This window comes from Schistocerca gregaria, chromosome 5 (assembly GCF_023897955.1).
Source record: "Schistocerca gregaria isolate iqSchGreg1 chromosome 5, iqSchGreg1.2, whole genome shotgun sequence".
In the NCBI taxonomy this organism is placed as follows: domain Eukaryota; kingdom Metazoa; phylum Arthropoda; class Insecta; order Orthoptera; family Acrididae; genus Schistocerca; species Schistocerca gregaria.
Window position 1 is genome coordinate 493,094,229 of NC_064924.1, and position 288,358 is coordinate 493,382,586.

Below are 288,358 nucleotides of genomic sequence, written 5' to 3' on the forward strand. Positions count from 1 at the left end.
GACTGATATCTTCGTCAAACACAGGATCGTTAAAACTGACAAATTTCTGCGCACAAGTTTTGTGCTTTTATGTAGATCACGAGGCGCGGTCTTGGAGACCGTGACACGTGTCAGTAACAAACAAAAAACGCAATAATGCAACCGACAATATAACATTATAGAGTTGGTGAGTTAAGGAGGATAGGTGGAATACGGAAGCAATTCGCCAGAATTTTCCTTGGAGAGTGAGTTGTCGCGCAATCTGCGACACCACACCTCGTGAGTTTAGGGATTTTGTTTTTTCAAAATGGTAGTAAATGTACGGCAATGAACCAGTCGAAAGGCACGATTTTTAAAAAATCGCATAAAGTACCTTGCTGTCAATATGCAGGTTATTGTGCTGTTCGTTTGAAAATGTTCCATATGATGAACAACGGTTTTGGTTTAGACGGGCAGGTTTGTTGTGATTTGAACGCTGTTGTAGCGCCCAGCACAAACCGCTATCTTACAGCTCTCTGCACATCTGTCCCGGTTATCGCGTGTCTTGGGAAAACTGGAACATGTTAGTCCACAGAATTGTTAGCGACATATCGGGAGTGATACAGCCAGATAGGCGAATAAGAACGCGTTATCTTCGTCTAGATAATACGGACGAAAACCGTATTACGCCACACTCCTTGCTAGCACTTCAGCAATCACGTTGGTAATCTCATATTGCCGACGAATGATAGGTACTAAACGCTAAAAGATCTGTGAACAGCAAGCAGCTATTACTGTCGCGTCGCATCTAAATACTGCCGCTTCTGCATCGGACGGTTGTGGAAGAAATCATCGCTCAGTGAAGCGCACGGAAGAAAAACAGGTAAGTTGGAAGTAACATCATTCATATTTTTCATTATTAAGAATTGATCATATCATGTACCATAAACCATAAGGTGTGTAGTGGGATGCTGTGCTAGTACCAGTGATAGCCGCCCCGCCCCCAACCCTCCCCTCCCCTTTTTCTTTCTAACGTTCCAATCGCGGGAGATGCGAGTGACTGCGGTACGACTTTGGTAAGTTTAATTTCTTGGTTTCACCACAATGGTCCTTATGATGGGCTTACGTGGGAGCAAGTAATAGGTTTCTCCGCTCAGCTTTGAAGGTACATTCTCGAATTCCTAAGAGTACGCCTGGGTGTGATGAACATCGTCATATTTGAAGCTAGGCGCGCAGTCCGGAACCGTGCGGCTGCTACGGTCGCAGGTTCGAGTCCTGCCTCGGGCATGGATGTGTGTGACGTCCTTAGGTCAGTTAGGTTTAAGTAGTTCTAAGTTCTAGGGGACTGATGACCACAGAAGTTGAGTCCCATAGTGCTCAGAGCCATTTGAACCATATTTGAAGCTGCTGAATAAACAAACATTTGACTAATCACGCAGCCCTTTTTTGGGCTAAAGTGCGATTTTGGACCGCTATCTCCCCTCACCTGCCCGGCACCTCATAAGTCTTAGTTGTGCTGATGACAGAATGATCTGTAGCGTAGCCCGAGGTCTAGGTGAGGTTGGAAGGTAATAATTGCTTGACAATCACGAAGTTAGCGAGTACGAACGCCATATAAAGTCTGTGGTCAGAGTTCCCCATGCAGAGTAGCTTAACGTACTTTGCCATATTTAACGCGGCTTTGGTTATGGAAACTAAAACTGCAAGATAAATTCAGAAAACCAATATCAGATTGTGGAGAAGTTTCTGGCGAGAATTTTTGAGATATATTGTTAACATGCGTCGAACTTAAACTACGAAATTGGGAGGATGGTCTACTACGTTAGTTTTGCCCTTGTTTGAATTTGTCTATATCTTCTGTCAACAAATCCGCGTCCAGCACAGGCGAACAATACTCTAGAACCGTTCGAGCGTTTCCTAGATTGTTTCTTTCTTGAATTACTTAGACCTGACAATGAATCTCTGTCTGCCATTTTCTATAACTAGAGTTGTATGGTGGCTCTCCTTAAGCCTGGTCATACAAATTTCCTGCCACTTTCCCTTTAGACGAATGTTGGGATGGTTAGAAGAGACGATCTTCAACCCATCCACCAACAGTCCAGAGTTGTGATGTCTCTAAAGATCTTGACGTCGAAAGGACATGTTCCTCCATCTCTTCTTTCACATGGAAAACTCTACATGTTTGTGATGGCTTAACCGATTCCATTGAATGTTAGCAAACGATTTGATCACTCAGTGCCAGAATCTTTCATCTGTCCAAATGCAAGAAATTAATTTGTTTACCTTGAGGGTTCACACAAATGACGAGGTTGCCATTTCTTCAAGTACTAATCGCTGCTAACGGACAAGATATTAGCTGTAGGCGTAGTCTCGACAAACATGACTTCAGAAACACACTACCCTTAATTAAATCGCACATAGTGTGTATTTACTACATTCGTTATATTAGCTTACTAACGTTGCCTGTCCTGTAGGCATTTTCTCTCATTTATAGATGTAAGAAGATATGTTTCATGAGGAGAGTTGAAAATTTGTGCCGGACCAGGACTTGAACTCCGATATTCCGGTTCTCCAGAACGGTTGCCTTAACCGCTCCGTCTTTATTTTAATCTCATTTTGTTCTATATTGTTCGTTGCATTTGTTGAGGGCGGACGCCCCATGACACCAGTTCAAGTTCACTGTTGTTCATTTCACCCAGGTTTTTATTTATTTATTTATTTATTTATTACAGAGGACAGCTAACCCTCTGACCGAACACCCTGAGCTACCGTGTCGGCAACCGCTTCGGCCATCCGGACAGCTATCCCTAAGACTCATATTCCCAACTTTCCGGTCGCCATGCCGCAACGAACCCTGCCCATTAAGCCTCTAATCGCAGATTTCTGATTCCAGTACCAATGTACGAACTCCTAAGGGAATCAGAAATTGGCGAGTAGAGGGTTAATGGGCGGGGTTCTGATTCCAGTACCAATGTACGAACTCCTAAGGGAATCAGAAATTGGCGAGTAGAGGGTTAATGGGCGGGGTTCTGATTCCAGTACCAATGTACGAACTCCTAAGGGAATCAGAAATTGGCGAGTAGAGGGTTAATGGGCGGGGTTCTGATTCCAGTACCAATGTACGAACTCCTAAGGGAATCAGAAATTGGCGAGTAGAGGGTTAATGGGCGGGGTTCTGATTCCAGTACCAATGTACGAACTCCTAAGGGAATCAGAAATTGGCGAGTAGAGGGTTAATGGGCGGGGTTCTGATTCCAGTACCAATGTACGAACTCCTAAGGGAATCAGAAATTGGCGAGTAGAGGGTTAATAGGCGGGGTTCGTTGCGGTGCGGCGATGGGGAAGTTGGGAATTTGGGTCTTACGGAAAGTGTGTCTGGGTGGCCGAAGCGGTTAAGGCAACCATTCTGGAGAAACGGAGCATCCGGATTCAAGTCCCAGTCCAGCACAAATCCCAGTCGGCTCTCAGCCGTGTTGCGAAGCGAACGTGCGCGTGGCTGTGCTCGGCGTTGTTTACTCGCGCGGGTAGTTGTACGGTTCAAAATGGCTCTGAGCACTATGGGACTTAACATCTATGCCATCAGTGCCCTAGAACTTAGAACTACTTAAACCTAACTAACCTAAGGACATCACACAACACCCACTCATCACGAGGCAGAGAAAATCCCTGACCCCGCCGGGAATCGAACCCGGCCGCGGGAAGCGTGAACGCTACCGCACGACCACGAGCTGCGGACTAGTGGTATGATATTGCAGTGTAAACAGTTCACCCTGAACGACGATGGCGCTTTCTTATAGAAAGGCGACGATTAAATTAACGTTCCATGCCCAGTACGCAAGACCTAAGGCATGCGAAGTAGCGCGTTTCCTGCGTGAAGTAATGCACGTCGACCCACAGGAATTTTTCGGTATACATCTTTCGGTCGTCTCGAGCACAGTTTACCTGAAATTTGTCGATGAAGCAGCGTGCGAACGGCTTATTCGCCGTTCCACCGATGGATATCTTTCCACCACTCGGACGGCAACGTGGGTATAGTGACTGTCGACCATGCAGGACTCGGTGTTCGGAACATCCGAATCTTCGAGCTGCCGTTTGAAGTTCCGACCACTCTTGTGAACGCGCTGCGGCCTTACGGGGAGGAACTAAGTCACGCGGAAGAAAAGTGGCGTACGTTAGAGACGTATCCTGTACTGAATGGAGTGCGCGGACTTGTTCAGTGTGCGGGCAGGAAGGGCATGTACGCTCCGAATGCCTGCAGCGATGCCTCGTCCAGATACTACGTGCAGACGCGATGCCTACATCGCAACTGACAACGCTGCCTGTTGCATACACTGACGCAGCGAGGAACATGACGGACGCTGGAAGTTGTTCCGTTCCAGTTACCGACTCCGGCGGGCTCGATTTCCGTGACCACTACGACGCAGCCTCCATCGGAAACGTCGCCGTGCTCGACAGCAGCGACCACGTCTGCACTCCAGCCGTATAAGGAAGGAGAGCACTCGAAGATCGACTCGAGCTCGGATGTGGAAATGCGGGATGTGCCTACTGTTTGTCGCGATCCACAGGACGCGAACAAGCGTTCCCGCAAGCGGAAGTCGCCCAAGCGAGGAAAGAAGAGGAGGCTGTCTGCAAAGCAATGTTTCACGAGATGGTGACTCGCTGCAGGAGGATGAGGAAAGTCCATCTGCAGCCTGGGCTGTGGATCTCACTCCAACGGTTCCTGGTTCGCTGCTGGCAACGTCCGCCCAAGGAGAAAGCCACGTTTACGATGCTCAATTGACCGACGAGCCACCTGGCGATTTTGCGGCTAAGACATCAGATGAACGTCATGCGTCGCCTAACGTACCATCCCTCAAGCTTGGTGATTGGACGTCCGAGCTGGACATGGAATGAATTACATGAGACTCGAGCGACAACCAGATGCCCGCGGCCAGCGGATTATCGGACGGACATCGTCTCAGCCGATCAATAATATATCCGGTGTGGGTGGCAGTGGTGGTCGGACGGACGACATGGCGCTTACTGGCTTAAACGACAGCAGGACACGTCATCGTACTAGCAAATGACCCAGATGTATCGGATAGGTACAGTCAATGTCAACGGCGTTAGTTGTTAAAGGACATGATTCAGACGGCGGACATTGATATAGTGTTCTTTCAGGAGGTACGGCCTGATCTGAATCTGGATGTTTATGGATACGCGTGGTGGTGGTGGTACGGCCATACTACTACGCGATGGCACTGAACCAACGGATACTCAGTATTTGCCATAAGAGAGAGGCATTGCGCTCACCATCGGCGCAGTCGGCCTTTTGAGTCTGTATGCCTAGTCTGGTACTGCGAAGCGTTGAGACCCAACACACTATTACTCCAGTGAGGTAGTTCCATTGTTTCAACGCGATGCAGAACACTTCGTGGTGGGCGGGTACTTTAGCAGCGTCTTACGCCATGACGATCAGATTCCTCATAATGTCCCAAGTCCAGCCCTTCATGTTATGGTCAGAGGTCTCGCTTGGACACTAATCCACGGTGACCGGCGCGTGTATACACACTTCACCAGCCACTCGGCCAGCGGATTGGTCAGGATTTATGTCTGTCAAGGTCTTCGGGCAGTGACTGTCGGTGCTAAGCTGTGGCCCACTGCATTCACTGACAATCAGGCCTTCATCTGCGCCGTGACTCAGCCACAACAACAGACGAGCCGTAGTAGAGGACCTACTTAGCGTCAACATTTCCAGGAAGAGGCTTGCCGCGTAGCCGTCACTGCTGCCTGGCACAAATGTGAGAGACGCCGTATGATTCCACAACACGATGGTGGACATACTGCGCCAGACCAGCTCTTCGCCGCACGCTCATAGCGTGTGGATGAGACAGGGCGCTTTGGCTTCGACCGACCTCTGAGTTTTACTACACGGTCTTGCGAGACCTAGCGTCGCCAGAGCGCCAACTGGCCGTCCACCAGACACAAGGCTTCTGCAGATCACGGCTGACAGATAGGACGGCACAACAGTTCGAGCGAGACTGCAAGATTCCGCCCCAGAGAAACATGCTTCTCTTTATCACATCGCCAGAGAACGTAGACACCGTAAGAGACGACTCATCATGGCAGTTATTTCTGCGTACAGGCAACGCGCAGAGACACACAACGCCATCTCCCGTGCCCTCACAGATTATTACCACACTCTCTATCAAGCAGATCAACAACGTGGCAATGACATTTTATATCCGAGGAGCCTCTTGGTATTCCTTTATTTTTGTCCCATCTTAGGTCTTGCACATTCTGTGTACCCGCAAAGAGAACATAAGAAGCAGTCAAATCCACTTAAAGAGAGCATTCCTCTTCCAAAAAGGTCTACTAGTATCAAACATAGTCCTTGATTTGAGAATGAAATTTCAAAGTATGTAAGCATCGATCACATCATTGTATGAAAGTGAATCGTGAACTGTGGGAAAACCAGAAAATAAGATAATCGAAGCTTTTGACATGTGGTTTTATCGAACGATGCTTTGAATGATAAGGAATGAGGAGGTTCTTCGCAGAATCGATGAGTAAAAGAATGTGTGGAAGATACTGACAAGAAGAAGGGATGACTGATAGGAAGTATGTTGCGACATCAGAAACATTTTTAATCGCTTTAGCTGCAACCGCTAAACCTTATGCTAAGCATTTCTAAATGCCACGAATCATGTAAGAGTTACGTGACAGAGAACGCCGTGGATCCGTAGAGCGAAAACGTTGTAGGAGAAGACAAATACTGGCATATATAGAAAAATATTTGGGGACCGTTTCATTATGCAGGGTGGGTATAATCAAATTGACTGTCTTCCAAGTGCTGCAGTGCGGGGTGTATGCTTCGCAGGAAGCCGAAACATCGTAGGTATGTTCATTAATCGGTGTCCTCACGGAGTGCGCTGGAAAAAAAAAACTTTCACCCTCTGCCATTAGGCGAAAATATGGCACTGCAACCAGTCATAATGTAATGCAGGTGCAGGAAAAGGGGAGGAACGATCAAACACATGATAACGGTGGATCTGGAACGTTTATTAGGATCTGAACATAAGTTACAACATGGTCTCCCTCTGCACCCATAACACGGCACGGTCGACAGGTGCCTGCAGCCGTGATGTAATGAGAGTGATATGTCGCAATATGTTATCATTCAGATCAGCACGAGTCCGGATGCCTCCCTGATAGACAAGATCTTTCAGATATCCCCACAAACAGAAGTCACATAGATTTACGTCGGATGATCTGGAAGGCCGAACATCTTGAAATTGCGTAGAGATGAAGCGGTCGTTACCGAATGTTTCTCGAAGCAAATCTTTCACCTGGAAAGCGACATGTGGTGTAGCCCCCTGTTGCATGAAAATTGTGGCGTGGGTACAGTTGCGTTCCTGCAAAGCTGGAATCACGCAATAAGGTCCTTATAATGCGCAAGTGTCACTGTCAACCTAACAGGCCCGCAGGGTTTCATCCCGAAGGAAAACGGACTAAAATGAAAGACCTTATGAAACCACACCATACAGTCACATAATCTGATTACAGTGAGTGTTCCTGCACAATATGTGACGGAGTAAAATCCCATATGCGACAGTTCTGTGCATTCACGGCACCGCACAGAATAAACTGTAGCTCTTCCGTCCAAAGCACACCACGTGACAAATGACGAAGGACAAAGTCAAGGCGTTGTAGTTTACACTCCTGGAAATGGAAAAAAGAACACATTGACACCGGTGTGTCAGACCCACCATACTTGCTCCGGACACTGCGAGAGGGCTGTACAAGCAATGATCACACGCACGGCACAGCGGACACACCAGGAACCGCGTTGTTGGCCGTCGAATGGCGCTAGCTGCGCAGCATTTGTGCACCGCCGCCGTCAGTGTCAGCCAGTTTGCCGTGGCATACGGAGCTCCATCGCAGTCTTTAACACTGGTAGCATGCCGCGACAGCGTGGACGTGAACCGTGTGTGCAGTTGACGGACTTTGAGCCAGGGCGTATAGTGGGCATGCGGGAGGCCGGGTGGACGTACCGCCGAATTGCTCAACACGTGGGGCGTGAGGTCTCCACAGTACATCGATGTTGTCGCCAGTGGTCGGCGGAAGGTGCACGTGCCCGTCGACCTGGGACCGGACCGCAGCGACGCACGGATGCACGCCAAGACCGTAGGATCCTACGCAGTGCCGTAGGGGACCGCACCGCCACTTCCCAGCAAATTAGGGACACTGTTGCTCCTGGGGTATCGGCGAGGACCATTCGCAACCGTCTCCATGAAGCTGGGCTACGGTCCCGCACACCGTTACGCCGTCTTCCGCTCACGCCCCAACATCGTGCAGCCCGCCTCCAGTGGTGTCGCGACAGGCGTGAATGGAGGGACGAATGGAGACGTGTCGTCTTCAGCGATGAGAGTCGCTTCTGCCTTGGTGCCAATGATGGTCGTATGCGTGTTTGGCGCCGTGCAGGTGAGCGCCACAATCAGGACTGCATACGACCGACACAAACAAGGGCCAACACCCGGCATCATGGTGTGGGGAGCGATCTCCTACACTGGCCGTACACCTCTGGTGATCGTCGAGGGGACATTGAATAGTGCACGGTACATCCAAACCGTCATCGAACCCATCGTTCTACCATTCCTAGACCGGCAAGGGAACTTGCTGTTCCAACAGGACAATGCACGTCCGCATGTATCCCGTGCCACCCAACGTGCTCTAGAAGGTGTAAGTCAACTACCCTGGCCAGCAAGATCTCCGGATCTGTCCCCCATTGAGCATGTTTGGGACTGGATGAAGCGGCGTCTCACGCGGTCTGCACGTCCAGCACGAACGCTGGTCCAACTGAGGCGCCAGGTGGAAATGGCATGGCAAGCCGTTCCACAGGACTACATCCAGCATCTCTACGATCGTCTCCATGGGAGAATAGCAGCCTGCATTGCTGCGAAAGGTGGATATACACTGTACTAGTGCCGACATTGTGCATGCTCTGTTGCCTGTGTCTATGTGCCTGTGGTTCTGTCAGTGTGATCATGTGATGTATCTGACCCCAGGAATGTGTCAATAAAGTTTCCCCTTCCTGGGACAATGAATTCACGGTGTTCTTGTTTCAATTTCCAGGAGTGTATGTTGGTGTTACATTTGGTGCACATTCTGAATGTTGGTGGGATACCAGTGTAAAATTCGCCGCAAAATCATGTGCGGCACGGTCGGCTTTAGCTACAGCAACTTCATCAACAACTACCATGGGAATGCGCAACACCCTCTCCTGCTGCGCCACCTAAATCACCTGTTTCTTTACATTTCTTGATCATATTTTGTAGTCCACTTAATTGATATGGGACCTATTCGCAGCTGCTCCTGTCGGCGCTATTCCCCCCATGCAGTGCTGTTATTTCTGCCGTCCTGATAAAACAACTTTACCAGCAGTGCACGATCGTCGTCCTCAATAGCCACTGCGTTTCGTACGAAAACTTCAATCTTCTTAATCCTCTACACCAACAATCACTTCAGAATAGAAATCAAAACGCGATGCCAAGCGTTAAACAAACGACTGACGTCAAAACAAAAAACATTTCACATTGTGACTGCTTACAGCACCGTCTTTTCACCTGGTGGCAGAAAGTGGAACTATTACTTCTTTAGCATAATCCATGAGCGCACCGATTAATAGACATACCTACGATGTTTGAGCATCCTGCGACGTACAGGGCTGATACTGCAGCACTCTTAACATCATCAGTTTAATCATAACCACCCGATACTTTCTTAATGAAGAAATCATCAATTATTTCTCTATATATTCCAATTTTTTACTTCCCTTTCCCAGACCGTTGGTATGCAGCAGAAGTAATCTCTTTGTTCAAGAAAGGGAAACGCAACGACACCTAAGACTATCGTGGTATCAGTCTTACCAGAAACACTGGCTCAAAAAGCATCAGTAACTGCACGAAGACTATAACTGAAGCTGCTATTTCTAAGGAGCAAAGTGGATTTAGATCAACTCGTTCGTGTACAAAGAACATGTTTTTAATTAAGAACATCATGGAAGGACACAGAGAATTTAATACAGTAATTTGTATGACAGTTATCGATCTTGAGAAGCCTTTTGACCATGTGAACCGTGTTAGCCTGTGGAAGATTATATGTGAATGCGGATATATTTATCACCTTACAGTGAAAAGTCTTTACAAAAAATATACGAATTCTAACAAACACAGGTAGTAATCAATTAGCAGAAATAATTATTAACCAAGATATAAAACAGGAGTATGGACTACCACTTACGCTTTTCAATATTTACACTGACTACATTCTTCATAAAAGGAAACGTAAAGTAAACAAAGAAATTAATATAGTAAACGAGAAATACCAGAATCTGTTGTCATTGTAGATGATATTGCTGTTATTCAAAAGAATGAAGATGAATAATGCCACTCCGAGGAAAATATCCAGTCAGATCAAAAGTTGTTTTACATCTACCAGTTTTAGTACGAGCCTGATAAATCCCTTATTTACACTTGATGTAGGTTTTGATTTTGAGACTGATACCGAAAACAATATACACAAATTCTAAGGTATCTGTGTTTCCATTAGCAGAACATTGAGGCAAAAAGTACCACAGGAGACCTTCATGAAACTCTATAAAGTGACGGTGACGGTGGTTCCTATGTTATTTTATGAAGGAAGAAGAGCTGCAGAGTAAGTGACATTATTAAAAATGAAGATATCACAACATAATTAAATACTTTCAACATGAATGAAAAAATTCAAAAGTATCAGGGAAAATGGAGATAACACCTCATGAGAATGCCAGGTCACAGAATTCCCCCGAAGACCCTGAACTTCAAGCCGAAAGGGAAAATAGATCTTCCAGATTACGCTGATACTATAGCTCCCTACTTATCACTCATATACAACCGCTCGCTCACCGGTAGATCTGTACCTACAGATTGGAAAATTGCGCTGGTCGCACCAGTGTTCAAGAAGGGTAGTAGGAGTAATCCATTTAACTACAGACCTATATCATTGACGTCGGTTTGCAGTAGGGTTTTGGAGCATGTACTGTATTCAAACATTATGAATCACCTCGAAGGGAACGATCTATTGACATGTAATCAGCATGGCTTCAGAAAACATCGCTGTTGTGCAACGCAGCTAGCTCTTTATTCGCACGAAGTAATGGCCGCTATCGACAGGGGATCTCAAGTTGATTCCGTATTTCTAGATTTCCGGAAAGCTTTTGACACCGTTCCTCACAAGCGACTTCTAATCAAGCTGCGGAGCTATGGGGTATCGTCTCAGTTGTGCGACTGGATTCGTGATTTCCTGTCAGGAAGGTCGCAGTTCGTAGTAATAGACGGCAAATCATCGAGTAAAACTGAAGTGATATCAGGTGTTCCCCAGGGAAGCATCCTGGGACCTCTACTGTTCATGATCTATATAAATGACATGGGTGACAATCTGAGCAGTTCTCTTAGACTGTTTGCAGATGATGCTGTAATTTACCGTCTAGTAAGGTCATCCGAAGACCAGTATCAGTTGCAAAGCGGTTTAGAAAAGATTGCTGTATGGTGTGTCAGGTGGCAGTTGACGCTAAATAACGAAAAGTGTGAGATGATCCACATGAGTTCCAAAAGAAATCCGTTGGAATTCGATTACTCGATAAATAGTACAATTCTCAAGGCTGTCAATTCAACTAAGTACCTGGGTGTTAAAATTACGAACAACTTCAGTTGGAAGGACCACATAGATAATATTGTCGGGAAGGCGAGCCAAAGGTTGCGTTTCATTGGCAGGACACTTAGAAGATTCAACAAGTCCACTAAAGAGACAGCTTACACTACACTCGTTCGTCCTCTGTTAGAATATTGCTGCGCGGTGTGGGATCCTTACCAGGTGGGATTGACGGAGGACATCGAAAGGGTGCAAAAAAGGGCAGCTCGTTTTGTATTATCACGTTATAGGGGAGAGAGTGTGGCAGATATGATACACGAGTTGGGATGGAAGTCATTACAGCATAGACGTTTTTCGTCACGGCGAGACCTTTTTACGAAATTTCAGTCACCAACTTTCTCTTCCGAATGCGAAAATATTTTGTTGAGCCCAACCTACATAGGTAGGAATGATCATCAAAATAAAATAAGAGAAATCAGAGCTCGAACAGAAAGGTTTAGGTGTTCGTTTTTCCCGCTCGCTGTTCGGGAGTGGAATAGTAGAGAGATAGTATGATTGTGGTTCGATGAACCCTCTGCCAAGCACTTAAATGTGAATTGCAGAGTAGTCATGTAGATGTAGAAGGCATCGGAAAAGATGGGAATGATTTTGTTTGTGAGTTCGGAACAGGCAGTACCCTAATCCTTGAAAGAAAGATTATTATTATTATTATTATTGACTACATTGGGTGTGACATTATTCAGAGGTGAACATTTTGGCACAGGGGAAGTAATCGTGACGGGTTGTGTCAAACCTATCTGGAGACCGAAGATCCAAAACAAATTACAGAATAATATAACTTATCACTTGTTATTTTCTGTTCTGTTGGAAGTCTTTCTGAAATTGCGATGATTTGGACACTTCACAGAAAACTGACTATGTAGAAACAAAAAACGAAATTCAGTATCAGTGTCACAAATTTCTCTGTCAAAGATGTAATTAAATATTTATTTTTCGTAATCTCTTGCTGTTTATAAGATTTAAGTTAGATTGAAGGATATTCAGTTGTTGCTCAGATAATCTTTTATCAAGAAAGAACGTGTACAATAAGCATTTTGTGCTAATAGACTTTTTAATATGCGTTTTCTGTTTTCGACGTTACTCGCAATCTGCATCGCTCAACGCACCACTGTTAGTACATGTTTACTGTACACATTCCAATCACGTTAATGTAACCACCGCCTATTTTCGATGTCAAAATGCTGTAAGCACTCACAGACGGCTGGTGGAGCACTAACAGTGGGGATATACAGGGTGTCCGAAAAGTCTTTCCCTGGTTACATAAATTGATAACTCAGGCTAGAAGTAAGATACAAATATGAAACTGGTGCCTAATTGTTTACAAACTATCAGAGTTTTTTTTCACACATCAGTAAACTTCCACATGAGCATCCTTGGTAGCACGTAACACATCTAGGCGATATTCAATTTCCGCCCACACATTAGCCAACATCACTGGAGGGATCGATTCAACGACTGGGGTTATCCGTTGCCGCAGGGTTTCAAGATCTGGCACGTGTGTTCGGTAGACCTAGTCCTTGACATAACCCCATAGAAAGAAGTCTAATGGGGTTATGTCAGGAGAGCGTGGAGGCCAAACCGTTGGCCTATTACGACAAATCCATCGCCGAGGAAAGGTCATATCGAGATAGGCACGGACGTCCAAACCCCAATGAGGCGGTGCACCGTCGTACTGAAACAAGACATCGGGGTGATACTGAAGTAGCTTAGGAACAGCATACAGTTGCAACATGTCCAGATACACTGCAGATGTGATAGTAGCCTCAGCGAAGAAGAATGGCCCTATAATTTGATCGTGCAATAGCGCGCACAAACATTCACCTTTGGACTGCCTCTGATGCATTCCATGACTTCGCCTAAAACAGAAAAAAACTATGATAGTTGTAAACAATTCGACTTCTAGCCTGAGGTATCAATTTATGTAATCAGGGAAAGACTTTTCGGACACCCTGTATAAAGTGCGCCTGGGGGGACTCGCAAAACATCGCAGTCGCTGTCGTAATGTGGAAACGGAGCGATTTCTCTGGCGTCCAGGAGGTCGTGATAACTGGTTTTCGAGACAAGTGTGGAAGCGTTTCCGGAACGGCTCAATTTGTAAACTATTCGCGTGTCGCCATGTTTAAAGTGAACTGTGGATGACAAAATGGCGCTATCCAAAGCCGGCGTGAAGACAGCCGTGGTGCACCATGGGACACTGATGACAGGGGTGAAAAACGGCTGTGGAGATGTGTACTGACTAATAGTCGCGCAGCTGTTGACAAACTGACAATCTAGATGAACCAAGGGGCTACCAACAGTGTCTCCTCAACGACCGTTCATCGATGGGCCTATGCAGCAGGTGCGTGATTCAAGCACCCATGATGCTACTCATCCGCCACGAAGGCTGTAATTTGCATGCCAGTGCCACAACTGAACGTCCATTGAATGGCGACAGATGGTCTCTTTAGATAAATCATATTTGATGCTCCAAAGGACAGGTGGCCGTTGGCGTGTACGGCTTGAAACATCTGAAAGCGGACGTTCTCCAACAATTGTCGAAAGCCGTGCGAGGTATCCGCACGGTGTGAGACGCCTTGCCACGGTTCGCGCTGTTCCCCCAGTGGGAGTTTCGAGTCCTACCTCGGGCATGGGTGTGTGTATTGCCCTTAGCGTCAGTTAGTTAAAGTTAAGCCTAGTTTACACCACGACAATGGGTTGCACCACCCGTTGCGTGGAATAAGTTGCACGCAAGTGGTTTCATATATGACTGTAGACATGGCGTCAGCAGTGTACACTTCAGTTTCGTCTTTTTGTAGGTCCCTGAGTCGTGTCTTAAATGAAAGTTTTCGCAGCTTTACGTCGCACGAGTTGTGATGGAGTTAAAGCTTGTTGTGTGGAATCGCTCCATAAGAAAAAAATAAGAAACGTGTTTCGATTCGTGACTGGATGATGAAAAGAAAGCTCGCTTGCTCAGCATCCTTGCTGATATAATTTATAACGGAAGATCCAAGAAGTTCTTTTAATTACCTTAGAATGTCACCAGAACTGTTCACATTTCTTCTAAATAGAGTTCAATATGCGGTAAGGAATAAAGGTACTGTAATGCGTGAAGCACTGTCGCCAGAACTGAAATTACATATCATATTGCGTGCATTACAATCGAGAATACTCGGCATGCTATAATATACGATTTTAGATGAGTGATAACGCTATTTCATTAACACCAATAGTTATTAAAATTAACAGTAATAATTATTAACGTTAGCAACAATAATTATTCGAAGCAGGCCGCAGTAAGAAGAGAATGGTTTGCAAACTACTCTCTTGAAGATAGATCTGTACAGTGGCAATATTTCAAAATTCTAACATATGTGAATGGGGAGCACTGCAGCGACGTTTTAAATAGATTAATATTGAATAAAGAATGCAGCTTCTTGAATTTGTATAGCCATCCCACTTCTCAACAGTATTCGTTAACAAAGAGTTGACTAACTCGAACGATGGGATTTTAGTCCTGTGCACGAGAGCATTGCCACAGCTAGAATTACACTTGCTTTTTTTTTCTTAATTCAGTTGTATACGTGCTCCTAACTCAATAAATTTTGCCCTGCAGCTCAGATACTAACAAACCATCTATGTTATGATCGCACATGATGGTATCAGCAGCAGTAATATCGTGCTTATTTTTGTAATCAGCATCACTGAAATCCCACAAACACCTATGAAAAGCATAGATATCCAAAAAGCGAACATTATCCTCCGTTACTCACTTCATATTTCAGTTTGTCTACACTCTACGAACACACGTAACCTCAAAACTCATGCAACTAGTGTCGCCAAGGTTGGAACACGCATGCACAGTGGCCGGTAGCGCAGTTGCGTGCAGCCTAGAATCGTCGTGTAAACTAGGCTTTAGATTAAGTAGTGTGTAAGCGTAGGGACCGATGACCTCAGCAGTATGGTCCCATAAGATCTTACCACAAAAATCGTCAGAAGGACACAAGCTGGATGGCATTGCCTGGGTGATCTTGTCATTATTGAAGGAACAATGGATGGACACAAGTATGCATCTATCCTTGAGGACCATGTCTACCCCTACATGCAGTTTATTTTTTCTTGACACAATGACATCTGCCATCTTGTCACACAGCTCGCTTGCGTACACGAGTGGTTCGGAAAGTTCCAGAATGATTTTAAGGTACTGCCATGTCCACCAGACTTCCCGGATTAAAACCCAGTCGAGAATCTGTGGGACCACTTCTGCTGGGCTGTTCGCGTTATGGATCCTCAGTCGCAAAACCTAACGCAGCCGGCCACAGCACTGGAGTCACCAAGGCTCCACATCCTTGGCGGCACCTTCCAGAACCTCTCTGGCACTCTTCCTGAGCCTCACTGGCACTCTTCCTGAGCCTCTCTGGCACTCTTCCTGAGCCTCACTGGCACTCTTCCTGAACCTCACTGGCACTCTTCCTGAACCTCACTGGCACTCTTCCTGAACCTCACTGGCAATCTTCCTGAACCTCACTGGCACTCTTCCTGAACCTCCCTGGCACTCTTCCTGAACCTCACTGGCACTCTTCCTGAACCTCACTGGCACTCTTCCTGAACCTCACTGGCACTCTTCCTGAACCTCCCTGGCACTCTTCCTGAACCTCACTGGCACTCTTTCTGAACTTCACACAGCAATCCATGCTGCAAAAGGTGTTTATTCAGGCTGTTGACAGATGGCGACATTAATGTGTCTGGACAGCGGATAAACAAGCTTATCACTTGTGGTTGTTGCCGTCTAACAAGTGATTGCCATCAAGAATGAGAAGCTACGTTCTTCGATGCGCTTAGCCCATTTTGACAAAAACAGGCATGCCTGAAAGGTATGTCATCGTTGCGCTGTAGAAATCGCAAAGCGCATGCGCAAAGTGGGAACAGAAGCAGCCTTCATGTAGGCGCCCGTGTATGGAAAGAACCGGAAACCTAAATCAGAATATCAGTCCAGGTCCTCATCGCTGCTTGTTAAGACATTTGTCTTCCAGTTTACAACGTTTGGGACCTTTCCCCCGCTTTCGAGACTGGATAGTGGGGTGCGTAGACTACAGTAGCGACAGCAAAATGAGGCGTTTTTAACCATTGGAAAAATACTCCTGTCGGAGCACAAAAAAGGCAAATATGTTTCCTTTTGAAATACTCTGTCAGAAAAGTGGAACCCGCTGCCTCTACCTCCTTCCGCCTTCCTCGTCAAAAAGTCTGGCATGTGAACATATCAATGCTCTTTTGACTAACCCATCACACTTAGCATCTCCCTCTCACTGCCACTGTCTACATATGTCACTCTCGCACCGTCTCCTTTTTCTCCCATTTATTTATAGTATGTAGCACTGCAACTGTATTCTCTCTCACTTATACTGTCTCCTGCTTTCTTCCTTCCTCACTGCAATTGCCTCCATCATCTCTCTCCAGCTTAAAAAAACTCTGGAGATTACAACTTATTTTTTCTTCTACACCCTGGTGTTTAAACTTGTGGTCCAAAATGCGCCCTCCGCCGATCTGGGAGGGTAGAACCTCAGCCGCCTGGGGTGGCCGAGCGGTTCTAGGCCCGCTACGGTCGCAGGTTCGAATCCTGCCTCGGGCATGGATGTGTGTCATGTCCTTAGGGTAGTTTGGCTTAAGTAGTTCTAAGTTATAGGGGACTGATGCCCTTGGCAGTTAAGTCCCATAGCTCAGAGCCATTTGAACCATTTGAAATTTGGTAGAACCTCACCCCCCCCCCTCCCACCCTCCCCTTCTCCCCCCTCAAGCCTATGTATGGTCTCCACTCATTTTCCACTGTTTCCTCTCTCTTTTGCTTTCACTGACTCTATCTCCATTTATCTCTCTTTGTTCTATATCACTGCCAGTTCCTTTCTCCCATCATTACTGCTTCGTCCTTCTTTCTCTTCCACTGACACTGTCTCCTCTCTATTCCACGGTGTCTGTTTCTCTTCTGCTCTCAGCACAAAGAGCTTAAACGTCCGCATGCAAAAATTGGTCGTGAGGAAGACGGAATGAGGACTGAGTCAGCTGGTTCCTCATTTTTTTGATAGAGTGTTTTAAAGAGAAATATTTCGACTTTTTATTCTCGGACAGGAGCATTTTTCTACAGCTTCCCTTCTTTTCCCTGTTACACCGCGGTGTGTTGCTTATATAAAACGAATTCTGTGAATCAGAAATATTTTGACACTTCACTTACGTACTTCGCCACATATGTATACTTTCGCGCATATATCAACAACAAATAGGTCGCATATTATAAGGTTAGCTCTGAATCGTTTGTTTTACATTTCTTCTTTATACTTTTCTCATCGACTGTAATTCATCGAAAACGAGCGGCTTATGATCTATATCTTAAAAAAATATTTTACTGAATTTGCAATCTTTCCAATTGTAGACAACATTTGCCAGTCATTTTAAGTTCTTTTCAAAAATATTAAGACTCCTTGTAGACCATTTTTTGTCACTGCAATGCCACTTCGGGCATCTCTGTATAAGTGTGAAGTGCCCATTTATAGAAACAAACCGCCATAAATTGTTATTGTTGAAAAAATGCTGCCTAAAAATTGGTTTGGTGACCTCAGAACCCTCGCAGTGACCTCAGAATCCTTGCCGTATATCCACTACATCAATTAAAAATACACTTACGCTTCAGAGCGGATGTTCCACGCATATTTTACCTGCGTAAGTACGCTAATAGAACCCGAGATATGACCGTCCGAAAAATCACATTTTCGAGCGCGGCTTTTTGGAAAATAATAGTATTGCGCACTGTCGTGCATGGACCGATACTGGTAGTAAGCTAGGGGCAGTTTTGTACTCCTCTGCAGCTGTAGCACCGTTTTCATTTCTTCGTATTCTGTAAATAATTCAGCCAAACATTTTGCCTTTAGAATACGGTATACCATAAGACGTCCTAAGAGGTCAAACAAAATCATTGAGAACAACTCCGAACTGTTTCCGGTTCTGAATAAACTCTTTGCCTGTTATCTACTGATTACCCATCGATATCGAATGGATAGCCTTTATCTTCTTATCGTACATCTGTAAGCTCAGCGTATAGACAGAATGAATTACAGAGACAAAGACAACACGAGCATTAGTGCAAATTTTGCAGAAGTATTAGAAAAAATATATATTCTACGAGAAAATGGCGTAGAAAGTGTTTTGTTGGGAGAGTAAAGGGAAGTGATGTAATAGCGCTGAAAACATTAAGACATACAAAGAGAATGATGAAAAGTGGTAAGAAATTACGTACTGCTGTGCAGTGGAGCGTTCTTCGCAGCTTGTGGTCAACACCGTTAGGATCCCAGGTTCGATTCCTGGTCTGTTCGGACATTTTCTTCGCTCAAGGACTGGGTGTTTGTGTTGTTCTAATCATATTATGTCATCTTTATCGACGCAGAAGTTGACGAATTGGTGTCAAAAGCACTGTCCATTCATATTAATGTGACAACCAGTCAGAAGCCTGAATATCTACATCTACATCCATACTCCGCAAGCCACCTGACGGTGTGTGGCGGAGGGTACCCTGAGTACCTCTATCGGTTCTCCCTTCTATTCCAGTCTCGTATTGTTCGTGGAAAGAAGGATTGTCGGTATGCTTCTGTGTGGGCTCTAATTTCTCTGATTTTATCCTCATGGTCTCTTCGCGAGATATACGTAGGAGGGAGGAATATACTGCCTGCCTCTTCGGTGAAGGTATGTTCTCGAAACTTTAACAAAAGCCAGTACCGAGCTACTGAGCGTCTCTCCTGCAGAGTCTTCCACTGGAGTTTATCTATCATCTCCGTACCGCTTTCGCGATTACTAAATGATCCTGTAACGAAGTGCGCTGCTCTCCTTTGGATCTTCTCTATCTCTTCTATCAACCCTATCTGGTACGGATCCCGCACTCTTGAGCAGTATTCAAGCAGAGGGCGAACAAGCGTACTGTAACCTACTTCCTTTGTTTTCGGATTGCATTTCCTTAGGATTCTTACAATGAATCTCAGTCTGGCATCTGCTTTACTGACGATCAACTTTATATGATCATTCCATTTTAAATAACTCCTAATGCGCACTCCCAGATAATTTATGGAATTAACTGCTTCCAGTTGCTGACCTGCCATTTTGTAGCTAAATGATAAGGGATCTATCTTTCTATGTATTCGCAGCACATTACACTTGTCTACATTGAGAGGATTCGAAACTGCGACCGTAGCGGTAGCGCGGTTCCAGACTGTAGCGCCTAGAACCGCTCGGCCATCCCGGCCGGCGGCTATTCAGAAAGTAGGGAACGTTTTGGCATTAAAAAAAACTACGCACAGGAAATACATTTTATTCTATTCATTTGAAAGAGCGACTGACTTACTACTTTTCCACATTGAGGCACTTATCACAGTGGTGGACAAGCTTTGAAAGATCTTCGTTGTAAAATTCTGCCACCTGAGACTTCAACCAGTGAGTCACGCCCGCCTGGAGTTCCGCGTCGTCGTCAAAGCGCTACGTTGCAAGCCAGTTCTTCATCTTGGGAAAGAAGTGGAAGTCGCTTGGTGCAAGATCGGGGCTGTAGGGAGGATGAGGGAAAATTTCACATTTGATTGAATTAAGGAGTTCTTCAGTGCGGTTTGCGGTGTGAGGTCGGGCATTGTCGCGCAAAATGAAAATTTTGGACGTCAGCATTCCTCTGTGTTTGTTTTGAACTGCTCTTATAAAGCTGTGCAAAGTTTGACAGTGCCGGACAGAACTGTGAAGCGACAGTTTTCACGAATCGTTTCTTCAACTTTAGCGACAAGACTGTCAATCACAATGCTCGGGCGTCCACTCTTCCCTTCATCATGAACGTTGGTTCGGCCGTTTTCGATCCGAATGCACCATTTCTGGATGGAACAGTCACTCATTACGTTGTTTCCGTACACTTTGCACAGTTCGCGATAAATTTCTGTAGGTTTTTTGCCAACAAAAGCCGTATCACAGACGGCACCTCACAACAGGTGGGATTTTCGATTGTAGCTCACATTTCAAATTCGAATATCGAAAAATCCTGACGCGCAGAGACGTTCCTGCTGTCACGGATGGATGCCGACTGAGCTGATGAGCTGCCCAGCACGAACATACCAAAATACACGCGATCGGCGCGCGTCAGGCGCAAACGTTCCCTGCTTTCTGAATAGCCCTCGTATATGGGTGGACATGGTCCCCAAGGGTAGACGGATGCTTTCGTTGATCCATTCTGCCTTCCAGAATGATAAGATCGCCTAGGGAATACAACGATAACCTTCCCCAGACAATAACTTGGCCTGGACCCCTCTGCTTTCAAGCATTACATGCTGACGCCAATGGTCATATGTCCGATGGAATATAAAACGTGGTTCATTTGGAAAGGCTACCTTTCGCCTCACAGGGGACATCCAGGTGCGGTACTGGTGTACAAATTCTTTCCTTTAATCGCAGATGAACAGCAGTCAGCATGGATCCAAGAAACAGGCGCTTGCTGCGAAGGCCCATACGCAGCAACGTTTACTGAGCGGTCGTTGAGGAGACCCTGCTGGTTGCCCCGTGATTAATCTGCGCGGTCAGTTGATCGACAGCTGCACAACTACTCTCCTGTACACATCTGCGCAGCCGTTGTTCATCCGTATCATCTTTGGCCCATGGTGCACCGCAGTTAACTCGGCGGCGGTTTTCCATAGCACCATTTTGCTATGCACGATACACTTTAACAACGGCCGCACGCGAACTGTTTGCAAATATAACTTTCTGGGAAATGCTTCCACCCTTCCACCTTTTCAGAAAGGCTTTTCAACAGAAAATGCTATATACGCTTTCACTGATCAAATATTAAATGCTCTGAATAACCGAACATCACCCATTGGTATTTTTTTGTGATCTCTCAAAGGCCTTTGATTGTGTAAATCATGGAATTCTTTTAGATCAGCTAAATCATTATGGATTGAGGGGGGGGCAGTGCACAAATGGTTTAATTCATACTTAACTGGAAGAATGCAGAAACTTGAAATAAGTAATTCATGTAATGTTAAAACAACAGCTGATTCCTCAAACTGGGGGGCGATCAAGTACGGGGTCCCACAGGATTCGGTCTTAGGTCCTTTACTGTTCTTGATATACATTAATGACTTACCATTCCACATTGATGAAGATGCAAAGTTAGTTCTTTTTGCTGATGATACAAGTATAGTAATAACACCCAAAAACCAAGAACTAAGTGATATAATTGAAAATGATGTTTTTCACAAAATTATTAAGTGGTTCTCAGCAAACGGACTCTCTTTAAATTTTGATAAAACACAGTATAAACAGTTCCGTACAGTAAATGGCACAACTCTAGTAATAAATATGGACTTTGAACAGAAGTCTGTAGCTAAGGTAGAATTTTCAAAATTTTTAGGTGTGTCCATTGATGAGAGGTTAAACTGGAAGCAACACACTAATGGTCTGCTGAAACGTCTGAGTTCAGCTGCGTATGCTATTAGGGTTATTGCAAATTTTGGTGATAAGCATCTCAGTAAATTAGCTCACTATGCCTACTTTCATTCACTGCTTTCGTATGGCATCATATTTTGGGGTAATTCATCGTTGAGTACAAAAGTATTCATTGCTCAAAAACGTGTAATCAGAATAATTGCTGGAGCCCATCCACGGTCATCCTGCAGACATCTATTTAAGGATCGAGGGATCCTCAATAACCTCACAGTATATATATATATATATATATATATATATATATATATATATATTCACTTATGAAATTTGTTGTTAATAATCCTACCCAGTTCAAAAGTAATAGCAGTGTGCATAGCTGTAACACCAGGAGAAAGGATGATTTTCTCTATGCAGGGTTAAATCTGACATTGGCACAGAAAGGGGTAAATTATGCTGCCACAAAAGTCTTTGGTCACCTACCAAACAGCATCAAAAGCCAGACAGATAGTCAACCAACATTTAAAAATAAATTAAAAGAATTTCTAGATGACAACTCCTTCTACTCACTGGCTTAATTTTTTAGAAATAAATTAAGGGAGGAGAAGGAAAAAAACTAGCTTAAACATTAGTGTCACGCAATATTTTGTGTAATACAATATATTGTACAGACATCTTTTATTAACCTGACACGTTCCACATCATTACGAAGTGTCGTATTCATGATCTATGGAACAAGTATTAATCTAATCTAATTTAGTCTAATCTAATCTTGGCCCGAAAGCCACTGATCGGTTCCTTTGGTACGTCGAATGAATCACTCAGATCTTCGCTTCGTTTGTGACCACATTCATATCGAATTTTTGGAAAGAAATTTGCACCATCTGCTGTTAAGTGTTCACTTATTTTACGCATTAATAATTCCAATCCCAAAGAAAGCAGGTGTTGACAGATGTGAAACTTACCGAACTATCTGTTTAATAAGTCACAGCTGCAAAATACTAACGCGAATTCTTTACAGATGAATGGAAAACCTGGTAGAAGTCGACCTCGGGGAAGATCAGTTTGGATTCCGTAGATATATGGGAACACGTGAGGCAATACTGACCCTACGACTGATCTTAGAAGCAAGATTAAGAAAAGGCAAACCTACGTTTCTAGCATTTGTAGACTTAGAGAAAGCTTTTGACAATGTTGACTGGAATACTCTTTCAAATTCTAAAGGTGGCAGAGGTAAAATACAGGGAGCGAAAGGCTATTTACAATTTGTACAGAAACCAGATGGCAGTTAAACGAGACGAGGGACATGAAAGGGAAGCAGTGATTGGGAAGGGAGCTAGACAGAGTTGTCGCATTTCCCCAATGTTATTCAATCTGTATATTGAGCAAGCAGTAAAGGAAACAAAAGAAAAATTCGGAGTAGATATTAAAATCCGTGGAGAAGAAATAAAAACTTTAAGGTTAGCCGAGCGACCGCTGCGGTCGCAGGTTCGAATCCTGCCTCGGGCATGGATGTGTGTGATGTCCTTAGGTTAGTTAGGTTTAAGTAGTTCTAAGTTATAGGCGACTGATGACCTCAGAAGTTAAGTCGCATAGTGCTCAGAGCCATTTGAACCATTTTTTAAGGTTCGCCGATGACATAGTAATTCTGTCAGAGACAGCAAATGATTTGGAAGAGCAGTTGAACGGAATGGATAGTGTCTTGAAAGGAGGATATAAGATGAACATCAACAAAAGCAAAACGAGGATAATGGAATGTAGTCGAATTAAGTCGGGTGATGCTGAGGGAATTAGATTAGGAAATGAGACACTTAAAGTAGTAAAGGAGTTTTGCTATTTGGGGAGCAAAATAACTGATGATGGTCGAAGTAGAGAGGATATAAAATGTAGATTGGCAATGGCGAGGAAAGCATTTCCACGAAGAGAAATTTGTTAACATCGAGTATAAATTTAAATGTCAGGAAGTCGCTTCTGAAAGTATTTGTTTTGAGTGTAGCCATGCATGGAAGTGAAACACGGACGATAACTAATTTGGACAAGAAGAGAATAGAAGCTTTCGAAATGCGGTGCTACAGAAGAATGCTGAAGATTAGATGGGTAGATCACATAACTAATGAGGAGGTATTGAATAGGATTGGGGAGAAGAGGAGTTTGTGGCACAACGTGACTAGAGGAGTGGTTGGTAGGACATGCTCTGAGCCATCAAGGGATCGCAAATTTAGTATTGGAGAACAGCGTGGAGGGTAAAAATCGTAGAGGGAGACCAACAGATGAATACACTAAGCAGATTTAGAAGGATGTAGGCTGCAGTACGAACTGGGAGACGAAGAAGCTTGCACAGGATAGAGTAGCATGGAGAGCTGCATCAAACTAGCCCTGTTCTGAATACCACAACAACAACAACTATTAAGTGTTTATTTATTTTATGCGTTCATTATTTAGGTTTTGTAGTCATGTTCAAGGACACGTTGAACTGAAAAGTAATAAAGCATGCGTATCATGCAGTGGAAGGCATAGGATCAAACAGTTATTATATATTTGAGAATATTACTCACAAATTACATTGTGTCTGACCTTTCTGTGACACATCATCGCCGAAAACACGTATTTCTGGTCTCATAGACCAGGATATGTGTACATATCCAAGATACATAATTATCCTCTCATTGTACAGAATGTGAAACCGTTAACGTACAGTATGGCGTGTTTAACAGCAGATACGGGTATATTCCTGTGACCTGCATTCATCACTTATCTTTATCAACTGACGTTGACGTATGTCAAAAGAGTGGCAGAGATGGAGTATCATATTACACTGGATAAAATGACTTCAGAAATCCGAGAATATATTACACCAACATGATTCAATTTATTTAAATTATGTACCAATATATGTTGCAATTATTCCAAACACATTTTAACAAAAGAATCAGAGATGCAAATAGCTTACTACCTAAGCCAATAAATATCATTTAACTTAAAGCAGGCTTCTTATTATTTATTGATACACATTTTTTACCCTTAACTCCAAAACAGCTACCAAAAAACTACTTTAAGCAACATGAAATTTTACCAATTTGTCGGTAGAGGACCCCAACTCTCCTTTTGTTAAGCCGTATACCAATCCCCCATACTCCTCCCCCCTCCCATTAGCCCCCCCCTCCCTTCACCAACTTCTAGAGCGCCCCTGAATACAATTATTTTAGATGCACAATAAAGTTTCAATCTCACCACAATCGCATGGCTGCAATATTATATAATCGTAACTTACTGGTTTGTGAAGACACATAGAAGACGTCACACATATGCAACAACTTGCACGACGCATGTGAAGTGGTGTGACTGCCACAGAACTCAGAAAATGAAAGATTACGAGCCAGAGCGGCCCCACAATATAACGAGTAGGAGGTGTTGGGGTAGCTGAGGGACGAAACAGATTTGGGAATGTACGAATAATCGGGACTATATGGAAGGGGTTAGGAATATTATAGGGCTAGGAAAAATTATTCTATGCTTTAGGTCCTACTTAAAAACATTTTACCAGCATATTAAAAATTAATTTCTATTTAAATAATTATTTATGTGGTAATCATCGTATTTTGGATTCTACAATTTCGGTTGTTCACGGTAGAGAACTATTAAGTTTTCTATTTTCTGATGATTCCACTCGAAGTATAGAATGTAAATTAATTTACACTTCTTCTGTCGGTACACTATCGTCTATTTCCGTTCTGGATCGGTGACAAGAAACCTCGCTTCGATACAGGGTGAACGGTCGAACCGTTTCCTTTGGTGTACTGTGCACGGAACCTGTTTGTCGTTGGTCGAGTATGTGCGTAGCTCGGTTTTCCACGGCGCAGTGCGCTCCGTGTGGACGCGGCTTACAAGGGGATCACGGCTGCTCGTTATTATCTGTTTCGCACAAATTTACCGTATATGCTTATATGCTGGGTGCGGCCGGAAACGAAATGAAAGTGACGGAAGTGTGAGCACCAGACGGCCAAGCGTTAAAAAAAAAAAAAAAAAAAAAAAAAAACATTTTCGGCGTCGGTATGAGGGATGATCCATTTATGTTAGCATAGTCTCCACAGAGAGTGTGGTGGAGGGGTAAGGGTACGAAAAGATAATTTTCAATTTACTTCCGCTGTAAATAAACCGGAATAATTTGGAATATATTTTATTTGTTGGCAACGGCCTTGCCGCAGTGGATACGCCGGTTCCCGTGAGATCACCGAAGTTAAGCGCTGTCGGGCGTGGTCGGCACTTGGCACTTGGATGGGTGACCATCCAGCCGCCATCCACAGTTGCCATTTTTCGGGTTGCACTCAGCATCGTGATGCCAATTGAGGAGCTACTCGACCTAATAGTAGCAAAGAAAACCATCATAACATCCGGGAGAGCGGTATGCTGACCACACGCCCGCATATCCGCATCCACAACTGAGGATGATACGGCGGTCGGATGGTCCCGATGGGCCACTTTTGGCCTGAAGACGGAGTGCTTTGTTTTATTTGTTAATGTTTTTGTAAAAACTATGAGAAGGAAAGACAAAAGAAAATTTGGGATTGCAGATTAATTTCCAGGAAAGGATTGTCAGGCCTGCACAAGTACTTTGTCTTTATAATTAACTGCTTGTATTATTTTACAGGTGATAATTTGCTTGTGCTGGTGTGATATTCATCGTAAAAATAGGGGAAGCAGTAATTTTCTCGGCGTATTGCACATATAATAAACGCCACATTTCTACAATTACGTGGTTGTTGGTAAGGAGACCTAGACGTCATGTGGGCGGAAAAAATGGAATTTTTTTATTTAATAAAATTCTGTGATTCTTTCTGCGTCTAAAACTATGCACTATATGTATGGTTCCTCATCATTTTCATGTTTAAATGCCTTTCTAAAGCAGATGCAGCTCGTGAATACCTACCTGTCACAGAGCTGTCAGAACATATCGACTGTATTACAGTCTATTCTGTTAGACTGTGACTTTATTATGAGTAGACATTTATTGTAATCGAACTTTCTGTCGATATAAGTAGATTACTTAGGTTAACTTAACATTATCGCGTGCGTTCTTGTCGTCAACTTGTTGTGACTGTATTTCAACCATTTTACATTGTAAAATGCCATAAACGAAGTAGTTTAGCAGCAGTCGTAAATTTTACAGTAACCAACGCAAGGGTGTTGTTGGAAACTGTAAAAATGAAGAAACTTTTATGCCACAGCGAAGTGAGATAAGGCCTAAAAGTTCACCAGGCAGTGCTTCAAAACCCATGTCGAAACATGGTACTGAAAATGAACAAGATATTGGTGTTGTAAATATTGAAAATAACGGCCACATTTTAATTAGTAAGTGCAAGCTTTCAGAATTGCTTTCGTCTGCTGCTAAAAGTGCTATGATAGAGAAAAATCTCTTATGTTTAGTGAGGACATAAGCATGGGAAGAGACGTATACAGTAAAATTGTAGTGGAATGTCAAGAGTGTAAAACAAGAAAATGGACAATGATATTTCCTGTAAAATGCACAAAATATATTGAAATGAATATTCGCCTTGCTTATGCTATGAAGTGTATTGGGAAAGGAAGAAAATCATTACAGATATTTTGTGCTACGATGGATCCCTAACCGCCACTTATAAAATTTGAGAGGTATTATAGTCTTGCATAGCGCCCTAACAGAAGTCATTGACGCATCTATGCAGAGGACAGCGAAAGAAACTGTAGCTATTCTAATCGTACTGTGCTGCATTGGGCAGTTCCTTGGCAGAAGAGAGGCCATATATCACTGAATGGAGTTGTCACAGTTACCTCTGTAGATACAGCCAAGGTGCCGAACTGTCAATGTCTGACAAAACATTGTCATGGTTGTGCTAATAAAATAGATGACACAAATGCGACAAAAACTTTGAAGGTGTGAACACTGCCACGGTTGTGCCAATAAGGTAAGTGAACACAAATGTGATAAAAACTTCCAAGGTTTTAGTGATGCTTTGGAATGCAAGAGGGCAGTCTATTTTTAGTAGGTCAATTGCTACATGTGGTGTGCGATACACTCACCACTTTGCTGATAGTGACTCTAAACTCTAAAGGCTTCAGTATTGTTGTGCCTGCTAAACCATAAGGTGAAACTGAAATTTAAAAACATGGAATGTGTAGGACATGTACCGAAGAGAACGGGGCCAAGACTTACGAAACTCTGCAAAGACATGACAGACGAAAAAAAAACCTCTGTGATGACAAAGCAATTGGTCGATGAGGCAGACTCACCAGATCGGAAATAGAAAACCTCATAGAATATTATGGTCTAGCCATAAGGAGAAACAGCGAAAGTGTCAGTGAGATGAGAAAAACGATTTGGGCAAATCTGTTTCATTGAATATCCACTGATGAGCATTCACAGATGGCCTCTGCCAAAAACGAAACACTTCATAGTGCAAGTCTGATAGGTGATAATAGATGTGAAGCAAACGGATGAAAACATACACATCCACACACCATGCCAGATACTGGTATGGTAGAACTGAAGCCAGTGTACAGAGATCTTTCGAATTATAAACCCCTGGGAAAATGTTTACACGGCAAAATACAGAACCCAAATAAAAGCTTCAGTAGTTGCATTTGGGAATACTTCCCAAAACTGTTTTTGTTGGCATGTCATCTTTTGACATGGGTGCGACAGATACCATAATATGTTTTAATGATGGAGTAACAAGCAAACTAGGCATCAAAACTGGGGACAACATGAAAAGTGGGCTGAATTGGCAATGTGACGCTGAAGCTGAAAAAGCTGCTGAAAGCATGACAAAGGAGGCCAGAATAACAATGAAAAGAAAGAAATCTAAAAAGATAAAAAGGACACTCAGGATCAACAAGATTATGGGAGTGGAATGCTTTGACATACAGGTCTTTAATTTCAGTTTCCTGTAATCAAAATTTTTGTATACTTAGAAATCATTACCTCATCCAATACTAAAAGTAACAAAAACAAAATTTTGCGTCAATAATCAATGTAGATCGAGTCTACTGTAATGAAGCTTGCCTCCTCAGACCTTTCGTACTTCAATTGAAACGTTCGATTGCGTATAAGTTGCTGCCTGAATTGAGTTAATTTTTATACTTAGATTACATGTTCCACATCTAAAGACATTTTTCCATTATTTCTGACCACCAAAACGCTTTCTTTCTGATTTATTTTTGCATATCGATTAATTTAGCAGCAACAGTCTTGAACCATGAAAATTAGTAATTACAATTGTTAACTTAAATTAATCAAAAACCACTTCAGAGTGAAACTAATTTTATTATACTTTAGTTTTCATGTAAACAAAATTTCTGTTTTCATTTTCAATTTTTCTAATTTTACTATTGCTCATCCAGTCGACAGGAAGCTGACAGTTTTTACAGTGTCAAGTTCTGCAATCTTCATTATTAATTATTCAAAGGCGCACAAATATTTATATAAGTAATTATTTCCACAAAACATTATGTAAATCATACCTAAAAAGTGATTTCAAATAAGACAGTCGTAATAAAATTAATTTGAACAACATCTTATTCTAGAAGGATATGCAAGCCACGCATGTAATATTTGTAGAAGCTTTAAGCGGCAAACGCGCCATAATAGTTTCAGTTGTTGTAGAGTTTGGGCAGTGTAACTATCAAATAGTTAGTGTTGTGTTGAAATGTTGTACAAGGCATTTGCTTAACATGTGGTGTTGTAGAAAGTGTCAAGAGGTCACAATATATAAATTATTTCGTTAAAGTTTCATTCCCATGTCTATTAATGTTGAGTTATTAAATTTCAAAATACTAGTAAAAACTAAAGGCAATGATATCCAGGTCCCCGTAAGTTTCTATAAAAAAGCAAACGTGGATTACATTATTAAAACATTCTCCCTCGTCAGTTTGGTAGGAAATCACACGTGACGCATCATTTCACCATGGCAGTGCAATGTGTTGTAATGCAATCTTCTCTGGTTGTAATTTCTTTTCCTCTCTCGATGAGATAGGAGCAATTTTGAATCTTTTTGGAAAAAAAAATTTACCTGACCATAAAAATAGACATCACAGAATTGCAGTAGGACATCGAAGAGTTGCAATAGCAACGTAGATTTGGGGTAAACCATTTTAATACTGCACGATGACAAGCTTTGTTTACCTTTAAAAAATCTCGTCGTATAAGTGTGGACTTGTTTGTCCTCACTACGAGTCAATTAACAGAAGAAATTTGATATAAATGTAGAACTTCATCACGTAAATAAAACAAAAATCTGTATAAGGCTGTTGCAAGTTTCCCACATTCCGATGTAATGACGAATTCCTGTACTGCGGCACATGCTAATCCACCGTGTTTTGAATCCTCGGTCTACTTGTAGGCATATATAGACCGTAGGCAATAATTTTCCAGAAAAGGTTATAGAATATGGTGTTGTATACAAATGGATTACTTTGTTCATAATCTGTAGTTTCACGAGTACTGCTTTTGCCGCTCGATGGTTCATGGTTCAATTATAAATAGATTGCTATTCGCAGCTTGGAAAGAGCCCATACAAATGAAAATGTCTTGTTATATGTGACGTTAAAAAGAGTATTTGCATTGACATCGACGAACGAGAGTTCTCGATTTACCTGTCAGCTTGGACGTTTTAATTATTCTCTCCTTGGAATTTACAGAGTCCTATTAAACGCTACAAGTACATCCGTTTCTTGGAAATTGATTTACAATCCTAAATTTTCCTTTCGCTTTCTTTTTCATGCCTTTCATGAACACAATATATTGAGCATGTACCAAAACCAGAATCTGAAGTACAATTCTCTCGAATATAAGTCCAGTGGCTTGCCACTCGCCATGCCGCGTAGTATTCAACGTCGAGTTTTTGTAAATGTTATCCTTGAAATGTGTAAATAGTAGACGTCCTATATTGACAGCACCGTTTTGTTGAATTACGCTAGGCGCTACAGTCCGGAGCCGCGCGACCGCTACGGTCGCAGGTTCGAATCCTGCTTCGGGCATGGATGTGTGTGATGTCCTTAGGTTAGTTAGGTTTAAGTAGTTCTAAGTTCTAGGGGACTGATGGCCTCAGAAGTTAAGTCCCATAGTGCTCAGAGCCATTTGAACCATTTTTTGTTGAATTACTGAACGCGTTCTATGCTGTATTTAACAGGTCGGTAGGAATTCGTATGTATTTCGCAAGCACCGACTGTGTGGAACTTACTGGCTAAGTTCGTACATCAGATCCCGAAGCTACAGAAAGCAGTACTGGTACTGATTCCGAAATTTTTAATTTTTTACTCTTCGATATACATCCTTCCTGTTGCATACCAAACAAGAAAGTTGGTGACGAAATATTTTAGTAGACTACATCAAGATCTCTCGTGAGCAAAAACTAAGCAGGTCGTCCCCAATTGTAGACTTTTCCAGAAGTGAGTGAAGCTTTGAGTGAATGATAAACATGCATAACCTAACAGCGTCAAGACCTGGAGGTGTTTCTATTCGATTCAGTATTTCACACAAACATTATGTTTCGCCTTAAGGGGTTGTTTTTGCTTAAGGGATATTTTGATATCTACACTCTAGAAGCGCTGAAGACAGATTTAAAAGACTTTTTCATTAAGAAAACGTTTCAGAGATGGTGAATTGTACTAGAGGAATGGAAACCGTATCGTTGCGACGGGAGCTAACGTTGCATAATCCATTAAAGTAATTGATTATCGAAGCTTATGTGATCAAATGAGATCTTAATCCGAGTCGAGCAGCAAGTGGTACTACTTAAAAAGCCCGTAGCTCAGTCGCATTATGTCCGATTGCTTCAATCAGATGATAAATTTTTTACGACTCTTTGTGCCAACTAAATGTCACCATCTGTTCATCTGGATTTGCCGAAGAATCTGTTTTACAGTGATGTAATATGTCACGATTAACACCACTTCTTGAATTTGCTGCTAATGATGGCACATCAGTCGTGTGTGTGTGCGTAATCCGCTATCACGCTGGACGAAAGGACCTTAATTTATAACTCTTGGATGTCACACTTGGATAAACGATCAGCAACGATTCGGCTGTTATGTCGGCTGAAATGACTACCAGGGTCTCAAAGTATTCTAGCTCTCACTTAATTTCCTTGCCTCATTTTCAATACACTGATTAAAAAATTACTTTGAATAGTTAATTTTAATGTCGACTGGAATACTCTCTTTCACATTCCGAAGGTGGCAGGGGTAAAATACAGGGAGCGAAGGCTATTTACAATTTGTACAGAAAGCAGATGGCAGTTATAAGAGTCGAGGGGGTATGATAGGGAAGCAGTGGTTGGGAAGGGAGTGAGACAGGGTTGTAGCCTATCCCCGATGTTATTCAATCTGTATATTGAGCAAGCAATAATGAAAAAAACAAAAGAAAAGTTCGGAGTAGGTATTAAAATCCATGGAGAAGAAATAAAAACTTTGAGGTTCGCTGATGACATTGTAATTCTGTCAGAGACAGCAAGGGACTTGGAAGAGCAGTTGAACGGAATTGACAGTGTCTTGAAAGGAGGGTATAAGATGAACATCAACAAAAGCTAAACGAGGATAACGGAATGTAGTCGAATTAAGTCGGGTGATGCTGAGGCAATTAGATTAGGAAAAGAGACATATAAAGTAGTAAAGGAGTTTTCCTATTTGGGGAGCAAAATAACTGATGATGGTCGAAGTAGAGAGGATATAAAATGTAGACTGGCAATGGCAAGGAAAACGTTTCTGAAGAAGAGAAATTTGTTAACATCGAGTATTGATTGAAGTGTCAGGAAGTCGTTTCTGAAAGTATTTGTATGGAGTGTAGCCATGTATGGAAGCAAAACATGGACGATAAATAGTTTAGACAAGAAGAGAATAGAAGCTACAGAAGAATGCTGAAGATTAGATGAGTCGATCACATAACTAATGATGAGGTATTGAATACAATTGGGGAGAAGAGTGGTTCGTGGCACAACTTGACTAGAAGAAGGGATCGGTTGGTAGGACATGTTCTGAGGCATCAAGGGATCACCAATTTTGTGCTGGAGGGCAGCGTGGAGGGTAAAAATCTCGATGGAGACCAAGAGATGAATACACTAAGCAGATTCAGAAGGATGTAGGTTGCAGTAGGTACTGGGAGATGAAGAAGCTTGCACAGGATAGGGTAGCATGGAGAGCTGCATCAAACCAGTCTCAGGACTGAAGTCCACAACAACAACAGTTAATTTTCGTTGTAATAATTTGCAGAAAGAAAATTTATGTCAGTAGGATGAATTTATAGCTTACCTCATATTCGCTACATGTCGGGAAAACAAGGTCATTCGTCGAAAAATAATGTCTGACACCACAGAGAGCTATGTAAAGCTAAAAAAAGCTCTGTAAACGTGTACACAAATACTTGTAAAAACATGGACCATTTTATTTGTGTCGAGAATGGCTGGTGTTCAGTCCTGTAGGCTGTCTACCTCTTGTAGTTCATTTCTCGTTTCTTATTACTAGCGTTTGCCTCTGTACTTGGTTCCTGACAGTGATGCTGTTTTCAGGCATATACTGTCTCAGCGGCTCCCAACGTTTCGTAGACCTTTGAGTGCAATCAAATATTAGCTTAGCACACCACCCTCGGCAACGAATTTCTTTTCAACATTTGTTTTTAAAATGATGAGAGATGAATAAAATTGAGTTTTTATCGGAGGTTTTATCAAGACACTAAGAAATGAGTCAGTCAGACAACTGGTATTAGTTACAGTATTTCGCACAACCTTTTTGGTAGTTGGTCTGTTCTCAGTCAGTGCACGTCATCATAAATCATGCTCCTAAGCCATTCAGTCCCTTGTTTTTATTTTCCTGTGTTGAAGCAATTCGCGATCATCGCGAGTGCTACCTTCTACTCCTTTTCATATAAGGAATGCAACTATCCACAGTGATTGCTAACAAACATGCTCCCTCTGCACTGCTCCTGTCTGTAGCGGCAAATACATCACCTGCGCCCTACACCTCCATTTACAATCAACCAAGCTGAAATATGTGTACTTGGTAAATCACATGCTTACTGGACTCCTTACTTCTGAGCTAGCAGAAGCTGGACAACTTCAGGCTGTTAATGCTTTATGTCTGGTCACTCCAATAATGCTCTCTCTCTCTCTCTCTCTCTCTCTCTCTCTCTCTCTCTCTCTCTCTCTCTCTCTCTCTCTCTCACACACACACACACACACACACACACACACTCTCGTGGCAGCTCGCCGCCGACTGAGTCTTTTTATGTGATACCATTTAGACATCTTGCACGTCAGTGATGATAAAATGCTGATGAGGACAATTCAATACCCACTCTCCAAGTGGGGAAATCTCCTGTCTGGCCAGGAATCGAACCCAGCCCTTCTGTTGGCATTCCTCCATGCTGATGTGCAACTACCGAGGCAGAGAGCACTGTACCAGCTTTTAAGTAGTTACTGTTGTGCCACGCTATCAATTAATTTATTTATCTGCTTCGAAGTGAGTAATGAAGCAAATTCTAGTGTGTTGGAGGAAGTATTCCAACTTGGAGAAGACGTTTACCGAGATAATTAGCGTCCGTTTGGTACGAGCGTTATTCGGAAAGTAAGGAACGATCGGTCGCGAAATGGAAAATACAGTAAAAATCTGACGAAGTTTTGCACAGATGTGTTGGACACTGTGTCTAGTACGCCCGTCGATCGCATCATGTCGCTCTTTTAGTTCTAAACTCACAGTGAGAACGCAAAGATGGCTAGAAATTAGCGTCTCCCGCCAAGTATGTGGGCCCGGCGAAAGATTTCGCCTGAAGCTATGCAATCCACATAACATAACTGTCATGCGGTTCATTCTACACGACAATTCTGGGCCGCACTCTGCAGGGGCAATGAAGATGCTCCTGCAGCGGTTTCGATGGGAAGTGTTTGATCACCCACCATACAGCCCGTAATTGGCTACCCCTGAGGTTCAGCTCTGCTCAACTGAACCGCTGGCTATGAAGACAATAAACAACGAGCTGCAGTCCAGAGTAGAAAATTTATCTAAAAGGATATTCAGCTGTCTTCCATAACGAGGGAATTGAAAAGTTGGTACAACCTTATGACAGAGCGGCGACAGTGTAGAGAAGTAACTGGAAGGTGTAGCTAACTGTTGCAAATAAAACAGTTTTGATTTTCATTGTGGTTTCTATTTCGCTACCTATGGTTCCTTACTTTCCGAATAGCCATCGTACATGACTCACTTTACCGTCACTGATGTATCGTACAAAGCACATAGTATCTGAGTAGTTTGAGGACTATGTGATGAATCTGTAAACTCCACCCGACAGTGCCACCCATTAATGCTTGTAATTGAGAAAAGGAATTATTGATAATTTATATAAGGGAGTAAAAAAAAAAAAGGCCCCGGAGTAACATGTCCTTGGGTGGAGCTTACGTTACGCATTTCTGTCGATCGACGTGTAAAGAACAACTCATTGTCAGTCAGTGCCACCTGTGTTGTCGACCTGGCTTGTTTTGTTCATCTGCAACGACTGTTTCTGCTAGCGCTGTTTTGTTCCTGTTTCGGTTTCTATGACGACAAGTATTAGTGAACAACGTGCAACTGTGAAATTTTGTTTTCTACAACATAAAAATGCTGCTGAAACTGTTTTAATGTTGAAGACAGCTCACCGAGATGACGCTGTGGGAAAAACTCAAGTTTCCGAGTGGTTTGCTCGATTTGAAAATGGCGACATGTCGATTGATGACTAACCTTTGGACGTCTATTAGCTGCCCAGATCGAAAGTATTGAAAAAATTCGAGAGCTTGTGCTCACAGACCAACGACAGACAATTGATCTGCTCTCGGAGATTAGCAAAAAATTGTGTTCTTCAAAAAAGACCCGATTTGTGGCAGACAGGAAACTGGTTCTTCCACCACCACAACGCACCTGCACGCACAGCCATCTCTGTTAGGCAGTTTTTGGCTAAAAATGGCAAGGTTCCGATGCCTCACGGATCTTATTCGCCTGACGTGGCTCAGTGCGACTTTTTCTTGCTTCCGTGCGTGAAAAGGGGCATGACAGGACACCGATTTGAAAAATATTGAAGAAGTCAAGAAAAAAACGAGGGAGGAGTTGTCAGGCATTTCTAAAGATCACTACAAAAAATGTTTCGAATAGTGGAGGCACCTGCGAGGCAAGTGTATTAGTTGTACTGGTGAGTATTTTGAAGGGGATAAGATTGCTTTGTAAACAGTTAGAAAATATATAGCTTTTAAAAACTAATTCCATATTTTGGATGCCCCCTTGTATAATTGGTAATAAAGTCTTACAAAATTATGATAATAGTGATAATATTTCGTAAATAATTTGTTTCATGACAAGCACAGTTAAACCCTTTTGGATTTTACCCCTCAGAAAATGTTCATTAACCGCGGATTGGGAGCCACTGCACTATCCGGGCAACTACTGGTGGAAATTAACATGGACTGTGTCCACCTTTCACCGTTGTGACGACGTGAACTCTGTTGGCGACAAATTCAGTGATGTGTCAGAATGTCTGTGGAGAAAGTGCAGCCCGTCCTCCTTCAACAGCGAAAAGTAGAGAAGATAGTGTTGTTGAACGCTGAGATATCTAGCAAACCGGCGTCGTAACACATCGCATTAGTGTTTCATTGGGCTGAGGTCGCACTCTGGGCAGGCCAGTCCATTTCAGGTGTGTTATTGTCCACAAGCCATTAGCCCACAGACGCTCCTTTCTGACAGGGTGCATTGTCATGCTGATAAAAACCACCATCGTCTCCGAAATGTTCTTCTATTGTACGCTGCACACAATGTTGTATAGTATGTCCATATCCTTGCACTTTTCTTTCAAGGCAATGATATAAATTAGAGCACACTGTTTCCGTAGTCAATTAGTGAATCTTCCTTAAATTTCACGCCCTTTGCCTTGCACTTGGTGTGTTGAACCAACAACATGTAGCCAAGGTGAATAGTATCAGTTTTAAATCGAACTTTTCTCCACTGTTCCGCTTTTGTAAGCAGGGAGTCTTAGATGCGTCGAGCTGGAACACCCAATCCGCCAGGCGCGACGCTTCCGTGTAGCAACACTAACTTCCGCAAGTTGTAAATATTGTAATTTTGTCCGAAACTGATATCCGAGTTTTGAAGAAGGAAACACCGTTGAATTCATCTCTTTTAGAGGTACGATACCAGGAACAGAAATTACTGTACTTCTTTTTAAAAAAAAGCGAAGTTGATAATAATAAAAAAATGGCTCTGAGCACTATGGGACTCAACTGCTGTGGTCATCAGTCCCCTAGAACTTAGAACTACTGAAACCTAACTAACCTAAGGACATCACACACATCCATGCCCGAGGCAGGATTCGAACCTGCGACCGTGATAATAATACATTTGTAATTAGGATAGCTATCAGAAGGACTTTGCACCGCCTAGTGAGGACGTATTCACAATTCATTTGGATGGAAAGAGAATTACGATATCTTAAACGGCTCGGGAAATATTTGAGGTGAACGGCTTAGCTGAATCAACTTGTATATAACGAAAATTACAATGAAATGAATACCCCTAGCTGCATACAGGCGTTGATATAAGTCAACGGGAACAGTTGAAAATGTGTGCCCCGACCGGGACTCGAACCCGGGATCTCCTGCTTACATGGCAGACGCTCTATCTATCTTTTTTTCTTTTTTTTAAATCGTTGTTTTTGGTCCGCGCCCACCAGTCCCACTTCTGGGTGTTCCATCTTTGGTCTGGTGCGCCTAGCAGTCCATCAGGGGCTCGTTTTCCATCTCCATGTCTCTGGTTCTTCTGTTTGTGTAGTGTTGCAGCTGGCCCCGTTGCTCCTACATTGGCCAGACGACAAGAACTGTGGATATCAGGTGCAAAGAACATCAGAGGCACACTAGATTAAGACAGGTGACTAAGTCAGCCATTGCTGAACACTGTCTAGAACTAGATCATGCCATGAAGTATGAGGATACCAAGATTCTAGCACAAACACCCAGATTTTGGGACAGTGTTATAAGAGAATCGATGGAAATAAAAATGGCTGACGATCTTATGAACTGTGACACAGGGCATCAGCTAAGCAGAACCTGAGATCCGGCTCTGGAATTGTTAAAGGAGCAACGGGGCCAGCTGCAACACTACACAAACAGAAGAACCAGAGACATGGAGATGGAAAACGAGCCCCTGATGGACCGCCAGGCGCACCAGACCGAAGATGGAACACCCAGAAGTGGGACTGGTTGGGCGCGGACCGCAGATGGAACATCCAGAGCCGCAGTGGACGAAAAACGGAGCGACAACGCTCCAACAGGTCGTGGTGAGCGGGCGCGGACCGCAGGCGGAATGCTTGGTACCCCAGACCGTAGATGAAACCCCCAGGAGCGGGTTTGGTGGGCGCGGACCGCAAAGGGAACACCTAGAACCGCAGCGGACGGAAAACGGAGCAGCAACGCTCCAGCAGGTCGCAGGGAATGGGCGCGGACCGCAGAGGAAGCGCCTGCAGCCGTTGGTGGAGGGGGGAGGCCATAGGCATAAATACTGGACCAGGTCCACTCGAGGAGCAGTCTCAGGTCGCACCTGATGAAGGTTACGAGCTACGTGACCGAAATATCGTGCAAGTACGACGCTGATATCCGGCAGAACACCCGACAACTCAAGATGTCATTAGATCGCCGGGAAAGCCTAAAGAGTTAAAATGATTGTGGTGTTGCTCACGTTGCTAAATACTGCATTTTAGGGCGACAACAAGGTTATTATGTGGCAGGTGTCATTAGAGCACAGTTAATAAAATCATTTCATATAATAATGAATAAACTAGGCACTCATCTTTTCGTGTTTCCCACACTGGTCTCGTTGTAAAATCATGGCTCAATCGTCGAAAATCTAGGTGCTGACGATTCCAAGCTCGGATGCAAAGAGGCCTAGGTTTTATTCTGCTATATTGAAAAGTTTTATAGATGTGTTTCACAAACCATTCTTGAAGATTACATTTTTGCAGGACAATGGTGATATAAGAAAAGTAATCAGCACTCCGAATTTAAGTTACACTTCTTTATTTATTATATTTGCTGCTATATCGCGTAACACACAAAACATCACTTCACAATACAAAACATACATCTTCCTCACTGTTAATGTTCATATTTTATAAGCTGACTACAATATGCGTCTTTCCAACATGACGTCCAAGACTTGACTTAACAGTCTCCAACTCTCTAAGTAACTCGCTTACGCGCCCAAAAATCAGAGTTACAAGTACGACAAAGATCATAGTGGCAAAAGAAAGAATACACATACGAATAATATCATTTCAATATAAAAACATCGATGAATCGAAGTATCTCTACATTAATGAAATCAAATCTGAATGTTGTCTCAGAAATATGTTAAATACTTTACAGAAACACAGTAGAATATTGCTGGTATCGAGAGATTCAGGTGAGGTGCAGTAATGGTTGCGTAATTCAATTACCATTACAGCTCCATATGCACTGCTGCAACAATAAATCTTGTGTAAAGTGGAAAAATCTAAAATGGTGTACTAATATTTTTTATGGCATTGTATTTCCTTATATTCAAGAAAGCAGTCGAAATAAAGTGTCGTTTCCTGAGTGCGAAGTAATAATCTACAATACGGTGAGATGACTGATTAACGCTCTTATCAGAGATTTGTGACCAGTTCTTTCACGTGCACGATATATTATTTGTAATTGAGTGGATTATCAGTGCTGATTAATTTCACCTTCCTTTTGAAGAACTATCTGCTGATAAAACGAACGAGATATTGGTCATTGTTCTTGATGACACTTATTTGCGATAATACCGGCAATACCAACATGACGCACTCGTAAAAATTTTTACTTGCATCGGAAATTGTGAGCAGGACAGTTGTACAGGGGACTAAAAGAAGATAGGCTATAGTTTACTGACAGAATACTTCACAAAGCACCAGCGTCTTCTAACGGTAAACCCCCACATTACTTTTTCTTTCAATACTTGCAGTGGTTATGTCAGTATGGATGTTAGAGTAAGTGAAAAAAGCAAAAACATAGTAAAATTAGATTTGATGTTCAGCTATTGGGCAAAGATTGTGACGGTCGATATTCGAAATAGAGATAAGTGGAGAGTAAATTACTACGTGTAGCCATTATGACGTAGGAAGGCCACAATAGCTTACACTGTCGAACCCTACCCTCAATTGACCGTCTTCTATATCTCTTTACTACATAACGTGACACCACAGCCTCGCCAAATAATAGGTGCAGGGAAAGTTCTTCATAATCAAGTGTGTACTGCCATTAAATTTATGTTGGAAGACGTAAACAAGGAAGCAAAAATCTAATTAAAAATCAGCTAAAAAGAGTTGCAGGAACTTCTAGGTACTCCAGTTGCACACTGAAAAGAATAAAGGATGACCTACAAGCATTCCTAAGGTTTCATTAGTAGAGGAAAGAAGCAGAAAGAGAAGAAGAAAAAATTATACTTATGTAATACTACGAACACGTCATGGGGCTTTTTTGTTTTGGTTTGCTTTGCTTTAGGGCGCAAAAAAACAACTGGGGTCATACGCGCCCAAGTCAAAACTATAGAACACGAAGACAGAGAGGAGTTGAAAAACGACTATACGTCAGTCCCAACTGACATAAGACAGCTATAAACAGGCACGTGCAGAAAGTGCTAAAAAAGACACCAAACAGAAACGGAGGTCCAAAGCTAAAAATTAAATGGCCTTCGCCATATTGCTTTGGAAGATAAAAAGTAAAACGCTGTCAACAGCCCGGGCGTCATTTGCTAAAAAGATCGATAACTCAGACGGCAAATGCAAGCGGGAACGCAAACGGTTAAAAATGGGCATTCGGTCAGGAAGTGGCGGACAGTGAAAACTTGGGCGCCATGTGTACAAAGTGGTGGAGGAGCGCCACTTATCATACACTCCTGGAAATGGAAAAAAGAACACATTGACACCGGTGTGTCAGACCCACCATACTTGCTCCGGACACTGCGAAAGGGCTGTACAAGCAATGATCAGACGCACGGCACAGCGGACACACCAGGAACCGCGGTGTTGGCCGTCGAATGGCGGTAGCTGCGGAGCATTTGTGCACCACCGCCGTTAGTGTCAGCCAGTTTACCGTGGCATACGGAGCTCCATCGCAGTCTTTAACACTGGTAGCATGCCGCGACAGCGTGGACGTGAACCGTATGTGCAGTTGACGGACTTTGAGCGAGGGCGTATAGTGGGCATGCGGGAGGCCAGGTGGACGTACCGCCGAATTGCTCAACACGTGGGGCGTGAGGTCTCCACAGTACATCGATGTTGTCGCCAGTGGTCGGCGGAAGTTGCACGTGCCCGTCGACCTGGGACCGGACCGCAGCCACGCACGGATGCATGCCAAGACCGTAGGATCCTACGCAGTGCCGTAGGGGACCGCACTGCCACTTCCCAGCAAATTAGGGACACTGTTGCTCCTGGGGTATCGGCGAGGACCATTCGCAACCGTCTCCATGAAGCTGGGCTACGGTCCCGCACACCGTTAGGCCGTCTTCCGCTCACGCCCCAACATCGTGCAGCCCGCCTCCAGTGGTGTCGCGACAGGCGTGAATGGAGGGACGAATGGAGACGTGTCGTCTTCAGCGATGAGAGTCGCTTCTGCCTTGGTGCCAATGATGGTCGTATGTGTGTTTGGCGCCGTGCAAGTGAGCGCCACAATCAGGACTGCATACGACCGAGGCACACAGGGCCAACACCCGGCATCATGGTGTGGGGAGCGATCTCCTACACTGGCCGTACACCTCTGGTGATCGTCGAGGGGACACTGAATAGTGCACGGTACATCCAAACCGTCATCGAACCCATCGTTCTACCATTCCTAGACCGGCAAGGGAACTTACTGTTCCAACAGGACAATGCACGTCCGCATGTATCCCGTGCCACCTAACGTGCTCTAGAAGGTGTAAGTCAACTACCCTGGCCAGCAAGATCTCCGGATCTGTCCCCCATTGAGCATGTTTGGGACTGGATGAAGCGTCGTCTCACGCGGTCTCCATGTCCAGCACGAACGCTGGTCCAACTGAGGCGCCAGGTGGAAATGGCATGGCAAGCCGTTCCACAGGACTACATCCAGCATCTCTACGATCGTCTCCATGGGAGAATAGCAGCCTGCATTGCTGCGAAAGGTGGATATACACTGTACTAGTGCCGACATTGTGCATGCTCTGTTGCCTGTGTCTGTGTGCCTGTGGTTCTGTCAGTGTGATCATGTGATGTATCTGACCCCAGGAATGTGTCAATAAAGTTTCCCCTTCCTGGGACAATGAATTCACAGTGTTCTTATTTCAATTTCCAGGAGTGTATGACGATGGCTAAAAATGCAGTGCCTAATACGCAGCCTAGTGGACACATAATTTCCAACTAACACAGATTCTTTATTTTATATTGTCATTATTCTTGTAAGTAGCATTGCCCATTACCCGACACCTCTTTGGCTGACCCTTTGTTTTTGCGACTATTTCTTGTTAAGTAGTCTTTGTGAGAAACTCGCTACCTGCAGCTTACAAGTTACGCGAGGTACGTGTCTCTATATAGGCTGCAGCTGCCATAATGCATCTCCCCTACTGCGCAGTGCCATGCGGCTGGTCCCGGCGGAGGTTCGAGTCCTCCCTCGGGCATGTGTGAGGTGTCTTTGTCCTTAGGATAATTTAGGTTCAGTAGTGTGTAAGCTTAGGGACTGATGACCTTAGCAGTTAAGTCCCATAAGATTTCACACACTTTTGAACATTTTTTTTTTTTTTTTTGGACTGCGTAGTAGCCGTTCCTAACGGACCCCACCATTATCATTCGCTACTGTGCCGACTGCGCAGGTACTGGTCAAGTTACTGCGTTCAGGTTCTAGAAAGTGTGCCCAGACTCATTTATTTTGAAATTTCAAAACTTTTCGCGATCCGCCACTGTTCTTCTTGCAACTGAAAATGAGAAATGGCTCTGGATTCTAAAAGCTTCCTGTTATGTTTGCTTTGAGGTAGTGATGCTTTTTCTTGTGTTAGCACCTACTACACTACTGGCCATTAAAATTGCTACCCCAAGACGAAATGCAGGTGATAAACGGGTATTCATTGGACAAATATATTATACTATAACTGGCATGTGATTACATTTTCACGCAATTTGGGTGCATAGATCCTGAGAAATCAGTACACAAAACAACAACCTCTGGCCGTAATAACGCCTGGGCATTGAGTCAAACAGAGCTTGGATGGCGTGTACAGGTACAGCTGTCCATACAACTTCAAACGATACCACAGTTCATCAAGAGTACTGACTGGCTTATTGTGACGAGCCAGTTGCTCGGCCACCATTGACCGGGCGTTTTCAATTGGTGAGATATCTGGAGAATATGCTGGCCAGGGCAGCAGTCGAGCATTTTCTGCACCCTGAAAGGCCCGTACAGGACCTGCAACATGCGGTCGTGCATTATCCTGCTGAAATGTAGGGTTTCGCAGGGATCGAATGAAGGGTAGAGCCACGGGTCGTAACACATCTGAAATGTAACGTCCACTGTTCACAGTGCCGTCAATGCGAACAAGAGGTGACCGAGACATGTAACGAATGGCACCCCATACCATCACGCCGGGTGATACGCCAGTATGGCGATGACGAATACATGCTTCCAATGTGCGTTCACCGCGATGTCGCCAAACACGGATGCGACCATCATGATGCTGTAAAGAGAACCTGGATTCATCCGAAAAAATGACGTTTTGCCATTCGTGCACCCAGGTTCGTCGTTGAGTACACCATCGCAGGCAGTCCTGTCTGTGATGCAGCATCAAGGGTAACCGCAGCCATGGTCTCCGAGCTGATAGTCCATGCTGCTGCAGACGTCGTCGAACTGTTCGTGCAGATGGTTGTTGTCTTGCAAACGTCCCCATCTGTTGACTCAGGGATCGAGACGTGGCTGCACGATCCGTTACAGCCATGCGGATAAGATGCCTGTCATCTCGACTGCTAGTGATACGAGGCCATTGGGATCCAGCACGGCGTTTCGTATTACCCTCCTGAACCCATCGATTCCATATTCTGCTAACAGTCATTGAATCTCGACCAACGCGAGCAGCAATGTCGCGATACGATAAACCGCAATCGCGATAGGCTACAACCCGACCATTATCAAAGTCGGAAACGTGATGGTACGCATTTCGCCTCCTTACACGAGGCATCACAACAACGTTTCACCAGTCAACGCCGGTCAACTGCTGTCTGTGTATGAGAAATCGGTTGGAAACTTTCCTCGTGTCATCACGTTGCAGGTGTCGCCACCGGTGCCAACATTCTGCGAAGGCTCTGAAAAGCTAATCATGTGCATATCACAGCATCTTCTTCCTGTCGGTTAAATTTTCCGTCTGTAGCACGTCATCTTCGTGGTGCAGCAATTTTAATGGCCAGTAGTGTATTATCGCCACCATCTTCAAGTAGTTGGCCTTTTTCTTGTTTTGCCTGTTACAGTATCCATCGCTTTCTCAGTCTTCTTGACTTCTTCTCCTAACAAGCTTTAAACTTAACTGGAGAGGTAATCTTTCTCCACTCATTCTTTCAAGATTATCGTTTCAGTTTCTCCTGTTTCCTGTATTTTATTGAATATGTTAAATATATTCCATTTTCCCTAATTTCTGTGTGTCGAAATCACTAGGTTCTTGAGCATCCCTTTACTGCTCTTAGAAATCTCATCCCTGTTGATGTATGCGACTTCCTTGATGTTTACTTGTAACCTAAGATTCGCTTCCGTAAACAAGCACTGGAACTGCTGTTGTCTATAAAATTTCAATCTTGGTTCTTTCCTCGTTTCATTTTTTAGATATGTTTATTGTTCCACATGTATTCCTAATTTTTACTAATTTCTTCTCTACATCTTCGTCATACTCATCAGTTATGTCACAACCTAAATAGTTAAAATGTTTAACCTGTTCTATTGTTCAGCTGTTGATCACGATTTTTGTTCATATAGTATATTTCACTTCAAAAGCCACTGATTTTGTCTCCTTCTTAGAAATCATCAAATGGTACTCTTCACAAACCTTATGTAGTAAACGTATTTCCCTTTGTAGGTCATTTTCAATCCCTGCCAGGAGTGTGGCGTCGTTCGCATTAAAAGACAATTCAAAGGGGAAATATTGTTAATTTTAATTCCCCCCTTTAAAAAATCTCCTTTCATTTCCGAATTGCGTCGTCTAAATAAATGTTAAAAGTGTGGGTGAAATGCTGCACCGTTGTCTTACGGTTTATGTGTAGCTATAGGCTGTGTTAGGGTGCCATTTACATCTAAAATTACAGTCGTGTGTTTGTACAGACATTTCAAAATACTGGGTGATCAAAAAGTCAGTATAAATTTGGAAACTGAATAAATCACGGAATAATGTAGATAGAGAGGTACTAATTGACACACGTGCTTGGAATGACATGGGGTTTTATTAGACAAAAAAAAAAAAATACAAAAGTTCAAAAAATGTCTGACAGATGGCGCTTCATCTGATCAGAATAGCAATAATTAGCATAACAAAGTAAGACAAAGCAAAGATGATGTTCTTTACAGGAAATGCTCAGTATGTCCACCATCGTTCCTCAACAATAGCTGTAGTCGAGGAATAATGTTGTGAACAGCACTGCGAATCATGTGCGGAGTTATGGTGAGGCATTGGCGTCGGATGTTGTCTTTCAGCATCCCTAGAGGGCGTCGGATGTTGTCTTTCAGCATCCCTAGAGATGTCGGTCGATCACGATACACTTGCGACTTCAGGTAACCCCAAGACCAATAATCACACGGAATGAGGTCTGGGGACCTGGGAGACCAAGCATGACGAAAGTGGCGGCTGAGCACACTCTCATCACCAAACGACGCGCGCAAGAGAGCTTTCACGCGTCTAGCAATATGGGGTGGTTCTAATAAAACCCCATGTCATTCCAAGCACGTGTGTCAATTTTTACCTCTCTATCTACTTTATTCCGTGGTTTATTAAGTTTTCAAATTTATACTTGCTTTTTGATCACCCGGTATTTATTAGGTGGTGTGGATATTCTCTTTTCCCCTCAAGTCTTCAAAGTTTCTTTGTATCAACATATCGAATGACTTAATAAAATCAATGATCTACCAATATTAACGGGTTTCCCTGTTACATTCTCTCTGTTTTTCGATTATTTATTTGATAATAAATATCGCATCCCTTGTCAATCTCCTCCTCCGAAACCCTATTTGTTCTTTCCCTAACAAACAGTCAGCTTTATCCTTTAACCTCTTATTCACTTGCATAAATTTGTATATGGTGTCCAGTAAGCTAATTTCTCTAAGGCTCTCGCAGCTACTGCGGCCTTCTTTTTAAATAGTGATATCACCTTTGTTTCTGACCATGCTTCTAATGTTAAAATCTACTAAAAATGTGAGTACAGAAACTATTCACATGTATCTGAGTGCTACCTGCCTATCACCAAAATAATACGTGCAAATTTTATACAAACTATTTCGTCTCACTTAAATAAACAGCTGGTCATTAAAATGGCAGAGATGTGATTTATGTGAAATACTTGTATCTGAAATGCAAATCCAAAATGCAAAATACTTATTTTTATTTCGAATTTGAAATCTTATTTTTCAAAAGACTCATATTCTATTTTATTTGAAATACTTAAAATATAGATATTTTATATTTGTCAAATGTAAACGCTTCTCTTGAGTTTGTTATTTCATACTTCATAGCTTTCAGTCATTTAATGGCCCGCTTATTTAAACAAAAATAGTTCCATGACAGGTAAAGATGGAGCAATAAGCGCCAAAGGTATACCCGTCAAGTGAATGAGACCACGAAACTAATTATTAGAAGAGACAGTTAGGCGTGAGTACACTTTATATGTTTACTGTTATTGTTTGTTTAATGTAAGACCTACCGAAATCAGGTGATAATGCCTAGTGCTCTCAAAAGGAAGGAAAGGGAGGAGAGAGTGCAGTCACATATATTACATTTAATAGCGTCAAGACATATGTGTAAGGACAGATCACGGAGTAATTAATACAAAACATTTTATTATGCAATCACGTCAGTACATCAAGCACATTAGAATATGTGATCAATGCATCCTAAGTCTTGTGAGACTTATTTAGAAACATCTGGAAAATCCCCTACTCATCCTTACCAGCACGAAGGAATAAGTACTGTAATTCTATTCAGGATCTACCCACAGTCAAGGTACTCTAAATGGAACGTTAAGGAAATTCGAATTAGCAACTTTTAAAGAAAGTGAAATGCAGTTTCGTAAAGAATACATAAACTGTCGAAACCTACTGCTGACGGCATCAGAAGTTTAGAAGGGACAAAAATACCTACGAATGCACGTCTTCTGCCAGAACTAACAAGAATGAAAGAATGCTAAGCAGCTTGCAAATCGATAAACCTACGTACTGCAGCGTCTTCATAGTCACATTGAGAGATCCTATAAATTAGAGGAGCGAAAAGCAAAGGAAGGGTTATTAGCATCCATATCTTGTCCTTTTATTCAAATTAAAATGGGGACTGAAGACTAGCGGAAAATACGTTAACGAAATGGTTATTTCAGAAGTGTGAAAGTTGAAACAAGAAGTAGATGGAAAGAGTTTGCAACATTCTGTTAAAAAAAAGTATATTTATTATATGATTGTTGAGGACTTCGATTCTTCTGTAGCCAGTGGTAGCGCAAATACAACAAATCTGGATGTGCAAAATATTTGAAAGATAATGACAATAATTTTGATTCCCTGAACAGATATCCTTCTGTAAGAATAGTTTCCCTCAGTGCCGGTATAACACTTGTTTATCATATTCTACTTCTGCTGAAGGACTATTTTTCTTTGGTGGAATAATAATTGAAAAATTATCGGTGATAAAAATCACTGAAACAAATTGCACGTAAAATGGTATTTTATTTGAATAATGGTATTTTGAAAGTACGTCTGTTGCACTTTGTATTTAAGTACTTATACTTAAAACCATCTTGTATTTACATGTTGTTGTTGTTGTCTTCAGTCCTGAGACTAGTCTGATGTAGCTCTCCATACTACTCTATCCTGTGCAAGCTTCTTCATCTCCCAGCACCTACTGCAACCTACATCCTTCTGAATCTGCTTAGTGTATTCATCTCTTGGTCTCCCTCTATGACTTTTACCTTCCACGCTGCCCTCCAATACTAAACTGGTGATCCCTTGATGCCTCAGAATATGTCCTACCAACCGATCTCTTCTTCTGGCCAAGTTGTGCCACAAACTTCTCTTCTCCATAGTTGTATTCAATACCTCCTGATTACTTATGTGATCTACCCATCTAATCTTCAGCATTATTCTCTAGCACCACATTTCGAAAGCTTCTATTCTCTTCTTGTCCAAACTATTTATCGTCCATGTTTCACTTCCATACATGGCTACACTCCATACAAATACTTTAAGAAATGACTTCCTGACACTTAAATCAATACTCGATGTTAACAAATTCCTCTTCTTCAGAAACGCTTTCCTTGCCATTGCCAGTCTACATTTTATATCCTCTGTACTTCGACCAGCATCAGTTATCTTGCTCCCCAAATAGCAAAACTCCTTTACTACTTTAAGTGTCTCATTTCCTAATTTAATTCCCTCAGCATCACCCGACTTAATTCGAGTACATTCCATTATGCTCGTATTGCTTTTGTTGATGTTCATCTTATACCCTCCTTTCAAGACACTGCCCATTCCGTTCAACTTCTCTTCCAATTCCTTTGCTGTCTCTGACAGAATTACAATGTCATCAGCGAACCTCAAAGTTTTTATTTCTTCTCCATGGATTTTAATACCTACTCCGAATTTTTCTTTTGTTTCCATTATTGCTTGCTCAATATACAGATTGAATAGCAGCCGGGATAGGCTAAACCCTGTCTCACTCCCTTCCCAACCACTGCTCCCCTTTCATGTCCCTCGCTCTTGTAACTGCCATCTGCTTTCTGTAGAAAGTTTCAGAATTTGAAAGAGAGTATTCCAGTCAACATTGTCAAAAGCTTTCTCTAAGTCTACAAATGCTAGAAACGTAGGTTTGCCCTTCCTTAATCTGGCTTCTAAGATAAGTCGTAGGGTCAGTATTGCCTCACGTGTTCCAACATCCCGGAGATCCGAATGGGGGACTATTTTACCTCCGGAATATTTTACCCAAGAGGACGCCATCATCTTTTAATCATACAGTAAAGCTGCATGCCCTCGGGAAAAATTACGGCCGTAGTTTCCCCTTGCTTTCAGCCGTTCGCAGTACCATCACAGCCAGGCCGTTTATGTTATTGTTACAAGGCCAGATCAGTCAATCATCCAGACTGTTGCCCTTGCAACTAGTGAAAAGGCTGATGCCCCTCTTCAGGTACCACACGTTTGTCTGGCCTCTCAACAGATACCCCTCCGTTGTAGTTGCATCTACGGTACGGCCATCTGTATCGCTGAGGCACGCAAGCCTCCCCACCAGCGGTTAGGTCCATGGTTCATGGGGGGTGTATTTACATATGGAGTAGAGAAATATAACCAAGTATTTCCATTCTGAAATTAAATACTTTTAATAAACTATTTTGCGCATCTATGTTAAATTGCATCACCATGATGGCGGAATGCAATAAATGACAAATTGGCATAGAGTTTACGACATGCTTGGATATGTAAACTATCAGCATACCAGCGCAACTGGACATAGTAGGTAGGAGTTGTTCATTTATAGGTAGTTCAATACGCAATGCCCCACTTTTTTTTAAAAGCCATTAATATATATATAGACAAACTTCCTTGTTGGTGCTTCACATTTGATGCTTGTTCTGTGCGCCGGTGAAGTTTCGAACCGTTCTGACAGATGGCAGAGCAGTAGTACAGCCATAAAATGGAGTCTACATATGGCTGACGTTACAAGCAGCGTGTAGTTACTGAATTCTTGTGTGCGGAAAAAGAAACCGTGGTGAACACTGAAACGTCCCCTTAGAAAAATTTATACACGACTGTGCTTAAACTGACACACAATAGTTTTTTAGCGCAACGCAATCTGACTTCCAAAAGTCCCTACGAAAGAATGGCCCTGACTAGCATTAAGCTATACGTTTCACAAATCACTTACCTCACAAAAATCTTCGTTACTCGAACTACTGCAATACAGCGAGCGCCACTACTGCCAGCTAAATAAAAGATTCAAACTACTGAAGGCACTAACTACTGATAGGCATAGTTAGCAAATGAAAGATTTTAATAGAGAACAAACAATGTATTTACCTCACTAGTCATAATATATATAGCAGTTCATGACACCAATTCTTACAAATTTCAAAACTCCGCCATCTCTCTACCCACGTCCACCACTGCTGGCGGCTCACCTCCAACTGCGCAACGCTACGCGCTGTTAGCATCCAGCTGCCGCTGCCCGACACTACAATGGCAGACAACAATGCAAACTAGCCACAGACTGCGCACAGCACAGTCAGTGATTTTTCATACAGAGCGCCAAGCGGCGTTACCAATAAGAAAATGTAAACAGCCTACTTACAACACCCATAAGCGTTTGTATGCAGTGTATGGTGATGCTGCACTTGATAGGAGTACAATTAGGCGATGGGTAAAGAAAGTCACAGCCTCAGGAAATGCAGAAACAGAGCTCCATGATCAGCCACGCGCTGGATGTCCTGTCTCAGCCAGTTCTCAAGACACGCTGAATCCTACGGATGCCATTACACGCGCCGACCGAGGCTTCACGACTCGACGATTAACTCTACAGTTGTCGGTCAGCATTGGATATTCAAAGAGGTGGTCGCGATGGGCTCCACGAATACTCACAACGGGCCAAAAGATTCAAATAAAGGCCATTTCATCTGTATTGTTGGAGCATTTTTAGACTGACGGAGAGGCCTTAGAGGCCTTTCTGTCGCGGATCGTTGCGGGGGACGAAAGCTGGATACACCACTTTGAGCCGGAAACAAAAAGGCAGTCATTGAATGACATAATCCTCATTCGCCACAAAAGAAGAAATTCAAGACAAACCCCTGTGCCGGAAAAGTAATGGTGACAGTTTTCTGGGATTGTGATAGCGTCATTTTCGTGGATGTGAAGCCAAGAGAGCCAGCCATGAATTCAGAGGCACACGTGAAGGCTGAATAAACTCAAGAACCGTTTCCGACCTGATAGGACTAGAATCCAGCAGAAACCTTGCTCCAACACGGTAATGCACGCCTACACACAAGTCTGAGAACCCAGGAACACATCGCCAAATTGGGTTGGACATCATTGGCTCATCCACTATACAGTCCAGACCTGGCACCCTAGTGGTTAGACACTGGACTCGCATTCGGGAGGATGACGGTTCAATCCCGTGTCCGGCCATCCTGATTTAGGTTTTCCGTGATTTCCCTAAATCACTCCAGGCAAATGCCGGGATGGTTCCTCTGAAAGGGCACGGCCGACTTCCTTCCCCATCCTTCCCTACTCCGATGAGACTGATGACCACGCTGTCTGGTCTCCTTCCCGAAACAACCAACCAACCAACCTGGCACCCTCAAACTTCCATCTCTCTGGGCCGCTTAACGATTCTCTATGGGGAGCACACTTTGAAGATGACGAGAGTGTCAGTTATGAAGTAAAAACATTGCCACGCCTACAGCACAAGAGCATTTACCAGCAGAGAATACATGCTCTTCCACAACGTTGGCGTACTGCCCTAGAAGGTGATGGAGACTACGTAGAAAAATAGGACATGGACAAGACATATTGATGTGTACTGTCACCAAATTCTGACTCTTAACAATAAATATGTTCTGAGAAAAAAATGTGGCGCATTGCTTATTGAACGACCCTGGTACATTCTGTACATAAGGAAAGATAACGAGGAGGGGGGAAGGGGGTTTTTCATTCAGAAACAGCTTTTGAACGGCAGGATTATAGCCTAACGAGTCTACATTTTATCGTTCTCAGTAACTGCTGTTGTCGTTAGTTGGGTGTCCCATCACTGTCATGTGAATATGGAATAGATGGGTTCAGGAATGCCATATTCAACGGCCCCACGTGACTAACGCCCGAAAAGACAGACATATGCCAAACAATCCTAAGCTAAAAACGAGCATCAAAATGGATACAAGAATTAGTGAACACAGGGATGTCACAGCGAAACTGAGTACCACAACTCCCAAATCCATCAAAAATAAACGAAAAATATATCTGTTCAAAAAAAACAAAAAAAAAACAAAAAAAAAAAACAGATAAAAATTCGCTTGACGCCTTCTTGAGAGACAATGTGCATTCATTCCAAATTGACAGTGTAAGTGTGGACCAGATGTGGCTTGAATCCAAACAAATAGGATCGATAGCAGTTGAGAGATTTATGCCAAATAAATTAGCAAACGACTGAGCTGATCCCCATGATACACAAAACTGGTCAGAATACTGTCGCAGAAACAACGAAAAAAGAACGCCAAATTCAAACGAATGCAAAATTCCCAAGATGGGGGTGCTTTACAGAAGATAGAAATCAAGCGCAGACTTCAATGCCAGATGCTTATAATAGCTTCCACAACGAAACTTAGTCTCCAAAACTGACAGGAAATCCAAAGAGATTCTGCTCGTATGTTAAGTATGCAAGCGGTAAGGCAAAAACTCTGTGCGATAGCAATGGAGATACTATTGATGACAGTGCTGCTAAAACAGAGCTACTAAACACAACCTTCCGAAATTCCTTCACCAAAGAAGAGGAGTAAATCTTCCAGAATTCGAATCAAGAACAGCTGTCAACATGAGTACTTTGGAAATAGATATAGTCGGAGCAGTGATGCAAATTAAATCACTTAATAAAAGCAAGCCTTTCGGTCCAGACTGTTTCTTTCAGAGCATGCTGATGCAATAGCTCCATACTTAACACTCATATACAATCGCTCGCTCGACGAAAGATCCTCAGCGAAAGACTGGAATGTGGCACACGTCATACCAATATTCAAGAAAGGCAATAAGAGTAATCCGCTAAATTACAGGCCTTTTTCATTAAAATCGATATGAAGCGGGATTTTAGAACATATATTGCGCTTGTACGTTATAAATTATCTCGAAGAGAACGATCTATTCACAAACAATCAACACTGATTTTGAAAACGACGTTCTTGTGGAACACAACTAGCTCTTTACTCACGCGAAGTGTTGAGTGCAGTCGACAATTGATCTCAAACTGATACCACATTTCTAGATTTCCCCAAAACTTTTGAAACAGTACTTCACAAGTGGCTTGTAACCAGATTGCGTGCTTATGGAATATCGTCTCAGTTATGAGACTGGATTGGTGATTTCCTGTCAAGAGAGATTGCAGTTCGTTGTAACTGACAGCCAGTCACCAAGTGAAACAGAAGTGATTTCTGGCATTCCCCAAGATAGTGTTAAAGGCCCACTGTCGTTTCTTATCTATATAAACGATTTAGGAGACAGTCTGAGCAGCCGTATTAGGTTGTTTGCAGATGATACTGTCGTTTATCGTCTACTATCTGTATGGTGCGAGTCTAAATAATGAAAAGTGCAAGGCCGAGCTCTAAAAGGTATCCTTTAAACTTCGGTTACACGATAAATCAATCAAATAAAAAGGTCGTAAATTCAGCTAAAACCAAGGAATTCCAATTATGAAAAACTTAAATTGGAAAGTACACCTAGACAATCTTGTGGGGAAGAAAAACCAGAGACTGCGTTTTATGGGCAGAACACTTAGAAGATGCAACAGATCTACGAAAGAGACTACCTACATCACGCTTGTTCGTCCTTATTTGGAGTACTATTGTACGGTATGGGGGGGGGGGGGGTTCTTATAAGTTAGCATTAACTAAGTAAATCGAGAAAGTTCAAAGAATGGCACCACGTTTTGTACTATCGAGAAATATGGGAGAGAGTGTCACGGACATGATACAGGATTTGGGGTGGTCATTATTAAAAGAAAGGCATTTCTCGTTGCGGCGGGATCTCACGAAATTTCAGCGTGCAGGTTTCTCCTCCGAATGTAAAAATATTTAGTTGACACCGACCTACGCATGGAGAAACGATCATCATAATAAAATAAGGGAAATCAGAGCTCGCACTAAAAGGTATAGGTGTTTGTTTTTTCCGAGCCCTGTTCTGGAGTGGAAAAATAGAGAATTACTGCGAAGGCGATTCGGTGACCCCTCCGCCAGGCACTCAAGTAGCAGAGTAGCCAAATAGCTGTAGCTGTAGATATTTTACTGGTAAAAACTCGAGGGGCTGCAAAATTTCCTGGTCGTCACTCTATAGTTGGCTTATGTACTGCAAACTAGCACCCGACTATATCTGGACTCCCAGACATACGAGGGGCGTTTGAAAGGTCCGTGCAAAGTCCGAGAGATGGCACCACCGGCGGGTAGCGAGGCCATGTTTAGTTAGTAGCATCTTTGGAAAGAACGCACACCAAGTTTCATCCATATTGGTCTATTTCTTTGTGTTTGGCATTGGTGTGAATCAAGGAAGTCGAGTGATTATCAAAAAATGGACGAAAAAGAATTTCGTGTTGTGATTAAACATTATTTTATGAAAGGCAAAACGACTCAGGAGACTAAAGAGAAGCTTGATAAACATTACGGTGACTGTGCACCTTCGATTAGAACAGTTTATAAGTGGTTTCAGAATTTTCGGAGTGGCCATATGTGTACAAATGATTCTGAACGTTCTGGACGACCTGTGGATGTTATGACTCCAGAAGTCATTGATAAAATCCATGATATGGTGATGGATGACAGAAGAGTTAAGGTGTGTGAGATTGCTAGCGCTGTGGTCATCTCAAATGAACTGGACATAATATTTTGCATAAACATGTGGACATGAGAAGGCTAGCCGCGAGATGGGTTCCGCAATTGCTCAAGCTTGACCAAAAACGGATTCGTGTGAAGTGTTGCAAGGATGGTTTGCAGCTGTTTAGGAAGAATCGGCAGGACTTTAAGACAAAAATATGGATACATTACTATACTCCTGAGACCAAAGACAAATCTAAACAATGGGTTACCAAGGGAGAATCAGCACCAAACAAGGCGAAGACCATTCCTTCAGCCAGAGAGGTTATAGCGACTGTCTTCTGGGATTCACAAGGGATAATCCTCATCGACTATCTGGAAAAGGGTAAAACTATTATAGGTACATATTATTCATCGTTATTGGACCGTCTGTAAACTGAGTTGCAAGAAAAACGCTTGCGATTGGAGCGCAAAAAAGTCCTTTTCCATCACGACAATGCACCATCACACATCTCAGCAGTCATGGTCTCAAAATTAAATGAAACAGGATTCCAACTCATTTCACATCCCCCCTATGTTCCAGACTCTGCTCCCTCAGACTACTATTTGTTCCCCAATTTGAAGAAATGGCCGTCTGGACCAAGATTTTATTCAAACTAGGAGGTGAGCAAATATTATTTTGCAGACTTGGGCAATTCCTATTATTCGGAAGGGATCAACAAATTAGAACAGCTTTGGACGAAGTGTCTAAGTCTAATAGGAGACTATGTCGAAAAATAAAAAAGGTTTACCCCAAACATGTAAGTAATTTTTATTTTTGCACGGACTTTTCAAACGCCCCTTGTATATGGTTAGTACCTACACTGACCCTGTCAGTACCCAAAGCACAGCTGTACTTGCCCATACAGCCATTAAATAAAACAATCTTACAGCCCTACCATCACTTTTGACAATTAGTTATTATTAAGAATGGTCTCCAGTTCATCTTCTAGTGGGCACCTGTCGCGTGCTCGCTACACGAGATGCTTCTGTGATGTAGGCAATGGATAAGTGATTTTGCTGCGGTACTCGTTCATTTTGATGTACAACATACATTTGAACAATAATGTGTAAGCAAACATTTATAACGACATACGATAAAGAGCCTTTTTATGCCAATATACACCCACTTGAGAGCAGTTGAACGGAATGGACAGTGTCTTGAAAGGAGGGTATAAGATGAACATCAACAAATGCAAAACGAGGATAATGGAATGTAGTCGCATTAAGTCGGATGATGCTGAGGGAATTAGATTAGGAAATGAGACACTTAAAGTTGTAGAGGAGTTTTGCTATTTGGAGAGCAAAATAACTGACGATGGTCGAAGTAGAGAGGATATAAAATGTAGTGTGGCAATGGCAAGGAAAGCGTTTCTGAAGAAGAAAAATTAATTAACATCGAGTATAGATTTAAATGTCAGGAAGACGTTTCTGAAAGTATTTGTATGGAGTGTAGCCATGTATGGAAGTGAAATGTGGACGATAAATAGTTTAGATAAGAAGAGAATAGAAGCTTTCGAAATGTGGTGCTACAGAAGAATGCTGAAGATTAGATGGGTAGATCACATATCTAATGAGGAGGTATTGAATAGAATTAGGGAGAAGAGGAGCTTGTGGCACAACTTGACTAGAAAAAGGAATCGATTGGTAGGACATGTTCTGAGACATCGAGGGATCACCAATTTAGTATTGGAAGGCAGCGTGAGGGTAAAAATCGTAAAGGGAGACCAAGAGATGAATACACTAAGCAGATTCAGAAGGATGTAGGCTGCAGTACGAACTGGGAGACGAAGAAGCTTGCACAGGATAGAGTAGCATGGAGAGCTGCATCAAACCAGTCTCAGGACTGAAGACCACAACAACAACAACAACAACAACAACAACACCCACGTGATGACCCAACAAGTTATGGCGATTATATTATCGTCGAGCCAGTTATTATCAAATGTTTCGACTCTTCACAAACTCTGTGTACTAAATATCACGCCCTTTATACCACTAAATCATCTACAGTACAGAGTTAATTATGATTCCTTCCTACTGTACCGTATGTACAGAATAATTAGAATTCGTTGTTTGCTATCTACATCTACGTGATTACTCTGCTATTCACAATAAAGTGCCTGGCAGAAGGTCCAATAAACCACCTTCATGCTGTCTCTCTACAGTTTCACTCTCGCACGGCACACGGGAAAAACGAGCACTTAAATTTTTCCGTGCTCGCCCTGATTTCTCTTATTTTATCGTGATGATCATTTCTCCCTATGTAGGTGGGTGCCAACAGAATGTTTTCGCAATCGCAGGAGAAAACTGGTGATTGAAATTCCATGAGAAGATCCGGTCGCAACGAAAAACGCCTTTGTTTTAATGACTGCCGCTCCAATTCACGTATCATGTCTGTGACACTATCTCCCTTACTTCGCGATAATACAAAACGAGCTGCCCTTCTTTGTACTTTTTCGATGTCATCCGCCAGTCTCACCTGATGCGGATCCCACACCGCACAGCAATACTCCAGAATATGGCGGACAAGTGTGGTGTAAGCAGTCTCTTTAGTAGGCCTGTTGCACCTTCTAAGTGTTCTGCCAATGAATCGCAGTCTGTGGTTTGCTCTACCCACAATACCGTATTATCTATATGATCGCTCCAATTTAGGTTAGTTGTAATTGTAATCCCTAAGTATTTAGTTGAATTTACAGCCTTCAGATTTGTGTGACTTATCACGTAATCGAAATTTAGCTGATTTCGTTTAGTACTCATGGGAATACCTTCACACTTTTCCTTATTCAGGGTCAACTGCCACTTTTCACACCATACAGATATCTTATCTAAATCATTTTGCAAGTTGTTTTGATCATCTGGTGAGTTAACAAGACGGTAAATGACAGCATCATTTACAAACAATCTAAGACGGCTACTCAGATTGTCTCCTATGTCATTAATACAGATCAGAAACAATAGAGAACCTATAACAATTCCTTGGGGAACGCCGGATATATTACTTCGGTTTTACTCGATGACTTTCCGTCTATTACTACGAACTATGACCTTTCTGACAGGAAATCACGAATCCAGTCTCACAACTGAGGTGATACCCCGTAGGCACGCAGTTTGATTAGAAGACGGTTGTGAGGAACGGTGTCGAAAGCCTTCAGGAAATCTAAAAATATAGAATCAATTTGACATCCCCTGTCGATAGCACTTATTACTTCATGAGTATAAAGAGCTAGTTGTGTTTCACAGGAACGATATTTTCTGAATCCGTGCTGACTATATGTCAATAAATCGTTTTCTTCGAGGTACTTCATAATGTTCGAATACAAAAAAAGTCTCTGAGCACTATGGGACTCAACTGCTGTGGTCGTTAGTCCCCTAGAACTTAGAACTACTTAAACCTAACTAACCTAAGGACATCACACACATCCATGCCCGAGGCAGGATTCCAACCTGTGACCGTAGCAGTCGCACGGTTCCGGACTGCGCGCCTAGAACAGCGAGACCACCGCGGCCGGCTGTTCGAGTACAGTATATGTTCTAAAACCCTACTGCAAATCGACGCTAGTGATATAGGCCTTTAATTCAGCGGATTACTCGTACTTCCCTTTTTGGGTATTGGTGTGACTTGAGCAATTTTCCAGTCTTTAGGTACGTATCTTTCTGCGACCGAGTGGTTGTATATAATTGCTAAATATGGAGCTATTTTTTTGGGTACGGCAGTACTAATTGCCACGAATAGATATGTGTGTGTTTTTTATTTAAAAAAATCATACGAGTCAGTCGACAGTCGAGCGCTTTTTTTCCTCTTCGAAGAACGAGGACTTGATCCGAAAATTCAGAAGCTAAAAAGTATCTCATCGGGATTAGTTCAATAGTGGAATCCATGGGCGATATACCTGACCCCGTCCTGATTAAAAGATAACTCGGACAGTACGAAGGTCCACCACCACTTCGCTCCAGCATCATACTGAAAGAAATCATCCGAAAGTGGAAAAAGAACTAAATTTGCTGAACCGTTGGAAACCTATCCACGTAACTAAGAGTCTAGAACGATTATAGCAAAATTGTATGCATGACCGTGGCTGACGACTCGGCCCTTTTAATAAATGACGAGACCACCGCAATCACAACAGGAACCCTTAAAACCTACACTGTAAAAGTTGTCTTACCGATTTCTTACCGAAAAAACTCAATTTGTTAAAATCCCGACATTCAAACATTGTCCACATAAAACTTCCTGGAAGATTAAAACTGTGTGCCTGACCGAGATTCGAACTCGGGACCTTTGCCGTTCGCGGGCAAGTGCTCTACCAACTCTTTTTTTTTGTCACAAGGCATCCATTCAAGTTGATCGTTGATTCCTTTACTCAGTTTATTTTTTATTTTTATTATTATTATCACAGAGGGCGAGCAGTACCTCGACTCCTACCTTCCAAACTTTACAGAGACATCTCCCAGGCTGTGGCTAAGCCATGTCTCAGCAATATCCTTTCTTTCAGGAGTGCTAGTTCTGCATGGTTCGCAGGAGAGCTTCTGTGAAGTTTGGAAGGTAGGAGACGAAGTACTGGCGGAATTAAAGCTGTGATGACGGGTCGTGAGTCGTACTTGGGTAGCTCAGTTGGTAGAGCACTTGCCTGCGAAAGGCAAAGGTCCCGAGTTCAAGTCTCGGTCCGGCACACAGTTATAATCTTGCAGGAAGTTTCATATCAGCGCATCCTCCACTGCAGAGTGAAGATTTCATTGTCCACATAGTCTGGCAGATCGATAGAGTCCTGTGCTTTACGTATCTAAGCGAGAATCCGGAACCTACCGGTGCAGATAAAAATCGTACAGAAAAATCACCTGTAGAAACTGAAGATGGTCTGCGGAAGAATTCCGAAAAGCTACAGTAAAAAAGGCTGTCCACACACACACAAGCACGCGCACACACACACGATGTCACGCATTACGGACACTCGCATCAGAAGCACTTCATGCCACCTAAACTGACTTCTTTCACAAAAAAGGTGGTATCGAAAACATCTGAAAGAGGAACCCAAAATTATGAGAAAGATTCTCGGCCCAAATGGAACAGACATTGGCTGCGGATTAAACTTCCGGAAAACAACACAAAAATTATCCAACCTCACGGCAGTAATCTGAAAAATTGCATTAAAACTGAACCGGCACATCCATAGATTCTCAGCAAGAAGAGTTATTCGCAAAATTTTAAGGTACCAGGGGCAGCTGAAAAATATGCACTGGATTCTACAGGTCATAAAAAATCTAGAAAGAGCCCAGAAAAATCCCTCGGAAGCTCTGGGCAGAAACTACTACAAAACAGACTATTGATAGACGGAAAGTGCAGTCGAAGAACGAAACTACGAAGAAAACAGTAACAAAAGGGACTGCAAAAAGGAAGAGAGAGCACGGCGAAAAATTGGGAGCTATATGGTAATTAACAAAACTGAATTATAAAATTTTGCAGATCAGATATTCTCCAGTTGCACCCAACAACTAATAATAGGACGAGAAATTGCGATGTCTTGACATTAACCGTATATTCTCAGTTGAAAGAATTTTTACAAGCAGGATTCACTCACTTTTAAATACTGGACATAAATGCATTACGAGAGGTCAAACAAGCAAAAAATTTGAATTTCAGTTTGTCGTTCTTCGGAGGTATGGATCGCTGAATAGTGTTCGCATATAAGGACGTTCATCGAAATTAGAATCAAACACGCTAGTTTAAATTGATTTTTCGTCCCTTAAGTGTTGTACTACTGTCTAATTACACACTCTATATTACGTGCTGCAGAGATTTTGTCGTTTCTCGCAATGAGTAGAGCTTGTACAGAATAATGTGGCACTTGCATAAGTGCTGGTCGAATCCATCGCATTTTTTCAGAAGGGACAACCGCTCCAATTGACCGTCGCCTGCCGGCCCGTACTTTCCAGCACTCTCGTTTGCCATCCCCTTGCAATATAGTCTTTGGATATCGCAGGTACAGGGAAGAATTTTGTAATCGGGCACACGTGATTATGTCGAATGCCATTAAAATGTTGTCTGAAAAGGCAAACGAGGAAGCAAAAATCTTATTAAAACCTGTGCTTGTGGGGGGTTACGGGAACCGCTGGTATTTCAGTCGCACAATCAAGAGAATAAAGAAGGATGGGGAAACATGCGTACAAGCACCTCCCAAGGCTTCACTACTGTGGAAAATGTGGAAAAAGGAAAAGGAAATTTTATCTTTAGGAAATTGGAAATTTGTGATAAGTTCTATGGGACCAAATTGCTGAGGTCATCGGTCCCTAAGCTTACACATTACTTAATCTAACTTAAACGAACTTACGTTAAGGACAACACACACACCCATGCCCGATGGAGGACTCGGACCTACGACGTGGTGAGCCACAGGATCCGTGGCAAGGCGCCCTTAGACCGCACGGCTAACATCTTTAGGTAACACTGTATTGCCAAACGATTCGTCAGAAAAACAATCTTCTAGTGACAGATATTCTTTATTTTACGTTGTCAATGTGGTAGTAAGTGACATTTGCTACACTACATATTTTACCATGTTTGTTTTATGAGATTTCTTGTAGTGCCTGGTTCCGATTTGTTCTGCTTTGCTTGATCCTTTGTTTATCCAACTATTTCTATTTCAGTACTCCAATGAGAAACTATTGAGTCTGAACGTAAAAATTGGTCGAATTGCAGGTAATACTAAAATAACCAGTTAACATGATCGTTTATAGGCTCGCTCTTTGTAGTTTACAAATTACGCGAGACAATTCATTAGTGTCTAGGCTTCAGCGTCTAGGAGCTGCGGTCTTTCACAGCTAGGCCCCAATCACTACCACCATTTGCTCTCCTAACGCGCCGTTTGCACATATGTGGGTTAAAGTTACTTTGTGAGCACCCTACGTATAAATTTCTGGAATCTGTCTGAATCAAAACTGCACTCCTACTTGTTGAGCTAAATCACAGAATACTATAAATATATTCCTTCTCCCTTTCTCTCTAGGCGCTTCAGTCCGTAACCGCGCTGCTGCCACGGTCGCAGGTTCGAATCCTACCTTGGGCGTGGATGGGTGTGCTGTCCTTAGGTTAGTTAGGTTTAAGTAGTTCTAAGTCTAGGGGACTGATGACCTCAGACGTTAAGTCATATAGTTCTCAGAGCCATTTTGAACCTTTCTCTCTCCCTCTCTCTCTTCCTATCTTTCAATGCACCTAATTCGTTTTTTAATACAGCTTTTCTCTGTATGTGTTCACAGCAGCCATGGGGGCGATGTTTCGGAGCGAGAAGATGGCCTTGTGCCAGCTCTTCATCCAGCCTGAAGCCGCCTACGCTTCTGTGTCCGAGCTGGGAGAATTGGGCATCGCTCAGTTTCGGGATGTGAGTATAACTACCTCTATACAGTATCACTGTGCAAACTTATAGGGGTCCTGACTTCACAAACGTAAAAAATTATACTTTTAACGTATAATATACTGAGCAGTTTATGCCTTTGAGAACACTGACAGCAACAGTGCGATCTGTCAATTGGCAACATTATCAGCCATTTGACATCCACTACGGGGTAATGCCTCCCTTATGCTTTTCTGTGCATTACGATCTCGACGTGTAAGGTTGCGTTGGGTTGTTTGGAGGAAGAGGCCAAACTGCGAGTTCATCGGCCTCATCGGATTAGGGAAGGACGGGGAAGGAAGTTGGCAGTGCCCTTTCAAAGGAGCGATTTAGGGAAATAACGGAAAACCTAAATCAGGATGGCCGAACACGGTATTGAACCGTCGTCCTCCTGAATGCGACTCCAACGCGAGGTGTAAGCATCCTTGTTGCTCTACATGTTATCCGTCTTCTGTTACGGCATCGTCTTGGAATTAACTTATCTCTGGGAATCCAGCAAAGAACTTCGTAGGCCGTGAAAATTTAGTACTTTCCCTTCGTACACTTTCTTTCATGAAATTTCTGGCGAATTGTCGGATGTCTGTGATTTGTTGCCATGGTATTTCGGCGCAGAGAGTGTTCTGGTCGTCCTCAGATGAATACAGGCGAAATTACACTGAGCTTCCCTATTTAGGACGCTGTCAGAACATGCATGGTGTTCCCATCTGTCACACCGCATGCACCGCTTGAGCGCATGCGCAAGTGCTGCAAGGTATTGCGCTTTGCCGCGTGTCCTTCGTGGTGGAATATTGCCTCATCGATATCAGATCGATCTTGTTCATTTCGTAAAGTTACATTACGACGCTGGTTATGCGGAGCACGCATTTTTTTATGACAGGGCTCCATGAAGAATATTACTGGAAGCTTTTTTCCTGACTGATACGGGACTTAAAGACAGTTGTATTTCCACTGATTCATTGATTATGGAGCTGCGAAAGTTTGAGGTATGGGCCACAGTTTTTGTTTCAGTGTTTTTCATCGAATGATCAGTAGAATTATAGTGCTATGTGACTGCGCAGTTGTGGTGTTGAAGTCCGCCCCCTTGGTTGAGGGGGTCAGCACATCTGGCTGCCATGTAGCAGGCCCGGGTTTGATTCCCGGCCGGGTAGGAGATCTTCTCCGCTCTTGTCTTCATCATCATTTCATCATCATCATCGACAGCGAGGAGAAGTGGCGCAGTGGTTAGCACACTGGACTCGCATTCGGGAGGACGACGGTTCAAACCCGTCTCCGGCCGTCCTGGTTTAGGTTTTCCATGATTCCCCTAAATCGTTTCAGGCAAATGCTGGGGTGGTTCCTTTGAAAGGGCAGAGCCGGTTTCCTTCCCCATTCTTGCCTAATCCGAGACCATGCTCCGTCTCTAATGACCTCGTTGTCGACGGGACGTCAAACATTAATCTCCTCCTCCTCCTCTTCATCGGCACGCTAATCACCCAATGTGACTTGCAATTCGGAGGCCGATCTTTACCTGGACTACTGTCAACGATTGCGGTGTTATTCATCGGCACTGAACACAAAGGGCTTAAGACATGAGCTTTATATACTCTAAGACAAAAAACGACGTACCATGAACTAATTATCCGAATGGGGCGATAATCGAGCGATATAATGTACATGTGCAGACAAACGAATAATCACGATTTAAGAAAACCTGGATGATTTGTACAAGGGAAAGAGTTTCAGAACTTTAGCAACTAAATAACGCGTTGGCGCACCTGTGGCCCTTATGCCAACAGTTATTCGGCTTGGCATTGATTGACAGAGTTTTTGGATGTCGTCGTGAGGGATATCGTGCCAAATTCCGTCCAAGTGATGTGTTACATCGTCAAAACCCTGAGCTGGTTGGAAACCCCTTTCCATAGTGCTTCCAACGTTCTCAATGAGGATTGAAACCTGGCGACCTTGCTCGCCTAGGTAGGGTTTGGCAAACACGAAGACAAGTGACTCTCGCCGTGTACGGGCGGTCATTATCTTGCTGAAATGTAAGCGTGGGATGGCTTGCCCTGAAGGGCAACAAAATGAGGCGTAGAATATCTTCGACGTATCGCTGTGCTGTAAGTGTCCTGCGGATGACAGTCAAAGGGGTCCTGCTATGAAATGTCGGGCCGTAGGGCAAGTGACAATCAGGTTGCTGTCCCACCGCTGTCCGAGTACCTCCAGACACGTCTTCGGCCTGGAATCTCATTGACTGGAGTGGAATTGTCTTCAGTGATGAGTCCTGCTTTGAAATGACCCGCCGATGACCAGGTAATATGTATGTCCAGATGCCCCGGACAGAGGAGAGATACGTGGGGTGCCATTTCTTTCCATAGCAGGATCCATTTGGTTGTCATCCGCGACACCCTTACACTACAGAGATACGTATGCGACATTCTAAGCCTCATTTTGTTGCTGATCATGGCAAACCATCCTGCCCTTACGTTTCAGCAAAATAATGCCCGTCCGCACACGGCGAGTGTTTCTACTTCTTCTCTTTGAGCTTTTCAAACATTACCGTGGCAGGAAGGCCGCCACATCTCTCCTCAATTGAGAATGTCTGGAGCATTAGGGTCAGGGCTCTCCTACTAGCTCGGGATTTTGACGATCTAATGTGACAGCTGGACAGAATTTGGCACGACATCCCTCACGAGGACACTCAACAACTCTGTCAATCAACGCCAAGCCAATGACAGCTTGCAAAAGGGCCAGAGGTGAACCAACCTGTTATTGACTTGCTCCATTTGAAGCTCTTTCTTCTGAATAAATCATCCAAATTTTTCTGAAATTGTATTCATTTGATTATCTGTACACGTACAGCACATCTAAAGATTTCCGTCCCATTCGGATAATTCCTTCGTGGTATTGTTTTTACTTTTTTGTCAATTTGAAGTATTCCACACTTGCCCAGACAAACTTCAGATATTATTCTCCTGTTACCCTCCACTGACTATCGGATTTCGATTTGATAATTAAAGAGACCTTTGGAGAGAAGAGAACCACGTGTATGAATATCAAGAGCTCAGATGGCAACCCAGTTCTAAGCAAAGAAGGGAAGGCAGAAAGGTGGAAGGAGTATATAGAAGGTTTATACAAGGGTGATGTACTTGAGGACAATATTATGGAAATGGAAGAGGATGTAGATGAAGACGAAATGGGTGATACGATATTGCGTGAAGAGTTTGACAGAGCACTGAAAGACCTGAGTCGGAACAAGGCCCCCGGAGTAGACAACATTCCATTAGAACTACTGACGGCCTTGGGAGAGCCAGTCATGACAAAACTCTACCAGCTGGTGAGCAAGATGTATGAGACAGGCGAAATACCCTCAGACTTCAAGAAGAATACAATAATTCCAATCCCAAAGAAAGCAGGTGCTGACAGATGTGAAAATTACCGAACTATCAGTTTAATAAGTCATAGCTGCAAAATACTAACGCGAATTCTTTACAGACGAATGGAAAAACTGGTAGATGCGGACCTCGGGGAGGATCAGTTTGGATTCCGTCGAAATGTTGGAACACGTGAGGCAATACTGACCTTACGACTTATCTTAGAAGAAAGATTAAGAAAAGGCAAACCTACGTTTCTAGCATTTGTAGACTTAGAGAAAGCTTTTGACAATGTTGACTGGAATACTCTTTTTCAAATTCTAAAGGTGGCAGGGGTAAAATACAGGGAGCGAAAGGCTATTTACAATTTGTACAGAAACCAGATGGCAGTCATAAGAGTCGAGGGGCATGAAAGGGAAGCAGTGGTTGGGAAAGGAGTGAGACAGGGTTGTAGCCTCTCCCCGATGTTATTCAATCTGTATATTGAGCAAGCAGTAAAGGAAACAAAAGAAAAATTTGGAGTAGGTATTAAAATTCATGGAGACGAAGTAAAAACTTTGAGGTTCGCCGATGACATTGTAATTCTGTCAGAGACGGCAAAGGACTTGGAAGAGCAGTTGAACGGAATGGACAGTGTCTTGAAAGGAGGATATAAGATGAACATCAACAAAAGCAAAACGAGGATAATGGAATGTAGTCCAATTAAATCGGGTGATGCTGAGGGAATTAGATTAGGAAATGAGACACCTAAAGTAGTAAAGGAGTTTTGCTATTTAGGAAGTAAAATAACTGATGATGGTCGAAGTAGAGAGGATATAAAATGTAGACTGGCAATGGCAAGGAAAGCGTTTCTGAAGAAGAGAAATTTGTTAACATCGAATATAGATTTAAGTGTCAGGAAGTCATTTCTGAAAATATTTGTTTGGAGTGTAGCCATGTATGGAAGTGAAACATGGACGATAACTAGTTTGGACAAGAAGAGAATAGAAGCTTTCGAAATGTGGTGCTACAGAAGAATACTGAAGATAAGGTGGATAGATCACGTAACTAATGAGGAGGTATTGAATAGGATTGGGGAGAAGAGAAGTTTGTGGCACAACTTGACTAGAAGAAGGGATCGGTTGGTAGGACATGTTTTGAGGTATCAAGGGATCACAAATTTAGCATTGGAGGGCAGTGTGGAGGGTAAAAATCGTAGAGGGAGACCGAGAGATGAGTACACTAAGCAGATTCAGAAGGATGTAGGTTGCAGTAGGTACTGGGAGATGAAGAAGCTTGCACAGGATAGAGTAGCATGGTGAGCTGCATCAAAACAGTCTCAGGACTGAAGACCACAACAACAACAACAACAACATTTAAATCCTATGGTAGGAAATGCCATTGGCAGCTAGGTGGAAAGGATGAGGTGGATTCTAGGATTCAGCTCTTAAACAGAAAATACTTTATTTTGTCGCACTTGCAGTGTCTACTCCTCCACTCATCCATCGCCGACTGTTACTATTCAAGGACGCTAGCCTACATTTGATACTGGATAAGTTCATTCTCAGATTAAGACTTTGACAACATGGAGAAAAAAGTTCTCGACTTGTAATTGGTAGACTTTTTTCTTCATCTATTTTTTCAAAAAGGAAAATGCACTTACTTTTTGATATACTGCACACTGACCAACACTTTTCCAGATATTAGTGCCCACACTTTAAGCGCGACTATGTAGCTCCTACGGCCAGACAAGATCTCTCACAGTTAACGCGGGCCTGGCGCGGCTGCTTCTAGCGTCTGCCACGACGAATCACGTCACGCGTTTCTGTTTGCATTCCTAGGGCAACGTCTCAGTGTTATAGCTATGGATTTCAATCATTATTGCGGCAACAGTTTGCATTTCGCTGGTGTTAGCTGTCGGAATCTACTTTCGCCGTAAGTTGTCTAATAGATCTGCAAAACACCTTACCATGGCTGCGAAAACATCTTCCCTGGCGTCAGAACGTCTACCAACTATATACGTTTCGTTTGACCTAGGATTAGGTGAAAATATGGTGAACAGGCTGCGTGGACTACAATTAAAACACTGCCTGACAAGAAAAAGGCTCCCAGAAAGGTGGAGGAAACGAAACGAACTTTCACACGTTGAAGGGGTAAGCGATGATATTTCAGTGATTACAAAATCGAATCAAATTTACAAATATTTCGGCGGTATGAGCCCAGTCATCAGTATGAATTTGTATCCCACTGGCCTGGATGCATGCGATGATTCGGTTGTGAAGGGTGTCTTAAAAAACCCTTGTATCTTCTCATGTGGCAAGCTGGCCCACAAAAGTTGTGTCTGGTTCTTGATACCCGGATGCCAGTATTAGGACAGAGAGTACAGCCAAGCTGGTCCTACACGTGTTTATTGGGGACAGATCTGGGGATCTTGCTCTCTACAAGAGTCAGCCACGTATTGAGGAACATTGTCCAGTTGAAAAATGGCATCGCTATATTGTCGCTCGAGAGAAAACACATGAAGGCGCAGGATGTCTATGACGTACTGTTGTGCTATCCGAGTTCCCACATTTGCTACAAGCCGTGGCTCGCCACACCATGATGACATTCCAAAGCATCGGTAGAATGGGCCGCTTTATTCACCGACGATGAGTATCTGATGTAGTACAGAATCGCGATTCATTTCTGAACACGATGCTACACCATTATCAGCAGTCCAAACGGAACTGTTTGTGTTGTGGTGCTAGTGGCAGCCTACACTTGGAATGGTTATTCCCTAGTCCAGGAAGTATTGTTAATGACAGACTATGCTTGGTGCAGCCATTTCTAGACCGAGTTCTGATAAGTCCCTGACCAATAGGGCAGGATGACATTCAGTGTTCAGGAACTCCATTACGTGCTTTCAGATAGCAGCTCCAGATGTGAGGGGGTGACAATGTGCTTGGTGCCCAATACGGTGATCCTGCCTAGTGATGATCAGGCATGGTGGACAGGAAGCATGACGAGTAAGCCTACTATTACTTTCCCATACAGTCTAAGATTGGGCCACTGTTGCATCTGAATACCTCACGTAGCTGTATGTTGCACAATTAACCAGCTGGCCAAACGGAATCCAAAAATGGTACCCTTTCAGACTATGTCATAAGCTGATAACGCTGTCTCACAGAAGTATGTGACATCTTCGTGTCTTCCACAATGATCACTCATGATTTGGGCTGTTCGCGCGTTATTTACACTATGATACCTAGTAACAACATTAAAGACGAACATCTTTAATATACTCTAGTGACCGTTCTCCCTGTCACAGAGGATTGCAACTCTAATCATTTACAAAAGGTCTGTGCAGGATAACGTGGCTGATGCACAGCGACCAATTTTCGTCCAAAGCGCTGGGAGAGTTCATTCGTTGGTTTGGAAGGGGAGGCCGTGAGTGTTTGCCACCTTTCGGCCATCGGCGATTACGGAATCGAGACGCACGCGTTGCAATCTTCCTCAAACGATTTTACAGGAATTATACAGTAAAAAACTTCATTTTTGCATTATTATTAGTTGTATATGTGAGGTTCATGATGATGTTAATGGTCATACTTCTTGTGATACTTACATGGAAGTAAGACACTGCGCGAAATTCGAAAAAAGTTTGCAATGAAAAATAGGGGACGCAGTGATTTTGTGTTCGCTTCATGTTACATTATACGTGCTTTGTATGAAATTTAGCTAACGTACTGAATTTTTCCTTAGACTTGGGTGTAGGTCTGTACCTGTCACCAACTTCGAGAAATTTTATGTTTCCATTTGCAGTCACGCTCCGCCAATGATAAAGCCAGTGTGAAATATTCGCAACATTATATTTCATAAATGGTGTGAGATATCAGAATGAGAGTCTGGCAAATGATAGCACGCGAAGATGATAGTATTTTGCCTTACGATTATTACGAAAAACTTAATTAATTATCTACCATGTTACTCCACCAACTATTACTTTCGATGAAAGAATGTAATTTTTAAGGGCGATCGATATCTGGTGAAACGAGAAATGCTATGTTTTGGAGCAACATAAGTGAAGACTTACACCTTTAATTTGTGGTGAGGATGTGATTTTTCATAAGCTGCTGACCTTACTTTTCCTCCGCTCGTCACTTAATAAACTTAATAAACCATTGTTTCAAAATTCTCTCGCAGTTGCGTCTGCACAACTTGTTAGTGAGGTGACATTGTAAACTCCGCCGTGTTTTGGCAAAAGAAGCAATTTTTAACATGGCTACAAGACAAATGTGTATGTCTTACTCAAAATTCACCAGCGCTCGGCATTTTACCTACAGCGCCTGCCGATAACTCCCACAACCACCACTCTCCACGTATTTGCCCTGCCGACTGCGCATCTGTCGTCCACGGTATTTTACGCGGTCTCTGTATGGCATGTACATGTACGAAGTTACATTCATATCTAACCTTTTCTTCTAGGTGCTTCATTTTTTTTCAGACAGTGTATATCAGTCAGCCATTTTTGTTATTCGTTTGGAATACGCAGTGCCAATTACTGTCTTTGTTCCGCAATAGCTAGACAATCTAAAGCCATGCATTTAAATTGCAGGTGGAGTGTTGGTGTTCCTGCTCTTTTGCATTCTCTTATATTTTTTTAAGGGCACTTTTGAATAGTAGTAGGGATATGCCATCTCCCTGTCATACTTCCAAAATGTCTCTGCCAATGTTTCGTTTACGACGTTGGTGGGCTTTTGCTCCGAATTCAGCAAGTATTTCGAACAGTGGTTCTTTGGTTTCACAGTCATACACATTTTCGAAAGCTACAAACATGATGTGCGGTTCTAGCGCTACAGTCTGGAGCCGAGCATCCGCTGCGGGCGCAGGTTCGAATCCTGCCTCGGGTACGGATGTGTGTGATGTCCTTAGCTTAGTTAGGTGTAATTAGTTCTAATTTCTAGGCGACTAATGACCTCAGAAGTTAAGTCGCATAGTGCTTAGAACCATTTGAAAAAACATGATAACAAACCCTTTGTTTGCTGTATTAGAGAAATACTTCATTGAACTTTTCAGGTTAAGTATTTGTTCTATTTGTAGCTGTTTCCAGCATATCTGTGAAACAAGGTGCTTAAAAATTTTGTCTGGTAGATTCTACAGTATTCTGCTTCCCTTTGTGTCTCCTACCGAGCAAGATTAAGAGAAGAGCTAGAAAAGGTTAACAGTACAGTTGATTAATTTTTCAGGAATTTTCTTATTTGCAGTGAGAGTGCCCCAGATACCTGTACGTTCGACATCTCCTCTGGGAAGAGCTACAACGAAGATGCTGTACATATTAAAAAGGATTGTTACTAAAATTCCAAATCTTCTCATTTCCCGGAGGAGTCATGCTTCTGGCTTGCAGATTAATGTCCACGATTGCACAATTAGAGATATTCGAACTCACACAGAGGGGAAGATGCAGTTGTTCTTTCTGCACGCAGTGTGTGGATGGAATAGGAAAAGGAAGCAAGAAAAACTACGCTTAAACGTCATGTCGATGTCGAAGTCGCCAGAAGGTAAACCCAAACTAGAACTGGGTAAAGATGAGACAGAAACCCCGGGTGGTCCTTTCAAGGAAGCATCCGCCACTCATCTTTAGTGGTTTAAGGAAACTATAGGAAGAGTAATAGAAACAACATTAGAGGCAAACGTAACATCAAAACTGATCACAAAATAGAGTAAGTAAAGGAAGTCTTCTGCCTTGGAAACAAAATAATACAGGACGAACGATGCGAGGGGGATGTAAAAGCAGGTAAGTACAAAGAGGACGTTCCTGGCTAAAAGGACTGTACCAGTATCAGAGATCGGCATTAATTTAAGGAAGAAATATCTGAGAATGGCTCTGAGCACTATGGGACTTAACATCTTAGGTCATCAGTCCCCTAGAACTTAGAACTACTTAAACCTAACCAACCTAAGGACATCACACAACACTCAGCCATCACGAGGCAGAGAAAATCCCTGACCCCGCCGGGATCTGAGAATGTTTAGAGCGCAGCATTAAATGGAAATGAATCGTGGGGAAATCGGAAAAGAAGAGAATCGAAGCGTTTGAGGTGTGGTGCTTTAGAAGAATACAGAAAATTAGGTTTAATGATAATTAATGAGGAGGTCAGTCGCAGAACTAGAGGAGATGAACATGTGCAAAACACTGATAAAGTGAACAGGATGATAAGGCTTGTGATAAGACATAAAGGAATATCTTTTGTGGCAGTTGAGGGAGCTGCACAGGCTAAAATCTGTAGAAAAAGTCAGAGATTGTGATAGATCGAAGGACGTTGGGCGTAAGTGATGCCTCTGAGTTGAAGTGGTAGACGAAGTAGAGGAACTCATGGCGAGTCGCATCAAAACTCCAGATAACAGGGAGGCCCCCCCCCCCCCCCCCCCGCACCCACACACACACACACACACACACACACAAAAATTTAAAAAAGCATGGCGAGTATTAGAACCTCATTGCTCCTGACTGCAGGGCAAGTCGATAGCGTTCGTGATTGTTGGAGCGAATACTCTGTTTACACTATGCTACTGTGTATGGTAGCTTTCCAAATGGTCCAAATGGCTCTGAGCACTATGGGGCTTAACTTCTGAGGTCATCAGTCACCTAGAACTTAGAACTACTTAAACCTCACTAACCTAAGGACATCACACACATCCATGACCGAGGTAGGATTCGAACCTGGGGTCGCGCGGTTCCAGACTGATGCGCCTAGAACCACTCGGCCACACTGGCCAGCGTAGCTTTCCAAGTGCAGATGTACACCGCCTGGTCACACTAATGTGGTCACCTGTCAAAAGCCTGAATAACCACATTTTGGATCGCAGATTGCTGTGAGACGTACAGGAACAGAATCAGTGAAGTTGTGGAAGAGGCGATGGGAATATGGAGCCATGCCGACTCCAGTGCTGTGGTCAGCTGCGCTAGGTTCCTGAACTGAGGATCCATGGCACGGTCATCCTGATCGAGGGGTCTAAATCCGAGGAGTTTGGTGGTCAGTGAAAGTATGGTAAACTCATCCTGGTGCTCTTCAAACCACGCACAGACAGTGCCAGCTGTATGCTGAGGAAAAACAAACTGCATGTAAGTGTGGACATGGTCCCCGATGGTAGATGCATACTTGTGTTGATCCATTGTGCCTTTCTGAATGACAAAATCATCCAGGGGATGCCACGAAAACATTGCCCAGACCATGGAAATGGACATGAGCGTTTGGCGTCATTGACCAGGAGGCCCCTTACGGGGCACATCCGGCCACCTTGGTGCAGGTCTTGTTACAGTCTACGCCATATTGGGTGACCTGCGCGCCTTATGAGGATGAAATGATGATTAAGAGAACATGTTGTCTCCACGGACCCAACCAATCAACCAACCAACCAACTCGGCGCACGCTCGCCCTGACCGTGACATCGCTGGCCACAGTTCTTGTCGCGGCCGTCGGCGTCTCAGGGCGTTACCGCCGAGGGAAGAGATCGCGCCATGGCTGAGCTCGGGTCCGAAGCGCCCTCTGCCTTTTGCATATAAGGAGGAGCGCTGGCCCTGAGGCGGACAGTCTATTGTCGATTATCTATTGCTAGACTTTCGTGGAGTTTATAGCGGAGACATTGCAGTGTGATATTTGCTATTTTATTCGACTAGGCTGAGTATACGGATTACTCTTTGATATTACTTGGACTTGTATTGCTGGTGCACGTTTCGTCAGAAATCAAGATAAGTTATCTCTTCATTCTAGCTGGCGCAATCCTTGTCATTAATTATTTTTCGGCCAACAGACGTAGCTACATTCTGGTCACTACCCACGCTTTATACAATTTGTGGTGGCTACCCCCAAAAGTACTGTCGAGGACCTTGGGTTTCGGAGCCGTCACAAAAAAACACAGCACCCAGTCCCTGATCGGAGAAAATCCCCGACCCATCTGGGAATCGAAGCCGGGCCCGTAGGACTGCAATCCGTCACGCTGACCGCTTTTTTTTTTTAAAATCTCATTTTGTTCTATATTGTTAGTCGAATATGTTCATGGTGGATGTCCGATGACACTCGTTCAGGTTGTTCGTTGATCCGTTTACTCAGTTTTTTTTTTTTTATTACAGAGGGTAGCTAAGCCCTCTGACCGAACACGCTGAGCTACCGTGCCGGCGTACTGAGCTATCTGGGCGGACTCCACAGACCATTACGGATGCAGAGTATTTGCTTCCCGACGTTTCACGTTGTGCACGTCAACGACCATCTGTCCGATGGAGCATCAAACGTGATTCATCCTAGAAAGCCATCTGTGGACATGCAGTTGCGGTACTGGTATGCAAGTTCCAGCTTTCGCCCCGATGAACAGTAATCAGCACGGGTGCGTAAACGAGGCGCCTGCTGTGGGAGCCCATCAGCAGCAACGTTCGCTGAACGGTCGTCGAGGAGACGCTGTTGGTAGCCCCTTGATTCATCTGGGCGGTCAGCTGCTCAACAGTTGCACGTTCTATTCGCCCGTATACATCTCTTCAAGCCGTCATTCACCGCTGTCATCTATGGCCCCTGGTGCACCACAGTTGCTTCGGCTTCAGTTTTGGACTGCGCCACTTCGTCATGCACAGTTTACTTTAACTACCGCGGCAAGCGACCAGTGTCCAAGGAATAGAAAAGCAACTGGAATCACTCAACAGAGGAAAGTCCACTGGACCTGACGGGATACCAATTCGATTCTACACAGAGTACACGAAAGAACTTGCCCCCCTTCTAACAGCAAGTCTCTAGAGGAACGAAAGGTTGCAAATGATTGGAAAAGAGCACAGGTAGTCCCAGTCTTCAAGAAGGGTCGTTGAGCAGATGCGCAAAACTATAGACCTATATCTCTGACGTCGATCTGTTGTAGAATTTTAGAACATGATTTTAGCTCGCGTATCGTGGCGTTTTTGGAAACCCAGAATCTGCTCTGTAGGAATCAACATGGATTCCGGAAACAGCGATCGTGTGAGACCCAACGCGCTTTATTTGTTCATGAGACCCAGAAAATATTACATACAGGCTCCCAGGTAGATGCCATTTCCTTGACTTCCGGAAGGCATTCGATAGAGTTCCGCACTGTCGCCTGATAAACAAAGAGCCTACGGAATATCAGACCAGCTGGATTGAAGAGTTTTTAGCAAACAGAACACAGCATGTTGTTCTCAATGGAGAGACGTCTACAGACGTTAAAGTAACCTCTGGTGTGCCACAGTGGAGTGTTATGGGACAATTTCTTTTCACAATATATATAAATGACCTAGTAAATAGTGTCGGAAGTTCCATGCGGCTTTTCGCGGATGATGCTGTAGTATACAGAGAAGTTGCAGCATTAGAAAATTGTAGCGAAATTCAGAAAGATCTGCAGCGGATAGGCACTTGGTGCAGGGAGTGGCAATTGACCCTTAACACAGGCAAATGTAGTGTATTGCGAATACATAGAAAGAAGGATCCTTTGTTGTATGATTATATGATAGCGGAACAAACACTGGTAGCAGTTACTTCTGTAAAATACCTGGGAGTATGCGTGCGGAATGATTTGAAGTGGAATTATCACATAAAATTTATTGTTGGTATGGCGGGTACCAGGTTGAGATTCATTGGGAGAGTCCTTAGAAAATGTAGTCCATCAACAAAGGTGGTGGCTTACAAAACACTCATTCGACCTATACTTGAGTATTGCTCATCAGTGTGGGATCCGTACCAGATCGGGTTGACGGAGGTGATAGAGAAGATCCAAAGAAGAGCAGCGCGTTTCGTCACAGGGTTATTCGGTAAGCGTGATAGCATTACGGAGATGTTTAGCAAACTCAAGTGGCAGACTCTGCAAGAGAGGCGCTCTGCATCGCGGTGTAGCTTGCTGTCCAGGTTTCGAGAGGGTGCGTTTGTGGATGAGGTATCGAATATATTACTTCCCCCGACTTATACCGCCCGAGGAGATCCCGAATGTAAAATTAGAGAGCTTTGAGCGCTGACGGAGGCTTTCCGGCAGTCGTTCTTCCCGCGAACCATACGCGACTAGAACAGGAAAGGGAGGTAATGACAGTGGCACGTAAAGTGCCCTCCGCCACACACCGTTGGGTGGCTTGTGGAGTGTAAATGTAGATGTAGATGTACATACTTAGCCGTTTTGGAAATGCGTCCACCCTTGGCCCGAAAGCCAATGATCGTACTCAGTTTTACGTCAGATAATTTGCTGCTTCCGCATTACGACAACGCCTGCACTGTTTTCGGAGTCCCCCCTCCCACCCGGCACGTTTACATACTCCACACTGCTAGTGTTGCCACCTGCCGTCTGTGAGCGACTATTGCACGCTGACGTCGAACGTAGGGGGTGGTCACGTTAATGTGACTAGACCGTGAAAATATCAGTGCGTAGCACAAAGAGTAAGTAAACTATAGGAATTATTTTCAGCCATAATGGCTATGTTTCTGAACCGTGACTGTGCGGGTTAATTATTTATTTCAAGTTTTTGCTACCAGTCACTTTTTATTTTATGCTTAATCTAACATAATGCAACGCGTTTCGAACAAGTTCTGTTCAACTTCAGGCGTTTATACATACATACATACATTGAGAAATGTTACTTAAACAGTCTTAAACTAATCTAGAACACTTTGTCCATTGTTTTTCTACTGTAGCTACTGGTGTGGCATTTTGGGGAAGGAGGGGGGGGGTGGCAGTGTATGGCTAGAAATCGAAATCGGTGATGTCTTCTGCTGGTTTTCTTCTTTGTGGTTGACTTTGTACATCACAGCATGTAGAGGAGGCAGATAGATTTGCATCAGTTATGTGTTACTAAAATAGTGCGGAAGGCTTTTATATGACAGTTGATCACTTACGATTTCATCAACTGTAGGAGGTACCAAGTCCGTGAATATTTCGAAAGCTAACTTTTGATTACTGTGTTGTTTCACATGCGAGCTTATCTTTTATCTCTCTAATTGATCACCTGTAGTGCTACCTCGTGACACTCTCTGGTATCAGCTGATGTAAGGTATATGAACATCAAAAAGCACTTGTAACTGTCAGAGTTTCAAACCAGCTTGCCTTGGAATGAATTTACGTAATTCTGCGTAAAACTGAGGCTTCGACTAACAAATAAGATCTTTTGACGATGTTAGTACTGAAACAATACCATAACCAAACAGAAGAGGCTCTTAATGCTTTGTAATATTTTGTAGGGTCCACTGCACAACCAATGCCTTTGCCTCAATGCAGAGGGAAAATGTCTTGCTGGAGTCAGTGAATGATAAGATGGTGGTTTGAAAAGTTCTCGGAACACAATAGAAAAAAGTACTTACATCACTGAAACTTTTTTTATTTTACAATGTAGTCTCTTTGTAGATTATGCAGTTGATCCAATGACATTCCAGTGCCTTGATCCCATCTCGAAAAGGAGTTTCCTCCAGGCCTGCAAAGTAGTTGTCAACTTCGGCTATGAATTCTTTGTTTGAAGTGAATCTTCGTTCACCAAGAACATTTTTCAGTTTTGGGAAGAGATGAATTCTGACGGAGACGTATCAGCTGAATAACAATTCATACCTTAGTTCGTTGCCATGGCGACGGCACGTGTGTGCGGACGCTCATTGTCTTGACGGAACGTGACCTTCTTCCTTGCTAAATCTGGCATTTTTTCGCGTATCTTTTGTTGCAATTTGTCCAGGAGGCTAGGATAGTATTCTCCAGTAACTGTTTGCCCAGTGGGGAGATAATCTACAAACAGAATCCCCTCCGCATCCCAGAACACTGATGGCATGACCTATCCCGCCGAAGGAATTCTCCTTGCTTTCTTTGGTGGCGAAGAAGCATGCTTCGATTGCTTTGACTATAGTTTTGTCTCTGGGATATAGTATTGCACCCAAGTTTCATCTGTGGCCACCTATCAGCGCAAAAAATCGTTTCTCCTAAAACGGACCGAACATTGTTCCGATTTGTCCATTCTCATACGTTGTCGATCCAGCATCAAAACTCGCTGCGCCCATCTTGCAGTTATTTTTTTTTTCATTTCTAATTCATCAGTTAAAATGTGATATACCCTGACATCTGGTAAGCTTGAACAATTTCACGCACTTTCAGTCGGCGATGTTCCATGATCATTTTGTGTACTTTTGCAATGATTTCTGAAGTAGTGACACTTCTTCGCCGACGATTGCGCGGATCATCATCTAAGCTCTCCTGACCAAATTTAAATTTATTTGTTCACTTGGCAACAGTTGAATATGAAGGAGCAGACCCCCAGTGTATTCTGGAAATGGGCATGAATGTCCTCTGCTTTCATACCTTTCTTTACGAAGTACTTAGTAACTGCTCGAATCGCCACAGCTCTCTTCCAAGAGCACTGACGTGGCACGTGTTTACAGGCAACAGCCCAATGAACATCACGTGAACAACTCGTTGCGCTAGCGCTGACTTCTAGTGGTGATTCCGAGAACTTTTCAAACCATCCTCGTATATGCAGAGTACATTATCCAATGCTCGATCTAAGTATCAGTTAATTTTAAGTAAGTTCAGTTACCATCTGGTAAACCTTCGTGGCCGCCAATCCAACAATCTACAGAAGAAATATTGTCAGCGTAGTATACTGTGAAATCCATTACGTCACCGTCGATTCAGTTTCGTAACGAGGATAGACGCACGCTGTTTTCCCAGTTCAGTAAATATAGCAACACGCAATCTACACGAATACGGTGTTAGCTTCCTTTGAATATGCTCTAGCGTTTCTCCTGAAGGTTTTCCAGTTATGAGCGTCCTCAAATCCCCTGAATTAGGCCTCGGAAAACGGTGACTAAACCAAGTACTTGGAAAGTGCTGTGAAGAAACGCGTGCTGCATCAAGATGATATCACAGATCTCTACATTCTCTACATTCACAAGGGCAGACCACTATGGATGAACCTAGCAGAAATTGTTTCAAAACTTCGTCGGTTACGAAAAAAAAGACGAAATACGTAGACTGTTTGGTATTTAGAGATAGGAAAAATTGACAAAGAAAATAAAAAACTAAGAGGACAGTTATGCTCGAAAAGCGAAGTAATCTTAAAGGAATGAGAAGAGAAACAAAGTCTCTGGTGGGTGTTATTCGAAAGCAGTACAAGTTAGACCGGCCAGCCTGTTGGCTAACGGTCCCGAAATCAAGTTTGAGGCATATCCGTGACTTCGAAGGAATGTTGTAGCATTGAAATAACTCAAGGAAAAACCTGTCATTTGAAGGGACAAGGTCGCATAACTAAATGGGATTTCCCCTATAAGTAATTAGTTCTATAGTGCGTTTAAAATTAGTTGCGACTTTTGATGTTTGGCTCACCGGACACCGTTGTACAGGTAACCCCAATGGCAAGTCGGCTTTCCCTCCCACGCCGCCAGCGGTTCGATTGGTAAAGCGCCCCTGTAGATAAATAGTACCACGTGGTGTCGCGCGTTAGATGCAAGTCTGCGTTCTTTAGCTCTCGTAGTGAAGTGGTATATTCTAGCATTGACGTGTACGAGGCTATGCCGAAAGTTTTTAGCAGCCCGTAAACCGTAAGGCGGAGGACAATGGGGTTGTTTTCATTCGAAAGAGCGATGTTTTTCGACCTTTGGACGTGCGCGCGCAGCCCCTGGCTAGCGGTGATCCCCCCACGGCATGGTAAGAAAGCACAAGCAGTGCTGAGTCAGAGACGGTACAGGATGGAGCTGCCGGGCCGCGACTTCCGCGCCATGATTTTTTACGATTATAAAAAGGGTTTAAGTGCTGAAGAATGCCATTCTTCTTTGCTGCATGTTATTGGTGAAGCTTCCCCTTCTAGGGCCACAGTTGGAAATTGGTTTCGCGAGTTTTCGAGGGGTCGGCAGTCAATTGAAGATGAACCTCGTCCTGGTCGGCCAGCAACAGCTGTGACTCCTGAAAACATTGATGCTGTGAGGAACATGACCAAAGAAGATCCACATCTTACATTTTGCGACATTGAAGGGACCCTAAATATTGGATCAACAGCAGCACAGACCATCGTTCGTAGTCACTTAGGCCTTGCTAAGAGATTTGTCCTTTGGGTGACACATTCCCTGACAGAAAGCCAAAAGGAGGCCAGAGTGGACTGGTGTCGTTTCATGCTCGAAAAATGCAATGGAGGGAAGTCCCAAGACACCTACAATATCGCCACAGGTAATGAAACGTGGGTCTAACATTATGACCCTGAAACGAGGATACAGTCTTCAGTGTTGTGCTTTCCAGGGGAGGAACCACCCACAAAAGTTCGACGAAGTCGGAGCTCTGGAAAAAAGATGGTGGCAACTTTTTTCACAAAGATCGGGCATCTCACCTCTGTGGCCTTGGACACACGTCGTACAGTCAATGCTGATTGGTACGTGAACGGCTGTCTTCTAAATCATCGCCACATGGAAGTCACAGCATCCAAAGTCCAAGAGTGGGCACCTTCTGCTGCATCACGACAGTGCATCTGCGCACAGGGCTGCCAGAACGATGGACTTTCTGGAGAAGGAAAAAGTGCGAGTGCTACCCCATCCCCCCTATTCTCCTGACCTGGCCCTCTGTGACTTCTTTCTGTCCCCTAAGACTAAGGAAAAGCTTCGAGGGCAGCAGTTTTCATCAGATGAAGACGCCATTGCGGCGTACGAGAGTGCACTAAGTGAAAACCCAAAAGAAGCTTAGACTGACACATTTTCTAAGTGGTTTCAGAGAATGGAAAAATGTATATATGCTAATGGAGAGTATTTTAAAAAGTTGTAAACGTTTTTTTGTAAATAATTTTTTTTACACATTCGGCTAAAAACTTTCGGCATAGCCCTCGTACTCCAGTTTTCAGGTATTGTGAACCAGTATTTTGTGTTGGCGTTGCATTCATAATAACGGTGTAGCACGTCTGAACACGAAATTCACAATAAAAGTGGTCGTCCAAGAACATGTTTACCAACTGCAAGATAAGTTTTTTCTGCTAAATATTCCTCCAAATCTGACAATAGTAATGGACTGAGCGCCGTACCACTCCGTTTTCGTGGATAAAGCTCCCACCATGCAATGGACGAAGGCGAATATTTTGCTCTAGATACAAAGAAATGTTCCACTGGATAAATTTGACCATAGCATGTATAAGGCGAGTACCACAGAACTAGTCTCGAGGTGTCAACCATACTAATAAGGTAGTTGAGCAGACATGGATTACATGAAGGACTGTGAGAGTTTTGAGTCATATGACAACTCCTCTTGTTGCCATGTCAAAATCTGCTGTTTTTGCCAAAACAGGCAGAGATTACAAATATTCGTCTCACTAACATTCAAATACATTTGAAATTGTGACTGAATTCTGAAATAGTGTACTATTAAACTAGGAACTGAGGGAAAGACAGGCCAATAGGCACGAAAAAGCCCATTGTCAATACAAAAATAAATACGCAACTTCTTCGCTTATACTGTTGCTAACGCACAGTTAATTCTCGTTTCACCAGCTACTGGTCGACCTTAAATATTCCATTATTTTATTGAAAAAACATAAGTCGCTTGAATATCGCGGTAGAGATCGAAGATTCGCATGTTAATAATATGGAAAAATACTCTCCTCTTTGTGCGCTATCTTTTGCCAAAATCTTGTTTCCATGTTTCAGCCCGTTTATGAGACACGAAGGATTTATGAATATTACATTGTTGCTTTTTCACTGACGCATGCGATCGTGACGGAGACATTGGAGATAGGTAGGGATATCCTTCCAAGTTTAAAGAATAATGCAGGATGTTATCTAAATTTCTTATGGAGCTTCATATGACCAAATACACACCAAACGCAAATTCAAATTTTTCACTGCAAACTTCAAGAATTTCTTTTAGGAGTTTACTAACATCGAAATATCACAATAACTATGACCATTAACGAAATGATGGGCGGTTCATCATGAAGATGACAAATTAAGCAATAAGATGTGCGAGAATCAGAGTTTATTAAAGAATAGTTTCTTTAAAATAGTTTGAAAAAGACTGCAGATCGGCCGGCTTGCGAGGTTCGCTATTAATACAGTAAGGCGAGCCTGGCTGGTTGTGCACCAAGGAGGCATGGCATTATCATGGCCTGCTGCCGCGTGCAACACACGCTGGCATCTACGCTTCCATCCACACCCTCCCTACTTAACTGTCAAAAGTCGTAACTACCTGAAACTAAATGAAAGACGAAATTGACATCTGAGGAAATCCACCTGCAAAATAAAGAAAGGCGATGCAATATTGTCCCAGGTGCCATGTCAATGCCATTGCTTAAGCTCCGGAGCTCTTCGTAATGTATTATGATGTGACGATTATAGAATATTGGAACTACACACGTCAAAAAGAGTTTTGCATCACCTCGGTTCCGAGAGTTCCGGAACCTGTACAGAAAATTGGAATAGAGAGCAACATAAACATCATTTCCGCCCTTCTTATTGCACATGAAAACCACACATTGCATTTTGTACCACCGTACAGCGAAACCTTCAGAGGTAGTGGCCCAGACTGCTGTACACACCGGTATCTCTAATTACCAGTAGCACGTCCTCTTGCATTGATGCGTGCCTGAATTCGTCGTGCCATACTATACACAAGTTCATCAAGGCACTGTTGGTCCAGATTATCCCACTCCTCAACGGCTATTCGGCGTAGATCCCTCAGAGTGGTTGGTGGGTCACGTCATCCATAAACAGCCCTTTTCAATCTATCACCGGCATGTATGAATGCAGAGTCTCGCGGCGATAACATTGAATAAAGTGTTCTCGGGTTTCCAACCGCGTCAATTGGTTAAAACTACACGAGCTTTCGGCCAAGTACTCCTTGGCCATTGTCAAGTGTTATGACTTCAGTGGTCTGTTGGTTCCCCCTTATATACGATAGCCGCCGGCTGTGACGTCACTGCTGCCCGTGACATTGCCATATGGGGGCATGTTTTTAGTCGGCGTTCGATGTGCCCTCTTCAACCGCGCGATCACTGGATCCCACGCAGCGATCAGCTATAAGCCACCGTCTTTATTCAGGGTGTTTGTGGTAATTTTTATTTTCATAGCTTCCCGTATTAAACTGTCCCAGAAGCCGTTAGTGCAAGCCACGTCAGAGGTATCGTCAAATTTTATGTGGTGACCGTTTTCTAACGCATGCTCAGCTAACGCAGATTTCTCTGGATAGCGTAGGCGATAATACCTCTCATGTTCTTTCCTGAGTTGTTCCACAATGAGCACTGTTTGTCCGATGTACTTCTGGCCACACTCACAAGGTATTTCGTAAACACCAGGTGTTCTGAGACCTACAGCGTCTTTAACTGGTCTCAGTAATTGACGGATTTTCGTTGCAAGCCTGAAGATCGATTTGATCTTGTGTCTTTTCAACAGGCGGCTTATCTTGCCCGTCACAGAGCCACAGAATGGCAGCAAAGCTAGTTTCTTTTTCTGCTCTTCGTCGCTGGTCTTATTCTGATATTTCCCAGAAATCACTTCTTTCACTTGATGGGTGCTGTAGCCGTTATTCCTGAAAACCTTGCGTAGGTGGCTCAGTTCGTGGGGCAGGTTGTCGTCGTCTGATATTACTCTTGCACGATGCACCAATGTTTGTAACACTGTGCGCTTCTGTGCTGGATGATGATGGCTGGTGGCGTGCAGGCACAGGTCTGTGAGGGTGGGTTTTCTGTAGGCGCTGTGGCCGAGGCACGCATTTCGTTTACGGTGGACAAGGACGTCGAGGAAGTTCAATGCATGATCTTTTTCCACCTCCATGGTGAACTGGATATTACTGTTGATGCCATTGAGGTGTTTCAAAAACTCGTCTAATTCCTCGCGTCCGTGTGGCCAAATGATGAACGTGTCGTCAACGTATCAAAAGAAACACTTAGGCTTCAATGGTGCAGTATCTATGGCAATATCCTCAAAATTCTCCATGAAGAGGTTTGCAGCAGCTGGAGCCAACGGGCTACCCATTGCTACGCCGTCTGTCTGGGCGTAATACTGGCCGTTGTACACGAAGTAGGATGACGTAAGAGTGTGCCTAAATAACTCGACCACGTCACTTACAAAGTACTGGGAAATTAGATCCAGAGAATCTTTGATAGGCACATTCTTCTCCCACAGGCGCCTAGACCACCTACTGCTTATGGTTTACCGAAGATACACAAGGACGGGACGCCATTTCGCCTTATTGTGTCCACAACAGGTTCTCCAACATACAAGCTGGCGAAGAACTTGGCCAAGCTCCTCGCTCCACATGTGGGACACTGCGAACATCATATAAAAAACTCAGCAGAATTTACCAGCAGAATCAACCGTCTACGCCTTAGTGAGGACGATATTATGGTCAAACACCCTGAATAGAGACGGTGGCCTACAGCTCAGCGCTGCGTGGGATCCAGCGATCGCGCGGTTGAAGAGGGCACATCGAACGCCGACTCAAAACATGCCCATATATGACAATGTCACGGGCACCAGTGACGTCATAGCCGGCAGCTAGCGTATATAAGCCCGCACCAACAGCCCACTGGCAGTCATAACACTTGACAATGACCAAGGAGTGCTTGGCCGAAAGCTCGTGTAGTTTAACCAATTGACGCTGTTGGAAACCCGAGAAGATTTTATTCTATCACAGGCATGTCCGATAGGGTTCATGTCTGGAGAATTATGCTGGCCACTCTAGTCCTGCGATATCGTTATTCTGAAGGAAGTCATTCACAAGATGTGCACGATGGGGGCGCAAATTGTCATCCATGAAGACAAATGCCTCACCAATATGCTGCCGGTATGGTTGCACTATAGGTCGGAGGATGGTATTCACGTATCGTACAGCCGTTACGGTGCCTTCCATGGCCACCAGCGGCGTACGTCGGCCCCACAACATGCCACCGCAAAACGGCAAGGAGCCTCCACCTTGCTGCACTCGCTGGACAGTGTGTCTAAGGCGTTAGGCATGACCGGATTGCCTGATTGAAAGCACATGTGACGCTCATCGGTGAAGAGAAAGTGATGTCAATCCTGATCGGTCCATTCGGCATGTTGTTGGGCCATCTGTGCTGCACTGCATGGTGTCGTGGTTGCAAAGAGGGACCTAGTCATGGACGTCAGAAGTGAAGCTGCGCATCATGCAGCAATTGCGCAAAGTTTGAGTCGTAACACGACGTCCTGTGGCTGCACAAAAAGCATTATTCAACATGATGGCGTTGCTGTCAGGGTTCCTCCGATCCATAATCCGTAGATAGCGGTCATCCACTGCAGTAGTAGCCCTTGGGCGGCCTAAGCGAGGTATGTCATCGACAGTTCCTGTCTCTCTCTCTCAGTATCTCCTCCATGTCCGAACAACATCGCTTTGGTACACACCGAGACGCCTGGACCCTTCCTGGCACAAAATAACAATGCGGGCGCGGTCGGACCACGGTATTGACCGTCTAGGCATGGTTGAACTACAGACAACACGGGCCGTGTACCTCCTTCCTGGTGGAATGACTGGAACTGATCGGCTGTCGGACCTCCGCCGTCTAATAGGCGCAGCCCATGCATGGTTATTTACATCTTTGGATGGGTTTAGTGACGTCTCTTAACAGTCAAAGGGACTGTGTCTGTGTAACAACATCCACAGTCAACGTCTGTCTTCAGGAGTTCTGGGAACCGGGGTGATGCAAAACTTTTTTTGATGTGTGTATTGTTTAGCTACCATTCCAAATGCTTCCACGACTTCTAACCACATTACACACGACAGCTGGCACAACAGGTAAACTTAACTTGTGACTTATTCTTCACTGGTCAAGGAAATGCAACAACAAACTGCCTCCACTACGATTTTGCTCGGTACTGGAATAAGAAATGTCTTGTCTGTTATAGTCAAATAAAGGCTATGGAATGTAAGTAATAACATGAAATTACTGGCGGTGAAGGAAGGCGGAACGTAACTACTTATAGAAAGGAGGACCGAAACCTATAGCAAACTAGGTAACATAGTATTATGTGTCTGAGCTCAGTTAATCCTTTTATTCTCGTGCAGTAACCTGCTCTGCTGAGATACGAATCTGTTAAGTATGTGAGACGAGTTAAGAACTCCTCGATTCCCCATATTTGCTGAGAATACTTCAGAAATCGTATTATGTAGCACCGTAAAATGCTGTTGAAATTTCTCTTCAGTACGCAGTTGGTTTCGGTTAGAGACTATTATCCAGCACCTTTTGTACAAACGTCATGAATACTGAGAAACTTAAGGTGAAAAGGATATTTAAAAATTGAAATTAAAATTCGAGCAATACTTAAAAGTTTGAGTCGAGAGCAAGAGGTACATATATACGTCGAAAAAGAACATAATATTAAAAATATAATATTTGTGTATGATTCTTAGTCGTACAGAGGAAGAGACACGTGTTTCTCAGTTGTTCGTTCAAAATGGAATATGGTTCTTTAAAATGATCTGAAAAATATATATATTTACCTTCGACCGGCTTACCTAAATTAGTAACACTGTTTCAGTTTCATCGACTATGTGTTTTTCATTCCTTATATTGCGTAGTAGACGCCGATGGATTTTTTTTTGTCCATGTTACGCTATTCTTAGTATCGTGTACATCTTTTTCTACCTATTTGTCCAAAGCAATAGTTACCAGAACAGTAACACTGCATTTTTGACGTATGTATGTAACCCTTGCCGTTAACCCAAACTGTAAGTATTGATTGTATCTTTACTACAATTTTGAAATTTATTTTTCACCTAAAATTGTATTCATCATATTCGTACAACAGATGTTGGATAATGTCCTTTGACCGAAAGCAGTCTCACCTTAAGGAATAATTTAAACATCAGGATATGACATTACGTAATCTCATTTCTGGAGTTTATCAAAGATCTAAAATAAAATTAACAGAAAACTATTGAGAGTCGTTTGCGTTGATTTTCTGTTTCCGCCCCACATACAAACTGCGGAAACAACTGAAATATTAACGCAGAGACAAGGATTCCATGAATAAGAAGTAACCTCTTTCGTCATTATATCTTCCTCTCACTTCCATTCAAACACTTTAAAGCAGTTGTCATAGGGTCTTGTTCACATGGTTTGTTCAGAGTCATACGTTATTTTGGATTTCTGTGTAGCAGATCTTGTTTAATAGCATACAATCGATCATACTTCTGCTAATCCCATCTGATACGCTGTATGCATGTATTTATAGCTCGAGTGGCTTCATAACGCCTTTTGTACTGTAGGAGTAAGTGATCGTTCTCTTGCTCTCCTTGTGACTTTCTCGTAAACCTTATTATCTTGCGAGCATCAAATCCATGAACAGTTCAGCTAAATGTCGTTTGCAAAAAAATAAGCATTGACTAGTCGGTCACGTTTTTCACATTAATAAAACGAAGATTGATGTATGAATAAAACAAGTAAAAATGCAAGCACCAGAATAAAAATTTGAACTAATAATTTACTGACACTTTGTTCTGAATTGAACGTTCACATAAGTTTAGTATAGGTCACAGAATTTCTCCAAAAAACTACGTCTGGTATGAGAAATATTACGTCTTGAAACCACTAACAACGTGACTGATATTAACATTCATTTCATAGGAATAACAGATAAGAGTAACTTGCTGTCGACATTTAGATTATTAGAGAAGGCAACTCTTCAGAATTAGATAACGTGAGGCAAGATGTTGCATAACATTAGCAGACATGGATGAAAAAAAAAATGAAGAATGGAGCTTGACAGTTAACCGACCAATGACTGAATAGCTACAAGTTGCTGAGGATGAAGACATCGAGAAGAAACAGAGAAAATAAACGTATGTCTGAGACTTTAAAGCACTGACAGTAAAATAGGTGCCAAGTTTTTCGCGACAGAGTCCCTGCACAAAAAGTTCTCGGATCATTTGCCGCGTCAAATTCGGATAAAGTTCCAAGCTCTCGATGACTGCCTCCATAATCAACGTCACTGGCAAGGGTAAATATCAATCAAATACCATGTTTGCATCAGCACCCGCTCGTCGGCCTTTGAGATTCTGTAAGTGCTATAGGGACTTCATTGCTGTACGTCAGCGGCTACGTAGACTACAACTATGTGAACCAAGCACGCTATTGCAACATAAATCGGGTTGGGTGGTAGTAGTTTCTTAATGTTGCTACTTCGGTGTGAAGACATTATAGCGTGCGTTAACAGTCGCCGGACGAGGAAAAGCTTTTTCATAATTCTTTGCTCTAAAAAGGCGAGATGGAATTCATTTGATATTTTATATATGAGATTTCATATATAGAATTAATGTGATATTTGACTCGGAATTTGGAAAACTAAAATTCAGTCGAATGTTTGGAATTCTCAGGGTGTTCTCAAGGTGTTCATCTGAGATATTCGTTCTTTTTTACTCTTTGTGTGCTTTACTCTTGACAATAAATGTTCACAAAGTACACGCTTCCAAACAAAGATCACATAATAACACATGACAGTGCAGCGAGGGGTACGATTTGTAAGACTGCAACTCTATGCACTCTTTCTGTAATCTTCTGGTAATGTCCCTATATTGTTTGTAAAAGATGCCGCATAAATACATTTTAGATCTTGCAAGTTTTCTCTGTTTCCTACGTTGTAAGTGAATAAGTACGGTCATCACAGATTGTATCATAATCAATCATGTGCCAGTGTTTTGACCGTGGATGTTACCATGATGTTCTAATTTATCCTTCTGCCTGAAGATGGTATTAGTGATAACTAAGTGTGCTCTGAGAATTTCGTGAGCAGAAGAGTTCGGTTAGAACTGCACTTCCCTATCCCCTCTTTTCCAGTTAGTTTGGGCCATAGCGTTGAGTCTCTACCAACTCGTGCATTGAAGTCTCCCAAGGGAATTATTTTGTCAGCTTGAGGTACTCTTGTTAGAAGCCTTTCAAGTTGGGGGTAGAAGGCTTCCTTTCTATCGTCTTCGCAAGTGAGGGTTGGGCCGTAAGCACTGATAACTGTAATGCGTTGGCTATTGGTGAGTTAAAGGTATAGGCTCATGAGTCTTTCGCTTATGCCAGAAGGTAGTTCGTTAAAGTGAAGAACAAGTTAGTTTGCGATAGCAAAGCCAACACCGTGAACGTGGGGTTCATGATTTTTTTTTCCTTTCCAAAAGAAAGTGTAGCCACCTCCTTGTTCTTTGATTTGTCCTTCGCCTGGTCTTCCGGTTTCACTAAGTGCTGCAACATCGATCGTAAATCTTTTAAGTTCACCAGAAACGGTACCTGTTTGCATTTCTAGTCGATTTACTATATCATTATCCTTGAGAGCTGGGATGTTCCACATAGAAAAGTTCATTTTTATTTTCTGTCAACAGCATGTGGTGTGCCCTCTCAGTGCGACTTCCTAGTCCTGTTAATATTTAGGCTGATTATGTTAGGTTGCCTTTTATAGCACCGATCCCTTTCGGGGTGACTGAGTGGTTCCCGAATACGCCTGCTCAGTCACGAATCCAGCACACGAGTTGCTTCACATCCTTGAGGATGCAAGATATTTTTTTCCCCGTTCGCTTGACATAAATTCCTTTAGACGGTAGCACACTTCTCAACATGCCAGTTCACTCACTATATAGTAAAATTGTATCGGACGGGTTAACAAAAAAGCAAATTATCAGAAAACGTTAGCTGCAAACACCAGACCAGATTCGTTGATTGAGAGAGTCACGAAATCAGAGTGACTACAAGCGAACATTCAACAAAAATGTTTACAGTACGCGCAAGTGGTTGTGCGGGTGCAACGTAAGAACGTCAGATTTTGATCCCGGACTAATACAGGTAGGGATGCTGCACATTTGTCCGAAAAAATAAAGTACCAAAACTCCTTCTTACGTGAAAATGCGAAACGGAGAGTACAAAAGCTTACACATTATTTCATTCTTGCCATAAACAGTAAAAACAATTGAACGTGCTTAACAAAGGCCTAAAGTGTAACATCTAACCAAGACTAGACATCACTGCCACTTCCTTGGTAACAGACGTTTTTTAAAAGCTCTTGATGCTTCAACTTTTAGCAAATCCGATAAATTGAAAGTCACTAGTAAAGCCAGTGAATGAGAAGGGCACACATGCCAAGTGCGATAATAAAGACCGTAAGATTGTGGTATCTATTAATAAAAGGCTTCATTCGGATAATGCCATTATAGTCTGCTCTGATAAAGGGAATATCGCTGTCGTTATTTTAAAAGTGACTACATTGATATAACCCAGCGGTTATTCCAGGACAATAATATTTAGGAAATATATAATATTATCCTATCGAGATTTAAGCTAAAGACCTGGACGCCCAATATCATCCTCCCTGAGCTCTTACCCAGTTTTACAGTGATGAATCCTAATGCCCCTAATATGCGTGCACATGTCAGAACTCACAAGGCGAATTTTCCTACACGTCGTGTTATTGATGGGATTGGGAACCCAGGCGAGCTTGTCTCTAAACATTTACTTAAAGTGATTCGCAATCAGTTCACATTTTGCGAGATATTTACCAATTCTAATAGAAAAGAATTTGTACGACTCTTATGTGATAACTCTTCCTCTCCAGGCTGCACGTTACTGTCACGTGATACAAAAAAATTATTTACAAACGTTCCGCTAGAAGAGACTATTTCAATTGATAAGGGTAACCTTCTTGGGCACCGACGCCTGTGCCTCATGAAATTCTCGACGTTAAAACTTCTCTTAGGCTGTTGACTTCGTACAATTGCTTCACTTTTAATAACAAATTCTATAAGAAATCGGATGGCTTGGCCACCGATAACTGTCTTGCGAGGTGTCTTGCTAAACAATCCGCGAACTACTTGTAGTGTGAATATTTCACCCGGGCCTCAACCATTTTCAAAAAACAAAATTCGCTTTTACAGGCAATATGTAGATGACATTATAATTGTTTTTGACGGTGAAGGATCGGATATTATGCTTCTAGTCGAAGAGTTTAAAAATCTTCGCCGGCCGGGGTGGCCTAGCGGTTCTAGGCGCTACAGTCTGGAACCGTGCGACCGCTACGTCGCAGGTTCGAATCCTGCCTCGGGCATGGATGTGTGTGATGTCCTTAGGTTAGTTAGGTTTAAGTAGTCCTAAGTTCTAGGAGACTTATGACCTCAGAAGTTAAATCCTATAGTGCTCAGAGCCGTTTGAACCAAATCTTCATAGCGAAATGATCTTTACGCATGAAGTCATGAATAACAATGGTATTCTCAACTTCCCTGATATACAGCTTTGTATCACTAATAATGTCATCAAATTTGACATTTGTCTCAATCCTTCTACAAGCTGCGCCATGTCAGCCCCATAAGTACAAGATGAGCAATTTTAGATAATTGATGCACCGTCATCACTGAAATTCCGCTTAGCGCTGAATCTATTACAGAGGAACTGGAAAACTTGGAATATGTCGCTTTCTGTAATGGCTACAGCCCCTCCATAAATGACAAATTACACATGCAAAAAACATCACAATGCGACCGTGAAACCACTTTCTGTCCTGCACCTCAAAGTTACAATTTTGCTAAGCTTCCAATTTCAGGTAATGTGTCCCACGCCATACCTAACTCTTTTGTGGTCGCAATATAATAATGGTGCATACCACTTCCATCAAAATCCAATATCAGTACATTCCTCAGAAAGATAAATATGCTGCCTCTGGCATGTATACGCTCGAGTGCTGTGAATGCCAAGCAGTTTATATTGGCCAGACATGAAGAGTTTTTAAAATTAGGTTTCAGGAGCATTTACTCACCAATAAGGGGCAGATTATGCATAACTCCACGTTCTCTGAGCACCTTTACTCCAGCGGCCACCAGCCACCCACGCTCGTAAACTTACGGCTCCCAGAGGTAAGGGGCTCAGTATGCTTGAAGAGACCGACATTGTTAAACATTCACACTCTAAGGATATGTTACTCAATGTTCAGTTATCAAGCAAGAATCACGTTTTCTGTGATTGCATGTTTCCCACTTTTAAACAATTTATTAGTTTTTAGCTTTTTATTACCAGGGACTTGGTCGCTTGTCATGTGTATGCAGTTATATTTCATCTTTTTCGGATTGTTATCTTCTAGCCATACATTTGTAATCTTTATTTTATTGCTCTAATTATTTTATTTTATTTCATTATTCCTTCGCACTGCTTTTGAGCATAAGGGTTTTTTATGTCTCGGTACATAAGTTTCGATCTAACATGTCCTGCATTGTGCATATTCCCGTATGCTCTATCACGTTTTATTTATTTCTTACTTGAATTTTACTCCGTTATCACACTGTACACCCGAAAGTAGCGACTATCATTATTTCTAGCTCGACAGTTTGCATGAACTCCTAGCATTCATATGTATGCTCTACGTTAATACGGACGGAAAGTTGTAGTGTACAGTCTGCGCGCGACGTGCTGTTCTGCGCTGTTATGCCTATCTTAGCCTCCGTGAGGTGATACGTGTTTATTGGTTTCTCCTTCGCTCTCTACTCAAACCTGATACCGGTGATTTTATTTCATTAATTTTTAGTATTTTTTCCATATAGGTCGCCATTTAGTATCTTTTATTCGTTTTCATGCTTTTTTGACGGACGCTTTTTGGCAGAAAATCTTATTTTTAACACCAGTTACATTACTTTTTCCATATAATTTTATTCCGTCGGTTTTTGAAGTTATTGTGCTTTTATAGTAGTCCAGGATAGGACTAAACCGGATTTATTGTAATACCGTCGTCCCCTTACATTTTCAGATAGCCTGATGATGTCCTATCCGGGCGAAACGCGTCGTTCTTAATTTAATACAAAAAATATTCTGCAACTTACTGCTGTTTCTTATTAAACAGTAGCAATAGAAGGTTTCTGCACCACCTCGCCGAGTTGGAGTGGAATAATTTTTGTAATTAATTGTGTACAAAACAACAAAATTCCACAAAACAATTCTTTCTCTCGTCAGACATGCTATGCATATTATTATTATTATTATTATTACTATTACTATTCGCAGTCACTGTAGCTGTACAAATTTGATGCTCATTTCACACTCACAAATTTATCTGAATCGACAAATTTGTGAACACCCAAGACGTACACTCACGAGCCGCCACTGTTAGTAAACATTAACAGTTCTACGGGTATTTATTATTAGTGGTTACAGCTTTCAACAAATTTTTGTTGTTACCTTTATTTTCTTTGTTAAAGTCGTTGCATGTTACAAACTTCAAATTACCACGAATGCACAATTCCACTTTTACCATATCGACAGTCAATTTATTTCTTACCGTCAGACCATAAATGCTTCATGTGACTGATGACCCTTTCCACAGATGCATTAATGCATGAAACCACCATTATCTTTTTGATAATTTTTTATGTTAAGCCTTTACTCAACTTTTACACGAAAACGAGTTTTTGACTTGATAATTATTCCAAAGTTTTAGTTTATATCTAGATCTCTTCGTATAAACTATCTTTATCAATGTCTTCTTCAATACCCACCACCTTGATGCTTGTACATATTTATATATGTAAGAGTTATTTTTCCTACATCGACGTAACCAAAAATCTGTAAGAGAGAGTTTCAGAGTCAAACAATTTTTTAAAAAAATAATCTTCGGCTCTTTGGTAGGCTATGAGTGCTTTATTCTTGAATGTGTTTCACACAATCTTATTTAGTTTTAGGCTAGCATTTCTTTGTTAGATTTTGCTCTGAAGGAAACTATCGTTCTTATGTGATTCAGTATCCACAATTATTGAAATCAATGGAATTCTAAAAATACAAGGCCAAACACCGAATGCGGGGCTGAAATACCAAACAGATTGGTAAGAAACCAAACATCTGGCAACCCGGGCTGGGAGAACTGAAGTTAGCTCGGATGGTTGATGCGGTAAGTCATTCCATGCTGCTTCAACTTTGTGTCAGGGATAGTCTATCGTAAGGTTGGCGAGCGGTGACGTGCCAGTTTCTTGGCAGTCCATAACCAAAAGTGTTCACAGGTTGGGACACTTGGAGAATGTGCAGGCCAGGTCAGTAGTTGAAGAATACCTTCAAGGTACAGCACATCAGGAAGGCATAAAGAACCTGCAGTCATGATTTACTGAAAGATAACGTCACGCATACCTCGAAAATAGGGCACATCTGCCACCCTTAAGGGAGGGGCCACACGATCAATTCTCTGTCACCAACTATTTTGTCGGTTGTAATAGATATCAAGTATTCTAAGAGAGGCATGCACACGACCTACAGTGGAGTCGGATCGACAACAAAGATGAGGCATATTCTATTTACCCACCGACTCCACCCGATCCGATTGTCAGTAATGACAATGAAATGTACGCCTTTAAATGTCCTTAAGCACACGACCGTCAGTTTTGTAGTCATATTGTGTTAATGAGTTTTGTTAATAATGGATACTGATACCGAGAGCCTGGTTAGTGAAGCGCAGAAACGTCGTCCTTTGTATGACACTCCCAGTGAAGAATATCACGACAGAGACATAAAAAAAAAGGTATGGGAATAATGTGTGGAAATGATTGGTAACTGTAGTGGTTTGGAGTTGAAGGATAAAGTAAAGCGAGACAAGAAAATCTAACTTCATTTATTTATTAGTTTGCTACACTTTATCATATTGCCAACGAACTGACCCTTGTGGTGACGTAAAGTAACTGGCGAAATATACCGTAACCATCGTGTAATGTATTAAATTGCCCCTTAATTAATCGTTTGCTCACAGTTGGATGGATGAACAATTGTCGATTTTGTCTTCTTCATCGATACCTTAAATAAATAGCTACGCATCGCAGTATTGTGAACTCACCTTCATCCATAACTATCCACAAATTGTTTGACTTCTGAGTTTATTCGCCCACATCCCCCCCCCCCCTCCCCCCATACGAATCTGGCAACGTCCACTTAGGGTGACCATATTTTCTTCGGACAAAAGTGGGACTTCCATACATTTTCTGGCCCAAAAAGTGGGACAATTTTTATTTCTCGTTAAATATCACTTTTAATGCTAACATTTCTTCTTCCTCTGCAAATATAGCCTTCACTGATATTTGTGTGTGTGTGTGTGTGTGTGTGTGTGTGTGTGTGTGTGTGTGTGTGTGTGAAGAATGGAAAGAAGTACATTTCAAGTTTCCAGAAATTTACTTATTAAGAAATGTAACATTTAAAACACAGAATGTAGAAAGACATACAGTAACAATCACTACAAAAAAGTTCTTAGTGAACACAAGGAATTTATGGTTTTGTGGATTCCACACTGCAATCATATTTCTTCGAAGATGAAATTTCATTCAGCAACTCAGGTTTGCCTAATAGGTATGAATAGAAGTCAGTGCACCTGTATTTACTGAAGTTTAAACAGGTCAGTAAAATACACTTAATGCTTCTCGCCGTAAATCTATTCCTCTCATCTGTTCACTATGGTGATAGTAAGCTGAAAACTCTTTCAACATTTGCATTGTGGGCAGGGAGTGAAAAGAAGTACTGCGCTATATTAAGCGATTCTCTGAACTGTTCATTACACTGGCAAGATCTGAAAAACCTACGCCATTTTTCAAGTGCCATCAACTGATTCCACTCTTCACTGTCTGTTTCCACTCGTTGTTTTACAAATGACTGTATATGAACTATTTCATCAAATAAGAGGCTGTCATTTACTAGGATGCCCTTTTCATTTAGCCACATTAAAGTATTTTCAACTACTGACCATTCTGGTGGTTCTGTGAGCATCATCCATGAGAATACAGAAAACTCAGCTATTCCCTGTAACTATGAGGATAAATAGTCTACTGAAGCATCATAAAACGTTGATACTGCTATGTCAAAAATCTTAACAGACTGGTCATCACAATCATTCAGCAGTTTTTTTACACTTAGTGGTACAAAATGTTAATGTTTCCTTGAATTTAGACTTGTCAAAGCTTTATTTAAGACTGCTAATACTTCACATATGGAATTATTCTGTTTCTCAATGTTCAGAATGGATTGTTGGAAAACACTCATTTGTGAATGTACAAAAAGTAAATAACATTCATTTACAGGATCACTGAAAACTCTAAGATTGCAGGGCACTTTGAGTTAGACTGTAACAAAAAATAAGATTTCAAAGCTTCATACTTTTCAAGATCCATTCTATGTCTGGCAACAATGAAAGCCACCTTGTTTTGGAAAAGGAAAGTAAATTTTTGTAAGTAACACCAATAAATTCACAGAATTCAGTGAGTTCTGCAACACGAATAGAAAAAATATGAAAATGGTTATACAACTTTATGACAATGCAGTCGCGAAAGGCAAAGGTCCCGAGTTCGAGTCTCGGTCGGGCACACAGTTTTAATCTGCCAGGAAGTTTCTATGCCAACAATGTTAGAGTTTTTTAATTTTTCTTTCAGATGTGTGAAAACATTATTACCCTCTTTTTTCATTAACTCCCCAAAATTACAGTCAGAATTGTATGCACCAAATGCAACATACTTTGAGATGATACTGAATGACTGTATAACATGAGACAAATAATTGGAAATTGTTTAGGACTTTTCGTTCTGCAATTCATCAAGATCAAGCAATTTCGTCTGCAGTCCACCCTCACTTACAGAAAAATACTGTGCTATCACAGGAAAAAATTTCTGAAGCCCATGGTTGCTAGCATCAGTAGATATTGAAAAGTATTTTGTACTGTTGAGCAGCTAAAACCTGTTTCTGGGATTGCGGAGCTATAACATTATTGATAATTGCTTCACACTTTGTTCTTCCACACGAAACATTTTCTGCAATCTTAGAATCAGGAATTTTTGTTTTTGTTTAGTTGAACACTGCAGTCATTAGAACGATAGCTTTGGTGGTGTTTAACAACATGAAATGACAGGGTTCCTTCTGCTGCAGCTAAGTTTTTCTGTTCCTGTGGTTTTGAAGTTACAAAATATCTCGTAATTTTTTGTGAGGAACCTGCCGATCGAAGATTCTTCCTGTATTTCTCTGATTCCATAATCTTGAGATCTGCAGCACCACCATGAGACACGGATACAGCACAGTTACATACATTACATTTTGCTGAACAGACATTGTCTGTAGCAGTGAACCAAGGAAATTTCCTCTGAACCTCTTTCAAAACTTTGATTTTCTTTTCGGCATCGCCACGACGTGCTAGAACTTCACGAAACTGATACTGAATGCCGACAACAATGGCAAGCAAAAGCAAAGAAAATAAGAGTACGCAACAATTATAGTGCTTAAGCTGTACATTATCAGGGGGTACCAACGTACGGAATGTCAGCTTCAATTGCTAGTTTATAAAATCGACACTCAGAAAATATTTTAACCACTTTGTAAATGTCTGAAAATAATCCTTGAAAATCGGGACAAATTGCTTGTTTAAAAAAAAAGTTGGGACAAACTTTTGAGCCTTAAAAACAGGACAATCCCGATTAATCGGGACGTATGGTCACCCTACGTCCCCTCTCTGTGGAGCCTCCACACATTGATACGTCCATTGTGGTGATTTACAAATGATGAGGTAACACTCCTGTGTCCGGAGTTGGTGGACGCACCACTGCCGGTGTGCCTCTCTCTGCTGCCGCAGTAAAGGAAGCTGCAACAGTGGTCGCACTGGTTGGTTGGTTGATTCGGGAGAGGGGACCAAACAGTGAGGTCGTTGGTTCCATCGGATTAGCGAAGGATGGGGAAAGAAGTCGGCCGAGTCCTTTCGAAAGAACCATCTCGGCACTGCCTGACGTTATTTAAGGAAATCACGGAAAACCTAAATCTGGATGGTCGGACGCGGATTAGAAGCGTCGTCCTTCCGAATGCGAGTCCAGTGTGCCACCCACTGAGCCACCCTATTCGGCTAGTCGCCATGCTGGCAAGTTGTGGTGCTCCCATCACAACTACACTACTGGCCATTAAAATTGCTACACCAAGAAGAAATGAAGATGATAACTGGGTATTCATTGGACAAATATATTATTCTAGAAATGACATGTGATTACATTTACACGCAATTTGGGTGCATAGATCCTGAGAAATCAGTACCCAGAACAACCACCTCCAGCTGTAATAACGGCCTTGATGCGCCTGGGCATTGAGTCAAACAGAGCTTGGATGGGGTGTACAGGTACAGCTGCCCATGCAGCTTCAACACGTTACCACAGTTCATCAAGAGTAGTGACTGGCGTATTGTGACGAGCCAGTTGCTCGGCCACCATTGACCAGACATTTTCAGTTGGAGAGAGATCTGGAGAATTTGCTGGCCAGGGCAGCAGTTGAACATTTTCTGTATCCAGAAAGGCCCGTACATGACCTGCAACATACGGTGGCGCATTATCCTGCTGAAATGTAGGCTTTCGCAGGGATCAAATGAAGGATAGAGCCACGGGTCGTAGCACATCTGAAATGTAACGTCCACTGTTCAAAGTCCCGTCAATGCGAACAAGAGGTGACCGAGACGTGTAACCAACGGAAACCCATACCATCACGCGGGCTGATACGCCAGTATGGCGATGACGAATACACGCTTCCAATGTGCGTCCACGGCGATGTCACCAAACACGGATGCGACCGTCATGATGCTGTAAACAGAACCTGAATTCATCCAAAAAAAATGACGTTTTGCCATTCGTACACCAAGGTTCGTCGTAGAGTACACCACCGCAGGCTCTCCTGTCTGTTCAAATGGCTCTGAACACTATGGGACTAAACATCTATGGTCATCAGTCCCCTAGAACTTAGAACCACTTAAACCTAACTAACCTAAGGACAGCACACGACACCCAGCCATCACGAGGCAGAGAGAATCCCTCACCCCACTCCTGTGTGTGATGCAGCGCCAAGGGTAACCGCAACCATGGTCTCCGAGCTGAGAGTCCATGCTGCTGCAAACGTCGTCGAACTGTTCGTGCAGATGATTGTTGTCTTGCAAACGTCCCCATCTGTTGACTCAGGGATCGAGACGTGGCTCCACGATCCGTTACAGCCATGCGGAAAAGATGCCTGTCCTCTCGACTGCTAGTAATACGAGGCCGTTGGGATCCAGCACGGCGTTCCGTATTACCCGCCTGAACCCACCGATTCCATATTCTGCTAACAGTCATTGGATGTCGACCAACGCGAGCAGTAATGTCGCGGTTCGATAAACCGCAATCGCGATAGGCTACAATCCGACCATTATCAAAGTCGGAAACGTGATGGTACGCATTTGTCCTCCTTACACGAGGCATCACAACAACGTTTCACCAGGCCACGTCGGTCAACTGCTGTTTGTGTATGAGAAATCAGTTGGAAACTTTCCTCATGTCAGCACGTTGCAGGTGTCGCCACCTGTGCCAACCTTGTGTGAATGCTCAGAAAAGCTAATCATCTGCATATCACAGCATCTTCTTCCTGTCGGTTAAATTTCGCGTCTGTTGCTCGTCATCTTCGTGGTTTATCAATTTTAATGGCCAGTATTGTAAATTTCGCTCGGAACGGTGTCCTGGCACCTTCCAGGGCATTGTTTGAGAATTCACTGGAACAACTCGTCACCGGAGATTTAAAATAGTACACGTGTATTAAATCTGAACTTTAATTTCCCGCTGCGTCGGCGCCAGTGAAGGTGACAGTGGGTGACAGACGCCGCAAGGGAGGAGTACAGAATTCTTAGACGTTACAGTGTTTCCATACACTTCTAGAACTGCTTTCCCGTAATTCCGTAAAACCTTTCGTTTAGCCAGTTGCAGAACTACGAGGTTAATCGCAGTGAGACAATACTTTTGCAGTTACCATAGTGTCTTCAGAAACTGCACTTATTATCACCAGACCCTTGATTACGGAATTGCGGCATTCAATTGTTCTCCTATCCATAATAATGAGGACACTTCTGTGCAGCAGATGAAAAGCCGCCTTTGCGAATCATGCCAACTTCCTTTATTAGTTTCTTCGAACCATTGTTGTCAAGCTGGTTACGAACCGTACTCCAACTGTAGCCCCTCTCAGCGTTCTCAACGCAGTCAACAATAGATAAACGCAGGGCTTTCTGGAGCATTGTTTGGTTTCATAGAACGCCACATGGGGTACCGTGTGGTCCTCACGATTGATTTCACTGCAGCTTTGTCGTCTTCATCTCGAGAAGACATCCAATAAAACGCCACGCGATTTCATGGTGCTGGAAGGAAGCGTAATTACGTAACGTAACTTGGTGAGTTACTTTAGTGTATTATGTTTAAATAACAACAAGGGAACTCTGCTTCCGGGTTCAGGCATTCAGAATCGAATTATAGCTAATCCTGTGACTTCCTGTACTAAAACCGGAAAAACGACCATTCCAATTTTTCAGCACTGGCGGCAGTTAGTGATTAATGGTTTAGATTGTAAACATTTCGTCTGATTCAGACTTTGTGGAAAAAGTAAGTATTCCTCTAGCGTGGGAAGGCGGCAGAGCAGTCAGCTTTATACTCTCTGGTGGGTTCTTCCCCACACACGTCATCTGATATTCTGGATTAAATTTCGGATGAAGATGGCTATATCGCTTAACTCACGAGGTGTGGTCTCTCAGACCGCGCGAAAATTTTCGAGCGCTCTCTGCAAGGCCAGTTGTGGTGGAATGCTACTATACTCCCCCTGCCCTCCTTAAACTTCCAAGCCTACGATGTTTGGTTGGGTTGGGTTGTTTGGGGGAAGATACCATACAGCGAGGTCATCGGTCTCATCGGATTAGGGAAGGAAGTCGGCCGTGCCCTTTCAAAGGAACCATCCAGGCATTTGCCTGGAGCGATTTAGGGAAATCACGGAAAACCTAAATCGGGATGGCTGGACGTGAGATTGAACCGTCGTCCTCCAGAATGCGAGTCCAGTGTGCTAGCCACTGCGCCACCTTGCTCGGTGATGTTTCGTTGTTGGTTGCGTTATCGCCATCTGTGTTTATTGTTGACAGGTGTTACTGATAGATGTTGGAGTCTCCTAGACTGCGCCTTGTGAACTAACCACCTGTTTTCTTCAGTACGGCACCGTACAACTCAAGATGTGTTGGCACGAATGTGTCATTTTTAACTTCCCCGAGCCTTTGATGAAATTGTTAGTCGGTCTATGGAGGAAGGTGTCAGTGATATAGATCAAGAAATAAACGAAAAAGAACGACGATTTTACAATTAGCTAGTGATCACAGTTCTGCTCTCGAACAAAAGTATAATTCAGAGGAAGAACTTAAGAAAAGTTGTGATGGGGATCTGTCTGTTTCTTCAATGAAATATTTAAAGTGCCTGTTACAATCGAATGTACTCGAATGTACAAAAATGTCGTTACCAGCAATGAATGTCAATTTGACAGACTTTCTTTTTGTACCTGTCGGGTGGAATTTTTTATGTGCAAATTTCAACCCTGGAAATTAGTTTTATTTGGAAATTTATTTGCTACAAAGATTGAATAATTTTTCGGAATGTATAATTCAGTACTCCAACAGTATATTCATGTGTACTATTTAAAAGAACAATACAAAATTGTGTCCTTTGTGTGATGAATAGTAAAATGCTGCAGGCTTTGTTTAGTGCAATAAAATGAACTAGAAACATTTAAACAACACTTAAATAACTGTAAAAATAAATGTCATATAGCATAAATTAAAAATTTTAAATCATTTTTGTCTTAAATCTCAGTTTAAAACATAAGTGTCCCAGAGACTCCACCTCAAGGTATACATTACAGAAAAGTCAGTTAGTGAGTCGTGTTAAGAGAAAAGAGAAGTATCTATGTGAATATAAATAACTCAGATGGCAAGCCAGTGTTAAAGAAAGAAAGGAAGGCTGAAATGACGGACAGAATATATAGAAAGGCTATGAAAGGGAAACAAATGAAAATAGAAAAACACGAGGAACTAAATAGAGATGTAACGATGATGTAACACTGTGAGCAGAATATGACAGGGCACTGAAAGGCCTAAGTTGAAACAAACCCCCTGGAATAAAATAATTGAGATCCTTGTGTGAGCCAGCTATGACAGACTATTCAGTCTGGTATGCAAATATACGAAATAGGCAAAATACACTATGACTTCACGATAAATGTAATGAATGAAATTCTAAAGAAGTCAGGTAGCTTAGGCAAACAACTTTTGCTGGCCAATAAATATGCGCAGGCTGAACATAATTTTAATCGACGTTATGCATCCCAAATATAAGTTAAATGAGTTGCGACTATTTATGGCTTGTGCTAAACTTTTGAGGACCGAAAAACCATGCTATTTTTGGGCATTTTTCAGTTTTTCGCTTGTAACTTGAAAACGATACAATCCACAAAAACAAAAATAAAAAAATCGAAAAAATGGAAAAGGATAACATTTCGCTTAGAATGACTTACTCAGAAGTTAAAATCAGTTCAGCCGTTTAGCGACACTCAATGGAGATAGTTTTAACGAAACTGGCAGAAAACAGCTATGCTCGTGCTCCAACGCCTGTAACTCAAAAGCGGCTACTCCAAATGAAAACTGTCGTGCATGAGAGTTTAAAATTCATTCACACCTGCGCAAAAATACAAGTAAAAACGTGATTGTATTCATAACAATAAATTGCAGGTAAGGCGTTTTTGTGAAGTCAAATTACTTTTGACCTCGAAAATTTTAATGTTTGGGCGACTTTAGATGTAAAGTCGCCCAAACATTAAAATTTTCATATTTAAGGACAATTTTTTTATGTACCTACCAACGTTGATAGTTAAGTCTATGTACTGATGTTTATTACCGTGCTAGCCCAAGATGTTATTAAATGGGATTAAAGATGAAATGCCTACCAAATGAAAGATTTTGAAAATGCTACCTCAATTACAATACAAAATTGATAATAGATATTTTTTTTACAAACATTATGTAACCAATTAGTCTGTGTTTGTATTCACTTAAATTTATTTTTTGTCGTTTTTCTGAATTTTGGGGAAGATGGTCCTGGAAGGAAACATTGTCGTCCAGTTATTTTTCTTCCAGCAAGGGATCTAAATCGATTTGCTCCTCGACTATGTTAATCTCATCTCTGATCTGAGTCGAATCAAGGAAGTATTTTCCTGTTGGACAGTTAAGGCATGAAAGCGATTTGCAATCATTGCATATAACAGAGCACATTACATATGCCTTCCTGCAGGAACAACATACTTGTCATCCCTCCTTGCACGTCCAGGAGGGAGGTTAACGTGCGAAACTGAAGTTACAGTTTTTCGATAAACCTCTCTGGAAAAGTAGCAGACGGATTTCATTCAAAGGTTTTGAGCTACCACCCATGGGCAAACACACAATGAACTTTGCTCCTGCCTCACAAATCTTGCCAGGAGTGGCGTTGGGATCCATTAAGTCTAAAGCGAATTGTTGAAGGTTTATGAGCTTTTGAAATGTGTTTATAAGTTTGATTTGATTTTGACGGAAGATCTGGATCAGTTTCAAGCTGTTGTTTCAAAGCATGACATCCTTTAGCTCGACGTTCCTTTTGAATGTCAGTCAGAATCAAAGGAACAAACTTGGCAGCAACCCCTTCCATTCCCAATCTTCCGATAAAATTCGTTGAACCAAGCTGCCAGATAACCCACTAATCTCCGACAGTTGATCAATTACCTGTCGACGATCTGTGAGCACAAGCTTAGGGATTTTTTCAATATTTTCGTCAATTCGGACAGTTGATGGACGTCCAGAACGAAGTTTGGCATCAACCGACACGTCGCCATTTTTAAATCGAGCAAACCACCCATACAGTACACTCGGGTTTTTCCCATAGCGAAATCTTGGTAAGCTGTTTTCAACATTAAAAAAGTTTCAGCAGCAGTTTTACCAAGAAGATAACAAAATTTCACAGTTGCAGCTTGTTCATTTAAATTTGCCATCATAAAAAAGGAAACAAGAACAAAACAGCGTAAGCGAGAACAATTGCCGCAGATGAAGAGAATAAGCCAGGTCGACAACACAGACAGCACTCCACTGGCAGTGAGTTGCGCTGGACAGTAGTTGCGACAGAAATGCGTACTACTCAAGCTCTGCCCAAGGCAATGTTATTCCGCTTTTCTTTCTATTTTCTGGGGTGGGGGGGGGGGGGGGGGGTGGGGGGGGGGACCTCCTCGTATGATTACCATAAACACAAGAAATTAACACAAACACTCTAACTTATCTACTTGTATAATTAAATTAATAAATAGAGCTAAGTACCTAGATAGGTAGGTACCTAACGAAATTGCCCTTGTATTTGAATATTTGGACCAATATGCATGCATTCAAAAGTACCTTAACCTGACTTCACAATAAAGGCTTAGCAGGTTGAGTGAATCTTAAAATTTAGGAACTGTTTTTATGCAGAATTTGATGCTCAGATTTCATGCATGACACTTTTCATTTGGAGCAACCGAATTTGAGGTACAGGAGCATGAGCATAACTCACTTTGCCGCCAAGTTGATAAAAACTGCCGATTTTTGACGATTGATTTTCACTAAACGGGTTAGCCGATTTTAATTTTTGAAAAAGCCATTGTCATGATAATTTAAGCGCTTTCCTTTTGCTGTTTTGGAAATTTGCTGAAGGAGTTATAATCGAAAAATGCGAGTAAATGCAAGAACTACTACACAGCCTGCTTAACAAAATGGTTCAAATGGCTCTGAGAACTATGGGACTTAACATCTGAGGTCATCAGTCCCCTAGAACTTAGAACTACTTAAACCTAGCTAACCTATGGACATCACACACATCCATGCTAGAGTTAGGATTCGAACCTGCGACCGTAGCAGTCGCGTGGTTCCGGACAGAAGCACCTAGAACTGCTCGGCCACCGCGGCCGGCTCTGCTTAACAGCTCATACCTCCAAGCAGAAGAATAGAATATAAAATCGATCTGTTAGATGAGGATTAGTTTGGCTTAAGAAAAGGTAAAAGCACTAGAGAGGGAGTTCTGACATTGCTTGTGATAATAGAAGCAAAACTGAAGAAAAGTCAAGACATGCTTGTAGGATTGGACGACCTAGAAAAGCGTTCGATGATGCAAAATGGAGCAAGATGTTTGAAATTTTGAGAAAAATTGGAGTAAGCAATAGAGGAAGATGAGTAATATAAAGTACATACAGGAGTCAATGCCCGCATCTCGTGGTCGTGTGGTAGCGTTCTCGCTTCCCGCGCCCGGGTTCCCGGGTTCGATTCCCGCCAGGGTCAGGGATTTTCTCTGCCTCGTGATGGCTGGGTGTTGTGTGATGTCCTTAGGTTAGTTAATTTTAAGTAGTTCTAAGTTCTAGGGGACTGATGACCACAGCAGTTAAGTCCCATAGTGCTCAGAGCCATTTGAACCATTTGAACAGGAGCCAAGACGGTACAATAAGACCGAATGACCAAGAACAAAGTGTTCTTGGGTATAAGACAGCAATGCAGCTTTTCACTTCTGTTGTTCAATCTGTACACCAAAGAAGCAATGACTGAAGTAAAAGAAAACTTTGAGAGTGGGATTAAAACTGAGGGTGAAAGGTTATTGATGATAAGATTCGCTGATGACACAGCTATCTTCAGTGAAATTAAGGAAGAATTACAGGAGCTGTTGGATGAAATGAACAGTGTGATGAGTACAGAATATGCACTGAGAGTAAACTGGAAAAGGGCGAAAATAATAAGAAGCAACAGAAATCAAGAGACTTAACAGAAAAATTGGGTACCTGTATCAAGAAGTAGACGAAGTTAAGGGATTCTGCTACCTTGGAAGCAAAGCAACCAATTATGGATGAAGCTATGACGACAAAAAAGCAGACCAGCACAGGTAAAGAGGGCATGATGATGTACAGTGAATGATGTACAATGGGACAAACAGAACAGAAGAGAATTGAATTTTATTGCCGCCAACTTACATTTCACAGAAAGACCACAAAGTTAAGATAAGAGAGATTAGGGCTCGTACAGAGGCATATAGGCAGTCATTTTTCCCTCATTCTGTTTGGGAGTGGAACAGGGAGAGAAGATGCTAGTTGTAGTACAAGGTACCCTCCGCCACACACCGTATGGTGGATTGCGGAGTATGTATGTAGATGTAGATGTAGATGTAGATGTAGAAGTGTTTAAGATGTGGTGCTACAGAAGAGCGTTGAAAATTAGGTTGACTGATAAGGGAAAAAGGAGGTCCCCCACAGAATCAATGAGGAAAGGAGCATATGGAAAACTCTGACAAGAAGAGTGTACAGGATGGTAAGACTTGTTAAGACATCTGTGGTACTAGAGGGAACTGTATAAGGCAGAAACTGCAGGGGAATACAGAAGTTGGAATACATCCAGCAAGTAATTGAGGACTAGAGTGCAAGGGCTACTCTGAGATGAAATCATGATATTTTGGTCCTAAAAAGCTTAGCACAAGCCAAAAGCCATTGCAAACTCATGTAACTTACACTCCTGGAAATTGAAATAAGAACACCGTGAATTCATTGTCCCAGGAAGGGGAAACTTTATTGACACATTCCTGGGGTCAGATACATCACATGATCACACTGACAGAACCACAGGCACATAGACACAGGCAACAGAGCATGCACAATGTCGGCACTAGTACAGTGTATATCCACCTTTCGCAGCAATGCAGGCTGCTATTCTCCCATGGAGACGATCGTAGAGATGCTGGATGTAGTCCTGTGGAACGGCTTGCCATGCCATTTCCACCTGGCGCCTCAGTTGGACCAGCGTTCGTGCTGGACGTGCAGACCGTGTGAGACGACACTTCATCCAGTCCCAAACATGCTCAATGGGGGACAGATCCGGAGATCTTGCTGGCCAGAGTAGTTGACTTACACCTTCTAGAGCACGTTGGGTGGCACGGGATACATGAGGACGTGCATTGTCCTCTTGGAACAGCAAGTTCCCTTGCCGGTCTAGGAATGGTAGAACGATGGGTTCGATGACGGTTTGGATGTACCGTGCACTATTCAGTGTCCCCTCGACGATCACCAGAGGTGTACAGCCAGTGTAGGAGATCGCTCCCCACACCATGATACCGGGTGTTGGCCCTGTGTGCCTCGGTCGTATGCAGTCCTGATTGTGGCGCTCACCTGCACGGCGCCAAACACGCATATGACCATCATTGGCACCAAGGCAGAAGCGACTCTCATCACTGAAGACGACACGTCTCCATTCGTCCCTCCATTCACGCCTGTCGCGACACCACTGGAGGCGGGCTGCACGATGTTGGGGCGTGAGTGGAAGACGGCCTAACAGTGTGCGGGACAGTAGCCCAGCTTCATGGAGACGGTTGCGAATGGTCCTCGCCGATACCCCAGGAGCAACAGTGTCCCTAATTTGCTGGGAAGTGGCGGTGCGGTCCCCTATGGAACTGCGTAGGATCCTACGGTCTTGGCGTGCATCCGTGCGTCGCTGCTGTCCGGTCCCAGGTCGATGGGCACGTGCACCTTCCGCCGACCACTGGCAACAACATCGATGTACTGTGGAGACCTCACGCCCCACGTGTTGAGCAATTCGGCGGTACATCCACCCGGCCTCCCGCATACCCACTATACGCCCTCACTCAAAGTCCGTCAACTGCACATACGGTTCACGTCCACGCTGTCGCGGCATGCTACCAGGGTTAAAAACTGCGATGGAGCTCCGTATGCCACGGCAAACTGGCTGACACTGACGGCGGCGGTGCACAAATGCTGCGCAGCTAGCGCCATTCGACGGCCAACACCGCGGTTCCTGGTGTGTCCGCTGTGCCGTGCGTGTGATCATTGCTTGTTTTATTTATTTATTTATTTATTTATTTCGTATTCCATTAATCCGTATTGTGATAAATCACAAGGATGTGGAATGAGTCATGATTACATACAACAGATATAATACACATATATAAAATGACAAAAATGTACCATAAGATTATGAATAAGTTTGTAGGTTAAAATCAAATCAAAGGTATAGCTCAAGTAATATAAAACAATACCTAAAAAGGAAATATAGTACATTTTCCAAATTAAACAAATAATATACATATATAAAATGACAAAAATGTACCATAAGATTATGAATAAGTTTGTAGGTTAACATCAAATCAAAGGTATAGCTCAAGTAATATAAAACAATACCTAAAAAGGAAATATAGTACATTTTCCAAATTAAACAGTTAATGTGATCTATAGCAAACAAATTTTTATCAGTATAAAAAATCATTGCTTTATCTGTAGATACTCATCAAGAGAATAGAAGGAATTTACCATTAGGTATTCTCTCAATTTACATTTAAAAGTAGGTAAGACATTAATGTGATCTTTAATACCTGATGGAAGGGAGTTGAAAATTTTTGTGGCTGAATAATGAACACCTTTCTGAACAAGACTTAAATGTTTCAGATCCCTGTGTAGATCAGTTTTAGACCTAGTATTATGATCATGACAATCACTATTAGTTTTAAAAAGAGATAGGTTGTTAGAAACAAAAATCATCAAAGAAAATATGAATTGAGAGGTAAGTGTTAATATTTGTAACTTATGAAACAGACTTCTGCAAGAATATCTTGGATGAACACCACTCATGATTCTAACAGCTCTCTTCTGTGCAGTAAATATTTTTTTGGCTAAAGGCTTGTTGCCCCAAAATATTATGCCATACGACATGATAGAATGAAAATAACCAAAGTAGGCAGCTTTAGTAGCGTCCTCATCACCAATGGGGGTGATTACACGCAGAGCATAAGTTGCCACACTGAGCCTTCTATGTAGGTCTAAGATATGCTCAGACCAGTTCAGCTTGCCATCAATTAGAATGCCCAAGAACTTAGATGATTCACAGTGTAGTATATTTTGGTTACCACAGTTTAAGTGGCATACTTCATTTTCTTGTTGAGATGTGTGAAATTGCATATACTGAGTTTTCTGAATGTTTAGAGTTAGTCCGTTGCACTTAAACCAGTGTAGGATGTCAACGAGTACAGCATTACATTTATTTTCTAGGTCACTGTTATTTCGACTTTCAAGCAGAATAGTGGTGTCATCGGCAAAAAGAGTAAATTTACACTCGGTGTCTGTGCAAAGTGGGAGATCATTGATGAAGATAAGGAAAAGCAAAGGTCCTAGGATGGACCCCTGAGGCACACCACACTTTAATGTGCCCCAATCTGAAGAAATGGGACTATCATTGGCACCATTAATTATCACCTTCTGTTTTCTGTTTTGCAGATATGATTCTATCCATCTACCAATGCTACCTCGCAAGCCATAAAAATTAGCCTTATGTAAGAGAATGTTGTGGTCCACACAGTCAAAGGCCTTAGACAAGTCACAAAAAATTCCAATAGGTGACATTTTATTATTTATTGACTCTAAAATTTCATTTGTGAGAGAAAAAAATAGCCTGCTCAGTTGATCTACCTTTTTGGAAACCAAACTGGTTTCTGTTGAGTATGTTGTGGCTGTTAAGATGTTCTACAATTCTTGTATACATTAGTTTCTCTAATACTTTTGAGAAACTACTTAGTAGTGACGGTAGTTAGATAAGTTAGTTTTGTCACCCTTCTTGAAAAGTGGTTTCACAACGGCAAGCTTTAATCTCTCTGGGACAACACCTTGCTGGATAGACTCATTAAAAATGTGACACAGGACTTGACATATGTGGTCACTACAATGCTTCAGTATTTTTGGTGAAATGTTGTCAATACCAGTGGAATTTTTATTTTTTAAGGCCTTGATGGTATTTTTAACTTCAGTAATAGTAACTGGGGCAATACAAATTGGGTCATACGTGTTAGGGTTAGCTCTGTGTAATAAATGCGTAGCAGCATTTAAGGAACCGTTACAACCTACTTGTTCTGCTGCAGTTATGAAGTGATTGTTGAATATGTTGGAAACTGTTACAGGATTATGAATAACCTCATCCTTATAGCTTATCTCTGTGGTATTAACATTCTTGTTGCTCTTGCCACACTCTCTCTTTATAACATTCCAAACTGCTTTTATTTTGTTCTCAGATTTATCAATTTCAGACTTAATATACAGGCTCTTGGATTTGTTTATCACCCTTTTTAAAATTTTACAATATAACTTATAATGAGACCTTTCAAGGGGATCATTTGATACTCTTAGTGACGCATGTAACTCCCTCTTAGTCCTGCAAGAAATTTTTATACCTCCAGTAATCCATGGTTTACTGGAAGAAACCTCATTGTTCTTTCTGACAGTTTTTTTTGGGAAAGCCATTTCAAATACAGATATAAATTCATTTAAAAAAAGGATAAATTTATCATTAACATCTGATGTGCTGTACACTGGCTCCCAATCTATCTGTGACAAATAGTCGTTAAAGGCAGACACAGTTTCAGTGTTTATACATCTATAGGACCTATAGGTGTGAGAGATTTTATTGCACAAACTGATGTTATTTACTTTCAGAAGTTGTCCATCATGGTCAGACAGGCCATAAATTACTTTGCTCACACTAGCACTGTTGACTCTATTCTTGTCAATGAAAATATTATCTAGAAGGCTCTTGCAATTTTCTGTAGCTCTAGTGGGCCAGGTAACCATCGCAGCCAAGTTGTAAGAATTCATTAAGTGGTCCAGGTCAGTTTTGAGGTTGTTATCAGTTAAGAAGTTGACATTAAAGTCACCTACAATTATTAAATTTCTAGTTTTAGAGAACAATTTGGTCAAAAGAGATTCTAACTTATTCATAAAGATGCAAAACTTCCCTGCTGGAGCTCTGTAAATTGCAAGCACAGTAAGTAACATGTCCTTTGCAGAAATTTCAGTCCCGCAAACTTCAAAATGTTGATCTACACAATACTTACTTAGATCTAAAGATTTATAAATGATTTTACTGTCTATATAAATTACAGCACCACCTTTCTCCTTACTTGTTCTGCAGTAATGAGTAGCTAGATCATACCCATCAAGCTGCAGCCCATCAATTCCAACTGTTACATGATGCTCAGTAAGGCATAAAACATGAGGACGGTCAACAGTGTCCATGTCCCCTAAATTTACAGATAAAAACTCTAATTTACTTTTGAGACTTCTGATATTTTGATGAAGAATAATAAGATTCTTATAGCTACCTCTACTGTCCTTCTGCTGGTCTGCTTGTCCATTAACACCGTTAGTCCCCGTTGCACTCAAAACTGTGTTGGATACATTAAGACCTATGTCTTGTACAGCCCTCTTGCAGTGTCCGGAGCAAGTATGGTGGGTCTGACACACCGGTGTCAATGTGTTCTTTTTTCCATTTCCAGGAGTGTATTTTGGATGTCTACACTCAGTTAAAATTATTTCAAGCTTGTACATATTTATTGACCAGTGCGACCTTTTTTGTGATAATCATCCTCAGTTAAGGTATTAACAGGTAAAAATAGTACAGAATCATCAATTTAATAACTAATGGTGCAAAATACTGAATCTGAATTAATTACAAAAGAACGGAAAAACTGATAGCAGCCAACTCTGAAAATGATTAGATTGAATTCTAATGAAATAAAGTAACACATGGGGTGATATTGTCCTTACAACGTATCTGACATCTACTTTCTGTGTCTACCATGCAGTTCACGGTTAAGTGCATGATAGATGATTCATCGAAACAGCTTCAGACTGTTTCTTCGCCACTCCACTCTCAAACAGCGAGTGGGGAAAAAGAACACAAAAATATTTCTGTGGGAGTTCTGATTTCTCTTATTTTATTACAATGATCATTTCTTCCTAAGTAGGTGGGTGTCAACAAAATATTTTCACATTTGGAAGGGGAAAACTGGAAATTGAAATTTTGTGAAATAATTTTGCTATGACAAGAAACACCTTTGTTTTAATGACTGCCACATCAACTCATGTATCATACCCATGACTCTCTCTCTTGTTTTGTGATAATTCCAAACTAGCTGTCCTTCTTTGAACTTTTTTAATGTCCTCTGTCAACCCTATCTGATATGGTTCCCTTACTGTGCATCAGTAATCTTTAAGAACAGAGATAACAATTAATGGAAAATACAGTATGGAATGTAACAATATTATCAAAAGGAAAGTTGATACCCACCGTATAGCAGAGATACTGCGTCGCAGATAGGCACAACAAGAAGACTGTCACAAATACAGCTTTCACACACACACACACACACACACACACACACACACACACACACACACACACACACACATACACAATTGTTGGCGAAGGCCTTACTAGCCAAAAACTTTATTTGTGACAGTCATTTTGTTGTGCCTATCAGTGACTCACCATCTCCGCCGTATGATGAGTAGCAACTTTCCTTTTCAGAAAACAGATAACTGTAGTGTAGACGTCTTTTTAGTGGACCTGTTGCATGTTATAAGCATTCTGTCTGTAAATTCCCAAAGTGTTATGTATGTAGTTGAGGCAATTTAAATTATTTGTAATTGTTATCCATAAGTATTTAGTTGAGTTGATGGCCTTTAGATATGTGTTATTTACAGTATAAATGAAGTTTACATATTTGGATAGCCTCACACTTTTCACTATTTAGAGCCTGTTGTACCTTTTTGCACCGTAGAGAAATATTGTCTAAATTGCTTTACAATATGTTTTAATCTTCTTCTGACTTCACTAGATGGTAAATAACAGCATCATTTGGAAACAGTCTAAGAGGGCTCCTAATATTGTCTCCTAAATTGTTTATAAGGACTAGAAATATTAGAGAGCCCATAAAATTTTCTTGGGGAATGCCAGGTATCACTTCTGCTTTACTTCATGACTTTCCATTAGTTACTACGACTTGCAACATTTCTGACAGCAAATTGCAAATCCCATTGTGCAATTGGGATGATGTTCTAAAGGCATGCAATTTAATTAGAGATCACTAATGAGAAATGGCCTCAAAAGCATTCTAGAAATCTGGAATATGAAATCAACTTGAGATCCTCTATCGATATCTCTCATTGCTTTATGTGAATAAAGGGCTTGTTGTGTTTCACAAATATGATGTTTTCTGAACCAGTGTTACCTTAAAAGATGGACTGAAGAAAGGCAAACCTATTTTTACAGCATTTGTAGATGTAGAGAAATTTTTGATAATATTGACTGGAGACCACTTTTTGATATTCTGAAGGTACCAGGGGTAATATACAGGGAGAAAAAGGTTACCCACAACTTGTACAGAAACCAGAATGTTGTTATAAGAGTCAAAAGACGTGAAACGGAAGCAGGAACTGAGAAGAGGGTGAGGCAAGGTTGTAGTCTGTTCCCAATGTTAATCAGTCTGTACTCTAAGCAAACTGTGAAGGAAGCAAGGAGAAATCTGGAAAGTAACTTCTGTTGCAAAGTTAAGGATAAAAACTTTGAGGTTTGCTGATAACATCATAATTATGTCAGATATGGCAAAGGACTTGAAACGAGAATTTGAATGAAATGGATAGTGTCTTGAAAAGAAGTCTGAAGTTCAGTATAAACAAAACTAAAGGAAAAATAACATAATGTAGTCAAATTTAATCATATAAATCAGGGAATTAGATGAGGAAATGTCACATTAAATGCAAGAAATGAGTTATGTTATTGGAGTAGCAAAATAATTGATGATGTGCTAAGTAGAAAGAGTATAAAATACAAATTCACAGCAGCAATAAAAACATTGCTGAAAAAGATATATTTGTTAAAACTGAATATAAATTTAAATATTAGGAATTATTCCTGAAGAGATTTGTCTGGAATTTAGTCATATACAGAAGTGAAATACACTTAAGTGAGGGGACTGATCACCTTAGCTGTTTAGTCCCCCTTAAACATCCCAACAACCACCACCATGACTGAGGTGACAAAAGTCGTGTGATACCTCCTAGTATAATGTCAGACCTCATTTTTCTCAACATAGTGCAGCATCTTGATGTGGTATGGACTCAACAAGTCATTGGAAGCCTCCTGCAGAAATATTGAGCCATGCTGACTCTACAGCTCTCCATAACTGAGGAAGTGTTGTCAATGCAGGACTTTGTGCACGAACTGACCTCTCGATTATGTCCCATAAATGTTCAATGGAATCCATTTTGGGTGATCTGGGTGGCCAAATCATTTGCACAAGCTGTCGAGATTGTTCTTCAAACCAATCATGAACAAATGTGGCCTAGTGACAAAGTGCATTCCATCCATAAAAACTCCATCATTATATGGGAATATGATGTACATGAATGGCTGCAAATGGTCTCAAAGTAGCCATTCATAACCATTTCCAGTCAATGATTAGTTCAGTTGGGCCTGAGAACCCAGTAAATTCCACGTAGACACAGCCCACATCATTATGGAGCCACCACCAGCTTGCACAGTGCATTGTTCACAACTTGGGTCCATGGTTTCATAGGGTCTTCACCACACTCCAACCTTACTGCCAGCTCTTACCAACTGAAATCAGTACTCATCTGACCTGTTCACAGTTTTTCAGTCAACTAGGGTCTAACCGATATGGTTACAGACCCACAAAAGGTGCTGCAGGTGATGTAGTGCTGTTAGCAAAGACACTTGTGTTGGTCACGTGCAGCCATTGCCCATTAACACCAAATTTTATCACTCTGTTCTAATGGATATGTTCTTTGTACATCTCACACTGATTTCTGTGGTTATTTCATGCAGTGTTGCTTGTCTGCTAGCAGTGACAACTATAGTGTCCCGAGAGGGAGTGAGAAGGGACACATTGGAACTATGAGGGCTTTCCTCGATCAATGTAATTGATTGGTGAATTTTGCATAGGCAGCTTGTGGAACTCCCCCTGTAAAGAATCTACAAGATAAAGAGGGTGTTCAGGGACACAGAACTTGGTGTCCTCAGGTCTAATCAAACTCATGCTGATAAAGTTCATTGGAAGTTCACTTCTGGTGTTACTTACATTAGACTCTTCTATTCAATGCACAATGTTACGATATATGGCTTCGTGTAACTCGAACTGTGAGCTACCTTTTATCTTACAGTCCTGAGACTATCTTCTCAGTATTATCTTGAGCCTGACATGACTCTAACTGTTCCAAATCCTCAGCCTGGCCATGCCCGGCACAGGGGTAGTGTCCCAGATGACTACCAACTGTGGTCTTCCTTCGGTTGTGGCGGGTCCCCTTTTTATAATGCTCATCAAGTTTCTAGAACATTCCCTCTGATGCACATGCCAATGAGGAGTGTACATTACCATATATAGAAAACTCACGAGGCACTTGTGTCACAGTCATGAACTGCTATACAGGACCTCGATCACGCGCTTGCCGACTAGAGGCTGTTTCCATGTGTACTTAGCCTGTGTACCGACAGTTGCCAGCCTGCCACTGTTTGAATACCTGATTGCGCCAGCTTCTCTGTCATCTTCCCAACCAGAGTCTCGCTTACAACTTTGAATTTAATGCTGTATTTCATCCCTTAATAGTGGATTTCACAACACAATGCTATGCACATGCTGCTGCTTTCGGTTGTTAAGTGAAGGATGTCGGCCACTGCGTTGTCCATGGTATGAGGTAATACCTGAAATTTGGCATTTGTGGCATACTCTTGACACAGTGGATCTTGGAATTCCCTAATGATTTCCAAACTGGAATGTTCCATGCATCTAGCCCCAACTACCATTCTATGTTCAAAGTCTGTTAATTTTTGTTGTGAGGCCACAATCACTTCGGAAACTTTTTCACATTAATCAACTGAGTACAAATGACAGCTCTGACAATACACTACTCTTTTAGACCCTGTGTGTGCAATACTACCGCCACCTGTGTATGTGTTTATCGCTATTGCATGACTTTTGTCACCTCAGTGTATGGATGATGAACGGTTAAGGCAAGATGAGTGTAGATGCATTGATCTATAGAAGAATGCTGAAGATCATATGTGTAGATCAGATGACTAATGATAAGGTCCTGAATTTAATTTGGGAAATAAAATGCACAACTTGAGTAAAAGACAGGATTGGTTGATATATGAGTAATACATTCCGAGTGAGAGAGGAAGGTCAGTTTGGTAATGGAACTGTGGGGGTACAAATTATAGAGGGAGACTACAGTACTATAGTAAACAAGTTCAAATGGATGTAGGTTGCAATAGTTATGAGGAAGTGAAGAGTCTGGCACATGAAGGAAGGAGTAACATGGATAGCTGTATGATACCTGTCTTTGGGTTGGAGACTACAACACCACTGCATGCTTACACCTTTGCTCACAGCACCTTGCTGTTAGTGTTGTCTGTCACTGCCTTTCACATCTTATAACATTAGTTTTTAGCCTTCTGCTAGTGTAGATTTATATATTTCAGAATATCTGTAAACATTTATTATGCTCATTTACATCAATCATTCAAAATGCACTAACCCATTGAATTTTTACTTTTTCCCTTCCTGCAGCTAAATCATAATGTGAATGCCATGTTGCGCAAGTTTGTTAACGAAGTTCGACTATGTGATGAGCTTGAACGCAAGCTACGATTTTTTGAGGCTGAGATAATCAAGGATGAAGTACCAATTCCTGATGTAGAGGACAACCCAAAGGCACCTAACCCAAGAGAGCTTGTCGATCTGGAGGTAAGTGGTTGTGCTATACCATCAGACAGCGTCCAGTGTCATTTGTCTTACAAAATATGCAGAACCCAGTTTATTGGCTCACAACAATGTCTGCAGCAGATACAGATGTTCCATGACTTTGCTTCAGTATCATAGTATCTGTTCCTGCATCTTATCATATGCTGACTGCACTAGATGTGATATTGCTAGTCACTGCTTCAGCCAGTTTACTGCTCCAAGCTCTCTTATTTCTAACTATAATGCTAGTAGTTAAAGTGTGTGTTATTTTGTGACATGCCCGTTATACAACAGTTATTATCCTTTATAGCCTTATAATTCTGGTATTAAGCAATATGAAAAACCCTGCTGTTGTAAACACATTATATTGGTGTTTGGAGTATGAACTAAAATGTGTTGATTTAAAATAGAATTCCCCAATCTACTCTATTTCAACCAAAATAAACACATAACAAAATAATAAGGAGATTGGCCAACTCCTCATGAAATTTGGATTTACAGCACCTATGGAAATCCCCTTGTTAGATCCCAGAGACTCCAGACATGAAAAGTCCCACTTCCGTGTGCTTGTCTTGGTTTCATTTATATTTGTCAAGAGGAATGAATGTTTCATGTTTCACAGTGTACAGTGTCTATCGTGTAGTGAAAATGGAACAACATGTGTCAATCAAATACTGTTTGTTAAAAAGAAAAAAAGACTAGTGCTGTTTGGCATGTTGTGTACTTCCCAGAATAATGATTGGAACTATTTGGGAGATCAGAAATATATGCTGGACCATCACCTGAACCTAGAATTTCGCCTTTGAAGGGCAATACTGTTACCAACTGAACTATTTAAGTACAATTCATTACCCACCTTCACATCTTTACTTCAGTCAATACCTTTCTCCTGCCTTCCAAAACTCACAGATCTCTCCTATGTACCTTACTGGACAAGCACTCCAGCACAGAAGAATATGTGGAGAAATGGCTTGGTCATTGTTTTCAGAATGAACATATTGCTATGGTAACTTAGTCAGTAAGAGTATTGCCCACAAAAGGCGAGGTTCTGGATTTTAGTAGTAGCAGAAAAAAGTGGAACAATCACACTTGATCTTATATCACTCCTGACATCAGTATTATACTTCTCCATTTCTGATATCATGTCATTAGTAATAAACATACAATAGTTTCACAAAATATCCCATTTTTATTCAGGCAGGAAATTATAAATCTTTATCATTTATTGTATAATTTTCCATTTACTTGCCACAATGCTATAGTTAGTTCACATGGAAATACCAGTAATTTACTATATATACAAACTAAGTGAAAGTGAAACTTTTGATGAGCAAAAACTTGTTTGTTTCTAATCGATTTAGCTCATTTGAAAGTCCTCAGTGTTGTCTTTTCAACAACTATTTTACTTTTTCCAATCAACTTTATATTTGAAAAGTTATACGTATTCAAAATTCTTATGCTCTAGACTACAAGGACAGGGGAGGACACTTGTACTTAGCACAAGCGTCACACATGCTTAGAACAGCTAAGCAAACATGCCATTGAAGAATATTGTGTTGACACCAGTCATCTGTGGAATATAACAAGGAGAATTTTGCATGCACTTCCAGCTATTGAGATAGTGTTATGAAGGAAGCAGTTGAAATTAAATTATCAAATAGTCTTATAGAGATGATGGTTGTTGTTTAAATTCTGTATGGCATCCTGCTCTCTCCCTTGTCAGAAAACAGAGGGACAGAGTTAATGCTACCTCATCCATTGATTATTAGTTTCACTATAACTGACTTCTGATGTAAGTCCTCTTTGGTTTGTGTGTTTATATATATCAAAACAAAGATGATGTAACTTACTAAACGAAAGTGTTGGTATGTTGATAGAGACACTAATATATATATAAAATAGAAATAAACTTCCACATGGGAAAAATATATTAAAAACAAAGATTCCAAGACTTACCAAGTGGGAAAGCGCCGGCAAACAGGCACATGAACAAAACACACAAACACACACACAGAATTACTAGCTTTCGCAACCGATGGTTGCTTCTTCAGGAAGGAGAGGGAAAGACGAAAGGATGTGGGTTTTAAGGGAGAGGGTAAGGAGTCATTCCAATCCCGGGAGCGGAAAGACTTCCCTTAGGGGAAAAAAAGGACAGGTGTACACTCGCACACACACACACACACACACACACACACACACACACACACACACACATATCCATCCGCACATACACAGACACAAGCAGACATATTTCTATATTTGAAATATGTCTGCTTGTGTCTGTGTATGTGCGGATGGATATGTGTGTGTGTGTGTGTGTGTGTGTGTGTGTGTGTGTGTGTGTGTGTGTGTGTGTGTGTGTGTGCGCGAGTGTACACCTGTCCTTTTTTTCCCCTAAGGGAAGTCTTTCCGCTCCCGGGATTGGAATGACTCCTTACCCTCTCCCTTAAAACCCACATCCTTTCGTCTTTCCCTCTCCTTCCTGAAGAAGCAACCATCGGTTGCGAAAGCTAGTAATTCTGTGTGTGTGTTTGTGTGTTTTGTTCATGTGCCTGTCTGCCGGTGCTTTCCCGCTTGGTAAGTCTTGGAATATATATATATATATATATATATATATATATATATATATATATATATATATATATATATATATATGCGGATGGATATGTGTGTGTGTGTGTGTGTGTGTGTGTGTGTGTGTGTGTGTGTGTGTGTGTGTGTGTGTGTGTGTGTGCGAGTGTACACCTGTCCTTTTTTTCCGCTAAGGGAAGTCTTTCCGCTCCCGGGATTGGAATGACTCCTTACCCTCTCCCTTAAAACCCACATCCTTTCATTTTTCCCTCTCCTTCCCTCTTTCCTGACAAAGCAACTGCCAGTTGTGAAAGCTCGTAATTCTGTGTGTGTGTTTGTGTGTTTTGTTCATGTGCCTGTCTGCCGGCGCTTTCCCGCTTGGTAAGTCTTGGAATCTTTGTTTTTAATATATTTTTCCCATGTGGAAGTTTCTATATATGGTCTTTGGGCTTTGGCCTTCATTTGGAGGTGACCTTATAAATTGTTAGAAAGCCTCAGAGGGCATTAGGTGCATTGTTAGACAACCTTTCCTTTGCTGTTGGATCTTGAAGCTCCAAACAAAACAATCCACATGAATGTTGGAGGATGGGTGAGTTGGATCTTGAAGCTCCAAACAAAACATTCCACATGAATGTTGGAGGACGGGTGAAAGGGCATGATACAAAAGTATTGGAGCTTGTTATGAGCACAAAATTATTTGAAGTCATGGGAAGTAAATGCTGTCCTGTTATCTGAAACCAAAGTGCATGGGGTGGCTTCAGTCACAAATGTGGCACATCTAGGAGTATGTTTGCTGAGCAACATAAAGTGGAATGGTTACATAAAATTAGTTAGAGGAAAGGCAGATCTCAGAATGATACTCAAGAAGAATCTTAACGAGATTATACTCATCCACAAGAGAGATAGCTTACAAAACCATTGATGAATGATTCTCCAATATTTATAAGTGTACATATAATGACAGAAAAGAAATGACACTCCTTGAATGACTAATGCAATATCCCTCATCCTGTATTAGTGCATGACTTTTACGTAAATCTTGAACTCTGTCCTTCAAATGTGATAATTTTTTTAAAAATTGACCACCTCAGTGGTAGTGGGCAAGCAGTTAACTCTATACGTACTTTTTGCGACGCACAGCAAGGCAAGAACTGTGCACCTCAAAGGTAGCTTCAAGCAAAAGCACATGCAGGTTGTTTTGTGCAGTGGAAGGAACAAATGCAGATGTGTGTGGATTCAAATGGGTGTTGCTTTGAAGGTGACCACTGTTAACTGAAGACATTTGGCAAGTAGGCCTACGAATATTTGCAGCATCATTCATTTGTTTTGTGTCAAACCTCGTACATATCCTGGCAAAGTGGAAATGACACATCTGTAGTAAATTGCTTGACCACTGCCACTGAGCTGAATGATTTTCATGAATCTTGTCACAGCACAGGTCACTGATCAAGGTCAAGAAACAGTCATGCAATAATGTAACATGACAAGTAGCATAGTAGTAGTATGAGCAGTGTTGTTTCTTTTTTGTTTTGAAGTTTAGGTGATTGTAAGAAATGTGTTGAACAAGTTTCTCTACAGTTTTATCTTCTGTTCCTTTCAGGCAAAATTTGAGCAAACAGAGAATGAATTACTGGAACTGAGTCAGAATGCAGTGAACCTGAAGCAGAACTTCCTAGAATTGACAGAACTGAAGAATGTGCTGGATAAGGCAGAGGGATTTTTTAAGAATCTGGAAGTTGCAAATGCCTCTGACCTGCAGACTAGGGCACTCATGCAGGATGAGCCTGACAGTGGGAACCCTGATAAGGGTAGCCTGGGGTAAACTTCTAATAGAGTTTAAATATTTTCCTAAACTTTATATCAGCTGAAATTGAATTAAAATTTACAGTTGACTTAACAATAAATATTAGTATTTAATCCAGTGATAACTGTGTTGTGTTGCTTCCCTGGATCTGCACACATACGATTTGAAAGATATTTTTTCATAGATATTTGGCAAACAGTGAGGGAGGAGCAAGGGAGAGGTAGATGGGTAGTTTGATGTGAAGGAACATTGATTCTGATTATCAAAGTGGATGCCAATGCCCTTGTTCAAGTTCCTATCTCTCTACAGTATCATATCCATTTACCATTAATTAATTAATTAATTCATTGTTTTCCCTGTGTCTCTTGATGGATAAGACTGAGTAGTGTGGAACAAATCAAGTTATATTAATAAAGTGAAATCAGTATTGCAAACTGCACTAGTAGTTAACTATTGTTGTCAAGGATGTTGGTAATCTGTCTGGTATGGAGAGGAGTGAAAGCATTAGACTATCAAGTTTCACTGCCTCCTTTCTCTTAATTTACACAACAATCAATAGCAACACACATGTTATAGTACTACTAGGTCAGGGATAATAATAGGTCAAATTCAGACCAGGACACTTCTCCACTATTGCTTGAAGTTGACAACTCAACTAATTTTCTACAGGAACTGCCAGTATGGTTATAGACAACTAATGAGAAGTAAGAAAACATACTATGTACTTTATGCCAAGACTGAAAGTTTGTGTATGTTGAATATTAAAACAGCTGGGGTTGTGGTTGGCTTATGACATGAAGGATTAATTATGCAAATGGAAATAAATTTTGCAGCATCTGTCACACATTTATGCATTTTTTGTTGGATAGCTTTGTTAGGTTGGGACATGAATAGACACATTCATTGCACTGTTACAAAATACATAATTTACTTCTTATTGTCTCTCCGGTGACAGACTACTTTACAGTAACGTTATATTTTATACTTCACACTGAACACTACCATCATTGCTCTTCAAAACTTGTATGTAACAAAACGGACTTTGTTCATAGCTTATACATTACACCACAATTGCACACAAAGCAGTCATCCATACAATTTTAATAATTTTTTATGTAGTCCACTGTCTAGTGGAAGGCGAGAAATATTTAACTACCAATAGCAGATAAACAGAAATTGTCTAGCACAGCTGAGCATGAAGTATCTTTTTTCCAGAGTCATAATCTTCTTTTAATTTGCTTGTTTAAATTTAGCTGGCTTAAGCATGAACAGCATGAACAAGTGTAGTGACAGTTCATTGTTAGTACAGTATACAGATTATGTTTATGTGACTTTCTTGTCATTCGTTAATGTACTTCTTCATTCATTCCACAGCCCTTATCATTCTCCTTCTTAACAGGATCTACAGAACTCTGTGAATGAATAAATAGAATGCTTCATTAACTGCATTCACTTGTTTTAGACTATGCTGACATGACAGAAATGTGACACACACATTTGAAATGTTCATTTAGACAGCTAGCATTGAATTTGCAACTGATGAAATGCGTATGTGTTAATGCAACATCTATGGAAAAAGTCTGTAGAAGCAGACAATGGAAACTCCATGTAGGAATATCAATAATGTAGGAAAAGACAGATTGATACTTACTGTAAAGACAACATGCTAAGTTGCAGACAGGCACAATTAAAAGATATCTACATAAACATGATACAGTGTGTTCTAGGAGAAGACTAATGTTTGTTGTTTCATGGTTAGTAGATAAGTGGCACCTGTGTACTGATCAGTTGATTACATGCTTCTGTCATGGCTAGATGAATTTTCTGTGTGTTTCTGTTACTTTTCTTTGTTGGACATTGTGAAAAGGAATGAACCTGACTGTTGACATTGAGTTAACTAATTGATGAAGTAGCAAAAAGGCCTGCATTTTGGAACATAGCATCAGAACTGCATAAAAATAAAATTTTGAGATGGTGAGCATGAGAAGAAGTGGTGTTGATCTTTTGTGAGGAAAATGACTCAACAAAAAAGTATAAGTAAGAAAAGCTTTATCAATAGTAAGTATACTTTTGTTCATGTCACATTTTCAAGTCTACTTTCATTAACAAAACAGTTGGTGAATTTAGCAGAAACATTATCCACTGATGAAATGGGTCATCCAGTGTGGGTAGCATCTATACTTGTGAAACTGCCTTCTAAGACATCTTTGTGATTAAAGCTATCTTTCATTCCAACATAGTTGTGAAGTACGGTACCAGTAATTGCTTTTACAGTGTGTTTGGTGCAATCCACACTGACATCTCATGGTCAATAATAGTATTCTCCACTTATTACATACCCTACCAAAAGTACACCCAACATAGCTATATGTTCCAGTTACGCAATAGATAAATACCTTCTTACGTATGTCAGCTGCTTTCTCATTAAATTTTCAATCAGCCCAAATGCTTCATCACCTACAATCATGTAAGGAAGTGCTACATTGTGGTTTTCTGTTAAAGATCTTTGTTTTGGCACATCGTAAGATTTTTCCAGTGAGTTTTTCATATAGAATGGAATCTCTGCAAATTCTGGAGTCACTGTCTTTTTCATAAATGTGAATACCTAGCCCGATAAAGTGATAGCCAATCAAATAACACCAACAGCACTGGAGGAGAATACGTTTATAAGTATAAGAATCTCAGTGTTCTGTATTTTGTATTCTGGCATGTTTACTGTTGAGAGAGCTGATGTAATGACGAACTATTGCATACTGTTCAATTCCTTGAGGGACTTCAGTCAGTTTTTCTTCATACAGTTTTAGCATGATAGGTTCCTTTATTTCATCCAGTTAACTTTGCATTCTTCACTAATTATCCCAGATACGGTCGATCTTTCACTTGTGCATGAATAGTGTAGCTCCAACACTGTATAAGCACTTGCAAGATGTGTCAAACTGAAACAGATTGCAAGAAAGTAACCTTAGTGACTAAAGCACTGTACTGCTTGTTATCTGAACTCTTTTGAAATTCAATCATACATTAGATGCGTGAATGTGCATTATATCTGGACTTGGGTTTATACTGTAGGAAGTAGATCATTTTTGCAGTAATTTTTGTTTGTTAGCAAGAATCAATATTAACTTGACTGCCATTATCAATTCAGACATTTTTTGTCTTATGCATTGCATTACTGTTGGTATGAGTCAGTAAAAAAGTTAAGTTTCCCAATTATTTAGTGGTATAAAGACAAGGTCTCAGTAAATACAGGATAAGCAAATAAAGATGTTACCTTCATTCAGTGGAGTTTAAAAGCATCAATATTAGTTGTCAGTGCAAAAATCCGAAGAATAGTTCATATTTTTCAATATGGTCATCAATAGCTGTACAGCATTTTGTGCACTGGTGCTCAAGGGATCATCAAAGTTGTTGTGATAGAAATCAACAATTTTTTCACAGCTGCTATGATGGTATCTTTGTCATAAATATATTGTTCACACAACATATTTTCATTTGTCTAATGGGGCAGATGGTTAAAGAAGAAAGGGTGAGAAATTATCAGTGAAACACACAAACTGGTGTAGCAAAGAAGGATAATTTTATAGCTCCTGCTCATTTTTTAAAAAAATTATGTGCTCATACATTATTTTATATATAGATGTTATGGCATTTCAAGCTGACTGAACGTTTTCAGGGGTTTTGTTTTTTCTGATTCATAGATTTGTTGCTGGAGTTGTACCTAAAGCGAAGGTTCCAGGATTTGAGAGAATGCTATGGAGAATATCACATGGAAATGTGTTCTTGCGACAGGCTGACTTAGAAGAACCCTTAGAAGAGCCAAAGACAGTAAGTTTAACTGACTAGAATGTTTTGTTTCAAACTGAATTGAACAGAAATTTGTTGTTGTAGTGAATCAAAAATACTATTGCATCAAAGGTTCATTTGATGTAAATGTTAAAATTATCATCAAATGTTAGATTTAATGTTGAATTACCAAGGAAAATGTTGTTTCTATTGAACACCAAATGAACTACTTAAAATCAATGCTTTTAACAACATTTATGAAACTGACTGATGTGTTTCACGTTTCCTTTGAATTTGTTTAACTATACAATAAAACTGAGCTGTAATGCACAGTTGAAAAAAAAAGTAATACTGCAGTCCACAGTAAATTTAATGATTTGTGTGTTACATGATGTGTGTAAATATTACACATCAATGTAATAATGTTTGCTTTTCAGAATTTTAAATTATGAACCTGTAGTGCAAGTGTACAATTCAGTACCTTTTATTTCACAGCAGAATATTCTCATTCTGTTCATATACAATTATTGCTCAGTAATGACCCTGGGGTTGAATTATTCTTTTTCTTTCCCTTGTAAATGAAGGCTACACCATTATACACTCTACTCTTATTACCAACAATTTTCACCACTTGGGTGTTAGATATTCAGCAAAATAAATTAAAAAGATTGATATATACCAGTGTACAGTAGTGTCAGACAGAGCCAAAAGGCACTGTAATCAATTATGACAAAAATTTTAATTTTCTGAATTAATCCCCCAAAAATTACTTCATTATGTACTACAGAAGAGACGATGTTCCAGTTACAAGACAAGCGACGTGTTACATAATTAAGAGCAAAGAAGAACAATGTATTACAACTTCTAATTTCTTTGAAAGAAAAGAGGAAGATTAGGCTTTAATGTCCTCACTATAGAAGGTCATCAGAGGTGGAGCATAAGCTTGGATTATTTCAAGGATGGGGAAGGAAATCACCCATGCCCTTTCAAAGAAACCATCCAAACATTTGTCTAGAGTGTTTTAGGGAAATCATGGAAAACTCAAATCAGGAGGACTGGATGCTGGTTTCAACCATCATTCTCCCAAATACGAGTCCAGTGTGCTAACCACTGTGCCACTTTGCTTGTTTTGATTGCACCTTTTATTTCTCTAATATTTAGAGTACATAACTTGCATACTTATTTTAATCATGAACAGTTGAACTGTAATGGTTTTCTTACAGGGCAACATGGTACAGAAGACAGTGTTTGTGGCCTTCTTTCAAGGTGAACAGTTGAGACTCCGGGTGAAAAAAGTGTGTACAGGTTTCCATGCAGCACTGTACTCATGTCCAACTGCTGCAGAAGAGCGTGCTGATATGTTATCTGGTGTCCGCACCCGCCTTCAAGACCTAACAGTTGTGAGTATCCTTGCTTATTGAAAATAGCTGAACAAATATGGAAAACAAATTTAAAGATACAGTTGAATATCAACACTTCCAGAATTTTAAATATTTGATTCATTAGGATATGCAGAAAATTGCCAGTGCAGAGTATTTTCCATAACTTGTCCAAAATCTTTATCTTACTCCCTGTATTATTTCCCCTATCTGTCATCAATTTTGTTGGTTCTCTTTTATAATTTTAATTTTAAATAAGTAAAACATGAATAAAAAAGGAAACATGAAAACTATTAAAATTATATGAAAAATTTTGTAAATTCCACAGCAGACTTTAACACTATTTTTGGGAAGCAAAGAAAATGAAAAAACTTTCATAAAAATTAATTAAAAACTTAAAAGTCAACAAATGGACAGAAATCTCCATTCCCTATGCAGAAGATTAATCATGGGAACTATTCCTCATTATTTTGTACATTGTATAACCTTGGCTTCAGCTTGGGGGTTTTCAGTGATCTCAAAAAATTCTAGGAAACAGATAACTAAGAGATGGCATAACATGAAATATGAACATTGTTTTTTACTTGTAATGGGAAACACCTCCACAAATAGTCTAACAAGTACCACTACTTCCACTGTTGGACATCACTCCATAGAACTAGAAACTAGTGAAAGGAATTTCAGTATGTAAAATATGTATTATTTTTATTTTCTTCTGAAAAGAGAAAGTTAGAATGATGTTTACAGCTCTAACAATACAAATGAGGAGTGTAATAAATTTATTGCTACATATTACGGACAGCACATCCTGTCACGTGTGGACATTGCTGGACTTCCAGTTTAATAAGTCATGGTTGCAAAATACTAACACTGATTCTTTACAAAAGAATGGAAAAACTGGTAGAAGCGACCTTGGGGTGAAATTAGTCTCAAGTGGAGAAATCCAATTATCACTGGAATCACAGAATAGTTGCCAGTTTGGGTGAATAATACCATAATCAAATCTGAGAGCTATTTTAATTTACCACTATGTATTTGACTGGTACAGTTTGTATCTTGATGTAGTAATTTTATCAAAGTACTCAGGTACACAGATTATATTTTCTCACCTAATATGGTAACTTTTCATCAGTTCCTGCAATCAAGACTGAGAAATAAAAAGCTTAGAAGTGAATATATCTGTCTTCTATACTTATAGTTTTTTATTAAATAGTTATTGTAGATTAGAATAAATAATTTAGAATAAATTGCTTCAGTTTAGATTTTAAATTTTATTTGTCATTTGTCAAGACAGTTTTATGATATTGGACAAATGATAGAGCTTTTCGTAGAAGCCTGTAGAATGCCTTTCTAATTCGCTTATAGCTTTAGTGATAAGCAATCATTCTTCCTGCTGGTGCTGAAACATGTATCTTCTTGAAAGGAAACCTTCTAGCTAACTGTGACTGACTCCAAAAATTACCACTTATTACTATCACTGACAAGTGGAAATATGCAACATAGTGTGACTGGTTATGATAATTTTTTGGTTTTAATTTTATGTGTGGCTACACTGCTTATCTGAAAGTATTATGAGAAAAAAGTGTAGACTGTGTTAGACTCCTTTGTTTAATTCTTTCGTGTATATTGTGGATTTATCTAAAAACCAAAATAATAGTCAGTTTCTGGTGGAATTTTAATTTCCACACATCCAATTCAAAGCATGGATGCAAGATAAAATGCTTTTCTGTCACTCCACTGGGTATTTCCAGCATTTGAGAGGACCAAAGACCTCACCATTATTGATAATAACAAAACCATTAATTGTTTAATTGAAGACTTAACCTATAATGTCATCTCTGTTCATTGCTCTCTATCCAGGCTACGTGAGAGTGCATATTTAATAACTGAAAAGACAAGAATAACCATATTTTCTACATCTACATCTACATCTACATCTACACTTATACTCTGCAAGCCACCCAACGGTGTGTGGCTGAGGGCACTTTACATGCCACTGTCATTACCTCCCTTTTCTGTTCCAGTCGCGTATGGTTCTCGGGAAGAACGACTGTCTGCAAGCCTCCGTGCACGCTCGAATCTCTCTAATTTTACTTTCGTGATCTCCTCGGGAGGTATAAGTAGGGGGAAGCAATATATTCAATACCTCACACAGAAACGCAAAGTCTCAAAACCTGGACTGCAAGGTACACCGCAATGCAGAGCGCCTCTCTTGCAGAGTCTGCCACTTGAGTTTGCTAAACATCTCCGTAACGCTATCACGCTTACCAAATAACCCTGTGATGAAACGCGCCGCTCTTCTTTGGATTTTCTCTATCTCCTCTGTCAACCCGACCTGGTATGGTTCCCACACTGATAAGCAATACTCAAGTACAGGCTGAACGACTCTTTTGTAAGCCACCTCCTTTGTTGATGGACTACAGTTTTTAAGGACTCTCCCAATGAACGTCAACCTGGCACCCACCTTACCAACAATTAATTTTATATGATCATTCCACTTCAAATTGTTCCGTACGCATACTCCCAGATATTTTTCAGAAGTAACTGCTACCAGTGTTTGTTCCGCTATCATATAATCATACAATAAAGGATCCTTCTTTCTATGTATTCGCAATACATTACATTTATCTGTATTAAGGGTCAGTTGCCACTCCCTGGACCAAGTGCCTATCCGCTGCAGATCTTCCTGCATTTCGCTACAATTTTCTAATGCTGCAATTTCTCTGTATACTACAGCATCATCCACAAAAAGCTGCATGGAACTTCTGACACTATCTACTAGGTCATTTATGTATATTGTGAAAAGCAATGGTTCCATAACACTCCCCTGTGGCATGCCAGAGGTTACCTTAACGTCTGTAGACGTCTCTCCATTGATAACAACATGCTGTGTTCTGTTTGCTAAAAACTCTTCAATCCAGCCACACTGCTGGTCTGATATTCCGTAGGCTCTTACTTTGTTTGTCAGGCGACAGTGCGGAACTGTATCGAATGCCTTCCAGAAGTCAAGGAAAATAGCATCTACCTGGGAGCCTGTATCTAATATTTTCTGGGTCTCATGAACAAATAAAGCGAGTTGGGTCTCACACGATTGCAGTTTCTGGAATCCATGTTGATTCCTACAGAGTAGATTCTGGGTTTCCAAAAACAACATGATACGTGAGCAAAAAAAATGTTCTAAAATTCAACAAAAAGCAGCTTGTGCCCTCTGTCTTAAATAGAAAGTTGTGTCTTGGATTTGTTAGCATTCACTGTTTGATTATTAGCAGTTGCATGTGGTAAGTGTCCTGTAATCTTGTCTGTGACAGTGTGCTGATTCAGTTTAATGTATAAAAATAACTCATGTCCAATCTTACTCAACATATCCACAGTACACTAGTTCTGGACTTATTTGGCCCAAACCAAGGTACCGTAATTGTCATCTTGGACCATTAAAGATTGCTCCAGCAGCTCATGTATGTATCATTCTTATTGTTTGCAGATTTATTGGTTGCTGCATTGATAAAGGCATAATTAAAATGATAATAATGTCAACCCTGCCAAATATTGCAGTTTTTTGTAGTGGTAATGGGTTTCAGAAGCTCTGTTGACGTTATCATGTTGGGTCTAGAAACTGAGAGGCTGTGGGTTTGAGTCCGACCAGGCTGAAAATTTTCAGTCTGTCTTTAATCTAGCCTTCACCTTTTGACAGAATGAGTATTTATGAGGAACAGCATGTGGTTCAGTTTCCATGCTTAACTGCAGGCTCTCCTAAACTGGTTGGATAACTGTAATGAATTAGGGACATGCAAATTCCAGAAGTAGTATCCAGTTGCAAGATTTTCACTCATTTATTGAGTGACATGAAATTATTATTTACTGAAACAGTGTTTAATTTTCAGATTTGTAGCTTACTTTGACAAAAATGTAACATCAAAGAACACCATTTGTAAAAACATCTTGCATGTATGAATAGTTTTAAAAAAAATATTTTGACTGTGCCATTTATCCCACATGTAGGCCAGGGTCCTTAACCATTTAGAGAACTTGCATTGCTTGCATTACAGATGCAAGTTGTAACTTGTGTATTTCTGTCAAAAGTCTATAATGACATAATAGAAATGGTTTATATTGGAATGATGAAACATTTTATAATGGCTGCAGGTCTGCAAGTGAACCAGACAATTAGCTATATTCATGCAGAAAATTTAGCTTAATTGATAACCTAGTTTAAGTGTCTTTGACCGAACACACTCACACACACACACTCAAAATAACATTTTATATTTTTGGGAGTGAATATAAGTGAATAGTTAATATTTATTAACTCAAAGATTCCATCAACTAAAAACCCGTGCCTCTTCAGTTAGAAGCACTTAATCAGTAGAAGCCCCCTGCAAAGTAATGTGTAAATGAACTGAGTTTTTGAAATAATTTGAAGATACTTCATTCTTCTGTTCCTTTAAACTGCAAAAGAAGGCATCGAGGATAACAGGCAGCATGGTGCCCAGACCTCATTGTAGAGCCTGCATCAGAACACTAAAGATTATGCCTCTGTCATCACTGTATATCATGCAGTTTGTAATGCATTACAGGGTGAACTACTGTAGATTCCAGGTGTATGGCAAATGTCGTAAGTAAAGTGCCGGTAAATAGGTACAATGAATAAAACACACAAACACATACAGAATTTCGAGCTTTCGCAACCGGCGGCTGCTTCGTCAGGAAAGAGGGAAGGAAAAGGAAAGATGAAAGAATGTCGGTTTTAAGGGAGAGGGTAAGGAGTCATTCCAATCCCGGGAGCGGAATGACTTACCTTAGGGGGAAAAAAGGATGGGTATATACTCGCGCGCGCGCCCACACACACACACACACACACACACACACACACACACACACACACTCACACATATATCCATCCATTGGTAATGTTGGTAATGAGGATCACCCTGTGGCTAAACATGCCTTGATGCACGGCCAGCACATCTTGGCACAGTGTTACACCATCCGAGTTATCTGGATACTTCCCACCAACACCAACCTATCCGAACTCCGGAGATGGGAACTCGCCCTTCAGTATATCCTCTCTTCTCGATATCCGCCAGGCCTCAACCTCCGCTAATTTCAAGTTGCCGCCACTCATACCTCACCTGTCTTTCAACAACTTCTTTGCCTCTGTACTTCCGCCTCGACTGACATCTCTGCCCTTACTCTTTGCCTTTAAATATGTCTGCTTGTGTCTGTGTATGTGCGGATGGATATGTGTGTGTGTGTGTGTGTGTGCGAGTGTGCACCTGTCCTTTTTTTCCCCTAAGGGAAGTCTTTCCGCTCCTGGGATTGGAATGACTCCTTACCCTCTCCCTTAAAACCCACATCCTTTCATTTTTCCCTCTCCTTCCTTCCTTCCTGACGAAGCAACTGCCAGTTGCGAAAGCTCGTAATTCTGTGTGTGTTTGTGTGTTTTGTTCATGTGCCTGTCTGCCGGCGCTTTCCATATATATATATATATATATATATATATGTGTGTCTGTGTATGTGCGGATGGATATGTGTGTGTGTGTGCGAGTGTACACCTGTTCTTTTTTTCCCCTAAGGGAGGTCTTTCCGCTCCCGGGATTGGAATGACTCCTTACCCTCTCCCTTAAAACCCACATCCTTTCATTTTTCCCTCTCCTTCCCTCTTTCCTGACGAAGCAACTGCCAGTTGCGAAAGCTCGTAATTCTGTGTGTGTGTTTGTGTGTTTTGTTCATGTGCCTGTCTGCCGGCGCTTTCCCGCTTGGTAAGTCTTGGAATCTTTGTTTTTAAGATATATATATATATATATATATATATATATATATATATATATATATATATATATATATATATATATATATATAAAACAGAAAGAAACTTCCACATGGGAAAAATATATTAAAAACAAAGATTCCAAGACTTACCAAGCGGGAAAGCGCCGGCAGACAGGCACATGAACAAAACACACAAACACGGAATGACTCCTTACCCTCTCCCTTAAAACCCACATCCTTTCATTTTTCCCTCTCCTTCCTTCCTTCCTGACGAAGCAACTGCCAGTTGCGAAAGCTCGTAATTCTGTGTGTGTGTGTGTGTCTATATATATATAATATATATCTCTTAAAAACAAAGATTCCAAGACTTACCAAGCGGGAAAGCGCCGGTAGATAGGCACAATAAATAAAACACACAAACACACACACAGAATTTCTAGCTTTCGCAACCGACAATTGCTTCTTCAGGAAAGAGGGAAGGAGAGGGAAAGACGAAAGGATGTGGGTTTTAAGGGAGAGGGTAAGGAGTCATTCCAATCCCGGGAGCGGAAAGACTTCCCTTAGGGGGAAAAAAGGACAGGTGTACACTCGCACACACACACACACACACATATCCATCCGAACATACCAAATATGTCTATGTGTGTGCGAGTGTACACCTGTCCTTTTTTCCCCCCTAAGGGAAGTCTTTCTGCTCTCGGGATTGGAATGACTCCTTACCCTCTCCCTTAAAACCCACATCCTGTTGTCTTTCCCTCTCCTTCCCTCTTTCCTGAAGAAGCAACCGTCGGTTGCGAAAGCTAGAAATTCTGTGTGTGTGTGTTTGTGTGTTTTATTTATTGTGCCTATCTACCGGCGCTTTCCCGCTTGGTAAGTCTTGGAATTTTTAATACATTTTTCCCATGTGGAAGTTTCTTTCTATTTTATATATAATTAAAAAAAACAGAAGCGCTCTGTAAACAAATTATCTAAACTTTTCAGTGTAATAAACACAATTTATCAGGGAGCTACCAGATTAGCAATTTGGAAGAAATTTATCAGGGAGCTACCAGATTAGAAATTTGGAAAAAATATTGAAGAAATTTTTAAATGAGAGCAAGAAAATTTAGGTATTGTAACATATTTGTTATTCAAGAGCATCCATATGATAGTTTGTTGGGGGAGGGGAGGTGCAAGCCTGGGAAGTACGGAGTATTTTTAATATTTTGGAAGACAACTTGGGATTTATAAGTACCAAAAAGAGTTCTAGTTCTGACACTGTTAAAAATTTCTTGAAAGAATAACGCCTCACTACAGTATATTGTTTTCCTTTCCCTGAGAGCTAGGGGTGGCAAAGGGATGCAAGGCCCTCCCCCTCCCCCCCCCCCTTCCCCCCCTCTTTCCCGCCGGTAATGCGTGCTCTTGTTATTATTGTATTATTAGTATTGGGAAGTGATGATATATCACTGAACAGTAACATGACACATACCTTATTTTAATGTTGTGATTATTAATATCAGTAATATGATGACATATGTAGTGCCACAATGATAACTAATTTGTTGTGTGTGTATGTATGTGTACTGTAAGTGTATTGATGTTTGCAATGCCACAGATGACCTTACAGGTCCCTACAATAATAAAAATTCAGTTAAGTTCAATGCAATCCAAATCGTTTAATCTTCACAGGTTCTAAATCAAACTAAAGATCACAGGCAGAGGGTACTACAGTCTGTTGCTAAAGAGCTGAACAGATGGACAATGATGGTACGCAAGATGAAGGCCATTTACCATACTCTCAATGGTTTCAATATGGATGTCACAAGCAGATGCCTTATTGCAGAGTGCTGGGTGCCTGTGAATGACCTACCAAGGATGACTCAAGCACTGCAAGATGGTGGGGTGAGTGCAGAAAAATTCAAATTCAATACGTTTTGTAACATAAACTGTCTATTCCACTTTTGGAATTATGCAGCACATTTTAGTTGCTGCAAAGCTTTATTTTTATTATTATTGACAAATAACATTGTTAATCAGTTGAAAAGGTTTCCAGGGATGTGGAAATGGGAAGATCTAGCAACAAAAATTGCTGTAAATAATAATAAGATCTGACACCTTGATAAAATACTTTTAAAAACAATTAAATTAATAAAAGCTATTGAGCTGGGGTGTGCCTTCTTGAACATAATTTCTTTTCTACCTTCTTTCAGAGCTCACACATTTCCTAAATGATGTTAGCTTCAGCTTTATTCAAACTGATGAACTTTAAAGGTGTTTCAGATCCTTTTTCAGCCTTCTATTATGACACGAGAGGAAAAAACTACTTTTTAAATATTTGTGTTCTGTATGAAAGAAAGCTGTGTACTGCATATTTATCACTCAGCATTTAATAAAAAAGTATTATTTTCAGGTTGCTTCTGGAAGTTCTGTAGCTTCATTTCTTAATATAATTGAAACGTCAGATACTCCACCAACATACGTTAGAACAAATAAGTTCACAGCAGGATTTCAAAACCTTATTGATGCATATGGATCCATAACATACCAAGAAGTTAATCCAGGTTAGTACCACCTCTTTAGCAATATTAGTTCTGTTCACTGTGGTCACAAAGCTAGTTTAGTCATATTTTTTATTTATATTTTTGTTTAGAGGCATCACCAATCATCATCCCGACACCTCCCCCCCCCCCCCTATTATCCCCCCCCCCCTACTTACCACTCTTCACTCAAACCCACATACACATACTCTTTTTCCATGCCTACAAGCTACAAAACGTAGACAAGGCAGGTAAATAATTACAAATATCTATAAAGTGCTGAGAAGTATGTGGACATTAGTATAGGACTGAATTGTCTAAAAAATGCAACAAGTCTTTCACCCTTTCTTTTTATTCTTCTAAGTGGTGGGTAGTCCCCCAGAACTATTCTGTATTTCTTTTCTCTGCCTGTGTCAGCATTGAAGTCTCCAAGCAAGACATTAACATAATGTTGAGGGACTTTCAAGTTGTATCCTCAAGAGTTTCCCAGAAGTCGTCCACCTTTTGAGGGTCTCTCTTGTTGTGTTCATTTATCAGGCCTGTGTGTTGATAAGGTTGTAAGCCTTATTTACAGATCAAATGGACAGAAGTGAGATCCTGTTTGATGGGGAGGTGAAATTTATTATGGATCCAATTATGTTACTTTTGACTATGAAGGCTATCCCTAGGATCATTGAACTGGATTTTTTTTATCACAAGGTTTCCTTTATATATTCTGAACTCTTCTGATTCAAATGGATTCTCATCCAGATATCTGGTCTCTTTTAGTGCCAGTAAGTAGAAATTTAAAGTGTTGACCAGTTGCTTTAATTTTCCTGTCTTCAGAAGTGTATTGATGTTTAGTATTCTAAACGAGTGTTCTTTCTTGGATTGTATCTTTTGTGTTGAGGTTCTGGGAAGCTCCAATCTTCTCTGTATGATGTTAGAGGCTCTCCAGAAACCCACAGCCTGGTTGTGCCACTCACAGTAGCAGAGGATTTCTGTTTCCAGTTACCTACTGTATTAGTGTCTACTGAGTGTTCCCCTTCATGCCTTAAGTTTAAGATAGTTGGGGGGGGGGGGGGGGGGGAGGGAGTGTAGCCCATCCACAGAGTTAAAACTCAGGTTGTAAGCCCCAGATTTTAGTTAAGGCCGCTCCTAACCTGGAGTACAGATGCCTTTTACAGTTGCTCCTAACCTGGAGAACACACTATGAATGCTGAATTCCAATGGAGTTTCCTCCACTGAAGAGTCCAGCGCATACTGAGTGTTTATATTATCCATAAAAGCAGCGTTACCTCTTCCGCCAGTTCTCTCATACTAATGATCTTCATCTCTGCCTTCATTTCCATCGAGGTTTTCACCATTAAACTGGCAAGATGCCCTCACAAAGTACTGTTACATGGACCAGGTGAACCTAGGTTTTTAATGAGGTGCTACTCCTCCCCCTCTTCCTTTCCTTTCTCAACAATGCTGAGGACCAGCTTAACAAACTTAATTTAAGCAGAAAAAATGGAGGCATTACTTTCCGGCTGATTCTCATACTTGAGTGGCCGTGGTGGTCTAGCATTAGACTCTGCCCCCGGGGATCCTAGAGTGGTGATTTCCCTTCATTCTGTTCCTCCAGGATGGCTCCAGGTCCACTCAGTCTGCTATCAAATGAACTCCTGGGAATTTTGCCTCAGCCAGGGCCGCCACCCTACCCCTCCTAGTGCCGTGACAAAGAAGGTTGTTCCTTACCTACAGTCAGACCAGTAGCCCAGTCATGGGCAGGTGTCACTGATTTTACCTTTAACTTTTGAATAATTTCTTTTACCTCACCATACATTTTTTCAGGCTCTCCATCATCTACAGAGCTAGTAGTCATATAAACTTATACTACTGTGGTGCGGAATATTTTACTTGAGAGGATGCCATTATTACAAAGTGATATGGAAGAGCTGCATGCCACCATGAAAAATAATTTATGCATTTCCTCCTTGTTTACCAACACTGCAAATTGGCCAACATTACAAGGTTATTTAGTCATTCATCCAGACTGTCAACCCTGTAACCAGTGAAAAGGCTGCTGCTCTTTCCAGGAACCACAGGCTGTCCTATCCTCTCCACAGATACATCTCCATTATAGTTGCATCTATAGTACAGCTATCTCTATGACTGATGCACAAAAGCCACCACACCTTGGCAAGATCCATGGTGCATGGAGGATACAACGTGTTGCACCTCAATAACAGTTGCCTTCTTCCATTTATGATGTTGTTTTCTTTAGTTTCCTTTGCTTATTTACCACATTTTGCTGTCTGAAAAAATAATTTGCTGAACATTTAATATTGCACTACTTTTGCGATATAGAGACAGATTTGGAGAGTGGCAATGATAATATTAAACAGGCTTCACTTGTTCTAGAATACTTCCATCTCTTTAAATGTGCTATCATGATGTACATTTCTGATTTTGTGCCCTATGATTCTGTTTCAGTTTAGTTATGTATCTGTATTTTACTCTGCATTATGCAAGCTAGTGATGATTGGCAGTTCAAAAGTGATTTAGAAACACCACAATCTATAAAATTTCTTCATTATTGTTTTGTAAAATATAGTCTTATCTCCTTCTATTTACTTTTACTTGTTGCTTGCCAAATTCAGTTTATGTGATCTTCTAGAGGAATAGTTGTTTGTTTTGATAAATTCTGCTAAGGTGTGATCACTGTCATTTTCAAACATATGAATAACGAAACGTATAAGGTCATCCACATGAGTAATAAGAGAAATCCATTCAATTTCCATTACATGATAAATCGCACAATTATAAAGGCTGTCAATCTGACTAAACACCTAGGGATTACAATTATAAGTAACTTAAATTGGAAGAATCACATAGATAAAGTAGTGGGTTAGGCAAACCAAAGACTATATTTTATTGCACACAACACTTTGAATATGCAACAGCTCTGTGAAAGAGACTGCCTGTTTGTCCTCTGCTAGAGTATTACTGTGCTTTATGGGATCCTTACTAGATAAGATTGATGGAGGACACTGAAAAAGTCAATAGAGGGGCAGTACATTTTGTACTGTTGTGAAATAGGGGAGGGAGTGTCACAGATATGATAAATAATTTGAGGTGGCAATCTTTAAAGTTTGTGAAATTTCATTACCAACTTTCCCCTCTGCATATGAAAATATTTTCCTGTCATCAATATATGTAGGAAGAAATGATCATCATAAGAAAATAAGAGAAATCAGAGCTTGTACAAAAAGATTTAAGTGCTCTTTCTCCCACAAGCTGTTGGAGAGTGGAATGGTAGCCTGAAGATGCTTTGTAGAACCCTCTGCCAGGCACTTAAATGTGTATTGCAGGGTATTCATGTAGATACAGATGAAGATATCCAGATCTTTCCACTGAAAACTATTCTTCTATTTAAATCCTCATTTTATTTTAAAATCTTCCATTACCACCTTGTAGTGGGATTTGCTGCCAGTCAGCATTTTATGTATCTCTTTTTATAGGTATTCTCTCTCTTTCCATCAAAATGTGAGTAAGCTGGTGCCTGATTTTCAAGGAATATTTTCTCCTTATTTTTAAATCAAGTCTTGTTCTACTCTTTGATATTCAGTAACTATATCTATAACAATGAAAACAATCAATTATTGACAAAATTATTTAATTGAATGGATAAAAAATCTACTCACCAAGTGGCAGCAGAACACACACAGAAAAGACTGTTGTAATTCTCAAGCTTTCAGAGCCAGTGGCTCATTCTTCAGGCAGAAGGGTTGAAGGAGGAGGAATAAAGGTGAAGGAAAAGGACAGAAGAGGTCTAGGAAAAGTGGTAGATTTCGGAAAAGTCATCCAGAAATGCAGTTCAGGGGAGACTTACCATACGGGAGGAGAAGGAAAGACTGATTGTTGCGGGCTGTATTGGATGAGATTTGAAAACCAGAGAGCTTCAAGGTAGAAGACAGGGTAATATGCAAGACAGAGATGCAAGACAAAGATGCAAGACAGAGATGCTGAGATGGAAGAAATTAACAAAAATTAAGGCCATGTGGGTGGTGGGAACCAAGGAAATGTTGTAGTGCTGGTCCCCACATGCAGAGTTCTGAGAAACTGATGTCTGGAGGAAGAATCCAGATGATGCGTGTGGTGAAACATGCACAGAGGTCACGAATGTTATGTTGTAGAGCATTATCTGTAACAGGATATTGCAAGTTGCCAATATACACCCTCTGCCTACATCAGTTCATCATAATTGATAATTTGGTGGCAGTCATGCTGATATAGAAGGCCGAACAGTGTTTACATAATAGCTGGTATATGACGTGCCGTTTTGCAGGTCTATTTTTTGCCACCCTCCTCCCACTTCCGTTACATACAATGCACTTAGCTTTTCACTCTTATTAATTAATGCACAATGTTTTAGTAGTAATTTCTGTCTTGCATATTACCTGTCTTCCACCTTTAGGCTCTCAGGTTCTCAAATCTCGTCCAATGCAGCCCCCAGCAATCAGTCTTTCCTTCTCATCTTGTACAGCAGTCTCCCCTGACCCACGGTTCTGGGTGACTTTCCCAAAATCTACACCTTTTTCTAGACCTCTGCAGTTCCTTCACCCTTCTTCCTTCTCTGCCAACCCTTCTGCCTGAAGAAGGAGCCACTGGCTTCAAAAGCTTGCCAGTTGCAACAGTCTTTTACATCTGTGTTCTTCCACCGCTTGGTGAGTAGATTTGTTTATCTATTGTAATCTTACCCTCCCACGCATCACCATTAATTTTCTCTCAGTCTCTTCACTATTTTCAAAATCTTCAAGAGGTGTATGATACACAAAAAAACTTTTTACTTATCTTCTTTATCTTGTTGATGTTGGCTCCAAGTCTTGCATCTAGGGTACATTCTTGTGGCTGTAATTTTTATAACGTTGCGGGATGTTGTTGAACTTAATAACTGATGAAGATTTGCCTGTTGCTATGAGTATCTTTTTATTTTATCCCATTCTTTATCCCAATAAATGATGATGATTCTTCTGTATCACACTGACTTTACAATTCCACTTCAGAACATGAATTCACATTGTTGTTGACAAAATTAGAAATATACATGCATGTACATCTGCGGCATGTCAAATACTACTTACATTCTGTGGTACTCAGAATATTCCAAAGAGTTTATAAAGCAAAAGAGTTTACAAACTTTCATGTCAAAAGAAGAATCTTTACTAACTTATATCATTATTTTATAATTGGGTCCAGAAATAAATTCAATAATTAGAGTTAGATTGTGCATTTAATGGTACTAATTGTAAATATATCAGAAATTTTATGATTTCTATTATGTTTAAAATGAGAATTGTTTTAACTGTGCCCACACAGTGTAACAAATTAATTTCTTTTTACATATTTTAGTTTGAAATGTAACACATCGTATCAAAATCATATGAAGTTCATTCAGTTAAACAGCTGAGATAATTTGAAACTGTACAAGAATCGACAGTATACATGGTATCAGTTAGTTCTATAAAAAAGAGATAAAGTTAGAGGAAGGTGACCCATTACAATATTCCCCTCACAAATTTTGTAAACAGAATGTTTACACTATTTTGTGACAGGCTATATGGTTTGCCAAATGGTGTACGAAATGATGCCCAGGATAGAATATAGATGTATAGAAGTATCTGATACATAACTTATTACAGAAAATACAAGAAAAATATCTACTACACAAATCATAATCTATACATGTATCAGGATATGGCACTCAACTTTTCAGATCTGTGAAACATACTGTCACAAGACAAATAATACAAAATGAAAACTACAACATTGCGCCACTAAACCATAGGGATAATTACAGAGACCATGTAAATTACTAGAATTTATAAATTTTAAGTTAAGATCTATACAATGAAACCTTCAACATCTTTGAAAGAGAAGAGAAAAAATTCCAGAGCTGGAAGTGTATCATGAGTGAACCGACTTGAAAAACTCACAGTGACGGGTACAGACCAGAAGAATATACTCAACCATGAATAGGAATCAATCAGTCACATAAACCAGAATATTTTGGGAAATGTTGACTCATGAAAGAACAAAATAATGGAAAAATATTAGGGCCAAAGTTTGTGGTGTGGGGATCAACCCATGCTGGGTACAAACCAGCAAAAGAGTTTCGTCACAACAAAATGAATAAAGCTCATAATCATATCAATAAGTCCAATTATATGCAAAAAGTTACTGTAAGAAGCATCTAGCCTTAATCAATGGTTGTACACTCTCCTTGAGTACACACATACACTGTCCCGATGACCAGGGATATCCAAAACACAGCTCAGCTTGAGTTTGTCCACAACTCAACTTCCAATCAGATACAATATTGCAATACTCAGCATAAATACAGGTAAACAGAGTCATACTTAATGAACCAGAGGCTGTAGAGCGTTTCAGGGAAAACACTAGGGAACAATGGACATGAATGGAGGAAGGAAATACAGTAGAAAAAAAAGTGGGTAGCTTTGAGAGATGAAACAGTGAAGGCAGCAGAGGATCAAGTAGGTAAAAAGATGAGGGCTAGTAAAATCCTTGGATAACAGAAGATATATTGAATTTAATTGATGAAAGGAGAAAACATAAAAATGCAGTAAATGAATCAGGCAAAAAGGAATACAAACATCTGAAAAATGAGATCAACAGGAAGTACAAAATGGCTAAGCAGGGATGGCTAGAGGACAAATGTAATGATGTAGAGGTGTATCTCACTAAAGGGAGATAGATACTGCCTACAGGAAAATTAAAGAGACCTTTGGAGAAAAGTGAACACCTTGTATGAATATCAAGAACTCAGATGGAAACCCAATTCTAAGCAAAGAAGGGAAAGCAGAAAGGTGGAAGGAGTATATAGAGTGTCTATACAATATTGATGTACTTGAGGACAATATTATGGAAATGGAAGAGGATGTAGATGATGATGAAATGGGAGATATGATACTGTGTGAAGAGTTTGACAGAGCACTGAAAGACTTAAGTCAAAACAAGGCCCCAGCGGTAGACAACATTTCATTAGAACTACTGACTGCCTTGGGAGAGCCAGCCTTGACAAAACTCTACCATCTGATGAGCAAGACATATGAGACAGGTGAAATACCTTTGGACTTCAAGAAGAATATAATAATTGCAATCCCGGCTGCAAAATACTAACGTGAATTCTTTACAGATGAATGGAAAAACTGGTAGAAGCCGACCTTGGGGAAGATCAGTTTGGATTTCGTAGAAATGTTGAAACACGTGAGGCAATACTGATGCTATGACTTATCTCAGAAGATAGATTAAGGAAAGGCAAACCTATGTTTCTAGCATTTGTAGACTTAGAGAAAGCTTTTGACAATGTTGACTGGAATACTCTCTTTCAAATTCTGGAGGTGGCAGGGGTAAAATGCAGTGAGCGAAAGGCTATTTACAATTTGTACAGAAACCAGATGGCAGTTATAAGAGTCGAGGGGCATGAAAGGGAAACAGTGGTTGGGAAGGGAGTGAGATAGGATTGTAGCCTATCCCTGATATTATTCAATCTGTACATTGAGCAAGCAGTAAAGGAAACAAAAGAAAAAATTTGAAGTAGGAATTAAAATCCACGGAGAAGAAATAAAAACTTTGACGTTCACTGATGACATTGTAATTCTGTAAGAGACAGCTAAGGACCTGGAAGAGCAGTTGAACGGAATGGATAGTGTCTTGAGAGGAGGATATAAGATGAACATCAACAAAAGCAAAACAAGGATAATGGAATGCAGTCTAATTAAGTTGGGTGATGCTGAGGGAATTAGATTAGGTAATGAGACACTTAAAGTAGTAAATGAGGTTTGCTATTGGGGGAGCAAAATAACCAGTGATGGTCAAAGTAGAGAGGATATAAAATGTAGACTGTCAATGGCAAGGGATGCGTTTCTGAAGAAGAGAAGTTTGTTAACATTGAGTATAGATTTAAGTGTCAGGAAGTCGTTTCTGAAAGTATTTGTATGGAGTGTATCCATGTATGGAAGTGAAACATGGGTGATAAATAGAGCAAGAAAAGAATAGAAGCTTTCAAAATGTGTGCTACAGAAGAATGCTGAAGACCGGATGGGTAGATCACATAACTAATGACAAGATATTGAATAGAACTGAGGAGAAGAGAAATTTGTGGTACAGCTTGACTAGAAGAAGTGATTGGTTGGTAGGACACATTCTGAGCCATCAAGGGATCACCAATTTAGTACTGGAGGGCAGTGTGGAGGGTAAAAATCGTAGAAGAGAACTAGAGATGAATACACTAAACAGATTCAGAAGGATGTAGTTTGCAGTAGGTACTGGGAGATGAAGAAGCTTGCACAGGATAGATTAGCATGGAGAGCTTCAGCAAACCAGTCTCTGGACTGGAGACCACAACAACAACAACAACACTGTCTTCAGAAATCTTGGCTAACAATTCACAAATAACAGTCACAACACAGATCCAGTCAACAGATGCTTGAGAACATTACCCAGTGCCCACACTCTCTTGACAGTTGACTGGTCCAGCAGGTACAGACATACAGCAGAGTGAGGATTGGATGGATCTACCCACATCTTTCAGTTTCCTCCTTAGAGTACTCATTACATGCTCCAACAGTTATGTTACTTCCTGTCTTGTATTCACATCAAATCCTGAAACATTGTTTTGTTTACTAAATATGCTGTTCAGTACCTCCTTAACATCATACAAAATATGCTCGCTTTAGCAACTTTTTGTAAAGTCAATTATATGGGATTTATATCAGTTGAGATTAAAATGTGTTCACATATGAAACATTGATAAACAGAGTTAAAGGCAACAAAAATTGGACTAATAAGGTGTTACACACAGATATGCTCAGATACTTTTACTAATTTTTGCAGTACAATTTATGAAAATTGTCCCATGTCAAGATCTACTCATTTAGTCTCATGGCATATATATGTCAAATTCTAAAGCATACATCCATTACAGAACACAACTATATAATGTATCACAGATTTTAACTCAGTCAGTGGATAAGAGAAAATTCTAGAAATCACATCACGTTACATACTAAATTCATGACAATGGAAAAAGAACAAACAAACAAAAATCAGATACTTATGAGCCATGTCTGCATGCTTTCAGTTCAGTGACATTGTGTAATCAAGACAACTTCTTAGATTTTGGATACACAAGTCTGTATGCATTAGAATGTGGATTTTCACAAATTTCAAGTGGTCCAATATAAATATTGAAAAATTTCTTAATCTCAGATGTCAACATTTAAGATTTCTTTTTGGCCTTCACCAACACTAGATCTCCTAATTCAAATTTAGAAAATCTACCTTTACCATCATGTCTCTGCTTTCTCCTATCCCTCTGTTTTGTCGTCATCTCCCTAACACATTGTTCCCTCTCTTGTGGAGACAGAATTTTACTTGGTGGAAACCCAACATTTTCAGAAATAAAGTTAACTGGTCTGTGATGAAACATGGTTTCAAATGGTGGAAAACCTGTTGAGGAATGTTGTAAGCTGTTCATAATATCCTCAAAATCATTGACATAATCTATCTAACTGGTATGATTCTTAGTACAATATGTTCTAAACAGCATTCCAATCTCTCTCATATATCTTTCTGCAGGATTACTCAAAGGATGGCAAACCGAGGTAAGAATATGTCCTATTTTTGCATGATCAAAAAAAAAAAAAATCTCTCCAAGCTTGTGATGTAAACTGAGAATCATTTTCAGATGAAATTGTCTTAGGAATACCCACCTGATGAAAATATGTGTTTTCAAACTTAGAGATGATTTGCATACTGGTAGCTTTCTTAAGAGGAAACAGCTTTATTAAGTTCCAAAAGACATCAACTGCCAAAAAAACATAACAAAATTCATTCGTACACCTAGGTAAAGGTCCATTAACATCCACAGATATGAGGTCTAGGTTACTATTAGGCAGTATGTTTTGCATTTGGCCTCTACTTGTTTGGTTACTTACCTTCACTCTTTGACATCTGTCATAGCTGGCAATCTTCTTCTTGACTCTTCTATCTATGTTATAAAAATAGATGTTTTTCTGAATCTTTTGTGTGCATTTGTTTGATCCACAATGACCAAAACTCCCACATGTATAAGTAATTAAAGTATCAATACACTGTTCCAGCCAACATAGTTTCCAATACTCTGAGTCAGTCTTATGTCTCCTGAATAAAATACCCTTGTGTATCTTATAATACTGTTCTGTCATTTCTCCTTGTTTCTTACGCAACATGCTCTTGACCAATTTCCAATTTTGATCATGATTTTGAAACCTGCGGATGTCTTTGCAAATTTTCAAGAGATCCTTTTCCTGTTTCACACCTCTCAAGGACATAATTTTAAACTCTTTTTCTTCTTCTCCAAAGTTGTTAGATGACTCACTTCCTAAAATTAGTCTAGACAAAGCACCAGCAACTACATTGCCTGTGCCCTTAATGTATCTAATTTCATAATTATAAATAATAATGCAGTGTGGCTAGGGCCTCCTGTCAGGTAGACCGTTCACCTGGTGCAAGTCTTTCGAGTTGACGCCGCTTCAGTAACTTGCGTGTCGAATTTCATAATTGAGCAGCTGTTAAAACAAGCCCCAATGAGTAATTCTGTTATGGTGCAGCTTACACGCCTGAAGATAACATAATGATTTGTGATCAGTATAGATGATGACTTTGTGACCTAGTAAATAATTTTTAAATTTGTTGAAAGCCCAATGTGCAGCTAAAAGGTCTTTCTCAGTTACAGTATATGTCTTTTCATGTTTCTGCAATACTGTACTAGCAGATGCAAGAGATCTATGTTCAATACCAGCATCAACTTCAACCTCCTGAAATAAATGAGTACCCAGTCCATCACTACCATCTGCCATAATACAAAACAGAAGTGATAAATCTGCTCTGAACAATATCTAACTTTGACACAACTGTCATTTGATCTCATCAAAAGCATCCTGACACTCCAGATTCCAATCCCAAATGATACACTTCTTCAAAAGTTCATACAAGCATGGAGCATTCAAAGCTTGGCTGATATAAAATTTTATATAAAATCCAGTTAACCCAAAAAAGATTTAAGCTGTTTTTTGTTACAAATGATTCTAATTTTGAAAACACATCTCTTAACAGATTCAAATTTTGTTCCCAAGTCTTTTCAGTGACCAGAATGTCATCTGTATACACAATTAATTTTGAACTCACTTCACTTCCTAAGACAGAACCCAGAGCTCTTATGAATTCAGCTACAGATACATTTAGCACAAATGGCACCACACAATATTGAAAACACTTTCTAGAATTAATTTCAAGTGGTATCTCATGAAATCCAAAGGTCAAGTCCAAACTACTCATCTACTTTACATAATCAAATTTGTGTTGTCCATGTTCTCAGGATGCTCATTCTCTCTGATAGAAATTTATTAAGATGTTTAGAGCTCAAAACAATTCTCACTTCATCTTTTGTCTTACTTACCACTATTGTAAGCACTCCTACTTCTCTCTATTACACCTCATGTTTCCATTTTCTGAATTTCTTCCTCTATACCTCTCCTTCTTGAGAATGGTATATTATGTGGCCTGAGAAAGAAAGGTTGATTATCTCTAAGGTAAAGTATGAACTGATAGTCGTTCACTTTTCCTGGTTTTTCACTAAAAACATTTCTAAACTCCAATAACAAATTCCCAAGTTGTTCCTTTTGTATGTCATTAAGAGACATATCTCCCCTTACTTAAGAATCTACTACACTTTCAAAATCCTGATCCTTAGTCTCTTCAAATCTATATCATCAAAAACCTGGTACTCACCTTGGTCCACAATGTTTTGCAAATAGTTACAACTTTTCCCATAGCTTAAGATATAGAAATTAGTTTTCACATAAGTATTACTTTTTAGTTCCAAAATAAACAATTCTTTAGCATTCCATTCAAAACAAGCCTCAACTCTCACTATCCAATCCACAGCAAAAATTATAGTTTCTTCCAGTCTGGGGATCACTAAGCATCCATGTTCAAAGGTTTTGCCTTCTATACTAAATGTTAAAAATACCTGAGATTTTACCAATTTGCTTTGCTTACCTGTAGCTCCTCTTATCTTTACACCTACAACAGGCGTTTCCACAAAATTCTTACTATATTTAATCTTGTCTCTAAATTGTTCAGATGTACCACAAATCAGGCTACCTGTATCAATCAAACAGTTCCCTTCCCACTGGTCAATCTTAATCTTAATGTAAGGACATCCAAAATCTGAATTGTATCTGTTATTAGACACTTCTGTAAAAGATCACTTTAAATTTCATCAACTGGTACATCTACACTATTCTTACAGAGTTTTATCATCTTTACTGGTATCATAGCATTACTTTAGTCACACATGTTGTCCAGTAAAAATTGAATACACTAAATGGGTTCCATAGCACAACTAAACTTACTTATTACAGAAGGAACACAAAGTATATTACTGTCAAAATTACGTTTCATCCTTAGATCTTCTTTCACTTTATTCCACCAATTTGGATGCAAATTTCGACTAACCACAGCTAACTTATTGCAAAATGCACATTTATGTAGGTTATCATCAATTTGGTCCCAAACAAATTTCAAATACATTCCTGGAAATGGAAAAAAGAACACATTGACACCGGTGTGTCAGACCCACCATACTTGCTCCAGACACTGCGAGAAGGCTGTACAAGCAATGATCACACGCACGGCAAAGCGGACACACCAGGAACCGCGGTGTTGGCCGTCGAATGGCGCTAGCTGCGCAGCATTTGTGCACTGCCACCGTCAGTGCCAGCCAGTTTGCCGTGGCATACGGAGCTCCATCGCAGTCTTTAACACTGGTAGCATGCCGCGACAGCGTGGACATGAACCGTATGTGCAGTTGACGGACTTTGAGTGAGGGAGTATAGTGGGCATGCGGGAGGCCGGATGGACGTACTGCCGTGGGGCGTGAGGTCTCCACAGTACATCGATGTTGTCGCCAGTGGTCGGCGGAAGGTGCACGTGCCCGTCGACCTGGGACTGGACCGCAGCGACGCACGGATGCACGCCAAGACCGTAGGATCCTACGCAGTGCCGTAGGGGACCGCACCGCCACTTCCCAGCAAATTAGGGACACTGTTGCTCCTGGGGTATTGGCGAGGACCATTCGCAACCGTCTCCATGAAGCTGGGCTACGGTCCCGCACACCGTTAGGCCGTCTTCCGCTCACGCCCCAACATCGTGCAGCCCACCTCCAGTGGTGTCGCGACAGGCGTGAATGGAGGGACGAATGGAGACGTGTCATCTTCAGCGATGAGAGTCGCTTCTGCCTTGGTGCCAATGATGGTCGTATGCGTGTTTGGCGCCGTGCAGGTGAGCGCCACACTCACGACTGCATAAGACCGAGGCACACAGGGCCAACACCCGGCATCATAGTGTGGGGAGCGATCTCCTACACTGGCTGTACACCTCTGGTGATCATCGAGGGGACACTGAATAGTGCACGGTACATCCAAACCGTCATCGAACCCATCGTTCTACCATTCCTAGACCAGCAAGGGAACTTGCTGTTCCAACAGGACAATGCACGTCCGCATGTATCCCGTGCCACCCAACGTGGTCTAGAAGGTGTAAGTCAACTACCCTGGCCAGCAAGATCTCCGGATCTGTCCCCCATTGAGCATGTTTGGGACTGGATGAAGCGTCGTCTCACGCGGTCTGCACGTCTAGCACGAACGCTGGTCCAACTGAGGCGCCAGGTGGAAATGGCATGGCAAGCCGTTCCACAGGACTACATCCAGCATTTCTACGATCGTCTCCATGGGAGAATAGCAGCCTGCATTGCTGCGAAAGGTGGATATACACTGTACTATTGCCGACATTGTGCATGCTCTGTTGCCTGTGTCTATGTGCCTGTGGTTCTGTCAGTGTGATCATGTGATGTATCTGACCCCAGGAATGTGTCAATAAAGTTTCCCCTTCCTGGGACAATGAATTCACGGTGTTCTTATTTCAATTTCCAGGAGTGTAGTTTTCACCTTTGTTCTTAACAGATACCTCACCTTCACTGTTTGTATCATTACTCTGCATGACATTAATGAAAAACTGCTTTGACTGGACTGGTATGCCATGGCTCTTACTTACGTCTTCACATACATCACTTACCTTACCTGTATTCAGAAATAACTCTGAAACTTCATTATTCTTAAACTTCACAAAAACTTGATACTCATCATCATTGTCATCATCATCATCATCATCATCATCATCAGTATACTCTTCTAAAATTATCTCATCAACAACAAGACTAACAACACAAGTTTCATCTCTATTAAAGTCACACACCTCATCTACATTCATTGCAATAAGCTACCAGTCTCAGACTTACCAACGTCAGTCATTTCACAGCTCTCATTCACATTTACGTAAAAAATGCCACCTAATCCAGATCCAATATAGTCATAATCTGTTTTACATATATCAGTAACACTGTTTTCTGACCAAGGGAAGAAATCATTAGCACATTCTACATCAAAATTCTCATTACTCTCACATTCTGGTTTGTGATTATTATTTACATTGCTATAATTAAACATAGTATTCCAAAACTCTTGATCAAAACATAAATGAGAAATCTGATGTTCCTTCTGTCTAGCTTCAGATACCTTTGCCACATTATTAATGCTGTTATTATTGTCTAATTGTGAGTGTAAATTGGGGTTCATGTACTTCTTGTGTTTCCTTGCCCCAAAACTGTGTATCTTCTTCGAGGCAGACTGCCATTTCCTGAATAGTTACCTCTATTATTGTTTCTCTTATTAAATTGCCCATGGTTATCACCATAACTCATATTTTGCTGATGTTCAATGTTTCTGTCTGTATTACCATTTTGACTATGATAGAAATTACAATTATCACTGTTTCTGTGGTTGTTACCATTGTGATCTCTGTCATTTTGACTGTTATGGTACATGACTCTTTCTACTGCCCTATCCAACCTGTCAACATATCGTAACAGTTGTTCAAGGCAATTGTCAGGTCTGTGTACTACTGTATATCCCACTGCAACATTTCTGGTAATCTCATTTTGAGTGCTTCAATCAAAATCATTTTGTCAAATGGCCAGTCAAGGTGTGCTGATTTCTTAAGCTGGTTCTTACAAAACTCTTTCAGTATACTGTTCCTGTTCCTGTAATTGAGACCATTCAGAAATTCACTTTTAATTCTCCCTTGTTCAGCTTTTGATCAAAATTTATTTAAAAAACTTTTTTTGATTCTTTGGTATGTCTCCCACTAACATAAATGTAGATTTACCAAAGACAGACCTTCACCTTCACGACATCTTTTAACAAATTTAATCTTTTAGTCACAGAACTATCTCTACAGTGGTGTAGAAAATCCACTGGATGTAAATTGTCTGATGGAAAATTTTGATTGGAATGTTGGACCACACAATACCACTGTTTGTGTACAGATTGTTGTGAATGCAATTTTCCTGAACTACTGAAATTTTTTGATCTAGAACATACTGTTTTCAACCTTTAATATTATTTGACCTAAACTACTAAAGTTCTGTTCCATTCTTTCTACTACAGCTTTCTGTTCAACTCTGATGTCATCAACATTTTTTACTTGTTGAGCAGATTGGGCCATGAACTCATTTTCCAAAACAGTAAATTTATTTTATAATACATCAACTTTTTCATTCACACTTTTTAATCCATCTGACAACACATTTTTTAGTTCCAAACCCAGGTTATTTAGTTGGTCTATTTGGTGTTGTACAATGTCCATTTTACTATTATTTTCAGATTGTATTTCCATTAACTGATCATTGATTGCTCTAAATTTGCTGTTGTTATCTGATTTTATTTCTGTTAACTGATAACAAATTACACTAAATTTGCTATTGTCTGTTTTTATTTATATTAACTGATCATTAACTGTACCCAATTTGGCCAAAATTAACTGCATAATATCGGTTTTCACTGTTTCTTTGCTGTCTACACCTTCATTTGGTTCAAACATATCTAGGCTGGGTCCTCCATTCACATCTACATCACTGCCCTCATCTCTATTCATTTTCCTAGCAATCATACAAGTCCACCAAAAAAGAAAATCAATTTCACAAGTGATTTGTACCTACCTTTTCTGATCTCCTTCATCGTAGTTATAAAGTCCTCTTTCAATTCGTCCGGTCTGTCAATGTTGATATTATCTCGTTACTGTTGATATAACTTTGTTGGGCAGTCCACTGGTCTTCTTTCATCGAGTAATTGAAGTTCATTTACATAAAAAATTGCAAATGCATACATAATTGTTCTTTCTTCTTCTGCAACAGACAAAACTTCTTTATCAGTCAACAGATTACAGCTGACTCCCACACTTGTAATCTTACCCTCCCACGCATACCATTAATTTTCCCTCGATCTCTTCACTGTTTTCAGAAGCTTTGAGAGGTGTAAGATATACAAAAGAAATTTTTTATTTATCTTCATTATCTTGTTGTTATTGGTTCCAAGTTCTGCATCTAGGGTTCATTCTTGAGGCTCTAATTTTGATAATGTTGCGGGTTGTTATTGAACTGAATAACTGATGAAGATCTGCCAGTTGCTATGAATTTCTTTTTATTTTATCTCATTTTCTATATCACACGGACTTTAAAATTCCACTTCAGAACATGAATTCACATTGTTGTCGCCAAAATTAGAAATATATGTGCCTTTCCATCAGAGGCATGTCAACTATGACTTACATATATTCCAAAGAGTCTACATATATTCCAAAGAGTTTACAAAGCAAATGAGTTTATAAACTTTCACCTCAAAAGAAGAATCTTTACTAATTTATATCATTATTTTATAATTGAGTCCAGAAATAAATTTAATAATTAGCATTAGATTGTGCAATTAATAACACAAATTTTAAATATACCAGAAGTTTCACAATTTCAATTATTTTTAAAAGAAGAGTAATTTTAACTGTACATACAGAGTGTAACAAATTAATTTCTTTTTACATATTTTATCCTGAAACATAACACATCATATAAAAAACCGTATGAAGTTCATTCAGTTAAACAACTGAGATAATTTTAACCTATACAAGAATTGACAGTACACATGGCATCGCTAATTTCTATAAAAAAAGAAATAATGTTAGCGGAGGGTGACCCACTACACTATGCAACTAAATATATGTAACAGTTCTTTTGATTTATTAAAAACAAAGATTCCAAGACTTACCAAGCGGGAAAGCGCCGGCAGACAGGCACATGAACAAAACACACAAACACACACACAGAATTCTGTGTGTGTGTTTGTGTGTTTTGTTCATGTGCCTGTCTGCCGGCGCTTTCCCGCTTGGTAAGTCTTGGAATCTTTGTTTTTAATATATTTTTCCCATGTGGAAGTTTCTTTCTGTTTTATTTACATCATCAGTTCTTTTGATTTTATTGTTTATAAAAAATACTTTATGAGATTTTCTTCATTATTTTGTTACCAGTAAAATGTGTGCTGATTTTAGTTACAAATACAATCAGATATTTAATATTGAATTTATGTTTGCCATTCTGTACTTTTCCTGTCCATTCATGCATGATGCCTTTATTTCTATTCATATTCAAATTTAATATTGCAATTCCTTTAAGAGATAAACATTTAGTAGGTGTTTTACATTGAAAAATGTAAGAAATGTAACTGTGAAAATATTCTTTGCAGGGTTGTTTACAATTATTACATTCCCGTTCTTGTTTGCAATAATGTTTGGAGATTCTGGACATGGACTCATTCTGTTTGCTTTTGGATTGTATATGATTCTCACTGAAAAGCAGCACTTGAAAAAGAAAATTACAAATGAGGTATGTTCCAGTCACAAAAATCATACTTTTATTGAATTGTCAGTCCACTGATCACTGTTGTGATACACTTCCAGAATTAAATTATGCTTGTAGATTTATCTTGACAGCATTAATAATTGAAATACTTATCATCAGAGGGGACAGCAAAATTCTTTTTGATTGTCTTCGCGTAATGTTTTGAATAACTTTCGTTATGTTGTTAAAAGACATTGGTATGAAAAGATCACCCCCATATCAGTGTACTACTGACGAACGTGAATCTGAGGACTGAAATATAGTCACCTTCAGTCACAACTATTAATTACTGCAAAATCAGATTTTTGCTGTGGGTGATGTGATTTTCAGTTATGGTATGTATTAAGCAGTGCAGTCTTATCTTCAAATAACATAGCAATGAGTTATCTTTTAGATATAAGTTAGTGATTGCAATACAAAATGTAGTAAACTGAGAACTAAGAACAAGGGTGCACTAGCTCCAGTATTCTTCAAAGAAGAATTTTTATTTCTGAGACAAATAGTTAGCTATTGCTAATACCACAAAATTCAAATTACAGAGTGTCTTTCCGCTCCCGGGATTGGAATGACTCCTTACCCTCTCCCTTAAAACACACATCCTTTCGTCTTTCCCTCTCCTTCCCTCTTTCCTAAAGAAGCAACCGTTGGTTGCGAAAGCTTGAATTTTGTGTGTGTTTGTGTTTGTCTATCGACCTACAAGAACTTTTGTTTGGTAAGTCACATCAACTTTGTTCAAACAAAAATTCCAAGACTTAGCAAGCGGGAGAGCGCCGGTAGATAGGCACAATGAATAAAACACACACACAGAATTTCGAGCTTTCGCAAGGAAAGATGCAAGGATGTGGGTTTTAAGGGAGAGGGTAAGGAGTCATTCCAATCCCGGGAGCGGAAAGACTTACCTTAGGGGGAAAAAAGGATAGGTATACACTCGCGCGCGCCCACACACACACACACACACACACACACACACACACACACACACACACACACACACACACACACATCCATCCATACATACACAGACACAAGCAGACATATTTTAAGGCAAAGAGTCCTTGCCTTTAAATATGTCTGCTTGTGTCTGTGTATGTATGGATGGATATGTGTGTGTGTGTGTGTGTGTGTGTGTGGGTGCGCGCGTGCGAGTGTATACCTATCCTTTTTTCCCCCTAAGGTAAGTCTCTCCGCTCCCGGGTTGGAATGACTCCTTACCCTCTCCCTTAAAACCCACATCCTTTCATCTTTCCTTTTCCTTCCCTCTTTCCTGTCGAAGCAGCCGCCGGTTGCGAAAGCTCGAAATTCTGTGTGTGTGTTTGTGTGTTTTATTCATTGTGTCTATCTACCGACACAATAAAAAACACACAAACACACACACAAAATTTCAAGCTTTCACAACCAACGGTTGCTTCATCAGGAAAGAGAGAAGGAGAGGGAAAGATGAAAGGATGTGGGTTTTCAGGGGGAGGGTAAGGAGTCTTTCCAATCCCGGGAGCAGAAAGACTTACCTTAGGAGGTAAAAAGGACAGGTATACACTCGCACACACACACATATCCCTCCACACATATAGACACACAAGCAGACATATTTAAAGGCACCTAACCTTCATAACCTCCTAGTTCATCCCTATGAAATCCCCAAACCACCTTCCCTACCCTCTGGCTCCTACCCTTGTAACCACCCCGGTGTAAAACCTGTCCCATGCACCCTCCCACCACCACCTACTCCAGTCCTGTAACCCGGAAGGTGTACATGATCAAAGGCAGAGCCACGTGTGAAAGCACCCACGTGATTTACCAACTGACCTGCCTACACTGTGAAGCTTTCTATGTGGGAATGACCAGCAACAAACTGTCCATTCACATGAATGGACACAGGCAGACAGTGTTTTTTGGTAGTAAGGATCACCCTGTGGCTAAACATGCCTTGGTGCACAGCCAGCACATCCTGGCACAGTGTTACACCATCCAGGTTATCTGCCCTTCAATATATCCTCTCTTCCTATTATCCACCAGGCCTCAACCTCTGCTAATTTCAAGTTGCCGCCACTCATACCTCACCTGTCGTTCAACAACATCTTTGCCTCTGTACTTCCACCTCGACGGACATCTCTGCCCAAACTCTTTGCCTTTACATATGTCTGCTTGTGTCTGTATATGTGCAGATGGATATGTGTGTGTGTGTGTGTGTGTGTGTGTGTGTGTTCGCGAGTGTATACCTGACCTTTTTTTCCCCCTAAGGTAAGTCTTTCCGCTCCCGGGATTGGAATGACTCCTTACCCTCTCCCTTAAAACCCACATCCTTTCGTCTTTCCCTCTCCTTCCCTCTTTCCTGATGAAGCAACCATTGGTTGCAAAAGCTTGAATTTTGTGTGTATGTTTGTGTATCTATCAACCTGCCAGAGCTTTTGTTTGGTAAGTCACATCATCTTTGGTTTTAGATGTATTTTTCTCACGTGGAATGTTTCCCTCTGTCATGAAACAAAGATTCCAAGACTTACCAAGCGGGAAAGCGCCGGTAGACAGGCACAATAAAATAACACACTAACACACACACACATAATTTCGAGCTTTCGCAACTGGCGGCTGCTTCGTCAGGAAAGAGGGAAGGAAAAGGAAAGATGAAAGGATGTGGGTTTTAAGGGAGAGGGTAAGGAGTCATTCCTTTCCCGGGAGCGGAAAGACTTACCGTAGGGGAAAAAAGGATAGGTATATACTTGTGCACACACACACACACACACACACACACACACACACACACACACACACACACACACACACACACACACACACACACACACACCACACACACACATATCTATCCATACATAGCAGAGGCAAAGATGATGTTGAATGACAGGTGGTGTGTGAGTGGCGGCAACTTGAAATTAGCGGAGATTGAGGCCTGGTGGATAACGAGAAGAGAGGATATATTGAAGGGCAAGTTCCCATCTCCGGAGTTCTGATAGGTTGTTGTTGGTGGGAAGTATCCAGATAACCCGGACGGTGTAACACTGTGCCAAGATGTGCTGGCCATGCATCAAGGCATGTTTAGCCACAGGGTGATCCTCATTACCAACAAACACTGTCTGCCTGTGTCCATTCATGCAAATGGACAGTTTGTTGCTGGTCATTCCCACATAGAAAGCTTCACAGTGTAGGCAGGTCAGTTGGTAAATCACGTGGTTGCTTTCAGACTTGGCTCTGCCTTTGATCGTGTACACCTTCCGGGTTACAGGACTGGAGTAGGTGGTAGTGGGAGGGTGCATGGGACAGGTTTTACACTGGGGGCAGTTACAAGGGTAGGAGCCAGAGGGTAGGGAAGGTGGTTTGGGGATTTCATAGGGATGAACTAAGAGGTTACGAAGGTTAGGTGGACGGCGGAAAGACACTCTTGGTGGAGTGGGGAGGATTTCATGAAGGATGGATCTCATTTCAGGGCAGGATTTTAGGAAGTTGTATCCCTTGCTGGAGAGCCACATTCATAGTCTGATCCAGTCTGGAAAGTATCCTGTCACAAGTGGGGCACTTTTGGGGTTCTTCTGTTTGAGGTTCTGGGTTTGAGGGGATGAGGAAGTGGCTCTGGTTATTTGCTTCTGTACCAGGTCAGGAGGGTAGTCGCAGGTTGCAAAAGCTGTTTTCAGGTTGTTGGTGTAATATCAATGACAATGATGAGGTGGTTCACACAGGAAGCACTGGCTCTGGCCACCAGGACAAGGACTGGTACTGACAGGGCATACACGCCCTTGTTTCACACTGGAGGAAGGCCATAGAATGCAATGGAGATTGTGTGGAAAAATAGGGTGTGTAGATAAAACACCTTGTAATTCACACTATGTTCAATAAAGAATTGTTGAAGGAAAAAAATTCTGGTGCTTTACTTTCTGGGCAACTCTCATAACATGACGGAATAATCAACTGAGCCTGTACCTCAGTCTCTCAGCTCACTGTGTCCTTACCATCGTTCTACATCTGCATCTACATTCATACTCCAGAAACCATCATGAGGTACATGGCAGAGGGTATGTCCCATTGTACCAGTTATTAGGGTTTCTTTCCATTCGATTCTGTATGGAGCACAGGAAGAGCAATTGTTTGAATTCCTCTGTGCATGCAGTAATTATTCTAATCTTATCCTAATGATCCCTTTGTAAGCAATATGCAGGGGGTTGTGATATATTCCTAGAGTCATCATTTAAAGCCAGTTTTTGAAACTTTGTTAACAGACTTTCTTTGGATAGTTTATGTTTATCTTCAAGAGTCTTTCAGTTCTTTTTCTTCAGTGTCTCTGTGGCATTCTGCCATGGATCAAACAAATGTGTGACCATTCATGCTGCCCCTCTCTGCATATGTTCAATATCCCCTGTTAATCCTATTTGGTATGGGTCCCACACACTTGAGCAATATTCTAGAACCAGTTGCACTAGTGATTTGTAAGAATCTCCTACTTAGACTGGTTGCACCTTCCCAGCATTCTATACTCATACGATACTATGTTTTTTCATTTTGTGAAGTGCACAATTTTGTATTTTTGAAAATTTAAAGTAAGTTGCCAATATTTGCAACACTTTAAAATATTATCAGGATCTGACTGAATATTTATGCAGCTTCTTTCAAACAGTACTTCATCGTAGACAACTGCATCAACCACAGAAAGTCTGAGGTTACTGTTAATATTGTCTGCAAGGCCATTGACATACAACATGGACAACAACGGTCATAACACACTTCCCGGGGGCAAACCTGAAGTAATTTGTACATCTGACGATGACTCTCCATCCAAGGCTGTGCCCTCTCTATCAAGAAATCCTCAATCCAGTCACAAATTTCATTTGATACCCCATATTATCATACTTTTGACAATAAGCATAGGCATGGTACTGAATCAAATGGTTTTCATAAATCAAGAAATACTGTGTCTACCTGACTGCCTTGATCAAAGGTTTCAGTATGCCTTGTCAGAAAAGTGTGGCTGGCCACATAATCCAGCAGTGTGGTTCATGCAAGTGGAAGCAAGTTTTCTCTGTGTGGGCATTACAGTGGATTTCACCAAATTTGTGATCATGGGAAGCCAGTTAGACCATAAATACACCATGGAAATTGAAGATGTGATTGCTTCAAGGTGCTTAAATATACTATGCCTTGCACCACCCAATTGCCACTGGCAATCAGATGTAGGCATGTCAGTTGACTGCCAGGCTGTGTTGTGGCACCTGTTCATAAGTGACTACAAGTCCAGACAAAAATATCTGATGGACACTGTGTTGGATCTATGCATATTTCTGCACATGCAGTTACACAAGTGACCACCAACCAACTTCTGCCTGAACACAACTAATAAGCTAGCACACTAATGTATGGTATACTGTGGATCAAGCTGGATCTCTGATTGCAGTATGACCTGGTGTGGGCTTTACAATTGTGGAATTGTGGACATGTCAAAATCCATAATAGGGGTGGATTTTGTAACCTATTACCAACTGTTAGCAGTCATGGTGAATGCTCAGCTAGTTGACAGCGTTACCAGCTTAACAACCTCAGGTTTCTGACAAACTGAAGCAATGCTTGTGGCCATGCTGAAGCTTGTATAAGTCATATGCAGTGAGTACTAGGACTTACTGCAGAAATTTCCAGCACTGATGCAACTGCCTGGAACGCTGAGTAAGATATATCACAACACTATGCATTATATTAAAACTACCAATAACCCATCAGTACCCAGTTGACCTTGTCATTTGTCTCCAGAGTGTCTGCCCATAGAAGAAGCTAAGTTTGACAGCATGCTTCAGGAAGGTATTACGTGCCCATTGAACATTCCTTGGTTGTCCTCACGTCACTTAGTGCCTAATATGTGTGGTGCATGATATCCATGCAGGAGTTATTGAGCCATCAATGCAAGAAATGTGCTGGACTGATACCCTTTAGCCTTACTACGAGACTATAACTATGTGTTAAGTGATGTGACCTTATTAAGTGTCCTAGTCTCTCCCAAGGCATACACTCAGACTCCAGCAGCAGAAGCAGACATACCAAAGATGGCCATAATCACTTCATTTGGTTTATTTGAGAGTTGTTTCACAATATCTGGCCTCCAAAACACTGGACGGAGTTGGTAAAAGTTTATAGATGTGGTATTACAAGGTCTCCCCTTTTGCTTTGAGTACCTGAATGATCTCCTGGTTTCCTTAGCCTCACCAAAACAGCACTGTCAGCTTATAACTAAAGTGTTTAAACATTTAGAATAGTAAGACATAGTTTTAAACACTGCCAAATGCATCTTTGGTCAGACACCAGTTAAATTCCTGGACCATAAGATCTCATTGTCAGGTTCACTGCCTTTACATAAGAAATTTGAAGCCATCTTGTAAGTCCCACAATCAAGAAACCTTAAAGAACTGCATATTACTTGCTACTTTTAATTTCTATTATCAAGACCTTCCACATGTGGCTGAGTTGCAAGAATCATTAACGGCAGTGTTCACTGGCCCAAAGAGCAAAGGTAAGTGTCAGTTTTGTGGACAGATAACATGATCTCCACTTTCTAGGCAGCCGAGCAGAGCATAGTGGATTGTGCACTGCTCACACACTCTGAACCGAGTATTAATGGTTGATGAGAGCCAGGTAGTAATTTGTGCCATACTACAGCAACTGTGTGGCAGTGGAGGACAGCCTCTAGCTTTCTTCTCCCTCAAGCTGTCACAAACACAACAGAAATGGAGCACTTATGACAGAGAGTTTCTGGATAGCTATGAAGCCATAAAATACTTCCAACCACAACTAGAAGCCAGGGGTTTTACCATTTATACTGATCACAAGCCATTTACACATGCTTTCTGCCAAAACAATATAATTTGTTCATTGTAACAGCACAATCAATTGACGTACATACCCCAGTTCAGCATGGATGCATGAGACATTTCTTGGATCAACAACATAGTCTCCAACTCTCTTTCTCAGGTCAGCAGCCTCTCATGTTCAATTTGAGTTTACTCAGCTCACCAAAGCACAATAGACTGACCAACAGCAGTGCAGTCTGCTTAGAGATATGTCATCACTGTTGGAACTTCAATTAGTCCATGTGCATGGAGTCGACATAAAGTTATAGTGTGACATGCCAAATGGTAAACATCAACCTTTCCTGCCTACCATATTCTGAAGAGGAGCATCTGACAGCCTACATAATCTGTATCATCTTGGAGCTTTGACCAACAGCTCACCCAGTCTCGAACTAACTCATGTGGCCAGGTTTTCACAAAGACTGCAGAGTGTGCACATAAATGTGCATTAAATGTCAGGACAGCAACATCAACTGACATGTCCACACATCAATCATAGACTTTCCCTATATGACTGTTCACTTGACACACAGCCATATTGACATGGTAGGCTCATTACCGCCATCAAATGGCCAACAATACTTACTAACAATGATCAACTGATTCAACCACTGGCTAGAAGCAGAGCTGGTAGATAACATTCTAGCAGAGACTTTATATTCCACCTTTGTTTCCAGCTGATGTCACATTTTATCTCTTCACTACATGTCTGAGAAGACTGCAGATTGCAATTCAAGTCCAAACTGTTCACCTAGCTTGTTAAATTCTGCAACACAATGCATCATAGAACCACAAGCTACCACCCAGCGGGTAGTGGTATGATAGAATGCTGGCACCATTCTCTGAAGGCTGCCCTAATGTGCCACAGTTCAGATTGGACCACTGCCCTGCAAATGGTTTTACTTGGCCTGTAGAGTACCTACAAAACCAGATTTAGACACTACAGCAGCCAAGTTGATATATAGTGTAATATAACAATCACCAGGAGAGATTATGAATGCACATTCACTACAAGTGCCCGGCCATGTCAGTTAATTTATTTAGAGGACAAGTTTCCTGCATTTGTCCTCAGTAAACATCAAGACATGGCATGGCTTCCAGCTATGTACGTCAGAACCTAGACAAGTGTAAGTACATCATGATTCATTCTGATGGTGTTAAACGTGCACTGCAACCATGGTACACAGGGCCACACAAGATCATACTATGGGAAGTGCATGTTATCAACATACTTGTTAACAACAGACCCACTACTGTCTCCCTTGACTGAGTGAAACCTGCAAATGTGTTACAAGAAGAGCCACTTACCACTGTACCAGCACCAACAACAGCAGTGGTATCTTCACCAGGCAGCACAAATGGACCTCCTGAACATAAAACAAGATTAGTTCAACATGTCCACTTTCCAGGATGCTTCTGAAATGATAATCCACTTCCCCTGGAGGGGGCTGATGCAAAAGCCAAGACCACTGCTTCCATGTAGTGCACCATCATCTGGTATTGTGAGGGTGTATTTACATCATTCTGTCAAATATTTTGGCACCAGCCACCAGAGGTGCTGTGTTCTGCAACAGCATTATGCTTATACTTTGGCTGAATATTGTACCTTCCTTGTAATAAATAGTTACATGCTGGAGATTAGTTAATGCTTTTAGGGATAACATTACCATAAGGTGGAATTTCTTGAAGTTGTATTCTTCAATGACAAACACTTCCTTCCTGTATATAATTGTATAAAGTTTGAGAATTGCTCTCATATAAGAGTGTGGCATTTTGTGTGGCATTCATCATGTTTACAACATGGATGGTAATTGAGCAGATATCTTCTTATTGATGGCTAATCTGACAGAGCAGTATATCTTACCATGGCCCTGGGAGTGTTCATTTGGGCATCTATGTGATTGTGTGTACTTTTGCTAGAAAAAGAGCTAGTGCTCAAAAACTACTGTGGATGTGTTTTGTGTCACATGTTCCTGTGCTTTGCATATAAATCCATTTATTGATTTATAGCCCAGTTATAGAACATAAAAATATTAGCAATGGTATTGAGTATTTTTTGTGCTCAAGTCAGAGGGCCCAGTGAGACCTACATGAGGGCTGTGCTGGCTCTTTAAGGGCCTTTTCCTGATATATATCTTCTTCTTCTTTTGCAGAAATAGAAAGTCACAGCCTTGTTTTGTTTCTTCATATTTAATTACAATATCTTGGAAAATACAAATCATATTATTCATACATCTGATCATAAGGCAGCTGAATGCTGCTTCAGAAAGGGTGGATATAATTCCTGTTATTCAGTGTTTGTTTTTCTTGATGAAGTAATGTATTATATTTCAAAAACAGACTTCAGTTCAGTAATTAATCTTCTTTTTTTCAGATTTGGGGCATCTTCTTCGCTGGACGTTACATTATAGTTTTAATGGGAATATTTTCTGTTTATACTGGACTAATATACAATGATGTTTTCTCAAAGTCTGTGAACATCTTTGGTAGCAATTGGAAAGTCTCCTATAATAGTTCAACTCTCAGATCAAATGATGAACTTCAGCTCAATCCAGCAACAGATTATGGTGATAACATATATCCCTTAGGCATGGATCCAGCTTGGCAGGTGAGGTGTTACACAACTTACATGTTTTATATGTGTACAATGCTTATGGTTTCTAAAGGAGTTACCAGAATTTAACAATGTTGCTGTTGTTGCCACTGCTAGTAAAAATAGAGTGATTGATAAAAAATTTAGAGTTTTGAGGTGGACTACAGATTTCTGATTACCATATGCTGAAACAGAAATAAATACAAAATATGACAAAAGATAATGTAAAGGTCTTCCTCTGTAAGAAGACTGTCGTGAAGAATTGGAATAATGATACAGATGCCCTTATACAGTGTCACACAATATTAAGTTTATTTTTGAAATTTCTGTTGTGAAAATAAGCCATCAAATATCAAAATTGTTTATAGATTTTTCCCAAAACTAGTGTAGTAATTCATAGTCTGAACAGCCAGCATCTCTGGCTACTTCACAGAGAACTTTAAATTAATTTCCTCTATAACTAATGAATTTTCCTTGATGGGCATAGTTAGATGCTGCTCACTTGACTTCCTGTGGGCTACTGAGGATTTTGTTGAGAGACAAATACTGTCTCTAGTTTTAAAAGCTGATGTTAACTGTCAGAGGATGCCTTGTTAACTAAATGGTTCTCCTCCACCTTTAGTAGAGCATGGGACATAGTAAGTCAGGAGCTCAATTTTCTACACGACTGTAATACCATTAAATTTTAATTTAGGTTAGAGTGACTTACTCCTCTTTTTTCTGACTGCATATGCAGTCAGGTAAACACTATATTGCTAGCACAAAAAAGCATCACTTTGATTAGTAAATGCAGTAATCTTTAAAGTCAATGGTGTATACAGTAACTAACCCATTACTATGGAAATGGTGGTGGATTTTAAAAGCATGATTTGCATTTAATTGAAAAAGATATATCAAATATATTTTTATCATAATAAAAAAATATTGAGTGACAGACAAATGCAACAAAAAGACTGCTAAACATGCAAGCTTTTGACCAGAAGACCTTCTTCTGAAATAGAAAAGGAAGAAGTCCTTCTGGTAAAAAGCTTAAATGTTTAGTAGCCTTTTTGTTGTGTCTGTCTGCGACTCAGCATCTCCATTATATGGTGAGTAGCATCTACCCTTTTCATCATAATGTCTTTATTTCATCTTGGATTTTCCATTGTTAGAAAAATAATAGGTGGACATATCATGGGACAAAACTTGCGGTAGACTGTGATGCATAATTGTTATTAAAATGTGCTATCTCCAGTATACTACATCTGAAGGGTATTAAAGGAAAAGAATTAAATGCAGTATGGGTGAAGAATATTAATTCTTATATTTCAGCTCTATTTTTAGAGAGAAAATTCTTTTTAAATGCATTCAAAAATTGTTTAACTAAATTTCTCATAGTTCTATAGAATGATTTCTACAACCTTAAAAATATACTTAAAATTCGGTTTTAAAGCAAGATTCCTAAGCAAACTGATTCTTGTTTCAAAGGCTATCATAATATGTATAAGGTGTAAAACTATGCTTCTGCTGTTTGCTGACAGGTGGTGACAACGTTAAGTAGTGATCATAAGAAAAAGATCACAGACTTCAGGCAGTTAGCTTGCACCTCATTCAACATAACCTCATTCAAAAATTAGTCCATGTGTGTCTGCATCATGAAGTTGTTCTTGATTGAAAACCAGTTTAGGAGCCTAATTCTTGTCATTTGCGGGAGGTGTTACTGTTTTGTTTCAATATGAAGAAAACAGCAGCTGAGTCTCATCAAATACTCTCATGTACATATGGTAAGGGCGCTATTAGTGAAAGAACATGTCATGAACAGTTTCAACACTTCAAGAATGGTGATTTTAACATCATAGACCAGCATAATGGTGGAAGAGAGAATGTTTTCGTAGATGCAGAAGTGGAGACATTTGTGAGTGAAGACTCTTGTTAGACTCAAGAAGAATTGGAGCAATCAGTGGGAGTGACACAGCAAGCCATTTCAAAACATCTCAAGGCTATGGGCATGATTCAAAACGAAGGAGCATGGGTTCCGTGTGAGCTGAAACCAAGAGATGTTGAACTGTGTTTGTGAAGAGTTGCTTCAGAGACAAAAATGGAAGCGATTTCTGCATCGCATTGTGACTGGGGACAAAAAATGGGTTCATTATTATAACCCTAAGTGCAAAAAATCCTGGGGATATCCCAGCCACACTTCCATGTTGACACCCAAGCTGAATATTCATGGCTCCAAGATCATGCTCTGCATTTGGTGGGACCTGCTCAGTGTCGTGTACTATGAGGTGTTAAAACCAAGTGAAACAATCCCAGGTGCTCGTTATTGAATGCAATTAATGAGTTGAGCAGAGCATTAAAAGACAAACGGCCACAATACAACAAGAGGCACTATAAAATGATTTTACAGCATGACATTGTTTGACCCCACGTTGCAGAAGAGGTCAAAATGTATTTGGAAACGTGAAAATGGGAAGTCCTACCCTACCCGCCATATTATCCAGACATTGCTCCCTCTGACTATTACCTGTTTAGATCAATGGCACATGGCCTAGCTGACCAACACTTCCGATCTCATGAAGAAGTCACAAAGTGGATAGATTCATGGATCACTTCAAAAGATGCACAATTTTTTCGATACGGGATTCATACACTGCCCAAAAGAGGGGAGAAAGTAGTGGCCAGCAATGAAAAATACTTTGAATACATGTGTAACCAATTTATTTCATTAAATCATCAAAATACTTTGAATACATGTGTAACCAATTTATTTCATTAAAGCCTCAAATGTTGGTGAAAAATGGCGGAAGCAAAGTTGTAAACCTTGTAATAAAATACAAATGCAATTTTCCAAAGATCATATGAAGTATTGCGGACAGTCCCAAGTAAAGACACTGGAGTGTATGTCAGAAAACAATGCTGAAGAAGGGAAAATAATGATGAAAAAAAAAATGGATGATGTGAAGTAATATGGTGAAATTTGATAAAATAATAAGAGATCAAACGTAGTAACAGAAGAGGTTAGTGCATATACTAAGACTGGCCACAAGTAGCTCTGATGTAACACTGTGCCATTAACTTGTTTCTAGCTTTAGTTGAATCATTGCTTCTGGCTTCATTTGATTCATTATTGTAATATGTTAAATACAGAGATTTACATTTGAGCACTTTGTATAGTAAGTTTGTATAGCATTTTGCAAGCACATTTCACCGTTCATCATGTAACACATGTCATGATTATAGATTTGACAGGATATTTATTATGATGATTTTTACTTGCTTGGATAATAATGATCTAGTGAACATTGTTTTGCAAGTATTTGGAACACAGTCTTGGCAATTAAGGACACAGCAGTGTCACATGTTGAGAGATATAAGAAAAGGAACATTGCCAATGTCTCAGAGAACTTCCTGATGTTGGCACATTCTTGAATAGCTACTACAATTTGCTGCTCTAATCATTTAGAAGGTTCTGTTTAAAGGTTTTAGTGATTTTTAGTGTGATTACAGTTATAGAATACACTGATGAGTAAAAACATTATGACCACTGCCCACCATGATGTTGAATGCCACCTAGTGACATTGCAGGCATTTGATGTAATGACAGAAGAATGTTAGCAGAGCAGACACAGACAGAGGCTCAGCCTAGCAGAGATATGGGCTGAAAATTGGGAAATCCATTAAGATACATGACTTTCACAAAGGGCAGATTATTATTATGTAGAGCCTGTGAATGAGTAACGAAAACAGCAAAGCTTGACAGATGTTCATGTACTACTGTCATGAGCATCTATGGCTCAGTAAAGTAGGATAGATGGTGGTGTGTGGTATCTCTTCTGAAGGAGCACAATGCTGGCACATGCACAAGTATTTTGGAGCCCATTGTCCATTGTGCCTTGTTGAACACAGAGCTCTGCAGCAGACCACCCCTATGTGTTCACACATTGACCCAACAACATTGTAAATTACTGTTGCAGTGGGCATGGGATCATCAGGATTCAACAGTGAATCAGTGAAAATGTGTCAGCTCTTCAGATGAGTCACATTTTTGCTACACTAGGTCGATGGTTGTCAAATGCCATCATTGAGGTGAATGGTGATTAAAAATATTCAGCATACCACAGATGCAGGCTGGTGGTAGCAGTATTATGCTATGGGAGTCACTCTCCTGTGCTTGCATGGGACCTGTGATAGTAATCAAAGACATGCTGACAATTCTGAACCACCTGCATCCCTTCATGCTAGATTTCTTCCCCAATGGCGATGTCATTTTTGAGCAATATAATTGTTCATGTCTTGGAACCTTGCTGCAGTGGTTTGAGCATTGAGCTGTGTTATAGTGGACTCATGTTGATCACTTGGTGACCAAATTTGCCTGATGTAACTGCTATGGAAGCCATCTGGGTCGCTATTGGGTGCCATAACCACATACACAAATCAGTAGCTTGTTAGTTACGTGAATTACATGACCCATGTGTAGACATCTAATGCCACTTACCTCCACAAACCTACCAACAAACTGCTGGATCCCTGATATGCAGACTCACTCACGCATTTTGTTCCAAAGCTAGATGAACGTGCTATTAAACAGGTGATCATAATGTTTTGGCTCATCTGTGTATAAGCATGTAACTAGAAGTGTACTTGCTAAGCAGTGAGAAAAGGAAGGTTGCTATATGCAGAAATAACTATTAACCAATGGGTGTCCCAGAAAGGACCCACAAAATCAATATGAAAGCACTGCCAAGCCACAGTATGAGTCGGCCATGCAAAGAAGCATTGGTGGGGAGCAGAATGATGCTCCACGCAAGGGCGACAATTAGCAAGCAAAGTCTCAATTTGTTTATCAATGCTGACCCAAGTGCAGTGATGACACACTAATTGCTTCATCCGCACTATACCCCAATGACCAGCATGCAGTAAGCAGAGGATTTCCGACTGCAATGAATGAGTTACAACCACATGAGACTGATCATTGTCAGTTCATAACATAATAACACCGTGATGTACAGACAAGTTGTTCCATTGCGCAAAGTAACATCAAACAAGGGGATCACCAATCTGCATAGCAAATGGAGGCCATTGAGTAAGAATATACTTAAAGAATCTGCAAAGAAGCATTGGCAGCTGTCACGGAAGCAATGCGATGAAAATCCACTGGAGAACCATCAGCTAATTCCTTATCCAGTGAATCAATTAACATGCACGACAATTCAGAAGAATCAGGACTGATAGGTAGATGAGACATAGCATCGGCATTGCCATGCTGGGCTGTAGGCCAAAACAAAATTTCATAATTGCAGTTAGACAAAAACAAAGACCAACTTTTGTGCAGTTCGGGCTGGAACTGTCTTTGACGGGTGAAACGATGACATCAAAGGCTTATGGTCGGTGCCAAATAAAACTTGCAACTGTACAAAAAATCATGAAACTTTGTCACTCCATAGACAATAGCTAAAGCTTCTTTCTCGATTTGAGAATAGGTTTGCTGGGCACAGTTGAGCAACTTAGATGCAAAAATGACAGGGCAATCAACAAATGAATGCAGTGTGAGAGATTCAGCTCGATGCCATGAGAAGACACAGCGACGGCCAAAACAAATGGTTTGGAGGGATCAAACAGAATCAAAGAGCAATCACTCAAATAAGCAGATTTGAGCTTGTGGAAAGCAGCATCACATTCTAAAGATCAAACAAAAGGAATGTTATTACGCCTAAGGCAATGCAAAGGCACTGCAATCTGCACTGCATTTGGTATAAACTGAACATAATATGTCATTTTGCCCAATACAGACTGAAGTTCTTTCAAGTTCCTGGGTGCTGGAATGTCTCTAATAGCACGGAGATGTGACGGTGAGGGGTGGATACCCTGTCTGTTAATCATTTGTCCTAAATACAGAATCTCAGTTTGAAAAAAATTGCACTTGTCTCTTTTACACTTTCGTCCTGCCTGCAAAAGTACAGTAAATAAGGCACACAAATTCTGCAAGTGTCCATCAGGGGTGCAATCCAATACTACAATATCATCAAGATAATTGGAACAACCAAGGACAGTGGCACACAACTGCTGCAAGTAAGACTAAAAAATAGCAGGAGCTGAAGCGCAACCAAATGGAAGGCAGTGAAACTTGAACAATCCAAGGTGGGTGTTGACCACAAAACAGTGCTGTGACTGTTCATTGAGCATAATTTGAAAGTATGTGTCCCGCATGTCAATCGTGGAAAATAATTTTCCCCCACCAAGCTTATCAAAAATGTCTTCAGAACGCGGTAAGGAAAACATAGCAACCACTGTCTGGGGATTGACCATAGACTTAAAGTCAGCACAAATACAGAGACGACTGTTTTGTTTCCTCACATACACACTATAGGCGTAGCCCATTGTGAATCAGAAACAGGTTCATTGACACCACTCTCTTGCAAAAGCTTAAGTTCAGCAGCTATGGTGTCGTGCACTGTGTGCGGTACCGGGCGTGTGTGCAGGAAAATAAGCATGGCATTGTCTTTAACTACAACATGCGCTGCAAAGTCTGTGGCTCAACCAACGCTATCAGAAAAGAGTTCAGCAAAATCATCGCATAGTGTGGCAATACTGTCTGCATGGTCACTAGAGTTGTGGCAAAGTACATTGTCCTGAATTGTGAGGCCAAAAAAAAGTTTAAATGCGACCGTGCCAAAAATGTTCATAGCATCACTAGAGTGAAGCACATGGAAAGACACTGTTTTCATCATTGCACTATACATGGCTTGCAAACTACACATTCTGAGCTCTGAGATTTCTTGTCCAGTAAATGCAGTCAGAGTGGAATGTGAACAATGAAGTGGTGTGAGCCAAGCAAGTCATACGTTGATCTGTTGAGTAAAGAAGCAGACACACCAGTGTCCAGCTGCATGTGAACAGAACGTCCACAAATGTTCAAAGTTACAAAAAGTTTACTCGCATTGTGCTGAATGTGAGAGGAAGTGTCTGGCAAAACTTGTTTATTCACACAATGAGCTGTAGAAGCACATAAAGCAGTAAAGCAGAAGGCCTTGAAAAAATGGCATTGATTTCCATAGGCTGATGATGTGGATCATAATCATGGCAGTTTCCATTACTGTGACGCCCACACGAGTCATGCAATTGGTAAACAGGCTGTGAATTAGAGTTTCTCTTACTACACATAGCTTGCACATGTCCTTTCTCATTACAAAAATAACACTGTGCTTGACGGGATGGGCAACTGTCCTGTGGATGGGCACGAAAACAGTTCAGACATGATTTCAGTTTCTTAGTGGGTGCCTGGGTGGAAAATTGTTTACTTGCCCATGCGTGGCGGAAGTAGCCATATCTAATGTATCTTGTCTATCTAGCAAGTCCACTACTTCCTGCAAAGACTAGTTTTTAAATCTTTAAAGATGTGCTCATGGATGTGGTGGTCCACCACATTCTGCATAAGAGTATCTCTAATTATGTTATCTGCATAAGAGAGTCCATATGAGCAATTAAAGTCACAATCTGATGTTAGTCCCTGAAGGTCTGCTAACCAAGATTTATTTGACTGAGTAGGACCATGCCAGAGACGAAAGAATTTGTAGCATGCAGCTACCACATTTACACTGTCATGGAAGTGGGAGTTCAATGCATCAATCACTTCTGTGTAAGTTTTAGTCTCTGGGCAGGTGGTGGGGAACAATTTTACCAGCACATGGTATGACACTACACCTGCATTGGCAATGAAGAAGGCAAGCCGGTCTGTACCTGGTATGTTGTATGTGGTGAAGTGTGCCTCGAGCTGGGTGATGTATTCTGGCCAGTGTTCAATGTCCAGACTGAAGGCATGAAATGGCGGCACTGTAGGCGTCGTCTGTGGTACAGGTGGGGGTGTCGGAGGCATTGTAGTAGCTGCAGTTTGTGTGTGACCAGTCCATTTACAGCAGCAAGCACTGCATCATTTGCTGAGCTTGAGCCAACACCCTCTAAAGTTCAGATGATGTATCCAGGCCATCTGCTGTTGATGAAATGGGCAGAAAGCAGAGTGGCGCTCGTTGAGCTCCACAGCGTCTACTAGAGGACGGTGTGGTTCACGTAGTGCCAACCTACGAGTGTGCACCTACACTGTGTCATCAGAACTATTGAGATCACATCTACCAATCTTGAGAACAGAATAAAAAATTTGGAGGCATTGTTTTTCACTTCACTGTTTACCAAGAAATCCACAATGCAGTCTCACATTTTATTTTATGCCTCATGTTATCGTACTTTGGTTAAAAAAGAAAAAAAATGTGTTGTGCTGAGTCAAATGGTTTTCAGAAGTCAATAAAAACTGCACTGACTTAATTTCCTTGATCTGTGTCTTCACTACGTCATGCAACAAAAGCCCAGATTGGGTTTCATACGATTGGTGAGTTTCATTGCCATATTCAGGTTTGTTTTCTTATTTACTTGTGTGCATACCCTTTCTTGTTCTGAATTGTCCTCACTATCCTATTTATTTTCTTGTGGCTTGCAAAAACTACATAGTGCTCTTCAACAGTCTATAGTATAACTATATTGAAGAAGTTGTTGTGCACAAAACGTGTTCCTTTCACAGATTTCTCACTTTCTGTTTGTGGCTATTGAACTTTACTTTTTCAGGTTTTCCAAAAGGGTCAAACTGTCATGTGGAAATTTTAGTATGCTCAGTTCAATTTTTCCTTCGTATAGTTTCATGCTATCCCTTTTCAGAGCACCAATTATAAACTGTAAATTAGTTACACATTTGTTAATTTTGTCCTTACAGTTATCATCCTCCTTTTTTCCTTTCTTGTCCCTGAAAGGTTCACATTTTTTTGTGGAGGGACAGCCACCTAAATTTTACCCTTACTGCCATCATTAATGTCATGTATTAGTTCACAAAAGTTGAGTTTTAGGTTAAGAACAAAATACTGTATCACAGGCCCTAACAGTTATTAATTTTTGTGTCATTTCAGTGTACAGGATTTTAGCAATTGTGTGTAATTTACCTGAGACATTTTTTATGAACAGTTATGTACATGTATAGCGATCTTGAACTAATTTAGACATAGCTTCTGCAGCAATAATCAGGTCATGAAAGCATCTTCTTTTGTCAAATAATTTCCTTAGTCAACCAATTTAGGACAAACAAGTTGCATTTACTAATGAAGATAATATCATGCATATGCAATTAATCTGGAAATTGGAGTTCTGGATTTGGAGATTCCCATTGACACTTAATAGAAAGAGATTCATTATATATAAGACTACATCATATATGGTATAATAACTATTTTCCTTTAGTAGCAAGTAACTCATATCATAAAGTGTGGTAATAGTAGTAATATGGTGTTGTCAGTTGAGATTTCTAGAAGTGCAATATTTAACTTACAAGAAATCAAGAATGTACATCAGCACTATAATGGAGGGGAAAATGATACAAGAATAGCCACCACAAAGCTCTAAAAATTAATTCACCCCCTTTTTAAGAAAGTGGCTGACAGGAAATAGGAAAAGGTAGTGAAAAGACATAGATGTGATGAAAACAAAGAAAGATTGAAGTGGTAGATGGTTAGTGAAGTGAAACAAATACTAAGATCCCACTATTATGATGCAGATCATGTTCAGTGACAAATATTGCTGGTTACCAGCACAGCCATTTGTTTGCAGTCGCAGACTAGAGGGTAGTAATTTCATTGTAGAACTATGAGAATAATTGGTAGGTCAGCTGACAGACAGAATATATACTTGAAGATTAATTACACATTTTATCTCATTGGGAGAGGGGGATGACTGGAGTGTGTCATATCTGATGGAGTGGTGGGTAATGGTGGAATGAGCGCATAATCTACACAATCCATGTTTGACAAGTTTGAAAACAATATCATCTGAAGCAATATCCTTTTGCTGTTCTCAGTTGGCTGAAGCAAACAAGATTATGTTCCTGAACTCATACAAAATGAAGTTATCCATAATATTTGGTTTCTTTCATATGGGATTTGGAGTGACTCTTGGTGTTGTGAACCATATGTAAGTATATTGACATCACTATGTCTTCTCAAATAATTGACTTTCCATAAAAAAAAATTCAGTACCTATTTTTTCCATATAAAGATGAAATTTTAATACTTTATTAGCTCTACAACAAGAGAGAATTATTTTTTGTAATGTAGATCTAAACTTAGCCTCTTAGTCTCTTAATTATGCATATGACAGTGTAAATGTGTCTTCAGGACAGAGATACAATGTCTCACATTTTCTTCCTTCTCCCCTTGTTACTTTTGTACACAGCACTATTGTAATTCAACTGCTGCCACAGTAAAAATGTAGAGTTTTGCCTCATCTGAATTAAAATTTTGAAACTTATTTTCTTTGACTGATTTGAGCTGTACCCATACATATAATACATGATAGTAGAACTATTTTTATTGATAATCCCTCATTTTTTCATTTAATTTCAACATATTTCCTAAGGTGATTAACTTGATTATAACATACTATGCTAACTGGCTATTTCATCACAGAAGCAGCAGTTAGAATGGCTTTCTGCCCATTTTCATTCTTTAGGGAAAGGAAAAATTTTTGTGTTTTGAAAAAGACATAATGTTGAAATACATGGTAGTTGTTTGGTACTTAGTGTAGAAATTCACAGTGCACCAGCACTACTTGTTGTTTGATATGATGCAGTATGATTAATTGGACAGTGATGTAAGAAAGCAACTATTTGTAAAGCTGTAGGGTAACATATAGGTAGGTCTGAAATTTGGGCACAGAAATTTTCACTGTGAACACCATTTCTCTGCTGATGACTTCATCTTGGGTTACTAGTTGAGCCAAGTTCGATGTTTTAAATTTTACTTGGATAACAATGATGAAACTACTTGAAACATTGTTCTAAAACAGTGATATTACTCAGCCAATAAATCTTAAAGATTACATTGGTCAAATGTGGTGAGCTTGCATACCTGTTCAGCTTTTTATGCTGTGAATATAATGCAAAAGAGAAAATACTCATTTTCAAGAACAAACACTGGAAGCACTTCTGCCTCTCACAATAGACTGATATTTCATCACTTGTGGATAAACAGCAATGGAAAATTGGTAAAGTTAACAAAAGTTTGAATTTTTTCCATTAATTTGAATTTTTGTGTTACCACTGCCTCTCACAATCATATTTTCTTGGCCACAACTCTCTTGTATCTCTTCTTTCTAACTACCTGGTGAGACAATGAATACTGTCTGGACTGTCCATACACAACTTACGCTTGATCATCTGTACTAGATTATGTGTGGCAGCTAATACATGTATGCTCTAGCTGGAACAACTTGCACTGGACAATATTGCACAATATTTTCTTTTGATTAGAAGACAAATTCCTTGTGCCACAGTATAGTGGTGATATTTCAGGAGTTGAGAATGACCTAAAGAAAAATGCTGCTTCAGTGAATAACTTCTACCTGTTGCATTAATTACTGCCTGTCTTGAATGATATTATCATCAAATCAGTCAAGTTATAATCAGTTTTAATTTATCTGACATATGAAAATTCTATGCCAAATGAGAACTCAAACACCAGATCTTTGTCCTAATTAAAAGCATCCACACCACCCAAGTATCTTCTATAATGTGGCTCACAGCTCAAGTCTGCCAGATTTGTTCTTCTACAGTTTATAACTCTGCCAAGGCTCTCCCACCTTGTTGTGGGATTGCAAGTTTTACTTAAAAGTGTTGTAAATATCTATTATTGTACTCAAAGAGAGACTCATTACACTCCTTCCAAAGGCAAGCAACTGACAAAAGGTGGGGCCTCCATTCTCATGACCCACCTAGTATATGGTTATTGACAGCCACTAATCATAAATATTAAATTTCTGTACCGTTTATGAGTGTGAATCAGTGGCTTTTGTGGTTGCCCTTGGTGTTTCTTCTTTCAAAGTCATGGCCTGCTGTTGATACTTAGAAGCCAGACACATAAAATAAATTGTCTTGAAGGTTAATTTCAATTCAGAATCCCAGCGATAGTTGTCGCTAAAGCATCCCTCCCCCCCTACCCCATTCCTGCCAATGAATGGGGTGGGTAGGCTTGCATGCCTTTACTGTGGTTGGCCAACCACTTCAGAGGCATATCTGTGAAGAGGTCAGACTAACATATGGCTCCTGAAGAAGAGCAGCAACCTTTTAAGTAGTTGCAAGATGACTGATTGACCTGGTGTCATAACATTAGTCAGTGTGGTCTTGCTATCTTGGTATAGGGATTGGATGAAAGCAAAGCAAAACTAAAGAAATTATATTTCCAAGCATATGAAGGCATACTGTATTGCTTAATAATGATGGCATCATCTTGATAAAATTGTTACCCATTTGGATCTCTGGGTAGACACTACTCAGGATTGTCTTGAGGAAAAACAAAAATGGTGTTCTATGGGCTACAGTTCAGAAGGTTTGATCACTTTATTGGGTAGGTGTGACAGAGAATTTAAAAAGAGAAACAGATAGAATTAAGTTAGATACGGTGGAAAACAGGACTTCTTGTAAAGTGAGTACAGTGTTATAAATACAAAATCAAATACAGTAGGTTTAATAGTGAATAAAAAATGGGAATGTGGGCAAGCTGCTATAAACAACATAGTGAACACACTATCATAGCCAGGTAGGCAAGAACCCTACACCCATCACAGTAGTACAAGTTTATATGCCTTCTAGTTCCCCTGAAGATAGAAAGATTGCATGAATGTGTTATGAGATAACAGAAATTATTCAACTAGTTAAGGGTGATGAAAATTATTCAATTGTGATGGGTGACCGAAACTCAGTAGTAGAAAACGGAAAGCCAACAGCTTTACCACAGTGGTAGCACTGGCACCCATCTGTTCACCAAAGCTAAACGCTGTGGGGTTTGGCTAGCACTTGCATGGATTACTGTCTGAGTTGTCTGTGCACTCAGTCCTTGTAAGGCCAGTTGAGGAGCTACTTGATTGAGAAGTAGCAGCTCTGGCCATGTGAACTGACAATGGCTGTGAGAGTGGTGTGCTGACTACATCCCCTCCATATCTGCATCCACTGGTGCCTATGAGTTGAGGATGACATGGAATTCAGTCTCCACCAGACCTGTTTGGTCAGAGAGAGAGAGAGAGAGAGAGAGAGAGAGAGAGAGAGAGAGAGAGAGAGAGAGAGAGAGAGAGAGAGAGAAGGAAAAGGAAGTGAAGGAAAAAAGTAGGAAAACATGGAGTGAGGGAAAAGAATGAAACGGAAAGCTGCATGGTAGAATTTGGTACAGAGTATAGTTTAATCATTAATATCATTTGGGTTGGGAATGATGAAAGCAGGTTGAATATGTGAAAGAGACATGGAGATACCAAAAGGTTCCAAACAGATTAGGTAATAGTAAGACAGATATTTGAAAACCAGATTCTAAACTGCATATGGGGAACTGTGGTGGCAGCGTTTACTGTGAAGACCCCAGGGCTGCATCAGTAGGCACTGTGCTTGCCCATGCCATGCTGAGCATGACATACTCAGCTGAACTGCCATTTAAATGCTGGTTCCCATTGCTGAATTTGCAGAAGAGCTGTGTTTGTGAGCCACTGCGAACCACCTGGAGCAGGACAATTGCCAGTGTGTGGTGTAATCAGCAGCACACATTCATGATGCAGAAGTTGGTTAAGTCAGAGTGGCTTCTCAGAGGATACCCCCAGGGCATTGACACCCAGAGCAGTGCTGCTGAGTGGTGCTGATCAAGCAGAAGTTATGTCTGGCTGTGGCTGATGTCCATAGCTCACGGCCTGATTTTGGTGCTCCAAGTTCTGCTACTTTCATTCCACTACAGTTCCTAATACATATATATAGTTAATTCCTACTGAACCCAGAAGTAGGTCTTTGAAGAAGATTGCCATGGTTGTTTCTTCTTGTTGATGTTCATCATCCAGCTGTTGGTGATAATTTCTTGACAATATCTGCAAGAAGAAATGATGATGGAAGTTGTCTTCGAATACCTGCTTCAAGGTTCAGTAGTGTTAACCATATGTGTGTTATGAAACTGTTTGCACTGCAGAGTTGCCATTTCTGAACTTTTCTGCTGTCTTGTGCTGTTGCTGCATGAGCAGATATGTCTGCTACAACCAACCAAAAATTGAAAATTTGTGTTGTGTTCACATATGAACAGTTGGTGAGGTGGCTTATCCTCCTCACACTGTGCTGTGCCCGGTGGGAGCATAGTAATTTTTTGTCTGAGAATAATGGACTGTTGAGGAACAAAGGAACATGGTGATGTCCATTTCATTGTGCTTTGCTTCAGTTTATAAATCTATTAGCACACGGGGTGTTTCTCTGTATGCCATGGTGATTCTGATTTGGTTCTCGATCATATCAAAGTTTGTATCTTCAGAATCTGGCTCAATAATTCTTAAACCTGCTTTTCCAGTCTATCATCTTCAAATGAAGGCAAAACTATTTCAGCATTGTACAAGTACTGACTAGGTATCATATTCCCTGAGATTTTGTCAGCAGTAGAAGCCACTACATCCAGACTTAAATATCGACTATTTGTTAAGAGAGAATATGCATTGGTTGGTAGTCATTGAAGGAATATTGTTCAAAAAAAGGTCATTGGGTATCTGCAGTCCAGAAACAGCATGCACCTATAAGCATAGTAAGAGGGTTTTTTGTCTCCTAGTGCTGCTTTTTACTTTATGTGACTCTGAGTTTTCCAAATCTGGGATGAGGCTTGTTTCTAAGTCTGTATACAGAGAAGTAGATAATGTTTTCCATATAAAATCTGAAATTAGCTCAACAACTTCCCTATCTACTGATCCCAAAATATACCAATATTAGAGAAGGAAAGGCAAACCTACGTTTCTAGCATTTGTAGACTTAGAGAAAGCTTTTGACAATGTTGACTGGAATACTGTCTTTCAGATTATGAAGGTGGCAGGGGTAAAATACAGTGAACAAAAGGCTATTTACAATTTGTACAGAACCAAATGTCAGTTATAAGAGTTGAGGGGCATGAAAGGGAAGCAGTGGTTGGGAAGGGAATGAGACAGGGTTGTAGCCTCTCTCCGATGTTATTCAATCTGTATATTCAGCAAGCAGTAAAGGAAACAAAAGAAAAGTTCGGAGTAGGTATCCAAATCCATGGAGAAGAAATAAAAACCTTGAGGTTCGCGATGACATTGTAATTTTGTCAGAGGCAGCAAAGGACTTGGAAGAGCAGTTGAACGGAATGGATAGCATCTTGAAAGGAGGATATAAGATGAACATCAACAAAAGCAAAACGAGGATAATGGAATGCAGTCGAATTAAGTCGGGAGATGCTGAGGGTATTAGATTAGGAAATGAGACACTTAAAGTAGTAAACGAGTTTTGCTATTTGGGGAGCAAAATTACTGATGATGGTCGAAGTAGGGAGGATATAAAATGTAGACTGGCAATGCCAAGGAAAGCGTTCCTGAAGAAGAAATATTTGTTAACATCGAGTATAGATTTAAGTGTCAGGAAGTTATTTCTGAAAGTATTTGTATGGAGTGTAGCCATGAATGGAAGTGAAACATGGGCGATAAATAGTTTGGACAAGAAGAGAATAGAAGCTTTTGAAATGTGGTGCTACAGAAGAATGCTGAAGATTAGATGGGTAGATCACATAACTAATGAGGAGGTATTGAATAGGATTGGGGAGACGAGAAGTTTGTGGCTCAATTTGACTACAAGAAGGGATTGGTTGATAGGACATGTTCTGAGGCATCAAGGGATCACAAATTTAGCATTGGAGGGCAGCATGGAGGGTAAATATTGTAGAGGGAGGCCAAGAGATGAATACACCAAGCATATCCAGAAGGATGTAGGTTGCAGTAGGTACTGGGAGATGAAGAAGCTTGCACAGGATAGAGTAGCATGGAGAGCTGCATCAAACCAGTCTCAGGACTGAAGACCATAACAACAACAGAGAAGAAAATTTGCTACTCACCATATAGCGGAGATAGGCACAACAAAAAGATTCACACAATTATAGCTTTCGCCTATTAAGGCCTTTATCAGCAACACACACACACACACACACACAAACACACTTCTGCAGTTTCAGACAACTGAAACTACACTTAGTTGTCTGAGACTGCAGGCATGTGTGAAAGTTGCATTCGCGTGTGTATGTGCTGACAAAGGCTTTAAAGGCTGAAAGCTATAACTGTGTGTAATATAATGTTGTTTTGTCACTTGACTGCTTATATTTGTGGTAACACTTTAAGTTTCTACTTGTAAAAAACCTCTTTTTCACTTTTTTTCACCATAAAAGTGGTATTTTCAAAGCCACATATGATATTTCATATTGGCATTATTTGATGATGGATTTGCCTTGGAATCATCTGTTACTTACTGACTCTAAGAAGAGCTACAGTGCAGTGGCTTATGGGAGTAGCCATTTCAGTGGAAGGTATGAGGTCAGTTCAAAAAAATCCCAGAACTTTTCCTTTGAAATACTCTCCTCCACAATTGATACACCGCTCCCAACACCTTTACCACTTCCAGAAGCAGGCTTGGTCCACCTCTTGCTCCATCATGTGAAGTGCCATCTGCAAATTTTCTTTTATTTCATCTATCATTGCAATTCTTCATCCTTTCAATGTGGTTTTGAACTTTGGAAATAAAAAAAAAATCTACAGGAGCCAGGTCTGGAGAAAACAAAGCATAAGGCAACACAGTGATTTCATTTTTTGCGCTCTTCACAGATTGCAGGGTGAAGATCTTCCTGGTCTTGACTCTTGAGCTGTGGGATGACCTTGGTGGCGACACAATGCATTCTAAGATGCTGTGTCAAGATTTCATGACACGATACAACTGAAATGTTATGTTCTTCTGCAATCTCTTGGACAGTCAGTCTTAGATTGGCACGCTCAGTTTCGTTGATGTTTCTGGCATGAGTGTCATCGGTAGACTTCTGAGGGAATTCTGAACAAGGGTCATCTTTAACTTTCATCTGGCCATTTTTAAACCATGTGAACCATTCATAACACTGAGTATGGCTTAATCACTCACCACTGTAGGCTTCCTGCATCATTTGAAGTTTCTCTGTAAAGGTTTTTTTGAGGTTCACAAAATGTTTAGTGCAAGCATGTTGCTCCTCTAACTCTGCCATCTTAAAACTCACAAACTGTGCAACACAACATTCTACTCAATACAGCATTGAACAATAACTAACAGACATACAACAATGAAACTGCTGGTAGTTACACATTAAACATAGGTATGTGCTGGGATCCACTCCCTTCACTCCAACACACCATTGGGGAAAAATTACAAATGTTCCAGAATTTTTGAATCGACCTCATATATGACTTCAGGTTGATTTTCATTTGATTCTGCTCCCTTCAACTTTTGCTGTCAATACTATGTGCACAGGGTACCTTCATTGAACATATTAACAAATTCAAACCATTTTGGATTCAATTACGTACAAGATTTCTGTGATCTCTAATTCCAGTTACTGTTATCACTTTTGCTTACGACTATGTAGTTATGCTGAACACATTGTCATCTGTTAACTGTAGCTTACAAGGTTGGCTCCACCATGAAATCTATCACCACTAACCAAGACCATTCAGCTTTTGTCAAGATGGCTACTTCTGTCAGTCACTAAATCGTAGCTCTTATTATGCTGAACAAGTAACAGAGTTTATATTTCTCTGTCATGATTACAGCCACATGGTGAATAAAGGTAAATTTATGCTTATAGCATTAGTATATTTAGAGAAAGCTTTTGGCAGTATAGCCTGTAATATACTTTTGGAAACTGTGAAAGTAGCAGGGCTAAAATATAGGGAGTGATATGTTGTAACATGGACATACAACACAACCAAGAACGTTAGTACAACTTTATTGGGCCCTGGTATGCACAGCAATCACCATAATAGACATTGAACACAATAAGATATGGCAAATGCATGCAAGCAGTAATAATACACTCCTGGAAATTGAAATAAGAACACCGTGAATTCATTGTCCCAGGAAGGGGAAACTTTATTGACACATTCCTGGGGTCAGATACATCACATGATCACACTGACAGAACCACAGGCACATACACACAGGCAACAGAGCATGCACAATGTCGGCACTAGTACAGTGCATATCCATCTTTCGCAGCAATGCAGGCTGCTATTCTCCCATGGAGACGATCATAGAGATGCTGGATGTAGTCCTGTGGAACGGCTTGCCATGCCATTTCCACCTGGCACCTCAGTTGGACCAGCGTTCGTGCTGGACGTGCAGACCGCGTCAGACGACGCTTCATCCAGTCCCAAACATGCTCAATGGGGGACTGATCCGGAGATCTTGCTGGCCAGGGTAGTTGACTTACACCTTCTAGAACACGTTGGGTGGCACGGTATACATGCGGACGTGCATTGCTCTGTTGGAACAGCAAGTTCCCTTGCTGGTCTAGGAATGGTAGAACGATGGGTTCGATGACGGTTTGGATGTACCGTGCACTATTCAGTGTCCCCTTGACGATCACCAGAGGTGTACGGCCAGTATAGGAGATCGCTCCCCACACCATGATGCCGGGTGTTGGCCCTGTGCGCCTCGGTCGTATGCAGTCCTGATTGTGGCGCTCACCTGCACGGCGCCAAACGACGCATACGACCATCATTGGCACCAAGGCAGAAGCGACTCATCGCTGAAGACGACACATCTCCATTCGTCCCTCCATTCACACCTGTCGCGACACCACTGGAGGCGGGCTGCATGATGTTGGGGCGTGAGCGGAAGACGGCCTAACAGTTTGCCGGACCGTAGCCCAGCTTCATGGAGACGGTTGCGAATGGTCCTCGCCGATACCCCAGGAGCAACAGTGTCCCTAATTTGCTGGGAAGTGGCGGTGCGGTCCCCTACGGCACTGCGTAGGATCCTACGGTCTTGGCGTGCATCCGTGCGTTGCTGCGGTCCGGTCCCAGGTTGACGGGCACGTGCACCTTCCGCCGACCACTGGCGACAACATCGATGTACTGTGGAGACCTCACGCCCCACGTGTTGAGCAATTCGGCGGTACGTCCACCCGGCCTCCTGCATGCCCACTATACGCCCTCGCTCAATGTCCGTCAACTGCACATACGGTTCACGTCCACGCTGTCGCGGCATGCTACCAGTGTTAAAGACTGCGATGGAGCTCCGTATGCCACGGCAAACTGGCTGACACTGACGGCGGCGGTGAACAAATGCTGCGCAGCTTGCGCCATTCGACGTCCAACATCGCGGTTCCTGGTGTGTCCGCTCTGCCGTGCGTGTGATCATTGCTTGTACAGCCCTCTAGCAGTGTCCGGAGCAAGTATGGTGGGTCTGACACACCGGTGTCAATGTGTTCTTTTTTCCATTTCCATGAGTGTATGATAACTGAATGTGAGCATAGCATGTCAGGGCTTAAATACGCACTCGCCCATGGGCGGCTCTACGCACTCGCCCATGGGCGGCTCTACGCACTCGCCCATGGGCGGCTCTATTGGAAGTTCACAATATTGCTCTTTTATGGCATACCCTCACAAATATAACACACTGCTATTACATGTGGCTTTCAAGTGTGTGTGCATTACAACATTACAGCTCAGATTTGTGAGATGTGCATGGCGTCTTCCTCCTTGAGGTGCTCAGATGATATGGTGATACTGGGGCATATGGTAGGAAGTACTTGGCATACGGGCAGTGTTTCGGTCTGCCTTCTTGTGTCAGTTCATACAACAGGGTAGTTGATGTCAATGTGACCTCCATGTTCATATCAGGTCCAGCACCTGGTGGTTGTGGTGTCCGTGCAAGTGGCAGCCGGAGTGGAGGAGATGGCTTGGGATGGTGACTGCTTTGGTACTGGTAATGGTTTTGCAGAAGCTGTGCCAGGTTCATCCACTGGTGATGGGGGCCCCCCTCATATGTCATGACAGGGACCCAGGAACATCAGGTGATCCATCGAGCGATGCAGACAGGCATGACATTGCTTGATGTACTGGTTGAGGTTGTCTGGTCATCCATGTTCAGGTGCAACTTATCATAATGACGTGCACAGAGGCCCTCCTCCATACAGAAGTCATGGGGATGGCAGCCAAGGCATTGGGAGATGATGGCCCTACTCCAGTTTGGGCGACGAACGAACCCAAGTGCCCAGACAGATACTCTGGGCTGGAAGTGGGATGATGGCTGCATGGGTTGGCGTCCCTGGCTGGGCTGCAGGAGATCCGGGAGTATCCAAGGTTGATGCCCATGGTGCAGTTCAGTGGGGCTGTTGTTGTTGACTGGCGTGAACAGATAGGAAGAGAGAAATTGCTCCAAGACTATGCTGGATGGAGACCAAGTCACGTACGTTTTCATTTGTGTTTTGAATGCTCTAACTAACCTTTCAGCATCACCTTTTTTGACAGGGCTGCCATGTTATCAGAGGTCAAAGGTGGCACGCAATGAGCAACATATGGGAACAGAGAGAATGCATCAATTACTATTAGCCAGTATGCATTAAGGAAACGGATGGCAAAATTGATGTGGAGATGGTCACAGGCCTGTAAAGGTTAGAGTCATAGAGACAATGTTGTCCACAGGGCAGCTTGCTGTTATGCACATTGAGAACATGCTGTAACCAAATGAGTGATGTCACCTTCCAAACCAGGCCAAAAAATATGACGGTGGCCAATACCTTGGTGTGTGATACCACCCAATGACCAGCGTGCAGCATTTGCAGGATCCCTGAATGGAGAACTGAGGTAACCACTAAGCAAGGAGCTGATAGTCCATATCAAGGAGTTGAACACCGTCAACAGCAGATAAATGGTGCCGAAACACATAGTATTTATGGGGGTTGGATACCTGTGATGGAGGTGTCTCAGGCCAAGCATGCTGTAAGCAATGTATCACTTTATGTAAAACTCGATGAGTAGCATTAGCTTGCACAACCCGGGTGCTTGTGATAGCAAAAATATTGACAGTTTGTTGAGCGCATTCATCAGTGTGGAAAGAGAGTAGCTCCTTCCGATCAGAAACTGGGTCAGGTGTGGCTAGAAAATGGGAGAACAGAATTCACATGTTTAGCCATAGGATGGAAGTGAATCACATAGTTGTACCAAGAGAGAAACAGTGCCTAACTTTGAAGGGGATGTGGTGCTTTGTCTGGCCATGACACTGAGGGGTTAAATGGCGAAACTTACAGCTTGTGATCCGTGATGAGATGGAATTTTGCACTATACAGGAAAACATGAAACTTTTTTAAGGCATAAACAATGGTGAGGGCTTCTTTCTTTATTTGTGAATATCTAGTCTGAGCCAAATTAAGCACCTTTGATGCATCTCAATAGACTGCTCAGAGCAATTATAACATTTATGAACTAACACCGTCCCCAGCCCATGTTGGGGCACACCTGTTGCTACCACTAAATGTTGACTTGGATGGTAGAGTATAAGGCAAGGTGCAGATTGTAACATAGATTGCAGTTAGGAAAACAATGTTTCACATGCTTGTGACCAGTGGAAAGACATCCTCTTATGCAGCAAGGATGTAATGGTTGTGCAATCAATGTTGCCCCCAGCATTAACTGATGATAGTAAGCCATCTTAACTAAAAGAAACCTGGAGTTCCATGACTGATGAAGGATGTGGAAGAGGCATGACAGAAGAGTCATTCTGATGATGGGTTTTGATACCAGCACTACAGACCTCAAACCCAAGACAAACAATAGACTGAAAGAAATGGGACTTTTCCAAACTGCATTTTAACCTGCCGGCCTGTAACACCAAAAAGAGCATAAGCAAGTTGTTGAGATGTTCAGCAGTGGAGGAGCTGCAGACTGCAATATAATCAAGGTAGCTAACACAGACAGGCACAGTCCTCGTGAGTTTCTCAAGAAACCATTGAAAAATTGTTGGGGCACTAACTGTGCCAAATGGTAATTGCAAGTAATGATACAAACCAAAAGGCTTGCTAATAACTGAGAGCTGTTGAGTCAGCATCAATGGAAAGCTGCAAATATGCATCAGAGAGGTCGATCTTGGAAAATAATGACTACCAGTGAGCTTAGCAAAAAGTTCATCAGGGCGCAGCAAGGGATACATTTCAATGACAGATTGAGCATTGACAGAAACTTTGAAATTGCTGCAAAGGCATAACTGCCCATACAGGTTCTTGACAATGACTGAGGGAATAGCTCATTCACTGGATGTGATCAACTGGACTGTGCGGATGCTTTGAGGCAGTCGAGTTGACTTGGTCATGGAGTGCCATTGGCACTGGGCAAGCCCAAAAGAAACAGTGTCTGGCTGAGGTTTCATGGTGATGTGGGCTTTGAAATTATTAGCACTACTCAAGACTGTAGAAAATAGGGCGGAAAATTTAGAGCATGGAGTGTCTAATTGCATATAAGGCACTTGATCAGAGATGAGATTAACTTCATTAGAAATAGTTAACTGGGAAAGGTTAAAGGCATCCAAACAAAAGAAATTTTCAGTGTGCGCATTGTTCACCACCAGAAAAGGCAGTGGATGAAACACAGATTTATATCTGAAATGGGACTGAGAAACTATCTAATATCAGAATGCACTGTTTATTGTAGGTAACTTATGTATGTGACACTGGTACTAAAGGGGGAGAAACCAAGTCCATGTATGCTTGCAAGTTGAGTAATGATATAGCAGCACAAGTGTTGACTTGCATGTGCAAAACCTTCTGATAAACCTTGACATCAATAAAAAGCTTATTGGTTGCAACAGAGATTGCTGACACACAATTGACATCCAAGTCAGTGTCTGCAATAGGCTGTTGGAAATTAACACCACAAACAAGAGCAGTGTGGCCCATTTTGTAGCACTGGCGGCAAATGATGCACCTCTTAGGACAATCTGGCCTATCATGAATGACAAAACATGACGGACAAGAGGGCAGCATGGAGTTCTTGCATTGTTGTTCATTACTGGGCTTCCTGTTCTGCTGCTGCACCCATGGCTGCCACAGTGAAATGAGATGGCTGCTGTCATGTTTTGCTTGCCCACAGACCTCTGTCAGTATAGTCCCAGTATGAACCATTTTACAATAGGTGGGGGAAAGCAGGTTGAATATCTGAAACCTCACATCATGACTCAATTTCAGTACCCAAAGCAAACAATTGTGCAATAGTCAGAACATCTGAGAGGGAGGGTGTTTCACATTGAAGGACCCGCTCATGAACCTCATGATCGGGGGCCAACTGATGATTGCATCACAAACCATGTGGTAAGCATACAACTCCTTAAGTACATCAATGAGAGTGTGACAATGGCAGCTTAAACCGTAAAGCTCAGCTGTCCAAGTCTTATAGGAATGTTCCAGTTTTTGCACCGATAGAACTCAACTCAATTGGCAATTATTTGCATCTGTTTACAGCAGCAATCTGAAAGAAGGTCACAGATGTTACCAAAAGGAGTGAAGATGGATCCTGCAGGAGGGCCCTTTGGCAATGGAGTTGATACATGCGAGGTGATAACCAAACTGGAATGGCGGGGAGGGGGGAATAACTGGAGTAGTGACAGGCAAAACAGGAGATACAAGGGGCAACATGGCAGATGACGTAGATTGAGACAGACCCAAACTGGCCAAAGCAGAGGCAAGAATTTGCAATACCTGGTGTTAACTGAGTTACTCTGTGGCAAACACCTCTTGCTGTTGACTGAGATGCTGCAACACCACAGTAAGGACTATTTGCTGACCAACCTGCCAGCTTAAAGACTCATCAGTAGCACTGTTAGATGTTGTAGACACAATGGAAGACCAACCAGAGACTGAAAACTGTGTGGAGAACAATCCCACACTCTTTGTCACGTGTTGTAACTTGGGCACACAACACAACCAAGAATGTTAGTACAATGTTATTAGACTGTGGCATGCACACTAATCACTGTAAGGTACACTGAACACAATAAGATAAGGCAAATGAATGCAAGCTGTAATAACATGACAACTGAGCCTGAGCATAGTGTGGCAAGGTCTATATAGGTACTCATTGGCAGGCTCTATCAGAAGTTCACAGTATTGCTCTGTCATGGCGCACTCTCATCATGAAAGTTATCTACAACTCATATAGAAAGTGAACTGCAGTTACAAGAGCTGAAGGACATGTAATGGAAGCTGTAGTTGAGAAGCAATTGGAGACAGGGCTATAGCCTGCCCCTGATGTTGTTCATTGAGGATGCTTTGGAGGAATTCAGGAAGGAATTTGAAAAGAAAATTAAAATTCAGGGACACAAAATTAAAACTTTTAAATTTGCTGATGACATTGTAACTCAGTGCTAGACGGTAAAGGATTTGGTGAAACTTTTCAACAGAATGGATTGTGGAAGGTAGGAGACAAGATACTGCTGGAAATTAAGCTGCAAGGACATGTTGTGAGTTGTGCTTGGGTAGCTCAGTTGATAGAGCAGTTGCCTGTGAAAGGCAATGGTCCCAGTTTCAACTCTTGGCCTGGGACACAGTTTTAATCTGCTGGGAAGGTTCAGGTTCAAATGTATTTGGTTGTAGTTTGAAAATACAGGCATGACACATAATTACTGAACAATCTTATTTATAGTTTAATGAACAGAGAATAGTACAGAATTAAGAACAACAGACTTGAAAATGTGAGCATAGTGACGTCTGTAGACACCAGAGATATTACTTAGGAGTAAAATTTGAACCCTAACAGGATCCATTCATTTTTTTCAGACAGTTATAAATTAAGAATTGAGTCTTATGTTAGTGCCTCTGTGACTGAAGTGCAAGTCCTTCAATACATGTCTTGTGCTTCAATGCAAGAAGAGGCTACACTAGTACATCTGCCGTCATATCTTCTGTTGGCTGATCTTCTATTTTCAGTGGGTACTCTTGTAGAGCTTGTTGTATGAAGTGATATTTTACATACATGTGCTTTGCCTTTGAGTGAAAAATTAAATTATGTGGTAACTTTCCAACTGACTGATTGTCAGTGATCAAGGTGATGTATGACAGTTGCTTTAAACTCAGCTCCTTCATGAATGTTGACAAATGAATTGCTCCCTTTGCTGATACAGTGAGGCTCATGTACTTAGCTTCAGTTGATGAAAGAGCACTGACTCTCTGCTTGTGTGAAAACCATCTGCATAAGGTGGAGTTGTTGTCTGTATATGATTTCCCGCATGAGAACTTCCTCAGTCAGTATCTATGAAATTGAATATTTATTCCATATCCTTGATGTACATTACTTTCTTACCTATGGTTTCTTTGAGTCATCTAAGGATTCATGAACAAAATTATGGTTGTTATTGTAATGGCTTAGCTTACTGACTACACAGCATGTGTTGCTTCGAGTACTGTTGATGATGTACATCAATGCTCCAAGTAGTTCTCTGGATGGATAATGAGTGCCATCTTCATATTTAAAGCTCTTGCATCCTACTTTTTCCCAGTTGCCAATGAAGCCTTGTCAGCATGCAGTCATCTGTTTTGAATCAGTGTAAAACTTTTTTGATATAACCACTTTGATACAATGTAATAATGTCAACAGACTGATTTTCCTCAATGCCCAGACAGCATGTCATCAAGATCCTTGACATCAAATCTGGGAGATAACAAATCATTGGTTTGTTTTGTCCCTTCTGGTTCTGCTGAAATTTCTATAATGTCATTTACATAAATGAGTAAGAGGACGGACAGTTTCCCACACTGTCTTCAAAGACAGGTGAATCTGATTTTGAGGGTTGCAGTACAACTGATGTTAGAGTTGCATTCAATTTGGAATACCATTGTCAACCAGCATGGCACAGCCTGTAAATGACCTTTTTAAGCTTGCACACTTTATTTCTGGATTTCAGTGTTGGAGCATGTCACTTGCCTTCTTGATTATGTGATTATCTTTCTGTGCATCTCTCATTTTATGTAATAATTCAACCATTGAATCCACATGAATATTTACAAAGAATGTGTCAGCTACACCATTGTGAAATGCAGTGGTAATATCCAGTTGTGAGACACCCAAGTCAAATTTGACTGACAGAGCCATAAGTAGTCTAAATGAATCAGATTCTGCAGCTCGCCCACTGCTGCTGTACTTATTCCTGAAAACAGTCCTACTGTCAATTACCCTTTCATTTCTTTGTCTTTCTATAATGTCCCAGGTATCATTTTTCACCAGTGACTAGATTTCATCATGTATAGCTTCAAACAACTGTTGATGATCTGGACCACACAATGCATTATCAACAATGACCTCTGTTGTTGCATTATGAAAGAGAGAGAGAGAGAGAGAGAGAAAACTACACATTGATCTTCCCAAAAGCCGAGAAGTGATTCTTCTTTGTGTTAGGGCACCCTGGAATGCTCTCTGGGGCACCCTGTGATGCTAAATGCTCATTAATATTTGTTCATATGGGCGAAAATCTCATCTTGAAAGTGTTTTTCATATGGGCAAAAAAGCTCATCTCGAAAGTGTTGTAGCTGGTTGCCTATCTGCCGAGCCAAGCCAGCTCTAATTTTAACAAACTGGCCGTAGCACTAAAATCAAAACTTCCGGTCAATGCCCTTCTGCTTTCGTTGCCAGTGCGCCGCAGCCCAGAAGTTGTGGTTTGATAACTGGCAGCTATATAAGTAATGAATCTGGAAAAACAGTGTCAGTCGTCGAGCAGCTGCATGTGCAGCAGCATCGAGATAGATTAGTTATGCCGCGTTATTCCATCTAGGCTAGGTGACTTGAACGGTTGGAATGTTCTCACCGCCCACTGGATTTTGTTGAAGTTCACACACTCCTTGGCCAATTCCCAGTCCTCTCATTAAGTTTCTGATTATAAACATACAATAAAATTGCAGACAGAAGTGAGTATTAGGAAGGAAATTATACACATTTTCTGTGCTGCAAGTGAACTCGTTTGAATAATTATAGCATGCTGTCTTAAGGTTTTTAAAAACTCAGTGACAGCATCTTAAGATTAAATTTTGTACATTATTATTTGACCATGGCAGAATGGTTGCTGAGGAGACAGTCAAAGCACAAGCAATTTTTGGTAAACCTTAAATTCAGACAGTTCTGTCTAGATCCAAGCCCATGTGATTTCTTTCTCTTTCAAGAAGTGGAAGAAACAATTTGTGAATGTATTGTTTTGAGACCCTTAAAATGAAAATATTGTGCTATAGTTAATTCACTGGACACACATTTGTTGGGTTTTCTTTAGATGTCATCATTGGAGTGTTCTGTTTGTTTCTTTTTCAACAAATGGCAGAATATGTCACCATCACTTTCCCATCTGCATCTGAGCCGGAAAGTGTAGGAATAAAAATCTGACAGACAGACAGACAGGGCATGAGCTGAAACAAGATATCTATTTAAATGGTTTGGTATCAATTGGCAAATTTCCACATACGAATTCTAGTGTAGCACATAGTTTAATATGTCATTTGGGTATAATATTAGTATAGTTCTTAATAATAAATGAGAATTCACCCTGTGAGACTTCTGATGTTGCATTATGGGTGTGCTTGTGAACTATTTGAGAAAAGAAGTTTTGACACAAAGCATAGGCATTTTCACTGTTGGTAGGCTGCAAAAAGAAGAGAGAGATCTCGAGAGATTCATTGACTTGTCAGAGAATTATTACATCACTTTAGAGTGCACAGTTTACTTATTCTATAAACAAATAACAGAATTTTCCATATAATTTTATATAGTTTCCACTTTGTGACTGCTTAAGCAAACTTATAAATACACATGTAAATAAAATAGAAAGAAACTTCCACATGGGAAAAATATATTAAAAACAAAGATTCCAAGACTTACCAAGCGGGAAAGCGCCAGCAGACAGGCACAATGAACAAAACACACAAACACACACACAGAATTACTAGCTTTCACAACCGATGGTTGCTTCTTCAGGAAGGATAGGGAAAGGCGAAAGGATGTGGGTTTTAAGGGAGAGGGTAAGGAGTCATTCCAATCCCGGGAGCAGAAAGACTTCCCTTAGGGGAAAAGAAGACAGGTGTACACTTGCACACACACACATATCCATCCGCACATACACAGACACAAGCAGACATATTTAAAGGCAAAGAGTAAGGGCAGAGATGTCAGTCGAGGCGGAAGTACTGAGGCAAAGAAGTTGTTGAAAGACAGGTGAGGTATGAGCGGCGGCAACTTGAAATTAGCAGAGGTTGAGGCCTGGCGGATATCGAGAAGAGAGGATATACTGAAGGGCGAGTTCCCATCTCCGGAGTTCGGATAGGTTGGTGTTGGTGGGAAGTATCCAGATAACTCAGACGGTGTAACACTGTGCCAAGATGTGGTGGCCATGCATCGAGGCATGTTTAGCCACAGGGTGATCCTCATTACCAACAAACACTGTCTGCCTGTGTCCATTCATGCGAATGGACAGTTTGTTGCTGGTCATTCCCACATAGAAAGTGTCACAGTGCAGGCAGGTCAGTTGGTAAATCACGTGGGTGCTTCCACACGTGGCTCTCCCTTTGATCGTGTACACCTTCCGGGTTACAGGACTGGAGTAGGTGGTGGTGGGAGGGTGCATAGGACAGGTTTTACACCGGGGGCGGTTGCAAGGGTAGGAGCCAGAGGGTAGGGAAGGCGGTTTGGGGACTTCATAGGGATGAACCAAGAGGTTACGAAGGTTAGGTGGACGGCGGAAAGACACTCTTGGTGGAGTGGGGAGGATTTCATGAAGACTCATTTCGGGGCAGGATTTTAGGAAGTCGTATCCCTGTTGGAGAGCCACATTCAAGGTCTGATCTAGTCCCGGGAAGTATTCTGTCACAAGTGGGGCACATTTGGGGTTCTTCTGTGAGAGGTTCTGGGTTTGAAGGGATGAGGAAGTGGCTCTGGTTATCTGCTTCTGTACCAGGTTGGGAGGGTAGTTGCGGGATGCGAAAGCTGTTTTCAGGTTGTTGGCGTAATGGTCGAGGGAAAAATCCTCCCCACTCCACCAAGAGTGTCTTTCCGCCGTCCACCTAACCTTCGTAACCTCGTGGTTCATCCCTATGAAGTCCCCAAACCACCTTCCCTACCCTCTGGCTCCTACCCTTGCAACCGCCCCTGGTGTAAAACCTGTCCTATGCACCCTCCCACCACCACCTACTCCAGTCCTGTAACCCGGAAGGTGTACACGATCAAAGGGAGAGCCACGTGTGGAAGCACCCACGTGATTTACCAACTGACCTGCCTGCACTGTGACACTTTCTATGTGGGAATGACCAGCAACAAACTGTCCATTCGCATGAATGGACACAGGCAGACAGTGTTTGTTGGTAATGAGGATCACCCTGTGGCTAAACATGCCTTGATGCACGGCCAGCACATCTTGGCACAGTGTTACACCGTCTGAGTTATCTGGATACTTCCCACCAACACCAACCTATCCGAACTCCGGAGATGGGAACTCGCCCTTCAGTATATCCTCTCTTCTCAATATCCGCCAGGCCTCAACCTCCGCTAATTTCAAGTTGCCGCCGCTCATACCTCACCTGTCTTTCAACAACTTCTTTGCCTCAGTACTTCCGCCTCGACTGACATCTCTGCCCTTACTCTTTCCCTTTAAATATGTCTGCTTGTGTCTGTGTATGTGCGGATGGATATGTGTGTGTGTGCGAGTGTACACCTGTCTTTTTTCCCCTAAGGGAAGTCTTTCCGCTCCCGGGATTGGAATGACTCCTTACCCTCTCCCTTAAAAACCACATCCTTTCGTCTTTCCCTCTCCTTCCTGAAGAAGCAACCATCGGTTGCAAAAGTTAGTAATTCTGTGTGTGTGTTTGTGTGTTTTATTCATTGTGCCTGTCTGCCAGCGCTTTCCCGCTTGGTAAGTCTTATAAATACACAGTTTAATGAAAGTTTAATTAAGTGGAATTATGCTCAAAGCAGTGTGTATTTATGAAGGTGAGTTTACATTTGCAACAAAGATAACAATATCCATTTTTGTTTACAGCCACTTTCGTAAGCCAATCAACATCCTCCTTGAAACTGTACCCCAATTTCTTTTCCTACTGTTGCTGTTTGGATACTTGGTCTCACTTATGTTTGCTAAATGGATTCTATATGGAGCAAAAAATGGTAAGTTTTTGTACACACTATATATGTCATAATGTTTTCAACAAACCACAAATCACATATTCAGTGAAAACGATCCTTCTGTCACCACTTATTAAATGAGTGTTATAATGATTGATTGTCAGAAGTTACTAGAGTTGGACATTCAGTAGCACATGGAATTTCTCTTATTTGGAATCTGTATGCGTATACATATTCTACCATGTAGAAAACAATGATTAAAAATGAAAAAAATTGTCTACTGTTGAAACACTTGTGTTGAATCTACAGTAGTCTCAAATTTCTAAGAATCATCTGTCTTTCTCACTAATTTCTAAAATAAAATCTCAGGGATTGAGACATAAAAAGGAATGTAATGGTTATGAAATAAAAGGTTTGTTTTCAAATTTTATTTGTTATGGCACACTTTGAAATTCAATTTCTTCATATAAAAAAAAGGTCATAATATAAACAATCTAGTTATACTTTGGTGTGAAATTGAATACTTTTCTGATATCAAATTTGTAATTGATTGTATGTTAAGATAAATGTCCAATTCTCTTCAAAGACAGTAAATGTTTCAAATAGAATTCAACCTGTAAATATAAGCATGTGAAGCAGCACATGAAACATTTTTATTTATTTATTGATGTTTTATTAGTTCACACCCTGAAAGGAACCTGTAAAGACTGGGAGATAATGAGCAACATCTACAACAGTTGATGTATACAATAAAACTGATGGAAAACAGTCAGTTAGCGCTAACATAGCCACTTAGTCACATTCTGAGTACTTGCTAGCCACAAACCTGCACAGATTGATATATCAACTTTAATAGCAGAACTTTGCAAATTGCACATTATTTAGAAGAATTATCAGTGCATGCCTTCATCTAAAACTATTTCAGTTATGACATAAAAATGTGTTAAAATAGCACATAAGGCAGGCTAAGAATAATCATCTGACTCAACCATACTAAAATGAAGTGCTAGAGTCTCTTCGTTTTACTTTGGCCTCAGGATACAAAGATTTTCCTAATTGTGCAAAAATTGAGGAGAATGGCATTCATTGCTAAGTGACTTGGTTCATTCATTTATTAATTGATTCATTGTGTTCCATAGTTCTCATCAAAAAGGAGAACCTTAATACACTCCTGGAAATTGAAATAAGAACACTGTGAATTCATTGTCCGAGGAAGGGGAAACTTTGTTGACACATTCCTGGGGTCAGATACATCACATGATCACACTGACAGAACCACAGGCACATAGACACAGGCAACAGAGCATGCACAATGTCGGCACTAGTACAGTGTATATCCACCTTTCGCAGCAATGCAGGCTGCTATTCTCCCATGGAGACGATCGTAGAGATGCTGGATGTAGTCCTGTGGAACGGCTTGCCATGCCATTTCCACCTGGCGCCTCAGTTGGACCAGCGTTCGTGCTGGACGTGCAGACCGCGTCAGACGACGCTTCATCCAGTCCCAAACATGCTCAATGGGGGACTGATCCGGAGATCTTGCTGGCCAGGGTAGTTGACTTACACCTTCTAGAACACGTTGGGTGGCACGGGATACATGCGGATGTGCATTGTCCTGTTGGGACAGCAAGTTCCCTTGCTGGTCTAGTAATGGTAGAACGATGGGTTCGATGACGGTTTGGATGTACCGTGCACTATTCAGTGTCCCCTCGATGATCACCAGAGGTGTACGGCCAGTGTAGGAGATCGCTCCCCACACCGTGATGCAGGGTGTTGGTCCTGTGTGCCTCGGTCATATGCAGTCCTGATTGTGGCGCTCACCTGCACGGCGCCAAACATGCATATGACCATCATTGGCACCAAGGCAGAAGCGACTCTCATCGCTGAAGACGACACGTCTCCATTCGTCCCTCCATTCACGCCTGTCGCGACACCACTGGAGGCGGGCTGCACGATGTTGGGGCGTGAGCGAAAGACAGCCTAACGGTGTGCTGGACCGTAGCCCAGCTTCATGGAGACGGTTGCGAATGGTCCTCGCCAATACCCCAGGAGCAACAGTGTCCCTGGGAAGTGGCGGTGCGGTCCCCTACCACACTGCGTAGGATCTTACGGTCTTGGAGTGCATCCGTGTGTCGCTGTGGTCCGGTCCCAGGTCGACGGGCATGTGCACCTTCCGCCGACCACTGGCGACAACATCGATGTACTGTGGAGACCTCACGCCGCACGTGTTGAGCAATTCGGCAGTACGTCCAGCCTGCCTCCCGCATGCCCACTATACGCCCTCGCTCTAAGTCCATCAACTGCACATACGGTTCACGTCCACACTGTCGCGGCATGCTACCAGTATTCAAGACTGCGATGCAGCTTCGTATGCCACGGCAAACTGGCTGACACCGACGGCGGCGGTGAACAAATGCTGCGCAGCTAGCGCCATTCGACGGCCAACACCGCGGTTCCTGGTGTGCCATGCGTGTGATCATTGCTTGTACAGCCCTCTCGCAGTGTCCGGAGCAAGTATGGTGGGTCTGACACACCGGTGTCAATGTGTTCTTTTTTCCATTTCCAGGAGTGTAGATATGGAACGATTCAAGGTGTACAAAAGCCAAGCAAATTGTAAAAACTTAATCTCTATAATATTGTAGTAATAATAAATTATCATTATACTGCTTAATGCTATTCATGGTTATGCCAGCAAAACTTTGTAAAACAAATTAGAAAGAAAGCAGCTACTGCTTGCTACCTCTTCATCTATACTAAATGGTTGTTGTTTATCTCCTGTTGGAAGCTTAATATTTATTTGCATACATTGGCATTTTTCAAAGACATTTGTTACATCCATCTGTAAATACTGAGTTCTGTTTGTATTAAATTACTACTGTCATGCAACTAAACAATAAACACAGCTAGTTTTAAGTCCATGAATATAGATATTTAGATAATTTATTGAAATAGTGGCTAATGAGGTATGTTTTTAGCTTCCTTCCCAAGTGGTAGGGATTTACAGTTTCATGATTTGTGTTAGATGGGGGCTTGCTGAATATCTCTGCAGAAGAGTACATAACTTCACTCTGAACCAAGCTATTTATTTGGTTCAGGAAATGACTTTTTAATACATTATTCATACATATGTTACAGGAAAAGGCATAAACAAAATTAATTTATGATTTAAGCAGTCACTGTGATTACATGATGTACACAAACTACATAATAATATAAATTAACATACTACATTTCACAGGTAGACCTGCCTTTTCTGGGATAGGTTTGATTAAAATTATCACCTATACCATCAAAGGCAGGACTATCTGTGAAACCAGTCAAGTTATCTATAAGCTAAGCTCCAACCATTGTGCTTCATTCTACTTGAGCATGACAACTAACAAGCTGTCTGTCAGCATGAATGGCCACCAACAAGTTGTTGTCAAGAAACAGCTGCACTACCCAATTGCTGATGATTCCACCCAACACAACATTCTTCATTTCAATACCTGTGTCACAACCTGTGGCATCTGGATCCTTCCCACCAACACCTGCTTTTCTGAATTGTAATACATCCTACATTCCCATAACCCTCCTGGCCTCAATCTTCACTAGTCTTTGTCCTTACCCTCTGGCCTCTTCCCTGTTACGATTCCAGAAATACACAGTCCTCTATTCCACCAATGCACCCACATCTTCTAACCTCTCTCCTTTCCCATTATCCCCTCTTCTTACTGCACCTAGCTTTCCTACCCTCTTTCTCCACTTCACTCCTGTATGCTCCCACAAGCAGCACTTTACTGTCCTCCACTCCTATCCTGGTATCCCTCTGCCTCATTGCTACAGTCTCTCCTTACCCCCATCAGCCGATTGCATCTCGCATCATGTGCAGCTGCTCGCAGTGTGGCCTGAGCAACTTGTGACTGCAGTCATGTGTTAGCGAGTTGTGTGTGTGTGTTTTTCTGTGTGTCTGTGGTCTGGTTTCCACTGCAGAAGAAGAACTTTGTCCCAAAGCTTTAACATTTTAGCAATCTTTATCATTATGCCTTTGGGCGACTCAGTACCTACAAGGGGGGGGGTCGAAAAGTTTCTAACCTAACAAATAAAAAATGACAGAAGTTTCATAATACCAATTTATTTTTGAGCATAATACCTGTGTACACTAATACACTTGCGGGCATGCTCAGATAACTTCTGCAAACAATTTACATAAAAGGTCTCCAATTCCGAGTCCAACTAAGTGTTCACAGCATAAATCACTGAATCATCATTGTCAAATTGTCGTCCTTTGAGGTATTTTTTTTAGGTTTGGGAAAGGAAAACAGTTTGGTGGAGCCAAATCTGGAGAATATTGTGGATGACGTAACAATTTGAATCCACATTCACACCAATGTTCCAGTGCTGCAACGGCTTTGTGCCTCGGTGCGTTTCCTGATGCAAAAGTACTCCACACACCAATTTTCCGTGCCTTTTTTTATTTATCTCTTCTCTCAAATTGTGCAGGAAGGTGCAATAGTGTGATGCATTGATAGTTACATCCTTTTGCAAGTAATTCACCATAATTACGCCTTCAGCATCCCAGATGACATGCCATCACCTTACTGCACCTGGATTTTTTTGGGCTAGGGGATGAAAGACATTTCCATTGTTGTGACTGTTATTCTATCTCAGGACCAAAGTAGTGAACCCATGTTTCATTCTGCACACACTCCCATCTCTGATCTCCTTTCAAGTCTTTTGAGATGCACTGAGATGAAACTTCACACATTCCCAGAATATCCACAACAATATCATGAGCATACCTGTGGGAGATTCCAATGTGCTGAACACATTGTTCTACTATCCTGCAAAATCGTATCATGAATTGCAGTTACTGTTTCATCAGTGGCAATGGTGACAGGCCTTCCACTCCTTGGCACATCTTCTGCACTTGTTCTTCCACATTTTAAGTCAGATAACCAGTTTTTCACTGTTGCATAAGACAGAGCACTGTCCTTAAGTGTGTTCCACATGTCCTCTGCAATTTCCTTGGGCATAATTCCCTTCAGATAAAGATATTCAATCACAGCATGGTTCTTGATTCACCATTTTGCTTACACTACAGTGTACTACACATCCTAGTGGCAAAATTAATGGAGCTGAAGCCACAAACTTTGATTTGCATACACACAAAGGGTCACCATAAAAACAGATGGTGTTGTTTGTACGAAACATTGTGGTAACTATCTCGGCCTAGAAACTTTTCTACTGTCCCTCATACACTACATGGTGAATATTAAATTGTCAGATTATATTAAACTGATAGTTTTGTTAATACTGCAGTTATACAAAGTTATTTACTGCACAAATTTACTGACTTTTTAATGCTACACACTCAGATACTTTTTTTTGTCCAAGATGGTTGCAACACATTTCCTCACTGTAACATGTATTATCTCCTAAAGTATACTAACATTGCTAAATCTGTAAATACATGGAATTAAAAAACTGTAACTATGAACTTGTAAACGGCTGATTATAAACCATTAATTTCAGTATACAGACACCAGTGAAACATTCCTTAAGTGTAGAACTCAAAAGTCAGATGTTTATTTGACTGCAACATTCACAGTTGCCCAATGATACCAAACTCATGAAATATCCTCTCTGTTAGATATGTTTATGTTGTGGTTTTATAGCTCGTTAAACTCTAAAAGGTGGAGTTAATACCATCTTGTTCATTGAGTGGTGAGTCAGGTTTTCTTCTTTTGCAGCAAATATTTATAGCCTTTCAAACACATCAAATAGTTTATTTTTTATCCTGTACGGAACTGTTAAACTTTCTGTAGACTCTACCTCCAGGGCCATTTCTGAAATTCTTGAAGTGAGCACAATCCATAGATTTCTTGGACATTATGCCTTCCATATGGTCTTTTACTGTGCTAAACTCTTAAGCTCCTTCCAGTTTTGTAAATTTATGTCTTCTACCATGTCCTGTATTTTATCCCTATACCAACCTGATTGCCATAAATCATTGTTTCTTATCTTGGCAACAGTAAGAATATTGTTGCCTAACTTTTGTGGTGTGGAGGCTTTAAACCTTAAAGGCATGTTTCTAAAGAGTTTGTATATCTTATTACTTGCTTTCCCTAAGTAGTTGAGGTACACATATGTCTCTTTTATTGGATCCTTTCTTTGCTTTGTGGTCTGTACTATTTGATTCTTTTACCCTATATACAGTTTACCTATATCCTTCCCCTTCTCCAATTTAGTTGTTACCAGCCATCACTTGTTCAAGGATCTGAATTTATTTCTGCTTGTTACGGTTGCACCTTCCACATCAGACAAGTTAGGCATCAGGCTATTGAATGATGCAAAGACAAAAAATAATGATAATTTTCAACAGTAGTGTAAAAGGTAGCGCATGTTCAAAGGTATATATTGGAACTGGACATAGAATATAGCACACATGGGTGCTAAGGCTGAATAATATGTGCATGAAGCTCAGGATAGGAACTTGGGTAATAAGAGTTCAAAGATGTAGAAAGGTTTAAAAGTTCTGCTCAGGATAGGAAAAGATGAGCTATTGAAAGAAGGAAACATGGATCACTACTCACTGAACAAGCCATGTGCAAACTATGTTTTTAATTCCACCCTCCGTAGGTTACCATTGTGGGGAAAAACATGTACGCCTTCAGGCTCAGCATACAAACACACACCTTAAAAAGAATGTTACTTGAGCAACTAGCAAGAAGGAATACACAGGTACTTGTAGCCTGTTATTCCATGGCAATTGTGGATGCCATAGTCGAATAAACATATGTAGCAAGTCACTTTGGGATGGCCGCCAGTCTCTTAACATCTATGGACAGTAAGGGGTATCTTTGTATTCTTGAAGACAATAGAAAATAAGATCATCAACACTTCATTGTTTTGTCAAATATGTGTATCCAATCCCCATAACAACCTATTGTTTAAATACCATGAGGGAAACAGTAATATGGAAGTCTTTAGAGTGGTATTTGCAAAAATCCCAGATAGAACATGACCAACAGATAAAATGTTGAATTAAGTTCATGTGGGGCAGGCAGTTATCAGATCCATCATTGCGATGAAGGGTTAGGTCAGTGTTGATGACAGTGCAAGAACTTCCTACGACACAAAGCTAAAACTCTGTTAGATCTATAATTGCTCATTAGGGGCTTTGTGCCAGTTTCTGTAAACAGTACAAGAAAGCATTAGCAAGGTCCGACATGTAAACTAGAGGGAAACATTTGTAGGTATTCCAGGTTTGTTTGAAGCTGTAATGTATAACTATTATAGAAGTTTTCCTTAAAGCAGCCTTGAGAACAAACATCCATAACACAAATATTTACTTCATTGGAAGAAGTAACATTTTTAAGAAATTCTAGTGTTTATCATGAGATATCAAGCCAATTGAACAGTGTTCTTGTCAGTTTAGTAACCTTCCAACGTGTGAACGTCCTTACAGTTTAAAACTTTGAGCCAGTTTGGGACTCACACTACCTTCTGTGGGATTGTTCTTACTCACTAAGCTATCCATGATGATTCATGAATCACAATTACAGTTTCAGTCCTAACAGTACTTGTCTCCTACTTTCCAAAATTCACACAAGCTTTCCTTCATATCTTGCTGGGCTACCATTCCTGGAAGAAAGGCTATTCCAGACAGAAGCAAGTCCCAGGCTAGGTTTGTTTCCAGAATAAATTTTTTGCTCAGGAGTAACTGTGTTTCCTGTTGTGTAACTTCCTTAGAGTTTAAAACTGTCTGCCTGACTTGGGCTTGAGCCTGAACTCTACCCTTTTGTGAACAGTCTTCTAACTGAGCTTATGTTATTATAACGACCAGTTGTTTATGACTGGAACATTTCCAGTTGCTTAAGATATCACAATGTTAAGTGAGAGGGTAGAGAATTCTCATCACTCTTCCATCTAATTCCAGTTTTGCAGGAAGCCACAAAATTATTAGAGACATATTGGGCACTCATAATATGTTGCTTATTTCACACTTCGGATTTCTAAGGCATTTGGATATTGATAAGACAATTTACACATATAGGAAGAATGTACTTATCCATTAGACAATAAATTACTATTGTTAGTGTCTTCTGCGAATTGTCAGTGGCATTTTACTGCATATACCACAGTAGCCTTTCAAGTATATCATAATATTGTGGTGGCACTGAAAGTGCTGCAAAATTGCTCAAGTACTCACTCAAAAGTTCAGTTCACACAATCAGTGCAAGGAATAAGAACAATCTAGATGCAGGCCTAAAATTAATGAACATAGTTTGGTCTAAAATATTTCCATTATTCACAAACACCAATTTTCAGTAACTTGGTACCAACCACAAAATGTTTTACCTATGATTTAATAAGAACCTGTAGAATTTATTGGTGGAGAACACATGTTGCTTCATTGACAAATTTCTTAGCAGAACTAATTGATGTATTTGCTGATGATTTGCAGTAATCCTACCAGTACAAGTAAATACCATACAATTTTGTTGCATAATATGTAGCTTTGATAGTTTAGGAATTATTATATGCACTTTGTTATGACACTTTTTTATTGGCACAGGTGTGACAACACAACAAACTATCTTGGCATTATGAGTGTCATTATTCCAGGAAACTGGTTCAAATGGCTCTGAGCACTATGGGACTTAACATCTGTGGACATCAGTCCCCTAGAACTTAGAACTACTTAAACCTAACTAACCTAATGACATCACACACATCCATGCCCGAGGCAGGATTCAAACCTGCGACCGTAGCAGTCCGTGGTTCCGGACTGAGTGCCCAGAACCACTAGACCACTGTGGCCGGCTCCAGGAAACTCAATGGGCAGTCAAAAGACACCTTGTGATCAGTGCAAATGATTGAAACAGCGAGTATGTGTAACTCAGAACATGGAGTGATGTGGAAGTCATGTTTGTGTTAATTGGTCTCGGTGTTAGAATTGAACTGGCTGAGCATATCGCCAGTGGAAAGTAAACAACAGGGTCAGTGGTTCTGCCCTTATTGCACATTGTGTGAAAAGTCTGTGAGAGCATTCTGAACTACTCTGCTGCAATATCTGTGCCAGCTCAACAACATCCATATAAAATGGGGGTACTAAGATTCTCTCCACTGAAAAGACAAAGTAGGGACAAAAATGGCCTAGCTTCTGCCACAACTTCCGCTGCAAAATCCAGCAGGAGGTCTACCATCAAAGTAGGCAACACCAATGCAGCTGTCTCCGCCAGAATGGCAGAAAATTGCTAAGGCTGACATAACAAGTGGTCTGTGTGCATCAGTGGGGACATGGACTCATACACAGTTAAGTGGGCAAAGGAGGATGCAGCTTCCAAGTCTATGAGCTCGGCATTGGGTGCTGCAGGAGTGATTGTCACTGGATACCCTATTCCACAGATGAAAGGAGGACAGGGGCGAGCGTAGTGGGGAAAGCAGCTGATGTGCATGGTGCCACAGTTTTTGAGATTCTTTCTGGAAAACAGTACAATGGACCCCATTGCCTGTCTGGCACAGAAACGGAGGCACTGAGGGCCAGTGAGTCATGGATGGAACTGACTAGAATGACGGGTCTGCAGCATCTGACCAATATCCACCACAAACAAATGCCACCATTTGGGACCCACCACAACACCCAGCAGCAACACTTGATGCCAGCTGAAACACAAGGCCCAAATGGCAGCCCTGCAAGGAAAATGGAATCGGCTAATGGGCTGCTTTGTTCTGCAGCATGTGACTCGGTGTGTAAGAAATGCAATAGGCCCTGCTGCTGGCACCCATGCAAATGATCCACTGGACTGCAGCTGTTCATGGGTATCACCTGATATGTGGCTAGAAAGCTGCATGATTCTCTGGAGCCTGCCAGAAACTGTTTAATGCTTCCTCTAATCATCTCACCTCATTCTGCAGCAGTTCATCCCACCCACATTATACATTATTCTATACTTATACCTAACAAGCACAAAATATAAATTTACTCTTATCTTATAGGTCTCCACGCACACAATCTTCTTCCCACTGGTTCATCCAACACTTCCTGCTTGCTCCTCTGCCCCTTCTTTTCCACATTTTCCCTTTGTTCCAACCCCACAATTCCTGGAATAACTTCTGGACTCCCATGAAACGGTATCAGATATTCTACTTGTACAATTGTTGTCCTCACAGGCAACTGGACCTTGGTGACATAGTTCCCACAACTTGATATGGCCCTTGTTATTTTGCAAAAAAATATCTTTCTCTTCTTTAGAGTATAAGCATTCAATAACATTATCCATTGGCCAACATTCTATTGCGGAATCCTTGCTGTATGGTTCCACTTCTGACACCAATTGTAATAACCTGTAGATTTGTGGAGCAAGAGGACACTGTGCAGTGCCAATCAGCCAGACTAAAATTCGAAATTGCTGTAATATAGCCCTCCAGTACAGGAAGCAGCAGCATGGCTGGGACATCCAGCTGCCACGTGTGTGTTGCCGTCCAACATAACTGATGGAACACAGCAGCATCTGAGCAGTGTCTCATGACACAGTTGCCTCCACCAATGGTAATATCAGGTCTGCAGCATATGTCATGGAGTGGCTTGCACACCCTGCACTGACCAGCAGACAGAAGGCAGGTAACGTAATGGCAGTGACCTGCCCTGGGTCAAAGGCAGGGCTGGTGCTTGCCTGACGTGGTTGTGGCTCCAAGTTCTCTGATTTCAGGTCTGAGTGCTCTGATGCAGAGTCAAACTACGGTTTGTAAACAGCATTCTGAATTGTGCCCAAGCATCACAGCCCCGTAGTGATAGAGATATTAGTGTAAAATGGCTTTTATATGTTTATACATTTCTGAGCTGTGCTTGCTATACCTTGCAGCATATAGGCCTATACTAAACATTTTGATGGTCACTGGTATGGTAGGCTTCCATCCTCTTCTGCAACGTTGTGACAGCTGTGTTATATTTTATATGGTATAGCATCTGTACTTGCCTGTAGCTAGTGCTATTGCAAACCACTTCCTTAATTTGAACGTTTCTGACCAAATATGGTTGGTGAGCTACACAGAGAACAGAGCACAAACACAGTTTGATAGATTGAAAAGACTGCTTACAGTCTGAACAACACATGATGTCTGTTTGATGAAGCAAGTTAAGAGGATGGTAGATATGCACAGCCTATGGAACAAGCTTAGCATAATAAGAGGTCCTCTTGCATGGAGCTCATGAACCAGACATCGTAGAGATAATTGACACAACAGAGAATGTCATTAATCAAATGCTCCAAATTTCTTTGATTAATTTCTGAGGCAGACAAAATTCCAGAAGGCAGACACTTAAAGTGGTAAAGCCCAAAGGGGGTATTGAACACTAAGAAATGCTGAGAGGCAGCATCTAAGAGAAACTCCAGATGTCTATTGCGCAAGCTGATAGAGGAAAAATATTGGTTTTGTAATCTTACCCTGCCACATATCACCATTAAAGTTCTATGTCTCTCCAAAAAGTTTAGAAAGCTTCAAGAAGTGTAAGACATACAAAAGAAAAAAACCTTTTTAAATATCTTCATTATCTCATTGTTGTTGTTGTTGCCTCAAAGTCTTGTTGTACATTCTTGCAGCTGAAATTTTGATTTAACATTCTGAGTTACTGAAGACGAAATAACTGATGAAGGTTTGCCTGTTGCTACGAATATCTTTTTATTTTATCCCAGTCTTCTAAATCACACTGACTTAACAATTTTCACTTCTGTCACACCACAAATTACAGTGTTGTTGACAAGTTTAGGAAAATGTGTGTGTTTCCATCAGTGGCTTGCTCACCATTACTACTTACATTCTGCGGTACTAAAATTTCCAAAGTGTTTACAAAGCAAAAGAGTTAACAAACTTTCCTGACAAGGAAGAATCTTTACTAAAATATATCATTAGTTTGTAAATGAGTCCAGTAATAAATTTAATAATTAACAGTAGACTGTGAACTAAATAATATGAATTTTAAGCATGCTACAAATTTTGTAATTTCAAATATTTTTATAAGAAGAGTAATTTTAGCTGTACATACAGAATACTAACAAATTAATTTCTTTTTACGTATTTTAGCTTGAAACATAACACATCATATACAAAATCATATGAACTTCATTCAATTAAACAGCTGAGAATGTTCACCTATACCAGATTTGAGAGCATACAAGGTATTGGTTATTTCTATTAAAAAAAGGTAATGTTAGAGAAAGGTGACCCATTATTATCTCATGACAACATCAACAACAGCTCCTCTGGACACAGAACCCAATGACTAGGTGAAATGTGAGAAACGTTGCTGAGTTTCAGCCAATGCTGCAGCTTGGCTTTAACCTTGTCATGTGTGGCAAAGGGAATGGGGTAGGGGTAACAAAATTTAGGTATTGATGATGTTTTAAGGAAGATGTAAGCCTCTAAATTTTCCACCTGCCCCAGTGTATTATCCCTTAGTATAGGGTCCAAATCCTGAAACGGGGCCGATTGTGGCAGTAAATGGACTTTAAATGATCTGAAACCAAAAACACAAAATCCATCTTGAACACAAATATTTTGTGCCAACTTTGACAGTGCTAAGCACTCTAACAGTGTAAGTTGCCGTTCCACATTCTTATAACACTCCATGATGGAACACTCTATTTATTATAAGATACTATTTGACACATGCAGTCATTGCAATGCAGGACAGCCTAATAGCCAGTAGTGTCAAAATAATTACACTGACCCATAGCCCCCTTGTCTACCAGAAACTCAGTTGATCACCCGTACATCACCAGAATTAGTGGGGTGGTTTGAAACTTGGGGTCGGGTGCTTATTGAACAATCAAGTCCCTAATTAGTTGGTCTTTCACAAGAGACTTTTAGGTTCGGTGATACAGTCCACATATGACTGCCCAGGGTGCTTGTGGTACTTGTTAAACTGCAACTGTTCCACCAGCCCTTGGGTTTGACTTCCAAAATACTGCATGAGCAACCAAAAGAGTTCCTCAAAGCTGGGCTCAGAAGAGGGCTCCAAATTTTGTATGATTTCATACTACCCTATACTGCTGGACAGTGACAAGGTAGCAACATCAGCTGGACCAGTGATATGCCTTACCTGACAGTGCAGCAACACCCAGTTCAGGTAATTCTCCCACATTTCTATAGACTTACTGAAACTAGTGAGTAGCTTTTTGGGGCAGGGAAGCAGACTTCTCTTCAGACACCTGATCAGCAATGCTTGAGACCAGAACAATTCCATGTTCTGTTTGAGCATCTCCTGAACCTGCTCCTGCTGCAGCTTTTGTTGTTCCTTGTGGAGGTCCAACTATTCCTGCCAGCAGAACAAACATGCCAGGTCCAGGTGACCACAGATGAACACTGCTAAACAAAGTAAATGTGTTACACATGTAGGAGTGCCCACATTGCCACTTTTATCATATCTGCACATCCATGACAATGCTACAAACCATACTGGTGATACAAATGTCCATATACAAGAACGCAGAGAATATGAAACCACACAGAGACTGGCATGGAGAGGAAAATAAAATATGATTAGTGTGAATGACTGATATGACTAGCATGTGGAACCCTGAGCACAGCATGATGCTAAAGCCAGATCCATGTCAGATGATCTCAGCATTAGAAATGAACTGGGCCGGTCTATCCCACTCCACCAAGCATACAACAGAGTTAACAGTTCTGCCCATGGCACACTTTGTGCCTGCCATCTGTGACAGCGTTCTGTTCTTCTCCCAGCATCAGCAGTTCTATACAAACCACACTGCATGCCTGCCATCAGTGACAGCATTCTGCTCTACTCTGACATAATATAATACCCATGCCACTCCATCTGTGTCTGTATTGATGTCCAGTGGGGGGATACTAAATATACAGTTGTAATATAACAATTTTTGACAAAATAATTTAACTGAAGAGATAAAAAATCTATTCATCAAGAGGCAACAGAACAAACACATAAAACAAGGTTGTAATTGGACAAGCTCTTGAAGCCAGTGGCTTCTTCTTCAGACAGAATGGTTGAAGCGGAACAAAGAGGAGTCAAGGAAAAGGGGTGGATTTCAGGAAAGCCACCCAGAACCGCAGATCAGGGGAGACTTACTGTGCAGGATGAGAAGGAAAGACCAATTCAATTGCCTTGCCCTTCTGGCTGAAGAAGGAGCCACTGGCTCCAAAAGCTTACCTAATTGCAACTTTGTTTTATGTGTGTGTTCTGCCACTGCTTGGTAAATATACATTTGTTTGTTAACAATAATCACTGTGTTAATTTACAGTTTTTTACAATTTATTTGTCTTGTTCCACTTCTTCAGTTGGTTTCTATAGACTAAACATTAATTGTAAACATCTATACTCTTATCTAAAATGTGTGTCTCTAATTTGTTTTTCTGATCTGTTCCACATTTGTGAGGAATTTTTCACTGTGAATTTATGGAACACAGACTGTAGTTAATATAAATGCATATAGTTTTATGCTTTTGATAGTTACTTTCCTTCTCTCTGTTCAACAAAACATTCATGTAATACAACTGTCTACTTACAGAACTGTTGACAAGTGAACATTGTGCCCCAAATGTGCTCATCACGTTCATCAATATGCTCCTTTTCAAGAAATCTGAAGCAGTGTGTAATAGTGAAGGTGAAGACTGCTGTGATCCATACTTTTTTAATAACCAAAGAATGGTACAGATAGTCATGGTACTTGTGGCACTCCTTTGCATTCCGTGGCTTCTTCTGGCCAAACCAATATATATAATTCGTTCCCAGAAGAAAAACAGACAGGTATGTTATAAAATATCAATATCATTTTGTGCTTTCTCCAATTTTGTATTTATTGTATGCCTATTATGTAGCTCTACCGTTCATGCAAAGAGACTTCATTTTCAGGAACGCTGATGTACCTATCAGCTATCAGAGTCAATATTATTTTCTCAGGTTAGGAGCCATGACAGATACTTAAATATGCAGAAGGTGTGGCTAATTTGTCAGCCATTATCAGGTATTTAGATTCCCATGTTACCATTATCACCATTCCCATTTCTATACAAGTTAATCTTACACTGCTGTGTAATCTATCTCTTCACAAGAACTGAGCTGCACAACACCACATTTATTGAGAATGTTATTTATAAATGAAGTCATTAATATATGCTTGAATAATTACATGATGCTGAATTCAGGGGACACAGAGGGCAAATCAGTGGAACCTTTAATGGAGACAGGCATAGGACTGAACCAATTTTCAAAAATATGTAAATGCTGAAGTCAGATGACAAAGTTATTCAAATTCTTGACCCAATAGGGGATAATGAACACATACATAAAAGGCATCACAAATGGTCACACATTTGTTTGATCTATGGGAGAGGATTGAGGAAATGCTGAAAACATCTGAACTGGCAGGCATTTGAAGATAGACACCAGGTATTCCATGAAAGTCAACTTACAAAGTTTCAAGGACCGTCATTGTGTGAGGAATCTTGGGCAGCCTATACTGTTGTTGTTGTTGTCTTCAGTCCTGAGACTGGTTTGATGCAGTTCTCCATTCTACTCTACCCTCTGCAAGCCTCTTCATCTCCCAGTACCCACTGCAACCCACATCCTTCTGAATCTGCTTAGTGTATTCATATCTTGGTCTCCCTCTACGATTTTTACCCTCCACGCTGCCCTCCAATGCTAAATTTGTGATCCCTTGATGCCTCAGAACATGTCCTACTAACCGATCCCTTCTTCTAGTCAACTTGCGCCACAATCTTTCTTCTCCCCAATCCTTTTCAATACCTCCTCATTAGTTACGTGATCTATCCACCTTATCTTCAGCATTCTTCTGTAGCACCATATTTCAAAAGCTTCTATTCTCTTCCTTTCCAAACTAGTTATCGTCCATGTTTCACTCCCATACATGGTTACACTCCATATAAATACTTTCAGAAACGACTTCCTAACACTTAAATCTATATTCGATGTTAACAAATTTCTCTTCTTCAGAAACGCTTTCCTTGCCATTGCCAGTCTACATTTTATATCCTCTTTACTTCGACCATCATCAGTTATTTTACTTACTAAATAGCAAAACTCCTTTACTACTTTAAGTGTCTCATTTCCTAATCTAATTCCCTCAGCATCACCCGATTTAATTTGACTACATTCCATTATCCTAGTTTTGCTTTTGTTGATGTTCATCTTATATCCTCCTTTCAAGACACTGTCCATTCCGTTCAACTGCTCTTCCAAGTCCTTTGCCGTCTCTGACAGAATTACAATGTCATTGGCGAACCTCAAAGTTTTTACTTCTTCTCCATGAATTTTAATACCTACTCTAACTTTTTCTTTTGTTTCCTTTACTGCTTGCTCAATATACAGATTGAATAACATCAGGGAGAGGCTACAACCCTGTCTTAGTCCCTTCCCAACCACTGCTTCCCTTTCCTGCCCCTCGACTCTTATGACTGCCATCTGGTTTCTGTACAAATTGTAAATAGCCTTTCGCTCCCTGTATTTTACCCCTGCCACCTTCAGAATTTGAAAGAGAGTATTCCAGTCAACATTGTCAAAAGCTTTCTCTAAGTCTACAAATGCTAGCAACGTAGGTTTGCCTTTTCTTAATCTTTCTTGTAAGATAAGTCGTAAGGTCAGTATTGCCTCATGTGTTCCAACATTTCTATGGAATCCAAACTGATCCTCCCTGAGGTCCGCATCTACCAGTTTTTCCATTCGTCTGTAAAGAATTCGCATTAGTATTTTGCAGCTGTGACTTATTAAACTGATAGTTCGGTAATTTTCACATCTGTCAGCACCTGCTTTCTTTGGGATTGGAATTATTATATTCTTCTTGAAGTCTGAGGGTATTTCGCTTGTCTCATACATCTTTCTCACCAGCTGGTAGAGTTTTGTCATGACTGGCTCTCCCAAGGCCGTCAGTAGTTCCAATGGAATGTTGCCTACTCCGGGGGCCTTGTTTCGACTCAGGTCTTTCAGTGTTCTGTCAAACTCTTCACACAGTATCTTATCTCCCATTTCGTCTTCATCTACATCCTCTTCCATTTCCGTAATATTGTCCTCAAGTACATCACGCTTGTATAAACCTTCTATATACTCCTTCCACCTTTCTGCCTTCCCTTCTTTGCTTAGAACTGGGTTGCCATCTGAGCTCTTGATATTCATACACATGGTTCTCTTCTCTCCAAAGGTCTCTTTAATTTTCCTGTAGGCAGTATCTATCTTACCCCTAGTGAGGTAAGCTTCTACATCCTTACATTTGTCCTCTAGCCATCCCTGCTTCGCCATTTTGCACTTTCTGTCGATCTCATTTTTGAGACGTTTGTATTCCTTTTTGCCTGCTTCATTTACTTCCTTTTTTATATTTTCTCCTTTCATCAATTAAATTCAATATTTCTTCTGTTACCCAAGGATTTCTAGCAGCCCTCGTCTTTTTACCTACTTTATCCTCTGCTGCCTTCACGACTTCATCCCTCAGAGCTACCCATTCTTCTTTTACTGTGTTTCTTTCCCCCATTCCTGTCAATTGTTTCCTTATGCTCGCCTTGAAACTCTGTACAACCCCTGGTTCTTTCAGCTTATCCAGATCCCATGTCCTTAAATTCCCACCTTTTTGCAGTTTCTTCAGTTTTAACCTACAGGTCATAACCAATAGGTTGTGGTCAGTGCCCACATCTGCCCCTGGAAATGTCTTACAATTTAAAACCTGATTCCTCAATCTCTGCCTTACCATTATATAATCTATCTGATACCTTTTAGTATCTCCAGGATTCTTCCATGTATACAATCTCCGTTTATGATTCTTGAACCAAGTGTTAGCTATGATTAAGTTATGCTCTGTGCAAAATTCTACCAGACAGCTTCCTCTTTCATTTCTTACCCCCAATCCATAATCACCAACTATGTTTCCTTGTCTCCCTTTTCCTACTGACGAATTCCAGGCAACCATGACTATTAAATTTTCGTCTCCCTTCACTACCTGAATAATTTCTTTTATCTCATCATACATTTCATCAATTTCTTCATCATCTGCAGAGCTAGTTGGCATATAAACTTGTACTACTGTAGTAGGCATGGGCTTTGTGTCTATCTTGGCCACCATAATGCGTTCACTATGCTGTTTGTAGTAGCTTACCCGCACTTCTATTTTTTTATTCATTATTAAACCTACTCCTGCATTACCCCTATTTGATTTTGTATTTATAACCCTGTATTCACCTGACCAAAAGTCTTGTTCCTCCTGCCACCGAATTTCACTAATTCCCACTATGTCTAACTTTAACCTATCCATTTCCCTTTTTAAATTTTCTAACCTACCTGCCCAATTAAGGGATCTGACATTCCATGCTCCGATCTGTAGAACGCCAGTTTTCTTTCACCTGATAACTACGTCCTCCTGAGTAGTCCCCGCCCGGAGATCTGAATGGGGGACTATTTTACCTCAGGAATATTTTACCCAAGAGGACACCATCATCATTTAATCATACAGTAAAGCTGCATGTCCTCGGGAAAAATTACGGCTGTATTTTCCCCTTGCTTTCAGCCATTCACAGTACCAGCACAGCAAGGCCGTTTTGGTTAATGTTGCAAGGCCAGATCAGTCAATCATCCAGACTGTTGGCCCTGCAACTACTGAAAAGGCTGCTGCCCCTCTTCAGGAACCACATGTTTGTCTGGCCTCTCAACAGATACCCCTCCGTTGTGGTTGCACCTACGGTACGGCCATCTGTATCGCTGAGGCACGCAAGCCTCCCCACCAACGGCGAGGTCCATGGTTCATGGGGGGGGGGGCAGCCTATACCACAGCCCCAATACCTCACTCTGTAGGGACCACAAAGACAAGATTAGACTTATTAAAGCATGCACAGAGGCATTTAAGCAACCATTCTTCATGTGTTCAGAAAAAATCTTAACATTTGGTACAATGTATTTGAAGATGTAGGACAGTTTCAAAACTGACTTGAACGAGTTTTCAGTAAACTTACAAAATGTTTCAGTAATCTGTTCATTGATGAATCAGAAGTGTTCAGTCCATGACAGCAGTGTCATGCTATTGTGGTTTTAGGTAGGCAATAAATTATAGGTGATTTAATTTGTTTGATTGTTGCAGTAGAGGGACCATATTGATTACTTAAAAGGTACTAAAATCAGGTAGATCAATCTTTAAGACAATTCTACAGAGCAGTTCATAGCAATAAAGAAGTTTAAATTTATTGCATTTTTTATTGTATTAATGTTACTGTACTTGCATCTGAAAATAATAGCCATCATCATTTCTTCCATCAAGTCAACTTATTGGGATTTTTCTGCATTTTGTCTTGCCTAGTCATTGGTTGTGTTTGTACATTTGATGCCACCTCTAATTCTCAGGTCCTTGAAGATCTTTCTTTTTTCTGGGCATCATTAACATTGCCTCGTGGAATCTTCCTGGAGTCATTCTCGTTAAGGCCTAGTTGATGGGTCCTTTGAGGAGCCATTCTCTTTCATTTGACCATATCATCAATGTTACTTCGGTGTGAGAGTCACCAGCTGGCTACTTTCCAGTCGTTAGGTGTTGTTGGATATTCCCATTCTTTACAGTATTTGGTTTTTGTCTTTTGTAGGCAGTAATGAAGGAACATCATTTCTGTTGCCTGGAGAGGGTTATTGTTTGGTCCAGCATGTGTCGCTGCTTCCATTCCAGACCACATTATAGATACAAGGTATGTTCTGATCTTGGAAGTTTGTGGCAACATTCCATCCCAAAGTTTCTAACATACTGCGTTGTAAAATTTGGAATCTTTTTGTGTTCTGTACTCCTGGTACACAGTATCATCCAAGGAAAATAATGGAAGTTGTCAACAATATAATTCATTGCTGGTTATTTGGATAACTATTGGGAAGTTTCTACTTAACATCATACCAACTATTCCAGTTTCATTGACCTTAAGTCTGTGTATCATAAATTCTAGTTTAGACAGGACCTTTACATCCATCTCACCTTGCATAATTACATCTTTGACTAAGACTTAGGCAACAGTTGTTGGGACCTTTCATTTGACTGGTTGTAAAATTTCATCAGCCTTGATTGGTTGACTCCACTCTTTGCTTCCAAAATTCCTTTCTGTACTGCTGGCAATTGCAAGTGCAACACCCTGAAGGATAACAAATAACAATGTGCTACTTATTGTGAATATACAATATGGTATGAAGAACAGATGATTAATTTGTAAGTGTTTTGGGGGTTGTGCAGGATGTAAAATTACTACACAGAGTGGTTTCATCTGGTAAAAAACAATGGCTCTGACTCAGCTGGGCACTGGGTCAAACTGAACTTGTACACTCTTTTCCAAAAAAGTTCCAGGATTTTTTTAAAAGTAGATAATTGCACTTACCAAGTCATGAACCTAGCTTCTTTTGAAGAAATCACTTTTGCTGTCTATACATAGTTACCAACGTTTCTGGTGGTCTTGGAAGCAAATAGAGAAATTTTCAACAATGATGATTGTAAGCTCCTTTGTCACATCTCGTTGGAGTCTGTGATATCCTCATGAAGCTTTCCTTCCAGTCACCTTTTCACTCATGGAAACAAGAAAAATATTGCAAGCATTAGGTTGGATGAATATGTCGGATGTAGGATGGCAATAATGGAATGTCCGGCCAGATACACAGTAACAGATAAAGCAGTACGATACGGAATCTTACATTGTCATGCAATAAGAACCAGTCCTGAGAATGCCACAAATCATGGTGGTGATGTTTAGTTGTTTGTCACAAAAATTTCAAAACTTCATTGTAAAAAGTTTGGTTCACTGTTTGACGTGGAGGAACATACTAATGGTGCACTAATCCTTTACTACTCCATGTCAAACAATGTGATCAGTATTGTCTCTATTCTTGAAGGTTGTTGTTTTTTCAAGCCTGGTGATCCAGACTCCACCATTCAGCCCTTTGACACTTCAAGCGAGTGTAATACTGATAGCACCGGCTTTCGTCCCCAGCAATAATCATCGACAGAAATGTGGGATCATGTCTGGCTCTATCCAGTAGTTCAGCAGAAATTATTCATCTTTTCTCTTTCTGTTCATTTGTTAGTGTGTGAGGGATGAGTTTTGCATTAAGATCTTCTGACATCACAAGCATAGTTACAGGATGGTCTTCTTGCAATAACTACCTTAAGTGCTCCACATTTGCATTGGTATGTGCTGTAGATGGACAACCAGCTCTGAGATCATGATCTGCTATCCAGTGACTTTGTGCAAAAACACGGCTAAGGTCATTTCAAGGGAGTACACACAAAAAGGTAACACAAAACAACAGTTGTTTCTGTTTAGTACTGCAAACTCAGAAATAAAAAAAAAACTGTCCTGGAACTTTTCTGACAAAGGGATATGTTCTATATAGGAACATCATTCCATGCTACATCACCTCTATGCCAAGGTTAATTGATCATAGTGGCTCACAAGTGGTGGTGTGAGTTTTTCGGCAGTCTATAACCAGATGTTTTCAGTGGGTGAAAGAGCTGCAGAATGTGCTGGCCAGAGCAACAGTTGAACAGTCACTGCAGTGAGGCAGCTCAAGTCACCAGGGGCTACATGGAATCTTGCGTTAACTTGTTGGAAGATAATGTTGTGAAGCTCTTGAAGATAAGGCACAGCCACTTACATTAACATGTTATAAATGTAATGGCTGCTGTACAAATTATCAGCTATGTGAAGTAATGTGATTATGGTGTATAACCAGTGGTACCCCATACCATCACACCAGCTGCTGGACCCATACAATTATGATGAATGCACTCTGGAAATGTTCATTCTTCTTGGAACCTTCCCATGTGGATATGTCCAGCATGATGCCATACAGAGAACTGGAACTTATGTGAAGAAAATAATGTGGTGTCCAGAGTTGTTGTTGGGTACACCAATGTCAGCTGTTAGTGTGCCTCTGTCTGCTGCTGCATCAAGGGAAACCGCAATAGTAGTTGTCATGCTGAAAGTCCATGGTGTTCCAAACATCATCACATTCTTCATACAGATACTTATCTTGCTGCAAGCAAAGAAGCCAATTTCCTGCCACAAGGTGCATAATGTGGCTGTATGCTCCTCCATGACCAAACAAACAATATGCCTGCCCTCTCAGGCACTAGTAATGTAGGACCACTGAGGTCCTGCATGTGTTGAGTATGGCCCTCCTGAACTCATTGATTCCAATTTTGCTTTCGAGTCACAGAATCCTGAGCAATGTGACCAACAAAATCATGGAACAATAAACTGCTGTCCTGATAGGCCATGATCCTACAACTGTCAAATTATGGAACTTCCTGGTAGATGTTTCTCTTTCTTATATAAGGAAAAATATAATCTTATCTCAAACAAGCAATATTCATGCACAATTTCTAAATGGGAAACCTGTTCTGTAATTTTCCCTTATATACAGAATACAGATGGAATTACTGTTACACAGTTAGTGGGGTTGTGCTGAAGTGCTAATCATAGGAATATCCAAGCATTCAGTACTCTACATGGTAATTTGATGTTTGTTGCATATTGTCTTCATTGTGTTGCAATTTTTGCAGCATGTAGTGTGTTTGAATCAATACACAATATTTTACTGTTTTAGATAGCCATTGTATTGTTATTATGAAGTTGTCAAATATTTTCCTTCATCTCAAACCTTCAAATATACATACAAATTATATGTTCATTTGTATTATCAATACGTACTGTCTCCTCCTTGATGCACTATGCACTAAACTCACTCCCATGCATCTACTATATTACAGCAATTATTATCTGGCTGTAGTACTGAAACGACATGTCTCTTTGATGTATATTTGAATTACTGGCAACATTTCTGCACTGTAACTAGGATATATGATTTCATTTATGTATTCTTCCAAGGTCTCCATTTCCTTACATGGTGCCATTAAATATCTTCTCGCCAAGCTGCGGCTCTCCTATGTCTCAGACACATTCCCAGAGTGGTTGCTACTGATCCAGTTCCAGTGTTTCTTCATCCTAGAAGCTACCCTTGTTTGGTTACTGTTGTACATTATGATTGGTCTGTGTTTATTTTCATGTTCAGTGAACAAGCTGCTTGCTATCCTTTCTTGGGTAGAGGACATGTGAGGTGGGTGTTGCAATCAACTGTTTTACAGTTTGAGGTCATATCAGTACCTTGATGAAGAGTCTTGGGACCTGGACATATTCATGTGGGGTATTGATCAACTGCTCAAGTTCTTGGCTTATCTGAGATTTTCTGCTTCCATTTAAATGCATGTACATGCTATCTCTGTATTCTAATTTTTCATCATCATTCTAGGTTCTTTGTCTGCTTTTTGTATTTTTACAGCGAGAGATGCAGTTGTTATCACACAGTTTGTTGCAATTTTTACAGATTCCTCATGAATTATAATAGACTTTAAGTATATTCATTGCATTATCAAGAAGTTTCCATCTGCCAACACTACATGCAGTAGCATTTGGAACTTTCAACACACTGTATAAATTTGGATAGTATGGGTAGACAGTATGTGCTATGGAATAATGTTAAAACAATCATGCTCTTTGCTGGCGTGCCACATATGTTAGAACATGAATTTTTTTCTAAGAAAATATTCCTAACTATGTTATTTGGAATAAAAATTACAGTAATTACAAAACTCAGCTATAGGAAATGTGATCTCTTATGAGTGTGTAATGTTGTCTGAGAGCAGATAACATCAGGCATAAAACATCAACAGAGAACTGCAGATTCCACTAAAGGCTAAATGTAATGGTTGTTGAGAGATGAGTATAGTGAAAAATGTTGAAAATGATAGTGATACATAATTGAACAGAGCTTGTAAATTTAAAACATGAATGACACAGGTAGGAGGGAAAGATTACCACTTACGGCAGTGGGAACATTGCTATGGTAGATGATTACATCATAGCCAATACTGTCCTTAATGTTACTGGCAGCAGGAAGGAAATAAGAACGCTAAATGATAGCTGAAACCATGAAAGCTGATAGATATTTAACCACATGTTTCTAAATTCAGTAATATCTTTATTGATTATTATGTTGTTGTATCATTCTGTCCTCATCAATGTGATCCTTTCGTTATTGCCACAAAATGGTTAAACTGTTATTAGAATAAAAGAATGGAATATCCACAATCTGGCCTCAGTCACTGGAGACTGTGGTCATGCTTGTGTGAATTGTGTTTGCATGTGCGCGTGCACATGTGTGTGTGTGTGTGTGTGTGTGTGTGTGTGTGTGTGTGTGTGTGTGTGTGTCATTATTGAGTTATGGGTTTTCCATCATTTGAATTACGTGTTTTCATGCATGAGATACTTGGAGACTGAATAAAAGCATTGTTGTGGTAGGTAGGAGGTCACAAAATTTTTAAAGGTGTGTAGTTCAGAAAGACTTTTATAATTTTGTTACGGCATGATATACACCTGTTTGCCACAATGTGGTGTTGCAATGACTAATATGCATGTCATTATTTGGTTTGGTAGGTGGATGGGGGGAGGGTGGGTGGGTGAAATTTTGTAGAAATAGATGGTACTGTAAGCATCCTAACATAAATGGGGTTGGCTACAAATGACAGATGAATTGCAACATGACAGCTATGTTTTGAGTTGTGCATTACACCACACATACTGTTCAGAGTGCACAACTGCACAAATTGGCAGTCAACAGTTGTGGCACTGTTTGGCAAGCTGATCCACCATGGCAAGGCTGTAGTGTATTGGGTGGAAAAAATTGGTTTTTAATTGTTCTGAGGCCAAAAACTACATAAAAAGCAAAATGACATTGGTTTTTAATGATTCTGTGGCCAAAAACTGCATAAAAACAGAAGAACATCAGCTTCTAATTGCCATGAGACTGGTGCAGGACACGTCCAATATGCTGTCCACTGTTTTTGCCACAAGTTGAAATAGAGAAACAGCATGTTCCACAACAAATGGGAGTGTCTCAGGGCTTACATTCAGAATGAGTTTGCTGCAATGCCTTCAGTTCAACTACGTTTTCAATTTGAGCAGTGAACTCAACATCTTTCAGATAACCCCACAGCCAGAACTCACACAGTTTACAATCAGGTGATGTGGATCGAAAGGCTCTAGGGAAATGACGGTTGATAATTCTAGCATTTCCGAAATGCCTCTGTAGCATCGGCTTTACAGGTTGTGCAATGTGTGGGGGACTGCTATCTCACATATAAAACTCCTACCCACATAGCCATGCTGTTGAAGGGTTGGATTGACATTGGTGTGCAGAAGGCTCTCATGGTGTTAACCAGTGATGGTACAGCTAACAGGACCCAAAGAACTTGTCTCCTCAAAAAAATGTGGCCCTACAATAAATGAAGCCATGAACTCGCACAACACAGTCACCTTTGCAGAATGAAGTGGTACTAGTTGATGTGTGTGTGGATTTTCTGTGGCCCATATTCTACATCTCTGCATACTGACATGTCTTTGGAGAAGGAAATGAGCTTTACTTGTTCACAGAATGTTCCATGGCTGTTCATTGTCCACTTACATGAGAGTAAGAAATTCCATACTGAATGTTTTCTTGCTGGCAGGTGAGGAGGAAGCAACTCCTGAATGTCGGTGATTTTGTATGGATAAAAATGCTTGATATTTCATAGGATCCTAATGGCCCGTATTCAATTCCTGGCTGGGTCGAAGATTTTCTCTGCTCAGGGACTGGGTGTTGTATTGTCATAATCATTATCATTTCATCCCCATTGACGTGCAAGTGGCCGAAGTGGCATAAAATTGAAATACTTGTACGGGGCAAACAATCTACCCGACAGGAGGCCCTAGTCACACGACATTTGCATTTTACAGGCATGTCCAATGTTTGGGCAATTCCCCATGCACTGCATGTGTGCACACCACCTTTTGACTCCTCCTGCAATGCTGTGGCAGTATCTTTGAGACATGGCTGACCAGCTGCTGTTTCTGCTCTGCCACATTGCACTTCAAAAGAACCTGTGTTTTAATCAAGCAATGGAAAATCCAGGATGGAATGTAACAATACTAGAGAAGGAAAGTTGCTACTCACCATATAGCCTATTGTGACTCAGCATCTCTGCTATATGGTGAGTAGCAACTTTCCTTCTCTGGTATTGAACCTGTGTTTTAGAATTTTGTTATCTCCAGACCATTAGTGGGCATCAGATCAACGTCTTTTTTTCATACTCTTTAGTGTCCAGGACTTCTGCAGGACTACTGGTGCACAATCACTATTCTCATAAAAGAGCTGTACATGCAGTGTGTGAGTCTTCATGGAGACAGTCTTGTTTGGTGTCTTGGATGCCAACTGAGGAACAGTCATGTTCTGTGTGTCTGTTGGTGTGCATGTTTTGATGCTTACAGGGCCCTCTGTTGGGCAAATTTTCATTACTTTGTTTGTTCCTTGACTTTTTCCCCTTGTGGAAACACACTTGACCTCTTAGCAACAAATAATCTTGAGTTAATAACGAGCATCAAAACTGATTCAGGATTAGTGAACACAGAGTTCTCGTAGCGAGATTGAGTATTGTAATCCCCATATCCTAGAAAAATAAACAAAAAATATACCTATTCAAAAAATCAGATAAAAATTCATTTGATGCCTTCCTAAGAGACAGTCTCCATTCATTCTAAATTAATAATATAAGTGTAGACCAGATGTGGCTTAAATTCAAAGAAATAGTATTGGCAGCAGTTGAGAGATTTATACCAATAAATTAACAAATGACGGACCTGATCCTTCTTGGTACACAAAACGGGTTAGAACACTGTTGCAGAAACAACAAAACAAACATGCCAAATTTAAACAGATGCAAAATCCCCAAGATGATTCTGGTCGTATGTGAAGTATGTTAGCAGCAAGAAACAATCAATACCTTCTCTGCATGATAGCAATGGAGATACTATTGAAGACAGTGCTGCCAAAGCAGAGTTACAAAACACTGCCTTTTGAAATGCCTTCACAAAAGAAGATGAAGTAAATATTCCAGAATTCAAATCGAGGACAGCTGCCAACATGAGTAATATAGAAGTAAATATCCTTGGAGTAGTGAAGCAACTTAAATCACGTAATAAAACCAAGTCTAATGGTCCAGACTGTATGCCAATAAGGTTCCTTTAATAGTATGCTGATGCATTAGCTCCATACTTAACAATCATATACAAACATTCGCTCGACAAAAGATACATACCCAGAGACTGGAAAGTTGCACAGGTCACACCAATATTCAAGAAAGAGAGTAGGAGTAATCCACTAAATTACAGGCCCATTTTGTTAATGTCGATATGCAGCAGGATTTTAGAACAGATATTGTCTTCGAACATTATGAATTACCTCGAAGAAAATGGTCTATTGACACACAGTCAGCATGGGTTTAGAAAACATTGTTCCTGTTAAACACAACTAGCTCTTTATTCACATGAAGTGCTGAGCACTATTGACAAGGTATTTAAGATTGATTCTGTGTTTTTGGATTTCTGAAAGGCTTTTGACACTGTAACACACAAGCGGCTCATAGTGAAATTGCATGCTTATGGAATATCATCTCAGTTATGTGACCGGCTTTGTGACTTCCTGTCAGAGAGGTCACAGTTCATAGTAACCAATGGAAAGCCATCAAGTAAAACAGAAGTGATTTCTGGCATTCCCCAAGGTAGTGTTATAAGCCCTTAGCTGTTCCTTATCTATATAAATAATGTGGAGACAATCTGAGCAGCTGTCTTCGGTTGTTTGCAGATGACGCTGTCATTTATCGACTAATAAAGTCATCAGAAGATCAAAACAAACTGCAAAATGATTTAGAAAAGATATCTGAATGGTGCAAAAAGTGGCAGTTGACCCTAAATAATGAAAAGTGTGAGGTCGTCCTCATGAGTGCTAAAAGAAACTCGTTAAACTTTGGTTACACAATGAATCAGTCTAATCTAAAAGCTGTAAATTCAGCTAAATACCTAGGTATTACAATAATGAACAACTTAAATTGGAAGGAACACATAAATAATGTTGTGGAGAAGGCTAACCAAAGGCTGTGTTTTATTGGCAGGACACTTAGATAATGTAACAGACCTACTAAGGAGACTGCCTACACTACATTTGTCCGTACTTGTTTAGAATACTGCTGCACAGTGTGGGATCCTTATCAAACAGGACTGATGGAAAACATCAAAAAAGTTCAAAGAAAGGCAGCACGTTTAGTATTATCATGAAATATGGGAGAGAGCATCACAGAAATGATAAAGGATTTGGACTGGAAATTATTAAAAGAAAGGCATTTGTCATTGCAATGGAATCTTCTCACGAAATTCCAGTCACCAACTTTCTCCTCCAAATGGGAAAATATTTTGTTGACACTGACCTACATAGGGAGGAATGACCAACACAATAAAATAAGTGAAATCAGAGCTCGTACGGAAAGATATAGAGTTCATTCTTTCCGCGTGCTATATGAGATTGGAATAATAGAGAATTGTGAAGTTGGTTCAATGAACCCTCTGCCAGGCACTTGAATGTGATTTGCAGAGTATCCATGTAGATGTAGATCAGTAATATGTTGTTCAAATTTGATATCATTCTGAGCAGTGGTTGTCTTTCTACAGCATTTTGAAACTGGAACATCAATTACGGACACCTTATAAATGGGTTAAAAAAGCCCTTACCTTCTAAGAAATAAGAAAAGACCTAGATGATAGAAAGTGGGAAACAGGTAGACAACATTAGAAAACATGCAGAAGCAATGTGGATGCATATGTTCTGATGAACTGTTCATCTTCCAGTACATATACATAGAAACATTAGAAGTGAAAGTTGGAAGTATTCATAATAAAGCTTTTGGGGTGGGGGGCAGTGTTTATTAGCTCTAACCCCACTACAAACATATGGACACTTTGAATTTGAAACAGTCCTTCATGATGTACAACATATACCTTGGATTATTTCTGCAAGTATGGGAATAAACAACAATACTAGTCCCCATAAATTTGAAAATTAGCAGTAGATGGTTCATCAAATGACAAAACCTCAGCCCATAAAGTTCAGTAGCTCTTACAGAATGCGAGAACAGGTAGTTTGAAGTTTGAGATTCCAACCCAGATCTCAACTTTAACTGGGAAGTCCAAAGCTTAGTCTTGGCAAATAATTTAGTTTGTCCTATGTTTCTTTTATTAATTTAAATATGAGAAACACCTTATTTCACATATTGCCATTCATGAATTAGGTATGGAGTTATTTTTGTGACAGTTTTTTATAAAGACAGCTGTGAGTTTTAAGAATTATGTTTGATGTTGACCTTAGAATGACTTACACAGAAAAACTTTAAGAATATCTGTATTTTGAGAGGTATTCTACAGTGACCTTTGTCATTAGCAATATTTCTCTTTCTTTGGAAAATAGTAGATAGTATGGTATAATATAAAGAGTAAAATCAATATCTATGGATAATTCAGTGTTGCAACATTAGTATAGTAAGGAGTTAAATACAGGAGTATACAAGTGTTGAAGAACCTGCCAGAATATATTAAATTGCTTGTTGTAGTATAATGAAATTTAGGGATGGATCCAAGAATTTTCTGTTTTCCAGTGTCCTTAACTCCATTGATGAGTCTCTTCACAGAGATTCTTAATGTATTCAGTTGCTGTGTAATTCATATTGTCACTGACATATAATATTTCATAGCTTTAAGCCGACCTATGGCATTGTAATGTACATGTTTGCCTTCTTCTCACATCCCACTGACAGGTATCTGTATAGCAGGAACAGTAAACTGTTTGGAGTAACTTCTTTTGGTTGCTGACAAAGACATTCATTTGTATCTTATTTAAATATGGACGAATGAAATGACATTGAGTGATATGACATAATACATAGTCCATTACTAACAACTGTAAGCTGTTTAAGCAATATAATATAAAAAACCTATTCTTATTTAATCCAGTAATTGACTTATAACACACTGGTTTTTCTCCGGGGATCTGTGAAACACTGCATATGAATGAGTGTAAATGTAAATGAAAGAGCTTTAGAGGGGGGGGGGGGGGGGGGGGCAACTAAAGCAAATATGTACATGGTTATTGTTTTAGACAAATATATTAGATGAGGCAAGCAGACTACTCTGGGTTTAGGCAGGAACCCAAGTCAGTGGAGATACAGACACAGTAAGCCAGTCAGAGAGAAATAAACAATAAAAAGCTTATCATGATGTAAAAAACAAAAGCAATGTAAAAAATGATAATGAAAATTCCTGGCTAGATTATAACTAATGGGAGAGAGTCAGGGTAAAATTTCACTTTGCAGTTGAGGCACTGAGTGGTCAACAGGCTCACAAAGAAGACATATAATTTTCAAAGCTGATCAGTGCAGAATTTCATTTACATTCATACACTTTCATGACTACATTATACTGGTTGACCACCTTTTACTGATGCTGCAGTTTGACTGCACTGTAAACTACCCACTGCCTCAACTGTATGTTGAGTTGTAACCCTAACACCTTCCATTATATGTAATAAAAATAATATGTAAGATAAAATAAATGTCACTGTGCTGTTAGTTTGTATCTTCTTTATAGAATGTTGACAGTTGTAAGTGAAGCTCCAATCTATAGACTCTATTTACAGGAGGCTTAATCAATTCCTTACTGAAGTGAATATAAATATAACAGTCAAACATATATCTTCTTATTCATGAACTGATAATAAGGTGTTACCATCTTATGGCAACATCTCAGTGACATTAATTCTATATTTTACTCATCAGAAAGTCCCCTCATCAGAAAATGCTGAGGAAAATGGAACCATTGAAATGGGGCATAGAGATGAAGAGGCTGGACCAGTGACTTCTTCAGAAGGAAATCATGATGATCACGAGGGTGGCGAAACTAGTGATATCTTCATTTACCAGGCCATACACACAATTGAGTATATCCTTGGAACCATATCACACACTGCCTCTTACTTGCGGCTGTGGGCTCTTTCTCTTGCACATTCCCGTGAGTATAAAATATTTAATGGAGATGGATAAATAAATAATTATGGGATAAGCACAATAAATTTTATTTTTGTCTGTTTGTAGGTTTTCTGTTCCGTCATTGGTACTAGATGTTTGTTGTTCATTTTTCACTTATTCCAAGAAAATGAAGAGTGTGATCTGTTTATTTTAGAAACTTTTTATGAAAAATCAAAAATAGTTGACAATGTTAATGATTCCAGTCTGTGTAAAAAGTAAGATGAATACTTTGCATCAACATGGACCTGAAAATATTTAGTTCATGAGTTATGATTCTGTTACATACAGCATGTCCATTGAAACAACTGCTCATTAGACTTATCATTTGCTATGTTTTACTAGTTGTTGACACTACTTCAAAAAAGTATTCAAAAAGTGAGTTCTCCACACAATTGAATATGCCTGACACAATTCATACTCTCTCATATACTGCCACAGTTCACATTGCATTTATGCAATACTTATCATTGACATAATGTCATTATTAATCAGACATAATACCACAGAAACAAGTCTGATGGGTTTATGGCAGGTGTGTGTTGAGGGCTAGGAATTGATCCACCTCTACTTACCCCTGACTAAGGTTCTCTCACATATACAATTGAGATGCACTCATATTTACCCACTGAAATATACAGGCATGCCATCATTGCATGAAGTATATCTACCAATCACTTACTGGCACGACATCATCTTAATCAGGGGATGCGTTAGAACAAACAAAGCATCTGTACTGGAATGTGTGACAATGGACAAATTCAGATATTTAAGTGATATAACTCAATTCTGTTTCCATTGACCAGGAAATAAATAAAAAGCATTAGATCACACTCTTATTGAGACCACAACTATTGTCAGAAAAGAAGAGAACACTAACACAGCAATGATGCCTCACAAGACCTGGACGGGCATTATGGGAGTAGATGGAGGTAGTGGTGACAGATCTGTGGCCCTCACAGTGGTGTGAAAACACAGATGACTGGCATAGCATGCCACCAGAATCCATTTTGATTGACAGCCAGACCCCCACAACTAGACGGCAGAGCGAGAAGAAAACTGTGATGAGAGCCACTTTGATGGATGCAAGTGAGGTGGCATGAGGAGATGGGTGAGGTTGCAGGGTTGGTTACCATGTAGCATGTCAGGCAGACTCTGATTCCCCACTGGCATAAACTTGCAGGCAATCAAGAAGCATTTCAAGGTGTCATCTGTGGAAGACTCGATGACATATTTCTTCATTTGAACCTTGAATGTGCAGATGAGATGTTCTACCTCACCATTAGTTTGGGGGTGGAAAGGAGGAGTAGTTACACTGTGAATACCTTGATGGGCACAGAAATCATGGAAGGTTTTAGACTCAAGCAGCATACCAGTATCGTAGCAAGGGTATACAGCAATCCTTGAACAGTAAAAAATCTTAGAAAGGGTGTGAACCATAGCTGTGACTGACATCAAGGGACAGCAGACAATGTATAAAAATTTAGCGAAGGCATTGATTCCCAACTATCAGTAACAACTTTGGAAACATCTCACAAGATCAACATGAACACATTCCTATGGATGTGTGGTGTGGGCCGTGGAGAGAGCAACACCAATGGTGCCACTTGTTTGTAGCACACTGAGAGCAACCCACAACAAGTTACACAAATTCACCATCTAAACTGGGCCAAAATACATGGCATCAGGCCAGCAACTTGGTATGCAAGACTCCCCAATTTCTGTGACATAGGAGCTGAAGCACATCTTGCCAGAGGGTGGCTGTGGTCACAACCCTGGGTGACAGCCAATCAGTAGCTAAGAGAAAATCACCCTCCTACACTGAAAGACTGATATAGGGCAAAATAGTTAAGTAAAGTATTAAAAGTCCTGGCCAGATCCTTGCCTGGCCAACCATGGTGAACAAGGTGAACAACATGGTGCCAAATTGGATTGGCAGCAACTTCTTCCACTGTACATCTACATGAAAACAAAGAAGGTCATCCTGATTAAAGGTAGCATCTGGCCCCACTGGAAGCCAGGACAGCACATCAGTATTGGCATGCAGTGTGGTAGGCTGAAAGTATATTTCAAAGTTGTAGTGAGATGGAAACAAGGCGCAACACTGTTGGCAAATTCACAAGTCCTTGTGTATAAGTAAAGGGAAAAAATTTCTTCCTTCTTCATAGAGTTATTTTAGAATCATTGCTTTAGTACACCAGATATTAAACATTATCTATTTGTGACAACAGTGATTGATGTGGCATGGATATTAAACATTATCTGTTTGTGACAACAATGATTGATATGTGACAGATAAAATTCCTGCTTAAGAGGTAGTGCTTTCCACATTGGAATGGAGCATAGTACTATGCTCTTTTTGTTAATATCTGCCACTGTGCAGTAGTCTGTGTAGGTATTTAATGAGCCAGAAACAAAATGAAAATATGATCAGATCTAAAAAAATCCAGGCAGTTATAATGAAACAAAATGACACAGGAACTGAACAATACTTCTAGATACATCACACTTGGAGCTGCCACATAACATCCAAAGAAGAATGTCAGAAATATCAGTTGTGCTGTCTCAGTTCTGGACATATAACTGTGAGAATGAAAACCATTAATAAATGTCCTAGCAATCTTGTTTTTAAACTCTTCAAATAATTACTACCTGAAAGATAAATTCAAATTTGAGCAATTCTGTCACACATAGTGGGTCATTTGATTTGGCAACTCAGTGTGTACTTGGTAAAAAACATTACACAACATACTGTTAGGAAGAGGAGAGAAATTGTACACATCTACTAGCAAGGTGAACGGGAGAATTTCTCCCTACATCAGTTAGTAAAGACAGCAACATGCAACAAAACATTTTCTGTGTGCTATGCCTTACTGCGTGTAAATCCAGTATAATAATACAGTTCAAATTTAGTTGAGAATTTGGTGTTGAACTTCTACCACTCAAAGTGTTCTGACATTGGCACAAACATTTCAAAGACACAGTTTGCCTGTGCAAGGGGAAATCAAGAGGCTGTCCCCACATTTCTCATGAATCATGGAGGGCATTCAACAATGCAATGATGAAGCAACTTTTCGTCTAAGTAGGGAGGTGAACTGTCAAAATGTGAGAACCTGGCTTTCATAGGAGCCTAGTAAAGTTGTTTAACTTGCGAGAAATTCGCCTAAATTGTATGTTTTTTGTACCATTCTTCTAGTAAGATGTATGACTTTTTGGCTGAATCTGTTGCGTGATTGTCATACTAGGAGATGCCTCAGTGGCATGTGTCAATGCAATGCATATATTCATCTGACGTAAATGCAACTATACAGGCAGAGTATTAGAAAGATTATGAAGATTTTAACCATTTTTACATAAAAATGTGTTTAAGTGTTTATTTTAAAAGCAATTCCATGTTATTTATCTGATTAAAAGTATAGCCTTATGAAATTCAGAAGTTTTAACACTCTGTATATTTGTAACCCTCCAGACTACAATTCATTCAGATAATACATAAACTCAACAATAACATCTATATCACTCCACAAGATAGTGTACAGCACTTGTCAAAGATTCTGTGTCAATTGTGCTACCTAGGAAATTCATATTTTTGTTTTATGTATCTGCAAGAAACCAATGAAAAATCAAGGGTAGAATAATGACAATATTATGAAAAGGATAGATACTGGGGTGCAGACAGCCACAACAAAAATACTGCTAAACAAATAAACTTTCAATCAAAAGGCCTTCTTCTGAAAAACGAGATTCTGTTATTGTGTCTGACATTTGTTGGTTATTTTTCTAATAAGAGTTTTAAAGTGAACTATTCCCTTGAAAAATTTTACGAAACTGCAGTCATAAATGAACTCAAGACATCAGGGTATAAATTCAAGAACTTGTATGTAGCACATATAGTTTTATTTCAAAACTGGACTTACAGAAACAATCTCTACCTTTCCCAATAGAAGTAAACACTTCTGACCATGCTGACACACCTTTCTGAATTGGACTGTCCATTAGCTGCATGGCAGAGGGTAAGGAAGCAGCCCAACTTTTCACTACCTTCCACCTTCATTGCCCTAAATGACTGTTTAGCACAGTGCTGTTCCCTGATAAATCATAACAAGTGTGCAGTAACCCCCTCCCCCCCCCCTCAAATTACCATATCACATTCAAAGAACCCCCCAGAAGGGTACTTTAAATGCCACCAGTATTTAATGCACAGCTTTCACCGATTTGCTTATTTTGAGATAACAGCAGCTCATCAGTGAATTATTAGTAACTGTGGATTAGCTTGAGGCCACAGATGTCTGAAAAAAATTTATTTATCAGTTTGAAACATAGCTGTGGGTTGTTTGAGGTCCGTCAGTTTAGAAATGGTGGAGACCACATGAGGCATTGTGCACGTTGCTAAATTTTGTGTACACTTGCAGTTCTACTAGTGATATGCAGTGGATTCACCATTCTAAGTAGTAGATCAGGTAATGAGACAACTATGAGACAGTGTAAATACCATTCACATCCTGATTGCATTTTATGCTCACTCAAGACTGTGAATATGAAAAAGCAGTATTAATAGGTAAAATAATGTCCCAGGTTTGTTTGGATGAGGATTTTTTAAATGACAGATAATATGTGGCTGCTTCTTCATTTGAATCCAAATGAGTATTTAGAAGATATGATAATGACATATTTTTGCCCAAATGCTATGGCATACAGAAACTAGGGAACTATTGAAATAGTATTGCTTGTGATTTCTCCAGAGGTATGCTACCAACTGTTGCGTATGTGTGCTGGGTTAATTTAGTCCAGTATCTCTCTATAATTTCTATTGGAGTGTGGTCATGAAACAATAGTGGCGGTGATATGTCCATTGGTTGGGGACAGTTATCTTGGCATCTTACTCACCATATGAGTGACGTAAACTACGTAGAGGTGCTAGATGTCACTCTGTTTCTTTGACTAATTTCCCTAATAATTCATGGTACCACAAACACAACAGTAAATTGCAGACACCATTATTTGATACATCCATATAACAGAATTAAACAACAGTGTTCCAGAAGTAAACATACACGCACAAACACTAAAGGGACAACATTTTGTAAACGTATGGTCGGTGCTCACTACTTTATGAGAGAGAGTTATTTGAAAGCATCAGGCATGCAGTTGAGAGTAACACAACATCTTAAATGCATTTGACTGCTTCCATAGATTACACTACTGAACTATGTTGCTAGATGGAGTTGGTGGACATGATAACAAAAAGTTAAAATATCTATGAAATGCAAAATGCATTTAAGCTGTTGATAATATTTTTGAACATGAGTAGTTACACTAAAACATAACGAGTAACAATCTGTTATTTTCTTATCTACCACAATGTTCTTATACTTGTTTGTGGAAACTGTAGCGACATCAGATTATGTTTTCCCTCCAGGATGATCAATACTGTCACATTTCAAAGTAAGGCACAAAAACGCTATATGACTCATTGATTATGGAAATGAGTGAGGCAACTACAATCCATCTTCACAAATGTTCAATACAGAGTATGCAACAATGTCACTCAGTGCGTTCATAAATCTTTTAAATTACTGGAAAGTGTCTACTTCATAAGCTCATGTCATACAAAAACTGAAAACCTTTCTTATGGGGCAATGCTGACTGACAATAGATGAAGATAAAATAAAATTAGTGGCCTTTTGTAAGTGTTTGGGAGAGGGGGGGGGGGGGGGTTGCTTGATTTTTTAATGGCTCTCCTTGTTTTCAGTAAGAGAATTTATGAGGAAAAAATGTACCCCAGTGAATTAAAGGAATGCACTTTGACTACTGATGGAGTACTGTGATTGGTGTACTGCCAGTGAAGATGTGTTATGTCTCAAAATAAGCAAACAAAAAATAGAAGGAAATGATTTTTAAGAGTGACAAGCAGACAAATTATGTTTGGTTCAATTAATATTTATTTATTAATAATTGGTCTTGGGATTATTAGTCCTCATCAGGTTAAGTTATGACTTACTTATTTGATAAGAAAATTATATTCATGTATTTCACCAACTGTCTTACAGAACTGTCTGAGGTGCTGTGGTCCAAAATTTTCCACATAGCTCTAGCGATGGATATAGGCTATGGTGGGGGAGTTTTAATATATGTACTATTCTGGGCATGGTCTTTCCTTACTCTTTCCATCCTTGTACTGATGGAAGGCCTCTCAGCATTTCTTCACACATTGAGGCTGCACTGGTAAGTGATGTAACCATGTGGGCTTATTAAAAAGGTATTATGAATTGTACTAATATATGAGAAATATGTTTCAATAAAACAAATAAAAGAAAATTTTAATTTTAAAAATATATTTGTGAAATACTTTGTACAGTAGCAATGAACTTCCATTGTATCTCTTAAACATGACACCAAGAGCTACATTCTTACATACTTGTAATTGACTATATTTCATCCTGTAAAATGCAAACCAGGTTCCATAATATGAACAATGTGGAATATACCAAAGCTGTATGTGTTAAACATATAGTTTATGTAGGTGTTTTTTGTTTACTTTTCCATCTTAAGATGAAAATATTTTCCTGTTATTGCATGGTTACTTCTAGAATATCACAGGCTGATTAAAGGAAAATATTGTTTCTATTCATCAAAACTGTGGCAATGAGCCACACTATTAATTAAGATATTGACCCCAAATTTTAAGCAAAAACAGAACTATGCATAAAAACTTTTATATGTTGCCAGTTCACATGTTTCAAAGCATTATTAGTACAACTATAACACAAATTCTTTTATAAACAATGTAGAATTAGCCAGACCTATTATACAGGCATAAAGTATTCTCTGTCTCAAAATAAGGTTTATTTTTCAATTATCTAATGAAATTATGTTGTTACTGCTGCATGGTTACTACATGCATTTTGAAAATGAGAATATTGAATAAAGTATGATTTCATTTTAGTAAATAAAAACAAACCTTAAAAATTCTATGTAGCATCAAGAGAACTTTTATTTTGAAATGAAATGAAAATTATGCTTACTCATCAGCTTCTAGATAGGGACCAGCATCAGCATCTACATACATACTCCATAAGCCACCGCATGGCATGTGGTGGAGGATGCCTTGTACTGTTAGTAGTCATTTCCTTTCCTGTTCCACATGCAGATGGAGTGAGGGGAAATGACTGTCTACATGCCTCCATACTAGCTGTAATTTTTCTTGTCTTATCTTCATAGTCCTTATGCAGAATAAACACTAGCAAAAGTAGAACAGTTCTGCAGTCAACCTCAGATGCTGGTTCTCCAAATTTTCTGGGTAGTGCCTCATGAAAGGAATTTAGACTTCCCTTCACAGACTCCCATTTAAGTTAACCGAGCGTTTCCACAGTACTTGTGCCTTGATCAGATATGTTGCTAACTAATTAGCAGCATGCCTGTGAATTGCTTCATTTCAATGTCTTGCTTTAATATGACCTGGTTGAGGACCAACACACTTAAGCAGTATCAAGAAATGGCCATACTAAAGATCTCCCATATAGATGGGCAACACTCCCCTAGGATTCTCTCAATAAGCTGAAGTCGACCATTAACTTTCACTATCAGCAATCTTATGTACTCATTCCATTTCATGTAACTTTGCAACATTGCACCTAGATATTTAACTGATGTGACTATGTTGAGCAGCACAATGTTAGTGCTGTATTCAAACATTACAGGATTGTTCTTACTACTCATCTGCATTCTCTTACATATTTCTGCATTTAGAGCAAGCTACCACTCATCACACCAGCTAGAAATTCTGTCCAAATCATCTTGTATCATCCTACAATCACTTAATGACATTGTCTTCATGTACATCAGAGCATTCTGTCAGCAAGCAAGAGCTGCAGAAGCAGAAAAGTATTAATATGAGCACATTAATTTACAGCATTTGATAGTTTATACAGTTAGGAGTGTCAGTTTTCTAAGGGTACGGTAAAATATGCATATGGGAATGTAATGTGTGCAGGATGAAGATCATGGGAGGGAGGAGACATTTACGATTGGGCAAAAGAAAGAGAGAGGGGGGGGGGGGGGGGGGAAGAAAGAGAGAGAGAGAGAGAGAAAGAGAGAGAGAGAGAGAGAGAGAGAGAGAGAGAGAGAGAGAGGGAATGAGGAAGAGGGTGTGAGAGAGGGGGGGGGAGGGGGGGGGGGGGAGAGAAATTCCAATCTTTGTACCGGAGTATGAATTGTACATTTTGATGTGCTGCTCCTTATTCACCTACACTGTGTCTACATCTATATCGGTCTTAATACAACTACAGCATTAGAGTTTCTCTTTTGTGTTTTTCTATGATTCTTACATCTCACTGCCAGTGAAACCTCAAACATTTTGACATATCATTTATTCCTTTTGACAATTAATGTGAGAAAATATTATTTCTTGTATGTGAGGCTCAGATGTTATTTAATTATTCTTTTGTGTCCCAACTGCCTGCTTGATTATCTCTTGGAACACATCTTTCCATTTTGTCTCCAAGTATATAATGGCATGAAAGTCTAATTTCATAATTATTGTACTAACACAAATGCAGTTAACAAACTCTGCACTTTATTAGTATTTGTTTCCATCGCTGATCAAGTGCATTAAAATCAAATAGCACATATTTTTAGGTCACTATGGAGTGAACACTGGTTATCCAAAAATATAGAACAGTTCATTGTCTATGACAGCAGGCACAAAATGTAATTAAAACAGTCTCCCAATTATCAAGGATAATGCAAATATCTGAAAAACATGTTTTTAGTGGAAACTGCTATTTACTGTACAGTATCTCTAAAATGTCCAGCATGTCACATTTGAAAAGCCCCTGTATTACTCTTGCATTAGTTGCCAGAAACTGACAACTTATTGCAAAATTATTCTTAAAACACACTGTATTTTGTAACACCTGATTTAACCTCACTTCCAGAATATTACTGTTCAATTTTTTTTCTGTTTCTGTTTACATTCACCTTTTCCTGGACAATAGTTCTCGTTTTCTGTGAAGTCAAAACATTGGTATAGTCAAATGAATCATGTACTACATGCACTACTAACAGATTAGTGAATTTAAGTACCTCGCTGTGACTAATAATGAGTTCCTTAGTTACTTAGTCCTCTGCCTCTCGTTCTTTTGAATATGCTTCTTTCACTATATATGTGTCACTTAGTTGCTGAAATCCCAGTTCACAGGCATTATTATTTAAGCACCTGAATCCACACTACAACCAGAAATTTTTATTCTATATGAAAATCTTTATTTTAATTATAATAATTCCTTCATGTCTCACATTTTAGTTTTTCAAAAATTGCTAACCTACCCATGGATAATCTGCTAGCTGGATAATCCATTTCTGGATAATTGAGAGTTTTATGTTGTATCTTCATGAGCATGGCATCATCTCCATTGTCACACATTGATAATGAGAAGTTTATCTCATATACAGCAACTCTCTCTCTTTGATTTGGTCCTTGCAACACTACCTCATCTGATGTGATCCTTTACATTTCCTCATGTCTCGACTTTTTCCATTGCATTATATAATTTTACTGGCTAATAATAAGCTTTTCTTCAGTGTGGTCTATATAAAGATATATATCAAGTGAATCAATGTTATATGTATATACATTCTTCATTATATTGTGCACTTCTGTATATTGAATGATTGAGTAAGAATACATGTGTAATATATCTTCTGTGTGATGTAGACTATATGTAACAATGTTGTATGTGTATGTGTTTTCATCATCTGCTTGACTTGTCCCATATCATGTACAGTTCTGTACATTCAATGATTGAGTGGATCAATAAAAATACAAGAAAGATGAAAGTGACCATAGTGTACCCTTTCAGAGATTAAGCAGATTAGATTAGATTAGATTAGATTAATACTTGTTCCATAGATCATGAATACGACACTTCGTAATGATGTGGAACGTGTCAGGTTAATAAAAGATGTCTGTACAAGAAATTACATTACACAAAATATTGCATGACACTAATGATTAAGTTTTTTTTTTTTTAAACTTAGTTTATATCTAAAAATTCAGTCAATGAGTAGAAGGAGTTGTCATCTAGAAATTCTTTTAATTTATTTTTAAATGTTAGTTGGCTATCTGTCAGGCTTTTGATGCTGTTTGGTAGGTGCCCAAAGACTTTTGTGGCAGCATAATTTACCCCTTTCTGTGCCAAAGTCAGATTTAACCCTGCATAGTGAAGATCATCCTTTCTCCTGGTGTTACAGGTATGCACACTGCTATTACATTTGAATTGGGTTGGATTATTATCAACAAATTTCATAAGGGAATATATATACTGTGAGGTTACTGTGAGGATCCCTAGATCCTTAAATAGATGTCTGCAGGATGACCGTGGGTGGGCTCCAGCAATTATTCTGATTACACGTTTTTGTGCAATGAATACTTTTCTACTCAACGATGAATTACCCCAGAATATGATGCCATACGAAAGCAGTGAATGAAAGTAGGCATAGTAAGCTAATTTACTGAGATTCTTATCACCAAAATTTGCAATAACCCTAATAGCATACGTAGCTGAACTCAGACGTTTCAGCAGACCATCAATGTGTTGCTTCCAGTTTAACCTCTCATCAATGGACACACCTAAAAATTTTGAAAATTCTACCTTAGCTACAGACTTCTGTTCAAATTCTATATTTATTACTGGAGTTGTGCCATTTACTGTACGGAACTGTATATACTGTGTTTTATCAAAATTTAAAGAGAGTCCGTTTGCTGAGAACCACTTAATAATTTTGTGAAAAACATCATTTACAATTACATCACTTAGTTCTTGGTTTTTGGATGTTATTACTATACTTGTATCATCAGCAAAAAGAACTAACTTTGCATCTTCATCAATGTGGAATGGTAAGTCATTAATGTATATCAAGAACAGTAAAGGACCTAAGACCGAACCCTGTGGGACCCCGTGCTTGATAGCACCCCAGTTTGAGGAATCAGCTGTTGTTTTAACATTACACGAACCACTTATTTCAACTTTCTGCATTCTTCCAGTTAAGTATGAATTAAACCATTTGTGCACTGCCCCACTCAAACCATAATGATTTAGCTTATCTAAAAGAATTCCATGATTTACACAATCAAAGGCCTTTGAGAGATCACAAAAAATACCAATGGGTGATGTCCGGTTATTCAGAGCATTTAATATTTGATCAGTGAAAGCATATATAGCATTTTCTGTTGAAAAGCCTTTCTGAAAACCAAACTGACATTTTGTTAGTACTTTATTTTTACAAATATGGGAGGCTACTCTTGAATACATTACTTTCTCAAAAATTTTTGATAGAGTTGTCAGAAGAGAGATTGGGCGGTAGTTGTTGACATCCGACGTATCCCCCTTTTTATGCAATGGTTTTACAATGGCATATTTCAGTCTATCAGGGAAAACACCCTGCTCCAAAGAGCTATTACATATGTGGCTGAGAATCCTACTTATCTGTGGGGAACAAGCTTTAAGTACTTTGCTGCAAATGCCATCAATTCCGTAAGAGCTTTTACTTTTCAGTGAGTTTATTATTTTACTGATTTCAGAGGGAGAGGTTGGTGGAATTACAGTTGTTTCAAACTGCGCAGGTATGGCCTCTTCTATTAATAGCCTTGCCTCTTCCAGTGAAGATCTAGATCCTATTTTCTCCACAACATTTAAAAAATGATTATTCAAAATATTTTCAATTTCTGATTGTTTGTTAGTGCACTTGTCATTCAGTTTTATTGCACTAAAGTCTTCCTGTGCTCTTGGTGGCCCTGTTTCCTTTTCAATAATATTCCAAATTGCTTTAATTTTATTATCAGAGTTACTGATCTCAGACATGATACACATGCTTCTGGACTTTTTAATAACTTTTCTTAGTACCGCACAATAGTTTTTATAATATTGAACAATTTCGGGTTCAGTACTCCCTCTTGCTGTTAGATACAGTTCTCTTTTACGGTTGCAAGATATTCTTATTCCTTTAGTTAGCCAAGGTTTTTTATATGTTTTATTACTATATAATATGTTTTATTAATATATTAATTAGTTTAGCTACATTCTTTTTTGGTAGAAAGAAAAACATCTTAAAATTCAAGTATCCTATGGATGGCCATAATATGTTAAATGTAATACAGTAGTTTCTATGATCTTATGCCTTTCCATAACAGTTATAAATGCCGATTTATTTGACTGTTATTAGGAACTACTCTTATCATAGACTGGAAAACACGTAATTGGTTGGGGCATATGTTTTTTTTTATAGAAAGCATTGTGTTAGTAGAGCATTCTTTTTGATAATGCAATCATGAGTATTAGGTAAGACTGCTAGTCAGAAGATACATATCATGCATATCACATCTGCAGACCATACATTCAGTACTGTAACAAAAGAAACTCGACTCATTTAAATGTATCATACTTTTCTGCACCTATTTTTATTTTGTTTATATACATGGTGTATAGAAGATCAGGTTTAGTATCCAGGTATTGAATTGTTCCTGCAAAAATAAGAAAGGAGATCTACATTAATGTGTTCAAGGCATGAGAGATTCAAGTAGGGTACTGTCTGCATTGCATGTGGCTTTGAATGGATTCTTGTCCAGACAATATTTTAATTACTTGGATGACATACCACTATCAATGCACTGAAGGATTATCTTTGTCCATGATGGCACTACTGCATATTTAAGGATTCGTGATCAATGGCACGTTCGTGTAAAGTTACTAGCTAGTATACAGGTTGAAGAGGGCAAATTCTGTGGACTCCATCCCCATCTGATTTAAATAATTGGAATTCCTTCTAATGGATTATTTCTGATAGCTGATGTAGCACCTATCAATAATAAAAAGCTACTGTGGGCTGTGAAAGGATTTGAGACAACAAATACTGTGCCTAGCATATTCCAACACATCTACATCTACATTCATTCTCAGCAAATTACTGTGCAGTGTGTAGCAGGGGATATGTAATTGGATTACATGTTAACATTTCTTCCTAATCCAGTGCCATATGATGTACAGGAAAAATGAAAGCTTTAATGACTTTACACATGCTGTAATTAGTCTACCTTTGTCTTCACAGTATGTAGGGGAGCAATACAAAGGGGGTGAAGACTTTATCAGGATTCTTCACTTAATACTGATTCCCAATTTTTTAAGTGGGCTTTCAAAAGATAATTAATATCTATCTTTAAGAATCTGTTCAGGTTTTTAACAGTTTTCTGACATTCTGCTTTGAGTCACACAAACCTGCGACCATTCTTAGAATCCTTCTTCCCATACATTCTGTGTCCTCCTGTTAGTCCTATTTGGTATGGCCCCCACATACTTGAGCAATATTATAAGATGCCATGCACAGTTCTTTGTAGGATGCTCTTCGAGGCTATTTGCATGTGATGCAGTTGTTTATACTAAAGTAGTAATGCCAGAAGATAGTAAGAATTTGCTTAATGACCTGCAGGGAATTGATGAATGGTGCAGACTCTGTCAGTTGACACATACTGTAAATAAATGTATCATATTGCGCATACATAGGAAAAGAAATCCACTACACTATTGATGACAAACAGCTGGAGACAGCATCTGCCATAAAATATTTAGGCATAACTATCCAGAGTGACCTTAAGTGGAATGATCATACAAAACACTGAAATCTGTCTCCTGCCTTATCTATGACTGCTCCAATATGACAGTTCCATTTCATTTATGTAGATATTGTTTTGCCCACATTTTTGTATGAGTCGGTTGATTCTAGTTGTGACTCATTTGTCTTGAAGTCACAGGATACTTATTTTATGTGTGTTTTGAAGTGCACAATTTTTCATTTCTGAACATTTAAAACAAGCTTTCCACCTTTTTAAAATCTTATCAAGATGTGAATGGATACCTGTGCAGCTGTTTTCAGATAGTTTCTCACAACTGGTAACTGAATCATCACCAAAAAATTGTCTGCCAGGTCTTTACTATACAGCTTGGGAACTAATAGTTTCCAGGACCATTACTGTACATCATTCCTCTTAATTTTACATGAAGTACCAGTATCCAGTTGTTGCCTATTATTTTAGTTCACCTACTTTATGAAATTTTAGCGCAGATGTAAATACCTACAATCTTCTTTTGTTACAGGGTGGAGTTTATGAGCAAATTTTATACAGGTACTGGCTACATTTTTACACCATTCTCCTTCAAATCTATTTTGGAACAAGAGGACAATGAAGGACCATAGAGAAATTCGCTGTATCAGTGTAAAATATTGTTTTATTTATTCCATGTAAGATGTTATGGTAAAATGAGAAGCAGTTTCAAATTTTTGGAACTGCGTAGAGAAACTGTTTATAAGAACAAAACTGTAATATAAATATCTGCATTTGATAACTCCATACTTTGGAATTCTTTCACATTAAAAGAGTAACTGGCACCGATGTAAGATAACAGGCACATCAAATAAACAAGAAAAACTTGTAATGTAATAAAAAAATAGAATAATTTTATTTGTCAGAATATTTTGTGTCGTTATACAATTTACTTAATTATTTTCTCTTTAACAACTTTTTTAACTCAGCACAACATTATACAATATGTACTACATAAAAAGTGACCACACTCAGCAAGCAACAACACATCATGATTTTACTATCCCCCCCCCCCCCCTCTCTCTCTCCTGATTTTTGAACCACACATCTCCTATCATTATTTGTTTTGACTTCTGATATTGTAATTGTTAAAAATATGAAACATGGACCTTGCCATTGGTGGGGAGGCTTGCATGCCTCAGCAATACAGATAGCTGTACCGTAGGTGCAACCACAATGGAGGGGTATCTGTTGATAGGCCAGACAAACGTGTGGTTCCTGAAGAGGGGCAGCAGCCTTTTCAGTAGTTGCAGGGGCAACAGTATGGATGATTTACTGATCTGGCCTTGTAACACTAACCAAAATGGCCTTGCTGTGCTGGTACTGCGAACGGCTGAAAGCAAGGGGAAACCACGGGGGTGAAAGCTATATGGGCAAAGAGGCAACAAGCCACGTAGTTCCATTCCAGACCACTAAAGGTGCTAGGGGTCAAACGAAGCTGGAATTGATCAATGAGAGCTGTCTAAACTCCAATGGTGGTTGTTTTGAAATATTCTATCATCTTGCTCTGCACTGAAGTCTGTGATCCTTGGTTACAGTCGTCTTTGTATTTGTTTCATATTTACATACTACTCATTCTCATTATAAACAGATTTTTTACTTTAAATTCATAAAGCTCACCGTGAAATTGAAGAAATTTGCTGCTGATAAATGTCCACAATTAATTGTAAGGTAAGACATTTTATTTTTCATTAAATAATCTCGTAGCTTATAAATGAAATGTATTCTCTGCCATCATGAATTAAGCATTGTGGTTTCCGTTTGTTTATTTAAATAATTTTGATATGTCTGTAGTAGTTCTATTTAATGGAGACGTTTATGTTTTTTTCAGAATATTCAACACAAAAGATTGACATTGAAATCTCCTGCAAGTTCCCCAGCTGCTCATCTGGCTATTACGTGGGTTCAAAGGAGGAAATTTGCAACAAGCATTTCTACAGGTTTCCAAAACCACCTCAAGAGTTGCTTCTAAAGTGGAAGAGTGTTTGTAAACTGTCACCAGATGTGAACTGTGCTTCTGAATTTGTTTGTGAAGATCATTTTTTCGAAGAAGATTTTATGAAAAAAATAGGCATAGGCTAAACAGGGGTGTGTTTCCAAAACATGTGACAGGTGTTCCTTGTAACATTGCCAAAATCCATTGTGAACCAGGTGACACTGTTGTTAATATTGAATTGGGCCTACGAAGCATTAGTGGTGCTATGGCAACTGTTCATTTTACAGCTGATAATGCCAAAAGTGAAACTGGTGTTAATGAACTACAAAGCTTTTGTTGTGTTGTGGCAAGTAGTTCTCATGTAGGTGTTTGTACCAGAAGGGATCAGGTGAAACTGGTGTTAATAGTGAATTAGGCTTACCAAGCACTAGTGGTACCATGGAAAATCTTTATTATACTGGTGCCAATACCAGAGGTGATACTGATGTTAAAGAATTACCTAGCACTAGTTGTGCTGAGCAGAGTAATTCATTGAGTGATGCACCTCTTAAATTTTTTATCTCCCCTCAAAATGAATCTGCAGATGGTGAGTACACATTTTTATCTGAAACATTTTGTAATGAGGAAAATGGGGTTTTAGGTACAAGGGTTTCAAAAGCAGACTTAACTCCAACAAAATCAAAAATGTACAAGATTCAGGAATACTCTAACAAGGCTATCAAAACTGTAAACAAAGCTACATCATGAAAAATCAAAACTGAAAGCACTTAAAGATTTATATGACAGCAATGCTTTCTCTGTCATAGAATCTAATTTAAACTCTGTTGCCAAAGATTTCATAAACAGCCAATTATGAAATCCTCATCGATCAACAAATGCAAGGCGATGGACAACTGAGGACAAAGTATTTGCTTTATCCTTATACATACAAAGTCCCCACCTATACAAATATTTGTCAGTTCATTTTTATCTTCCTTTTGTGAGATATCTGAAATGTCTGTTGTCTTCTATACCTTTTGAACCAGGATTGAATACTTTGGTCATGAATGTAATGAAAGCAGAAGTTGAAGTAATGAACAACAGTATTGTGCTTTGTTGTTTGATGAAATGTTAGAAAGAGGGTTGTATTATAATGCAAGCTAACAAGAAATTTCAGGGTTTCAAGATTTAGGGCATTTAGGGAGATTAAATGTTCATGTAAATCATGCATTAGTTTTCATGGTTAGAAGCAGACATAAAAGCTGCAAGCAGGTTGTTGCTTATTATTTCACTCAAAACTCAGTTTCAAGTATCACATTAAAAAGTCTTATTACCTATGTCATAAGGCAATTGCACGAAATAGGGCTAAAGATAGTATGTACAGTTTGTGACCAGGGTGCAACCAACCAGAGAACACTGAAGGAACTCTGCTGTGAGAAATCTGCTGAGTCCAGTCCATTTCATTTTTTAGTCAGAGATGAACCTGTTGCAGTCATTTATGATGTCCCACATCTATTAAAAATACTAAAAATGATCTGCTAGGAAATAAAATACAGTTTGGGTTTAAAAAAGAGGCCAGTTTTGAATATATTCACAAGGCTTTTCTTCTGGATCAGCAGAAAGTGTTAAAGACATTGCCAAAACTACATAGGAATCATTTTGAATTAGAGGATTCTTTTAATTAAATGAAAGTCAAGGTAGCTGCAGCCAGCTTAGTCATACAGTTGCTGCAGTTATTGAAACTTATGTGGCATTTAATATCTTACCTGCTGAGGCAATATACACTGCAGAATTTGTTGAAAAGATGGATTGTTTATTTGATTCACTGAACAGTTCCTATTGTTATCCACAAGGTGGCAAGTCTTATAAGTGTGCCCTCTCTGCAGAGTCCCCACATATTGAAATGTGGTACAGTCTGTTAAAGGAAATGGAAAATTGGAAAGTGTTGGAGCTAGGCACAGGGAGAAATAAGACAAATATGTTCAGTTTCATAAGTGGGTGGCAAACTACAATAAGATCATTGATGTTCATTTGGAACAGATTTAAAAAAATGGCTTTAATTTTTTAAGCATTGAGGGCTTTCAATCAAGACCCAGTGGAGAATGTATTTTGTTGTGTGAGGCAGCATGGTGTTGCAAACACCAACCCAACTTGCTTTCGTTTCAAAACAGCATTGAAAATATTTATAGTCAATAACATGTCCTTACCTACAAAGTCACTAGGTAACTGCGAGGATGATAGATGCGTGCCATTAAGCAATTTAAGGCAATTTTTGAGAACTAGTTATGACAACTTTCTTGATTCCACAACAGACCATTCCATTATGGATCCAAGTGCTTTATATTTTGCCCTTGCTGATAATGAAGCAGCTGCTGGTAGTGGTGGGGCTGATGTAAGAAATGACAGACAAGCACTAGCATATGTAGCTAGTTACATTCTACAAAAGATGGGTGTAATACCTGAAACCCACTGTAGTAACTGTAAAACAACTGTGTTCTCACCAACACCCACAGAGCATCATTTATTTACAAGTTTCATAGAATATGATGCTTTAAACCCAAAATTATTGTATGCTAGTGACAGCTTAATGTCCTTTGTAGCAAATGTTCATAGTCAGTTGTATTCATTCTTAGATAAATGTGGACACCAGGAACAATTGGAGAATACATTCTATTCACATTATTTCCAGAGGAAATAACATTTTGCAAGGCCTATTTTTCTGAACAGTATATTTTAAGACGATGTTTACCTCTATTGATTTACAAGTATGTGAAAGATTGGAAACACACCATCAGTAATAAAAGACTTGATATTGTTAAAGACAAATTCAGTAAATTGTTTAAAGCTTTATAACAGTTAAAATTAAATTTTTCTTGTGTGCTTGAGAAATAAAAAGTATGTTTTGTTTTCATTTCACTGTTTTTATTTCACTCTTTTTATCCATCTATCCTGCTTTTGGTACTTGGGATTGATGTTTTCTTTTTTGTGTTGAAGCATTTACAGTAGTAAGATGTAGGAACCTTTTTAAGAAATTAATGGTCAGTAGTGCAAGTTTGCTGGGCAGTTACTCAGAACTTATAGTCCTGCAACATAGTTGTAACAAATTTCAGAATTCTTCATTAATTAATACTGTGATAAATATTTCTTAATTTAACCTCTTTAACTGCTGCTTATTCTCTTAATAATAGGCTTTTTTTTCTCCATTGATCCAGCAGCTTGTATGACATAACAATTATGACATTATTCAGGAATATTTGTAGTCCAGTTTAGCTGCTACAATGTTATTTTTCTTTTGCTTCAATTATTTACACCACAAGCTTGTTTCATCTTGCTCTCAGTTTCAAGCGTTGCATCTAGTTCTTATGAGCCATAAAACATGCTGGAGTTTTTACATGTTGATAGATAACAATATAAGCATGTCAATTTAAACGTCTATTTTTGACATTTGTTCCTGAAAGTTGCTGCTCCTATCACGTTTTCTTGTTTGTCAAAACGTCAAAAATAGACTGAAAATATCATTGAACAGGTTTCTCTCTGCTGTAGTACAGTGTGCTATAGCTGTGTTTCAATTATTTTATTATGATGCCAGCCAAAATAATTACATTCCACACCCAGAAAAACAAGATAACAGAATGAAAATAAAAATAAAAACCTACAATGTAAGTAAACTAGGGGGGAGGATGCAACCCGCAATATTTTCATATTTTAGTTCGTCTCCGTACTACTTGATGTGCTGCTGTCAGTCTGTTTTACCCACTTTTAATACGGGAGTTGCGTTTCTCTTTTTTCTTGTTCTGTGGGGGAAACTACAGCCATAATTTTTCCCGAGGGCATCCAGCTTTGCTGTATGGTTAAATGATGATGGTGTCCTCTTGGGTAAAATATTCCGGATGTAAAATAGTCTCCCATTCGGATCTCTGGGCGGAGACTACTCAGGAGGACTTTGTTATCAGGAGAAAGAAAACTGGTGTTCTACGGATCAGAGCGTGGAATGTCAGGTAGGTTAGAAAATTTGAAAAGGGAAATGGATAGGTTAAAGTTAGATGTAGTGGGAATTAGTGAAGATCGGTGGCAGTAGGAACAAGACTTCTGGTCAGGTGAATACAGGGTTATGAATACAAAATCAAATGGGGGTAATGAAGGAGTAGGTTTAATAATGAATAGTAAAATAGGAGTGTGGGTAAGCTACTACAAACAGCATAGTGAACACATTACTGTGGCCAAGATAGATACGAAGCCCATGCCTACCACAATAGTACAAGTTTATATGCCAACTAGCTCTGCAGATGACGAAGAGATTGATGAAATGTATGATGAGATAAAAGAAATTATTCAGGTGGTGAAGGGAGATGAAAATTTAATAGTCATGGGTGACTGGAATTCGAGAGTAGGAAAAAGGACAGAAGGAAACATAGTAGGTGAATATGGATTGGGGCTAAGAAATGAAAGAGGAAGCCGCCTGGTAGAGTTTTGCACAGATCATAACTTAATCATAGCTAACACTTGGTTCAAGAATCATGAAAGAAGGTTGTATACATGGAAGACTCCTGGAAATACTAGAAGGTATCGGATAGATTATATAATGGTAAGACAGAGATTTATGAACCAGGTATTAAATTGTAAGACATTTCCAGGGGCAGATGTGGACTCTGACCACAATCGATTAGTTATGAACTGTAGGTTAAAACTGAAGAAACTGCAAAAAGGTGGGAATTTACGGAGATGGGGCCTGGATAAACTGAAAGAACCAGAGGTTTACAAAGTTTCAGGGATAGCATAAGGGAACAATTGACAGGAATGGGGGAAAGAAGTACAGTAGAAGAAGAATGGGTAGCTCTGATGGATAAAATAGTGAAGGCAGTAGAGGATCAAATAGGTAAAAAGACGAGGGTTAGTAAAAACCCTTGGATAACAGAAGAAATATTGAATTTAATTGATGAAAGGAGAAAATATAAAAATGCAGTAAATGAAGCAGGCAAAAAGGAATACTCATGTCTCAAAAATGAGATCGACAGGAAGTGCAAAATGGCTAAGCAGGCATGGCTAGAGGACAAATGTAAGGATGTATAGGCGCATTTCACTAGGGGTAAGATAGATATTGCCTACAGGAAAATTAAAGAGACCTTTGGAGAAAAGCAAACCACTTGCATGAATATCAAGAGCTCAGATGGAAACCCAGTTCTAAGCAAAGAAGGGAAATCACAAACGTGGAAGGAGTATAGAGAGGGTCTATACAAGGGCGATGTTCTTGAGGACAATATTATAGAAATGGAAGAGAATATAGATGATACTGTGTGAAGAGTTTGACAGAGCACTAAAAGACCTAAGTTGAAAAAAGGCCCCGGGAGTAGACAACATTCCATTAGAAGTACTGACAGCCTTGGGAGAGCCAGGCCTAACAAAACTCTACCATCTAGTGAGCAAGTTGTATGAGACAGGCAAAATACACTCCAACTTCAAGAAGAATATAATAATTCCAATTACAAAGAAAATGGGAAAATTACTGAACTGTCAGTTTAATAAGCCATGGCTGCAAAATACTAACATTAATTCTTTACAGATGAATGGAAAAACTGGTCAAAGCCAACCTCGGGGAAGATCAGTTTGGATTCAGTAGAAATGTTGGAACACATGAGGCAATACTGACCCTATGAGGTATCTTAGAAGATAGATTAAGGAAAGGCAAACCTACGTTTCTAGCATTTGCAGACTTAGAGAAAGCTTTTGACAATGTTGACTGGAATACTCTCTTTCAAATTCTGAAGGTGGCAGGGATATAATAACATAGGGAGTGAAGGGCTATTTACAATTTGTACAGAAACCAGGTGGCAGTTATAAGAGTCGAGGGGCATGAAAGGGAAGCAGTGGTTGGGAAGGGAGTGAGACAGGGTTGTAGCCTATCCCTGATGTTATTCAATCTGTATATTGAGCAAGCAGTGAAGGAAACAAAAACAAAATCTGGAGTAAGAATTAAAATCCGTGGCGAAGAAATAAAAACTTTGAGGTTCGCCGATGACATTGTAATTCTGTCAGAGACAGCACAGGACCTGGAAGAGCGGCTGAATGGAATGGACGGTATCTTGAAAGGAGGCTATAAGATGAAAATCAACAAAAGCAAAACATTAATACAATAATAATGGAATGTAGTCGAATTAAATTGGGCAACGCTGTGGGAATTAGATTAGGAAATGAGACGCTTAAAGTATTAAATGAGTTTTGTTATTTGGGGAGCAAAATAACTGATGATGATCAAAGTAGAGATGATATAAAATGTAGACTGGCAATGGCAAGAAAAGCGTTTCTGAAAAAGAGAAATATATTAACATTGAGTACAGAGTTAAGTGTCAGGAAGTCGTTTCTGAAAGTATTTGTATGGAATGTAGCCATGTATGGAAGTGAGACCTTGACGATAAATAGCTTAGACAAGAAGAGAATAGAAGCTTTCAAAATGGGGTGCTACAGAAGAATTCTGAAGATTAGATGGGTAGATCACATAACTAATGAGTGGGTATTGAATAGAATTGGAGAGAAGAGGTGTTTTGTGGCACAACTTGACTAGAAGAAGGGATTGGTTTGTAGGGCATATTCTGAGACATCAAGGGATCACCAATTTAGTATTGGAGGCCAGCATGGAGGGTAAAAATTGTAGAGGGAGACCAAGAGATGAATGCACTAAACAGATTCAGTAGGATGTAGGTTGCAGTAGGTACTGGGAGATGAAGGAGCTTGCACAGGATAGAGTAGCATGGAGAGCTGCATCAAACCAGTCTCAGAACTGACGACAACAACAACAACAACAAAAATATCTTGTGATTTTAAATAAAATGATACTTGTCTGCTGTACAACAGCATATTTGGAACACAATTTCTTCAAGCATTTTGTTGCAGCCTGTCCACCATCTCCTGAAAGCAGTGCTTCATATCTGATATGTGTCTTAGTGATTGATGTATTTGCATCCACTGGTATCTTGACAGTGTGGACTGTAGGAGAAATTTACTATTTGCACTTGGATATGTCACTCCAATGTGTGTGTGTGTGTGAGTGAGTGTGTGTGTGTGTGTGTGTGTGTGTGTGTGTGTTTGCCAACTTTACCTCATGAATAATTTCCAGTCACTGTGTTCAAAGTTAATTACTTTCATTGCCGTGCTATGCAGTGACACGGATCTGTGCCTTTGGACTTCTTCACTTTGTTGCAATGTGTAGGTGTTGGAAAGAGAGCTCCAATTTGTCCAAGCTGCTAGTGACATAAACAGTTTTTTGTCAACTCATCTGTATTTTATTCACAATGTTGTTCTTATACAGTTTCAATTATGAGAACAGGTGAACAGGTCTATCTTACTTTGTACCTCATGATAGATAAGAACATATATGTGTAGTGCTTTGACATTAACAATTTTCAGATGTTTGTGATCATTTAAATTTCTGCACATCTCTTTTTGTTCTTTGACCTCAAAGACACTGGCAAGTCAGCTGCTCAAAGAACAAGTGCTCTGTCACAGCAGGTGGAGAGGTTTATTCCTCATCATGCCTTGCTGATGTCAGTCACAAACTGGGAATAGAATATGAGACTGTGTGCATCTACTACATCTGCATTTACATCTATACTCTGCAGACCACTGTGAAGTACATGGGAGAGGATACGTCCACCATACCAGTTATTAGGGCTTTTTTCCATTCCATTCACATATGGAGTGCAGGAGAAATGAGTATTTAGATGCCTCCCTGCAGACTGTAATTAATCTAATCTTATTATCATGACCCCTTTGGGAATAGTATGTAGGGAGTTGTAGTATCCTCCTAGAGTCATCATCTAAAGCAAGTTCTTGAAATTTTGTGAGTAGGCTTTCTTGGAATAGTTTCTGTTTATCTTCAAGAGTCTGCCAGTTCGGTTCTTTCAACAGCTCAGTGGCACTGTTCCTTGGGTCGCACAAACCTGTGACTATTCATACTGCCCTTCCCTGGGTACGTTCAGTATCCCCTTCTAATCTTACTTGGTATGGGTCCCACACACTTGAGCAGTATTCTAGGATGGATCGCATGAGTGATTTGTAAACAGTCTTTTTTGTAGAGTGATTGCATTTCCCTAGTTTCCTACCAATAAACTGAAGTCTGCTATCTGCTTTACCCACAACTGAGCTTATATGAGTGTTTCACTTCATTTTCCTGCTAAGTGTTACAACCAAGCATTTTTATGAGTTTGCAGGTTCCAGCTATGACTCACTATTATTATATTTATAGGATACTATGTTTTTTCCCATTTTGTGAAGTGCACAGTTTTACATTTTTAACATTTAAAGCAAGTTGCTTGTCATTGCACCACTTGGAAATCGTATCCAAGTCTGACTTTACAGTTTCGTTCAGAATGCACTTTGTTGTAGAAAACTGTCTCACCTGCGAAAAGTTTGAGGTTATTATTAATACTGTCTGCTAGATAATGTACTATGTGAACAGCAAAAGACTCAGCACACTTCCCTGGGATTCACCTGAAGTTACTTCTACATCTACTGGTGACTCTTCATCCAATATAACTTGCTGTATCTTCAGTAGTAGTTTTGTCTGATACTCCATATGACGGGTACTTTTGATAATAAGTGTAGGTGTGTTTCTAAGTCAAATGTGTTTTGGGATATAAGGAAATACCGCATATCCATGGCTTTCAGGATGTTATGTAAGAAAACTACAAGATGAGTTTTTGAAATTCAAGCTGGTTGGCACGGAGATATCTCATTATGTTTGAGCTCAGAATATGTTCTAAGAGTCTACAACAGATGGATGTCAAGGTAATTGGACCTTACTTTCATGGATCAATTCTGCTACCCTGCTTGTAGACATTTGTGACCTGTGCTTTCTTCAAGCTACTGGGCACAGGATCTTGTTTGAGTGATCTATGATAGATTGTATTTAACATAGGAGCTAACTAAGCCACAAAGTGGGTGTAGAATCTAGTAGAGATCCAATTGGGACCTGGGGCTTTGTTCAGTTTTAATGATTTAAGCTGTTTCTCAAATCCACTGACACTGATATCTATTTCATTCATCTTTTCAGTAGTACAAGAATTAAAGGAGACAATAAACCTGGGTTTTCTTTTGAAATGAACATTTGATAACAAGAGTTAAGGATTTATGCTATTTCTTTGCTCCTCTCAATTTCAGTTTCTGTCTTGTCCATGAGTGACTGGGCACTAACTTTAGCGCCATTAGCAGTCTTTACATATGATCAGAATTTTTTAGGTTTTGTAAAAGGTCATTTGACAATATTCTGATACAGTAGTCATGGAAGGTTTCATGCATTGCTCTCTTGACTGCTAAACACATTTCATTAAGCATCTCTCACTATAGCTGTATGCTTTATTTTATACCTGTTGTACAGTAATCTCTGTTTCTTTAGAAGTTTCTTTAGAGTTTCTGTATACCATAGAATATCCCCCCTGTCATGAATTGTTCTACTGGGAACATATCTATCCAAAGCATGGTCAACTGTTCTTTTAAACTTGATCCATAGTTCCTCTACATGCTCCTCCAATGTGCTGAATGTTTCAAGTCCCTCATTGAGATACAATACACTTGTTTCTCTGTCTATTTTGCTAAACATTTAAATTTTTCTGCAACTATCTGTTTTAGGTAGTTTTCAGAGAAGGCATTTAGTAACATTTCACAGTATGTCTTGTCATACCGACCACTAATAAAACTATTAATTTCCCAACTGATTGTTGGATGATTAAAGTCTCCTCCAATGATTACAGTATGATTAGGGAACTTATGTACAAGTAAACTGAGGTTTACTCTAAAGTTTTCAGTTACATCAGGAGGAGAATCTTGTGGTTGATGGAAGGATTCTATAATAATTTTATGCCCACCCTTGATACTGAGTTTTGCTCAGACAGTCTCAAATACAGCTCAGTTTCCATCTCAGTGGTTTTTAGTTTCTTGTTTGCTGCGACAGATACACTACACCCACTTCTCGTTTCTCTATACTTTTGCTATAAGCTTAAATTTTCTCATAAGATCTACTACTGCCAACTTCAAGTTTTCACCAGCTATCTGTACCTAATATTACTTGAACTTTAGTGCTTTTTATGCATACTTAAGACTCTGGCACTTTATTGCAAATGCTTCATCAGTTAACCACCAGAGTCTGATACTCTCATCTGCTGGAGGCATTTCTTTTCAATCTTACACTGATGCTTCTGTTTCCCACAGCTACTACTATTTGGATTGGATGGAGAGTTGCCCCTTGTGTGCATCCCACACACAATCAGCTACTTGGGTAATTGCTTCTGATGTGTAGTGCTCACCTGGCAGGTTGGGCAACTTTGCAGCTCTCAATCCTGTTGTGCAAGTCTAGGAAGTAACAGCCTAACTTGTTACAGTGCTCTTGGAGTCAGTGGTTCAAGCCTTCCACTTGACTCAGAACCAGCAGCCATGATCTGTTCTGGGGACAATGCAGCAAACTGTGAGCTTATACGGGGTACTTATAAATAGTGAAAAAATTGATATGTTTTTAAGACTTTATTAAATTCTGTCATATATGCTGCCAGATCCCATTTATTTCTGTTACAGAAACCAGTATTATTTCGAAAAGAACTGTGGACTTCCTGTTTCCAGTGATTATACGTATGATATATTGTATATGTTGGTAACAGTGCAGGTTTTTAGTGTCTGTAAATGATCATCTTTGCTACTATTTACTTTTGTTTCACTGAAGCAGTTTGTTCATGTGTTACTGAATGTTTGTTGCCCAAATGCTACATATTTGTGGGAGTACATATTCTTTAGTGGGCAATAAATATGAACTATGCCACGCATCAAGATATTCAATAAAAGGAAATTCTGTGGTAACCAGTTCACAAACAAAGCAAGCCACACTGTTGAAAGTAACCTTTGTTTCAGTTCTTCCGGGAAGAAACTCCCACATGGCACACCTCATGGTGATTCAAATTTTTGTGTTAACAATGACACCATTTGTAGTGGATTTGTTGTAGTCAATGTGGGCATCTTATTTTCTTTGATAAAGGAAGGGGCAAAATGTAAACAATGTGATGGTGTAGGTTGTCTGGAAATAACTGAACAACAAAGTGGCAGGAAGGGTTTAGCTTCAAAATTAGTTGTTCTGTGTAGATCCTGCAATAAATCTACCTTGAAAATGACATTTAACATTATGAATAATTAATATGATTTGAATTTGAAGTAATGTATGCAATGCATGCAATAGCAAAAGGGAAAAAGGCTGCTCAAACATTTTGTGGTCTGATGGACCATCCTCCTCCTCCTCCCGGTAGGTTCAGCAAGTACCTAAAAATACTTTTAGGTGCCTTGACAGTTGTGTATAAAGCATCTATGAAACATACAGCACAAGAAACTATAAATATTAGTGGGATCAGGGACATTGCTATTGCACTTGATGGGACATGGCAAAATCGAGGACATTGTTCCTTGAACGGTGTTGCAAATGCTACTTCTGTGGAGAATGGAAAAATTGTTGATGTTGAGTGCTTATCTAAGTACTGCCACACCTGCCGTGGTAACACTGAAGGACTTATTGAACATCAGTGTTCTAAGAATTATGATGGTTACAGTGGAGGTATGGAGTGTGAGGGAGCTCTAAAAATATTCCAGAGGTCAGTGCCCATTCATAATGTTAGATATATGAAGTACCTAGGCGATGGAGACTCTAAAGATTTCGATAAAATTAATGAGTTCAGTGTTTATGGTGATAGCTTGGTAACAAAACTGGAGTGTTGTGAACATGTGAAAATGAGGATGGGTGCTTGATTGAGGAAGCTATGAAGAGAATGAAATGAAAGTTGCTATCTGATGGAAAATCTCTGTCTGGCCGAGGCAGACTGACAAAAACTGAAATAGACCCTCTTTGAGAAAAACTTTATGGGCCACCTACTTTCATAAGTTGTCCATGGATTACCATCCTGTTCACGGACTTTGCCGTAAAGGAGCAGATTTTTGGTGTGGTTACCAAAAGTGCAAAAGAAAGTAATCAAATATACCATCATAAGCTTTCTTTTCCTGAACCTATTATGAATGAAATAAAACCAATTTTTAGAGACGTGAGTGACCCTGCTTTGCTTAGTAAATGTCTTCATGGGGGCACTCAGATTACAAATGAAAGTTTCAACCATTGTATATGGGAAAGATTACCCAAGAATGTTTTTGTGGGACAAAATACATTAAAAGTTGGTGTACTAGATGCAGTGATATGTTTCAATGATGGAGTGATAGGAAGTCGTGAGAAGTTTAGGCAAAAATGTGGCTCTAATATGGAAGATCAAGTATTTGTGTGTGACAGACAACAATCTGAAAGATTCGCTCTTCAAGTTGCCAAAGAAGCAAGAAGTGCTAAAAGGAATGCCAAGAGGAAGCTTGAAGATGAAGAAATGCTACAGGATGAATACTATGCTTCAGTAATGTTCTAAGGCACAGTTTCATTGGACTCACATCTTCAATCGCAATTTTGTGCAAGTTGTATTTTTCAGAATTCAGGTACAAATATTTCCTAAAGTTTATAAAGCATTGCTCTAAATTTTTTCCTATAACTTGAGATAGTCCATACTTATGTAGTAGACCTAAGCTTCATTGCACACTCAACTAAAATTTAGAAAACATAACATTTTTACTAGGACAAAATTATAAAAATTAAAATGTAAGATGTGATATTTTTGTATCCTTGTAATATACATAATAGGTGGAATTAAGTAGCTCTAGTACCTCAGCCATCATGTCATGCATATATGGTACAAATTTCTTGAAATGTAGGGATTAAATGGTACCTGAATTTGACGAAGCATTTTGGTCAAAAATTGCATCAATTTCTTTGTAATTTTTTTAATACCCCTAAGCAGGTTCAAAAATGTTCAAAATACTTTTAATTTGTGTAGAAAGTCTGCTGCATTACCTGGTATCAACAAAATATCTGTAAAACACGTACATTATAAACAGGACCTGAAAGAAATAGGTGTTGATTTTTACATAATATTGAGCCAGAAAAGTACCCTGTATCCTTAATCTCATTGATGGAATTGTCCTTCTCTTCATCCATCCGCATGAAAAAAAATGGTACAGGTCATTCGTTCTGTGTATTTACTGACCTTGGCATAGGCCATTCCTATTATGGGTTTGCCTACCCTGTAATCTATAATACCTACTCAAAATCGTGCACACCCCATCTTAAATCTTTAACAGTGTGCACAGCCTCTGACCCCCCTTTTTTTTATACATTCTCCATAGTAAGTCTATGCCAACTTTATTCAGTTATTCCAAACATGGTTGTACTAACTCCTCCTTTTATAATATTGACCTATTCTTCTTGCACTGTTATAAGTTAATTATCCGTAAATACTACCTGTTAATTATTGAAATCATAAGGCACGGCACATCTACTTAACATCTCATTGATTCATCAGTTTTAGGTTAAAACACATAATATATTAATAATTATTGCCTTTTCATTGTATTTATTTAAATAATTTATATACTACCTCTATCTGTTCAGAGATAACTTGAGTCCCCTACATTAAATTCACAGATCATTTTTTATTCAGTTTGATAGTGCTCTTTCTTCATCGATAAGTACATGCTCAAATATGGCCACCAAATAATTTTCTTTCTTGGCTCCTGCTTTACCTTTAATCGTTTGTTTTTCCATCACACCTACCTTCATTCTACAGAATGGACTTGTCTCAGCTTCACCTGTACATGCCCTGAAAATTGATCCTAACATATCCCTTCTGTAAGTATGATGATACAGAGTAACAACACAAGTATGTGCATTGTCATCTGTTGTGTCTTGTTTCCATACATAACTACTAGCTGTTGGAGGATAGAGTCTCTTACAAAAAGTCAGGGACACCTAATCATAATACATCATAGTATACAAAAGGTAAATACTTTTCCATACCCCTAATATATATTATACCAGTCACCTGCTAGGCATCAACTTGTCAAATCTGCAAAGCCTGCAGATACTCATGAGGCTCTGAATTTATTTAACATATCAATATTGTGCAACTGTTTTTCTTGATTCAACTCAGGATTTACAAAAACACAGCCTTAGAATGTGAAAAAATACTTACATTTATCTTTTTGTATTTAGATTACAGTAATGTAACATAATCCCAGAGATTACACAGTGCTCATGTGTTATGCTTGTAGCATAATTTGCTTAGCTTGAAGGCATGTGTCCATTACACAGACATACATTATGTCTATGGCCCACTTGCAAGTAACTTCTGCGAGCACGTGTTGAAGTTTTTACACTAGGTTACATGCAACTGTGCTACCAGCCACTGCACATGCATGGCTCACGTTTGTGCAACTCGTTGGTGAAACTAAACAGCTTAGGTTTCTCGCAACTTTTGTGACTCTAGCTGCATGAGTATTGACGTTAGGTGTATTGGTGGCGTGTAAGAAAATTGAAATATGAAGTAGGGAATGAAGAAAATATTCACTTTTTGGGTATCTCTGCTATGTATTTGTATTTGTATTTCTTTATTGGTCCTGTAAATCGTATTTAGATACTATTTTGCACAAACTATATAGGACAAGCCAGGTTTGTACAGTATATACATCATACACATTGGTATTTTGAAAGGATAAATAATTAAAAATTATTCAATACATGTTGAATATTGATGACAAATTTAATATAATGAAATAAAATCATAGACTTATTACGAATATTTGAGCAGTTACATTAAACTTTTCTGGTACCCTGAAACTGCAGAAACAGAATAGAAGCAGTGGTCAAGCAAGTACTCTTTCAGTTTCACTTTAAACTATTGTAAATTTTGCATATGTTTCAAATAGGATAACAAGTCATTGTACAGCATTATGCCAGTATGATACACTCCTCTCTTACAAATATTTGTACTTACTGTATCGACATGCTCCTGCCTAGTATCATGAGGTTGGTAATCACAGTTATACTTGAAGATATTTCCATCTTTTAAAATACTTCCTTTTTGTGAAATTTAATTTTCATACATATATAAGCAATGAAGAGGCAGTATATTGATATTTTTAAATATTGGTCTACAGGAGTCTCTGTACTTAGCATGGTTTATTATCCTAACAATCTTTTTTCTGTAGCCTAAATGTTTCGTTTGTACCTATGGAGTTCCCCCAAAAGATAATGCTGTACATCAGCAGTGACTGAATACTGCCATGGTACATTGTGACCACAGGCGCACGGTTTGTATTTTGTGTGAGAATTCTTACTACATATGTAAATGCGTTTAGCTTTCTATTTACATGGTTAAGATGTGTCTCCCATTTTAAGTTTTCCTGAATATGTATACCTAAAAGTTTTGTGTCACTCACAGATGAGACCGTTTTTCCATCAATTTTAAAAATTGGTCTAGCAGGATGTAGTTTCTGTGATTTGTGGAAATTGACTGTCACTGTTTTTTCATTATTTATTATTAGCTTGTTTGTTCTGAACCATTGTGTCAAATTTTGTATTATACCTGTAGCTGTTTTTCGTAGGCTTTCCTCATAATGTGATTTGATTAGGATAAGTACTTGTGGGATTTTAATTATGGTTACTACAAAAACAAGCAGCAACATGTTGCTGCACTTGAGGCCACCATATGTGATTTGAACATGGATGGCCTGACAATATCTTAGCTGCTGAGCCAAATTCATTTAATGAGAACAAAAACTTGTTCAAGTTTACTTCTGCAAGTCACTTGGGCAAATTGATTTCAGGAACTTCTTGCAGCTACTTGCAGAAGTGTTTCCACTAATCTTGTGCTGAGGCTGGCAAGTGAATATTTACACTATCATGGTTAAAAACCAGAGCAGCCACCATTGTTGCTGCATTATTGCTACTGAAGAAAAATATTTAAGAAAAAAATTTGAGGAAAGAAAAAATGTGTGTGTGGAGAAACAGAAACAGAGGTAAACATGTTGAAGTCATCAAGGAACACTGCTGAGTGAACAAAAATCAGATACTTCACTCAGATTAAAAACTTTCTGAGAATTTAAGGCTGCAAGCTACATGACCAAGAGATCACCTTTTAATTACTCTTTGACCCTTGCAAACAATATTTATTACTTTTATAACAAACTAATTTAATTTGAAAACAAGATACAAAAACTAGTAGCGACTAGTAGATGCAAAAACAGTAGCAATGATCCTTTTCAAAGATTTATGTTTATGTCAGAATTTGTAGATATCTCTACTGTCATTCTAATTGCCCTTCCGGTGAAACAAATTACATCAGTGAAGTCATTTCACTCTTCCTTGACTGATGGTGGCTAGTTTTTTATGTTTATGGGTTCCAATGATACATTTATTTCGATGCATCTGTGATGATAAGCGTATGGCATTGGTGTCCAGGAGACCCCTCGCAGGGCGGTTCGGCCGCCGCTCCACAAGTTCTTTAATGCCACTACGGTGAATTGCGAGTGAATGGGGATGAAATGATGATGAAAGACACACAACACCCAGTCATCTTGAGGCAGAGCCCTGACCCCGCCGGGAATCGAATCTGGGACCCTGTGTGTGGTAAGCGAGAACGCTACCGCAAGACTACGAGCTGTGGACAATCCATCTGTCTTTGTGCCAGTCTCCTATTTGACACTGACATTTTCATATTGGCATTCAGCACATAAAACTTATGCATGTTTAAGAAAAACTTACAGCAACTTGCGAGTTCAAGAAGTACTTGCAGCAGGATGCTAAGAACTGTTTCCACCAACTTGCAGAAGCTGTTTCTGCATGTTGATGAAACTTGCAGAAGTCGACTTGGTGGGGATGTTTCAATGTCAAAGAACTTGCAGAAGTAGCTTCTGCAAGCGACTCTGTGAAGTTTACTTGCTTTTGGAAACATGCCTAGTCAGTGAACCATAACAACTGAAAGCACTGCTTACTTTATTCATTATAGAGCCTCAGGCAACTAGTAAAATTAATCAATAAGGTAACAAAGTAACAAACATGATGAAATATAATCACACACTCTTAGCAAAAAAAGAAATTCGTACTGTCTTGTATCATGCGATGTGGGAGACATTGTATCACTAATCATCAGTGATGTCCGTTGGTCAGAATAAACTGACTATAGTTTGACCGATTTTTAGATTAATGTGATTAACATGACTATTTGTACTCTGTGGTAATTATGTTAGTGAACATAGGAGCTTGTATGAAAGGATTAAATACTAATTAGAACAATACATTGTCTAAAATGCAGATGAAGTAATCGAAAAAATTGTAGGTGGTCAAAGTTATCATAGATTTGGGGATACACTGAGTGTATCCCCCAGCTGTCAACCACCATTCCATTTGTGGTCAAAATTTCAATAATATAATGAAACTTTGGCCACCCAGATATAAATACATTGATTTAAAATTTTCATACATGCTTTATTCAGTCTTTCAATAGAAAAAAAACCTACTACAATACGTGAATCATACAGTATGATTTATCATCAAAATTATAATTGTACAGAAAGGTACTAGGATGGACTAACATGCAAAGCTCCAAATTTAGCTGAGCTTGATACCTTACATTTCATCCATCTTCAATGCAAATCCTCATTTTAAAACATCCTGTGCAGTTAGAACTAAGATTATCCGCCCTTCATTTATTGAGTCAACATCTGGCACTTGTTAAAGTCACCACATACCAAAATGTTAGGATATTTGGGAGTTGTAGAATCTAGTTTTGAGATTAAATTATGCCAAGGACAGCTTTCTTATTTTGCATTCCTTATGGGCGATAGGATAAGATAAATCAATTTTCCTAAGCACAATAACTCCAATGTCCTCTCCAAACAACATGCTGCAGAGCTGCACATGGTCATGTGATGCTCCACTAGGCACGAAATTCCAAACAGAAATTTGACAAAAGGCCTACAAGCAGAGCAAACACTATACATGGGTTTCCTACGTCATCATAGCTACACATGGGCAGTGATGCCTGTCTTCTGGCACTCTCTGGCAACTGCTCAAAGGAACCTATTTGTGACAGGTCAGAGGAAAATGAGAGAAGTGTTACCTCCAAAGAAAATTCCCTTTTATGCAAAAAGAATTATGTTAAGTGTGATGCACTGTGAGGATGAGCCAATTAGAAAAATTTTGGGTCCATAAGATCAACCATTTATATCTTTTTTAAAAATGTTACTGGCTCATTTGTGTTTGATATTACGTAACGGGTAAGGCACGCCAAAAAAAAAAAAAAAAAAAAAAAAAAAAAAAAAAAAAAAAAAAAAAAAAAAAAAGAACGAGAGAGAGAGAGAGAGAGAGAGAGAATATTGTATGTGAAACCTTATCTTTGCTCTTAGCTATACTATATGTATATTAATTTAAATAATTAACTTCTCTTTTTTTTTTTTTTTTTTTTTTTTGCATTACAACAGCGATGTTGCTATTGGATGACTACATCATGTGCCCTATGATCTGAATATCTGTTGTCATTGGCTGGTGAGATCAAGTGACTTGAACTGTGGCTGACTCGCTGAAGTGCATCACAATCTCAATTTAAATCCATCAAAAACTAATGTGCTGTATTTTGTGGAATTATACTCTCAAAATAAGAAAATACACAGTTTGCATATTGCTTCACATCCAAGGTCTTTCCCGAACGTGTTTTTTGCTGTGTTTCATTCCCCAAAGTGCTGGGAAGTTCTACACCAGTGTATAAAACTATTAGCTTTTAAAGGATTGATAAGTTTTGCAGCTCCAAGGGAACGTACACTGTCACTTAACATGAAAATGTCTATTTTCACCTGAGAAAAAGTGTATTTTTAAGTGATAAATCCAGGGTTTTTTTCATGTCCATGTATACACCCTGTCCAAGATAGTGACCCTTTTGCTGTGGAGCCTTATTCAATTCACTAACTAAGAGAGCTGCTGTGGAGGAAGAACTTAGAAAGATGGGGCAGTGTGGAGTGATTGTATGAGCAAATTCACCTAATAGCACCTATTGGTAATAGTAAGCAATGAAGATCATTCTGTATGTATGGTTCTAGATGCCAGATACACTAATAAGGTCACTGCGATGGAAAAGACATGCCAGAAAACACATCAGAAATTCTATAAAAGTCCAGAGTGAGGTACTTGTCTAGGTGTGTGTGGGTCCTGGCAGGTACCACTGGCAGAAGATAGTAGAAAATACACAGCATTTCTATTCAGTGGAAGATCCTACCAGTATAAAGTGATGCATTTTGGTATTAACAAATCCATGTCAGTGCCTATCAGAGCTCTAGATACTGTTTTGGGGCCTGAGTTGAGTTCTAGATCAACCATATACATTGATATAGGAATGGAAGTTAGCACTGAAACAATCAGTTTTCGGTTGTATCAGTTACTTTACATGCCACTTTAACCTGATTGTTAAAACTGCTCAAAGTATCCAGCTTCTAAAATAACTGATTTTCAGTTTTTTATTCCTTAAATTTCCTGTAATAAACATAGATATCCAATGAAGACTGAAAAATTTTGATTCCATGTCAAGATGCATAGAATCTAAATATTAAATTAAATAGGCAAATAAAGGAAATCTTAGACCAACCACCATTCACTGCTTTTTTCAGAAAGTGATAAGTGGCTGAATACTAAAGAAAAAAAACCTGTATTTTCCTATTGATTCTAATTCGTCTGTTTTTGAGGGCTACAAGCAGGTAAAGGCATATTATGTACATACAGAGAGCAGATCAGCTACTTTCAGTTTTTATTGTGTACTATGAGTGCATTATTTTTATGTTTATAATTTATTACTATTACCAAATACCTCCTTCTTTTGTTATTTCATAGAAATGGCAGACAAATCTTGACTCTTTTAAAGCAAATGAAGCATTGTACTTTGTTGCTACATCATTTTGTAAAAATATTTCCAGATTAGGGTTGGTCCCATTCTGCAATATAACAGATGTCCGGCAATGACAATAAGAAACTACAATGTATGTGAGGTGGACACAAGTGTTACACACTACACGGACACATGTGCATTAAGCCATGAAAACATGGGAACAGGGACATTTTTGTCTCTGCAATGCTGTACTAATTTTTATGCCAAGTGTTTGTTACTAATTTCTTTCATTGTTTTGCATTTCTCATTTTCTATAAGAACACAATATATCAAATCAATGCAAATTTTTTTATGAATAAAAGGTACTCCTTAAAAAATATTTAAAAATGAAAAATTTTAGCACTGCTGTTATGACTAACTGATATTTCACTTTTTTAATGAGTTATTAGTGAAAAATAAGAAATACCTGTTATAAATGAGACCAAACAAATATTGAAAAATACTGGTTATTCAGAAACAAAATATTGGTATTGGTTTTATCCAGCTGGTTTTTCCCATCCCTATGTCCATGACTTCTGATAACCACGGAACAATGAGACGAACATTGTCAAATCCTAGAAGAGCTATTCAAGGCACTTAGAAAGGGTGGAATGTAACTGAAAATTCTAAGTCCAAATTCTTAATAGACAGAATCAAATTTTTAGGGTATCACATCTGAACAGAAGAAATACAGCCAAATCCAGAAGAACAGTTCTGGACAAGCCCCGAAAGAACAAGTAGCAATTAAATTCACCATTTGACCTATGGGATTCCATCACAAATTTATTCCAGATCAAAGTCTGAAAGACCCAAATTCAATGACACTATGTAGGAAGAATACCATTTGGTTATGTACCCTAGAACGTCATCTAGCATTTGAGAGTATAAAGAGAACTTAAGCTAAAGCAATAACCCTGCACTTCCCAGACCTGACCTTAGCACTCTACCTAGCAACAGATTCCAGGTGCCATCTTTTTCAAGAAACCAGGGAGAAGGAAGTGAAGCACCTAAAAACAATAGTCTCTGGCTGCTGCAGCCTAACTAGTTGTAACTAGCTTCACAGTATAGTAGTTACAGATCACAAGGCCTTAAATCACCTAAAGAAATGCTAATTATTAAATGGGAGATTGGTCAGATGGTCTTTATTCCTACAACAGTTTGATTAGCAAACAAAATATGTCAAAGGGGAGCATAATGTAATATTAAATGGCCTCGTTAGATTGCTGTTATGTGGTGAACAAGAGAAGTTTAAAAACGTGTGTCATAGGAACCCCACTAGAACTGATAATATGAAGAATTTGTAAGAGACTTTCCCAGATACTAGAGGAAGACCCGCTTCTAAAGGTGGTTTGGAACCAAGTTGGATGAGATGATGATAAACTTTCTAAGCATTATCTGATCTGTTGTCAAGTTTTATTCCAAATGTTAGGTGACCCATGGCTTGTCACTCACGGAGAGTGAAACGTGATGTCAGGATGAAAGTAAGATTATTTAACTAACCTCTTTATTCTGGCCCTCGGCTGATGTACACCAGTAACAGCTTGGTGGAATGACTCTAGGCACTATGGGACTTAACATCTGCGGTCATCAGTCGTCTAGGCTTAGAACTACTTAAACCTAACTAACCTAAGGACATCACACACATCCATAGCCGAGGCAGGATTTGAACCTGCGACCTGGCTTAGTGGAGGTGTCCAGTTGCCTCTCATGTGAAACAATAGATGTCTGGCACTGCTGACAGTGCAAAGAGTGAGGCCGAGTGTGTCATCACTCGAATGCTGCTGTTAGCGACATCTCCACCTGTGACCATGATGACAGCGCAGCACCACAGTTTATGATACCTGATCCCTCCAGCGAGTGGGTGGCTCTCTGCTTCAGCGGTGGCTTCTCTCACAATTCAGGGCAGGCTCGCTCCTCCCATGGCTGAACAGAGGATCCTGTACTGAATTCCAGGATGTCACTCCAGGTGTCATCGGTTCATGGTGTAGGCTGTGATACTGACATGAAAATATTTTAGTACATGAATGGCTGAGCACTTGTTGTTGTTGTTGTGGTCTTCAGTCCTGAGACTGGTTTGATGCAGCTCTCCATGCTACTCTATCCTGTACAAGCTTCTTCATCTCCCAGTACCTACTGCAGCCAACATCCTTCTGAATCTGCTTAGTGTATTCATCTCTTGGTCTCCCTCTACAATTTTTACCCACCACGCTGCCCTCCAATACTAAATTGGTGATCCCTTGATGTCTCAGAACATGTCCTACCAATCAACCCCTTCTTCTAGTCAAGTTGTGCCACAAGCTCCTTTCTCCCAAATTCTATTCAATACCTCCTCATTAGTTATGTGATCTACCCATCTAATCTTCAGCATTCTTCTGTACCACCACATTTCGAAAGCTTCTATTCTCTTCTTGTTTAAGCTATTTATCGTCCACATTTCACTTCCATTCAAATACTTTCAGAAATGACTTCAAAAATGGTTCAAATGGCTCTGAGCACTATGGGACTTAACATCTATGGTCATCAGTCCCCTAGAACTTAGAACTACTTAAACCTAACTAACCTAAGGACATCACACAACACCCAGCCATCACGAGGCAGTGACAATCCCTGACCCCGCCAGGAATCGAACCCGGGAACCCGGGCGTTGGAAGCGAGAATGCTACCGCATGACCACGAGATGTGGGCTCAGAAATGACTTCCTGACATTTAAATCTATACTCGATGTTAACAAATATTTCTTCTTCAGAAACGCTTTCCTTGCCATTGCCAGTCTACATCTTATATCCTCTGTACTTCGACCATCATCAGTTATTTTGTTCTCCAAATAGCAAAACTCCTTTACTACTTGAAATCTCTCACATTCACTAATCTAATTCCCTCAGCATCACCCGACTTAATTCGACTACATTACATTATCCTTGTTTTGCATTTGTTGATGTTGATCTTATACCCTCCTTTCAAGATACTGTCCATTCCGTTCAACTGCTCTTCCAAGTCCTTTGCTGTCTCTAACAGAATTACAATGTCATCAGCGAACCTCAAAGTTTTTATTTCTTCTCCATGGATTTGGATACCTACTCCGAACTTTTCTTTTGTTTCCTTTATTGCTTGCTCAATATACAGATTGAATAACATCAGGGATAGGCTACAACCCTGTCTCACTTCCTTCCCAACCACTGCTTCCCTTTCATACCCCTTGACTCTTATAACTGCCATTTGGTTTCTGTACAAATTGTAAATAGCCTTTCGCTCTCTTTATTTTACCCCTGCCACCTTAAGAATTTGAAAGAGAGTATTCCAATCAACATTGTCAAAAGCTTTCTCTAAGTCTACAAATGCTAGAAATGTAGGTTTGCCTTTCCTTAATCTATCTTCTAAGATAAGTCATAGGGTCAGTATTGCCTCAGGTGTTCCAACATTTCTACGGAATCCAAACTGATCTTCCCCGAGGTCGGCTTCTATCAGTTTTTCCATTCGTCTTTACAGAATTCGCGTTAGTATTTTGCAGCTGTGACTTATTAAACTGATAGTTTGGTAATTTTCACATCTGTCAACACCTGCTTTCTTTGGGACTGGAATTCTTTCTTTGAGACTGGAATTATTATATTCTTCTTGAACTCTGAGGGTATTTCACCTGTCTCATACATCTTGCTCACCAGTTGGTAGAGTTTTGTCAGGACTGGTATCTCCATAGGCTGTCAGTAGTTCTAATGAAATGTTGTCTACTCCGGGGGCCTTGTTTTGAGTCAGGTCTTTCAGTGCTCTGTTAAACTCTTCATGCAACATCATATCTCCCATTTCATCTTCATCTACATCCTCTTCCATTTCCATAATATTGTCCTCAAGTACATCGTCCTTGTATAGACCCTCTATATAGTCCTTCCACCTTCCTGCTTTCCCTTCATTGCTTAGAACTGGGTTTCCATCAAAGCTCTTGATTTTCATGCAAGTGGTTCTCCTTTCTCCAAAGGTCTCTTTAATTTTCCTGTAGAAAGTATCTATCTTAACCCTAGTGAGATTAGCTTCTACATCCTTACATTTGTCCTCTAGTCATCCCTGCTTAGCCATTTTGCACTTCCTGTCGATATCATTTTTGAGACGTGAGTATTCCTTTTTGCCTGCTTCATTTACTGCATTTTTATATTTTCTCCTTTCATCAATTAAATTCAATATTTCTTCTGTTATCCAAGGGTTTTTACTAACCCTCGTCTTTTTACCTATTTGATCCTCTACTGCCTTCACTATTTTATCCATCAACGCTGAACACTTATATATACTAATATTATGTTTGTTTAAGGCTACAAACACTTCTGCAGTGGTAAGTGAGGAAGGACTTCTGTCTTTCCACTAATGTATTGCAGCATCAGCTGTTATACTGCACCAGCTTGCTCTAATTCTCAACTCCTATCAACCATGTTTTGCAATGTGTAACACTCTTGCCTGCCTGCAGCTGGCTCTGTTGAAACTCACTTGCGCTCTGGTATACTTTTTGCCCGAATACGGTCGATATGCTACATTGCCCTCATTTTCATCAAGACCCTGTCCCTTGGGATGACTAAACTTGGTTATCCTTTGCACTAGAGTTCCTTGTCACTGGCCCTTCTGTTCCATCTCTTAAGAATTATTCTAACAATTGGTTTGCTTAACCATGTCACTTAACTTTACTCATTTCTACAGGGCCCTTAACGCAAATGTCCTGGAACTTATTTCATTACTACGATTCTTGCACAGTAACTCCTAATTCTCTATTCCAAACTTAGAGGCTAAAATGACTGAATTATCCTTAATGCTACCCCTTGTGCTTTCATCTTCCCCCTACTGCTTTTATGCTCAGGATATCCAGTCCACTGGAATCTCAATGTCTGTCTCAACATCAATGTCTCGAGGTCTGAACTCAGTCGTGTGCTTCGTTTTCTATGTACCAAAACAATGACTATGCTCAGCAGGACATGTGTCGCAGTGGTAGTTGGTACGACATTAATCAGTGTTGTCTCTTTCCAGTACTTATTTTTCCCGATATAAATTTACTTGCTGCACTTAAGTTTCCAAGGAGACTCGTTCCTGCCGCTGTTTCAGAAGCGTGTTTATAGACTGCATTAATTTTGGCCCTAGAGTTTGATTTAAGCTGGTTAGATCTGCGGCAATACAAACGAGGCTGTGAAACATTGTGGTACGTTATTCCTGAAATCGCAGGGACAGATGGAAATAGGCCCAATTATCTCTCGCGCTGTTCCATTTAATAACAGACCACTCCCATTTAATTCTATATTCTTTGTTGACGTAAGCTTCCCATGCTCGAAACAACTAGCCACTACTACCATCTTGTCAAATGTAGAATACAATCGATGCGCCTCAACCTGCAGAAAGTACAGTTCAGGTTCGGTCACTTCTTTATTGCATTCTCCTACCTTATTTTGTAATATTAGCAATTCCACTGTAGAGGAATCCTGTCCCTCTCTTATTATCATATTCAGACAGACTTGATTTCCCTTCGGTAGCATTTTTCTAACTTTTCTTCCTGCATTTCTACATACCTTACCTTTTCTCTTGCAATTAATAATAGTCGTTGCATGTTTACTCTTACAAATTTGTTCAGTATACCCCACCTGACAGGACAAACTGTGTAGCACTCGTAATGTGATACTGCGGCTACTTAGAAATAAAAAGGTAAGTTTTTGTGCTCGGGTTCTAAAACCAATCCAAACTCTACTGGTAGTTCCTTCTATACTTTCCTTAGACCTTCTAAATACTGCTCTGGCGACAACATGTTTACCCCCAGCTGACTTCTTAAGCCTGCTGTATAGCCTCCTGTAGTTCTGTTACTTTCCCTATCTTCTAGAGACTGCAACCATTTTGTCATTACTGCTTCCCTGTCTAAAACCTATACTTTGATTTGTAGTTCTCTGATATTTTCATTAACCGCCACTTCTGTAGCTCTGGCATACTGCATTAACTCTCCAGTCAGTTGTCTTAGTAGTTGTGTGTTATTCAATACGTCCTTCTTTAAACTTGGAGTCTGCATAGTGTGCCAATCACTCACGGCTTTATTAGGTTCTGCCCACTGCCTAATCTCTTCTGCAATTCTGTTCACCCTTTGAATGTCTTCCTTATCCGCAGTGCCAAATATTGTTTTCATAAGCCGACCTCCAGCATCGATCCAACCCCTCTTCCTTCGCATATGTGGAGTAACCAGCAGTACCTGGGTCATCTCACTTCTTAATTTCTCGTACATTCCATGTATTCTGTCACATTCCCCAACACTTCCTTTGAATATCCCATGTCTTTCTGTTCCCTGTAGAAATTTTTCGAATGCTCCTTCCATTCTTCTCACCTCATAACGCATCTCCAATTCGTTGAAGATCACCTGCAACAGCCAGCGGTGACTGATGATCACTACATCTTCCTGCTTGGAGAACAGCACTCCCCCTTGCAGGTGCTGGTTCCATAACGCTTCCACACTGACAAAGATGAGTAGACTGCTATGAACCATATCATCTTGCCTTCCCTGCATCTCACCTACCGGCAGGAACCTTCGCCCCCCCCCCCCCCCCTTAAAATCATAGCTACTATGCAGCTGTTTGTACACTAAAAATCATAGCTGCTATGCAGCTGTTTGTACACTAAATCTATACGTAACCTAAAGAAATATTAAATTACTTTTTCCTAGGTCTTCATCCATATGGACACCTTTCTCCTCACTCTCCCTTTCCAGTTCGCATCTCCTAGCCCTGGAATAACTTCGACTCCCTTGAAAAGGTTTCAAGCACTCTACATGTGCAATTGTTTTCGTAGGCCATTGAAGCTTGAAATTTACTGGAGATGTAGTCTCTGCCACATGGTATGACCCCTCATACTGTGCAAAAAAAAAATTTTGTCTTTTCCGTCAGCATTTAGGAAGTTGATAGCATCACCCACTCACCAACCTTATACTGTGCTATTCTTTCCATATGGCCCACTGCTTCTTCCTTTTTCTCCAGTGCTCATGTATTTGCCCTCTGTACTCTGTTCCAAATTTCGCTAATCACTCTGACAAATTCCTTAACAGACTCTCTGGTTTTCCCTTCCTTCGTTTTCAATATGCTGAATGGTGATGGCATTTTATGGCCATATAATACTTCATGTGGTGATAATTCTGTATTTGTATGCTGTTTTGAGTTGTAGGCAGAGACGACATGCTTCAAATAGACATCCCAGCTGGTGTGATGTAGGTCAATATACTCGATTGTCCAGTGCACCTTTCAGTTCTTCCTCTGGCTTGTGGATGGAGAGGACTGGTCCTTAACTTCTTCACATTCAATAACTTACACATTTCCTTGAATAGATTTGACATGAAGTTCGTTCTCTGGTCTGTTACTGTAGTTTCTGGAACTTCAGTACCCATTTATTCACAAGTGCTTGTGCCACTGTTGCTGCCTGCTGGTTTGGAATCGTGACATTTTCTAAGTCTCTTGAAAAATGATCTAGGATTGTGAGTACATACTTATTACCTGCAGGTGTTTTAGTGCATGGACCTAAAACATCAATCCCTAGAAATTGGAATGGTGTTAATGCTTCACGTAAACTCTGCAATATTACTCTTTTTCTACACAAACCCGTCCTCTGTGTGCACTGTATGCAATTCCGCAGATACTGGTTTAGTGTGCCTATTCCTTCACCAACACCTTTCTGCTGCTCTTCTGTTATAGCTCAATTCTTTTATCTGGGCGGTTCGCGCATGCCTGCCCAGACGCGGAAGATTGCTGTGTTGCCAGTTGTACGCGCCAAGAGAAGCAGCGCCATCGTATAGTATAGTTAGCAAACTTACGTTTAGGGGAGAGCGCGCAGTTTATGAAGTAAAGCCACCACGGCCGCATTAACCCTTTCGCTGCTTCAGAGACGTGCTCCCCGCATTTGTCATCACTGCACTGCTCGCCTGTGCAGACACGTAGTGTTCTGACTGCTTTGACACACTTGTCATTCGGCTTCACAAAAACTATTTGGCCCAAAAATTTAATTTTTACACATCTTCTTGACTGATACCTTCCCCCCATAAATGACTTAATATTGTTTCGATGTTCAACGCAGTTATTGCGCAGCAATAGGTGTAGTAAACCACTGCAGAAAATTTTGAAGAGTTTGCAGAGGTAAAAGTCCAGAGCATATACTTTCCATATGGTCGATTTTAGTAACCACTAGAAATTTCAAAAAATTACATTCAAACGAATAAAATTCATGAAGTAAGACACTTCGATATTGTTTTTAAATAAAGAAAATATTAAGCACCAAACAAGGTTTGAACTCAGAACCTCTCGCTTAGCAGCCATACTCTTTTTACCATTATGCTAACGCAACTCGTAAAGCAATAGCTTTCCCGGCGGAGGATTTTAAAGTATCATGCAAAATACCGACTAACACTGTTGGTATGGCTATGAATTATTCACGTTTCGTCGCAGTACAATAGGAAATAAACAATTACCGCTGTTCTTTATTGCGAAAAAGCGGTTGGTGAGAATGATACAAACACCTTTCCTTGTTATTGGCGGAATTAGGAGGCTTATTGCTTGTTTGTTTTAATTAATTAATAGAATATGAAGCGATTGGTATGAAGAATGATTTTTTCAAACTTTCTATAAAAGAAAGTCTGCTATCAAAACATTGCTTTTGTTCCATTACTTTATTTATGACTGAACGTTTTTAAAACTGAAGACACTCGTCCGTGCTCTGCACTGCAGTCGAGCTCTGGTAACGTCATTCTCTGTTCATTGGCTGACTGTGTTTTGTGACGTCAGATGCGCAGAACGAACCTAAACTCGGCTTCCGTCGTAAATGACGCGCACTTTAGTGGATTTTGAACCTCCGTGATCCGCTAATATGTGATTATGAACTCCTTGTAGCACCCTATTCCTTAGCTTCACTGGCACCACTACCTGCAGTCCCAACCTGGTTTCTCTGCATAGCAACCACCCTACATACAAAACTGTACTTAAAATACTGCTTACGTTTTTCGACCACCTTCTGGCAGTTTTGCCAATCCTCATTACCCCCAATATGTAATATTGTTACTTTTAAATTTAAGCCATCTGCATTTTCGTGCTTCTTCCTAGGTTTATGTGTGACTTCGAAATCAAATACTCTTAGTGTTACTGCCCATCACGTTAGCTACTACAAGAGTCCCTTAACCCCAACAACAATGCCGCATGGTCTGTTATTACTCTAAACTTTTTGACACACAGATAAAATTTGAAATATGTGATTCCGTAAATAAGGCTTAACATCTATTTCTCCATTGTGGATTGTCTTGAAGTGTCATTTACTAGATGCTCAGTGCCTTCTAACTCTTGTGACAATACACAGCCAAGTGCATGGTTTGATGCATCACATGATAAAACAAATTTTCTATTAAAATCCAGAAACACCAATATCGGACTCGATGTTAAGGCTTCCATTAGCTAATCATAAGCATGTTTTCTCTCTTCTGACAACACAAATATAATACCCTTTTCTAACAAATGTGTGAACGGTCTGGAAATATCTGCAAATCCTTTTATGAACCAGTCTCCTAAAAACGATTGCAACTCCTTTACAGATTCTGGTACAGAAATTTTGCGTACAGCTGCCTTAACCCTATCTTCACTTATGATATGACCTAGAATGCTACCTCTTCCATCACAAAATTACACTTTGCTGTACTTAGTGTTAACCTCGCTCCTTTTACCCTTAGGAATACTTCCCTCAATCGTTGCATATACTGTTCCATACCTTTCCCACAGACGATTATGTCATCGAGATACACTAAGGATTGCGATGGTTTTAAACCTCTGAGTACTCTGTCTAACAACGTCGGAAACGTTCAGGTGCATTTTTTAGTCCGAATGGCTTTCCTCTGAACTGGTAATGTCTCCAGGGTGCAGAAAAGGCTGTTTTGTGTGGATCTTGTGGTGCAACCTGTATCTGGTGATGACCACCCTGCAAATCCGTTGTTGAAAAATATTTTCATTGCCCTCTGTGGTACAAGGCTTCTGAAAAGTTTAGCAAAGCTTAGGTTTCTGGTATGGTTTGCACATTTCGATGTCTGTAATCACAACGAAACCAGCTTTCGTATTCCATCCATTGATTTTTTCACATAGCGTCTGTTCCTGCCCCCCTTGCACAATTACTTTCTTCAGTTATTCCACCTTTCAGTTGTTGATCGATAAAGTCCTTCAAAATTGGGTGTAAGTACCTAGCTATTCTGTACGGTTTGTGGCAGACTGGAAATTCATTTCCCTTTGGTATGCGGTGCTGTGTAAGACACGTAGTTGTTAATAGCCCCCTTTGGAACAAATAAATCGTCAAATTTAAATGTAATTTTTCCATCCATTCCATATTGTTTCCCTCTAGCTGCTTCACCTTTCCTCTAATGCAGTTTCAATGGCGTTCGGCGATTGTCCGTGGCTGACACCATTTGTGTCTCATTCTTCTTTCTCGAGGGTACCCACATTAGCCATTGACAACCCCTTTGTTGCCTTTGTTGGTCCTATGTCGTCTGTGCTCGAATTATCTATAAAACCAGTTATCTTCTTTTCAGTCTTGATTTCTTGTACGCGTACAGCACCTCTTTTTAACTAAGTGGCCATTAAATACTGGCCATTAAAATTGATATACCAAGAAGAAATGCAGGTAATAAACGGGTATTCATTGGACGAATATATTATACTAGAACTGACATGTGATTACATTTTCACGCAATTAGGGTGCATAGATCCTAAGAAATCAGTACCCAGAACAACCACCTCTGGCCGTAATTACGGCCTTGATACGCCTGGGCATTGAGTCAGACAGAGCTTGAATGGCGTATACAGGTACAGCTGCCCATGCAGCTTCAACACGATACCACAGTTCATCAAGAGTAGTGACTGGCGTATTGTGAGGAGCCAGTTGCTCGGCCACCTTTGACCAGGCGTTTTCAATTCTTGAGAGATCTGGAGAATGTACTGGCCAGGGCAGCAGTTGAACATTTTCTCTATCCAGAAAGGCTCGTATAGGACCTGCAACATGTGGTCGTTCATTATCCTGCTGAAATATAGGGTTTCGCAGGGATCGAATGAAGGGTAGAGCCACGGGTCGTAACACATCTGAAATGTAACGTCCACTGTTCAAAGTGCCGTTAATGCGAACAAGAGGTGACCGAGACGTGTAACTTATGGAACCCCGTACCATCACGCCGGGTGATACGCCACTATGGCGATGACTAATACACGCTTTCAATGTGCGTTCACCGCGATTTCACCAAACACGGATGCGACCATCATGATACTGTAAACAGAACCTAGATTCATCCGAAAAAATGACGTTTTGCCATTCGTGCACCCAGGATCGTCGATGAGTACTGGTGTACTGCCTGTGAAGCAGCGTCAAGTGTAACCGCAGACATGGTCCCCGAGCTGATAGTCCATGCTGCTGCAGACGTCGTCGAACTGTTCGTGCAGATGGTTCTTGTCTTTCAAACGTCCCCATCTGTTGACTCAGGGATCGAGACGTAGCTGCACGATCCGTTACAGCCATGCGGACAAGATGCCTGTCATCTCGACTGCTAGTGATACGAGGCCGTTGGGATCCAGCACGGTGTTCCGTATTACCTTGCTGAACCTACCGATTCCATATTCGGCAAACAGTCACTGGATCTCGACCAACGCGAGCAGCAATGTCGCGATACGATAAACCACAATCGCGATAGGCTACAATCCTACCTTTATCAAAGTCGGAAACGTGATGGTACGCATTTCTCCTCCTTACAGGAGGCATCACAACAACGTTTCACCAGGCAACGCCGGTCAACTGCTGTTTGTGTGTGAGAAATCGATTGGAAACTTTCCTCATGTCAGCACGTTGTAGGTGTCGCCACAGGCGCCAACCTTGTGTGATTGCTCTGAAAAGCTTATCATTTGCATACCACAGCATCTTCTTCCTGTCGGTTAAATTCCGCGTCTGCAGCACTTCATGTTCGTGGTGTAGCAATTTTAATGGCCAGTAGTGTACATCGAAGAACGGAAGATTCCCATCAGATGCAAATGTGAGAAGGAAGCGTTAAGGAGGAAAATTCACCGTGATGATAGTACGAAACCCATGGAATTCCAACGAGGAGAGTGGGTTTTCGCAAGAAATCATACGAAGAAGCGGGTGAAGCTGAGAAATGTTTTTTATTTTCTCGAGGGTCTGCTTGTGATAACGAGGAAACAGGTGCCAAACGCGTACGGATTGTAAAAACTCCACTCAGTCGAGAAATGTGGTGACAGAAACATCACTGAGTTAAGGAGACTTTATAGGAGAGAGAAATGGAGGATTGTTGATTACGGGAAGTATTATTTCAAGATAAGAAGTTTTTCCCTCATTTTAGTCAGGAACTTTGCGTTGTGTCCACGCAATTATGTGAGGCTATCTAGTGAAGTTAATGAGTCTACACGACAGCTACAACACTCGCTCAGTTACGTATGTGAGTAATTATTGTAGGAGGCAAATTTGGCTGTCGAGAAGGTGGCTTCTCTGTGCGCCGGTGAGCTGACGGCTATTGCAAAGGAATGTTTGTCAATAGAGGGAAAATACGTGAGACTATGCTGCTGCACAGCGTGGAAGAACAAGTAATAGTTGCCACGTTACCCGGTATTTGTAAACAGTGCAGTGTGCACCCGGTTTTAAAGTGGGTGTAACCCATTGGCTTACGTAACAGCAGGGACATGTATGTATGTGTGTGTGTGTGTGTATTACATTAAATCTTGCAAATATTTTATTAATGTCAGTAGTTAAATATAGGGGAAATTCTATTTATAACTATTTATTACCCTAGTTCGGGACTCTGATGTATCAGGCTTTTTTGACATATGTTATTGAATGTACTCATACTCCTGCTAATAGTTTAGGCTTCTGTAAAGACATTAATGAAGTTTTCATGTGTTTTTTCTTTCTCTGTTGCTTATACTTGTAATAGCTTTGTGTGTACAGCTGCTATGTAATGTGTTATGCAAAATCCATATTGTTGTTTATTGTGTAATATTGTTCCTATGTAGCTATGTATGTAATTTTAAGACCTTTGGCCCAATAAGAAAATGAGTATGTGTGCATAACGTTACGACAGGAGAGGCAGTCGAGGAGCAATTATGTTCAAGGGGAGACAAGGATGTATGCTAATGTCGCGGTAGAGTAAGCGAGATTAAGTTTGGGAAAGTTTATGAAATGCTAAGTGGTAGAAGGAGCAGAAGTTTTTTGAGGAAGTTTGGTCACTGAAGCTGTGAGACGGAGAATGTTTTACAGTGCACAGAGAAGAAGATACGAAAAGGAGAAGAAAGAAGAATGTAAGAAAGAAGACTGAAGAGCTACTACACTCCTGGAAATTGAAATAAGAACACCGTGAATTCATTGTCCCAGGAAGGGGAAACTTTATTGACACATTCCTGGGGTCAGATACATCACATGATCACACTGACAGAACCACAGGCACATAGACACAGGCAACAGAGCATGCACAATGTCGGCACTAGTACAGTGTATATCCACCTTTCGCAGCAATGCAGGCTGCTATTCTCCCATGGAGACGATCGTAGAGATGCTGGATGTAGTCCTGTGGAACGGCTTGCCATGCCATTTCCACCTGGCGCCTTAGTTGGACCAGCGTTCGTGCTGGACGTGCAGACCGCGTGAGACGACGCTTCATCCAGTCCCAAACATGCTCAATGGGGGACAGATCCGGAGATCTTGCTGGCCAGGGTAGTTGACTTACACCTTCTAGAGCACGTTGGGTGGCACGGTATACATGCGGACGTGCATTGTCCTGTTGGAACAGCAAGTTCCCTTGCCGGTCTAGGAATGGTAGAACGATGGGTTCGATGGCGGTTTGGATGTACCGTGCACTATTCAGTGTCCCCTCGACGATCACCAGAGGTGTACGGCCAGTGTAGGAGATCGCTCCCCACACCATGATGCCGGGTGTTGGCCCTGTGTGCCTCGGTCTTATGCAGTCCTGATTGAGGCGCTCACCTGCACGGTGCCAAACACGCATACGACCATCAATGGCACCATAATTGATTACAGCTGCTGTAGTGTCCTAGAAGTGCGAGTGGGTTTCCAGAGTACGAATCTCGAGGGCACTCTTCAACAATGTGACCTACTGTCTTGGAAAGCCATAAGTGTATCCGCAGTGATTACCGTTCCCCAATCGTACAATGGGTCACGGTATTTCCCTTGGTTAGGCCGGATTCCCTTGGGTGTACTGCACGTCCTTCGGAGCAGATCAAATTCACACGGTTTGTTGTTGACTTGGATAAAGCTATGGAACTCTGACGGATGTTATTGTATCATTCTTAAGTCAAATCTTTGCGGAGGTTGAAGTTATGGTCTATCAGGTTCCTAGCAGTTTTGATTGGGAGATGTCTGGTTGATTCTGATGACGGGTATGTCCTCATGCAATGGCAGCTGCTGGTTGTTACAGATTTTTTTATACTCTCTACTATGTAGCTTGTATAATGCAGACACGCCAGACTCTCAGTCCAAGAAGTTTGGTTACGTCGACGAATGGGTGATAGCAACACAGTACAAACAAATCGTGGTCACTGAAAATACACTCCTGGAAATTGAAATAAGAACACCGTGAATTCATTGTCCCAGGAAGGGGAAACTTTATTGACACATTCCTGGGGTCAGATACATCACATGATCACACTGACAGAACCACAGGCACATAGACACAGGCAACAGAGCATGCACAATGTCGGCACTAGTGCAGTGTATATCCACCTTTCGCAGCAATGCAGGCTGCTATTCTCCCATGGAGACGATCGTAGAGATGCTGGATGTAGTCCTGTGGAACGGCTTGCCATGCCATTTCCACCTGGCGCCTCAGTTGGACCAGCGTTCGTGCTGGACGTGCAGACCGCGTGAGACGACGCTTCATCCAGTCCCAAACATGCTCAATGGGGGACAGATCCGGAGATCTTGCTGGCCAGGGTAGTTGAATTACACATTCTAGAGCACGTTGGGTGGCACAGGATACATGCGGACGTGCATTGTCCTGTTGGAACAGCAAGTTCCCTAGCCGGTCTAGGAATGGTAGAACGATGGGTTCGATGACGGTTTGGATGTACCGTGCACTATTCAGTGTCCCCTCGACGATCACCAGAGGTGTACGGCCAGTGTAGGAGATCGCTCCCCACACCATGATGCCGCGTGTTGGCCCTGTGTGCCTCGGTCGTATGCAGTCCTGATTGTGGCGCTCACCTGCACTGCGCCAAACACGCATACGACCAACATTGGCACCAAAGCAGAAGCGACTCTCATCGCTGAAGACGACACGTCTCCATTCGTCCCTCCATCCACGCCTGTCGCGACACCACTGGAGGCGGGCTGCACGATGTTGGGGCGTGAGCGGAAGACGGCGTAACGGTGTGCGGGACCGTAGCCCAGCTTCATGGAGACGGTTGCGAATGGTCCTCGCAGATACCCCAAGAACAACAGTGTCCCTAATTTGCTGGGAAGTGGCGGTGCGGTCCCCTACGGCACTGCGTAGGATCCTACGGTCTTGGCGTGCATCCGTGCGTCGCTGCTGTCCGGTCCCAGGTCGACGGGCACGTGCACCTTCCGCCGACCACTGGCGACAACATCGATGTACTGTGGAGACCTCACGCCCCACGTGTTGAGCAATTCGGCGGTACGTCCACCCGGCCTCCCGCATGCCCACTATACGCCCTCGCTCAAAGTCCGTCAACTGCACATTCGGTTCACGTCCACGCTGTCGCGGAATGCTACCAGTGTTAAAGACTGCGATGGAGCTCCGAATGCCACGGCAAACTGGCTGACACTGACGGCGGCGGTGCACAAATGCTGCGCAGCTAGCCCCATTCGACGGCCAACACCGCGGTTCCTGGTGTGTCCGCTGTGCCGTGCATGTTATCATTGCTTGTACAGCCCTCTCGCAGTGTCCGGAGCAAGTATGGTGGGTCTGAAACACCGGTGTCAATATGTTCTTTTTTCCATTTCCAGGAGTGTATATATCAAAGCCACAGAACTTTTCAGAGGCAGCAGCAAGAAAGCTATTCAGCAATATTGCAGCTCAACATGAACTATGTAGTACAAACTACCTATTAGGTTGATTCGTTAAGTTCGTAGGGTCTTTGTTTTACATGTTGGTATCCGGTTGCCATGGGTTTAATTATCGATTGTCATTTTTTGTTTGTAGTTCACTGTTGCTGTTTGAGTTTACGTAGTGTAATTTTATCACCTCGTGGTAGTGAGTGGAGCTATCGACGCTAGAAAATGGAGTGCCAAGTGGAGAAATCGGAATATTTCCGGTATATTCTTCGGTTTGAGTTCAATAGATTGGTGACAGCAGCGGAGGCAGCTTGATAAACACAGTAAGAGCCTACGGAATATCAGACCAGCTGTGTGGCTGGATTGAAGAGCTTTTAGCAAACAGAACACAGCATGTCGTTCTCAGCGGAGAGACGTCTACAGACGTTAAAGTAACCTCTGGCGTGCCACAGGGGAGTGTTATGGGACCATTGCTTTTTCACAATATTTATAAATAACCTAGTAGATAGTGTCGGAAGTTCCATGCGGCTTTCCGCGGATGATGCTGTAGTACACAGAGAAGCTGCAGCATTAGAAAACTGCAGCGAAATGCAGGAAGATCTGCAGCGGATAGGCACTTGGTGCACGGAATGGCAACTGATCCTTAAGAGAGACAAATTTAATGTATTGCGAATACATAGAAAGAAGGATCCTTTATAGTATGATTATATGATAGCGGAAAAACACATGTGTAAAATGTCTGGGAGTATGCGTACGGAACGATTTGAAGTGGAATGATCATATAAAACTAATTGTTTTTAAGGCGGGTGCCAGGTTGAGATTCATTGGGAGAGCCCTTAGCAAATTTAGTCCATCAACAAAGGAGGTGGCTTACAAAACACTCGTTCGACCTATACTTAGGTATTGCTCGTCGGTGTGGGATCCGTACCAGGTCGGGTTGACAGAGGAGATAGAATAGATCCAAAGAAGAGCGGCGCGTTTCGTCACATGGTTATTTGGTAAGTGTGATAGCGTTACGGAGATGTTTAGCAAACTCAAGTGGCAGACTCTGCAAGAGAGGCGCTCTCCATCGCGGTGTAGCTTGCTGTCCAGGTTTCGAGAGGGTGTGTTTCTGGATGAGGTGTCGAATATATTGTTTCCCCCTACTTATAACTCCCGAGGAGATCACGAATGTAAAATTAGAGAGATTAGAGCGCGCACGGAGGCTTTCCGGCAGTCGTTCTTCCCGCGATCAATACGCGACTGGAACAGGAAAGGGAGGTAATGACAGTGGCACGTAAAGTGCCCTCCGCCACACACCGTTTGGTGGCTTGCGGAGTATAAAAGTAGATGTAGATGTAGAATAATTTAAGCCTCGTATGAGGATAATAACACTGGACACATCACGGAAAGAAAATGGGTATTCTCGTGTTAAGGAGGATCGTTTTGGCATTAGTGATTTTCCATATTCAGGAAGACCTTTGGGGGTTGATGAAGATCATTAATACACAATTATCCTCGTCTCTGTAATCGAGAAGTAGCAAATGAGATGTCAGTATATAATTTTATTCTGTTGAAAAGATTAATGACATTCGAAGCTATATTGCTTCTCTGCTCATCTCTCTTTACGCCTTAACTGCTGCTGCTCATATGACTGCAAGTTAGTTGCATCAGCCGGCTAGCCAATGTGTCCAAATTGAGTGCATCAGTAAAGCTGTTATGTCGTATTATCGCTGAGTCGATGTGCGCGTAACGCAAAGCGTGAAACGTATCCTTATTATCGTATTTGACTGTGTGTACTTCCGACAGTATGGCTTCCGCTCCAAGTGAAACTAAATCCAAAGAGATTCCAGCAATCGCGGAGCGACACATTGTCTAATATTTACACCCATTTATTCTGATAATGAACGGAGTATAGAACAAATGTCTCTCTTGGGAGACAGTCCCTCTGGCTCTGCGTTCAATACCGGCCACCAGCAGAACTTCACATGTAGCGTCACCTCTCTCGTTGCCTATTTCTTTTGTTTATTCAGCCACCTGTAACTTCCTACCCCAAGCGCGGGCAAGCGCGCCCCATGTATTCCATATAATGAATAATATGCTCTTTATTTGATCAAACTCCCTGTTCTCATTCAACATCAACCTGGCCTCACACTCCCACGTCCTGACCGCTCGACTACCTGCACATAACCTGGGACGAAATGTATTTGAAGCTTCACTATTTCCTCTATCATTCCTACCTAGTACTGATCCCAGACTGAACAGCGATCGGGCGAGGGTTTTGTAAGCTACCTATCTCATACGTGATCATCTTCTCCTGAAGATTCTTCCAATGAATCTCACTCAGTCTGGTTTCTGCCATTCCCACAACTACGTAGTTTTATGTGCGTGTTCAACGTTAAATCACTTTGTACCCGTGCACTTGTGCAATCGTGTTATCAAATTGATGCAGCAACGCTATTTACCACAAATATATCCAGAACCGTATAAGATATTGTAATTCTGTTTTTGTTAGTATGAATTTTTCGATACGGAACGGGACGGGACTAATCGGGTTAATTCAACACAGTATTATGAACACTGACTTTCAGGAACACCTATGAAAGGCTACTTGAATATTAATTATGTCGTGTAGTCCGCTCATTCATTTGCATGTCACAAAATTAAATTGTTTAGAAAATCGGCCCTCACACAAATTCAGATACAATTCTGAGGTAGAATTTTTATATATCGGTTTCGCACTTTCAAACATTGCAGCACAACAAATCGAGAAAAGGGCATCTCTTGGATAGGTCTTTAATGTGCTATAGCATTGAAACTGCAAATTTGCGCAATAAGCAAGAATGAATGCGAAATCCATCAAATACGGCACGATACCCTTGGAATCTGAAATCGTGATTACGCAGTGCTATGTGTTTTTGTTACATTACCTGGGCACAGGTCGTGTGATCCCAGCCAACTGCAACACCGAGTGAGAGCCCATTATACGATACGCAACCAGCCAATCATTTACACTCATGCTCATAAATTAAGAATAAGTCTGATACATGGTGAAACAACGCTCTGGTGGGCGGTTTGCGGATTTACTTCACCTCGGGGTATGGCCATGCGGTGCATTTGACCTGCGGTCGTCGCACGATGGCGCTGGCAGCAGTCCACATACACAGAGGTTTGTTGGTGCATGTCAGAGTACGGTGCAGCCAGTAAGTGTGCAGACGTTTTCAGACATGCTAATGGTGACTGTGTGTTGAAAATGGCTCAAAAGACACATATTGATGACGTTATGAGGGGTAGAATACTAGGACGACTGGAGGCTGGTCAAACACAGTTGGTCGTAGCACAGGACCTCCGTGTGCTACAAAGTGTGATCTCAAGATTATGGCAATGATTTCAGCAGACAGGAAACGTGTCCAGGCGCTACAGTACGGGACGTCCACAGTGTACAACACGACAAGGAGACCGATATCTCACCATCAGTGAACGCAGACGGCCACGGAATACTTCAGGTAGCCTCTCTCGGGACCTTACCGCAGCCACTGGAACAGTTATCTCCAGGCACACAGTCTACTTACGACTGAACAGACATGGGTTATTCGCCTGGAGACCTGCAAGGTGCATTACACTAACCCCTGGTCACAGGAGAGCCCGTAAAGCCTTGTATCAAGAACACAGTACATGGTCATTGGAACAGTGGTCCCAGGTTATGTTCACGGACGAGTCCAGGTATAGTCTGAACAGTGATTCTCGTCGGGTTTTCATCTGGCGTGAACCAGGATCCAGATACCAACCCGTTAATGTCCTTGAAAGGGACCTGTATGCCTGTATGGAGGTCGTGATTAGATGGTGTGGGGTGGGATTATGACTGATGCACTTACACCCCTGCATGTCTTTGACAGAGGAACTGTAACTGGTCAGGTTTATCGGGACGTCATTTTGCACCAGTATGTCCGCCTTTTCAGGGGTGCAGTGCGTTCCGCCTTCCTCCTGATGGATGATAATGCGCGGCCCCACCGAGCTGCCGTCGTGGAGGAGTACCTTGAAACAAAAGATCTCAGGCGAATGGAGTGGCCTGCCTGTTCTACAGACCTAAACCCCATCGAGCACGTCTGGGATACTCTCGGTCGACGTATCGCTGCACTTCTTCAAACCCCTACGACACTTCAGGAGCTCCGACAGGCACTGGTGCAAGAATGGGAGACTATACCCCAGCAGCTGCTCGACCACCTGATACAGAGTATGTCAGCCAGTTGTGCGGCCTGTGTACGTGTGCATGGTGATCATATCCCATATTGATGTCGAGGTACATGCACAGGAAACAGTGGCGTTTTTTAGTACATGTGTTTCGGGACGGTTTTCTCAACGTATTACGAATACTTGGACTTACAGATCTGGGTCGTGTGTGTTCCCTATGTGCCTATGCTATTAGCGCCAGTTTTGTGTAACAGCACGTTGTGTGGCACCACATTCAGCAATTATCCTTAATTTATGAGCATGAGTGTACATCTAGATCTGCACTCTGAAAACCAGCGTGAGGTGCATAGCAGAGGGTACGTCACATTGTTCCAGTTATTAGGGTTTCTTCCTGTTCCATTCACGTATGGAACACGGGCTTCTGAATGCCTCTGTGCATGCAGTAATTATGCTGATCTAGTCTTCACGACTCCTATGTGGGCGATATGTAGGGGATTGTAGTAAATTCCTAGAGTAATCATTTAAAGCAGATTCTTGAAACTTTGTTAATAGACTTTCTCTGGATTGTTTACGTCTATCTTCAAGAGTCTACCAGTTCAGTTCCTTCAGTACTCCTGTGACACCCTCCCACGAATTAAACAAATCTGTGAACATTCGTGGTGCCCTTCTCTTTATACATTAAATACTCCCTGTTAGTCCACCTGGTATGGACCCCACACACTTCAAAATATTCTAGAACCGTTTGCACGAGTGATTTGTAAGCCATCTCCTTTCTAGATTGATTGCACTTCCCCAGTATTCTACCAATAAACTGAAGTATACCACCTGCTTTACTAACAACTGAACCTAAGTGATCATTCCGTTTCACATCTCTACATAGTGTTACACATAGGTATTTGTGTGAGTTGGTCGATTCCAACAGCGACTCATTGATATTATAGTCTTGGATACAACATTTTTTCGTTTTGTGAAATGCAGAATTTTACATTTATAAACATATAAAGCAAGTTGCCAATCTCTGCACCACTTTGAAATCTTATCAAGATCTGACTGAACTTTATACGGCTTCTTTCGGACAATACTTTATAGTAGATAAGTGCATCATCTGCAAAAAGCGTGATTCTACTATTAATATTGTCTGGAAGGGCATTAACATACAACATGAACAGCAAGGATCCCAACATACTTCCCTGGGGAACACCTGAAGTTACTTCTGCATCTGACGATGACACTCTATCCAAGATAACGTGTTGCGTCCTTCCTACCGAAAAGCCCTCAATCCAGTCACAAATTTCACTTAATGCCCGATATGATACTTTAGACAATAAGCATATGTGTGGTACTGAGCAAATGCTTTTCGGAAATCAAGAAATAAATCAGGATCTACCTGACGGGCTTGATCCAGAGCTTTCAGTATGTAATGTAAGAAAAGTGCCAGTTGGGTTTTACATGATCGATGTTTCCGAAATCCATTCTAATCTATCCTAGACCACTTGCTACGCTAAGGATAAGTCCGTCATCACAACCACGTTTTTTGCTTACAATTCAAGCTGTGCTCTTATGCTCCAGCCTAACAACAACACAGCAATTCGCAATGTTTTCGGAAAATATAACCGAAAACAGCTTAACCACACTCCTAGAAAAAGCATCCTATTCATAGAAGAACAGCAAAGTGTTTGTAACAACAAAGAATATAAAAGTCACTTCTTCACTCCCAGCAGTTAACACCAGATCACTAATCCGTCCGAGAATTAACGACTGCAGTTGGTACAAATTCGTGGTTCCCGCCAACACTTAGACCAGTTTATTTGTCAGTAAAGAGCGTAAAAAAGAGTATTTTCTACGTATTTTGTACGTGATGTTCCGCTGGAAACCTTTAATTGTAATTAACTAGTGCGTAAACTGTAAATTATGACTTCCTTTGAATAAAACATGGAGTAGTAAAATTTAAGATGGTTTATTTTTTTTGTCCCACCCTCCTTCATTGTTCTAGGATTACGTTTTGTTTATGTCCAAGTAGTACCATATCCTCGGAAATCGTGATAAGAAAATAACGACATATTCAGAATAAAAAAGCCATTTATTTCTCGCAAACGCGAGCAGCACTGTCATTGCATCAATTTGAGATGTTGTCTTACAACCTAGCCTAATCATATCTCTGACAAAAACAAAAGCAGAACCAAAATTATCTATGAAGAGAGAGCTCTATTGTTTCTTAATTGCATGTGTTTAGTGTGGGAGCGACGAAATAGTCACGTTGTCGTTGGCTGAATATTTCACATGTGCTATTCTCGTTCTAATTAGTTAACTAGATCACGTGTTCTGTGTTCAGATTGCTTGAGAAAAGCACATAGTACAGCGCAATCTCGATTTTACAATTTCCGATGCTATTGTATTGTATTTGGTGGATTTAATATTCATATTTGCTTATTACGCAAATATGCAGTTTCAATGCCAACGCAGTAAAGATCTATCCAATAAACGTCCTTTTCTTTCTCGGTTTTTTGCACTGTGGTGCCTGAAACTGCGATACCGATATATAAAACGTTAACCAATTTAGAGGATACTAGATCAGACGCTACACAGTTTTCTGCTCCAAAAGACGACAGTCCGTTTCGCTCGTAACAGTGTGTTTCACTTGTAGTTGCAATGCAACGTAGCTCTTAGTCTCAGTCCAATTACAAATAACACGTACCAGGTTGGTGTATAAGTTTAATAAACACAGCAGTAAGACTTTGGTCACGGTTCTAGGCGCTACAGTCTGGAACCGAGCGACCGCTACGGTCGCAGGTTCGAATCCCGCCTCGGGCATGGATGTGTGTGATGTCCTTAGGTTAGTTAGGTTCAATTAGTTCTACGTTCTAGGCGACTGATGGCCTCAGAAGTTAAGTCGCATAGTGCTCAGAACCATTGAACCATTTTGAACTTTGGTCATCAATAATACAGGGTGTTACAAAAAGGTACGGCCAAACTTTCAGGAAACATTCCTCACACACAAATAAAGCAAAGATGTTATGTGGACATGTGTCCGGAAACGCTTAATTTCCATGTTAAAGCTCATTTTAGTTTCGTCAGTATGTTCTGTACTTCCTCGATTCTGATTATCAAATTTAAAATTTTCACAATCAACATGTGTAGGCTGACGAGAAACCGCACGCAATTGTGCAATCACGTCATCAATACAGATTTTCTTTGAAAGTTTGGGCAGGCGTTGTTGGTGATGTCTTGATTGGGATCCATGTTCTTCCACCTACGCTCAATGGAGCACGTTATCACGACTTCATATGGGATACTCTACCTGAGCTGCTAGAACATGTGCCTTTACAAGTACGACACAACATGTGGTTCATGCATGATGGAGCTCCTGCACATTTCAGTCGAAGTGTTCGTACGCTTCTCAACAACAGATTCGGTGACCGATGGATTGGTAGAGGCGGACCAATTCCATGGCCTCCACGCTCTCCTGACCTTAACCCTCTTGACTTTCATTTATGGGGGTATTTGAAAGCTCTGGTCTACGCAACCGCGGTACCAAATGTAGAGACTCTTCGCGCTCGTATTGTGGACGGCTGTGATACAATACGCCATTCTCCAGGGCTGCATCACCGCATCAGGGATTCCATGCGACGGAGGGTGCATGCATGTGTCCTCGCTAATGGAGGACATTTTGAACATTTCCTGTAACAAAGTGTTTGAAGTCACGCTGGTACGTTCTGTTGCTGTGTGCCTCCATTCCATGATTAATGTGATTTGAAGAGAAGTAGTAAAATGAGCTCTAACAAGGAAATTAAGCGTTTCCGGACACATGTGCACATAACATGTTTTCTTTCTTTGTGTGTGAGGAATGTTTCCTGAACGTTTGGCAGTACCTGTTTGTAACATCCTTTATATTCTCCTTCACTACTCACAACAGTCTGCCAACGCTGGCTAACTTTTCGATTCTGCGACTGTAAAAATCACGTGGTTTTGACGAGAAGAACTCGTCGATCCATTTTCGGAGCGCATTTTCATCCGGAAAGGAAATTCATTGAAGGTCGTTTGATACAGAGCAGAAAAGGTGAAAATCTGAGGGCGCAAAATCAGGTGAATAACGTGGGTGTGGAATGCCGTCCCAACCCAACTCCTGTATAGAGGTTTTTGTCAGTCTAGTAGATTCATCGTTATCGTGGAGTACAATCACTTGACGCATTCTTCCTGGTCGTCGATCTTGGATTGGGTCTCAGTTGTTGACAGTAAATGTCAGCAGTGATGGTTACACCTCGCCGAAGCAGTTCGCAGTACACCACACCGTCGCTGTTCCTCTAGATCCATAGCATTATCTTTTGTGGATGTGGACGGGTCTTTATAGGGGAGATGTTTCTTTGTTTGGGCTCCATCATTCTTTTCTTTTCCTTATGTAAGCATAACGAAACAATTTTTCGTCACCGGTAACTGATGAAACGTAAGCTGAGGCGCATGTATGCCCACTTGCTGATTTTTGTGGTTTTGGCTTAGTACGTGCAGTGCCCATAGACCCGACTTTTGAACTTTCCCCAGTGTATGCAAATTTCGCACGATGGTAGAATGAAGGCAGTTCATCTCATTTGCTACTTCTCGAGTACAGAGACAAGGATCATTGTGTATTAATGATATTCATTGAACCCCAAAAGCTCTTCCTGAATATGGAGAATCATTAATATTTTTACAGAAGCCTAAACTATTAGCAGGAGTTTAAGTACATTCAATAACATTGGTCAAATAAGCCTGATACATCGGAGTCTCAAACTAGGGTAATAAATAGTTATTAATAGAATTTTCCCAACATTTAACTACTGACATTAATAAAATATCTGCAGCATTTAATATAATACACACACACATGTCCTTGCTGTTACATATGCCAATGGGTTACACCCACTTTAAAACCGGATGCATACTACACTGTTTATAGCACCAGATAACATTTCGTAGGACGACAGTTCAATGTGAAGTAATAAAACCCGTAACTCCAGATCGTGGTTTCGTCTCGAATAGCAGTAGTCTATAAGATAACAAGTATGACCTTCTGTAGATGAAACCTTATACTAGAACTAGGATCCTTTGACCAGGCCTTTTTGCCTGGGATGTTACCTCGCATAGCTTGTGGAATGAGGAAGAAAGTATAATGTCCTAGCCGGCGGCACGTCTCGAAGATGAGCTGAAAGAAAATTACTAATTAATTTCTAGTATGGCGCCTAACAATGGCCAATGTTCCGTTAAGGCCACGTCTATTCATGACAATCAAGGTTTACGTTAACAAATAATGATGTACCTTACGCAAGTATGAAGTCATGAATAATTATATTTAGTTTCGTTTACAACATACATAGACTGTTACAGCAAATGCGTGTGAAGTCTTATGGGACTTAACTGCTACGGTCATCAGTCCCTAAGCTTACACACTACTTAACCTGAATTATCCTAAGGACAAACACACACACCCATGCCCGAGGGAGGACTCCAACCTTCGCCGGGACATACAGCAAATGAACCTCAGACAATCGTTCTTTCCGCGTCGAGTCATAGAACGGAAGAAGACAAAAGAATAGAAAGTTCAGACACAGAATCTGGAATGTCCATGGAATTTATTGTAATTCAATTCAATTGTTTATTCTTCAGCTTACATCGCCAGCATCTCATTAAATAATTATCACTACATGGCATTTACAAACATCGAATTCATGACCACTCCAAAGTTACAGTACAACCAACGTGTTCTGAGGGGCCTAATGACGGGTCTCGCGGCAGCCCCCGGCGGAGGTTCGAGTCCTCCCTCGGGCATGGGAGTGCATGTTGTCCTTAGAGTAAGTTACTTTAAGTTAGATGAAGTAGTGTGATATATATTTATATGTGAAAAATATGGTTAAGACTCATGTGCTCATGTTGTTGTTGTTGTGGTCTTCAGTCCTGGGGCTGGTTTGATGCAGCTCTCCATGCTACCCTATCCTGTGCAAGCTTCTTCATCTCCCAGTACCTACCGCAACCTACATCCTTCTGAATCTGCTTAGTGCATTCATCTCTTAGTCTCCCTCTACGATTTTTATCCTCCACGCTGCCCTCCTATACTAAATTGGTGATCCCTTGATGCCTCAGATCATGTCTACCAACCGATCCCTTCTTCTAGTCAAGTTGTCCCACAATCTTCTCTTCTCCCCAATCCTATTCAATACCCACTCATTAGTTATGTGATCTACCCATCTAATATTCAGCATTCTTCTGTAGCACCACATTTCGAAAGCTTCTATTCTCTTCTTGTCCAAACTATTTATCGTCCATGTTTCACTTCCATACATGGCTACACTCCATACAAATACTTTCAGGAATGATTTCCTCACACTTAAATCTATACCCGATGTTAACAAATTTCTCTAATTTTTCCCGAGGGCATGCAGCTTTACTGTTTGGTTAAATGATGATGGCGTCCTCTTAGGTAAAATATTCCAGAGGTAAAATAGTCCCCCATTCGGATCTCCAGGCGGGCACTACACAGGAGGGTGTCGTTATGAGGAGAAAGAAAACTGGCGTTATACGGGTCGGAGCGTGGAATGTCAGATCCCTTAATAGGGCAGATAGGTTAGAAAATTTGAAAGGGGAAATGGATAGGTTAAAGTTAGATAAAGTGGGAATTAGTGAAGTTCTGTGGCATGAAGAACAAGACTTCTGGTCAGGTGACTGCAGGGTAATAAACACAAAATCAAATAGGGATAATGCAGGAGTAGGTTTAATAATGAATAGGAAAATATGAATGCGGGTAAGCTACTACAAACAGCATATTGAACGCATTATTGTGGCAAAGATAGATACGAAGCCCATGTGCTCATAGCACCAGATAATATTTCGCAGGACAGTTCAATGTGAAGGAACACAACATGTAACTCGAGATCGTGGTTTCGTCTCGAGTTGCAGTTTAAGATAGTAACTATGACATTCTGCAGATGAAATATTATACTAGTACTAGGATCCTGTGACCAGGCCTTTCTGCCTGGGATGTTATCTCCCATCCTTGAGAAAATCTGAAAGTGAAATTTATTAAATTATTCGTAGCGGCCGCATAACTCGTGGAATCAGAAAGAAAGTTTGGTGTCGTAACTGGCAAGCACGTCTCGCAGATTAGCTTTAAGAAAAATACTAATTAGTTTCTAGTATGGCGCCTAACAATGGCCAATGTTCTGTTAAGGCCACGTCTACTCATGACAAGCAAGGTTTATGTTTACAAATAATGATCTACCTTACACAAGTTTGAAGTCATGAACAACTATATTTTAGTTTCATTTACAACATGCTTAGACTATTACAGCAAGATGAACCTCTGATAATCGTTCTTTTTGCTTCGAGCTCTAGAACAGAAGAAGACAAAAGAATAGCAAGTTCATACACAGAATCTCGAATGTCCATGGAACATATTGCGATTCAATTCATTTGTTTATTCTTTGGCATACATCGCCAGCAACTCATTCAATAATTATCACTACATGGCATTTACAAACATCGAATTCATGACCACCCCAAGAGATGCAGTACACTTGCTCCTAGACACGAAGGCTTTTGTCCACTAGCAAGTGCCGCGCGGTATAGCCGCGCCGTTTAGGCCGCCCTGCGATGGGCAGCCATGGGCCGCCGGCGAAGGTTCGAGTCCTCCCTCGGGCATGATGGTGTGTGTTGTCCTTAGCGCAAGTTAGTTTGAGTTAGATAAAATATGTGTGTGATGTCCTTAGCGTAAGTTAGTTTAAGTAGAGCGTAAGCTAGAGACCGATGACATCAGCAGTCTGGAAATTTACCACCACCACCACTACAAACAGTGAATTGTTGCTTCGAAAAGCACGCAACCAATTTACTGCCCATTCGTTCCCAGAAGCTTGGTTTATTCTCTGTCGCTAATGATCTCTGCATAGGGGTAATTGAACCCTAATCTGGCGGTAACTTATCTTCTCGCCCTCTTATGTCAGTTATGGAGAAGATGTCATTACTTCCGTTACAAATCTCGTACATTCAAAGAAGTGCTTCTCGTAGCACTTGCTTGCCGAGAGGAGCCGTGTGCCGGAGACGAGAAAGACGTGCGTGGCCACCTGCTGATCTCGGGGGAGAGGATATTACCATGGCAAATGGAAGGCTGCGCGACACGGAGAGGCGCGGAGTGATTTATCGCGTAACGTGCGGTAGCGACAGGCTCGCAGCCCACACGGCGCTCATAAAGGACTCGTCGTTTCGTTGCCTCGCGGCCGTCTCCAGGCTACGTCTGTAATGAAAGAGCTGCGCCGGCCTCTCTCACTGGTGGCAGCGAGGAATCTGGCCACTTTTTCCTATCCATTTCCCTCTTTTCCTGAGGCAGGTTAAGCCACGAAGGATGTTGTGGTCGGCAACGTCGGGATGATTCTTTGAGATGGAAGCTGTCAAAAAGTTTATATTCCATTTAGTGTTTTCAACCATTTTATTATAAACATCATATAGCAATTGTCATCTATAGAGAGAGACAGAAAGAGGGGTAGGGGGGGGGGGCGGCGATAGAGCTACCAATATTCATAATAATACAAATATTTTATTGGATGTTTATAAACTGGTTTCATAAATTACAAATGAACTCATTACTGTAGTAAAATTATCGATTTAATAAACACATACTTTTCAATTCGACATTCAGACAGATAAAAAAAAGAGGAAAATCTCCCTGTATTTTCAAAAATATGTGGCATTCTTTTGCCAATGGTAAAGTGTCATATGGTAAAGCAGGTACAGTTTCAATAGAATAACGGGAGAAATAGCCTATCAGAATACGCTTTGCCTGTACTGCCAATTAACTCCGTCGGAACAGGCTTTGGAAGGCCCAATGGTACCGACTGGCCGCCGTGTCATTCTCAGCACATAGGCGTCACTGGTTGCAGATATGGAGGGGCATGTGGTCAGCACACCGCTCTCCCGGCCGTATGTCAGTTTACGAGACCGGAGCCGCTACTTCTCAATCAGATAGCTCCTCAGTTTGCCTCACAAGGGCTGAGTGCAGGGGCGGTGGCAAGGAGGGGGGGGGGGGGGCTATGGGGGCTATAGCCCCCCCCCCCCCCTAGTGGAGTATCATATTACACTGGATAAATGGCTTCAGGAATTAGCGAATATATTACTTCAACAGATTCAATTTTTTTTAATTTATATAGCAATATAGGTTGCAATGTATTTCAAACACATTTCAACAAAAGGATAAGAGTGGCATAGACCAATAAATATCATTTAACTTAAAATGGGCGTTTTATTATTTATTAATATACACTGGATATATATTGATGTACGAGTAGCACTTACAATAATCAAGAAAGCTAAATATGCCGGGTATGCCAACCAACACTTTAATTGTTGACCCCAGACAAAAACTTCCAAATCGCCGGATATCTGGGTCAAATCGTATTATTTTCCTGGGAACACACATTCTGTAGACACGTTTTTACCCTGATCTCCCAAACAGTTACCAAAAACTACTTCAAGTAAAACCAAATTTTACCAATTTGTCCGTGGAGGACCCCAGCTCTCTTTTTGTTAAGCGATATTACATTCCCCCAAAAACAACCTCCTCCCGCAATTAGCACCCCCCGTGACCGACTTCTAGAACCGCCCTTGGCTGAGTGCACCCCGCTCGCCAACAGCGCTCGGCAAACTGGATGGTCACCCATCCAAGTGCTAGCCCAGCCCGACAGCGCTTAAGTTCTGGTGTTACCACTGCGGCAAGACCGTTGGCCTCTGCCAGCTAAAATATTCATTAATTTTGCAGAGGCTGAGTCAACGTTATCTACTCGTACCTTAATTCCTCTTCAAAATAATTCAGTCTTTTTAATCCTTTGATTATGTTTTCTTTCCGGCAAATCACTGATCAGAGTTTTGAAAGATAGAGTGCGCTTTCCTGGTACAGAGATTTTGTATGAATGTTTCTATGCAAGTCATTTATTTTTGGTGTCATAGCTATGAACTTTAATGTGTAGTGTACTCAATTAGTGATGTCATGTACAAAACAGGAAGAGCGATGATTTTAAATTTCTATTTTCCTACGTGGCTCTAAGCCGGATGTTAGCATGGTTGTCGTTGAAGCTTGAAAGAGGAGGAGGAGAAGGAGATTAGTGGCTAACGCCCAGTCGACAATGAGGTCATTAGAGACGGAGCACAAGCTCCGATTAGGGAAGGATTGGAAAGGAAATCGGCCATGCCCTTTCAAAGAAACCATCTCGGCAGTTGTCTGAAGCGATTCAGGGAGATCACGGAAAACCTAAATCACGATGGCCAGAAGCAGGTATGAACCGTCGTCCTCCCGAAAGCAGCTTGAAAGAATTTTCTCAGTGCATTTATTACCCCCAGAATAGTATTCCATATTTTAGCTGACTGAATAAGAAGATGTGGGCGCAGTGGTCTAGAGGGTAGAGAACTACACTCCTCGTTCCAGTTTTTCCAGGACGACTCTGGTCCACTCTGTCTGCTGTCAAAGAGAGTAGCACGGATCTTTCCCATGAGTGAAAGATGGCCAAGATAAGGAACCGTCACCCCTCTGGTGATACGGCCATTGAACTTTCCGTCGATACCTGAATGTTGATCTCGTGGAGGGTGTCGGCGTTCAGTGGCTGTAGGAGGATATAAGACGACTCAGACAAAATTTCTAGTTGGTGTCATGAATGGTGGCTAGCTCTTAAGGAAGAAAAATGTAAATTAATGCAGGTGAGTAGGAAAACAAACCCGTAACGTACGAATACAGTACGAGC

The 288,358-nt window shown here is 40.6% G+C and overlaps 1 protein-coding gene across 2 annotated transcripts; it reads left to right on the top strand.

The window, feature by feature from the left end:
- The first annotated feature begins 649 nt into the window (after nucleotides 1–649).
- LOC126272907 (V-type proton ATPase 116 kDa subunit a 1-like) lies at nucleotides 650–236,546 on the top strand. Of its 2 annotated transcripts, none has more exons than XM_049976170.1 (16): nucleotides 650–841; nucleotides 62,171–62,292; nucleotides 115,812–115,988; nucleotides 120,157–120,374; nucleotides 124,059–124,185; nucleotides 125,367–125,543; nucleotides 132,960–133,172; nucleotides 133,681–133,831; nucleotides 151,525–151,664; nucleotides 160,887–161,120; nucleotides 170,974–171,086; nucleotides 190,975–191,099; nucleotides 205,592–205,830; nucleotides 221,789–222,020; nucleotides 228,085–228,259; nucleotides 236,182–236,546. In XM_049976170.1, the coding sequence occupies exons 2-16, from the start codon at nucleotides 62,176–62,178 to the stop codon at nucleotides 236,279–236,281; spliced, it is 2,538 nt and encodes an 845-aa protein (XP_049832127.1). In that variant the 5' UTR covers nucleotides 650–841; nucleotides 62,171–62,175; the 3' UTR covers nucleotides 236,282–236,546. The 2 variants fall into 2 exon arrangements, with proteins under 2 accessions (XP_049832127.1, XP_049832128.1); XM_049976171.1 differs by having other exon boundaries at nucleotides 669–841; nucleotides 62,174–62,292.
- Nucleotides 236,547–288,358: the final 51,812 nt, after the last annotated feature.

Excerpts from the sequence above, each read along its gene's own strand:
- LOC126272907 (XM_049976170.1), top strand. The coding sequence starts at position 62,176 with ATGGGGGCGATGTTTCGGAGCGAGAAGATGGCCTTGTGCCAGCTCTTC. Across the intron at positions 161,121-170,973 it reads GCATGGATCCAGCTTGGCAG|TTGGCTGAAGCAAACAAGAT; the intron begins GTGAGGTGTTAC and ends TGCTGTTCTCAG. Across the intron at positions 228,260-236,181 it reads CACACATTGAGGCTGCACTG|GGTGGAGTTTATGAGCAAAT; the intron begins GTAAGTGATGTA and ends CTTTTGTTACAG.